We start from the raw sequence: 271,067 nt of genomic DNA on the forward strand, positions 1-271,067 counted from the left end.
CAGTCTTCAAGAAGTGAGGAAGCTTACCCAAAGCCTGTTTAAAGTGTTGTTTAAAGTGACTACACTTCTGTTAAGATAAGGTGGGCAGGCAGAAGCACAAGGGACGCTTTACATTGAATGTAAGTACTTAGGACTTAAGGGGGGGGAGAACCAAGTGGTTAAGTTGCATTCTTACCGCTGATCAGCTGCTGCTCCTTTTGCTGGCTAGGCAGCGGCCAGGGGTGTACACAAGCCGCGGCTGCAAAGCATTGCAGGTATTATACCCTCTGTCATGCTCGGCACTCTCGGGATACTGAGCTCAGCTGCTGCGAATAGAGAGCCAGTTGCGCATGCGCAGTTAGACAAACCATGCTCTCTTAAATGAGTGTTCAGTCTTGAAGTGTTGAGGCTGTGTGTCCAAAGGTCAGACATCCTACAATCTAGGCAGCATAGAGAGGGGAACCCATGGCAGAAGCAGGTTAAAAAGTAATAATAATTGTTCAAAATGGACAGAATTTTAAATGACCCTTAAAGCTGTAATGTATATATTTATGCCATTAATGGTGATACAGCCTTTTAAATGTTTTTCCAATGAAAGTGTCAGGAGAGCTGTTCACCGTTTAGTTTTAAGCTGAGCAAACACCAAATCCGGTTGTCTAACTTCTAACCCATGCAGCAATAATTAGGGTACATTTATGTCTTTGCTGACAATAATGCTTCGGCTCTCTAACCCTCTTCACTACCGGACTGTCCTGGCGCTGACCCTTCTTGTATTATGATTGTCACAAGTGGTGGACTGCAATGATGTACACAACCTTACCTCAGATTGTATTGCATAGCTGTGTAATGAAGGCTTGAGCTTTATTTAGCACTTGGGACATTAGCAGTGCCTTCCTTACCTTTTATATTTTAATAAGAAAATTGCCCATTTTGAGAATACTCGTTAAGTTAATGGATTTACAGTGTAGGAGACATGATACATTCAAACAAAGCCTGTGATGTGTGTTGTTTACTTGCTATCAAAGGGAAAGTATGGTGAGTCAGGGAGCACACACTTTGAGTTATTACAGTGTTTACCTTAAGGTAATTGTGATGTGATATTTACATTTATACATGCAAGTTCTTCCATCTTTTTGTTAAGGAAGGAGGCACGATGATTGCATTACCAATCAGGAGAGGATATCAGAAACTTAGGGAGAGCAGCATTGTGCGCAAGTCAGGATTGTAAGAAGGAGCAGCAAAGCACATCCATTGTGTTGTATTGTAAAACAGAATGCTGATCTGGTGTATGTAATGAACCCGTAGTGCAGCCACTGCTACAGTTCACACCAAACTGATCTTTTACATATAGATCTAAAAATACTATAAATTCTAAAGGTTTGAAGTTTCTGTAACCATTCCCATTCTCTGGAGCCTCTGTACAATGACACAAAGGTGTCACCCTTGTACAGTTCTGGATCTACATGCCATAGGCCTGCCTCAAAATTTTTCATACTCTTGTGCTCTTGTAATACCTTAATAGAGGATTTATCGAAAAGTGAAAATGATTTCTTCTATAGCGATTAAAGAATTGTGAATGTGATATACCTTAGGGCAGGCCTTGAAATTTCCACTCACCTGCTCGCCAATGGTGAGGGCGAGTGTGTCCCCCAGGGCTATCTTGCTGAGCAGGCTCGGAGCTCAGGCTGGATCTGTTATTGGCACTGGGAGCCGTCAGACTGCTTAATAGCGGAGCGCAGTGAAAGCAAAGGAAGGAGTGTGTGCTGTGCTCTCTGCCTCCCCCTAGAGTGCAGTACCCGGCTCTGTGAGTGAACAACGAAGTACTGCAACTTTTTATAGGTTTGTGTGTGTGTGCCTACCTAATTTCAGCTCACTCTGGTCACATGATCCTCTGTCAGCCAGTGGTGGCTTCAGGGGAGAGGAGAGAGCACTGTGTGTGTACATGTGTGTGTGCGTGTACATGTGTGTATCTGTACATGTGTCTGCATGTATGTGTGTGCATGTACGTGTGTATGTATGTACATGTGTATTTTTGTGTATGTACATGTATCTGTGTGTATGCGTGTCTGTACGTGCCTGTGTGTGTACATGTGTCTCTGTGCGTGTGTGTACATGTTTCTGTGTATATGTGTGTATGTACATGTCTGTGTGTGTACAGGTGTCTGTGTTTGTATGCGTGTTTGTTGGGTGTGAGTAACTCTTAAGGCCTAGCTAGTAGCTCAGGACTTTAAATTTTAAGCCCTGCCTTGGGGTATTTGACACCCAGGGCAGAGGAGCAGGTAGTGTTAAAAATGATAGACAAAACAAAATTGTACTTAGTAATCATGAATTTAAGAAACTGTGAACATCTATAGTGTTCCCTTCCAGTGATAATCAGTGGAAAGTTGCCCCCTTATTTGGTGGTCAGCGGCAGAAGAAGACTCCTTCTTTTAGCAGACAGTTGGATAAAGAGCCCCCTTGGGCTGTTGACCAATGGTAAGTCTGCCTGCTGTACAAAGATCATTGATGCCACTGGTTCCTATGAGATCCATTGCTCAAGGAGCCCTAGCAAGCACCTTCAAACGCACATTCCTACAACTTAACATTTTCACAGATACCACACACATTGCTTGTATAATTTTTCTTTTTATTTCAATCTGCTGCTATGCAGCTCTCTGGTGATCTGTTAAGGTCAGGATTTTCTTTTTCAGTAACAAAAAAAAAAAAAAAGAAATGCTAATTGTACCGCTGATCTAGTTTTCATTTGTTTTTGGAAAACAGAAATAAACATTCCATGAAGGAGCTTTAGGGTATGATGTAAAACATGTATTCAAAACAGAAACCCTTAAAAAAAAAAAAAAAAATTTTCACAATGAAGTAACGTACCGGTCTGTATGACTGAGTACCTATGATAAAGTCTCTGGGGGGGATGTAAAGAGGCTTTTTGTCCACTTGCAGTAGTTCAGCAGCACCAGCTCAGGCTCCATTTGTTGTCTGTCATGTTGCTTCATCTGAAACCTACATGGGGGCTGTTTTATAGATTGTCCAAAGCAGAATTCTAGATCTTATGCCCCCATCAACTACATGAGGAAAAACCAAGGCAGACAGTGTGTGGGACAATTTGTTTAGCTTGTCAGAATCGTAAGGGATGAAAACATGGTGTAATGAGCTCCTTGAAGCAGAACAGACTAAAAGAGAACCCAGTTCCAGCAATATACCGCCACCAGGTAGCACGGTATTTCTTTGGTACAGTAGAGAGTTGCTGGAGATGCATAGACAGCATAGGAAAGAAGGGAGATGGCAACATACAGCGATCACCAACACTTTCTGGACATTACATGAAAATCATCAACTTCTCCCATTAAGCATCTGGTTCTGTTACTATCTCACATGTTTGGCTGTTTAAAAGTGGCCTGTGGCAGCAGGAGGCCTGCATTGTATGCTGGGCATGGCTTTGTACAAGCGCGCCTGTCTGGTTTCCACTCCCTCGTTTCCTCATGCTGATCTCCTGTAACATCCTGTGAATTTTCCAGGTATTGCCGGAATATTTATGTCCTTCCACCAGTTCCTCTTTGATCTCTTTACAATGGAAATAAAAATATATACATACATATATTTATCTGTCTTGCCCGTCAAGGATGTGCCACAAAGGTTCCCCATACTTTTGCTTTATAATATTTTTTTTCACACCCTATTAGTCAATTTAGTCTCTCAAGCAGCTGAAGGGACAGCAGCTGTCCAGAAGCGAAGTATCCCTTCCTGTTCAAAGCTCCAGCTTCAGCAACGCAGCAGTTTAGGTATCCAGCTATACAACAGGGCCCAGTTAAGAAAGGGATTTAGCAGGTTCGTTTAAGTATGCTGTACTGCCGTTTTCATGTTTCGGTGAAATGCGGCTGGGAGGAAGGAGGGCAGTGGGAAAGGGAGATCCAGCACTACCCGTAGAGGGAGGTCTAATCTCACTGCTTCCCAGTTCTCTGTCTGCTGCTCGCAGGCTTGGGTGCTGGAGAGGGAATGCCACTGGAAAACTGGCCATATAAAGGACTCGTCCAAGTCTCTTGGCAACCTAAAAAGAGAATAAGATGGCAAGGAGTACATTGTTTAATATACAGGTGTATGCCTACAATTTCTGTGCAGAATAGTAGTGTGTGTGTGTACACTGCTCCTATGAACTCTCTCCCACTGTTTACATTTACCATATTGTAGAAACTGTCACTAGAGGAGTTTCCACTGTGTTGCATTAATATTTTTGTATTGTCAAAACTTGTGTCACTGATCCATTAACAAAAAAAAAATATTAATTAAAAGTGTCTGTTAACGGAGAACCCCTAAGTTTGTCATAGAGCATATCCAAATCAACAGTACCCTAAATACCAAAGTGCTAATGAGAGCAATATTTTAATGAAGTTCCAGTCCTGTATAAAAATCCCAAAGGCTGAAAATTCTCTATACCACCTTTAAATCTATTGAAAAAAAATTGGCACAATTACACCTGCCTAGAGAAGGGCACCCATGGGCTGCTTTTCTGACAATGTCCTCTGCTAATATTCACAGCATGGAAAGGGAAGACCATACATTGGAGCCTCTTCAAAGTTGAACTGTATAGCATAATGCCTATACAGGCAGGTAGGCAACACAGTAAACATGGGAAAAGGATCTCCTGCTGCGACCAAAACTAAACATTTTGCCTTTAGCACACATCGCAGTGCATGACAGAAAGCCCAGGAGGGCTCATCACTTTACCACCAGCCCTATGGCAAAGTCTGCTGGCATTGGCATTTTGTGGAGATGTTTTTCAACCTTAGGAACTGGGAACCCAAACATGATTGAGGTCAAAAGGAAGGGAGTCAAAATAGAGGGTAATACTAGCGTAGAATCTTTTTCAGTCTGCAGAGACATAGGACACCTGGCAAGACAATGTCCCCAAAGTGCTCCTCAATGGAACAACTGTGTCCAGACTTCTGTCAAAATTGCAGTTCAAAAACATCCAAACTAGAATATGTGGCCAAAGACAATGGACAAAAGATGTAGGATAAGGATACAGGTTTTTCAACGCTACTAGAGCCTTACTAAAGACTTGGCTATAATTGCAGCCAAAAGTGATTCTACCGTCTATTTTTTCCTTTTTTATTGTATGCGTCCCAGCTGGGGAGATTTACCCTCTCTTTGTCCTGTGACCAAGACAGAAAGTAAAGAGAAATCCAAAATGTTATAGCTGTGACCAGAACAAGAAGTGAGGGGAAATCTTCCAATGGGGACATCTGTTCCTGTGACAACCAAGAAGTAATTCCCCTCACTTTGGAGGGTTTTCAACTTGCCTCCTGTTGCATCTCTGGGATAAACCTGACATAGAAAAATTGTTTTGACTATACGTACAATGTAATGTTTCTCAGATATATAAATAAAATGCTAAAAATCACAAAACAATATAATATGTGTAAAATCTACAGGGGAATAAATGAATAAAAAACACGGTATGAGATCGCTGTAAAAAACAGTCCCCTAGTTTCCTGAAGGTAGAATTTAAGGCAAAACATATCTAACTCTTAAAATTGCCCCCTCCCCCATCCTCACCTGTGTATAATTACCGATTTTCAGGCTGCTCCAGTCCAGTCATGTGATTCTGCCCCCCCATGTCAGCCAGCGCCGCTGCAGGGAAGAGGAGAGAGTGCCAAAAACAGATGGGTCATTGAAGCCTATGGGTGACATCACTGTTCCTGGCATCACCAGCCATTTTCGGCACACTCTCCCCTTTCCTGTAGCAGTGCTGGCTGACACGGGGGATGACACAACCAGAGCAGCCTGAAAATAGGTATAAGTATATACATCTTTTTACATAGGGTAGTTAGCAGAGGTGTTAGGAGGGGACAGTCCTAATGGTAGGATGAAGCTGGAATTATACTTTAACATCTTTATAGAACGCTTTCTGAATTGCACCTCGGCAGCCATAAGACACACACACAGCAAATTAGTGTTTACATTCATTGTACTAATCTTCCAATATAGAATTGGGATTTGTTGAGCTGGTCTCTACAACTTTAAAGATTTATTTTAAACCGTGCAGAGCTCTATAGCCCCCATCGGATTGTTGAATCCCCCTCTTCTGTTTTTTTGGACACACCGTGGCTTTGTGGAAGACCAAGAGAAATCTCTGCACAGCATTTGTAGTTATAACCCCCCTTTTCTTGCTATAATAATGGATGGTAATCTCCCCAAATCTGGCTTAGGTTCAATCTGCTGGAGTTATAGGTTATTTCCCTCAACTGCAGCAGCTCCACCTCAGAATGGGTTTATGGGACAGGCACAGCATGCATTTATTGTGTCCCCAATCACCCCATCACTACCCAGAATTTAATAATATGGCCTAGGAGAGCGACCTGCAATTCAGACCCCTCCCTGCCCTACTAAACCACGGCACATTTCTAACGAATTGATCCATGGGGAACAATTGGCCAAAGAACCTTTTTATTACACCCGCCATAAACAGCCAGGGCTGAAGGGAAAGCCATAAACTGCAGTTACCTCTTTATTATAAGACCTGCAGGCCATAGCACAATCCTATTATCTTGTGTTGGAGTGTGATACAGTCTGCAATGTATCTGTGTGATTCCCACAAATCCCAGTACATTTGCAGGGGACAGTCTAACATACCAGGAAAGATCTGACAGCTTATTTTTGTAAACACAAGACTAAAAAACATTTGTAGAGACACATTATTGTTTCTAGATAAAGAAAAAATACTTAAAGAAATATAATGACTGCCACTGCTGACCTCTTCACCTGAAAATGCTACTTGCCTGCCGTCATGTTAATCCAGTGGATTCAGTATTCAGTCACTGACCCTATGCAGGTCAGACATTCCAAATGTACATGCTATATACTTGTTCAGTGACTCATAAGGGTCAATTCACAATAGTATACTATACAGGGGCGGACTGACAACTCATGGGGCCCCTGGGCAATAGGGGATCATGGGGCCCCTGTGTCCTTGCCCAAACTCAAAAAAACCTATGAAAAAGGTAACAGGGGCATCTCATGGGGCCCCCTACTGACCCCGGGCCCTCGGGCAGTGCCCGAGTTTCCAAATGGTCAGTCCGCCCCTGATACTATATATCATTTTCATTAAAGTGATGTAGTGTACACATTGAAAGTGTACCTGTCACTCAAACAGCAGAGCTAATGATACATTACTTTCACCAGTGCTCTGGTTGTTCTGTTTCCTATTTCAAAAGTTGAAGGCTAGGAATGGGAACGGCTGCAGAGGCATTGTGAATAAAAACATGGTAATTATAAGAGGAATACACTTCAAAACAAGCATGACAACAGTAAGGTACTGCTATGCTGTCAATTAGAAGCTATGGTCATAGGAAAAGATGGAGGGGAACTAATATCACTGGAGAGCTCTGCTAACTCACAGTGGCCCTGTAAGAGGCAAAACTGCGCCAACCTTACAGCCCATAGAGCAGTTGTCCAGACTGGGACAAAGATTTAGTGCCTTACATCAACAATAACAGGAGAACACCAATGTAAAAAGTTGGGTACAATAATTATAGGTAAGCATTGCTACAGATGGAAAAAAATGAGAATTGCATTTCATAAATAGAAGCAAGGTGCATAGGGTATACCTGTGCTCTTATTTTTAGTGCTGGCCCAAGCTTCAGGCCCATGTTATTCAGTAAGTGCTCTTCAGTCAGTAGTGGCAGAGTTTCCCCATCTATACAGTGCTCCCGAAATACCTGCACAGAGAACAGGATGTTACCGCAACTGCAAGACCAACTAGCTCTACAGAACCAATGTGAACACTTTGCAGACTGCACTATCCAATACACAACTGTAAAGCACTTGTGAAAAGTGGTCTGCACCCCACCAAAATGTTGACAATAAAACACACTGCATTGGAAGTGCCTCCTGTTGAAAGTCCCGCTGAGTGCACCTGCTACATGCTTGATAATCTACATACCTTCTTCATGGATTGCACCCGGGCCAATATCCCTTTAAGTGTGAGTGCGGTCCCCTTCTACACTACCTCTAATTGTATAGCGCAGTATCCAGCCAGCTATCACCATTAATAGCTCCATGCTCAGCTGCGTTATGGTTGCTGAGGGTTACTGAACTTTTACTGACAATTACTTTGATGCCGGTAAGACTGGAACAGGGCAGTTTTTGCCAAGTGGTACCCGTCTACGATGGAGTGCCTGGTATAGATCATACTGTAAGACTGCTGTCCAGTACATATAATTTCCACTTTGTTTTTAGGATATGAATTCGTATTAACACAAGTACTATGCACTTCCCACTTGTTTATCTCATTTGTTTCACGTCTTCTGCACTCACAGAATAGTCCTCTGTCTCATTCACCCTCCCTGTAACCTCTCCTGCTGTCCCGGTCCCCCCTCTCCTTCCTCTCTGGCGCGGACATCTAGCCTGTGCCGCCACTGCTCTCCGGCCCAGCTGCAGGGAGGGGGAGCGTGACAGTGCAGGTGGTTTTAATGAAGCATGTCATGAGGGGATTAGCACAGGGGAAAAGGGAAAGGGAAAAAAAACAGCAGACTCCAACCTCCTGTCTCAGACTGGAGACCAGAATACAGAAACAAGGGGGCAGTAAAAGGTGACACATAGAGGACATCCTCCAAGCTCTAATGAGAAATAAAACTTCCTCTAATGTGAAATAAATGGCACAGTAGATACAGAAATCAGCAAGGGCAAGAAAGGAATAATATACAGAAGGTGATGGTGGAATAGAAGTACCTTTAAAGTAAGTGAAGTACACCCAAATTAGATTTGTGCAGTCTAGGTGGACTACTGTAGGGTTCAGGCCCCTGCCAGGCTGCTTATAGGGGCAAGGACCCCAGCAAGTGGACACCCTTTGAGAGACCACATAAGCGTGTCACTTGTCCCTGCTTGACAACCTGGCCAGGGATGGAACTATAAAATTAGTGTTACGTTAATGACTTGCCTCCTGAAAGCTTAATTAGTGGCATAACGAAGAACATAGACTTGGGTACTGGTACTCCACAATGGCCAGACCCCATTACCTGTGTGTATTCTGCACAGCCAGACAGACTGCCCACAAAGCTGCAGACATCCTCCACTGTCCATTTGCTGAGGTCTTCCAGCACCACACTGTCCTCCCCATCCAGGAAGAGTCCCCCCATGGCACCTGACACAGGACAGGGTAGAAGATGAGCAGATACAGAAAAATGAGTGAGGGGGTAGAGGGGATAGGAAGACAAGGTGAAAAAAAAAAGGCGAGGAGGTTGTGTGAGGGAAAGCGGAGGTGGGGGAAGAAGGGGAGAGAAAGGGAAAGAGACATTAATCATTAAAATCCCACGAAGAAAACAAGGCAGCAGCAAGATGAACATATTCTGTAGCCTAACATCCATCTTTAATGACCTGTCAACACCATGCAGGGTACAGACTCTGCTCTCCCACAATGCTTTGTTGGTAGAACTCTCCAAACAGAAAATAAAATGAGAGAGCAAATCTGTAGTACGAGACCAGAAGGCCCCTGGTAGATGGAGGATATTTGTGTTGTATGTGATGGGTAAGGTGGGACAACGAGAGGTCAGAATGCTTTCAGTGGCTGGGAAGGAATTCATCTCAATTATTCTGTGCACAGCCTGAGGTCAGACCCTGCCGCCAGCTTTTCAAGGCCCTCATCTCTCAGAGACGCTGGGTGGCTGGAGCTGGGAATGGCTTCCCAATTAGCCGTTTCCTCAGGTTCCTGGAGGACAAAAGTTGCCACAATGTCTAGCAACGACCAGACAGAGGAGCCAAAGCTGTCAGCTACCCAGAGACTTGGCTCTGGGAAGAGATTAACGATCCTACCTGTAATTAATGTCACGTACGATTAAAGCCTGTCACTTGATGACGCAAGATCTATTCTGGATTTGTACTGAATTAAGAGCAGTCCTGGTTCTATATGGCAAAAGCGTTGTGGCCCCAGACTATGAGCCTACCCCCTCCTCCTGTACTCTGACAAAATAGGCGGGAGGGGCTGTGGCGGGAGCGCCTCATGCCAGGTTGCGTTAATTGTACTCAGGGTTCTGGATCGATAGAAGGATTTTAGCTTCCTGAGCTGTCCCCGGGGTGTATGGAGAGATTTGACGGAGGGGGGAGCTTTGCTGGCAGTCCCGTGTCTCACAATCTAGAAGGAAGACAAGGTCGGTCACAGAGAGGCAGACAGGATGGGGGCCAGGGCTGGCACTGATAAACATCCCCCCCTCCCCCTTTAGCTCACAGCTATAGAGGTCAACATAGTTTTACAGCACAGTGACAGGATGCACAGCTACACTGGATGCCCTATTCTTGACTTCATATGGCTTCCAGGGTCTCTAAACTCATGACTGCACTGGCAGAGTCCATCACTGAGCAAATGGCCTTTAGCCAAAGGTTTTTAATAAAAAAAAAAAAAAAAAAAAATATATATATTTTTTTTTAATTACATTTTTTTCTTCCCCTCCAATGTAATTGATACATTTGTATTAGGTGTGTTTATGGGTCACTTAGCCAAATCTACAGTCTATATATTTGCAGGAATCCCATTATACAGAGGTCAAAGGCAATAATTTGGTTACATGAATAGTGATTGCCAGCACTGACATACAGGACTGCAAGTCAGTTCCAGGTACATTATTTAGGTAGAAGTTATACCCTGCTGGTGTTTATACACATATGATTGGTAAGCATATACATACATACATACATACATACATACATGCAGCAAATATTTGCAAAGACAGAATTGGGCTTTAGGCGTGATTTAGGCTGGTGCAAATGGCAATGGGAGGAACCTTCTGATTCTTGCTGCAACAGTAAGGCCCCATTCACACCTGAGCATTTTGTAGGGCAAAGCTCGAAGCTCCGAAACACTCGGAGAAAAATAATCAACATTACTCTATGGAGATGGTTCACATCTCCACTCCAAGTCGCCTGAAGCAGAGTGCCTGAAGCTTAAAAAAAAGTTTTGGAACTACTTTTGTAGCTCCGTTCAGGCAGATTGGTGAGTTTTCATTCCCATAGAAATACATGGAAACGCGTAACTCGCGCGTCCACGAGCGTTTTTATAGCATGGAAAAACATGGCAACAATTGATGTTAGATTCAATTTTTCTTTCTTGGTTGATGCAAAAATGGCAGAACTCAAAAAGCCTGAAAACACCTAAACAAATCGCGCACAAACGTTTGCAAACGCACATAAAAATGTGTGACCGTGTGAAAAATGCACAAAAACACTACGCTCAGAATGGAGGCTGAGGGGCTAGGTGTGGTGCCGGCCCCATTCCCTATAATAAGTCCCTGGCAATCATAACTATTCTTGTCTGCACAACCAGCGATTTACTTGCACAAATTTTGATGGACGCACACACAATGCGGCCTAAATAGCTGGTGTGAATGTAGCCTTATTGTCTTATCTGCACAGGACTGATCTGAACATTTGCTGCTTGATTTCTTGGATTTCCTTCCTACAAATGTATAGCTTAGTGACAACCAAGCACGTTCATAGCACTGAGTAACAAAGTGTGAAAGTGAAAAATGAACTGTGTATTGTATGTGGAAGCTCAGTAATTATACCGGAAGAGATAGTTACATCAGTCAAAAGCCTTAGCAGATGCTGGCTAATATCAGATTGCTGGGATCACAGGCAAGGGCCTGTATGATACACAAATTGTGTAGGAGGTCTCTTAACCATCAGGGTTCAAAGTATGCTGCTAACAAGAGCTACCCAAAAACATCCTGTTTAAAGCTGAACTCCAGCCACATATAAAAGACACAAATTACAGTTCTGTCTTTTTTATTATACCTTTAAATGCAAGAAGTACCTGAATTCAACCTAGCATCATCCTATTGTAATCCCCTATACAGCAGAGTGACAAGCGGTGCTCATGTGCTGACAAGGAACATGATGACAGTTGGAGAGTGCAGAGTGACTGAAAGAAGGAGTGATGACTTCTCTCACTGTCCAGTCAAAGGCTGTGAGATGGGACAAGACCTGTTAAAGCGGTAGTAAATCAAGCAAAAAAAAAAAATAATAATAATAATGTCCCCTGCAGGATAATGTCATAATTGGGGAAAAATGGATTCCATCTTCACCCAGTCTTCTTCCGGGTTTGTTGGCTCTGGCCATTTGAATAGCCAAGCCGTGATGACTTCACAGCCACGGGACAGCTCTCTCAAAGGACAGCATGCCGTCCATTGAGAGTACAGTGCACATGAACGGGTGATGTCACCAGCTGCTACACACTGGAATATCTCCTATACGGTGCACAATTGGGGGATATTCTCGGGACCTACAAGTAAGTTTTACTACCGCTCTAACTGTAGCTGAACTGCACCAGAGAAAAGTCAGGTCTCCTGCCCTAATAGAGAGGGCTGTACTGTGTAGAAGAGCCATGTAAATCTCAGGATGGATGGACAGAAATACAAATCCTTTTGGCAGGTATGTCACCTGTGTGTCTAGCTGTCTGATTGGGGTTCAGCTTTAAAGGCAGTGTGTAGACTAGCTGTACTCCAGAAACAAGTCGTATGACAGGAAGTGAGGAGTGCAAAGGAAATCTGCTTCCCAGTATTCATCTGTGAATGTTTCCATTTGCACAAGGTGTCCTCAGGCTATGGATTAGCTGCAAATCATTTTGCCCAGCTATCAGATCTATTATTCATCTGATAACTCCCAGTATTGATTTGATAGATGAAACATATCCCCATAGACCATTGGAGAAATGTGATGGTATGTTCCACATAGTCTATGAAGAATCGCTTTTAAGTTGTTTCACTCGCCGATTCTTCAGCTTACGTGGAGTGTAAGGTTTCCAGGGAATATCATCCAAGTTTATCAGGAAGCAGTCTGTGCAGAGAAAGGCCGATCTCAGGGAATGCTTCCTGCGCCGCTCTTCCCAAGCAGTTTTAAGGTGCTTCGGCTTTAATGAAAGATGCAGAAGCCAGGGCGCCAGGGTTGATGAGGGCTAGCCAGGGGGAGGTGTTGCTTTAACAGGAAGCCTTTGGAACAGTGATAGGAATTCCATTCTCCTAATGTATTGCAAAATCAATATTGCTAAATCCAGTCCCGGAGCAGCTGTCTCACTCAATTACAGGCAGCGCCTGGACAGCAGAAGTAGGGGAGAAAGGAGGAGGGAAGATGAGAGATGGGGTCCCCACACACCAAGCAAAGGCAAACTGTCAATGCCCTAATTCATTTTCTGCTCAGCCCATACCTGCTTTATGTTACATAATGGTGCACAAGGTATTATTCTCTGTATGTGTGTGGGTATGCAAGGTCTTCATATTTATACACACACAAACTGAAAGATCTCTGCTAAGACCGTGTACTCTCTGATTTTTGCCTCTCATGGAATTCTAAGGCAATACTAAGAAATCGGAGCGTATTCGCTGTCTGAGTACACATCTTAGAATGCAGCCTCTTTCAACCAGGGTGCCTTCAGGCTTCTTCAGGGGTGCCTTGACAAAATGCCTAAAAATTGTTAAAATTGTGTACAAGCCAGTGGGTGGGTGAAGCCTGCCTTTTAGTTGCACAAAACCACAGGTTTTCATTGTGCACCTTTGCAACTTTTTAGCTGCTGGCAACATAACCAATGATGGAAGTAGTTGATGAGAAGGACATCGGGCACCTGCACAGCATCCCTGCTATCCTTTTCTCTGCCCCTCTTAGTAAGCATTGGGGTCACACAAGCTGAGTGGGAGAGAGAATTTGAGGGAGAAGAGAGACACTGGAATGCTAGTTAGTGTTTGCTTTGGTAGAATAAATCAAGCTCTAAGGTTGGGTGTCCTACATGTGCAGATGTTGCTGCGTTCTGTAAAACGTTTTCGTTTTTTTACATTTTGTAATGGGTGCCTCTAGATTGAACAGGATTTTATAGGGTGCCTTTAATGAAAAAAGGTTGAAAAACACTGTTAAAAGGACATCAGAGAACAGCTGGATGTATAGCCAGAATCTGGTCATTTTATAATGTAAATTATGTCCAGCTTCAGCAATAAACAATATGTCTGTGCCACACCATCATCCCTGCTTGACAATGTACATGCCACCAGTTCCAGGGCCAGCTTATCCCAATATACTGCACAACAGCAGCTAGCTTGTGTCCCACAAAAAAACCCACTGTAATTCTGTTCAGCCAGTCCTGTAATTCATATGCTTCTGCCACACAGACCTATCACAAAGGTCGCCCTATTTCCTGGCTTAGTTGCATTGTTCCTAAAATCACCTGTCTGCTGATTGTACAGAGGTAGTGATCCTGATTTACTGCCCAGGGAGCAGACTGGAGGCAACAGAAGCAGATTTGCTGAACCGAGTGTGTCACCCGTTTGAATGTGTAGCGTGGCAGATGTGTGTAAAGACTGGTAGTGTGTGTGTGAGCTACAATATGCTCTCACTTTCCCTAGTACTGCAGATGTCCATGGAAAATATTTTTTGCTCTTACTAGGAAATCCTGTAAAATGTATGAAAGATATGCTACAGATACTGATAATGAGATTTTGTCATGGAAGAGAATGGAAATGGCTACGTTTTGCACTTGCCTTTAGTGCCAGTTAGGAGGTGAAAGGTTCATACTGTCAATATGGATGGCACTGAGTTTTTATTTGCATACTTTCATGCATATGACCCAGCAGGAATAAAAAGGCTTGAGATCACTGGACACAGGCATTCTGCATCCAGAACAGTTACATGGCTTTTAGAGACATAACACCAAAGTGCTTGCAATGAAAAGCTGGAACAGGCAGACTTAAAATGCAATTGCAAGGAATGAAAAATCCAAAAAATGTAAGGCATGGTTCACCAAGCATTTCATTATATAAAAGCATTGGGTTAGAAGAACCTGTGTCTGGATTTTTTACTGTCCTCCTGTTGGGAATATTTCTCTTAACTTCCCGTCCTATGTGGTGCATCTCTCAAGGACAGGAAGTGAAAGGAAACTTTCCACAATACAGTAATATATTCATGAAACAGGCTTTGATCATTGGCTTCAGATTCCTAGAAAAAAATTAAACCGGTTTGGTCGGAGACCTGCTATAAATTCTGTACCCTGATAAAAAAAAAAAAATAGACACAGTACCTACCTGTGTGGAAATACGGGTTGACCGCATAGGGGAATCCAAAAGGAAATGGCTGAGGTGGAGGCACTGAATTTGTGGGCAAGTACTTTCCATCTCCTTTGCTGATTCCTGGTCCTAAGACATGAGTGGGTGACTCTGCAGGTCCACAGGGGAGGCTTTGGTGAGTTTGAGTATCACTGGACTCTTTTACAGAATCTCCTCCTTTGAGGGTGTCTTTACACTCTTGCAGTTCATGAGATGAGGAGGAGGCTCCTCGCTCCACTCTTAAGCTGTCTGTCTTCTCCTCTGCCTCACTTTCTGAATCTTTCATCTCCTCGTCATTGCCTTCTGAAACGCCCTCTCTCAAACGCTGATCCAAGAGTTCCTTTGCTTCTCCATGGTTTCCCTGAGCTTCCATCCGGTGATGAGCAGACTTTCGACTTGCCCTTCTTGCACTCTGGGATTCCTTGGGAGGAGGCACACTTGGTACTCCCTGGTGGTTCAGGGAGAGAAGAGGGGTGTTATTGTGTCTTAGAACAAGCATGGCATTCCTTCTGGACAGTTCCTCTCTTAAAGGGTGGCCCTCTGGGAGCTCATGCATGTTACGCAGAGCAGGGTGGTCAGGTGGTAAACCAGGGTGAAGGGTCAGTGGATCGCCAGCCAAAAGTCTCTGTCTATGTAGGTTCTCCAGTTCCTTCTGACGTATTATCTCAGCAGACATTTCAAGTCTTAAAGAGGGATTAATAAAACAAGTTAATAAAAAAGCAAATTGTTTCACAGTTCAATGTAAAACTCCAGTCTCAACAGCTCTTTCATTTTCTTGATATAGCTCAGCCTTTCCTAACCAGGATTCTGTGGAGCCCAGGGTTCCTCCAGAGGTTGCTAGGGGTTACTTGAGCAAGAAGCAATTTCTGCCTCTCAGATAAGTAACCACTGGCACCAATGATCATTTTAGCTATGTGTAAGGGAAAGGGGAGATTCTTCTCAATAACAATAAATAAAGCGTATTCTTCTCAGAGACTATCACACTAATATACCACGAGCTGCAGATCTAGTAGAACCCCAATTCCAAAAAAGTTGGGAAGCTGTGTAAAATCAACATAAAAACAGAAGGCAATGATTTGCAATCTCAAACCCATATTTTATTCACAATAGAAAATAGAAGGCATATCATATGTTTAAAATAAGAAAATGTACCATTTTAAGAAGAAAATAAGGTTATTTGGAAATTAATGGTAGCAACACATCTCAAAAAAAAAAGTTGGGCAGGGCCATGTCTACCACAGTGTAGCATCCCCTCTGCTTTTAACACTCTGTAAACATCTAGGAACTGAGGAGACCAGTTTTGGGAGAGGAAAGTTGTCCTGTTCTTGCCCAATATAGGATTTTAATTGCTCAACAGTCCTGGGTCTTCTGTATCATATTTTTTCATTTCAAAATGTGCCAAATATTTCCAGTTAATGAAAGGTCTGGACTGCAGGCAGGCCAGTTAAGCACCTGGACTCCTACTCTTCCCTTGCTGCCGTCAATTTCAAAATTACCTTATTTTTTCTTAAAATGGTCCATTTTCTCAGTTTAAACATTTTATATGTTTTTTATTGTGAATAAAATATGGATTTGAGATTTGCCTATCATTGCACTATGTTTTTATATAGATTTTACACAGCATCTCAACTTTTTTGAGAATTGGGGCTGAAAATATTAGCAGGGTTTTATCTCACACCTGAGCCTGGAAAGGTACTTCAAGGATAGCTCTAGTTTAAATAGTTGAGAAAGGTTGACAGGGCATGTTACCAACCTTGTTTTTTAAACTGAGAAGGCCGAAAACATGCATATTAGCTGAGCTCCTGCACCATTCAGTATAATTGTGCCCGCCATTAACAATCATAGGGGAGGCCATGCTGTGCCTGTGTTCAACCCCACTACTGCATCACCGTGACACGCCATATGACGGAAGGCTCCAACTGCTTCATGGGGGCAGAGTGTTTTTATTATCCTCTGGTATAATCCTGCTAAGGCACAGCCACAAGAATTCCATTTGTGTTTATCCTTCAACAAGGGTATAAGAATTTTTGCTATGATGACCCAAAAGGGATTTTATTTTAATAGAAGAGGATACAGTTCGGTCCATATATAATTGGACACAGGCACAATTCTAGTTTTTTTTCAGGTATTTACCAAAACATATTCAAGCTATAGTTATGTAATGGATATGGGCTGAAAGTGCACATTCTCAGGTTTAATTTGAGGATATATATATCCAAATTGGAGGAAGGGTTTAGGAATTACAGCTCTTAAGAGAAGCCATCCCCCTTTTTTCAAGGGATCAAAGGTAATTGGACAATTGAATCAAAAGCTATTTCATGGCCAGGTGTGGGGTACTTCATTATTTCTTCATCAATTAAGCAGGTAAAAGGTCTGGAGTTGATTCTAAATGTGGTATTTGCATTTGGAATCTATTGCTGTGAACCTACATCATGCATTCAAAGCAGCTGTCCATACAAGTGAAACAGGCCATTTAAGGCTTCAAAAATGAAACAAATCCATTAGAGAGATAGCAGCAACATTAGGAGTGGGTAATTCAACAGTTTGGTACATTCTGAGGAAAGAAGAACAAACTGGTGAGCTCAGCAACATAAAAAGGCATGTACATCCACAGAAGACAACAGTGGTGGATGATCCTTTCTATGGTAAAGAAAAGCCCATTCACAACATCCAGACAAGTGAAGGACACTCTCCAGGAGGTGGGCGTATCATTGTCAAAGTCTACAATCAAGAGAAGACTTCACGAGAGCAAATACAGAGGGTTCGCCACAAGGTGCAAACCATTCATAGGCCTGAAGAATAGAAAAGCCAGATTAGACTTTGCCAAAAAAATCTAAAAAAGCCAGACCAGTTCTGGAAAAGCGTTATTTGGACGGATGAAACTAAGATTAATTTGTAGCAGAATGACGGGAAGAAAAAATTGTGAAGAAGGTTTTGGAACAGCTCATGATCCAAAGCACACAGCGTCATCTGTAAAACATGGTGGAGGCAGTGTGATGGCATGGGCATGCATGGCTTCCAGTGGCACTGGGTCATTGGTGTTTATTGATGTGACAGAAGCAGCTGGATGAATTATACAGTGTTTAGAGATATACTGTCAGCCCAGATTCAGCCAAATGCAGCAAAGTTGATTGGACGGCGCTCCACAGTACAGATGGACAATGATCCTTCCTTCAAAAGCTCCTGGGTTGCTTTTGCAGTGTAAGAAGTGGAATATTCAATTCAATAAGTCAATCTCCTGATCTCAACACAATTGAGCGTGCATTTCACTTGCTGAAATCAAAACTAAAGGCAGAAAGATCCACAAACAAAGAACAACTGAAGACAGCTGCAGTTGGAGCCTGGCAAAGCATCAGAAAGGAGGAATCCCAGTCTTTGGTCATGTCCATGGGTTCCAGACTTCAGCCAGTCATTGCCAGTAACTGATTCTCAACAAAACATTAAAAATGAACATTTTATTTATGATTTTATTCATTTGTCCAATTAATTTTGGTCCCTTGAAAAAGGAGGGTGGCTACTCTTAAGAGCTGTAATGTCTAAACCCTTCCTCCAATTTGGATGTACATACCCTCAAATTAAACCTGAGAGTGCTCACTTTCAGCCCATATCTATTATAAAACTATAGCTTGAATATGTTTTGGTAAATACCTGAAAAAATCTAAAATTGTGCCTGTATCTTTTATTCACCTGAATATTTTATATGGATGCCATTTTTTTCAGTTCTGTAGAGAGCAATGCACTCTATGAACCTGCTCCATAGTAGTAAAATCTTAGCAAAACTAGCAATTTCCTGGTCTGATTAATACTAATAAATGCAGTGGGGGGAATTTACTAAAGGAGCACTTGTGCATAGTAACCAATCAGCTTCTAACTTCAGCATGTTCAGTTAGATTTTGAAAATGAAAACTAGAAGTTTATTTGCTATGCATAGCTGTTTCAGTCTTGGTAAATTAGTGAGTTAGTGAAAGAGTAAAGATACACACCACAGAGGTGAATATAGAAGTTTATCTTGCTTAAAGGAGAAGTATGGCCAAAGCTATTTTGGCCCTACTTCTATGGATTGCAGGAGTGCAATTAGTTCTGCATTCGTGACCCATTTTCAACCAACAGAGGGTCAAAACCTGCTGTCGGTCATTCAACTGGTCCAGGCTCTGGGAAGATCCCGACCATATGGTTGGGATCTGCCCAGAAGCCTGACCAGCACCTGTCTCAGCCTCTTAGCATACCACTAAGAGCCTGAGCCAGCCACTCCCACCCCCTCCACAGCCCAGTGCTCCAGTGAGCACTGGAGGAACAGAGCAGAGGGGAGAACTAAGTGATTAGCAGTGTCTGATCATTAAGTTCTCAGTGCAGAGCCAGTGGGGGACAGATGCAGCATCTAGGTGAGTAAACATGTTTTGTTTTTTTCCAATCACATACTTCTTTTAAAGTGAATCTAAAGGGTTTTTTTTTTTTTTTTTTATAACAAACATGTCATACTTACCTGCTCTGTGCAAAGGAGCCAGCTCATCACCCTTGGCCAATGCCCTCAATAGCAAGCTCTAAGCATGCATAAGATGCAGAGCCGCGGCTGTCCTTTTTGGCTCACTGGCTGTGACTGACATTGGCTCCCACTGCTGTGTCTCAGCCAATGAGGAGCAAGAGACTGGGGACAGCCAAGGCTCCTGTGCACATCAATGGATCAAGAGGGGGCTCAGGTTATTATAAGGGAGCAGCTGTGCGGAGAACAGCACACAGAAGGTTTTTTACCTTCATCCATAGAATGAATGAAGGTTAAAAAAAAAAAAAAAAAACCATTCAGCCTTTACAACCACTTTAAGTATCATGCAATTGATTGGGAAATCTGTACATGGTTATAATAGCACCCTGCATTTTGTAGCTGTACAGTTAGTTTTTCAGGTTATAGATTCCATGGTACACAACATAAAACTGCTCATATTGACCAAGAGAAATAGAACATGCATTTGCAGCGTGCACTGGACAGCTTGTTAATACATTTGCTGTGAAATGTGTTGCAAACCTAATATGCTTTCTGAAATTCCAGTGGTGGAGTGTCCGTGTGCACAGTTGAAGGGTTGCTGATTGCTGTTTCTATGAAGTGGGCTACACTGTTATTTAAAGAATGTGAGAAATAAAATAGACAGTCACCTGGCCAGGTTCTGTTTCCGCAGAATTTCCTGCTGTCGTGCAAACATTTCCGCCTGGGCTGGCTGTAAGAAACCATAACCTGCAGAAAAATGGATAACACACTGTAAAAAGAAAAAAAAAAAAAAAGGGAAAACAGCGCCAGAGACTGTACTTACCGAGAAAGAAGTGTGCTGGTGCCGGTGTATTAGGTTGAAATTTGAGGTCCTCTGTCACCCTGCATACCCCCAAAGCAAGGATCTTCTGGTGCTGCAGAGGTTAATATGAGCAGCTGTAGCTGTGACACTCACCAAGTACCGATTATGCCCACCCTTTGCACGCCTGTGCTGCATTCATAGAAGCCATACTATCGGTTCCCACAATGAAAAGTGCTCTATGTATGAAGGAGGCAAACCTTCCATTCATCCACCCAGTCTCCTCTATTCACTGAATGTTTGTTTTTTAATTGTTGGAACCAAAACAATGATTTCTATGAATGGAGCACAGGGGCCAAAATGGCAGGCATAGCTGGCACGTGATGAGTGCCTGTCACAGCTGAAGCTGCTTATATTAACCCTTGCAGCAGTGGAATATCACTACTTTGAGGATATCTTGGGCAGAGGACTTGCGATTTAACCTAACGCAACAGCCACCAGCACACAAGACACTTTATTCAAGGTAAGTGCTGTCACTGGTGCCGTCAAAAACACTAAACGTGAAATTTTTGAGTATCTAAATCCCCAAAATAAAAATGTAATATATTGCAGCTTACCATTCCTTAGATGTAGTAGCTGCATGAGTGTACTTTTTCATGGCTTGTCTGTTATTTTTACCTGGTGATCCTGCCAGTAACACACTTTCTGTCCTAAGGGTGACAATGCTTACTAACTGTGCTCAATCCTTGGAGGATCAATGTTGTCACTCTAGGACGGGTAGTGTGTTAGGACTACAGAACACCTTCCACAGTCTCCCCATTTTCATAACACAGGTGGGAAGTGATTTATAGTTCATAGAACTTGGAATGGTGCTATTTAGAGTGTAGCACAGACAGAGCAAAGAAAGTTAGCAGCTCACATGCTTTCTGACAGGATCAAGAGGAAGTTTTTACATTTAATGAACAAATATAACAAAATACTTTTAAACTATAACAGGTGCCATCCTTTCATTTGGACGTATGGATACATACCTGGACTCTGACACAGAGCAGAGGGCACCCCAAGAAATGGTGGCCTTAAATGTGGTCCCAAGGCAATATGAGGAGCATTCTGAGGTGACAGCAAAGGGGGTGGGTGAGAAATTTCCCTGCGGAGAAGAATAAAAATAAATTTGTATTAAATGCAGATATCATATAGTCTTAGTCATACCTTCATACATTATGAATAGTTATAATGCCAGAAAAGTTATATTTTCACACCATTACAAGCTATTAGAATGTTCATAAAACCGACACCAGCGGTACAGATGGCCATTATAACAGTAAATGGAATCTCGTATTTGTCTTTCCATAATCAAGCATGATTGTAACATCAATATCAATTATAACTGCAAAGTAATAACTGTGATAATTGTGTCAGTAAATCGCTAAAAGAGTTTAATGGAAGTCCTTTCTTGCAGTACTGTCGGTTTATACATCATAGTTAGGGAGGAGGAGCTCTGCACACCATACACCGAATTCTTGTGTCCTAGCTGTCTGCATGAAAGGGGTAGGCAAATACCAGGTGTGATGGCACAAAATCGGACTTCCCCCAATTCCAGAGGCAGCAGTAGGTCCCTAATGAATTCAGCTTGGGGATAGTGATGCCTTGACTTGCGACATTATGGATACCTGAGCAGCCAATCACTGTCCATATAGCAGCTTCTGGGAATGTACAATATTACAATGGAGTCAGATGCAGGGGCCCAGATGTACAACACAGTGGTGCTGCCACACTGGCAGAGTAATAAGGTTATAAAAAAAATTAATGAGTGAACGGCCAGATGGATGGGTCTCCTACAACTCCATCTTTAGTAAGACAAATGTCTCTAATCTAGAGGGGACGCAGTCAAAACCACCAGCTTTTCCTTTTATGCTGCATTGTCTTGCAATTTCCTTGAAAATACACGTGTAGATATCCTTCCGTTGGTCAAAGTAGCCTAAATATGGTTAGTATTTTTTTAACAAGCTCTCCATGTTATTCTCCAAATAAAATTACTCATTTTTATAGTGGCCATTATCATCAATAAGGTTTCCCTTCCAACTGTTACTGTTGCCAAGTTGGACTTTACTTAAATGACTAAACTTAAAGTTGTCCAAAAATAAGGCCTAGAAGGGGGGGCAAGTCTATCAATCCAGGGTGAGTGTCACATGGAAATCCAAGACACCTGCATGTTTTCACTGCACTGACAGCCAAAAAATAAAAGAATCTGCTATACTACCCCAAATTCCTCCTCAGGTACAGCTTAATCAGGTTGTCTTCTCTCTTAGTTTTGTCACTAAGAGAGAAGACAACCTGATTAAGCTGTACCTGGTTCTTTGCAGCTTATATAGAGTTCACACAGCTCATCCCGTACCAATCCAAAATCTGAGTTTGAGTACTGTGAGACTACAGAACATTTGTAATTTTACGTAAGCAAGTGTAAATAACAGCACCAATATTAGTCCTAATTAGGCTAGAATTTGTGGAATGGCAATATAAGATGGCGGCTACCACAGTAGTGTTTTGGGAGGCATGCAGACTGGCTGTTGGATTACGGTTTCTCAGTCAAGCTGGCTATAAATGGATCGAAATTTGGCCAGTTAAGCAGGAACCATCTGTGGCCAGTGCCATTTGACAGCAGTTGGTTTAAGGATGGTCTACTTTTGAACGGGCTTGTTGTAAAATCTTGCTTAGATCTGCAGGCAGGAGGAGTGCCGCTGTCAAAATACAATGACAGAGTGAGGAAGGATTCCCCCGTTCACCTCAATTGTGGCTGGCTGATCAAAAAAAACACTGATGTATATGGCTAGCTTTCATCTCTAGACAGAAAAATATTAGGGATTTAATATATCGCCATGTGTGGATAATCTTTATTTCCATTCGAGGTGTACTATGTTGTATGGTCAAAAAATTTGACCTAGGTAGATTGAAATCTTGGCCTGCCCCTGTAATATTCCCAAATCTGGGGAACAATGGAGAGTGGCAGGAAAAGGGCCGTAACAGACTCACGAATACCAATATTCATGTTTACACCAGGATGGTTTTTACTTTAAGGTTACAGTTGGCATCCACCCCCCTTTCCTGCTCTAAGCCCCCACTTATCACCTCCCCCCCACCTCTCCCTTCGCTCAGCACTAAACTAATTGCACGGCTCGTGCTGTCTGGGAAGAGCGGCCATCGATTCCTCGCTGCTCAAACGTCCTGCTAATCGTATCAGCGCTCCGCCAGCTCCTCGCACTCTACTGGCAGCTCCAATTAATCTCAGGTAACGCAGAAAGTGACCTTCGGCTCCGAGCCGGGGCAGCAGCCAAGCGATGCTTATGTAATTACACCGTGAAGTGTGTAATCACCTGGCCTAATCCCCCAGGCCCGACAATTAGCCGAGGCCTCTGTCGCTGGGCTGCCAAGTGCTCTGCCACCCGGACAGCCTGCAGATGAATAACGGTCAATTAAAGCTGCATGGCGGGGGCGAGGAGGTGTCCGGTCGATGTAATTAGCTGTAATCATGGGGAGACGAGGCTGCCAGACGTGAGGCGGCTTTTATATAGGATGCAATGTGGGAAATCAGGCAGAATTTAACCATTTGCCTGCCTGTCAAACCCGGATCTACCCAGGACTACATTCAATAACACTTATGCATTAGTTCAACACTAATTCACCATACACACCTAACAAAATCTGCTTCAAAGCAACTCACATGTAACAGCCATCACACATATACATTCAAATAAACTAAATGATATATTCTATAAACATATCTGGTCTTAGCATAACAAAACTACAACAGCAAGCCAAGGAATGACCGTGCAGCTGTATGTTGCATAGATAAACATCTATAAAGATTGACAGGGTTCAAGGACACGTAAAGAGCCAGAAAGCATGTTGTCTCAGTGACAGAGGTTTTCAAATAATAGCTGGCCATTGTACATGTTTATGTAAACCCAACATTCCATATTCCTGATATGTGTCTGCTGTACCATGTACTGGTATGCTTCCTTTGTGTGAAATCCCTGGTGTTCCTGCCAGTCCCTCTGCTTTCCTATTAAAAACTGACCACACTAGGTGGTCACACAGGGTGGTCAGCTCTCTAGCTGTGCTGGGAGCTCAGCCTGCTCTTCTCCAATGATCAGACTTGTCCTAACACCACCCCCCACCCCTGCAGAGCCTTTCATTGAGAAGATAAGTGTAAAACGCTTCAGCCTTTAGAACCACTTTAAACTGAAACCAGCACACTGTCTTGCTGAACTTGAGGCACTCTGGACCTAAATAGCTGTAGTTTGAATAGTGTTCACTGCCTTGTTAAGATCACCTTAACAGTGTGCAAATTAAGAATCAGGCTATTTATGTTTTTTTGGGTTTTTTTGCACATCTTGTGGACTGTCAACAGTTTTTCATTTATCTGTGTCTGAAGAACGAATGTTCTGTGTGTGTATGTATATAGCAATACTACATCTGTACTAACCAATCACAACTGGAGAATTAATATTTAAATTTTACTGGTTGATAGGAGCATCATAAACAGTTGTAATTTAAAGCAAAACCCCAGGCAACATTTAAAGTTCTTAAAGATGAAATCTGGCAAGTTTTGGGAATTTTTCCTTCAATCTTTTGCCATGGTGATACAACAAACAATACAAAAGTATTTAGTATACAGCGGATAAAATGAGTATTGAACACGTCACCATTTTTCTCACTAAATATATTTCTAAAGGTGATACTGACATGAAATGTTCACCACTTTAGTAACAACACATGTAATCCATACATACAAAGAAACCAAAACAAATAAGTTCAGAAATTGTTATGTGTAATAAAATGCAATTACACAGGGAAAAAGTATTGAACACACTAACTGAAATTTATTTAATACTTTGTACAAAATCTTTTGTTGGTAATGATGGTTTCAAAACATCTCAGGTGTGATTTTGGCACATTCTTCCACACAAACGGCCTTCAAATCTTGAAGGTTCCGTTGGCCTCTTCTAGGAACTCTGATCTTTAGTTCTTTCCATAGATCATCTATTGGATTCAAGTCAGGTGATTATTGGCTGGGCCATTCTAGCAGCTTTATTTTCTTTCTTTAAAACCAATTGAGAGTTTCCTTAGCTTTTGTGTTTGGGATCATTGTCTTGCTGAAATGTCCGCCCTCGTTTCATCTTCATCATCCTGGTAGATGGCAGCAGATTTTTCTCAAGAATGTCTTGGTACATTTCTTCAATCATCCTTCCTTCAAGGACATGAAGATTGCCAAGACCGTATGCTGAAAAATAGCCCCACACCTTGATGGTCCCATCTCCAAACTTCACTGTTGGTATGGATTTTTTGGGGTGATGTGCAATGCCATTTGACATCCAAACATGGTGTGTATTATGGCATCCAAAGGGTTTGATTTTGGTCTCGTCTTAAATGTTGTGCAGCAAATTTGTAACGAGCTTCAACATGCTTTTTCTTCAGCAATGGAGTCTTGTGTAGTGAGTGTGCATATAGGCCATGGTGGTTAAGGGGCATTACTCATTGTTTTCTCTGAAACAATTGTACCTGCTAATTCCAGGTCTTTCTGAAGCTCTCCACAAGTGGTCATTGGCTCTTGGACAACTCATCTGATAATTCTTTTCACTCCTCTGTCAGAAATCTTGTGAGGAGCACCTGGTCGTGGCCGGTTTATGGTAAAATGATGTTCTTTCCACTTCCAGTATATGGCCCCAACAGTGCTCACTGGAACATTTAGAAGTTTAGAAATCCTTCTGTAGCCAATGCAATCAGTATGTTTTGCAACAATAAGGTTGCAAAGGTCTTGAGAGAGCTCTTTGCTTTACCCAACATGAGATGTTTCTTGTGTGACACCTTGGTAATGAAACACCTTTTTATAGGCCATCAGTTGAGACTGAACCAGCTGATAAATTTGCAATAACAAGGGGCAGGATTGCGTTCTAATTACTGATAGATTTCAGCTGGTGTCTTGGCATTGTATGCCTTTTTGCACCTCCCTTTCTTCGTGTTCAATACTTTTTTTATGTATCATTCCATTTTATTACACATAACTTAATTTATGAACATATTTCTTTTTGTTTCTTTGTAAATATGGATTGCATGGGTTGTTACTGGCATGTGGTGGAAATTTCATGTCAATAGTGCCTATATATAGAAATATATTTAACCACTTGCCTACTGGGCACTTATACCCCCTTCGTGCCCAGGCCAATTTTCAGCTGTCGCACTTAAGACAATTGCGCGGTCATGCAACATTGTACCCATATGACATTTTTATCATTTTTTTTCACATAAGTAGAGCTTTCTTTTGGTTGTATTTAATCGCCACTGGGTGTTTTATTTTTTACGCTATAAACAAAAAGAGTAAAAAATGTGAAAAAAGTTCTTTCTATTATACAGTTTTGCAAACAAGTGATTTTTCTCCTTGACTGATGTGCATTGATGAGGCTGCACTGATAGGCAGTAATGTTGGGCACTGATAGGCGGCACTGACGGGCACTAACTGGAGGCACTGATGATCAGTGCCGATCTCTTTTCTGGCAATTGCCGGTTCTTGGCAGTACTTTCCTACTACGTTTCCTACTGCAACTGCATTTACCTGGTGATCTACTGTGTCATTGGACACAGCTGTTTACGTGGTAAAAAGCCGCTGTGATTGGCCTTTTACCACATCACGTGATCAGCTGTGTCCATAGGACACAGCCATCATGGTGCGCCTCTGGGGACACGTGGGAGGGCGTGTTCTGGGAGGACGTCATATGACGCTCTCCCAGAACTAGACAACCGCGCTCTAGCCAACATTTGGCTATAGCCCGGTTGTCAAGTGGTTAATGAGAAAAATGGTGACGTGTTCAATACTTATTTTACCTGCTGTATATTCCTTTGTGAAGCCATATGCTCAAAAAGGAAACTTAATATAGAACACATTTATTCTGCGTCACCAAGCTCCACCTTATCATTAGGGGTATTGGACTTTGGTTGGTGATACAACAGGAAGTGAATGGAATTACCGCCAATGGGGGCAGAGGTTCTAACCCCCACCCAATTCTAACCTCAAAACAAAGTGTTATTTGGAGTTCCACTTTTAGATACTCAAAGCGGAGCTCCACCCAAAAGGGGAAGTTCCGCTTTAAGGACTGCTCCCCCGCTCCCCGTTAAGGATTGGCACTTTTGGGGGGGGGGGGGGAGAGGGGGAGCGGGTACCTGAATTTGACAGGTACCCGCTCCCACTTCCGGTCCGATCGCCAAGCGGAAGGTGTCCTCCCTCCCTGTAGTCTTTTGGGACACGTGACAGGTCCCAGAAGACTACAGGGCCATTCAGGGAGCACAGAGCTACTCGCGCATGCGCAGTGGGTACCCGGCTGTGAAGCCGCAAGCTGTCACAGCTGGGTACCCACACTGAAGATGCCGGCCTCCTGGAATACAGGACGGCCGGTGAAATGGGCTGCAGGGGAGACACCGCAGGACCGAGGGACAGGTAAGTGGCTGTTTTTTAAAAGTCAGCAGCTACAGTTTTTGTAGCTGCTGACTTTTATTTTTTGGCATCATGAGTGGAACTCTGCTTTAACTAATATTAAGATCCAACATGTCCCAAAAATAAGAAGTACAGTAATGGTTAAAATGTATACCCTCCTATGTTATCATTTCTGCAGATTAACTTAGAATTTGTAACTTTAACAAAAACAATTAAATTATTGAAAGCTTTCACGCTTATATATCTAAAGAAGGCCAGACATCTGAATATTTGTGTAAAATGTGGCAGAAGTATCATCAGATCTTGAAGTAATTTCCTATTCAGTTAACTGCCAGTACACATGACCTTTAAATCACTCACTATCCCCCCCTTCCCCCCATAAAAGATGGGCTGCCGTAACAGATCACGGCTGTTGCTGAATATACAGGAAATACTTGTACTCACTCCTAGAATCTGAGCAAAAAATGTCATCTTCAAACTCCTTCTAGCAAGGGCTTTGGTGTAAAAATTTGTGTTTGCTGTTTTTGTTATTGGAAAAACCAGCACGTACCTATAAACTGCTAAGAGGGGGCCTTGTTTTGTTTGAAAGCACTATGTTGCTACTAACAACCAATCAGATGCTCCCTTATACATTTCTAGGTTAGGTTAGGAAACAAAGATGCTGACTGGTTACTTGTGGCAACACAGACAGCTCTTTTTTCAAACACTATGATAAATGAGAGCCTATTGTGCGGCAGCAATATATAGAAATGATAGGCTAACCCAGCAGTCCGCCACGCTCTGATACACTGGTCCCTCGTGCACACTCAAACACCTCCGCCGCACAGGCTCACAGCCAAAATACATTACAGGGTTTTATAAGGCTCGCTTAACCCCACAACGCCGGACCCATGTGCACTGTTGCCATAGAGACGGTCCTCGCAAAACCACTGGAGAGGACGAGTAAACTTAGCGTGCCGAGGTCAGCACGCGGCAATTACAAGCTGCGTTTACATACTTCGCTCCCAGTGATTTCCATAATTGTAGAGAGAGGAGACTCGCCGCCTCCCCTCCCTGTCAGTCACTGAGCAGGAACTGCCAGCATTTCTGAATGTTTTTCAAATGCCCCATGTTAACCCCACGTGCACCAGGCAGCGCAAGGCTTGCCAAACACAAAGTGACATAGCATGTCAAATGAACGCCACTGTTTACTGACATTAGGAAAGTAAGGGGGGGGGGGGGGATTGGTCAACCTTTATGTTGATATCAGGCATCAACAAACTGAATTATTACTAGTTACATAGTAAGGTTGAAAAATACTCCATCCAGTTCAACCTAAAGACAGAAATAAATGAAAAGCCTGCATCTAACCTACAGCTAATCCAGAGGAAGGATCAAAGCCTTATAAAGCGAGGTCCAATAGGGGAGAAAATAATCCTTCCTGAACCCTCAAGGTAATCAGATGCTCCCTGGATCAACAGTCTTCAGTGTCATTACTACTAGTAATAGCCAGGAAGATTTTGTGCATTTAGAAACACATCCAGACCATTTTTGCAGCAATGTACAGAGCTGGCTAGAATTGGTTCCCATAGAAGCCAATAAAGAAGTCTTTTCAATAGGTGGAGATTCAACACTTCAAATTCTTCATTGAGGTGCAAAGAGTGCTCCATTCTCATTTGCAATGACCTTAAAAACCCCTTTCAGCAGACCATTCTTTCAAACAACAATCTTTCAATAACAGTATATGTGTATTTATCGTACTTTATGATTGTGAAATACCTGTAAAAACCTCCCTCGTGTACATTTCTAAAAGCCCCGGGACTGCTGCTGGGCACCGCTATCTTGGATAGGATGTCGGTAACCGCTGTAGACTCAGAGCTGTTACTCAAGATACTCAGGGTGCCGTGATGTGGCTCTGTGGCTTACGTATGTATTTGCAAATGTGTGCTAACTAAACCCCTGTTTTTAAACGCATGTTCTTAGACAGGTTAATTTGGTTTTTGATAGTTGGCTAACTGCTGGCAGTTTGAACTGGCTTTCTTATCCCCCTCTTTTGATAAGTTATACTTATCCATGTTCCTTGCTGACAATAGCCATTATTAGACTGGGGTAGGCTGGCAAGTTGAACTGGATAGTCCTATTTTTTACTTTGTGATGCCTTCCACGTTCACTGTTTAAAAAGCCAGTTATAGAGCTGGGTAGGTGACCAGTTTTTTCTTTGTCTGTTACTCAAGTGACACTGTATAGAATTCCCTTCCTCTCTTCCCTTGGCAGCTATATAAAAGGAGACAGGAGCTAGGCCAGCACAGACAGTAATTAGACACTCCCACAAGAGGAGAAGGCTGGGACACACAAGGAGGGAGGGGGCTGTGCTAGGGAATTCACTCTGCCTGAAGAAGTCAAATTTCCTAGTAAATTCATTAGCAAATTGCACTATTTAAGGCAAGTAAAAATGCTGGATGTAAGCAATTAAAATGCTTGCTTTTTCTGTGTCTTTTTTACTTGCAGTGTTTTAGGTTGGTGATAGGGTCCTTTACGATTCTGTACCAAGTTCACTGTATAGAACAATCATATTTATATAAGATGATCTTATCCCTCTCTTGCTAAGGTAGAATAAATTCAGCAAATTAAAATATTTAAAAAAACGAAAGGCACCCGTTCCACAACTCAGGTTTCATCAGTCTACTGTTCAACTAAACAACCCACAGAAACATATGGACGGGTTAGCGGTCTTCCTTGGAGGTTACCATTGGTTTGGGTCTCTCCACATATGATGGATCAGCTTGAGAAGCCAGGGGGCTAGATATGGGATTTGGGTTCTGGCACAGGGATTGCTGAGACCATCTTTGTATTTGAATCCTTCCAACCCCATGGTTCCAGTATCTGTGTCTCCGCTTTCTGATCCTCAGAGCACAGCTCCTCCAGCCATGCAGGGCATTAAGGGATTTGCGCTGCACGCTGGTAAATTTGATATGTCCTTTAACAGGAGACAAATGGTTCACAAGGTTTTAAAAGTATTGACTTTTCTTTAACAATAAGCGCTAATGGCCTTCAAATAATCAATACTTAGTCATTACAGGGTTACACATTATGCGGCTAAAATGATCTTCTACGTCGCTTAACCCTGTTCTGTCCCCAGGCAGCGATGTCGCATGCAAAGCCACTGCACACAGATCCAGTGACCAGTCAAGACTAGCAGACAGGATCTTGAAAGTTTTATCCAAAGGATTTTATTCATAGCACATGTGGATTCCTTATCGGTGTGTGGGGGACAAGTCACATTTCTTTGCTTGATTTACTGGCTAGGATGATTCTCAGTGATAAGGCTGGCCATAGATTATATGCTAATCACTTGACTCCCCCATCAACACAAGTCAGTGTTGAGGGGGAAATCCCCTCCGCTGCGCTATTGTATTCTGACAGTAGGTTTCCCCACCCTCAGAATACACTGATCACTGATAGCGGCGATAGCTGCCAGCAGTAATAGGGCGGAAAAAAAAACCCAGACAGGCTGACTGTACGGAAGTCGACTGACATATTGACTTTAGTACAACCAGCCTGCCCATAAATCAAAATTCATCCGGTTCCCTCTGAAGCCACTAGGGCATTCCTTTATTGATACTTCCTTTTTCTTCTCCCAGATAACTGTAAATACCTATTCAGCCCCATTATCAGCCTACGTCTAGTTCTGGTCCAGTCAAAGAATGGGCATGGCTTGGTTTTTTTTTAGGCATTACCTCCACCCTTTAATTTACTAACTTTTTTAGTATTCCTTATAGTTTAAGAAGAATACTTTACCCCCAACATTTCATATTCCTGATATGTGCCTGCTGCACCATGTACTTGTGTTAAAAAGTGTGAAATATCTAGTATTCCTGCCAGTCCCCCTCCTTTCCTATTTCACACTGACTACGCTAGGCATGAGAGCACATCCATCTCAGTATGGTCAGTTTTTTGGCTTTGTGGACAGCCCCTCCCTTCTCCCTGCACAGCTATGTAACCTATAAACTGTACAACTCCATTGAACAACAAAGTGAAATCTTTCAGGTGGAGGGAAGTGAAAATAAAAAACTAAAATAATATGTTGCATAAGTGTGCACACCCTTAAACTAATCCTTTTGTTGACACCCCTTTTGATGTGATTCCAGCACTCAGTCTTTTAGCAATATTTGCCCACTCTTACTTGCAAAAACACTCCAAATCTGTCAGATTGCGAGGGCATCTCCTGTGCACAGTCCTCTTCAGATCACCCCACAGATTTTCGATCGGATTTAGGCCTGGGCTCTGGCTGGACAATTCCAAAACTTGAATCTTCTTCTGGTGAAGCCATTCCTTTGTTGATTTGGATGTATGCTTTGGGTTGTTATGCTGATGAAAGATGAAGTTCCTCTTCATGTTCAGCTTTCTTGCAGAAGCCTGAAGTTTTTGTGCCAATATTGACTGGTATTTGGAACTGTTCATAATTCCTTCTATTTTGACTAAGGTCCCAGTTCCAGCTGAAGAAAAACCGCTCCAAAGCATGATGCTGCCACCACCATGCTTCACTGTGGGTATGGTGTTCTTTTGGTGATGTGCAGAGGTTTTGGGCCAAACATATCTTTTGGAATTATGTCCAAAAAGTTCAACCTTGGTTTCATCAGACCATAACACATTTTCCCACATGCTTTTGGGAGACTTCAGATGCGTTTTAGCAAAATTTAACCGGGCTTGGATGTTTTTCTTCATAAGAAAAGGCTTCTGTCTTGCCACTCTACCCCATAGCCCAGACATGTGAAAAATATGGGAGATTGTTGCATGTACCACACAGCCAGTACTTGCCAGATATTTCTACAGCTCTTTTAATGTTGCTGTAGGCCTCTTGGCAGCCTCCCAGACCAGTTTTCTGCTCGTCTTTTCATCAATTTTTGAGGGACGTCCAGTTCTTGGTAATGTCACTGTTGTGCCATATTTTCTCCACTTGTTGATGACGGTTTTCACTGTGTTCCATGGTATATCTAATACCTTGTAAATTCTTTTTGTACCCTTCTCCTGAGTGATACCTTTTAACAATGAGATCCCTCTGATGCTTTGAAAACTCTGTGCAGACCATGGCTTTTGCTGTAGGATGCGACTAACAAAATCTCAGGAAAAACCTACTAGAACAGCTGAACTTTATTTGGGGTTATTCAGAGGCACTTTAAATTATTATTATACAGGATTTATATAGCGCCGACAGTTTGCTCAGCGCTTTACATTATGGTGGGAGACAGTACAGTAACAATACAAATCAATACAAAAGGGGTTCGAGGGCCCTGCTCCTTGGAGCTTACAATCTAGGAGGGAGGGGATAGTGGTACAAGAGGTAATAACTGTGGGGGATTGAGTGGTTGGAAGAGTAGAGGATTTCAGTATTAGCTGAGGGCGGGGTAGGTTTCCCTGAAGAGAGAGGTTTTCAGAGTGCGCCTAAAAAAGAGTGGACGATAGTCTGATGGATTGGGGTAGGGAGTTCCAGAGGATGGGGGAAGCCCTGGAGAAGTCCTGGAGACGAGCATGGGAGGAGACAAGGGAGCTAGCGAGTAGGAGGTCTTGTGAGGAGCAGAGAATACAGTTTGGGTGATATTTGGAGACAAGATCAGTGATGTAAATTGGGGCAGTGTTATGAACGGCTTTATACGCCAGTGTTAGCGTTTTGAATTTTATCCGTTGGGCAATTGAAAGCCAGTGGAGGGATAGGCAGAGAGGGGTGGCAGATATGGAACGGTTAGTAAGGTGGATGAATCTGGCCGCAGCATTCATTATAGACTGAAGTGGGGATAGCCTGCGGTGAGGTAGGCCAATGAGGAGGAAGTTACAGTAGTCGAGGCGTGATATAATAAGGGAGTGAATGAGTTGCTTAGTGGTTTCCGAGGTTAGGAACGCTCGTATCATGGAGATGTTGCGGAGGTGAAGTCCACATGAGTTTTTCAGCGATTGGACCTGGGGCTGAAAGGACAGATTGGAGTCTAGGATGACACCTAGTACTCTGGCTTGAGGGGTGGGACTAATGATAGTGTTGTTGGTGTTGATGGCGAAGTCGGGGGGGGGGGGGGCGCAGGCTGGGGGGAATATTAGGAGCTCAGTTTTGGAAAGATTGAGTTTGAGGAAGTGGAGTGACATCCAATTTGATATGTCACTTAGTAGGCTTGTGATACGAGTGGAGACTGAAGGGGTGAGGTGAGGGGTAGAGAGATAGATTTGTGTGTCATCAGTATAGAGATGGTAATTGAAGCCATGGGAGTTTATCAATTGGCCAAGGGAGGAGGTGTAGATGGAGAAGAGAAGGGGTCCGAGGACAGAACCTTGAGGGACCCCAACAGAGAGAGGGAGTGAAGAGGAGGTGGCAGCGTTATAGGTAACACTGAAGGAGCGCTGTGATAGGAGGAGAGCCAGGAGAGAGCGGAGTCTCTGAGGCCAAGAGAGTGTAGTTTTTTGAGGAGGAGGGGGTGGTCAACCGTGTCAAAAGCCGCAGAGAGGTCGAGGAGTAGGAGTACTGTATAGCGGCCATTGGTTTTGGCAGTTAGTAGGTTAGTGTACTGACTCCTATTTAACATGATTTTGAATGTGATTGCTACATCCCCAGTTATAAGAGGGTGCGCACACTTATGCAACCACATTATTTTAGTTTTTTTATGTTTACTTTCCCCCCTAAAAGATTTCAGTTTGTTTTTCAATTGAGTTGTACAGTTTATAGGTCACATTAAAGGTGGAAAAAGTTCTGAAATGATTTATCTTTGTCACAAACACAAATAGTTTGCCTTTCATTACTGTATTAAACTAAATGGGTTGTTGTATAAGGGGAGTGTCCACATATACTTTAAAGCCCCATTCTTAGCCAACTATGACCCCCCCTTTCCTCTCACCCCCCCCCCCTTCCCCCAACCCATCCTGCTAGTGTTTGTTCTCTTCTTACCTTGTGAATCCAGATATACTCACTCAAAACCCTAATTTCTGGGTTTGGGAGACCACTGATTCAGCACTATGATGGTGCTTGAAACCGGCAGTCCCCTCCATTGACATCAGTAGTGTTCAGGATCATGAGCAGACCATATTGCTAGCAATTCAGTAAGAAGTGCCCATGCCATGCAGGCAGTGACATGGGTATCTGAAGAAGGACCCATCTAGGAAATAGAAAAGAAGGCACCGGCAGCTGCATCATGTGACTGCAGCTTCAAGTAAGTAAAAAAAGGTCCTTTTAACTAGTTTATTTTTTCTTTTACTTAATCAGAAGGGGGTAGGAAGCAGATGTAGGAGAGGGACAACTTCAAGCTAGAGGGGACAGGTGAATGCAGAAGTGGGGAGATGAAATATACTAACACTTTTGTGTATGACAGCTGCAGCTCTCAAATCTGCAAAAAATACTGAAGTTTAGCTAGAACTTTACTATTCAGTACGAATAAAAATACAGATTTAAAGGGTCCAGCAATGATCCTGTCAAGGCATACACTTCAGCAGTGGTATACTTTTTTTTTTTTTTTTTCTTTTTTTTAATCCTTTTAGCTGGCGTTCTGCTTTAATGCTCTGCTCCAGCCATAGATTCCTCCCTGAAGCATTGTCCCCATCTTCCCATAATTAATCTAAAATCCCCAAATACCAAAGTCCGTGGTCATGTGATATGCTGGGTTCTTTGTCTTTACTGTTCCTTATTGGGGGGGGGTCCTGAGAGGGTGCCACGTTGCTGCCTCAGTGATGTGGACACCTCCTATTGTCTGTCCAGTGGTAGGTGCCTCTCAGTCAAAAGATGACTTCATCAACATGATGACAACATGACGAGACAGCGGCAGACACAGACCGTAATGTCAAATCTCCACTATCGAAAGAGGCACTGGAGGTGATCTATTTAGGCAAGTAAAAAATGGGGGGTTTATATTTCTTTAAAAAGAAAAAAATCTGCAAATGCATTGAGGGTTTTTATCTACCCAGAGATGGGTTTTACAAAACAGTGTTGACACCAGCATAGTTAACAGGCCTCTGTGAGGTCAAAGCAGTCTATGTTGACTCTGGACCAAAGCTGGAATTTTGTAGAAGGATGGACATGGTCAATATCTTTCTGATTCAGCCTAGCTACCTATGTAATATTTACTAACTCGGCATGTCCCTTGTCAGACCAGGGCAAGATGCCTGGTTCTTAAGGGTCATTATGTTATTTTGTGTGCTGCAACATTTATTCCCTATATGTAGAAGTGCATATGCTGCAAAAGAAAGTTGTTTTTTAATTTATCGTGGCAACAGTTTCCTGTGAGCTCAGTCCCTGGCTGTGTATGCACCAAGTGATAACAGATCCCAGGGTGCGTTTAGGTTTCAGAGCTGTCAAGATGCTCAGTAATTCTTCCTCCCTTGGAGTTCTCCCACAGTGAGATGGAAAGGAATCTTTACCCCATGCCAAGCCTTTTCCACCTCATGCAATTCCCCTTCTCTCCGTCTGCCATAAATCTATCTTCCACTCACGCACCCTGCCTCTGGGAGAGAATTGGGAGCGGAGGAAAGAGGGGGGGGGAATTTGTCAGCTCCAGCTATGTGCTGCAGGCTAGCCAGCATCAGTGCGTGTTCTTAACTCTTTACAGTCATGCAAGTCCACAAAACAGGTTTTAAAGGACTAATGAATGCTAATCTGCTAATCATGAGAAATCTCCAAAATAGGAACCATCTGTGAAATCTCTCAAAAATTACCCCTGATAAGCACATAATACGCTGACTGAACAATTTCTGAAAAAGATAGTCTTCTGTCACTCATTAGGGGTATTTTACCAAAGCACAAAACTCTAGGAATGCATTACACAAAGATATTGATGTCTTCATCTAGGCAAGTAAGCACCTATCCCTGCACACTTAGGAACGCCTGATGCCTGCAACAGATAAAGGTGTTAGGGTTTGCATTTAAAGGTAGGTAAACTGGCTCCCCCCCTAAACTGGCACACTTCTCTAGTACTCGGTGAGCCAACCTTCAAGTTGTCAGTGCCCCAGTGATGCGCAGCAGATTACCAAATTCATCCATGCAGTACCAAACCTCCTCCTTCACCATCACAGCTGTGAAAGACTGTCATTATAAGGCCCTGTTATGTCTATGTAGTCATTGGTGCTGTTTGCAGAACCACAAAGTATACTGTACAGAGCAGCTATGGCGGTCATCTCCAAACTGTGGGGGAGATGTACTAAACCTGGAGCACTCAGAATCTGGTGCGGCTGTGCATGGTAGCCAATCAGCTTCTAACTTCAGCTTGTTGAATTAAGCTTTGACAATACAACTGGAAGCGGATTGGTTTCCCCCTATGTGTCTAGTGTCCTGAATTATAAGCCTTCGTATTGAGACTCTAGTCATTTTGCAAGAAACAGTACTGGCACGGAGTTGCATGTATAATTCGAGTGTGCATTTCACATTCCTTCTTATCCATGTTACCATCACATAATGCTGTAAAGAGTTCATACTGACAAATGTATTTCAGATTTATTCAATAAACAGTTCATAGGTGCAGAAAAAAAGACTCCATCTTTTACTGGTTAGACTTTAGTAGAATGAAATCTGAGTGGTTGCTATTGGTTAGAGATATTGGGGTCCACATACTTGTCTGCTGGGGTGTCTATCCATTATCAGACCCTCCTTACGCATAATTTCCTGTAAATTGAAAAAAAGCATGCAGTTGGCCTACAAAGGGCATAAAAGGAGATGTTCTTGGCAGGTTGACAGCCCGGGGATTTATGCCAGCAGGTTAGATTTCATCTTAAGAATTTATCTTAAGTGTTGAAAAATAGGCCTAGTTTTTTCTTCCAACCAGGACACATTTAGAACCAATTTTCTTTTCACATGTTTACAAGTAGGAATGTGTTTTGCAGAAAACAAATTAATATAATAACACAAAATCAGTACTTCCAAGTGTCTCCCCAGCTCTGAGATTTATTTAGGGCTCATCATAAAAGTCAAAATTTACCATAAAATTATGGTACAATCAACTTTAGAGTTATCAAAACTTTGTAATATGTGGACCTAGTTCAACTAGCCAACAATCAGGCAGGCCCTTGCACTACATATTTGTTGGTAGATCTACAGTAACAGAGATTGTACAATCAAATTGTAACGTGTATGGTGAGCTTAAAGCAGTATTAAACCCAAAAACATAAATGTATTAAATTGTAGCTTACCATTTCTTAGATGCAGTGGCCACATTCTGTTTTCTTTTTTGTTGTTAAGCTATTTTCCCACCTAGTGACCCAGCTAGTAAAGGCCAATTCACACAGTAACCAACAGCTTCTGCACATTGAACCCGTAGGCTGCAGCGTGGTGCACATTTCAGTACTAACTTTATTTGAAGTGCACAAAAAGTGACACTTCATTCAAGTCACTGTACAGCAGTACAGTGTGCTGCTGTACAGTGACAAGTGATCCAGCGTGGAATGCTGCGATAAATTGTAGCATATCTGCACTTTATCGCAGATCACTGCATTGCAGCTCCAGGCTGCGTTGCAGTGTAAATAGGACACACCGAAAATAATTGTTCTCTGTGTACTATAGCGTTGACTGCCATTCTTTCAGTGTGGAAAAAAAGCCAGTCATCGCACTGTGTGTGAAATAGCCCTATGTTATTTTTCAACTTATTTTAACAGACCAAGCTGTCCAGATAAAGTAGAAGTTAGAGTGTTGAGACAAACCATTTACCACTGACGGGTGCTTACAATTGTCAGCTTTTATTAATTTATATAAATTCTTTAACCCAAAAGGAAAAACTGTTTGCTGTAACTGCATATTAAATTTGTTAGACATGTCCATCTCAATCTGCCAGTCTATCACTACCCTCTCCCCGGAACGACAATCCTGCTGTTAAAAGGTTTTAAAGGTGAGTCCTTTACCTAGTCCAGAATACAGACACCCTAAGGTAGGAAGTGTGCTACTGGAAGATCACACAGTGATATAAAGGGGGAGAAAAAAGCCTAAAAAAAGGAAAATGAGTCTAACAACCACATTGGCAAGCTGCGATATATTGTTTGTTTTTGGGTTTAATACCACTTTAAGGTGTGAAAGTGCAGCTTTTCCAATGTTCCACAATACGTCCATCACAGGATACTCAAATTATAAAGAATTACCTGGACAGATCAGGCCCCTGAATAAGTGACAGGACGTTTCTAAAAAAAACTTGGTTCCTAAAATGCAATATTAGGAAATGTTTAACACTAGATAATTATACTGTTTAAAACATTCTATGTGTCAGTAAAAGTGTTTTTAGAAAAAAAAATAGTTATTAATTGCTGGGTTAGTGTCACCAGAGTGACAACAGAAGTGGAGAGCAGCTCAGCTTATCTGCAGTCTGACAATGTCACAAGAGTTTCAGGCTTGTCTCGCTATTTAGCTAGGGGAAAAAAAAGTGTCTGGTAACAGGCCCCTCTGGGAGCGAGATAATCCCACCCTGTCAAGCCTGCACCAGACAGAAGAAAAACAACCGCAGTTTTTGTTTGCCAAACACTGATCCTATAGAAAGCCCCAGGACTCTCCCGCCCCCTTACTGGAATCAACCGTTATTTACTAGTCCTCTGCCAGCGTCAACGGCAGAAGATCCGGTCCTGCCCAGACAATGATCTTTTATCTGGTGCTAAACAACAACCACATTCCCCTCTTCCCTCATGAAGTCTGGCGCAGAAAAGAGGAATTGCTCCCTTCCAGATGGAAATTGCAGGTCAGAGCCAGATCTAGCTCCTCAGACACACTTGCTCTCTTCTCTCCTGCTCTTTCCCCCACCCAAACATGCTTTCTTCATCTTTTCCTCTGGCTTCCCTGGAAGACATCCAGGCCACACAGAGGTTGGGAGGTTTTCCTGGAGTTATGCTGGACAGGAATCATGCAATCCCCACAACTGGCGTGTCTGTAGCTTTCCCCATGATGGGAAGGGTTAGCCAAAGTGCAAACCCCTTCGCTCACACATGTTCCCACAACGCTATCGTCCTTAATGCAATCCTACTGCAGAGACTGATCCTACACATCCTTCCAGAGCTCTGCGCCTAGTCATCCTTCCAAAGAGTGAGATTAACATCTTAAGACCACTTTGCTCTTGCCTAGAAACCAGCACTCCCTGTGTAACAACAGGGACTAAAGGGGGGGAAGGAAAACTCCAAGAGCCAGGAATTAGAATTACACATAAATGGAGAAAATAAAATATCTTCTTGAGTCACTGGCAGTCAAAGAAGGCTGCCAGATTCTGAGCACTGCAGTTGACTATGCACTAGAGTGGAAATGAAATAAATATTACCTAAAAAAAAAAAAACCACACCTGTTGACCTGATCTGAACCAACACAAGAGCAAACTCCTATTTTTTTAAGCAGTGCAAATTTCCCCTTGCTTCTAGCTAAGCTGCCACTTGATACTGACCCTGGTGAAATTGTCAGAAGACCTCTCCTCACTTTTTGTGATTGGTGCTACAATAAATCATTCAGACCACTGGAAAACAGTACACAAAGCGGTCAACTGCACTATGCTAATAGTTGTAAAGAGACAACCTGCAACGGTTTGAAGACACACTTGCTGGAAGATGTGGCCTATATCATCCTTCTTTACAGCAGAATGTACTTTCAGAAGGTTAAAGGTGAAATCTGTGGTCCTATTACATGTGCAGGTCCATAGAAGTGACATGGGAGCAAACGGCTTTAGAGATGCTTAATGTACCTGTGATGCTACGCAAAGTGTAAACGGAGTCACAGGTTTCTACCTAATGTTGAATTCCACAAAAACATCAAACATTTGACTGAAAGTTAGAGGGATTATGGAAGCAACATATTATGGTGTAGTCTTTAGCCACCTGGAAAGCACACGATGTAGTCTTTAACCACCTGGAAAGCACTACTTAAAGCAGATGCTAAGAGAACAAAATTACAGTTAATTTGCCTCTTATATGAAAACATTCTTATGTTTTTACAGTACAGATCCCACCCTGTCACAAGATTTGTCCTGTCCCTGCCTTTTCTGCAAACTGGAGTAAACACTCTGTGGGGTTGAGTTACTGAAACTGGAGAGTGGAAAATCTGGTACAGCTGTGCATGGTAGCCAATCGGCTTCTAAATTCACCTTGTTCAATTAAGCTTTGACAATAAAACCTGAACGCTGATTGGTTCTATGTGGAGCTGCGCCAGATTTTGCACTCGCCAGTTTTAGTAAAGCCCTTTGTGTATATCTTACGATTCTCAAATGTAGACACTTCACAGGACACTCAATTATATTACTTTTTTTTTGTTGTTGGTTTGTTTACTTTGGTAGTAAAGTAAGGTCCGCTTTACTAAAGTGACAGCACATTAAAACTACTGTGAAATTCAGTGCTAGATAACCTTGGATTTTTATATTGTAAGCTTTTCTGTGTATGATTGTTAAAGTACTACTTCAAATATGTTGTTATGAAGGATGGAGCTTAGCAAATTCCCAGTCTCAATGTGCCTGTGTGCGTCAGGGCTCTTAAAAGCCTGCCCACACACCACTGCTTACTCACTGTGCATTTTCACACATTACGCACCTCTCAATCTGCACTCTTTACAGTCTTGCTGATGTCACTAAGCTGGCACCATCTCTTACACTTTACCCACAACACTTGTACTAGTTACCACTTTGTACCTTCATAGATGCATGTAATTTATTAAACAAAGGTGCATTTACCTGTGGCTTCTTTACATCATTTATGTCGCACATCATTTAATGTTTAAAGAATAACTGTGATTAGGTAAAAAAAGAATACCTAAATAGCAGAAGGAAAATGGCATGCTAGGAGCAAATGAGTTTCTTCTCACCCCACAATAATATAGCTCCCTTGCACATACTACTTGGAGTCTCCAGAGGTGGTGATCATATAAGCAGTGATTGGCTGTGTCTGCAAGCTAAAAACAAGTAGGTGGGGTCCGCCTCAGGCAGATTCAAAGAGACATCATGCTTGCAAGACTAATGCAGGCCATACATTCATTTTTTATTTTTATTTTTTTCGTTCAACCAGTGGATTGAATGAAAACTAAATTACCCAATTTCCCCATCCACATTTAGTGTGGATGGAGGAATCACTCCCTCTGATCTATTGTATTCTGACAGCAGAGAGGTTTCCCTGTCATCAGAATACACTGATCAGCGTTTCTGGCAGCACTGATCGCACAGAAATTTTCCAACAGGCTAATTGTAGAGAAGTCAATCTACTAATCAACTTCTGTACAATCAGCCTGCCCATACATGGATCAACATTCTGCCGGTACCTGCTGAACAGTCTAAATTTTAATCCATGTATGGCGTTCACACCTACAAATGCACCCTGCCTGTGATTGGATGAGAGAACCCCAGTGGGCACCCATTGCTTTCAATGGGGCTGCTTTACTTGCAAATAATGACAGGACCCTCCACTGAGGTTTCTGCATCTAATCGCAGGCAGGGTGCATTAGTGTGTGTGAATGCACCTTTAGGTAGAACCCAGCTTGCACAGGCAGACAGTAACTTCTAATTTAGTCAGTGGCAGTAGAGGATCCAACTGTTTCACACAAGCAGTAATGTTGTATGATATTGTTGCCAGGGTAAAGGACAACCAATTTAGTCTAGCAGAGTAATCCACATCTGCTTCATGTGACTTTAGATTTTCACCTATTCAATCAATTACACCTTAAGGGATAACTATACATTTAAAGAAACCAATACTCCACCAGATGCTAACCATTCCCCCTTGTTACCTGTATGTACAACCTGATCCAGGAGCCTCAGCTTAAGCTGGGCCAGACCAGCACTCTTGTCCCTCCGCGCAGCCAGTGGTTCAGGTGCGTGGCTTATTCTCTGCAGGACCTAATAAAAATTCGGGTGCAGCTCTAATACCTGAGAAGAGGACTAAAGTACCACCTGGTAAAGGCCACATCTCCTTATTAGTCTTAGTAATGGTCTTGGGATGTTTTTAATAAACTTTGCAGCCCAGTTGTTTATAACCTCCTGGGAACTTCTCTTGGCAATGTCTAAAGTACCATCCCCATGTATATGGAACCATTAGTTTGCAGCTCTGCTACATGTTCCTCCAAGAATTTCTGTCCCAAAATGCCCCCCCTAGGTATAGTTTTTGATGAATCCATGTATATTGATTGGGCTTACCTGATAGAAGTCAGCTGTGTATGGAAAACCACTGCTCCTCCCCCAATGCTATCTCAAACATTTTAAAATCTGATAATCTCTGGAAATGTTTATACAATTATCCTTTACTATTAGGATTGGCTTTGTTATAAAAGCCATTTTTCAATTTATGTTTGCATGCTCTTTAAACTAGTAGAACCATATGGAACGCTTTATACCATGGTGAATTATGTTATTAAATACATAAGTTCTAGGAAAATGCGCTTGCTATAGATGCACAAAGCAGAGGACTGCCCAAAGGTTTCTCTGTACCTGTCTGTGAAGTGGGAGGTGTCCCGATGCTGCGGCAGGCCTTGCTTCCTCCGCTGGCTTGAGGAGTTACTTGAGGTGGGTATGTGAGCTTCCATCGCTCCTGGGTTTCTCACCACAGCAGCTGCCACTTCTTGGCGTGCCCGCAACAGATCTGGAAAAAAGAAGAGTAGATATTGTCTCAAGCTGAAACACTCAGGAGTGAGGCAAGCTATTCACAAGGCATCTGCTGACACAGATATCCTGCATCTTCCGCCCCCAAGTCACATCTCCGGAACTCCTTACTCATCTCTCCATGTGCAGCAATCATTACCTGGCTGCTCAGTAAGCTCATCCTGCTCTTTATCACTCTCCCGCTCCATATCTTGCCCTCTTTGTTCCGCTCTCTATTTTCCTTTTTAGCTTCTCTTCCTCCCCCTTACTTGTTCCCTCTCTCAGTTCTGCACAATCAAAACCACATGTTTCAGTTCCACTGGAGCTAGAGCCTTACGGTTAACTAGAAAACATATGCAGCCAAATGACTCACCCCTGGGTGGAGGGGGCTGAGCGAGAAGGTGGAAAGGGCCAACTTTTCCTCACCAAGTGTCAACCAGGGCATCACAGATAATTATCGACCAGTCAAAAACAGTATGTATATATATATATATATATATATATATATATATATACATACACACACACACACACACATATAAATCCTGACTGGCAAGCATTTTCAGAGGTTTTTCAACTTATTTCACGCCTGTCTCAGATGCACAGACTGAGGTTACTCTACAGGACCAAGTCGGATTCCTCACATGCGTGGAAAGTCATCTAGGGACCCGTATGGTTTTACTTACCCCCCCTTCATAGCAGAGATGAAACTGGAAATTCTCCAAGCTAGACAGCCAGGAGCATACTTTTGTAAGTTGTTCCTGGGTTAGTGCCTGCAGAATAGGTTATCCAAGTACTCACACACAGGTGAGTATCACAAAGACAACAGTAGAGCTTGGTGTAATAGACATGATAGAAACCAGTGTAAGTGGTAGCTGACAGCCACAGCTGACTAACAGTAGTCGTCATATGCATTAGATGTCTTATCTACCAGTGGGTTTCAAAGATCTATAAGGGAATGGGTTACCTGCTGAAAGCTCAGGAGGGCCACAGAAGGGTTGAAGACTCTGAGAATCTTTAAGGAGGCGTCTGCCCTGTACCCACATATGGCCTGAAACTCACCAAATGCAGCTGATGTGACACCAACACCTTGCCTCTGCTTGTCCCTCTTGCAAAAAGATTTTTCACGCTGTACAAAAATTCTCTGATTGTGGCAATGAGCTTGCACTCAATACTCTACCACTGGGTTAGTCCTAACAGGCCAATTCCTTTCATTACAATTAGTAGCATGATAGGATTTCCCACTCTTAAGCTGGCCATACATTAATCATTTTTTCTCATTCAATCAGCAGGGTGAACGGGGAAAAAAAAGACCCGATCTCCCCATCCACACACTCGATGTAAATAGGGGAAACACTCCTGCTGTGCTATTATGTTCTGATGGTGGGAATACTTCGTCAGAACACACTGATCAGTGTTGCCGGCTGTAGCCAACTGATTGGTTTCTGTACAGCCAGCCTGCTTATACATAGATAAAAATTCACAACAGAGAGAGAGGGTGCAGTTTTATTGTGAGCTGTTGTTTATGGTTAGTGCAAGAATACTGTGATTTCAGTCTACCAAAGGGTCCCTTCATATGTAACAAAAATCTTGCATACATGCTGATTTTTAAAAAGCACAACTTAACCATTATCTTTATAACATAAGCCAACAGTTTAATTTTTTTAATGCTACAACCCTTTTTGTGAAAATACAAGGCGTGTTCAAGTCAAACGGGGATTTCAAGGAGTGGAAATTGCATTTATTTTTCAAAATACTCCCCTGCTACATTTATACACTTATCCCAGTGTTTAACTAATGCCTAAAAAGCTTTGGCACAGAAAGATTTGACAATACGCCGGAACCATCCTAGGACAGCCTGCTTCATGCTGCCATCATTGTGTGTGTTCACCATTCCCACAGAAAGATTAATCTCTTGTGCAATTTCACAACAGGTTATGCACTGGTTATCCAGGATCAGGCGTTCCACATGCTGAATGTTCACAGGAATGACTGCTGTGGGTTGGGAAGCACCATGGCCGGGAATGTCACTGAAGGACGTATGTCCATCTCTGAACTGTTTACAACATTCAGATGTCTTACTGTGGCTGAGTGTCTCATCACCGTACTGTGCTTGAAGTCTTTTGTAGATATCCATGGGTATTACTTTTTTATTCACAAGAAACGTCAATCACCACACACTGTTCCATGCACGCACTAACACGGTTGTCTGCCATCTTGATTAACAGTCTCTGGACATGTGAGCCACCTATCAGTATTAGAACACACTTGCCACTTACTACTGTGTGTAGTACCGCCATGCTAGCATCCCTTTTTATACCTGGGAAAATTAAAAGTCGCCGCTGGTACTTGATACAGGATTCCAATGCATCTACCTGCCAGATATACTGTATATGTAAAATGACAGTATCCGTTCATACAAACATCTCCTACCTCCTGAAAATGTCACAGCTCGGTAGATCTAAATCTGTAAAAATCTCATCACCCGTGATGTATAAATGATCAGTGGGTACAATGAAATCCGTCCATGACAACTTATGTAACATGGGTTTTATAAATTATCATGATACTACAGAGAAAAGGGGATGCAACCATTACACATAGTTTATGATGGTATAAGGTACTTGCAAGATAGTAAAGTACTAAATAAAGGCTCCTGTATGACCGACTAAAAATCCAAATTCAGCTACTATGTGATGCAAAAGCCTCAGTACCATAAACAAAAAAAACAAAGCTCCTTTATCTTGAATGGCAGAGCCAACTCCTTCTTCAGTTATGTCTCACACTCTCCCCCTCCCAGATGCTACAGCTCACAGTAGAAGGGATTTCAGCAACAGAGGCAGTGATGTCCATCCAGATAGCAGTGGACAGGACTAGATGTGGTCAGGTGCTAACAGACAAGCTACAGGATTGTTAATTAGCAGTGGCAATGCTGAACGCCATGTCCCTCTACAACATCTTGTCATCCCACTGTACTGCAAGCAGGCACAGCCTACATGGGAGTAACAAACCTGCTCTGAATTCAGGTGCAGTGCAGTACTGTTGCCATACTATCACAGGACGCTACATTAGGGGAACTTCACTGGCAGGATCAACAGGCATTTGAGGGACGTTACAATGGAATGAACTGTAAGTGCAGATGCACTTGTATATTATAATTACGATCTGCAGCACAATATACATTTTTTAACAGTAGGCCATAGTTGTACTCTAACTGCTCTCTGCTTATAGATAGTGAGATTCACAGCCCCTTATATTAAAGAATTATCCTTTAAAAAAAAAAAAAACCAAATCTGCATTAAATACCACGTTAAATGAACATGTAAATCTATTTTATTGTGTTCTGCACTGAAAGGAAACATATACTAGCATCATTTGGTCAGGATCACACATCACAATAAAACAGAATCATGGCATGATAATAACAACTAGATACAGCTTTTATACAATTAAGACGGTTTGGGTAATTGCCTTTCTAGGGGTGCTGAGCCAGTTGCCTGGGGGTAAGGGCTTTGAGTTTGGCTATGTCTGCCCGCCACAGATCCTGGCTCCTCAAGCTCCAGGTTACCAACTGTGTTCCTGGATGCCGAGCTATCTGTGAGACGCGCTGTGTAGATGAGATATGGCAGCTCAGCCTGGGGGGGCTTCCCGGCTGCTGCGCTTGGCAGAGTCACGGGGGTGTCATAGCCTGTCAGAGCTGGCAGCTTCAGGAACACAAGCCACAGAGATGGGAGGGTGAGCGGGGGCCATCAGCGAATTTAAAGGAAGCCGGAATTATTCAGCAAGCTAAAATTGTCTGACCACCCAGAGATAAGAATCAGCGCTGTATTTGCCTCTCTTAAAGAACCACATCCTTTCTTTCATATTTGGCACAAAATCTCAGAACAAAGCAGATATTATTTTAAAGCTTCAGAACTATCTCTATTGAACACAGTATTAATGAATAAAACTGTACTGCGCCCACAAAATATAATTTCGCAGCTAGGTAGCTGGAAAGCAACAAAATGCAACTATCAACTATGTTATAAAAGAAAAATAACAAAAAATAAACAGAGGTAACTGTGCCATAATGTGAAAGTATCCTATGCACATTCTGGAACATTCTGAAATGGCATTAGCATGGTAAAGCTTATGTAAAATATAAAGTGGCTCTAAGGACTTGATTGGTGTAACCCACCCATTCACTTTTTGTTAGACATGTCTGTCAAGCTTCATCAGATATAAATAAACACAAATGAATGCGATTCTGTATTCATTAACTAAATGTATTGTTTTATCATGCCAGCAGGTTATGTACTGCATCTTACTGGTTATGAGCCTCTTGCCGTCTTCCTACAGATTTCCGACTGGTAGAGGGAGAAGTTGCACTAGAAGCCAATCTGACCTGCTGCAATGTTCATGTGCTAACAAGGGAGATGATGATAGCAGGAAAATGCAGAGTGACAGAAAGGTGAGCTGTGTTGCTTCTTTTCCATCAGACTGGGGAAGGACAAAGCCTTTAAGCAGGGGCGGACTGACAACTCATGGGGCCCCAGGCAATAGGGGATCATGGGGCCCCTGTGTCCTTGCCCAAACTCAAAAAAGCCTATGAAAAAGGTACCAGGGGCATCTCATGGGGCCCCCTACTGACCCCGGGCCCTCGGGCAGTGCCGAGTTTCCAAATGGTCAGTCTGCCCCTGCCTTTAAGTGTATATTCACTGCTACAAAGAAAATATCTGTTTTGGCCTGCCAGACAGGTCTCTGATGTGTGGCAGAGCTGTGTAAAGCTCATGACTGGATGGAAAGAAGTAAAAATCGTTTGGCAGCTACAACTGCTCTCATATGTATGTCATATGTGTAGTTAACTGTCTGCATGAAGTTCAGCTTTAAATAATATTATAACTGTGAAATCGATGAAACAGGTTACTGGTTAGCTTGTATCTGTTGCATCTTCTTGTTGTTAAATCCATGCAGTGCTTCTGCTACTGCTGTTGACATGCCGTTTATGTCCCTTGCTATCAGTGACAGGCCCAGATATGGTACCCTGACTCAGTCCCCTGCTGCCTCTATAAATGTACAGGGTCCAGGCGGTTTCTCTGACAGCTGGAATATCACATGGAGTGACACTGTAAGCCCAGGAGGCTGCGGGTAAAGCCAGGATCACAAGGCAGGATTAATAGCAGACGGGAGAAAGCGCAGATAAAAATCTTCATGGATCTGCATTTATATCACAGCTGCCCGGAAGAGGATACAAGCCTAGCCTAAAATATTAGTCCCCTTGCTCAGCAGAGCCATCAGTGCTGTTCTAACCCCCTTATGTATAGAGGGGATCGAAGCACAATTAAACACTGTCTTCTCCAAGATACACTGCGAGACCATTAAAACTGATGTTTACTATTTAATGCATGATACATATAGCCTGTGCCCAGTGCAGACTGTGAACTAAACCATTAATACAAAGGACACGAACACCTAATAAATTCTTTAAACAGGCCTAATATCTGGCAACTGATTACTGATGCAAGTTATATAAAGTCTAAATATTTCTCTGTACATGAAGTGGCATCAACTGATATATTATAGTTAATTTAGAGGTGAATTCCATCCAAAACCTATATTTTAAGGTTGGGTGAGCAAAAGTATATTGAGTCACACGTCTGCTTCTTTTATCTTGCTGAGGTGTCAGCTTGACTCCCTAAATATTTGTTTAAACTATGTTATGTTGAATCTATTAAAGAAGAATATTTGTAATGGATATGGCATTTGAGCATAACTAAGAATTCCACTGGAGATATCCTGCTCCTGGAATCAGAAAGGACCACCATGTAGTTCAGTCTGCCATCAACCACTTAATTATACAGGATTTCTGATTAGGGTTGAGGGTTTAATATCCTTGACACTTGGGGTTGATTTACTAAAAGAGTACAGGATGTTCACATTTTCACCTTGTTCACTTTAGGGAAAAAGGTAATACAAAAAGAATATCCAATTTGAAAAGAATACCAAATTATGTATTCTAAAAAAAAAATAGGATTTTTGCTTGTACTTGAATGGATGATTAAAGTCAGTACAACTATTTGCAAAGTTAAAATTTACTTTGAAATTGAACATGCTCTCGTCTACTCCATTAGTAAATCAGGGTCAATGTAATCTGCCTTAGGCAACTAAAGAATGTCTGTAACCTTATGGAAAGGTGTACACAGGCTTGTAACCATTACCAGAGTCCTGTAGGACTCTAACAATGATTTGCACAGCTCAACCAGCCAACACAGCCTTCCCTTACCTTCTGGTACTTGAAGGGTAGACTTGTGCTTGGCTGTTTTGTTTTGTAGGAGTAGACAGACAAATCTCAGTAGGACTAAGTTCAATGCAGATGCATGAGTGGTGGAAAAGGCAGTTCTTTTGTAAGCTGTACTAAGAGCAACCAACACTGGCTAGGTCTAAGACAGTCCCTAAGAGCTCAAATGCACTTACCCTAATTAAAAACCTCTTGGCTAGAAAACTTCTACAACTCGTGTTTTCAGACTTCATGCACACTAGCATTTTGTAAGCTCCTAGAAGCTATTATCAGCATATATTTTTCTGCTCCTAGAAGCTAAATAGTGTTATCCTATATGTCCATACACACTACTTTGAGCTATTATCATTTTTTGAGCTTCAGCATCTAGGAGCAGAAAAAAATAGTTTTTGTAGAGTTTTTTTGGAGCGTTTTTCCAGCAGGACAAATTCTAAATGCTAATAAAATGCTCCTAACAGCTTTTTGCTCACTTTTTTTCCCCCCTCTACATGTACTGGAAAAACGCTAAGGCTCCTAAAACGCTACTACCACCGTTTTTTTTATCCAGCATTTTTCCCAATGTTTTATGAGCTTAAAAAAAACACTAGTGTGCATGAAGCCTTAGACTGGTTTTCATTATTCTATATATGTTGATCTAGAGGGGAAAAAAACAGCCACCATTGGGCAAAATCAATGCAGCAAGTTAGCAAAACTGATAAATGTTTAATTAGAATATTTTGAAGGCCTTGCCTTTGATTGGGTACATTGGATATATGAACCCAAACAAAAAGTTTTTTCAATATTTGTATAAGTACATGTATACAACTGGACATGCAGTCCTTCCCTATTAACACGTTAAGTACAAACATCACTAAACATAGAGAATACTTCCAAAGCTAAATGAATATGTAAACAAGATGGGTAATGAAAGCGGAACATAAAATAAATTACTTCAACTACCAGCAGAGTTAAGCTAGCTAGATTTAAACACATTTTAGAGAATGTGGTGGAAGTAATAATTATTAATTACAGATACCATTCTTGTAAGAAAGACATGTTAGATGCTTAAATCTTATCTACATTTCCATGTTGCTAGGGAGCTTCATACAGATTCTTCCTGAACTATAAGAGGTGCAAATTTATTTATGTTATATCACAGCCTATTTTTATTTTGATTTGCACCCTGAGATATAGGAACAGAATGTATAATTGTTTGTGCCCCCCTACATAGCTGAGGATGTTATCTGCTTTCTCCTCCATCCTAGGCAAGCCTAGAATCTGTTACTATCTAGAGACATGGATCCCTTCCCCCTCAGGCTGGTACATTTTAATAAATCAAGGCCACCCTTTGACTCTCCGTCACGATTGAGAGTAATGATTTTAATAAATCAAAGCCCTAACGGGTTAGTCAAGCAGCGGCCTTGATTTATTAAAATCTGTGCACTGAATCACGGTCCTGTTCCTGTGAAAACAGCTGGTGTTACTTCAAGTGACTTTGTCTCCATGAGTCCCGCTGCAAACACTAGATGGGCCTTCTGAGATGATAGCAGTATCAGCTCGGCGCCAAAGTCAAGAGCACAAATGGTACAATCTACCAAAACCATGCTGCCTTCTTCCATCGTATACAACTGGTTGACCATCAGATCACCAGCTCACTGTTCCAGGAGCCATATAATAGTCATACAATGTGACATTGAGAGGAATATGGCCTAAGCCACATATGCGCACTTTAATAAACAAACTGGCCTACAGGTTCGTTATCTGGGCCAGCAAAATGGCAGACCGGATCTGCTTATTTGAAGACTTCTTCCATCTTAGGAACACAAAATTGTTGAGTTGGAAAGCATTCCAGAATTTGCTGTAAAAATTACATAATAAAAATACCCTCAATTTACACATGAAGATTTTGACACAGGCTACCCTGCTGGTGATTGGCTCCACCCTTCTCCCTAGAATTCATCTCTTGTAGCTGGCTTCCACACATTCTAACCCCTATAGTTACTGGTATACTTCATTTATTTAATATTCCTGAGCCTACGTAAACCTGCAAAAATGCAACCCAACATACTCTCTAAGCTCTGCTCTCCACAGACTTAGGGCCACATTCAGTGCAGTGAAAATCTTGCTGAATCGGCCTACAATAAATGATATGTAAAATTAAAATGAAGGGGGCCTTGTGACATAGAAATGTTTTCTGGACAACATTAGCAATTCATTTGCTTTATTTGATGCTTGGTGTTGCTTTTAAAAATAAAAGAAATCAAATCAGTTGAAAGATTTGCTCAGAATTATCTTAATATAACTATATTATGCCTGAACAACTAGTAAAGCACTGAAGACTTTGAAAATTTTACATGAACCAATAAGTAAAATAAAGTCAGCTGTATATTCTAAGCAACTATGTAATGTGGAGATTCTAAGCAACTATGTAATGTGGATATCCAATGAACTCAATGCAAATGACTCCGAACAGTTCCTTTTAAAGGTGTAGTAGCTCTCTGGCTTAGCAATGCACAATGTAATTTAGGCAAACAAATGTTTCTCTAGTCGGTTACAACCAGTAATAGATATCAATTATATGGTAAATCTTACCACTGTGTGTAGGTACAGCCATGGTGTTCGCCAGCTGGTAGAGCCGCTGTTGCTGCTCCTCAAAGCTGCTGTGTTCATTAAGTGCTGACATCATGCGTCTGTAATGCTCCTCTGGGGTCATTTGAGCCAATGGCTCTTCCAGCAAGGGAGTTTGGGAGTTTTCTGCAAGAGAATGTTCAATTAAGTATGGTCCACATTTTCCAGCATTGTCAGAAGAAACCAGCAAGTGATTATTGGGCTCTTTTATTTGATGCTGTTGTGTACACTGGATTGCTGATTCAACCAATCAAATGGCTGCTCTAGGGCATACAATATACCGCTGGTTTGTTTAATTTTCTATTACGAACAATGCTATGTAGTTCAATCATTCCACAGGTTACTTTGATTTAAGGCCTCTCTTAGAAAAACACGTCAAGCCATGGCAATCTATAGAACCAATCAAATTTCACCTATCCTCCTTTACGTTCTGTAGTATAGAGATCTGTTAAAATATCTAACAGGAAAAGTGCTCCTTAAGGAAGATTTTAAATTTGCTGACAAAGATTTGGGGATGACTGGAAGTGTGCATACTGACAGAATAATCTACTTTTCTTCCTGTATTAGGGAAAAAAGAGAAAACGCTAAGATAGGAGTCATTAGCAGCCCAGACAAAACCTGATCCGGAGCTTTGAGTGGACTCAGCCCTCACTAATACCATGCTCAGTGCAGCTTTCATGTGTCTGCGGTGGTCATTACCAGCTAATATGGACAAAGGCTGGACATTGATCCAACCAAATCTCCAGCAGGCACCAGAGAGGCGATGTACGGGCTAGACAGCAGCATCTGTCCGTCTGTCTTCCCCTCTCACTCACAAGAAGAACAATTATCTGGTGACCAAAGCAGAATCTATTGCTTTCACAGCCAATTAACAGCTCCTGTCTTCCCATTAAGCTAAAAGTTTGTCTAGGTCACTGAAAGGTCAAATTATGAGCTATATATCTTCTGAAAGGTAATTGCATTTGGAAGACTGAAAAACAATGGGGGAAATGGCTTTAAAAAGGTAAGGAACTGAAATGTTGGCACCCCTAAAAGTAATGATAGAGTTAGCCCTCATTCTTCACAATCCAATGCACAGGAACCTATCATATGGACTGCAAGAGCAATGGCAGCATGTGTCCTTTTACTGCTGAGGAGTTACAAGTCCCTAATCAACTTCATCTAACTTTTCTCACAGATTTACGACCAGCTATGAGTATGGGAGCCTACCTCAATAATTTAATTTCCATCAGGAAGGACTTCCACTACATAGTTATTGGTGAATCTAAAGAGGATTGAACAGCTTGTTAATATGTGTGGTAAGCTTGAAGTGGAGTTCCACCTGGAAAAAAATAAAAGTCAGCAGCTACAAAAACTGTAGCTGCTGACCTTTAAAATACAGCCACTTACCTGTCCCTCGGTCCAACAGTGTCCTCAGCACTGCTGGTTTCACCGGCAGTCTTCTCTCCCTGGCGCCGGCATCCTTAGTGTGGGCACCTGGCTGTGACAGCTTGCGGCTTCACAGCCGGGTGCCCACTGAGCATGCACGAGAAGTGCTGTGCTTTGTCAATGGCCCCGTAGTCTTCTGGGACCTGTCACATGTCCCAAAAGACTACGGAGAGGGAGAACAACTTCCGCTTCCGATCACCTTCGGCGATCACAGCAGAAGTTAGAGTGGGTACCTGTCAAATTCGGGTACCCGCTCGCCAAAGGTCCCAATCCTTAATGAGGAGTGAGGACAAAGCATTAAAGCGGAACTTCCCCTTTTGGGTGGAACTCCACTTTAAGAAAGTAAGCTTATACTAGCAGAGTCTTCTCCTTCTTACTGTCTGATGTCTGTATGTGGCATCATTTCAGTGCTGTTTAAAATGTTAACATTATAAATAGATGATTAAAGTTATATTAATATTTCAACTCCCCAGCTCACACACTAGAAACATTGGTATAGTAGAACTGGCACAAACATCATCATGTTGCTTTATGCCATAATGGAATAAATGGTATGCCAGTGAGGGGATGGACAAATCCTTACGCTGAGATTTCATGGAGGTTGGAAGCATCCAGTGCTTGTTCTTTGGTCACCCTCTGCCTGAATACAGAGCACTCTCTACCTTCAGGGAAAAGCACTACAAGTCAACAGACTGTCACAGGCCCAACACTGCATGCAACATTCTGTTCAACAGGAAGCCTTGCTAGGACCAGTTAATATGGAAATGTGTAATGAGCGGTTTGACACACTATCTGACCTGGTCGGTATCATGGAAGGAATCTGATACATCTGCCAAGTGAACCCTTTTGGTACATTCATTATGATAAACCTATATTTACTTAGATCTGCAATTTCCCATCATTTCAATCTTACCAAAAACAGGAAAAAAAAAAGATAAGGAAGCTTCTAATGTAATTGGTTATTATCTGAGTGTCCTGTGGTACAAGGTGGTCCTCAACACATGACATAAGCCATTGCAATCATTGGAGACTGATTCATAAGCAGGTATGTGGATCAACCACTGCAAGGGCCTATGCGGACAGATTTTTGTGCACATCAGACAGGTTTTGCCTTTCCATACAAGTTTATTAGAATGCAAAACTTGTTTGAAACAGGTCAAATTCAAGTCAGAAGAAATCAGCCGCACCTGCAAATAACTTCTGAATATTCTCAAGCATTTCAAACTGATCCCATGGACACAAGTCCCCCCCCCCAAAAAGGGTATAGCAAAACTCCAGCATTTGGCAGGGTAAAACAAAGCAGCCAGAAAGTCATCCACTAAAATAATAAGTAGAGAACAACATTAGGAGCCCACCTCTTTGTTTAAGAGATCAAAGATACATTTCAGAGAAAGAACAAGAAAATGACCCAACAGTAAATGGAAGCCCCATCGCTCAGAGGATGGCCACAAGGAGTACTAACATAAGGCTGCATGCAAACTAGCGGGTTTTTCTTTTAAGCAGGAAAAAACCGCTGGTAGTAGCGTTTAGGAGTGTTGGCATTTTATTAGCGTTTTTACAGTACATATAGAAAAAAAGGCTAGAAAAAAGCTGTTAGGAGCGTTTACGAGTGTTTAGCAATTGTTCTGAAGGAAAAATGTTCCAAAAACTCAACAAAAACAATTTTTTTTCTGCTCCTAGACGCTGAGGCCCAAAAAATGCTAATAGCCTTAAGTAGTGTGCATGGCCCATAGAATAACACAATTTAGCTTCTAAATGCTAATAACAGCTTCTAGGAGCTTAAAAAACCGCTAGTGTGCATGGAGCCTAAATGTGTCAACCAGAAAGTGTTTGGCAGTGAAGCAGTTAAAAAGATTTCAAGGCCACCAACTAGGTTCATTGTGTCAAGTTAGTCCTGTAATGAGAAAGATTCAAGGAGACCTCAAAACAAAGGAAAGAATCTATAGAGACTCCAAAAATAAAAACACTAATTATTTCTGATTAATTTTGTTTGGTAGCGTGAACAGAAGCTTAGAGAATTAATTGCTATGTTTTTTCATCTCCATTTTTCCCTGCTCTGAGCGCAGTGTAATTAACCACTGTGCAGACTGAGGCAAGAGTGCATTTCCTCGAATCCCATTTCTTGTGGGAAAGAAATCAAAAAATATCAGCTTTCCTGTTAGCAGCTACAGTCCTCACTGTAAATGGATAAATGGAGCTTTTAAAACACACAAAGGAATGCCAAAATTAGGAAGTAATAGTTAAAAGCAAATTCTATGAAGGGGAATGTATAAGTGTGCGTATGTGTCACACCAGCAACCTCAACTTACAACAAATGTCTTTTTTCTATCATTTAGGTTGAAATCCAGAAAAGTGTATATTTATATCTTGCTCTCTCCCTTTCTTTACATATACATACTTACACACAATACCTAAGCCATTGGCAGTAGGAGATTCCCAAAATGCCAAAGGCATGTCAAATAGATTCTATAGACTATTCTAAAATTATTATAATTGATATTATTTGAGTAAAATAGCAAAGTCTGGAAAAGCATTGGTGTAGAGCTGATACAGAGCCCACACAAGTCCCATACATAGTCACTAAGTAAAAGCAGCTGCCAGAGAGGGAAGCCATAGAGTTTGACAATACCCTTCCTCATCCTGTTCCTTGTTGTCAGCTAGGAATGGATTGGATCACTGCTTAATGTCTGGGCTGACATCATGTAAAGTTTTAGCCGCCTCATTAACACCCATCTGCATGCAGAGCAAATCATTAGGGCACAGAGGAGTAATGTCCCTGCTAGCAAAGAAAGGGTGGACTAATGAGGCATTTTTATCCTCGCGGTGGCCCTTTGCCTCCTCCCTCCCACTCCACTTTGACACTCTGACAACACATCACCTTGACAACTCTCCCTCCCTCCATCCACGCCCCCTCTACAGGATACACAGTCTCGTCCCCCCCCCCCTGCCAATACTAGCTTTAAGGGAGCGCACCAAGCGCCACTCACCCTTTGGAGACTCGCTTCTGGCTTTCTTGCTTTCCACTGGGCACTCGCTGTTACTGTTGGGAGAGCATTCTCGCTTCTTGTCTAAAAAGTCATCTACAAAAAAGAGAACAACAAAATGACACAGATTAGAGGCAATTAAAGAACAATACAATGTTATGAAACATAAAGCACATTTTGTATTTGTACGTGTGCTGTTTGAGGCAAGTGTATTGGCAGCAAAAGGGTTAAGGAGAAACGGAACACAAAAAAAAGATGGTAAGAATAAGACAAGCCCACTTGCAGCGCACTCCCAATATACAAGTGTTTTGTTCTTCCCCAGATCAGCCCGTGCGCATGGAGAGAGGATCAATGGAGACATTTCCAGCTATAAATATATTGAATGCAGGATGTTCTTACTGAGATTCATCATCTGTCTCCTGTGTGTTTCCACAGCTCCCAAACCCTGGTGCTGAACAAGTGGGAAGAAGCCTGGGATTCTTTCTACTCAGCTTCCTTTCAACAAGGATTCTTTAACACGCCTGCTCTCTCTCTCCCCCTCTGCTTCTGGCTGTCTCTGTCTTCACAGCTGTCTCGCCTCCTGTGCCTGCCTGTCTCTACCACTCCTCTGCCCTTCTGCTGCTGCATGCTACGGAAACGTCAGACGTGCTTGCATTAGTGAGGCTCTGCGAGCCAACGCAAATATCTAATATACAATTACAGCGTCCCCCTGCACAGATTTCCAATCAATAGCCTCCTATTATGTGGCTGGGGGGAGGCTGGGAGCCTGATGCAGCTACACGCGGCAGGAAGGAAGAGGCAGACTGTCATTGGAAGCTTCAAATTCTCATCTATCAAGGGCTTGTTATAGAATGGAGGCAGCATCTTACAGGAAAAGTGAGCCCTCCACTAAAAGGGCAAGCTGTGACTGTGGACTGTAAATGCAAATGAACGAATGCTACTTTATCTTCTACGTAAACCAACAATTATTAAAAATCACAGCAGCATTCTATAGGAATGGCAGCTCAACGTATGTATAAAGCACATGCCAAACAAAAGACAGCATATTAACTCAAGAAAGAGAATTTAACATAAAAAATACAAACATTTATCAAAGTTGTCAAAACTGAATCTGATCCTTACACGGAGTGCTGCTATCCATACACAAACTGAATAGTTGCTAATATTTTATGAGTGTCCAGCGTTGCTGTCCAGTTGTCATCAGCTTATCGTACTCTGCCATTTAGATGGACCATCAAAAGCTAAATATCCATTTATTAAATAGATTTAGTGAATCATAATATACATTGTTGGCATGTTTAATGCAGTAATGTGGTCAAATCTACGAAGTATGGTACTGTCCCAAAGGCAGTTGGCAACTTCGTACGTCAAGCAGGAAACAACTGGCCATGGCTGCCTCCGAGGCAGAGCAAGCATTTGTTTTGTGGTGGTATAAAGGGCAGACAAACAAGCACAGGCGAAGTTTGTACAAAGTCGCAGACGGTATGCCTGGTCACGAATTCTGCAAACACTGGAAAATCTCCATGCAACCTTTATGGTGTGCCACTGCCAGGAACGTTACAGACAAGGAAGGGCAGGAACCTACAGGCTTGTACACTGAGCCAGAAACTACCCACATACAGACACGCTCACCCTCTCTGAAACACACAGACATCCTCCCCACCATCAGCAATTGACATGCACATACCAGGACTCCCAAAATCAGAAGCACCAGCTTAACCCCTTCAGACTCAAACATCAAAGCTCTAACCCAACATCCTACTAACGTCTGATTATCATAATAATCATCCATCTATTCATCCAGGCTTATAGCAACACCTGACAATTCTTTCTCTTCAAAGATCCCAACGCCAATTTGATAAGCACTTTGAGACCCCCAGGGAGAAAAGCGTTATATAAATACTATTATTATCAGTATTACTAAATAACCATTTATTGAGCACAGCACAATCCCCTTATAGGGAAAAGGTACAAATGTTTCCTGCAGAATTACCCAGCCAGCCTTTGAGGAGTAAGACATATATTGATAATGTCAAAAAAGGCATCTCCTAGCTAACTGGACCCAGGAGACCTCAGGCTGGCATATTCATTACAGTGGAGCCTAAGGGCAGCACTGACGTTAACATTTTAATCCAAGGTATCCCTATTATATTTTATAGTTTGAGGTCCTGGCCAGAGTCAGACAAAAGACAGAGAAAGAATCATTCACTTACATTCTGGGCAGATACATTTCAATACTGTAGAAAAATGGGCCACATATAATCAAGTCCACTATGCATATGAATGCTATTGACATGCCTGTCTGGCACACAGGGAGAATTTTGTGTAAACAAGTGGCTGGCCACGGCAAGCAAACGAGATGGCACACTTGTTAACGGTTTCGTTCCGTCTAACTTTGCGTTGCAATCGAAAATAATTTCCGTTGACAGGCAACGATGGTGCTGCTCACAAATGAAATTGGTATGACACATATTACGATTTCATGGAAGTTTTCATGCTGATTGCGATTTGATTTTTGTGACAGGGACAGGAAGTGAAATTTTGCCAACAGAACCACATATAGCGTGACGAAGGGGTAGAACGCCAGCAGGCTACTAAAAATGAACAAAAGTTATGGCCTAAATTCCAATACTTTTCCATGAATTTCAAAAAGAGAACTTCATTATTTTTTTCAATGTTGTACAGAGGTAAGCATAGGGTCATGCATTATCCCAGGATATACAGCAGTAAGTGTAGCCACCTCATTCTAAGTTTCCAAATACCCGATTTTCACAGTTTGTCTTCTGCGCTTTCATTCTCTCTTACGTAGCATCAACTAAACTAGCACTGGTCAGAATATCCAAAGACATGCTGGTAGGTTAATTGGGTCCTGTCTAAATTGGCCCTAGTATGTGTATGTATGAATGAATGTGAGTTAGGGACCTTAGATTGTACACCCCTTGAGGGTTAGGGACTGATGTGAATGTACAATATATATATATATATATATATATATATATATATATAAAGCGCTGCGTAAATTGATGGCGCTATATAAGCATCTGAAATAAATAAATAATATCAGGTCACGGCTCTAGAAACAAAGGAGACTACTGATGCAAGATGCTAATGGTTCAGATAGATGGTCAAGATAATTGATTTTCATGATTATTCACACTGTCTACAGTGGCAAGGTGTTGGGTAAATCAAAATTTAGGTCACGAAACCAATTTACTACAACAATATCAGCACCCAAAATTGTAAAGAAATTTAAAAAAATGCACAGCTTGAAACACAATGTTTCAAGCTGTGCATATTTGGTATTTCTGTACAATGTGCATGAGCTAACCATACCTTTTTGCCTCCATAGATCCCTGTTTTGTACCCAGGCTGGTGTCTCTTAACAGCTTGTGTTTATTGGCTCAGAGTGTAGCAGATGTGTGTGGGATAGGGGTAGGTTCTGGCTGCTTCTGATGATTATGATACAGTGTCCCAGATCTCTAAGATGATTTATTGAATTGGCCCTTGGTTTGCCATATTGATGTAGCACAGAGTGCTCAAACTTGAAACAATGGCCAGCACGCTAGCAAGGTCCACATCATCGCTAATACTGCTGTTTTGGGAAAGGTGGTGGAATGCAGATGCTTGAAATGCCACACGGCATAGCTAAATCTGTGACCCCAAATTCAGGTAAGTAGTACAATGTTAGTCAATGACCTGACCCCAGTCAGCTGATTGGACAATGAAGGAGCAGCAACATACTGATCATGTGATTCCTGTGCTCTCTTTCCCATGTTGAAAATGTGACTGGCTGCAATTTGAAAACCAAGTCCTCACTGGTTCCCACTTCTGACCCTCCATTTCCAAGTCAGAATGTCTATACCATTTCTATGTAGATTACATTTATATACTTTTAATGAATACACAACTGGATTATATACATACCTGGATTACATAGTGTTTATTAATATCTGACATTCAGAGTAAAGTTCCTGTAAAGGCAGGTTTTTTTTTTACCTTATTGTATTCTACACATGAAGGTAAAAACGTTCTGCATGCAGTTTCCCCCACAGCCCCCCTAACTACATACCTGAGCCCAATCTTGATCCAGCAATGTACACAAAAGCAGAGGCTCTCTTACTCCTCATTGGCTCCCGCTGCTGTCAATCTGAGCCAGTGATGAGGGCCGAGCCCCACTATGTGTCTTATGGACATACAGAACAGGGCTTCTGATCAAGAATACAAAAGTGCCCCCATAGCAAACGGCTTGCTATGGGGGCACCCGGCAGGGGGCGGGGTGAGACCATTACACAGAGCAACTGTATTACCCATCTATCACTAATGGTAGTTAATTTGGTGCTTCAACCTAACAACCAGTGACATTACTGATATATTAGTTCAGCTCATAGACAGAAACATGCACATTAGAGAGTAGATCTTTATTTACATAAGTAACCAGAAGCAGTTATGTTATTTTATTAGTATTACCTTTTGAACTGTAAATGTTATTTAGGACTGCAAGCGTGTACAGTCCCTGGTTCTTTTTTTTTTTGTGGCTTTTGATGACATCATCCACTCCTATCCCTAGTCTCTAGTGTGCCAATCATGTCATGTCTATGGGTATCCACACATACTGCAGGTTAGACTATGGTTCGACTAAAGAGAAAATGGTGTTTGAATCGAGCTAGCACATCTGACCATGCTGTATTTCTAATGACCATCTACATAAATAGGCCAATTTATTTCATATCACCTTCTAGGACCCCACCAAGTGGCTCTGAATGCAGTCATCTTTTACATTTAAGATCGGTAGAAGAGCTACAACTGCACGCTGGCACTTTAAAGTAAGGCATTCACATAGAAATGTTTTGTGTCATTTGCACCTAACCACAGGTAAACAATATATTTTCTACAGCAGACATGAATTCTGAACCATTGCCATGGCTTCCTGCTCATAGAGCATTGTGTTCTATACAAGGATGAACAATGCTGACGCTGAACCCTACAAGAAGCTGTTGTGAAACTCTGCTCTCTGTTTGTTACTGTGTAAGCCTTATGGCTGCCTGTGAGATAAGCCAAAGGTTGGTGCACAGATTGCCAAAATGGGAAAGCATTCAATTAGGGATAAACCTCTCCAAGCGGGGCCTGTTCCAGACTTGAATTTAAAAGACAAGAAAACTAGATTTTGCGGATATTGCCATTGCCTTGTAATAAGGCTTTTACCTAAAGGCTACCTTGAGGAGAATACTTCTACTCCTGCATTTACAGACAATTCCTAACTTTGCCTTTACTGTTATATTATTTATTATTACAAGGAGCTCTAAAGAATCCTGGCAGATACAAGGCATTCACTCATACAAGAGCTGTTAACTACTAAATTATTACAGGAGCACATTGGACACACTTTTCTGCATGAGGGAAGGACAGCCTGGGCCTGTAATATCCAACGATGAACTCCAGAGAAAAAACGCTAAATACACACATGGAACACATACTGAATATGGGAGATGTTTTACCTGCCAGTTTACATGTCACATATCATGGTCAGGTGGATGACACCTCTTACGCCAAGGAACGTAGTGCTGTCCTTTCTTCACCCCCAGCCTTCTAACTGGACAGTGAAAGGGCAACAGTACAATAATGAGGTCTGGCAACTAGCCTTTTTATATGGAGAGGACAGCAATTGTAGGTTTTTTTCTTAGTATAGGTTACTTTTAAGTATGTGTTTTACTGCATTTTTTCTATTTGGTTATAAACCGTACATGCCATGATGAGGAGGGAAAGGGCAATCAAGAAAAAAAAATTATTATTATTATACAGTATTTATAAAGCGCCAATAGTTCGCTCAGCGCTGTACATTACAAAGGGGGACAGAACATGTGACAGAACAATACCAATACAATGCAAAACATGAGAGGATCGAGGGCCCTGCTCTTTCGAGCTTACAATCTAGGAGGGAGGGGATGGTGGCACAGGAGGAGATAGCTGTGGGGGATGGAGTGGTAGGAAGAGTGGAGGAGATTGGCAGTTAGCAGGGGGTGGGGTAGGCTTCCCTGAAGAGATGGGTTTTCAGGGTGCACCTAAAGGAGAGGAGAGTAGGTGATAATCTGATGGGTTGGGGCAGGGAGTTCCAGAGGATGGGTGACACCCCGGAGAAGTCCTGGAGGCGGGCATGGGAGGAGGAGACCAGGGAACTAGAGAGAAGGAGGTCTTGTGAAGAGCGGAGTGTGCGTGCTGGGTGGTACTTGGATATTAGGTCAGTGATGTCGTTCGGGGCAGTATGGTGGACAGCTTTGTACGTCAGTGTTAGGATTTTGAATTTGATCATGCATATTACTTTTGGTACACCCGGCTAGTTATTGGAGTGTTAAGGGCAGAGCCTTCTTGTTTTCAATCACGCCATACCTTGCATCACCCAACACAACGACTTTACCGCTGCAACAGTACTGTATAACAAGGAACCCATCACAAGCCTTCACCTGGGAAAAATATAGTTCTGTGTTTAAAAATGTATTTACAGATACATTAGGGAATGGAATAGTTTCCCTTTATATCCTGTCACAGAGACAACAGGAAGTGAACGGGAATCTCTCCACAGTGAGGGGAGATCCCTTATTAGGTACATGTCACTGTAACAGGTGATCCCACTGGATGATTTTCCAGCACTTTATTCCTCGTAACAATGGCTACAAGGCCGAATACAGAGAGTGAAGCTTTCCAGTAGGGTCAACAATAAAAACCTGACAGAGGTTCTAAACATTCCCACCTGTATGCAAAGCTTAAAAAAATCATTTTGGCTTTAGATATACTTTATTAAATTAGGCAAAAATTTAAAGGTGAAGATCCAGTTCCTATCTGCTGTCTAGAATGATGGGGTAAAAGAAATGTGAATTCGTGGAGATAAACACACCTTGGCGCTTAACATTTAGATAAAGAAAGGACTCAAGACCTGCATTAGTATGTTAAACAAGTCAGCGGGATCAGCATTCCAGCTAGAAGCTATGTTCCCTTCTCCAGCTTCCCATATGATTTCTCTTTGTCTTCTTCAGTCTTTTCCCTTTATCCTATTCCCCTTGATCTAGATATCTCTTTTTCTCCCCTTTGTCTCTTTGCCTGTTACTTTTTGCCGCCGTCTTCTCATTCCCCTTTCTCCTCTCTGGAGCTCTCTCAGCTATTAAACAGCAACCTGCAGGGCATACACAGCTACAGGAAGCAGCATTAGAAGGCAGCTGTGGCATATCTTGCCTGTGCCCAGTTAATGATGCAGCACTTAACCAAAGTGACTTTAGAGAGCTCTGCCACTGAGCCTATCACCGTGTGAAGTGCCCCAAAAGTGCCCACGCCAGAATTTGGCACAAGTGCTCAGAGAGGCCGCCGTATCTCCTGTCTGTGACACGTTTGACGGCACAGACTTCTTAATTCCTTTCTCTTATTCCCTTAATCTGTCATCTTCATCAGGCAGGGGAAGTGGCAGCCAGCAAACCAGGGCTCCCGCACAATCAATCTCCACATTACAGCTGACAGAATGGTGCTAATAACTTATTGATCTAATGTTTGCCGAGCCCCACTGGGGTTGAAGAGCTGCCACTGATTGGTTCGGAAAGCAGAGACTCTGCCCAGAGCGAAGCGGAAAGCTTTCAAACTGTCTCCTTCCTGAGGACCACGGAGAGAGGGTGGGAAAGAAATGGGGGGTGAGGGGGGGTGCGAAGAAAATACACAGGAGAAGAGGGGAGGGAGTGAATGTGTAGAGAGGGAATAATAATAACCATATAAAAACAAAAGGGGGCAAGGGGAACATAAACAGAGCGAGTAATAAAAGATGATAAAGAAAAGAAAAACCGAGAGGAAAAAAAAAATGAAAAGGAAGAAAGGGGCAAACTAGTCCTAGGTGTAAAGGTGAGAAGATAAAGTATATACTGATTAAAGCCAGCCATAGCCGGATGAAAATTCAGCTGGTTCGATCCATCCATGGACAGGCTGCTTGTACTAAAGTTGATCTAACAATCGAATTCAGTACAAGCAGATGGTCGTGTTTTTCACCTATTCACTGTCAATGGCTATAGCTGCCACCAGTGATCCTTGCACTCCCCACAAGCAGAACATAATAGTGATGTGGGAGGGATTCCACCATTAATACTGACTGTATTGAGGGTGGGATCAAGCAATTTTCTTTCCTGCAACCTGGGGTTGAAGGAAAGAAAATTGCACAATGTATGGCCAACCTAAGGTTCTGAGAACAGTGTGAGCTAAACTAAAAGAACAATTCTCATGCAGCTGGCTGCGGGTTGCTGCAATCAGCTGTAAAAAAACTCCATAGCATGTGCGTTATGTTGCTTTCATTGATGATTGCTGTATAGTAACATAGGTGGAATGAGAAAAAAGAAAAGAAAAAAGTCTATCGCACTCAACAAATAACTAGTGTGCTTGGACACTTGATTTACTATTAAGCGTGCTAACCTATGTTCTCCAGCAACAGAAATACAAGGCAACAGAGGAAATTTTGGGATCATAGCAATTAACGTCAGATTGTTTAAAAAAATGATATGGTACCACTAATGCAGTTGAAATCAGTGCCACAAAGGAAGGATTCTTAAAGTCAAAACTATGCAAATGAGAACTGATCTATTTCAAATTATAGACCTAAAGCTGAATACACACAAGCAATTTAGTTCATTAATTGATAAACATCATAATCTGTTTTTTTTTTTTTTTCAGGTAACTAAAGGTATTTTTTTTCATTTTGGATAGAGTAAGGGAGGGTTACAACACCTGTCAGTTTTTCTTTTTGCTATTTGTGTCCCATTAGGGGGATTTTGCTTCTCTTCCTGTCCCATACCAAAACGGAGAGAGAGAAAATCCCTCTAAAGGAGAGAATCCTAGGGTGTCATCAGTGTCCCCAGTGGAAGATTTTCCACGTTTTACTATTCTGACTTCAACCCAAAATTTAGGATATTCTTTTACTTTCAATGAGAACAGTAAACAGGACAAAAGGGAAATGGTGAATCTACCTAATGGTGTACAGAGAGCAATACAATACAATCTGACAGGTGTTCTAATCCCTCTCAATTCTATCCAAAACTAAAACAAAAACAAGAAAAAGTCTTGATTTTGGTTACACTTTAAATAGTATTCAAATAGACTGCAGTTCTAGGTGACCTGTGTGAATGTGTCCTAGAGGCCTACAGCTAATCTCTGTTCTGCAGGAAAGATAAAGTTGTGGTGTTCCATAACACTCACCATACTCTGAATTGCATAATTCTAGCCTGTGCTAAAGAAATGAAAGTGGAAATCTAGTTGGTTACACCAATAATAGTTTTAAATGTATCTCAGTGGATTAAAGTCCAGGTCTAGCTTGCATAAGGCCAGCTAATATGGATGTTTCCTGGCCCTGAACTGGTGAGCCTTGATGCTTTTGGGACCCCAATGTTAAATATGTCTTTCACTGGAGGAAGCATTACATTTTTCAGGCCACACACTCGGTTGGGCTAAAAATGGTTCAAGCAATTTGCTATACACACACTCACACGTATATGAAACTGCATGTTCAATGGAATACTCAAATGTGAAGGATGTAATATGCACAAAATTACAACAGTACAGAGTGGGACATCCAAACAGCCCTATACAGGCCCAGCCCTGTAGAGAAACTACATACCTTTTTTTATTCTACAACTATATACCCCACCAGCATCTTGTACACTTGTGTTGATATATGTGGTTGTAGGAAAATGCTAAAAGTTTAATGCAGTTCAGTTATGTGAATGCAAGGACATATTAATCATTCTACAGGAGCGGAAAGGTAACCTCCTTCCATATTATGCTTCAGGAAGCCATAACGTGAAGCTTGTAGGATCAGGTCTACAGACTTGGCAATTTTAGGTAAATCAAAGGGGTTGTAATCCAAATCTTAGTGTAACACATTTAGATCTCTGTTTCCATGTAATTTGCAGTTTTATTCATAGTTTTCACTCTGTTGTAGTGTTTGTTTCTCTACTTCATATTGATAATTTCTCAGTTTTATGCATTTGTTGTATTCTATGTCCATTGATTACATATGTAATAAACTGCTAAGTAGCAGAACCAACAAAAACAGTAACAATTAACACAGGCTGCGAGAGTCCAGACTACGTAGGAGTAGCGTCACAAAGGATCCCAGCTCACACTCCTTACTCATCTTGTGATATTCTATTGTCATGCTATTTGAAACCTACCAACTATACTTGCAAGGGTTACAGAACTGTCATATTATGAAGACCTTAACACTAGTTCATTCAATTAATTCTTGAGAATGTAAACGTGGGCCTACCATGTCCATCAGCAAGGAAAGGGGTAAAAGGTTGCCAGGAATATGACAGCAGAGTAAAGTGGCTGAATAGTGGAAGGCGACGGCATAAAAGGTGGATGTTTACCTCTCACCCTGTCATCTCCAGACAGCACGACTGACAATCAAGCTGAGGCCAGGGTGGCTGAAGAATAAAGGTGGCAATGTGATCCATTGGAGGGAGTAAGAGAAGAATCAGGGGAATAAATGAAAGGACAGACAAGCCAGCAAGATTTCTGACACACTTACATGAGTTCACGTTCAGTTATCTGCCTGAAGAGGGCTTCAGAGAAACACACAACAGGTTCTGCACACAGTAGAAGTACGGCTCAGATCCCCAGAGCTCCCAACACCCAGGCTGGTGTCCAGGAACAGGGGTAAGATCTGATACCATTCAGCACATATCTGCAAACCTAACAATATCTGGGATGTGTTAAAAATATCATTTTCGAAAAAATATTTTTGAAAAAAAGTTGGACTTTTAACATATCCCCAAGGGTAGAATTTTGGCTTCATGGTAACAAACAGATTCCACCTTCTGTAAAGCTGGACTGCAGAACAAAAGCTGCAAACAGTTCATAATACTTTCTAGGGAGTCTTCTGCTCTATATCTGTTTGTCCTGCTTATTGACTACAAATAACATTTATTATTTAGCTAGTAAAATGAATATATAGTTTTTTTCAGGTACGCACATGAATGTGATACGCTTCAAGTTCCCCCACTTACCTGAATTGCGGGATGGATCTTTGAATGGAGAGATTACAAGTCCCATCTGCCACCATGGAAGAGGGAATCCTAGTTCTCAATGTAGCACAAGTGGGGTGACAGGAATAGCTTGCAGGAGCCGGCGTATTGCACAAGCAATCCACTGATTACAGTTGCTGTGCAAGCTCAAATTTAAAAAAAAATTATAAATTCAGATTTTTCTTTTTTCATTATGGGTGCATTTATTTTTTAAGGGTTGAATATGCCTTTAAACTATATGCAAACATGTTGCAGATTCTCAGATCTTAGATGTGCTAGTGTTTGTTTTTAGGCTTTTTAGCAGAAACAGAACTTATAACGGTTTGAACAATGGTTATTGTTGTTGTTGTGCCCAGAGTTCAGCTTTTAAGTTATGGACAGCAGTTGGTAAATATGCAATTGTAGTACCTTGAAAGCTGACAAATCCTTACTGATGCAACTACTTAGTTGATCAGAATGCCTTACACAGAGAGGTCTACTGGTATTGGTCTGTTCCATCAAGAGAGCCGGGACTGTCAGTACTGGCACTAATTTGACTATCTGTACCTAACACGGTCTTAGTCCTACAAACCCCTTGGCTGTATCTTCTAAACAAATCCCTGTAGCAGCTCATTCGCTTTATCCTGTAAAAATGTGTTAAGCATGCACTTTATTAGAGTATGTGTCACAGACATCCATTCTGTAGCTCTCCTTGCCTTCTGCTTTCCATGCTGTGAGTGTCTGGTTTTATCACTCACTCAGCCTCTGTTTTTTCACAGCTAGCTTCACCCTTGTCAACGTGTCTCAGCGCTTCTCTCCTGTGTGCAGTGGGGTGAGCTTTTCACGCCCTGCCGTGCAGCTGCATCCAGAGCCAGGTGAAGCTGACATTCCTGTCACGCTGATTGCACAGATAGCCAAGCGCCACATCCATCTCATCAAGCACAGGGATAGCAGCAAGGGGAAAAAAAATCAATCACCTACCACAAGAGCTAGCAATCTAACTTTAATAAAAGGGATGAATAAAAAACCTAATTTGCACCTATATATTTTTTTTTCATAATATCAGCCATTACATTATTGTCTTATTAATTCCAGCGGTCGTGGATCTGTTTAAACATGGACAGCAAGGTAGCAATTAATGCACGGTGTTACTGCACCAGGAAGCACAAATCCATTTTCTCCTTAGTTGGGAGTAGGACACCTACTGTATGTGAGCCTGAAAAACTCATATATGTCATTGCATAAATCAGTGTAAAGGGGCACTCCTGCCTCAGGCCACATGATCAATATTTGTCTGCAATATTCCAAAGTTCACTCCTTTACATATGTCTATGTAGGGGCTTGCAGACCATGACAGCCAGTGCTTGTTGGTGATAAGTGTTGGAGAATGATTGCAGAAATTTTCCCATTGTGAGCCATTCAGCCAAAAATTGAGGGAGGAAGAATTTTCTGTGCCAAGCAACAAATGTGCCTCAGCTGTGACTGCAGTAATAACATGTAGATCCTGGATTTTTATGTCATCCTACAAATGATCTGGTCAAGCAGCAATCACCATTATTTTCACTAAAAAGACAGCGCTCTGACTCTCTATATACTGACCATAGCTAGCTGGATATTAGTAAGAATTGCAAAAAAGCTGGGCGGGGGGAAAAACAGTCCAATGCAAACGCATTTCCTGGACTCTTAAAACGGCCAGCTAATTCTGTTTTGAACTGAAAAATCCCCAATCTGCATCATATTGTCCTCTATGATTAGGAAAAAGTTAGAAAAAAGCACAGCATTTGGCAAGCAACAATATACGTGTGTAAAAGTCGAATTTATTACATGGAAGAATCCCAATTTCAAGATCATACATTGTAATTTGGCCCTGGGATCCTATATATCTTGCATGTCAACCTTAGGTCAGGAGCTTACATCTTACAAAAATCAGCAGCAATGGACAGCCTGAAAGAAGAAAGGTAGGGCATGTGAGCTACTATGCCCAGGACCTATATTCTATTAACTGTTCATTTGGCAAAGAATTAGGTACATATTAATGATGGATTGCAAAAGGAACGCTCACACCTCCTCTCCCTCACTATAAAATGATGACACGGTGTACTATGTCCTCTGGGTTGTCATGTGCCGCCTAATTCAGCATTAAACAAACATGCTGTGATGTGCTGTTCTGCCTCTCAGGTGAAACCAGGATATCCTGTATCACTATTAGATGTGCTGTTGTGAAAACATTAGGAGTTTTCCCGTCATCCCCCAGCAAACGAAGAGCAGATTCGCACCGTATTGGGTTTTCAAAATGCATGGGTTTTTTAGATGAGTTTTACAAATTTCTCAATGGAATGTGCTTCTGTTAAAAAATACATTAGATGAAAATGTGAAGACGTGAACGGTGTCAGATTATAATGGCGCAAATCTCATCAGGCATTTTGTATTTAGGAGCTGTGCCAACTGGACGAAAGAAGATAGGGGTGTTGCCTTCAACAACCAATCAAATGCTACCTGTCACTTTAGACTCCAACATAAGAAGTAATAACTGACTGCTAGATATAAGCAACTGTACAAGTTTGGATTTTTATCACGATTTTTAAATACTGTCTGGGATTTTTATTCTAATTAGAGGTATCACTGCATTGGATTTATTGTAAAAGTAGCTCTGCACCTACAAACCTTTTTTTTCCTAAGAAAATCACAAATGTCACAGAGAAAGCAAAAGGCTAGAGACTGACTAGCTCAATTTATGCCTCATAATATTTATGACACATCAGTGAATGCAACAGCAGATTTAAATCTATTAACCAATAAAACTCCTAGCACTAACATAAATCTATCAAACAAATATAAACATTCATGTCCTACAATTTCTGAAAGCACTGCTCTCATTTATATATCCTATTCAGGAAGTTATCAGAACCATTATTTCAGGATTTCTGGCTGGCTGGCTTGTGTTTTGAACATGGGCTTCAGCTATATAAAAGAATCCATTAAGAAAAAATGAAAAAAAATCTATTTTTATAACACATGCACGTGTCTTTAATGGATTAAACCAGCTCATCGCGTGCATACATACATATATTACAGACGTACATATACTGTATACACACATATATATATTACACATGTACATATACTATATACACACACATATATATATATATAAAAAACACACGTACATATACTATATAAACACACACATATATATATATATATATATATATATATTACACACGTACATACACACACACATATATATATATATATATATTACACACATACATATACTGTATACATACACACATATATATATATATATATATATTACACACGTACATATACTATATACACACACACACACACACATATATAACACACGTACATATACTGTATACACATATATATATATATATATATTACACACGTACATATACTGTATACACATATATATATATATATATATATATATATATATATATATATATTACACACGTACATATACTGTATACATACACACATATATATATATTACACACGTACATATACTGTATACATATACACACATATATATATATTACACACGTACATATACTGTATACATATACACATATATATATATTACACACGTACATATACTATATACACACACATATTACACACGTACATATACTGTATACACATATATATATATATATTACACACGTACATATACTGTATACATACACACATATATATATTACACACGTACATATACTGTATACACACATATATATATATATATTACACACGTACATATACTGTATACATACACACATATATATATTACACACGTACATATACTGTATACATACACACATATATATATTACACACGTACATATACTGTATACATACAGACGCACATGACATGAATATGTAGGAACACTTATATACACAAGACCACTATCATAAAATAATCATAGGTAAGTTATGCGTCAGTAACATCATTTACAAGTCAGGACATTACCAGAAAGGCAAGAGTTCCTCAGTGTGGGTAGCAATGGAGCCTTGGTTATAGAGACAGGTGTGAGCAGACACAGAGCCATAAGAAAAAGGACATGTGTTGTCAGAGGAGGGCAGGTGCAATGTCTATCTCTCTCTCCCCCTCTGGGCTGGGCAAATTAGCTAAAGTGGATGGCTAGGATTGTGCTTGTTTACAGAGACACCTCGAGCCGCTTAAGGAAGCTTCTAAATCTGTGTTTAATGTGCAAACCTGCAGCTTTCTGGGCTGCATTTGTCAGGAAGGCCGGCCTGCCTCATCCCTTTGTATGTCTTCTCCAATTAAGATTAAAGTGAGCCCTGTGCTCAGCTCATCCCTCTCTCTAGATAAAACCTCTCAGCTCCAGCCAGCACTGCACCTAGAGTCTTATCGCCTGCTAATCTCATCCTTCCTAAAGATAACAGACAAACTGCTCACACAACTTTTCCCTGGTGTTATCTACTATATCCTCAGCACAGAGGAAAGCAGAAGAAATGCCCAGCCTACTTCAGGCTGGAAATATCCCACAGCTTTAAACTGGCCATGGATCACAATTCGGCCGGTTCAGCAGGGACCAGCACAATGCCGATCCATGTATGGCCAGGTTGCTTGTACACAAGTCGATCTATTGTTTGACTTGTGTACAACCAGCCTGTCTGGTCTTTCCCAAGCAATCAGTGCCGCAGGCTATAGCCGGCAACACTGATCATTGTATTCAGCTGGCAGGGAAGGCTTCCTGCTGTCCAAATACAAAGGCTCAGCAAGAAGGATTCCCCAATCCACATTAAATGAATCAGAATGAATCATGTACAGCCAGCTTAACCCATAACATTGTGTAGAAGTCTGAAGAACTAATTATAACAGCTAACTTCTTCCCAAAAGACAAATAGCACCATCAACTGCTACCCATGCCACAGCTGGTAAACACGCTTGGGAACAGCATTGCCACTTAGCAAGCTGTGAACAAAGCTCAGCAAAAAGCTCAGCAAAAAGTCCACGACTTGAGTCTTAATCACCAATGATACAAATGTATGTTTTCTTTTGCTAATCTCATTTAAGTCTTATCAGTCGTTCAAAATACTACATGAAAAGGGTTTTTTTTTAAGATATGACTATTAATATTATTATTATACAGTATTTATAAAGCGCCAATAGTTCACTCAGCGCTGTACATTACAAAGGGGGACAGAACATGTGACAGAACAATACCAATACAATGCAAAACATGAGGGGATCGAGGGCCCTGCTCTTTCGAGCTTACAATCTAGGAGACTATGAAATTCCACATCAGTTAGATTTACAGCTGCTTGTCATTGACATACTGAAGCAGATATGGCTAGATGAATGCAAAGCTATCAGTGTCCAGCCTTTCTCAACCAGGGTTCCTCCAGAGGTTGCTAGGGGTTCATTAGGCAGTCAGCAATTTTTGATTCTTAGATAAGCAACCACTGATACCAATGAGTTTTTAGCTATCCATAAGAGTGGAATTTTCCCTATGATCACAAATTTAAGGAGCATTCTTGTAACCTTCCTGTGATCATCATACCAAAGTACCAGGAGTTGTAGACATGGTAATTATTGTCAGGAGTTCCGAGACCAGGTCATTTCAAGGGAACTATAGGTAACTGCAAATATACCAGTGTCGTCTTTGGTGCTCAACTGTAATTATAGTAGCAAGGACTTCAGTTTGTATAAAAATGTAGACTGGCCTGTTGCAGTTTGCAGTGAAAGAAGGTTAAGGGGGGATATGATCTTCATGTATAATACATAAGGGGGGATATGATCTTCATGTATAATACATAAGGGGGGATATGATCTTCATGTATAATACATAAGGGGGGATATGATCTCCATGTATAATACATAAGGGGGATATGATCTCCATGTATAATACAGAAGGGGGGGGATATGATCTCCATGTATAATACATAAGGGGGGATATGATCTCCATGTATAATACATAAGGAGGATATGATCACCATGTATAATACATAAGGGGGGATATGATCACCATGTATAATACATAAGGGGGGATATGATCTCCATGTATAATACAGAAGGGGGGGGATATGATCTCCATGTATAATACATAAGGGGGGATATGATCACCATGTATAATACATAAGGGGGGATATGATCACCATGTATAATACAGAAGGGGGGGGGATATGATCTCCATGTATAATACATAGGGGGGATATGATCACCATGTATAATACATAAGGGGGGATATGATCTCCATGTATAATACATAAGGGGGGATATGATCTCCATGTATAATACATAAAGGGGGATATGATCTCCATGTATAATACATAAGGGGGGATATGATCTCCATGTATAATACATAAGGGGGGATATGATCTCCATGTATATTACATAAGGGGGGATATGATCTCCATGTATAATACATAAGGGGGGATATGATCTCCATGTATAATACATAAGGGGGGATATGATCTCCATGTATAATACATAAGGGGGATATGATCACTATGTATAATACATAAGGGGGATATGATCTCCATGTATAATACATAAGGGGGGATGTGATCTCCATGTATAATACATAAGGGGGGATGTGATCTCCATGTATAATACATAAGGGGGGGATGTGATCTCCATGTATAATACATAAGGGGGGATAGAATCTCCATGTATAATACATAAGGGGGGATATGATCTCCATGTATAATACATAAGGGGGGATGTGATCTCCATGTATAATACATAAGGGGGGGATGTGATCTCCATGTATAATACATAAGGGGGGATAGAATCTCCATGTATAATACATAAGGGGGGATATGATCTCCATGTATAATACATAAGGGGGATATGATCTCCATGTATAAATACATCAGTGGTTCATATAGTGAACTCGGTGTAGAGTTATTCACCCTGAGGTCATCACAGAGGACAAGGGGGCACTCTTTACGTCTGGAGGAAAAGAAATGTAATCTCCAAACACGGAAAGGTTTCTTCACAGTAAGAGCTGTGGAAATGTGGAATAGACTCCCTCAAGAGTTGGTTCTGGCCAGCTCAGTGGATTGGTTTAAAAAAGGCCTGGATTCTTTCTTAGATGCACATAATATAACTGGATACTAACATTCATAGGTAAAGTTGATCCAGGGAATATCCGATTGCCTCTTGGGGGATCAGGAAGGAATTTTTTTTCCCTGCAGGCGTAAATTGGATCATGCTTTGCTGGGCTTTTTTTTGCCTTCCTCTGGATCAACTGTGGGTATAGGATTATAACTTTTTTTTTTTTTAATTATTATTTGATGGTTGAACTGGATGGACGTTTGTCTTTTTTCAGCCAGACTAACTATGTAATGCCCAGTGTTCCATAGATCTTGACTTTGTTGGGGCTATTCACTACACTGTTTGGGGCTCTAGATTATGCCATCTTCTCTATTGGGAGAAGTGACAGCACCAAACAACAGTACTGCCCATACATATTTTAGTCATCCAGAAATCGATATGGTCTATTTATAAGAGTATGCCTTTCAGTCCAATGGGTGAAGGCTGATATAACACCCTATTTACAAGACCAATTTACAGATTTTCTGTGCTACTTGTATTGTTGGTAAAATGGCTTCTTGGTACAGGACTCTGTACTGTGTTACATAACTTTTATCAAAATATCCCAGTTTGTTGTTGGAGATGTGGCACATGCAAGGGTTCCGAGGTGAACATGTTTTGGTTTTGCCCAACACCATGGGCCCTCTGACTAAGTTCAAAACATATTGCAACAATTTATTAACTTTCCGCTACCAGAAGACCTTTCTATTTTTCTTCTAAACAACACCTCCATCCCCACTAAAATATATCAAAAATCCATTACCAGGAACCTTTTCAATGATGCCAAGCCCTGTATTCCCAGGAGAGAAAATGATCCTACCCACCCTTCACTGTCTATGTGGTTGTACAGAGTAGAGGAAATGCAGTGATTGGAAGATCTCTCTCATCTCAAAAAAACAAATATACTGTAAAATATGGCATAACTGGATTGATTTCACTTTTTTGGATGAAGGAGGACCTTTATGCATGCTAATTACTGAAACTTCCAGCTCTTTCCATCTGCCAGCCTGGGAGACACACATATTCTTCACTCTGCACCTGGGCTCCACCTCCATGCATCCTATCCCCTTCTATTTTTTGCCTTATTTTCTCCCTGAACCATTTATTCTCCTCAGCCCCTCCACTTTGACCCTTAACTTTTTTTCCATCTCTCATCTCCTTTTCCCTTGAGAAACCATTAATCCTGAACCTACAGACTCTTAAGCCACATACGCACGATGAGAATATCGGACAAATGATTGTCTTTTTTTTTTTTTGCATTCTAGTCTCATATCGTAAATTAAGAGGTTACTAAACTTATGAAAATTCTTGTACAACAGAATAAAAACTCAGAAGTGATGTCATGTACTGTACTGAATTTTTATTGTATTTTTGGACAAAAACTGTACTGATTAAATGAAAATGGTATGATCTGGTATCATACAAGGAAAATATTTATGGTTGTCCCTTCGAATAATTTCGGACGAAAGCTGTGTACTAACAATCAGATTATCGTACGATCACTTCGAAAGCGGTATTTTTAATACGATTTACTGATCAGGCTTTACCCTGTCCAAACTGTAACACTAAAATCCAACTCAAACAATTGCACTCCGGATAATAGTGTTAACAATGAAACCTCAACAGTAAATGGGAAACCCCCTCTCAAGTGACATTGTTCAAAGTTCTTTGAGAACTGTAATAGAATGCCAAACTTGTGATGCACTGAACTGTTTGGCTTGAGTATGGTATGTAGTTTTCCCATATCCCTAATTTGTGCACCCTGGATATGTGTAACATACTCATTTTCATTCTATGTACAATATTCTGATTCTCTATAAATAAAGAATTTACAAAAAATGGTTCGTTGAGAGTCAATATTTCTTTTACATAGCTGTAATAACGAATAGTTCAAGCTCTGAACAAATATTAAATACCTCACTGTTGGAGTGTCTAGCCCATTAGTACCCAAGCATTATAACTCAACAGCATCTGTCAAGATCTATAACATCAATGTTGAATGCAGGTATCCCTTAATGAAGTCTTCTACCTTTACTTTAAAAATAATAATAAAACTCTTCTATTATATGACACAAACCAGCAGTCCAATCTTTGGTTTATTTAGAGGTTTTCCACCTTCAGACAGAAAATGGAAAACCTGTCCACATGCTCCTGCTGGCAGCAGTTTCGTGGCTCAGCTGTTATAGCAAAGCTGCTAAACAGATCCAAGGGCAGCACAACTTGGAGCTACTTGACCTTCTTCAGCACAATGCAGGCCAGGCTCACATCCCACACTAAAAAAAAGCAGATTTTCAAAGATGGTGTTGCATTGCACTAGCACCTACAGTTGTGTCCAAAATTATTCAACCCCCAATGCTGTAAAGGGGTTTAGGGACTATAGTGTACATTTGGAATTGTATTCAGAATCAAATCCTACAAGGACGTTGTAACTACCCAAATGCAACTAAAATGACATCAATTGTTTATGTAATACAGTAGTAAATGGTTCTTATGTGGTTTCTTCATTGCCACAATTATTCAACCCCTTAAAGACTACCACTCTGAAGAACAGAGGTTCATACAGGTGCTTTCCATCAGGTATTGAAAACACCTGTGGATGTCACCGAGCAGCAATCAAGCATAATAAGCACCAATTAGGCAGCTTTAAAATGACTGTGATACTCAGCTCCTTCTAGACATTTACTGGTGTGGTTACAAACATGGTGAAGGCAAGAGAATGGTCCAGGAAGACAAGAGAAGAGGTGATTTCTCTTCACAGGAAGGGCAATGGCTATAAGAAGATTGCAAAGATGTTAAACATACCAAGAGACACCTTAGGAAGCATCATTCGCAAATTCAAGGCAAAGGGCACTGTTGAAACGCTACCTGGTCGTGGCAGAAAGAAGATGCTGACTTCGACTGCTGTGCGCTACCTGAAGCGTAGAGTGGAGAGAAGTCCCCGTGTGACTGCTGAGGAACTGAGAAAAGATTTGTCAGATGTGGGTACAGAAGTTTCAGCCCAGACAATAAGACGCACACTGCGTAATGAAGGCCTCCGTGCCAGAACTCCCAGGCGTACCCCCTTGCTGTCTCCAAAGAATAAGAAGAGTCGACTGCAGTATGCCAAAAGCCATGTGGACAAACCACAAAAGTTGTGGGATAGTGTTCTGTGGACTGATGAAACAAAATTAGAACTGTTTGGGCCCATGGATCAACGCTATGTTTGGAGGAGGAAGAACAAGGCCTATGATGAAAAGAACACCTTGCCTACTGTGAAGCATGGTGGAGGGTCAATCATGCTTTGGGGCTGTTTTGCTTCTGCAGGTACAGGGAAGCTTCAGCGTGTGCAAGGTACCATGAATTCTCTTCAGTACCAGGAGATATTGGATGGAAACGTGATGCAGTCCGTCACACACCTGAGGCTTGGGAGACGTTGGACCTTTCAACAGGACAATGATCCCAAGCATACCTCCAAGTCCACTAGAGCATGGTTGCAGAGGAAAGGCTGGAACATTTTGGAGTGGCCATCGCAGTCACCAGACTTAAATCCGATTGAGAACCTCTGGTGGGACTTAAAGAAAGCAGTTGCAGTGCGCAAGCCTAAGAATGTGACTGAACTGGAGGCCTTTGCCCATGAAGAATGGGCGAAGATACCCGTAGATCGCTGCAAGACACTTGTGTCAAGCTATGCTTCACGTTTAAAAGCTGTTATAACTGTAAAAGGATGCTGTACTAAGTACTAAGATTGAATGTCACTTGGGGGTTGAATAAAACTGATAATGCTGTGAGCACAGAAAAGACATTTGTGGTTATTTCATTATAACTGTTATGTTATATTTGTCTGACCTACAAGTGCCTCTTTAATGTAAATGTAAGCAAGATGACTGAATGATCAAAAGCAATGTCAAACTGGCCAAAACACTCAATTTCAGTGGGGGTTGAATAATTTTGGACACAACTGTATCTATGCAATGGTAGCTTCAGCTGCTTGGCAATTGTCATGTTTTAGAGTGGGAAGGCATCCCCCAATCAACAGTGAGTGTCCACAAGTGAACAGTGGATGACATCTCTAATGAATCTAAATACCCAACTCTTAAGCCTTTTATATAGACTGCTTGCTTTTGTACAGAAACAGAAATAATATATTTAGTGCTTTTTTTAAGAGATAACCTAAAAAAACACATTCTAAAAAATTTACTTCCACATAATTGTACACCTAAACGATCCTCTTTCCTTTCTATCTACCCTATCCAACTGTTTTTTTTTCTTGCTAATGAACCTGTAAGATTTGTATTCGCGTTGTATATTCATTAAAATGCATAAGCAATGTTGAACGCACACATTTATGAAACCTGACCAACGTCTTACATGATGAGCCACTATTATTGCCCAGTGTTTATAAGATGCCACACCATATCCATTCTAGAAGGTGGTTATTATAATCCTGTACCCTAGAAGATAATAAAGGACATCAAGCAAATCCTGAATTAAAGCCATCTTGGTATTATCTATAGTCACAGATGCTTAAGTCTTTTTAAGAACTAACTGCCTTATCCATCTTCTGCTACCTCTGACAGGAGTGCACAATCTTTTACAAACAGTGCTTAGTCTGTGTGAAAGTCCTCTGGGTCCCAGTATGCCATTGTTCAGGAATCCCCAACAATATAGAGTTTCCACTAAAATCCATGAATGAATGGTATATCTGATAATCTGACCTCCCAAAAAATGTAAGGCCCCTCATGTTCTATGGCCTATGAGCCCTGGTTCACACTAGATCCAACTTTGAAATTGATTTTAAAGTTGTGTGTCAGTGCATCTTCAGGTGCGACTTGGCAGACATCATAGACAGGTGTCTAAGCAAGTCTCACCTGAAATCTCAAAAAATAAAAAGCAGGAACTACTTTCAAAACCAGTGTGACTCCACATGACATGTCGCACCGGCGTGAACCAGGGCTAAATGATTACAACTTGTAGAAACTTTCAGTGCATATAGATGTGTGCAGTAAATATTGGCAAATGTAATTAATTTAAGATGGTGTCTTAAAACTTAGTACTTTCAGGCTAATGGGTCAAATGATAATATTTTGGTAAGAACTGCAGTTTGAGCAAATTATATAAATACCATAGACCTCCAGATGTAAGAAATTACCATTCTTTACTTAAAACATTTTGCCATCGTCTGTTTTATTGCTTTTGGTCTATTTGGTCCTGATAAAGCCCTAATTTAAATATCTCATTGACTGAACCCTTAGAATCCACTATTTGTTCCTATATACACACAGCATATACCATAACTTTATATAAATTCAGAAAAATGTCAAGGGAAACTGGGATTCAGATACTGGGACCAATCTAGTACCTACACGTTTTGTTACCTTTGGTTCTACTGCTTTTGCCCCACTAAATCATTAGAGCCCTAGGTAACTTGAATACATCATTGACTGAATTTTAGTGGTAAGCTCTATTGGATTCTATAAGATCACATTACCTAAAATGACAACTATGAATATTTATGCTGAAATTATTTGAATACAAACTTGTTGGAGAAGGGGGGATTCTAACTAATCTGATACTTGTGCTGCAGAATCCTCCAGGTGCCTATATCCCAGATCTGTTGCTCTGTGGTGTACTCCAAAATCTCCAACTAGCAGAGTATTTTTCTCTGTCAACTGTGGTCACTAGCTCTTGTCCACCCCTTTCATCGCATTATCAGCCCATCTCTATGATGGGTATTGTTTTTCCAGTGGTGGCATTGGGTAGTTCTTCGGTGTTTACAGAGAGAAATGCTTCCTACCATTTGGAGATGCAAGGTGCTCAGCAGAAAAGCCATACAGGCAGCTAGAAGTACTAGCAGTACAAATTTAGTACCAGTAAAACCAGCACAAGATCATTCTAAAGAACAATTTGGTAGTTCTATCTTCTCTATAAGCAGCATAGGTGCCAGAAAGATGAGTCCAGAATTAAATAAATGTTTAATTTCAAGGTGGTCAATCCTGTTCACCATCATGTTATAGCTAAACTAGTTTGAACCAGGTATAATCCATAAATAAAAAACTCCTAAAAAAAAAAATTCTTGTTTTACAAGACCAAAGTTCCTCCTTAAAGTCATCAGAAAGCAAGCTCATGGCAGCAGAAAACACTCTTTCCTCCTCAGTACTCCCAGGATTCATTGTGTGTAATGCTGTATAATAAGAAATATATGAAAAGACACTCTACATTCCAGAGCTCCTCATATTTGGGGTGATTCCTATTCATCTGTAGTATGTATTTTTTTCTCTCTCCCTCTTTCTGACTGGGGCATTACCAATCATATTCAAACCTCCAATACAAGTTTGTGTTTGACTAGTGTGTTGGCAGGTGTAAGTGCCCTTTATTGTTACCCTTCCTTTGGGGATGAAGTGGGTGAAGTTAGTGCCCCTTTATATGATAGCTGTGGATGGGGCCCAGGGAGTTGGGGAATGGGAGCAGGACACCCCTGATCTGAAAGATATAGTGCTGTGCTGCGAGGAGAGAAAGAGCCCTCTGCAGTGCTGAATTGCCAGGGTGACCAGAGAAGGACACATGGGGAAAGATGGAGAAACCTTGCCACCCCTGAATTTTGTCTAGCAGGTCCTGTGGCTTGGTTTGGGATGGCTTTGGAACCCAAGTGAGGAGCACCCTATGTATGTGAAGGAAACACCCAAGTGTGACCCACCTGTGAAAGAGACTGTAACATCTAGGAAGATGGCTGAAACGGTACATTGGGACTGTACAGAGTGTTTTGCACTAAGACTTTTGTCAGGAAGTCGTGTAATGGAGTTAAAGCATTCCACACTGGAGATTGCTGTCAGAATGTCATGTTATTTAATGTTGTAGCTGAGTTATGCAGTAAAATGTTAAAAAGCGTCAGGCCAGGACACAATATAGAGGAGTCTCTCCAAGACAACAGGTAGGTGACTATATGCAAGGAGAAGTGGGTCAGGTCCGCAGTCCACATGGAAGTAACCGCCATCCAATGGGGAAACCGAGAAACCCTTAGGGCCAGTTCACACTACAAAAATGCATTGCGGATGCATTACGGATATGTTTTTCCTTGCAGTTCACACCACACGCAGTTCCGGTGCAGTTTGCTATGTTCCAGTATGGTTCTGTACAGAAAAAATACAGTATGTTCTACTTTTTTTTCTGCACCAGAAACTGACTGGAACTGACTGCACTGGTGTGATCTTGGACCATTGGAATACATGGAAAATACTGTGCATGCATTTTTGATGCAGAAAAAAAGCGCACTGAACTGCACCTAGTGTGAACTAGCCCTTACAAGTGGCCTTCAGAAACCTTTTGAAGTGACACTTTGAGTTCTGCTAATACTGGCTCCACACTTGTTCAATCAGTATATTTGTTCTAGGTTAGTGACTTACCAGGTACTGAAGCCAGAGACAGCCAGGAAACTAGCTTTTTGAGACAGAGCAGCAGCCCATTTATTTTTCTCTTGGCATGCTTGAGAGTCTTCAATCAGAGCATTGAGAGATTCAAATAAAGTGTAAGCTCTGCAGAACCGATAAGGAGTGTCAGCGATTTGGCTTTGTTCTTTTTAGCTGTGTCGGTGGTAAATAAATAATATCAGCCAGTCCCTGGCATCTGAATAGGAAGGGGATACACATCTCAATCACCCTCCGGCTCTCATACTGGCTCCAAGACAGATCAATATAGCAATTAGATGTTATCAGCTTGTGCTGCTTCTCTTGCTTCCCTCTGGCCTTGCTCCCTTCCCCCACTAAAAACTCACAGCTTTCATGGCCGCTCCATACAGCCCTAATGTCACACGGATATCTGGGTTTAAGACCTCTGCGCGACTTTGTGAAGCTATCCGGAGAGAACCGATATAAGGAAAATAAAAATAAAATGCAGCGCATGCTTGAACTCCCACATCCAGACTGTCAGCATCTGAACGATTCCTGCATGTTAACCTATACAGTGGCAGTTGCCAACAAATTAAGTGGAAAACTAGAAAAGCAACACAGCAATTTTAAAAGGCTTCCACACAACTATATGAAAATAAAATACACTATATTGACAAAAAAAAAAATCTTTTTTTCCCAGTAACAGATCTTGCTTTTCAGTTGAGATGTCACGCCATAGGTCCTCTGTGCAGACTGAAAGGATTTGGCATAGGTCACATTTAAGACCAATAAATATCTAAATGTATGGGGGTCTCACAAATTAAAGTGGAACTAAAAGGCAGGTTTAATTCCAGAAGAGGCATGGAAGGTCTCTTCTGCAATAAAATACACCTACCTACCTGCCTGCTTGTTGTTTTCTCTAGAGCGTAAACTGAGCTGCACATGCTCAGCTCAGCTTACGTCACCGACAACATACCTGTGTTGCGAGATGACTGACTCCTGCACATACACAGAATTAACGTCATCCTGCCGAAGATCTGCAACAGCCAAAGATCAGCATCCAGTAGAAGATGCTGGTGCCATAGAGGGATGGGGACCATAGAGCAGAGCTCAAACTGGGTGAAGGAGAAGCAACATAGAGAGTCAATCAGGTGTACTGAAGTGCAAGAACATGCTAATAGAAGGAGAGAGCAGAGTGACAGACAGATAAGCGCATTCATCTGCCGCTTTTCATTTTACTTTAACGCCACAGCTTAGGGAAAGGAAGACCCATAACTGTTACCGAACTGCAGCAGCTAAAAGTCTAGGCATAGTTAGCTTACAGTAGATTTGTGTAAATTTCAGGACTGAATGGACAGACAGTCGAGGCAGATAAAAAAGCATTTGCCTAGGATTCAGATGTAAGGTTAGAAGCAGGCTTGGGTTATGGGCTAAGGTCAGGTTATCTGTTAACTTCCAGGTTTAATTAGAAGTTAAATTTAAACATAAGGGAACGTAAGCATCAAATTTATGGAAAGTTAAGTGAAAGGATGGAGGTCAATGTGGTAGTTATTTGTCAGGATCACATTAAGGAACAAAGGGATAGGTGTTACATGCGGTGTGGCTGCATGCACAATTTTATTGACAAACCCTACTCCAAGAACATGGAAATTGTGAGGCAGAATACAGAATACAGATTCCCAATGGAAGGACTTTAGACCAATATATTTAGCTAAGGCAATACTTAACTTAAACCAGGGGCAACAGAAAGAATATCATCTTTTCCTCCAGGTCACCAACCCGGGAGCCACAGTTAAAATAGGAGAGGTAAGGAGGCTCATAGGAAGAATGAAGGACGATGAGGAAAGGGGGGGAAAGGGAGCGGAGGAGGTAAGGGACGGTTAGAGGATGGGAACCATAGGGAGGGGGGGACTTAAGGTGCTATAGAGGAGCACATAGCTGTGTATGTATCTGGAACTCAGTCAGAGTCTAAATCACCTCCCCAGAAATCTATCCAGGCCACCCAGATCTTACCGAATTTCCTAGGGCAATTACGACTGGTGTAGGTAAGTTTATACAGAGGTAATACCATATTAATAGTTCCACGCCAAGAGTCGGAGGCATAGGGCATTTCCACTTAAGGAGGATTTCCCTCCTGGCATAGAAGGAGGCAAAGAATACAAATAGTTTATCACAGCAATCAAATTCAGCTCCGTCCAAGACTTCTAAAAGCAACACCTTGGGGTCTAGGGGAAAAGTAACATTATTTCCCAAGTTTAAGGCAGGTCCAAACCATGTGATAGAAGTTCCCTTCAGCCTGCTGACATTGGGTACAGAGAGGACTGACTGAGGTATATATACCCGCCAAGCGAACAGGAGTAAAGTAGGCTCTGTGGAGAAATTTAACTTGAATAAACCTATCCTTGGCCAAGATCATGTTAGTGACATAATGGGGTTGATTTACTAAAGGCAAATAGGCTGTGCACTGCAAGAGCAGTTGCTCTAGATCTGAGCGGAACATGCAAGGAAAAAAAAAACAGCATTTTGCTTGCACATGATTAGATGAAAGAAATCAGCAGAGCTTCGCCTCTTTGCAGAGCTTCTTCTCAGATCTAAAGCAACTGTACTTGCAGTGCACAGTATATTTACGTTTAGTAAATCAACCCCAATGAGTACTACACACCTCCCAGTCTTCCTCGGTTAATTCAGGCATGTCTACTTGCCACTTAACCACTTGCCTACCAGGCACTTATACCCCCTTATTTACCAGGCCAATTTTCAGCTTTCAGCGCTGCCGCACTTTGATTGACAATTGCGTGGTCATGCAACATTGTACCCATATGAAATTTTGATCAATTTTTTCTCACAAATAGAGCTTTCTTTTGGTGGTATTTAATCGCCACTGGGCGCTTTACTTTTTGCGCTATAAATAAAAAAGGTGCAAAAAATTTGAAAAAAAAAAAAGTTTCTTTGTTTCTATTATAAAATTTTTCAAACAGGTAATTTTTCTCCTTCACTGATGTGCGTTGATGAGGCAGCACTGATGGGCACTGATAGGCAGCACTAAAGGGCACTGATAGGCAGTACTAATGAGGTGGCACGGATAGGCGGCACTGATAGAGAGCACTAATGAGGTGTCACGGATAGGCGGCACTAATATGCAGCACTGATAGGCGGCACTGATAGGTGACACTGATGATGGGTACTGATAGACGGCACTGACTGGCATCACTGCTGGGCACTGACTGGCGGCACTGACTGGCACAACCGCTGGGCACTGGTGGGTGGCACTGGTGGGTGGGCACAGGTGCGTGGCACTGGTGGGCACAGGTGAGTGGCACTGGTGGGCACAGGTGGGTGGCACTGCTGGGCACAGGTAGGTGGCACTTCTGGGCACAGGTGTGTGACACTGCAGAGTGGCACAGGTGGATGCACTGCTGGGCACAGGTGGGTGCACTGCTGGGCACAGGTGGGTGATCTGCTGGGCATAAGTGGGCGGAGTTAGTGGGCGCTCTGCTGGGTGCACTGCTGGGCACAGGTGGGCGGAACTTGCGGGTGGCACTGCTGGGCACTGATCATCAGTGCCCTGATGATCGGTGCCGATCCTCGCTCTGACAACTGCCGGTTCTCGGCAGTACTTTCCTCACGATCTAACAGCGTGAGGAAAGTGCAGCCGAGAACCGGCACTTGCATTTCCCTCTGATCAGCGTGTCATTGGACACCGCTGATCAGGTGGTAAAAGGCCGCTGTGATTGGCCTTTTACCACGTCATGTGATCAGCTGTGTCCGTAGGACACAGCGATCATGGAGATCGCCGGGTGGAGCGCGTTCTGGGGGGGCGTCATATGACGTCCACTCAGAACTGGCCGGCCGCAGTGCAGCCGTCATTCGGCTATCTGCGGTCGGCTACTAGTTAATGAACGGCTTAGTCAGTCTCAGTGAATGAGCCACTGAAAGGTGAAGGTAGATTGAGGGCAGAGGCCTCCCCATTGCCCTAGAGGTCATGAGAGGCTCCAGAGGATCAGACTCAAGAGTAATGTCAGTTGGAAATTGCGTATGTACCACATGTCTAAGTTGCAGGTAGCGAAAGAACATTCAATTAGGCAGGTGAAATTCAGCTTGACGTGCAAAACTGTGCAGCTTCTAATTAGACAGGATATGTTCGAGTCCCACAGGTGGGGATCGGGCAACATAGCTAGGTGGGGCAGGGTAGGATTGGCCCACTGGGGAGTATGAGGAGAAAATGTGTTTGCCTTTAGTTATAGTGTAATGACTCTTTTCTAAAAGCAGCAACTAGGCTTTAGTTTTTATTTCTTGTTTTGTTTTAATAAATACAGTGCTCTTACAAAAAAATAGTGCTGAATTTACTGTATAAGGACAGAGATGTTAAAGTGACATTAAATCAAATCCATATTCTCAAAAAAATAATCCATATGCATCCACCATTTAATGGCCCTGTAATCTATTTTTCATGATATTGTTTCTTACTGTGCTTTTCTGCCTTTTTATATCCTGCATGAGCTCCCGAACCTCTCCTTTTCCCACTCACTTCCGTGTGTTTGGAACAACCAGCATACACTATTGCAATCATGTGCACTACTCTATGCACAATACACATCCGGTAGTCGATAATTCATAGACCCTAGTCCATCTTAGGAACGAGCAAGAGAGGGTGGCTACATTCTTACATACAGTAAGACTTTGGAGAAAGAACGTAGCCACCTTTCTAACAGGAAATTAGATCACCCTGACAAAAAAAGGGATTTGGAGATCTGGAGGAGGCTGGGAGCAATAGAAGGTACTTTCTGAGTTAAGAATTCATACTGGAATAGAATTTTTTTAAACCAGAATTATTGTCACTTTAAAACCATATAAAGCTGTAGATAAAGGTGTATTAGGCTGGAACCTAAAGACATATATTGTGATAACATCCATTCTAAAACCATAATTTAGCTAGGACACCTTACTTGACCATTTCACCTGAGCAATGAGCAATATTGACAAATGTACAGATAATATCAGCAGCAGTGTGCACCTGAAGCAGCTTGTACCGGGAGGTGGAGGGAATGGTTAATATTCAGTCAGTCTGTGTATTAATTACATCAATCACACAGAAGCTGCTGCCTCAGCAGTTTAAATGAGGTCAAGCTGCCTTGACACCAGGATAGAGATGTGAGATCCTACAAAGTGGGGTTCCTAAACAAACTAAGATCTGACCGTGGCTTTGGTTATAGGATGACTTGGGGAATGGGGTGAATATGTCTACCCACTGGGCATGCAGAGATTATCTGTGCACAATGATGAGCTATTGTTTACATTCCATTATCCTTATGACTTTGTACAGAACACCTTCTTCCTACATCTGTGTAGGAGGGAATTTCCCTCACTTTGGAGAGATTATTTCTTACTTTCCATTATGTCTACAGGACAGTTAAGGGAAATCTGCCCAATGAAACACCGTTTTTAAAAGGTGGTTGTTTAAACATTCCCTACCTACCCAGAATTTAAAAAGATGTTAACTAATAAACTTTGGCCACATTTACACCTGCGCATTAAGTTAATGTGTGTGTTTTTTTGAACAGCATAGGATAGCCCATTCATTTAAATGGGCTGCCCTACATGTAACAAGTGTAGCAAAGTATTTCATGGAGCATTACACTGCATTCGGGTTTACGTGTTTTTTACTGGGCGTTTAGCCACATTTGGGGTGCCATTAACAATTAATGGCACCACAAGCAAGAAGCATGTTTTTTAAGTGCAGATGTGAATGGAGCCTTAATGTTTTACAGCCTATATACTGTTAGTATAATAAATAATAATAGTAAATAAGGACATAACATTCACTATCCTGTCACCCTGCTATGCTTGTATTCTATATGATCCTACATTATATTATACTGCCGACCCAAGATATGATTTGGCCTTTTCATCCCATAGGAAACACACTGCACCACCCTAATCCAGCACATCACACTACAGGTAGTATCAAGGAATCTTGATCAGACCATAAGAACGACTTCAAAGCATAAGTAAACATTTCTTGCACCCATGCCTGCCTTTTGCTGCATTAGATCCTGGTTAGTCAATCACTACCACTACAGCATTATACCCAGCCTCGTAAAGTTGCAGAATATAATTCTGAACCCCTGCCAACCACAAATGCACAGCTCTTGAACTTGTACATTTGGAGTTAGTTAAATTGATAAAAACAAGAGTTAAAGTGGCGCTCCACTCAAAATGTAAAGATTGGCTGACAAGGTACATATAGAAATGTTAACTGTGTCTATATAGTGATAAAATCACTACTGTGTACTATGCATGTTGTATTTGGTAAAGAGGTTGCTGTACCTGAGAATCTGCAGTGCATGGATATCCCTGCTTTTTTCATTCTGTAGATCTACGCTTCCTCCACATGTACTGCAGCTCTGATATGAGGAAGCAAAGCTCTACTATGGCTGCCCCCACACAGAGACATAAGGTATAGTAAATCAGTAATGTGGAAAAGATTAGCTGCAGGAAGACCACTGGCAATGCAGCCAATCTCTAACATTTAGCATACACTAGACTTGTAACTACAATCTGAATCTGGAATCTCAGTGCTTTTACCAACACTGACTGTTACAAATACTAAATGCAAGAGCTTTGGAGTAAGGAAGCTGTCCCAGGCAGGGAACCCTTACCTGTTGATGTAAAGCTGAGCTGATGACTGCTTCTCTTACTCTGATTCTCGGGCATTACGAGTTGGTGGCTCTGATGAAGGCTAGAGATAATGCTGGATAGATCGCTGTCACGGCTGCAATGAAAGAAGGAAAAATTAAGAATCATGGTCTTAATTTATTCCATGTAGGAGACATATATTCGTATATGTGAAACTTTGAATGGATATATCATTAGTACAATCAAGTCTTTGAACAGAAAGTTGCCATGTTTGTATCATAAACAGATGACACTTATGTTGTCATATATATGTTAGTATATATACTGGTCAAGAAAACATCTATAGGCTTCTGAACGATTAAAACTAACAAGGACTGGCATTGCGGAACATAATATGGATATCTCATAAAAGGTATTCCCTAACCATTGCAAAACTACAGTATATGACTCGGTCACACATAAAAGTATTCAATTTAAATTGAGCTCAAAAGCAATTGGTTAGGAATGATAAATGAAGGCAGAACATCAGCAATTTTATTTTTTTTTCTTTGTGTACGGAATGTGCAAAATTTTGAATGTTTTCACTTGTTTGTGTGGGTTTTATGCTCTATGTTCCTCCAACTAGACACAAGGATAATATATATAAGCTATCATCTCCCCACCATCAGAATACAATAGCCCAGCGACTGCATCATCTATGGGCTGCTTAAGGCTGGCCATACACCATACAATTTTCTGTCCAATTTCTGCCCAATTTTCTTTAGATTTACCTTCAACTGTGTAGTGCAAGGGCCTGCCTAATTGGATACAACTGAAAGTGTTGTTTAGGTTTGACCTCATATTATATGGTTCTCTGTAAATCTAAACCAATTCTCTAAAGAAAATTGTATAGTGTATGGCCAGCCTAAGACAGTAATTGTACAACTTCTGCAGAGTCATTAGACTGTCACTATAGCTGGACCTGGCATGACTGCAACACCACCTTCTATAAAACAGTAGCATATGCTACTGATATATAAATGACCAAAATAAATACATAAATAGTATTATGGTTGCTGCCTGAATGTATGCCTTACTCTGAATGTGTGACAGAAATCACAATAATAAAGCTTCCAGGCTATTTTATCTATAAATGATGATTTTCTAATTAAGCATTTGGCTCGATAAGGCAGAGTTTCTCAACCTTTGTTCAGTCAAGGCACCCTTTAAAAACTCAATCTAAGAGCATCCCATTCTAAAATGTAAAAAATAAAAATAATCTTTTTACATAGCGCAGCAGCATCCACAGATGTAAAACACCCTACATTAAAGGTGATTTACTGAATGACTGCTCATTTCCCTTCGTACACTGGTTACTGACTAGTGTTCTAGTGCTTTTCTTCCCCTCAGTTTCTCTCCATCACTTGGATAAAATCACCCCAGTGCTGATGGAGAGGGGCAGGGGAGGGGCAAACAAGGATGCTGTGTAGGCGCCCGATGTCCTCCTTATTAACCAAAGACATTGTAAGTGTTCAGGACGCTGTCAGCTGGCCCAAGGTTATAATGATGCATGATGATTATAATGGTGCATAATGAAAACCTGAGGCTTTGTGCAACAAAAAGGCAGGCATGACCCACCCACTGGCTTGTTCACAATTTTTGGGAAAATTGGAGCAATTTTAAGGTATTTTGCCAAGGCAACCCTGAAGACACCCCAGGGTGCCACAGCATCCTGGTTGAAAAAGGCAGCAATAAGGCATGCTGAGGTTTACCACAGTTAAACTTTCATTTATATCAAATTTGTAAGATGAAGGTGTGCTTTCTTTAATGTAGATATCAATTTTGATTGATGTCTAATATATATATATATATATACACACACACACACTGTATACACATCGGTACACAAAGTTACAGTACGGACTCTATAAGGACATATACTGACAAGCTAACCTCTAGCATTGTCACTGCTATTTAAACATACATGGCATATTATATTAATACGCTGTTGCACCCATTATGGATGCCTATTAAATGATGGATATATGCTGACACAATGTGGTGGTATCTGCTGTCATTTAAAGCTCCTCCCTGCCACATGTGCACAGCCCAAACCTCGTAATCCCAGCATGGTTGAAGATGGGAAGTAAATTTAATGAGCACCAATTAAAACCAGCAACGAACAACTTCTGCCTATTGCTCTGAGATCACTGGACTGAGAGTGCTAAATCATTATTATTTCTATGGGGTTATCATGCATGACAAGGAGAATCATTCCCCTTCCAATAATAACACATCAAATATTTCATGGTAAGGGGCGCAGGAAGCAGCGTATCATCCCCTTCGTACTTTGAAGTCCTGAATGCTTTTCTAGCTGCCAAGTGTTTATGGTAAAATGCTCAACAATCTTCTACAACAGATAAGTGAACTGAGCCTACAAGAGCAACATGCTGATGGTTGTGGAAGAACAAAATTGTTCAAACTCTGTGTCAGGTATGTTGAACTAAGATTAGTCTTGCATGTGCAAAGCTAGATCAGTCTTACTGCCTTTTACAGTATAACATAAGCAAACCAATTGTAATGATGTATTATTAAGACACATTGATAAAAATATATTTTGAGTTTTCATGGGAAGCTTCCAAGCTGCTGCACTCCTCTCTGACGTCCATCTTCATCCCAGTTGGCTGAAGTGGCTGAAGTTGAACAAAGGCTTCATTGCCCAAGAACTAGTATGGAGCTGGGGAGGATGGAATTTGGTTGTTTCCATTGCAGGTCTGTCAGGCAAATACAGAGACGACAATTCCCGTAAAGCTGATTTGAGCAAATCTGAGGATCTGATATAGGCAGCAAGCAATCAAAAAAGAACTTCTTTACAGTGAAGTCTGTAGCGCTAAGGAAAATAATAATTCTTCCAGCCAACTAGAAATATATGTCATTCAAAACTCTAAGGTTGCTAAAATCTTTAGCAATAATAATTAGCAGAATTACTGAAAAAAAATCTTAATTATACAAAAATATTGAACATTTGCTATATAGTAGAAAATATGTAAAGTGAAAGATACATTTTTGTCTCTAAAACACACTGTTTAGAAGTTAGGAGGGCAGGCCAAGAAGCTTTTGCTGAAATATATGGTCCTGAGACTTTCACTTTGGTCTACTGCCCTACGCTAATGATTGTTAAATGAAATATTTGAAACAACAAAATATATAATGCTAACAATACACCCCTTGCATGGCACAGTGTTACTCACATGATCTGAGACCCCCATCTTTGTCTTGGCACAACACAGCACATGGTCTGCATGGAGTGCGTGAGATGAAAATGAACTGGATAGAGTATAGAACTGTTCTTAGGTCCCCCAGAACATGGGCCTTTTGAGCTACACCACAGTCTGACAGCGCCCTTTAAATCACCTATCCCCCTGCTAAGCCCCCACCATTTGGCACATAGAATCCCTCCAGCACCATGGCCAGCGGCCCCCAACAGTGTGGCCAACAGTGTGGCTGAAAAAGGGCTTATCTGCACATAAGACCCCTGAACTAATTGGATCAGGCTGTCTCCACATCATCTCTTTTGGCTAGTCTGGCTATAGATTTCTGGGGGATAAAATAACTCTAATGGCTTGATTGCTTCCTTTTCTCACCCCACCCCCATCACACACCTGCTTTTTTATAACAAGCATCCACACATATCCTCCTTTTAAAGAACACCCATGCCAAATGTGCCCATATCTAGACTAATAGGAGCAAGGGGGGGACAGGCAGTGCCCAGCACTTTAATCCCCCTTGGGTGTGATCTCCCAGCGCTGCCAGAGTACACTGTATTATGTAAATATTGCTGGTTTGTAAGCAGTTTATGAGGTGATTACCAGTTCTGTGTGTGTTTAATCTCACGGATCGCAGAGGGGAAGACTGGTACAGAGGACAAACGGAGATTAATGTTACCTTCAGCACATGGATTCAGGGGAGGAGGGGAGACTGCAATGTATCCTTATGGGATGTGTAAGCGAGAGCCTGCACAAATAGAGTTATTACTGGCCTGTATAACTGCCAGGCACGCTCTACTAAAACTTAATTGCTGGCTTCTGTGGCTGGGACTGATCATGTCCAACACACATTTACACAGGGCTCTCTAGGCCAATCTCTCATATAGGAAGCCATACAGCTAAATATGAAAGCCATGCCACTGGTAAACATTGGGCTAAACTCAGTTTAGGCTTAAGTACATACAGTGGGGCAAAAAAGTATTTAGTCAGCCACCAATTGTGCAAGTTCTCCCACTTAAAAAGATGAGAGAGGCCTGTAATTGGCATCATAGGTAGACCTCAACTATGAGAGACAAAATGAGAAAAAAAATCCAGACAATCACATTGGCTGATTTGGAAAGAATTTATTTGCAAATTATGGTGGAAAATAAGTATTTGGTCACCTACAAACAAGCAAGATTTCTGGCTCTCACAGACCTGTACCTTCTTCTTTAAGAGGCTCCTCTGTCCTGCACTCATTACCTGTATCAATGGCACCTGTTTGAACTTGTTATCAGTATAAAAGACACCTGTCTACAACCTCAAACAGTCACACTCCAAACTCCACTATGGTGAAGACCAAAGAGCTGTCGAAGGACACCAGAAACAAAATTGTAGACCTGCACCAGGCTGGGAAGACTGAATCTGCAATAGGCAAATCAACTGTGGGAGCAATAATTAGAAAATGGAAGACATACAAGACCACTGATAATCTCCCTCGATCTGGGGCTCCACGCAAGATCTCACCCCGTGGGGTCAAAATGATCACAAGAACGGTGAGCAAAAATCCCAGGACCACACGGGGGGACCTAGTGAATGACCTGCAGAGAGCTGGGACCAACGTAACCAAGGCTACCATCAGTAACACACTACGCCGCCAGGGACTCAGATCCTGCAGTGCCAGATGTGTCCCCCTGCTTAAGCCAGTACATGTCCGGGCCCGTCTGAAGTTTGCTAGAGAGCATTTGGATGATCCACAAGAGGATTGGGAGAATGTCATATAGTCAGATGAAACCAAAATAGAACTGTTTGGTAGAAACACAACTCGTCGTGTTTGGAGGAGAGAGAATGCTGAGTTGCAACCAAAGAACACCATACCTACTGTGAAGCATGAGGGTGGCAACATCATGCTTTGGGGCTGTTTCTCCGCAAAGGGACCAGGACGACTGATCCATGTACAGGACAGAATGAATGGGGCCATGTATCGTGAGATTTTGAGTGCAAACCTCCTTCCATCAGCAAGGGCATTGAAGATGAAACGTCGCTGGGTCTTCCAACATGACAATGATCCCAAACATACCGCCCGGGCAACGAAGGAGTGGCTTCGTAAGAAGCATTTCAAGGTCCTGGAGTGGCCTAGCCAGTCTCCAGATCTCAACCCCATAGAAAACCTTTGGAGGGAGTTGAAAGTCCGTGTTGGCCAGCGACAGCCCCAAAACATCACTGCTCTAGAGGAGATCTGCATGGAGGAATGGGCCAACATACCAGCAACAGTGTGTGCCAACTTTGTGAAGACTTACAGGAAACGTTTGACCTCTGTCATTGCCAACAAAGGATATACAGTCAGGTCCATAAATATTGGGACATCGACACAATTCTAACATTTTTGGCTCTATACACCACCACAATGGATTTGAAATGAAACGAACAAGATGAGCTTTAACTGCAGACTGTAAGCTTTAATTTGAGGGTATTTACATCCAAATTAGGTGAACGGCATAGGAATTACAACAGTTTGCATATGTGTCTCCTACTTGTTAAGGGACCAAAAGTAATGGGACAGAATAATAATCATAAATCAAACTTTCACTTTTTAATACTTGGTTGCAAATCCTTTGCAGTCAATTACAGCCTGAAGTCTGGAACGCATAGACATCACCAGACGCTGGGTTTCATCCCTGGTGATGCTCTGCCAGGCCTCTACTACAACTGTCTTCAGTTCCTGCTTGTTCTTGGGGCATTTTCCCTTCAGTTTTGTCTTCAGCAAGTGAAATGCATGCTCAATCGGATTCAGGTCAGGTGATTGACTCGGCCATTGCATAACATTCCACTTCTTTCCCTTAAAAAACTCTTTGGTTGCTTTTGCAGTATGCTTTGGGTCATTGTCCATCTGCACTGTGAAGCGGCGTCCAATGAGTTCTGAAGCATTTGGCTGAATATGAGCAGATAATATTGCCCGAAACACTTCAGAATTCATCCTGCTGCTTTTGTCAGCAGTCACATCATCAATAAATAGAAGAGAACCAGTTCCATTGGCAGCCATACATGCCCACGCCATGACACTACCACCACTATGCTTCACTGATGAGGTGGTATGCTTAGGATCATGAGCAGTTCCTTTCCTTCTCCATACTCTTCTCTTCCCATCACTCTGGTACAAGTTGATCTTGGTCTCATCTGTCCATAGGATGTTGTTCCAGAACTGTGAAGGCTTTTTTACATGTCGTTTGGCAAACTCTAATCTGGCCGTTCTGTTTTTGAGGCTCACCAATGGTTTACATCTTGTGGTGAACCCTCTGTATTCACTCTGGTGAAGTCTTCTCTTGATTGTTGACTTTGACACACATACACCTACCTCCTGGAGAGTGTTCTTGATCTGGCCAACTGTTGTGAAGGGTGTTTTTTTCACCAGGGAAAGAATTCTTCGGTCATCCACCACAGTTGTTTTCCGTGGTCTTCCTGGTCTTTTGGTGTTGCTGAGCTCACCGGTGCGTTCCTTCTTTTTAAGAATGTTCTAAACAGTTGTTTTGGCCATGCCTAATGTTTTTGCTATCTCTCTGATGGGTTTGTTTTGTTTTTTCAGACTAATGATGGCTTGCTTCACTGATAGTGACAGCTCTTTGGATCTCATCTTGAGAGTTGACAGCAACAGATTCCAAATGCAAATGGCACACTTGAAATGAACTCTGGACCTTTTATCTGCTCATTGTAATTGGGATAATGAGGGAATAACACACACCTGACCATGGAACAGCTGAGAAGCCAATTGTCCCATTACTTTTGGTCCCTTAACAAGTGGGAGGCACATATGCAAACTGTTGTAATTCCTACACCGTTCACCTGATTTGGATGTAAATTCCCTCAAATTAAAGCTGACAGTCTGCAGTTAAAGCACATCTTGTTTGTTTCATTTCAAATCCATTGTGGTGGTGTATAGAGCCAAAAATGTTAGAATTGTGTCGATGTCCCAATATTTATGGACCCGACTGTATAACAAAGTATTGAGATGAACTTTTGATATTGACCAAATACTTATTTTCCACCATAATTTGCAAATAAATTCTTTCCAAATCAGCCAATGTGATTGTCTGGATTTTTTTTCTCATTTTGTCTCTCATAGTTGAGGTCTACCTATGATGCCAATTACAGGCCTCTCTCATCTTTTTAAGTGGGAGAACTTGCACAATTGGTGGCTGACTAAATACTTTTTTGCCCCACTGTAAAAGCTCTGTATTTCCATACATGCCTATATGTTCTATATTAACACAGAATAATAGAGACTGCATACTATGAATCCAAGTTGAAGGCTGATGTCAGACAGCCAGATCCTGGCGCTAGTGGTCTGTCGAAATTTCAAGAGGCAGGAATGCTGAAGCTGAGCATACATGTATCGTAATTCGTCCTGTTCAACAGGAACCGTCCACATTTTGGTAAGTGTGTACCCGTCTGTTTTTAGACCAGCTGCTGTCAAACAGTCCTATTGGAAAACCAGCATTCAATCAGCCGCTGCAGCCAATGGCTGTCAGTCCCCACTGTCAGAATACATAAATGCAGCGGGGGAGATCGCAGAATCCACATTGCATGTGTGGATGCAGGGGTCTCTGATTTTTTTCCATTCAACCCACTTGTTGAACGGAAAAAAAAACCTCTGCATATATACCCTGCTGCCTGTTTGTCCCTATGGAATTGTTCCCTCTGTGCTGAGAAGTGGCTCCCATTGCTAGCAATGGAGATTCAGCAGCATTTGGACCAGCAGTAGAGCAAATGCATCTGGCTACAGAGCGAACCATTCCAGAGGGACACACCGGTAGCATCTTTAGAGATCCTACCACTGGAGATGTGTCTCTAGGGTCAGTCTCGTGCCCCAGATTTCAACCTAAAAAAGACAAAATTTATACTTTATATACTTTTTTTATTTTTACATATGGAGTTTTTTCAAAGCAACTGACAGAAAGAAAAGCGTCTCTTATCCACTGCAACCCATATGATTCTAGCTGTAATTTTTCTAATGGTGGTTAGAAAGGTAACTGGTCTTTTTTTTCTTTTTTTTTTTCTTAACAATTTACTACATTTTACAAATTGGCCAGTTTGTACTATTAAATCACTGTCTGCCTGATGAAAGCAACCTTGAAACATTAAACACTGGTTCTTTTGGTGACTTCACAATAAAGTCGGCTTAGTCACCGGTCACACCGCTGCAATTTAAAATCACGCGATTTGTGTGCAATTTCAGCACTGCAAATTGTAAGAAGTCATTGAGAATCTTCACAAGTAGTAATAAAGTCTTCAGAAATCGCACCCAAAATCGTGCTAAAATTGCACACAAATGGAGTGATTTTAAATCGCAGTGGTGTGACCGGTGACTTAGATAACATTCTAGTGCACTGGAGATACATGATCTCAAAAGTAATCCTATTCCAGACCCAATCAGCTCAAACCATATATATGCAGAGGTGAAAGGTGAAAACCACAAGTCAAAGTGATCAGCAGATCCAGAGAAACAGGCAGCTGAAGTTGTATGCAAATCTTGACTTTACTGATAAAAGTCAAGCCTGATTCTATTCTTCTGCATGCTTTCCAACTGATCAGTGGGCTTGCCCTTCAAATTAAACAAGAATGCTTGAGAGGTAGAAAAAATGGGGCCAAAGTCAGCAAGTTTAGTCAAGTTTTGCATATGACTTCACCAGTCTGTGTCTACTAGTTGTCTGCACACATGGTTTTTCACTTAAGGTGACATCTATTTGTGCATTTTTTTCATGATATGCTCTGTTTGAATTGCCCATACATTTGGCAGGTTCACTCTTTATAGCTTTAACAGTAAATTATGTCTACCTATTGTACAATCAATACAGTATACAACAAAACAAAGATGAGCATACATAATGGGGGAGATTTACTAAAACCGGTGCATACAGAATCTGGGGCAGCTGTGCATGGTAGCCAATAAGCTTCTAACTTCAGCTTGTTCAATTAAGCTTTGACAGAAAAAAACCTAAAACCTGATTGGTTACTATGCACAGCTGCACCAGATTCTGTATGTACACTTTAGTAAATCTCCCTCTCTATGTACCTGTTGTATGCAAACAGCAGATCCAACAATTTTGTCAGCTGCCCCAGTGGTAATATTAACTTAGAACTAGCTCCAAGCTAACAGGCATCCGTAATAAAGCCGTGTATAGAGATGATGATGTAGTTGAAGATAGCCAATTACCGAGAGCTAATGGACTTTTATCTTCTTAGAGAATCCGTTTAAAAATGATAAAACTATGTATGTTGATGAGTGACTGCATGAGGGAAGGCTATATGTGGAGAACACCATTAATACCCATTTACCAATCCCTTTATTGAGTAAAACACATCCACATAAAGAGGGGGGGCCCACCACTGATGTACACGATTTCGATAAATTTGCATGACACTGACAGTATGCTGAGTATAAACAATCACTGAGTGAATGCTGCAATATTATCCCCCTTGTTTTTTCCCGGTAACCCAGTGTTGTGATGCCTTCATGGTATATACAGAGAGGTGAGTCCAACAAGTAGAATAAAAAACAAAAATGGATTTAAATTTTGCTAACAAATGAGAAAGCAACCATCGTCTGTTCACGTATGGGCATACTTGTAGACAGACTGCACAGGTAGTGCACACCAAGAAAAAGAAATGCAAGCTCCTCAGTCATACGTTCTTGAAATATATCGTTATAAAACTGTTATAAAAAAAAAGCTGGAGGAAAACGAACAATAACACATTCTCCAGAGCTTCAAAAGATAAGCACGGTGGAGCCTATCTGTGCTGGCAGCAGGTGGGTTAAGAAGGGATTGTTCAGCAAGGCTTTCCAAGCTACCAGCAGCCTCTACAATGTTGTCAGCTACATAATCCTGCTTCCCGCCTGATGCACCCTGCGCTAGACCCTGCCGTAGGCTGCAACAAGAGGCTGATACCGCCTAATGAGCTCCCGTCACCTCTCCGCTGTCCCCTCTTCCTTTCCTTCTTATCCCCCCCAACGCCCCCCCTTTTCCGCTCACAAACTCACGTCCCACGGGAATCTGCTAATTAGCTCATTAGAATTCAGCAAGCGAGGGGGGAGTAATAAATAAATAAAAGGAGGCGCAGCTGTAAATCCTATCTTTAATGCTCTTCACTTAACGATAAAATCTCCGGATCTCCTCTTCCTTTCACACAGTCCACCTTGTATTTTCCACTCAAAATTCAAAAGGTCTGCCAGAGAATGTTCAGATTTAACCTATAAAGTGCAAGAGGGCCCTGGCACTGAAAATAAGTAGACTTGGCAAAACAAGGTCAAACTAATTAGCTCCCCTCTCTTAACTAGAGAAGACGCCAATTTACTTTGGTTCCTGTGAGACTGCCAGGAAATCTTTTTGGTCACAAAGCTTAAGGGGGTCACAAAGACTCCGAATACAAAACTGCAATTACAATTTCTGTCCTTTATATATTTATCATTCATAGGGAATCTATACAGCTGTCAAACATGGCAGCACTTTGGTCCTACAAAAATCAGAGATAGTTATGTTCTAGTAGCCACCACACTCATCTGTGTTTCTACAAAATAATTCCACCATTTGGAAGTTTCCACTGATTTACTGTTTTGGCGAATGCAAAAGAAGTGGGGGCAGGACAATGTGTGTTCAGATGCAGACAATGGCACCCTGAGTGTCATAAGGTATCGGGATGAAATCCTTGGACCCATTGTCAGACTCAACACTGGTGCAGTGGGCCCTGGGTTCCTTCAAGTGCACGACAATGCCCGGCCTCATGTGGCGAGAGTATGCAGGCAGTTCCTGGAGGATGAAGGAATTGATACCATTGAATGGCCCCCACGCTCACCTGACCTAAATCCAATAGAACACCTCTGGGATATCATGCTTCGGTCCATCCAACGTCACCAGATTGCGCTTCAGACTGTCAAGGAGCTCAGTGATGCCCTGGTCCAGATCTGGGAGGAAATACCCCAGCACACCATCCGTCATCTCATTAGGAGCATGCCCCAAAGTTGTCAGGCATGCATACAAGCACGTGGAGGCCATACAGACTACTGAGTGCCTTTTTTATGTTGCTGCAATGAAATTTCAGCAAAATGGACTAGCCTGCTGCATCATTATTTCACTTTGATTTTTGGGATGTCTTTGAATTCAGTCCTCTGCAGGTTGATAATTTTCATTTCCAACAAACGATGGGGCATCCTTACCTTCCTAACACATTACCCAGTCCATATCAGTATAGATATCCAGCATGAAATTTTTCCCCATTGAGATCTGATCTTTTCTGAGCAGTGTGTACACACACATATATATATATATATATATATATATATATATATACACACACACACACATATATACACACACATACATTGTATATATAAATAAACACACATACACACACAATGCTCAGCATAAATGAGTACATCCCTTTTGAAAAGTAAGATTTTAATCAATATCTCAATGGACACAAGAAAAGCAATTTCCAAAATTTTGCCAAAACTGAGTTTTATAGAACATTTGTTTAGCTCATTACATGAACATAAGGTTAATAATATAACTTAGATTACAAAATGTTCAGCTTTGCTAAAATTAATTGATGCACAAATGAGTACACCCCATAACAAAAAATACTCCATCTAGTATTTTGTATGACCTCCATGATTTGTAAGGACAGCACCAAGTCTTCTAGGAATAGAATGAAAAAGTTGGCAACATATTATACATATTTTTCCATTCTTAAAAAATTTGCTTTTTTAGAGCCTGGATGCTGGCTGGAGAGTAATGCTCGACTTGTCTAATCGGAATTCCCCATAGGTGTTTGATTGGGTTCAGATCAGGAGACATACTTGGCCACTGAATCACTTTCCCCGTTCTTCTTCGGAAATGTAACAGAGGCCTTAGATGTGTGTTTTGGATCATTGTCATGTTGGAAAAGTGCATGACGACCAAGGGAATGGAGTGATGGTAGTGTCTTCTTTTTCAATATAGAGCAGTACATCTGTGAATTCATGATACCATCAATAAAATGCAGCTCCCTGACACTAGCAGCACTCATGCAGCTCCAAAGGACACTGCCACCACCGAGTTTCACTGTAAGCACCATGCAATGTTTTGTACTCCTCACCTTTGTGACACCATACAGTTTTGAAGCCATCAATTCCAAAAACATTTATCTTGGTCTCATCACTTCAGAGTATAGAGTCCCAGTAGTCTTCTTTTTCAGCATGGGCCCTGGCAAATTCTAGGCAGGCTTTTTTGTGCATGGGCTTTAAGAGAGGCTTCCTTCGTGGACGAAACCCATGCATGCCATTCCTCTGCAGTGTTCGTTGTATCGTGTCTCAAGAAACAATCACCCCAGTTTGGCTTTCTACTTTTTTAGCTAACTGCAGTGAACTTGCATTGCGATTTTCTTCAACCCTTCTCATCAGAAGATGCTCCTGTCGAGGGGTGTTAACATCTGTGGATGACCTGGACATATCTGTGACATGGTTGCAGTTGCATCATTGTAAAAAATGTTGTATTACTTTTGCTACAGTATTTTGACTGATGAGTAAAGCTTTGCTGATCTTCTTGTAGCCTTCACCTTTCTTGTGTAAAGAAATGATTTTCTTTCTCGGGACTTTTTCTTTTCCAGGTGGTGCCACAGCTGACAGCATGAAATGGGAAGGGGTTTTTTTTGTTAGGTAACGCCCTTTTATAATCAACTGTCTGCTGGACACCTGTTTAATGAATAATTAGACTAACCTGTAGTTGAATTCTTGTTAATTAGGATTTTGTTGTCTAAAATGTAGCTTTGCTCCTAGGACTTTCATTGAGGTGCATTCATTTTTACAACATGGTCTTGAATGAATTTGTTAGGAAAAATACTTGTTTTATGTGCGCAAATTAACAAATCTTGTTTGCAATCAATGGCTTGCATTTGTGGGAGTATTTTTAGTATAACATCCCATTAAAAATTTTGATTTTGACAGGAAAGTAAAGCTTTTCTGACAAATCGGTTAGGGTGTACTCATTTATATTGAGCACTGTATATTTTAATAATGCAACGATACCCTTTTTTGATTGGCGAGTAGCAATACAAGATGTATGGATGCAAATTGCACAGCAAACAATAGCATGCGATTTGAACAGAAATGCAATTCCTGTCCAAATCACATGCTGTTTCCCCACTGCTTCTGTGTGAACCCAGGCTTGTCATAGCCTGAGTTCACACAGGAGCGGTGCAGGGAAAGAAGGGTGTGTGGGGATGTATATCTGGTATTCTCAGATGTAGGAGAGGAGAGAAAGTTGCGGGATTTGACATTCCCCCGCAGCTTCCTCTACTTTCTTTAGAGGGCTTTTGATTGGTCAGCACTATCACATGGACTGCTGACCAATCAAAAGCCTTCTAGCCCAAACTGTCATCCCTGCAAGGGGAGGAGAGAAAGCTGAGGGGATTTCAAATTCCCACCACTTCTTCTCCTCCTACGGGTGAGAATACTGAGTATCTGCAACCAGGTATATATCCTCACAAGCCCACTCTCTGCTCAGCATGGGATCGATGCAGGGAGGTTTCTTGCACCTCTCCAGTGTGAACTCAAGCCTGGATTCACACTGGAGCAGTGGGGAAACTGCTTCGGACAGGAACCGTACCGCATTCCTGTTCATTGGCTTGAATACTTTCCAAGTCAACAACCATGACAATTATCCAGATCAGTTACAACTTTGATCTGACTTGATTGAAAAATACTGATGCCAAAGACAGCCAGGAAAGTAGTATTTTCAAAAGCAGGTCAGAAAATGCAGCTTTCAGGTTCTATAATGAATACACACATCTGATCAGTTGCCATGTACCACAATCTAACTTTTCCTCTTTTTTCCCCATTTCATTTACAGATGCCCCGAGAAATTATCTATTAATTCTAATTGTCACTAAATTTTACCGCAGCCAAAAAAAGGAACCAAGAGAAAATACCGACCTTTAAATTCTGTATATGGGTGCAAATCAAACTATATTATTTGAAGTTCCCTGCTCATTAAAGGGTCATGTACCCATCTCTCCTTGACAGCTGCTAAGCCTATTGCTCCCTGGAACGACGAGGCCAGCAAATCAATAATATGCCACAGCAGCGAAATGGTCAATTGGCATTACTTTTCGTCGCCCTCAGCATATTCTGGTCTGAATTATTCATGGATATTTCTGAGAGCAAGACGTGGAGGGAATAGACTTTTAAAGAAAACTGGACAGGAGGGTACCCTCTCGCTGACCTGGGAAAGGAGGAGGCTGTGGGAGAGACAGAGGTGGGGAAGAGGTCACAGCAGGAAGCAGAAAACGCAATTAGCATATTTGTAATCAAGGTGATTTGGAATCAATTAACCAAATGCCTTAAGCGGCCTTAAACTGTTCAAGAAACACTGACCCTGCCAATCCCATTAGAGGAGCTAAAGTCTGCAAAAAGATGCTAGCCATGCAATCCTGAGGGTGATTAACGATTTGGCTGTTAGCGGGCAGGCAACAGACATGAAAAACTAGGACCTTTTCCTATTGGCAAGAGAAAAGTGGTAAATGGGAATGTTCTATGGAATTCTGTGTAATGCACAAGCATTTGGAGAATGTCAATGTCCTTAAAAGAGAACATATGATCACAATTCACACGTATTCATACAATATATGTCAGCAAATTATTTCATTATGTTAAAGCCCAGCTAGAAGAATACCGCCCTTGTAGTGGGGCCCTCCTGCACTGCAAGTCTTAAAAGCTCCTTATGTCTAGAGGTTAAAGTGTACACTGTGGAGCTTACCCTACACCTCCACTCCGGTGTGCTCCTCCTCTTCCTGAAGCTCTGGTGTATGGGCGGAACCTCGGCGTCATCACATACAGTACTGGGACATTAACCAAGTATTGAGGAGGCTGACGTGCAACCAAATGTGGCTGCAGAGGACTGGTTGTAGCAAAAGAGGCACACTGCTGGAGCAAGCAATAATGTATTTACACCTTAACCATGCACTCCTAGACAATGCAAGCATTCAACACAACTCCTGCAGTTGGACCTTAACCAACAGTATATTCCATTAGCCACATAAAAAAAAAAACCTACCAAATGAGACTAAGGTCCTTTTCACACGGGGCGGACTCTGTTTTGCTCATCAAAAGATCCGTCCGTTGAACCCCTGGTGATTAGAGCAGAGCGGACGGACGATAGCTCCATGTCTGCTCAGTTTATGCTAATTGGACACGGACAGAGCCCACTTTTCTATATGGGTAGCCGGGAGAAAAACTCAGCTGTCCATTTACACTTGCCTGCCCTTTGATCAGATCGGATCCACCTAGGCAGAGGAAAACAGATCCTCTTCTGTTTTGTTTTTTTTTGCAGACCAGATTGAATTGCAGGTAGGCAGGTGTAAAAGTCTGTTTATACCCACTGGTCCATAGGGGTAAATGGAGAGTCTGATCAGGTCCGCCTGAAAAATTGACATGCGGAACTGATCAGATCCTTTGTGTGAAAGCGGCCTAAGGCCCCATTCACACTTGTGATTGGGAATGTTAGATGTGGAGGACCCAGTGGGGGTTCCCTGTGATTAGCTGCAGGAGGGAAGCCCCATTGAAAACAACAAGAGGTTAACAGCTCCCCAAAGCTATTTGTGGGCACTCACATGTAAATGCTCATAAAGCAATTACCTGCAAGGATCAGCCTTGCATCCAGGGCCGATCATTCGCAAGTAATCACTGCCTGAGAGATTACATTTCAGTGGCTGTAAATAGCTGTGGGAGCAGTCAACCTCCTATTGTTTTGAGTCAATAGGGCCTAAAATGCCTAGGCAGACTAGTACTGTAGGTATCTCAGGTCATTAAATACTGCAGAAAGTCTGTAATATTCATCAATCTTCAGCCTGGGTTCACATATATGCGGTGCGGTATATCGCATGTTGTTCGCACAGGAACCGCACCGCATTCCTGTGCAAATCACATGCGATTTGTGTGTGGTGCGATTGGAGCCATACATTTTGTATGGCTCTATTTGCACCGAACCAGCACCAAAAACATGCAGGATCCTTTTTTTGGTCCGCACTAGAATCGAATAGCATGGGTATTCACACCTATGCGATCTGATTCTGCACATCGCACCGCATTTGCGGACCGCTTTCAGGGTGTTAACTTAATATACACACCTGCAGCGGTTCGCACGCTGCGGTTCTAATGCGGTGCGGAATTCGCACAGAAAACGCTGCGAATTCCGCACCGGATTAGTGTGAACCAGGGCTAAAACATCGCCACATCATGGTCCTTACTTAGCACTGCAGTTCAGGTCTGTGCAATGAACAACTGACTGCCATTAACCAATTCAATACCGGGCAATTTTACACCTTCCTGCCCAGGCCAGTTTTCAGGTTTCAGTGCTCTCACACTTTGAATGACAATTGCGCGGTCATGCAACATTGTACCCAAACTAAAATTTTATCATTTTCTTCACACAACTAGAGATTTCTTTTGGTGGTATTTAATCACCGCTGGGGTTTTTATTTTTTGCTAAATTAACAAAAAAAGACCACAAATTTTGAAAAAAACACACGTTTTTCTTTGTTTCTGTTATAAAAGTTTGCAAAAAAATAATTGTTCTTCATAAATTTAGGCCAAGATGTATTCTGCTACATGTCTTTGGTGAAAATGACCCAAATTAGGATGTATTTTTTAGTTTGTAGGAAAGTTATAGAGTTCACAAACTATGGTATAGATCTGAATATTGATCAATCCTGAATTACTGACAGCCAATCTAATTTCTTGAGGTCCAAGAATGTCAGAACAGTACAGTTATCCCCTAAATGTCAGGACAGTACAGATATCCCCCAAATGTCAGGACAGTACAGATATCCCCCAAATGACCCCTTTTTGCAAAGTAGACAGTCCGACGTACTTCATAAGAGGCATGGCAAGTTTTTTGAAGGTTTTTTTGTCATAATTTTTCGGAAAATTAAAAAAATTTGTTTCACTATTTTTTTTTACATATTGTCATCAGTGCAGTACAGCGTCATCATATAACTGGCATGGCGGTGATCAGGGACACTGACTGGTGACAGTATGAAAAAAAAAAATATATCTATATATATTTTTTTTTTTTTGATGATTTTTTATTTATTACTACATTTTGTTTATTTTTTTTTAAGATTTTTTTTTTCATATTTCACTATGTCCAAAGTAGTACAATGTTACCATAGTAACATTGTACTACTTTGGGGAAGTGATCAGTATTTTTTTCTTTTTTTTACACAATTTGCTTATAGCAAAGAATTACTTTGCTATAAGCAAGCATTTACCTGAATGACATCGATTCATTCAGGTTTTTTTTTTTTTTTTGTGCTTAGCTGTGATTTGGCCACAGCTAATCACATGACATGTGCATGTGATTAACTGTGACCATTCACAGCTAGACACTAGTATACAATGGATGGCATGAATGAAACCATCCATTGTATACAACTGTCATGTGACCTGCTGTGATTGGTCACAGCAGGTCACATGGTACCTGCAACAGGGGCCGGTACTTAGATCTGTCATCGGCCATGTCCGAGGTTCACGGCCGGTGACAGGTCGCGCCGCTGCGCGGCTCTGCAGGAGCGCAATCTGTGCATGTGCGGGAGGACGCCATATGGCGTCCACCCGGAACGCTGATGATATTTGCCGGCCGCCATTCGGCCATAGGGCGGGCAGCAAATGGTTAACCACCTATAAAGGGAGCACAGAGCTTCAACCTAATGCCCAATCAACAGGTTTTTTTTTCCTTCAAGATTTGTGAATACCTTGGATTGGACAGTTTGAACTACATTGATACTCATCTAGTCTGTGATTATGTTGATCATCAGCCTGTTACCCCTTCTATTGGCAGTTTGTGCTTATTTTGCAGGAACTTGAACTTTACTAGAATCTACCGTGGCTACCAACCTGCTGACTCTGCTAATGTCGGTTTGCTCTAACAATCTAAGTCTGAGGACTTGCGTTGCTATATCATTTGCCCTCTAACCTGATGGCTGTTGCCTCTAACAACAATAAGGGTAAACGAAAATCTCTTACAAATAATATGCCCATATGATCAACAATGAGGGTACATGAAAATCTCTTACAAATAATATGCCCATATGATCAACAATGAGGGTACATGAAAATCTCTTACAAATAATATGCCCATATGATCAACAATGAGGGTACATGAAAATATCTTACAAATAATATGCCCATATGATCAACAATGAGGGTACATGAAAATATCTTACAAATAATATGCCCATATGATCAACAATGAGGGTACATGAAAATCTCTTACAAATAATATGCCCATATGATCAACAATGAGGGTACAAGAAAATCTCTTACAAATAATATGCCCATATGATCTTGAATTCTGTCAATATACTAATCAATATCCTCGTTTCAGGCTGTGACTTACATTGGAAATATCTGTCAGTCAATGATATTGGATTATTTATAGAATAAAAACACATTGAATATAATGGATGATGTCCCATTTAGAGCTGTGAAAATGATCAGCAATGTTATTAGGAAGGGGCACGGATTGGATGGGAGTGAACAGGAAGTTTCAATATTCTTACCTATGAATCATCTACAAAATAAACCGTCTAGTGAGTGTCGCCTTCAGTGAAAGCCCATTGACCTCCGTCTAAAAAAGGCTGTACAGCACAAACACTGTCCTGCAGTAATAAAGTGTAGCATGTTTATTTAATAAGTTAATACTGCTTCCTTAATATATAATTGAAAACTCTAACTGGAGTCTTTAAGTCTAGAAAATACCTGAGTATCCTGTAGCAATCAGTGAACCCATGCTGTGGCCAAAGTAACAGGTTCACTTTAACTTATCCCTCACCAGTAGTATTTATTTCTCTGAATTTTATACCCCTGCCACTCCATTCAATTTACAATACCAAAAGGAAAGTCCATTGTAAGCTACGACCCGGCAACTGTTACATGGAGAGGGTCATGTGATCCTCCATACCTAGAGGTGCCAAGTTATCTCCTTCTGCTCCAGGCACTGAATGGTGTGGTGGAGGACTAAAAGGAAAGGTAAGTGTGTGGGCAGGATTTTTGCATCAGCTATGCAAATATCATTAGGCCTTTATAGGTGGATGCCAGTCTGGAGGAGTGCTGCATGTAGACTGCCTTAGGTAACGCCCACGTGCGATGCTGAGCTTCCATGATTGAGAAAAATGAATCAAGCTGGCAGGCGAGGGACAGTTTGGTTGAACATGGTAGAGCTAGATGATGCTAGACATCTTCCAGCCTGGAAATGAGGCAGAATCTATCTGAATTGCTGCAGCTTCTATTACACACTGTAAGATGTTTACAGTGTGCAGTGAAACAAGAGTAAGCAATTTCAATACAGGAGAGGAGCTTGTACAACTGTGCAGACCTGAAGGTAGGGCAGGCGTTCAGCTTTAAGACTGTCAGGTATAATAAACATGCTTCATGGTAGATTTGAGTTGGTGTTTTCAATATAGTGGGGGAGTATCAGAAACTGTCACTTGTTTTTTTATTGCTGTGTTCCTACAGAGCAGCTTTCCCCTCTATTCCTGCCACGGTAAGAGGTTATCATTGGGATGGGAAGTTAAGAGTAATTTCCCCAACGGGAAAACAAACAGGAATAAAAACAATTTTCATTATAGTGGGGAAAGGTCAAGGCTTCAGTGATTTTTTTATTAGTGCCACTGGAAATGATTTATAGAAAGGAGAACATAACGTTCACTTAAAATACCCATTTAGTGACTGAAGTGAAGCTGCATGTATTTTTGCATGTGAAATCACATACAAGGGAATGAAAAAAAAAAAACACACACAACACACACTTTTGCCTTGGACTTAATTTGATAATTGAGGTGAAAGCAGCTAAGAGACCATGGGATGGATTTACTAAAGGCGTATAGACCATGAATTTTGCAAGAGCAGTTGCAATAATTTTCCCCAGAGCTTAGTAAACATGGTAAAGCGTTACTTTGTAAAGAATACCCAACCAGGTGCAATGAAAAAGAAAAAACTCCAATTTTGCTTGCACATGATTGGATGATGGAACTCATCTAAGCTCTGGGGAAAATGAGTGCAACTGCACTTAAAAAGTGCACAGACTTTTGGCCTTTAGTAAATCCACCCCTATGTGTTTTTCTTTTGAATATTTCTCCTAATTTTCTGTCATGGTGACCACTGTCTCCAAGCATCCCTGGATTCTAACCTTCTAACACTCAAAAAATAAAAATAAAAAAAAATAGACTGGGTTCCTAATTCAGCTACATATACCAACAATCATAGAACATGAGAGCCATTCTACTTGACCTGACTATACCTGACTATTATGCACTAATGCATTAGGTATGTTTGGCATAAGTAACCGGACAAATTCTTATTGTGTTTGGTCACCCCAGTCATCTTTCCTTGCCTGCCCCCATAACCAAACAGATTTTAAATGTAAGTTCACCTTTTCATTAAAAAAGAAAAAAGGTGAACTAACACATCATACTCCCACCCACCCCGGTCCCCACTGCAATTACCTCCGTGGATGATTAGTTATCAGTGCCCACACAGCCAATGCAGTAGTCCGGAAATTCAAAAGCCACGGTCTTCTTCCCCTTACTTCCTTAGGGATGCTGGGACAGATCAGAGCGATTCTGATTGGGCAGTGCTAGCATGTGACTGCTTGACTAATTTGAATTGCAATGATCCATCCCAGAATCCCCAAGAAAAGAGGGGGAAGAAAACCAAAGCTTTCAAATCTCAAGACTGCTGCACTTGGTATGTGGGCAGTCAAAGCGAATCATTAATGGAGGTAAGTACAGCGGGAACTGGGGTGTGGGGAGGGTGCAGTATGTTACTTCACCTTTTCATATTTTGTGAAAAGGTGAACTTACACTTTAAATCTTGTTACTGCACCACTGAAAGTTAGTGGAGCCTAACTATTTTATTCTGTGGTAGGGATTTACAAAACGTATACAGGCTTTTTATTCCTGCCATTCCTAGAATTACATTTTTCTGCCGGACAGCATTAGGAACATTCCTTACATATACGTCATGTAGCCCAATGAATGAAACATATTTTACAAGGGTAAATTGCCCCCATTTGCTTTAAAGTCTAGTAAGCTCACGCAGAAGCTTCCTGTCAAGAAATGTTCCCAGCTTGTGGTCTTCATTAGGCCAAACTTTGCTTTTCCAGTACAAAAATCAATGTAATTCTGACAGAAGGGCAGACTAACATACAGTGTCACAAGTTTACATATCTCAATTCAAATGCATTATCAGCTTTTCTGCTTTAACACACTGACTATTCTGTAGGAGTGTTTTTTGTAAAATATTCCATGGCCTTTTGGTATTTCTGCTCTTGATTATTCCCATGTCTCAAAGGTATTACCTGCAGTTGATTTTGCTGTCTGTATCCTACATTACGTATGGACATGACCTGTCTGAAAGGAAGAGTTTGGAGTACTTAAACTGAAATCCACGCAAAAGGGGAAGTTCAGCTTGTCTGCCTCCTCTCCGCCCCCACTGCCACATTTGGCGCTTATTTTTTGGATGGGGGGGATTCTTGGTTTTGACAGGTAACTGCTCCCTCTTCTGGGTCAGATCGCCACAGCGACCTGAGCCGGAAGTTCAGCCCCCCTCCTAACCACCACAGCCTTCTGGAACTCTTCACAGGTCCCAGAAGACTGCAGCCCATTCACAAAGCACAGCTCGCTTTGTGCATGCGCACTAGGAAACTGCAAGGCTTCACTTCTGGTTTCCCTTACTGATAATGCCAGTATCAGCACCCGAAGCCTATTAAAGAATCAACTCAGTTGAGGACATCATTGGACCCCCTGAACAGGTAAGTGCCCTTATATTAAAATTAGTAGCTACAATATATGTAGCTTCTAGCTTTCAATTTTAATTTTTTGAGGGGAGCCCAGGGCTCCACTTTAAATGCAAACATCCATACCCACCTCCATGCTGCAACATCGCTCTGATGATACAACTGTCCCCTGACAGCTCTATGACAAGAATTGAGCAGTCACATGGCTGCTGATCATTCAGTTCTCAGTCTTCCCGAAGTAGAGAGCAATGACTGTCAGTCACTCTCCGTGAGGGCAGGTGGAGCTGGTGCTGAAAGCCAGAGCCAGCTGTCAATCAGGCAGCTGGGTGGGCTTTAGCCTGCTGTCAGCTGATTCTGGGTCACAGAAGAGCAAAAAGTTAGAACGCACATGTGACCCACAAGGGAAGTATTGGCAAAAAATCTTTGGTCATACTTGTCATTTACAAAAGGAATTAAAAAAAATATTCCATGGCCAAAAACAAATGCTCTGAAGGAGTTACGCAAAGAAGCAGGGTTTAGCTGTAGTCAGGAGTTCTAAATATTGCACAGCTTCTCAGTATTTCACTTCCAGATCACAGTAGTCACGATTCCACTACAAGCGCAATCATTTTCTTAAAGGGTAATTACTATTCTCAGATGAATTAATTAAGGAAACGCTGAGAGAATTTTTCTTTTGTACTATCCTGTTCAACATGATGAAAATTTGTCAGTGATTTCCTATCCGTCAAAAAGCCTCTGCTCTCACATGTTCATGTTATAAGATCATCAAGTATAGAAAAAGGGACAGACAGCAGCATAACTGGTGGTGGGTGTCCAGCACACTTTTGGTCATTTATTATTGAATGATCTGGCCAGATGATCCATACATCACCAGAAATGATAACGACGATGAGGAAACCTGACTCACAATTAGTGCTCCAAATCATCCAAATGTGTTCAGTAGGGTTGAGGTCAGAACTCTGTGCAGACCACTTGAGTTTCTCCACACCAAACTCCTCAAACCATGTCCTTATGGAGCTGGGATTGTGCACAGGGGCAAAGTAATGATAGAACAGAAAAAAAGTGTCCTCTCCAAAATGTTACCACTGGGGATGAGCTCCAGTGTGTTTGGATCCGCACCCACCTGAATGAGCTGCCAGGAAGCTGTCACCTATACAGGCTGGCCAATCATATGCGGACGAGGCATTCCCTGCTCTGCAGTCGCATATATACATGCCCATTGTATAACATTTCACTGTAGGGAAAGGAATGGCTCAGCCACATATGACTGGTGACACTATAGGCGACAGCTTCCTTGCGGGCTCACTCAGGTGGGTTCAGATTAGGATGCAAATATGCCTGAGAACATCACTAATTACCACTAAGCTGAAAATATACAATTGTTTCAGACGTCTTTGTATGCTGCAGCATTAACAGTTTCTTTCACTGTAACACCTGAACTTTTTTTCTAGATACCGGCCTCCTGGATCCATATCCCGCTTCCTGGATGACTTTTCCTCCTGGCTACCCTTCTTCCTCTCCTCTGAGTTACCCACCATCATCCTTGGGGATTTCAACATCCCTGTCAACCTCGACAACCCGGACACATCCCATCTCCTCCACTTATCCTCCTCCTTTGCACTTGCACAGTGCATACAATCCACCACCCACTCCGACGGTAATATCCTTGATCTTGTCTTCTCCAACCGCTGCGCTCCCCACAACCTCACGAACACCCCCTTCCCTCTCTCTGACCATAACCTGATTACCTTCTCTATCTCCTCGTCCTCCAATGCCTACCCCTCCAAATGTCACACTTCTACCAGCCGTAACCTCCGCAACCTTAACCCTGCCCCCCTCCACTCTGCAGCTGATCAACTCCACGACAGCATCCTCCCCCTGTCCTGCTCCGACTTGGCTATGACTGCCTACAACAACGCGCTGTCAACAGCCCTTGACTCACTAGCGCCTTTAACCACACGCAACATCAGACCCCGACCGCTCCAGCCCTGGCAGACTGATCACACCAAAACCCTGAAACGACACAGTCGTGCCCTGGAGCGACTATGGCGTAAAACCAAATCCCAACAAGCCTTCACCCGCTACAAATCTGCCTTCCTCACCTACACCTCCTCCCTCCAGGCAGCCAAACAAGCCTACTTCCTGACCCTCATCAAGGTCCTCTCCTCCAATCCTCACCGACTCTTCTCCACCTTCAACTCTATACTCTCGCCACCCCCACCTCCACCCAGCACCTCACTCACTGCCCTTGAGATTGCCAATCACTTCAAAAACAAGATTGACACAATTCGCAAGGACATCACCGCAACTCACGTGCCCTCTCAACCCGTCCCCTCTCACACAGCTACCCCCTCATCCCCCCCTCCCCCTCGACATAACCCGCAGGGATTTCGTCGCTGCTCAAACTCCCTCCAACCCCGTTCCCCCTCACTCAGCTACCCCCTCATCACCCCTCTCCCACGGCCCCACCACTGCTCTGACCTCCACTTCCACCCCACCCTACATTCCTCATACTGAAGCCCCCCCCAACACTCCACACCTTTGACCTTACTACCATCGAGGAAGTCTCCAAGATCCTCTCTGATGCCCGCGTTACCACCTGCCCCCTCGACCCTATCCCCTCACAACTCCTACGACCTCCCTCCCCCTCCATCCTATGCTCCATCATGTTTTGCATTGTATTGGTATTGTTCTGTCCCCCTTTGTAATGTACAGCGCTGAGCGAACTATTGGCACTTTATAAATACTGTATAATAATAATAATAATATAGTATGGGTGTGAGAGTCAGGTGTCCATACAACACCTGCCTGTATAATGTATATCCTGATAAAGCAGGATAAAGGTTTTCTCATCTGTATGGATGCTCCGATACAGATATTGGCATCGGTGCTGATACTGAGTATTTTCACGAATACTCATGAAAATGCCCCCGATACTGGAAACCGATACTTTGCCGTATGATTTGCGTTAATACAAATTGCACCACAAAGGATTAGCATGTGATATGAATAGGAATATGATTCCTGTCCAAATCGCATTTGGTTTCCCCACTGCTCTTGTATGAACCCAGGATTGTCATACCCTGAGTTCACACAGGAGCGGTGCAGGAAACCTCGCTGCAGGGATGCCATGCTGAGAAGAGTGGGTGTGTGGGGATGTATACTACGGAGGCAGATGCTCCATATTCTCAGCTGAAGAAGAGAAGAGAAAGTGAAAAGTGGTGGTAATCTGAAATCCCTGTCGCTTTCTCTCCTCTCCTTGCAGGGATGACAGTTTGGGCTAGAGGGTTTTTTATTGGATGGTGCTGACCAATCAGATGCCGTCTAGCCTGCACTGTAATTACTGCAAGGAGAAGAGAGAAATCCACCGGGATTTCAAATTGCCAGACCTGTGAAACTGCTTTCTCTCCTCTCCTTGCATCTGATTGGTCAGCACTGTCCATGTGACATTGCTGAACAATCAAAAACCCTCTAGCCTGAATGGTCATCCCTGCAAGGAGAGGAAAGAAAGCAGTGGGAATTTCAAATCACCGCCGTTTTCTCTCCTACCACTGAGAATATGGAGTATCTGCCACCGTAATATACATCCCCACTTGCCCACTCTCTGCTTCGGGAAACCTCCTGCACCGCTCCTGTGTGAACTCAGGATATGACCGCCTGGGTTCACACAGAAGCAGTGGGGAAACCACCTGTGATTTGGACAGGAGTCCATTCCTGTTCGAATCGCATGCTATTCTTTGCAGTGCAATTTGCGTCCATACATTTTGTAATGACGCAAATCACACCACAACACATTGGTAAGTGGTATCAGTGAGTACCTAACCTTAAAATATCAGTACTCGTACTCACCGATAAAAAAAACGGTATCAATGCATCCCTAGTAATAAGACAATATAGCATTTTGCTCTAGAGCACTGTGCTGTAGTACTGCATAACAGAGTTTTTGTGTTTTTGTCACAGCCAAAAATTAGAGAAGAAAAAAAAAGAAAAAAGTTTTTAAGCAAGTTATAGAGTCTTGCGCTCCCACCAAGTCTGGCTGTCTATCCTGGCAGATTAAGAGTTACCAAGGCTTCTATAAAAAGTACCAAGTTTAAAAAGACACTTCCCCCTACATAAAATATGAGTGGAGGAGACATATAAATAAAGAGTAAAAGCCCTCTCAGCCTCTCTCCATCCTTTAACGAGCTCCCAGCAGCTGCAGGGATTATACTGAGCCGCACAGATCAATAAGGAAACCAATCACCCTGACCCTGCTGCCTCCCACCTCCGAAAATAAAATCCGATAAATGGTACTGGGGGCGGGAGCTCCAACAGCTCCGGGAGGAAGTGAGAGAGTCTGATTATCCCCAAGAGCGTGCGCATGAAGCTGAAGATCCCCGCCAGCATGTGTTTGTGAGATCGTTATCTCTGCGAGTGTCTGTGTGTGCGAGCGTGGAATATGGTGCATTAGTATTGGTTTAAAAATAGACACGTTTCAGAATTTTTTTCTATTTAGGAGCTAAGATCTATATACCTCCTTTTGTGGGTATGAATGAGAATGAAAACATTCAAAGTGAAGAATGGAGTGTATAGCCTTTTCAATGTTTTTTTCTTTATAATTAAACATATAAAAAAAAAATTTGTTTTGAGTAACCTTATCAAAATGTGTTAATGGTTTAAAAAAATCTTGTTTTTTTTTTCTTATTATCTAGGTACATGGGTCCACTGCTTTGCAGTGACACACTTCACTCAAAGCAAATATTTACTTAACCTGACTTCTTGAAAACAATGCACTCCATGTGTGGCTGATAGCTCATAGTTAGAGGCAGAATTGCAAGTTACTCCCTCTAGTGGCTAATGTACAAATCTATTTAACAATAACAAAAACAGAAAAACAATCTTGGCCTTTTCAGCAATTAAGCTGGTTAAAGACCTTTGGATGTTATGTCCTAGTCATCTAACACTGAACAATCTCAACACAGAATTGCACATGCATATAAACTATATGTACATTTCTATTTGCCCGGGCCTGTTGAAAATATGGATCAGGGATATAAACGTTGGTATTATAAACACATTAAGGGCATATTCAAACCAGATGGGGCGCATTATGCTCTGTAAAACGCATGCTGGTATACGTTGTACAAGGCCAGTGCAATGCGTTGTAACACATTACAATTTTTACTTTTTTTCCTTCTTAACTTTATTAAAACATAATGCATGGCAGCACGTAGCGACGTACTGCGGTGCAGTGATATGCGGATGTGAATGAGCCCTATAAGCTGGAGCACAACTTTGTAACATCTTTATAAAAATTAGTAAACCCTAGGAAACAATGTTTTTTTCCATTCATTTCTTATAAAACTTAGTGAATTATGTATAAATAAAATGATCTGTCTTTTACATAGATAGTAAACAAATGTGGAATTTTGCTATGAGGCACAGAAAGACCTGTCAATTTTTTTGCAAGTTACTTTTAATAATCAGGTTAATTAATTAGAAAGGCATTTAACAAAACTTTTTGAAAATAAGTGTTTTATGAAAAGACACTAACATTTCTTAAATACATTTCTTTAATAAATTTCTTATTTGTTTGGCTATCACAGCTTCCAGCATTTTCCGTTTCATCGGCCACAAAGTGGTAAATAAGCCCCATGGTGGGAGTTCAGAATTAATCATCTGTCGCTAGCAGGCAGAGGGCACAAGCACTGCATTACAAGCATACAGGGAGCTGTAATGTTCTCCAGCAACCCATCACCTCTGTGCAGGGTGATAAGAGAAGGTGACACCCCCGTAAAAAGACCTGGTAAGACGCAGCACTCTGAGTCAGCACAGGCTGAAGGGATCGCTTTTATGGATATGACAGCTGTGGGAGGGCCAAGCAGAGCTGAAACTAGTCCTCTACGGCAAGGGAAAAGCTGTGTAAGCCCCTTTTGTAAGCGCACAGCTTGCTGGGGCACAATGACCCCCGTGAGGATAAGACGGGAGGGATTAGGGTCAGGATTTAAGATGGGCACCTAGGCCAAGAAGCATCTTTTAACCCTTTATAGATGCAATTAGGGGAAAAGCTATATATTATTAATTTATTCAGCTCTGCAGCCTACAAGTAAAGTTTCCATATTGTGGGAGTGATGTACTAATGGAGTAGAATGTGCATATAGATCAGAAAGCTTAAAGATCAAACTGAATTTGGTTTTTATTCCTCCACACTTGCTTTGGTATTTGAAATGACTAACTCATTTCTAAATTTGTGTAAATATATATATATAATATAAAACTGTACAATTAAGAAGCAATCTCCTTACACTGTTGTGTTCCCCTGATTTGTATAGATCATCCCTATTCCCTGTATTGCCTGAATAAATAATAGGACAGCATGTAAATTGCTAGCTGTGATTAGCTTTGAAAGACCTACAGTTAGGTCCATATATATTTGGACACAGGCAAATTTTAGTTTTTTTCAGGTATTTGCCAAAGCATATTCAAACTATAGTTATATAATGAATATGGGCTGAAAGTGCACACTCTCAGGTTTAATTTGAGGGTATGTACATCCAAATTGGAGGAAGGGTTTAGGAATTACAACTTTTAAGAGTAGCCAACCCTCTTTTTCAGGGGACCAAAAGTAATTGGTCAATTGAATAAAAAGCGGTTTCACGACCAGATGTTGGCTACTTCTTCATTATTTCTTCATCAATTAAGCAAGCAAAAGGTCTGGAGTTGATTCTAAGTGTGGTATTTGCATTTGAAATCTATTGTTGTGAACCTACATCATGCATTCAAAAGAGCTGTCCATGCAAGTGAAACAGGCCATTCTAAGGCTTCTAAAACAACAATAAATCCATCAGAGAGATAGCAGCAACATTAGGCACAGTTTGGTACATTCTGAGGAAAGAAGAACAAACTGGTGAGCTCAGCAACATTAAAAGGCATGGATGTCCACGGAAGACAACAGTGGTGGATGATAAACCCATTCACAACATCCAGACAAGTGAAGGACACTCTCCAGGAGGTGGGCTTATCATGGTCAAAGTCTACAATCAAGAGAAGACTTCACGAGAGCAAATACAGAGGGTTCACCACAAGGTGCAAACCATTCATAAGCCTTAAGAATAGAAAAGCCAGATTAGACTTTTGCCAAAAAAGATCTAAAAAAAAGCCAGACCAGTTCTAGAAAAGCATTCTTTGGACGGATGAAACTAAGATGAATCTGTACCAGAATGACGGGAAGAAAAAAGTGTGGAGAAGGCTTTGAACAGCTCATGATCCAAAGCACACAATGTCATCTGTAAAACATGGTGGAGGCAGTGTGATGGCATGGGCATGCATGGCTTCCAGTGGCACTGGGTCATTGGTGTTTATTGATGATGTGACAGAAGACAGAAGCAGCCAGATGAATTCTGCAGTGATTAGAGATATACTATCAGCCCAGATTCAGCCAAGTGCAGCAAAATTCATTGAACAGCGCTTCACAGTACAGATGGACAATGATGCAAAACACACTGCAAAAAGCAACCTAGGAGCTTTTGAAGGAAAAGTAGTGGAATATTTTGCAATGGACGAGTCAATCACCTGATCTCAACTCAATTAAGCATTTCAGTTGCTGAAGGCAAAACTAAAGGAATAAAGACCCACAAAGAACAACTGAAGACAACAGCAGTAAGAGCCTGGCAAAGCATCAGAAAGGAGGAAACCCAGTCTTTGGTAACATCCATGGGTTCCAGACTTCAGCCAGTCATTGCCAGTAAAGGATTCTCAATAAAATATTAAAAATGAACATTTTATTTATGATTATATTCATTTGTCCAATTACATTTGAACCCCTGAAAATGGAGGGACTGTGTATAAAAATGGGTGCAGTTCCTAATATTTGTACTTGATATGTATGTTCAACCCCTTGAATAAAAGCTGAAAGTCTGCACTTCAAATTCATTTGGATTGTTTGGTTTTAATTTATTCTGGTGGCATACAGAGTCAAAAGTATGACAATTGTGCCCGTGTCCAAATATATATGGTCCTAACTGTATGTTACCTATTCAATGAACATATATTAATGGAAGTTAGTTAAATGCCAAATTAACTTAATGCCATATTCTGCCACTCACATATTTCTGTATCATAAATAATCTGCAAACAGCCCTGTTATGCATAGGTATGAAAACAAGTACCAAGCTGAGCTAGGTAACTAAGGAAGTACCACCTCAGTAGTACTGAAGCCTGCACATTATTTGCATATTGATGATATATTAGTATTTTTTATATAGTTATCAAACCATTTTGAGTGTTAGGAGGAAGACATACTCGCTGTCATCTACCCTAACCCACTACTGACCCAAAGTTGCAATGGGTGTCCTCACACACAAATGTGGAGGTCCAGGAAGCAAGTGGAGGCTTGTCAAAGCAAAGCTTCTGGATTGGAGGTTGTGCAATAACTTGGCACACTTGGTCTCAGGGTTCCCAGGGCCCTCAACAAGATTACTGTGTTTATGTGCAAGGACCCCTAGAGTGCCTTCTCTTCAATCTTGCTTGCACTGCACACAGTTATATTTAATCCAGCTGCAGAATTCTTTCAATTTAAATTCTTAAAGGTAACCTTTTTAGAGTATGAAAGTTGCCATTGCTGACCTGTTATTGATTGCACACATTGTGGGACTGTCATCATTGAGTTTTTTTCAGGAAGTTGCTAAATCAGAAAAAGCATGCATCAATGAAGTGTTGGGGTTCCTGATGTGCACATGCTTGTTTCAGGTTACTGGCTCGTAAACTCATGAAGGACCAGAATGACAGCCAACTTGAACAATTCAACAGTGGCAACCCCCTATGTCTGTCATGTCAAGCTTTTTGCATATAGGAAGCAACAGAACCAAATGTAACAGAAAGAAAACAGTTCCACCTCTATTGAATTTAACACATAATACACAACATGCACATTTTTATTAGAATATTTGCATTGCATGATGAAATAATTTATGGTAATCTGCATAGGACAAATGGACTGTACGGGTTGTATTGTATGAGCGAAATGCAAAGGCATGCATTTGAAGATAATGATCCTTCAGTTAATATATGAAGGAGAAGTTCATTTCTGATGAGAGCGTTCCTTTAAGGACCTGGCTTGAAATATTAGAAGCCAAAGTCGCTAAGATATTGAAGCTCTCAGTTCTCAGAATGTAATTCACGAGACGCCCTCTTAAACATAAAAAGGCCGCTGTGCCCCTGCTGATTCACACAAGAGGTGGACAGATTAGAATGGTGTGAAATTGGCCTCGGCGTCAGGCGCCTCTCGTATAATGCAGACTTCTGGAACGGCAGCGATAAGTAACCCTGAGAATCCATCAGTTCTGCACACAGCAGCAAAGACTGCTGGCTCTGTAACAAGGAATGCCGCCTAACTAAACCAGCTTACTTAAAATGTATTCCCTACACAAAGAATTTACTCCAGACTACAAAAGATGTAGTGTAGCTGCAGACCAAAACCACAATGCATTTGCTTTATAGCTTCAAATCTACATACAAACTGTTAAAATAATAACATTATACCACCTGTAGGTTCTAAATACTCTAATATTCCTAAAGATTTAATTTATGCAGATGTATTTACTTTATGCTCCGCTGTGCTCCCTGTCTTGGTTTCAATTGGGCACAATTACCTTCTATGTATCATGTCCCAGGTCAATTCATATAGTGTTCTGGTAGAAACTTAAAGGGGTTTTCAATCAGAAACTGATAAATCAGCCATGATGACTGCTGCGGAGATAAATAAACCACTGGCTGCTTCTTCCTCAAAGTGACTCCAACAGCGATATCTCCCCACTAGAGCTTGAAGCTCTGTTGGCTCCATTACAGAGTCTCATATGGAACCCCTTAAATGGTTCTCAAACTTTTGTTTTCGCAAGGACCTTTCATGCTTGACAGTCAACATGGTGGCCTCACTTATACTGTATGTCAACACAAAAAATAATATGAAAGGTGGCTGTAAATGTGACTGCTACATTCTACATTGCATTTTAAAATACATGTCGAATCTGAACAATTTGAAGTTAAAACGAACAGAGAAAAGCAATAGCATGAAAGCACCCCCCACCTCAGTTTGTGCTTTAGTGACCTTTGGAAGTGATCAGCAAGTGGAAGGATGCCTCCCAGTATGAGGAATCCCTGCAGTATGCAGGGCCCTCCTACCAGGATCATCTAGAAGTAAAGCTGTTGTTATGATTGACAACTCTCCCTACTACTTTAATTGGCTTCACTTTGTACATTTAGTGTGACTGGGAATTGCAGTCAAACTTCATCTGTCAAACGGGTTGGTGTTGCAATGTGTTAATTATATAGTGAATAAAAATATATCCATTTTTAAAGTGTGTAAACAGGATCTGTTTTTGCTGCCAAAGGCTTTGTATTTTTGTCTGTATTGTCTTGAGATTTAGGTAAGCGGAACTCCACCCAAAAGGGGAAACTCCGCCTGTTGGCATCCTCCCTCCACTGCCACATTTGGCACTTTTTTGGGGGGGAAGGGAGCGGGTACCTGAATTTGGCAGGTACCTGCTCCCACCTCCGGCTGAGTTCGCCACAGCAATCTCCAGCCCTTCCTCCTTACCCCTGCAGTCTTCTGGGACACATCACAGGTCCCAGAAGACTGTGGGACCAATCACAAAGCAAAGCGCCATTCACGTATGCACTGTAGGAAACTGGCTGTGAAGCCAGAAGGCTTTACTGATGGTTTCCCTTCGTGCCTGCACCAAAAAAGGATTAAGGAAATCGGCTTGGGTGCGAACATCGCCGGACACCTAGACATGCAAGTGTCCTTATATTAAAAGTCAGTACACACAGTCCGAATATGGGCTGATTCAACAAAAAACGGCAGACATTAAGCCTGTGTGTACACCAGCCTGTCCAACAGAATCTGGCCAAACTTCTGTTGAAAGGGCATGCTGGAAAACCAACATCCAATCAGCATCTGATCAATGCTGGTAGCCAACAGCTGCGAGGGCTGACCAGTGTGTTTTGGCAGGGGTGGGGGGTATCAGTCTTCCTGTCAGAACACAATTGCTCAGCGAGGAGATCGATGTACTAACATCAGAAAGTTAATAGAGAGAGCTCCTCCTTCTGTGGTTTTTTTTTTCTGTTCAGCCCGCTAGGTTGAACGAAAAAACACTGATAGTGTGTACCAGGCATTACAGACAGCACAGTCAGAATAGGGACCTGACTTTTTTCTACTGAAGTTGAGCAAAACAGCCTGAGATTGGGCAGCAAAGGAGCAGCAGTAGAGCGATGACCTCAGCAGAATGCTCTCTCCTTCTGTCAGTATATCTGCATGTAGAATAGTTAGTGCAGCTCAACAATCTTCAAGTCCACTACATAGGGAATTATAAGAGGTTACAATCAAGTCAAATTTAGGTAATTACCAGTGTTGGATTTACAAATAAATGTAATTATTCTGAATATATAACTGCCTTTATTGATGTTTTTATATCTTCCATAAATGTCATGATAGTCAGTTGGTTGATGGTAACATATTTGGAAAATATTCACCATGCTTTACCTGAAGATTCCTGCTCTCACTATTCAGGTATTTTGCTCCTATGTCTAAAACCACATCAGGCAAAGCTCAGGACATGGACAATATCCCAGGTGAAAGAGATAAGGATCTCTTATTCCTGCTGTACAGTAAACGTATTTATGACATCATCCATGGTGAGGTCAACAGGTCAACCAGTTCATTGTGACAATAAAGAAGCCAGTTTGTCCCTCCAACAACCTCATGGAAATTAATGATTGAGTGATGTTTGAGCACCAAAAAAAAAAAATGACATGGCTGACAAGATGTGAATGAGCATACACAGAAAGAAGAAAAAAAGCCTGATACCTGCAAGAGGTGTCTTGAAAGGAGATGTTTAAGTCCCAGTGCGCCCGTATCCTGTTGATAAATAAACAGAGCAATCAATTCACACAGCCCAAAACACATAACTCACTGAGCCCAGAATAACACTGGCTGAGACAGCAAGCTCTATGGAAATCTGCCCCCACAGCTCTTTCCCAGACCCACAGAAGGCTTGTATACACAGGGCCAGGCATCAGTATATTCTCTTGCCCTGCTATTGCATTTCATAAGACTGACATACTTATTACTGCCCCCCCCCCAAACATAGGGACACATGAACATTTAGACAGGAAAAATGTCAGAATGCTAGCAGCAAGGTACTTCAGATAATCCAACTACAATGGAGCAGGCAAGTCTGAAGTAGGAGGTATTAGAACAGCCAAATCACAACATCTAAATGTAAAGGATTCACAGCATACACTTTCATTTTACATCAGCATTGTAGTAACAATATAAACATCAGTTTGACAATCTAATATTATTATTATTATACAGGATTTATATAGCACCAAGAGTTTGCTCAGCGCTTTTCAATATAATGGGAGACAATACAGCAACAATACAGTTCAATACAAGAGGGATAGGAGGGCCCTGCTCCTTGGAGCATATAAGTTTACTTTCATGTTGTGAGTGCTATCTGTCCACAGAACATCTATTTCTGCAACTTCCTAGATTCCCTGCATGCTTTGAAGCTTCCCCTCCCCTGTTTACTTTCCATTTCTAAGGACTACATATCCCATGGTACCTTGCTGCCTGCAAGCTGTGATTTCTGTACTGACTCCACCTCCTGGAACCCCTCTAATCACCTCTGTTGTTCAGAAGGCAGGCTCTGTGAAATGTGAGACAGCGATGCCTACTCTTAGGACATGCTGAATACATATCACAAAATTCAAAGGAAGTAAATGTGGGGGAACTTGACAAACTAAGTTTACAGACTTCAAGATCGTTCAGATAAATAGCAGTATACTAGAAATAACTGAAATACAATTTGGAAATGAATAAATGATTTCACATTTTGGCCATAGATATGCTTTAAAAATAGCAACAATCATTATAAAAAATATATGGCCAAATGTTTGTGGACACCTGCCAGTCACACCTACCTACAGTATATAGCCCGAGGTATATGGTCACCATTCCAAGAGACTAAGTTCATGTGTTTCCAGTAAATTGCACATTTTGATGGTACAGCATAAAAAAACATTGTAAACATCTATGAGCATCCAATCTTGTAGCATTCTCCTGTTCAGTCATAGCATTAAAAAGTTTTGCATCAAATTAACTACTAAATAAAATATTTATATACCAGGATGTTTTACAGAGGGACAATAAATCATTGTTTACAGAGGTAGCACTGATAAAGAAAGCTAAAAAAAAATAGCTCCCTACTCATCTAATACAGTGTTTCTCAACCTTTTTTCAGTCAAGGCATCCTTTAAAATTATGGACAGTCCCGAGGCGCCCCATTCTAAAATGTGAAAAACTATTCTAATAGTTTTATATAGCACAGCAACATCCACACATGTAGGACACCCAACATTAGAGGTGATTTATTCTTCCAAAGCAAATACACTTTTTCACACTGGTACTGACTAGTATTCCATTGTTTCTCTTCTCCCCCAGTTTTTCTCCATCACTGAGCTAATGTGACCCCAGCACTGACTGACAGGGGCAGGGGAGGGTCAAACTAGGATGCTGTGCAGGCAGCTGACATCCTCTTTATCAACTGATGATGTCATTGGTTGTCAGGATGCCGGCGGCTAGAAGGTCCTAATGGTACAGAATGAAAACCTGTAACTTTGTGTAACTAAAAGGAAGGCTTGTTCCACCCGCTGGCTTGTATAAACGTTTTGGGCAATTTTTAGACATTTTGCCAAGGCACCTCTGAAGAAACCTCAAGGCACCCCAGGGTGCCTGGGCACCCTGCTTGAGAAAGGCTGATCTAACACCATCCACCTGAAGGACTTGCCAATCTACCATGACCAACCCAATGTAACACTTCTCAATGAAAGCATGGACATGTATATGTCTTCTATTGCTACCAATCTTCAAAAGAAAAAAAAAATAGAAGATAACAAAATCATAACTATGTCTACAGCATTGGCTGCCCCACCTTTTTACGCTGATGTAGTAAGTGCTGGAATCGTTCAACATCATGCAAAGCCCAAATCTACCTCTTACAGCATTTTTTGGAAGTGCCAGATGGTTGAAACTCTTTGCATGAAAAAGAACTGCATAGAACAACATGATATTTTCCTCATGTTAACTAAACATGTTGGCTACAATCTCCAAGATAGTTTTTCTAGCTTATGTAGAATGCATAAAAATTAAAATAATAATGGTGTGAATAGGCTGTTCAGCATAATCCACAATAACTCATGTCATCCAGTTTGAATTCACCTTCACTGGTCTGCCTTCAGGAAAATGAATTCTGATTGGATGGTAAGGATTACTGAATTTATACATAAATAATGTACTTACACTTTATGATGAATTTTAATAAACAAGCATTCATATTTAGGAAAACATAGCAGCATTGTATGTGAACATGATCTTGATCCTTCTATAAAACAAAAGTTAGTGGCGGGAATTACATGATGCTTCTAAACTGTTGTAAATCCACAGGCATGTCTTACTTTAAAGGGTTTCGCATTGATCCTGTCTAGGATAACTAAATTGTGATCTAAGTGCCAAAGCCAGTCAATAGGTTAGCCTAAAGATTAACTCCTTGCTGGGGTAGAAGACATTCTAGAAATGTTTCAGGTACTGAATTAGAGATATCTACGTGTAGACAAGTAACATGCAAGTGACATGTTACACAGAGCTATGTTACCATAAAAACATACAGCTCTCAATTCTTCTCAATACTTTCAATATTCAGTGTATATAGTAAACTATATGTGAACCCTTACCTGTTAAAACAACCCATTCAGTTTAAAATAGAAGTGCAAACCAAAACATATATATATACACATACATTCAAACACATAAAAAAAAAATATAGGAGTGATATTCTCAGCTGCATAAGGGGCTGAGAGAGATGGGGGTGAAGACTGAAGGGGGCGTGTGAGCAAGAGGCAGTGGGACAGCAGTACATTGATCTTCCCAGTGATTAGCTGTGCGGGGGGTGGAGGCGTGTCAGCACAGGCCATGGCCAATGGAAGACAAGCAGGCTGTGACGCCAGCATAGCCAGAAAACCGGCCTTGCTGGACTGGATGTGCTCTCATGTCTAGCATGGTCAGTTTGAAATATGAAAGCAGGGGGACTGGAAGGATAACCAGGTATTTTCACACAAAGAAAGTAATACAGAATGGGATACATGGTACAAGAGGCACATGTCAGGAATATGAATGTTGGGGTAACATACACTTTAAGGTGCATCAGCAACACTACATAAATAAATACACAAATATCAATAACAAAATAGAGTACCTAACCTCCTACAACATGGGGAGGGCAGAAGAATTTGGCTGCTTGGAAAATCTGGTGCCAAGCTTCCAATGTTCTCTCTGTGGTCCAGTTATACACTCCTCTAATCACTCATAAATACTATAAGTTTGACCCACACAATGCTCACTGAAGTCAATAGGAGCAGTTAGCAGCAGACATACAGTCATGGCCGAAATTGTTGGCACCCTTGATATTTCTCCAGGAAATCATGTATTTCTCACGAAACGTATTGCATTAACACATGTTTTGCTATACACATGTTTATTCCCTTTGTGTGTATTGGGACAAAACAAAAAAAGGGAGGAAAGAAAGCAAATTCGACATAATGTCACACAAACCTCCAAAAATGGGCTGGACAAAAGTATTGGCACCCTTTCACAACTGCGGATAAATAAGAATGTTACAAGCATGTGATGCTCCTGTAAACTCACCTGGGGCAAGTAACAGGTGTGGGCAATATAGAAATCACACCTGAAAGCAGATAAAAAGGAGAGACGTTCACTTAACCTTTGCATTGTGTGTCTGTCTGTGCCACACTAAGCATGGACAACAGAAAGAGGAGACGAGAACTGTCTGAGGACCTGAGAACCAAAATTGTGGCAAAATATCAACAATCTCAAGGTTACAAGTCCATCTCCAGAGAACTAGATTTGCCTTTGTCCACAGTGCGCAACATTATCAAGAAGTTTGCAACCCATGGCACTGTAGCTAATCTCCCTGGTCGTGGACGGATGAGGAAAATTGATGAAAGATTGCAACGCAGAATAGTCCGGATGGTGGATAAGCAGCCCCAAACATGTTCCAAAGACATTCAAGCTGTCCTGCAGGCTCAGGGAGCATCAGTGTCAGCGCGAACTATCCGTCGACATTTAAATGAAATGAAACGCTATGGCAGGAGACCCAGGAGGACCCCACTGCTGACACAGAGACATAAAAAAGCAAGACTACAGTTTGCCAAAATGTACTTGAGTAAGCCAAAAGCCTTCTGGGAAAACGTCTTGTGGACAGATGAGACCAAGATAGAGCTTTTCGGTAAAGCACATCATTCTACTGTTTACCGAAAACGGAATGAGGCCTACAAAGAACAAAACACAGTACCTACGGTAAAATATGGTGGAGGTTCAATGATGTTTTGGGGTTGTTTTGCTGCCTCTGGCACTGGGTGCCTTGACTGTGTGCAAGGCATCATGAAATCTGAGGATTACCAAAGGATTTTGGGTCGCACTGTAGGGCCCAGTGTCAGAAAGCTGGGTTTGCGTCCAAGATCCTGGGTCTTCCAGCAGGACAATGACCCCAAACATACGTCAAAAAGCACTCAGAAATGGATGGCAAAGAAGCGCTGGAGAGTTCTGAAGTGGCCAGCAATGAGCCCAGATCTAAATCCCATTGAACACCTGTGGAGAGATCTTAAAATTGCTGTTGGGAAAAGGTGTCCTTCCAATAAGAGAGACCTGGAGCTGTTTGCAAAGGAAGAGTGGTCCAAAATTCCGGGTGAGAGGTGTCAGAAGCTTATTGATGGTTATAGGAAGCGACTGATTTCAGTTATGTTTTCCAAAGGGTGTGCAACCAAATATTAAGTTAAGGGTGCCAATACTTTTGTCCAGCCCATTTTTGGGGTTTTGTGTGACATTATGTCATATTTGCTTTTCTGCCTCTGTTTTATATTTGTTCCAATACATACAAAGGGAATAAACATGTGTATAGCAAAACATGTGTTAATGCAATACCTTTTTTGTGTGAAATACTTGATTTTCAGGAAAAATATCAAGGGTGCCAACAATTTCGGCCATGACTGTACATAGATCTCAGGGAGAGAAGTTGCAAGGCACAGAGTGAAGAAAGGCTGCAGTTTTAAACAGGACACTGTGAATGTCCTTCACAATCTGCCTGCACGGCCTTGCGGTAAATTAATACTAAAATGTAGATTAAAGATATACTACAGCCAACTTAAAATAAGAACCATACTGGGAACAGAGTCTACCTGTGGAGGAGTTCAGTTGTTCCTCCAGGCACTGCTTTATTACACCAATCTACCACACTCCCCTTTGTCTGTAATCTGGTGATCCTGGAACACACCTGTTGGTGAAGCAGGAGCATCCTCTTTGCTGAATACAAACAAAAGTACTAAGACATTTATTTGATTAAGTTGTATTTGATTAAGTTGGAAAAAGGAAGATACTCAAAAAAAAACCATAGACCGTAGACTCCTACTTCCCTCACACAGATCCTGTATGAAGGTCTGTGTACTTATTCTGCATGGGATTATTCAGAACTCAGATTTGGGTAAATTGTAGGACTTTTCTAACTTAAGCATGACAACTTTGTTTACTCAATAGCATTAGCACCTCATTGAATGCTTTGACTTGTTGCCTGGGATTGCTATTGAAGCTAAATTGAGTGGACTGTATGAGATTAGCACAGTTATCGCTGGTCAGCATTGGCAGTTTTTACAGAATGATTGACACATTGCACAGTACACATAAACATTCCCACCAGACCTTGTCCATAAACAGCTTACAGCCTAATGTCCCTTCCAAACTCATACATGCTCTAGGACCAATATGGGTAGGCAGCTTGGTTTTTTGGGGTTCTAAAAGCATAAACACTGGGAACAAGCAGAAAGCATACAATCTCCATGCAAAGTTGTGCAAAGCAATAGTTCATATGTTTGTTTACATTTTGTTTTTCTAACCTGCACATTCTCCAAAAGTTAGCAAAGGAAATGTTCAAAGTAGTAAATCAAAGATCTTCAGGTCACTCTGGTGGGGTTCTATCGTAAAACCTTTGTCAGAGAATCCTTCTACATATAAACTACAGAGTGGAGTTTTATAATACAATCATATAGTGCATTATTCAGGTTTATAAAGGCATAGTTCACCTTTAGCAAACGGCTGCCTATGCAGATAAAGGATGTCTGTAGATAAAACAAACTGTGCAGCTCTGACTAAAGTTGAATAATGCCCTTGTTATATGTGTAGGCCTTTTACGTACATCATGAAGCCTGACTGGAAAACTCCTACGTTGTTGCTAAGAGATGCTTAGCTATTACTGTTCACCTCCACCATCACAGCACCAAGCTCTTTCTCTGGTTCACACCCCCTCATATTCTCCCCTGATGCAATAGCTCTGAGCTCAGCATTTGAGAGCTCACTCCTGTGACAGTCAAGGTGAACAGAAATAACTAGGCATGTCATGACTTATGTAAATGGCCTATATCTGCAGGAAGGGCATTATTGCATTTTGGTCAAAGCTGCAGTTTGTTTTTATCTGCAGGTGCCCCTTATAGGCAGTTTTTTGGTAAAGGTGAACAAACCCTTTAAATGTATTTTTAATACTTAATATGGTCCTCTTGGCAGCGTTAAAGTGGTGCTGTTCTTTCCCAGGTAAGAGGAATCTGTCTGGGTGATTCTCCAAGAGAGCCAAATTGTCCACCTGCAGCAATACTACAAAGCAATGTTAAAGAGGCGTTCCACCCAAAAAGGGACATTCCGCTGTAAAGACTGGGCCCCCGCTCCCCATTAAGGATTGGCAACCCAAAATTGACAGGTACCCGTTCCCACTTCCGCTGCCATCGCCTAGGCAATTGGAAGCGGAAGTTGTCCTCCTACCCTCCCTCCCCGTAGCCTTCTGGGACACGTAACAGGTCCCAGAAGACTACAGGATCATTCAGGAAGCGCAGCACTACTCGCGCATGTGCAGTGGGCACCCGGCTGTGAAGCCGAAAGCTGTCACAGACGGGTGCCCACACTGAAGATGCCAGCGCCTGGAACACAGGACGGCCAATGAAATGGGCTGCGGGGAGGACACTGCGGGATCATGGGACAGGTGAGTGGGTGTTTTTTAATAGTCAGAAGCTACAATTTTTGTAGCTGCTGACTTTTATTTTTTTACAGTGTGAGTGGAACTCCGCTTTAAATGCACTTCAGCTCATTTCAATGCCCTCCTGGCTTTGTAGGAGACTCTGCCTGGCTTACAGGCCTTTCTTTCTGGAACCAGCCAAGCATGACCTGCAATGAAAAGAAAACTCCAGACCTCTGTCATACCTTAATGAGAAGCTGCCAGACAGTGAGCAGGGAGCGGAAGGGACAGGGGAAGAGCGTGGGATTAGAGCACAGGAGTTTAAGGCACCAAAAATGGATTACAACTAAAAGAAAAAAAACTGAATATTTCCAACATATAATCAGCTGCAAACACCCACAACTGCATACATTTTTGCTTAAAAGCCACAATTCATAGTTTGAATTTTCAAGAGTAAACATTCTAAATGCCGCTGGTCAAAAAATGGATGGATTTTTAAAGAACCAGTTCATTCTTTTATTGGTAGGGTTTGGATTATTTTATCATTTTGGGACCCCAACACCAAGAACTCCCTGCTCTAACTTCTGTGCACTTTAACAGCCTTTTGTGGAAATGTGGGTATGCCTGCCAACATTGGGATGTTTTCCCAATGTAGGGCAAGGAAGGGTGCAAGAGTCAGTTGCAGTTATGAGGCTCTGCTAACTCCAGAATCTCTAGTGTGGATTTCACTACCAAAGTCAAGGGGTGACTTCCTGTCCTGGTGACCAGTGAGGGCATGCCAGCATGCTTTTGGATTATGAAATGAAACCTAAGAACTTGGGGAAACTCACATAAACACAGGAATAGCAGACTCCTACGCTACAAGACAAGATTGCTAACTGATAAATGATTTTCTATATATTTGAACCCTGAACACATCCAGAATACTCAAGTAGTGTCTAAGTTGTATTCAGTGCTCAGCAAAGCACAAGAGCTGCTCTCATGATAGATACCAATCATTTCTATGGGGGATGCTTGCAAAACACATGTACAAACTGGCAAATAGGCAAACTCCAATGGAGGCAGGTAGACTAGTACAGACTCAATAGCACTCAGAATCTGCATTGTAATATACACAGATAAAAGGATTTTTGTACTCACTGTAAAATCTTTTTCTTGGAGTCCATTGAGGAACACAAAATGTCACCTTCTGATTAAATAAGGGCTCGACAAATTTGCTCTGAATCCAGGAGCCTACAAAAAGTTAGGAGCCAGGTTTTGCATAGCGTGGGTTGTCAAGGCCCAAGGCATGGTAACTTTTGGGTGACAAGCTTCACGTGATGTGATTTGCCAGGTGTCAATCATGGCAAAACAACACCACGTTTTAGATGCCACTGAAAATAATGGTACCTGAACTTTGAGATCACAGCAATTTTGCCATGATCCCAAAATGCCCAGGTGTGAATAGAGCCACCCTGGTTCACACATATGTGATTCTGGATGCATTTTTAAATGCAGAGACTCCCATGATAGGCTAGATACTATGTGTTCCTATTGAGGTGATTCATACAGATGCAATCCATATGCATTGTGTTTTGAGCACCATTACAAAAAGGGTCCCGTGTGAGTTTGTAGCACTGTGTTCCAGACTAGAGTTGAGTGGCATGCAGAAATAAGTGTTCACAAATGATTGCTATTGACCGTTAACCCCTTCTGGAAAATGGAGACTTTTAAAAGGCAACCAGCAGCTCATGTACTTGAGGTTACTCCCTATGCTCAGCCTGACTGGACTACTCATAAAGTGAGTTTTCAGAAACAGGGTAAGCACTAAGACAATGGCAACGGCTCTGGAATTGGTAAGTCCTCTGAAGCCAACTTATTACTAGAATATACTCTAGAAAGCACCCTAAGATAAATTAAGGTCAATTCCAGGCTCTCCATCTCCACTATGTTCAGTCAAACGGTGTCTGGGCATGGCACTCCAAAAGTTAGCTTGCAAATGACTGCACCACATAGCGCAATCCAGCTATCCAGGTGCAGATATCAGCAATAGCAGCAATGTAGAGAAGAACTGGAAAGATCTTGAAGAGCAAGAAAAAAGGTGCTAGCAAAAATAGGTTTGTCTTTTCACATAGCAGAGCTCAAGAAAAAACAGCCAGAACACACAATAGCTAAAAACTGAGGCATGCTGGTAGTAGAAGGGGTTATCCTGGGCTGGCCTACAGTTTTGTTTGCCATTGTGTAATCCTCCTGTAAGTAGCAGTACAACCCAGAAGTGAAAGACTTCGTGTGTCCCTCAGTGGACAAGAAAGAAAAGGATTTTTTTTTAATCATAACCTGAGCTAGACAGGCACTTAGAGATTAATGGTAATGTGGCTCCAGGTGGGTATACGGAATAATAAACCCCTGGGGGGAAAGATGAGGTTGATGTGATGAGAATAAAATTGCATTGCAGCAGGCTCCGTCAGTTCCCATCTATCAATTTCCTCACATTGGGAAGCAGCACGGAGCTGCAGGCCCACACGCTATATATAGAGATCTTTGCTGCTACATTTTGTACTTGTCCCATTTGTAGGAGAGAGGCAAGCATAGCTATTCTGCACAAAGCAAGGGAACCTGCTAACCAGCATTCTAATAGCAGACTTACTAATAAGGCTTTGAGCACCAGGAGGAAACCTGGGAACCACAGCAAATGTCATGCAGAGCAGATGAACCCAGGACCTGAGTAGTGAAATCCAAAACTACCAACCACTCAGCCACTATGCTGTGCTCATCATGCAAGTGGTGATTTTTAGTCGAAAAATAACAGTGTGGAACAAACGGTCCACATCAATCTTCTGTACAGGGTTTCAAATGTTTCCTGGTTTTCAGTGAACAAATGATTAGGTGGAAATCAATTGTAAATGCCTTTCGACTGGCATTACAGTGGTTTCAATCAATTTTCAATGCAGTATTGAATGTCTGGTCATTCGAAACTGGGAAATGATCGATGCTGTGGCTGGCAGATTGCCATGGACCTTTTAATTCACTGTGTTTCTTTTTTTTTCTTTTAATTGAAAGCTGATATAAAAGTTTCCAAATTTGCTAAAGTATGGCCAGCATTAGCATCCAATACCATCACCAAGTATAGTTTTTTCATACCCCAGTAATGCAGAAGGTTGAAGCCTGATAACTCACCTGTGACCTTTAGGATTTACACAAACTGTTTACACTTTTTTTTACCATTATTAAATAAATCTAGTGGTTCAATTTCTAGTTAAAGATGACCTATAGGAGGGAATTCAATAAAGCCGATGCGCCACTTTTCTGGCATCCCTCTTGTGAATGTATTACGCTAAATTCATGAAGCATCTGCAACACTTTTGGCTCTATTAGCACCAAATTTATGTAGTTCTAAAATGCACTTTTCCATTGTGGAGCATTGAATGCACCATTATTATATTGTGACACATTGAATGTGCCAAGTTCACAATAAAATCCTGCATGCTTGTATTTTATGAAAGTGAAGCTTTTGGCATACAGAGAGAAAAAATGGCGCAGACAGATTTTGCAAAACTGTCTCATGTGAATTCTAAAAGTGGTGCAGCATGTGACAAATTCAAATACAGGTGAGTGGCTGTTTTTGTAGATGCTGACTTTTATTATTTTTTAGAGTGTGACTGGAACTCGCTTTAAACAGGGGCACACAGAGCAAAAAAAAAAAACCTGACATATTCATTCTACTCCATTGTATCTATAACTGGGAAAAAATCTTTACCTTTAATTATACTTTAAAACTGGCCCAATCTGTATGGAATTGGATCAAATGATTGGTATCCTTTCACAGTCTACCTGATTACTTGTTTTTACAAGGTAATCAAATTCTTGATCAATTATGTATTGTATCTGATTCTGAACTATGGAAATAAAATTGTATTGTCACTGTATCTATCAGTGTACTATGACAGTATTATGCACTCTTTTCAACAACTGCAAAAAAGAGCTGCCTCTTATTTGCTTTTACATATTCCTACAACTTCACCATGGCCTAGAGGTTCAGTTTGAAAACCAAAAACATGCTTATATCCAAATACTATTTTAATAGCCATTATAAAAGTAAAAGGTCCAAAAGGATTAGTTTATACTCTATTTTCCCACTTGCTGCACACCAAACTGATCAAGTCTTCTCTTGCAGTTAGAAGAAAATGGTGGCTCCTTGTGCCCAATGTGTCTACAGAAGAAAGGGATGATATGCTAGTGTCACTAGCAATAAATAACACTGACTCAGTTTTATATTATACACCAAACCGCTCTATCTCCTATTGGATTGCATAAAATGGGATGTATGTCCACTTGTAACATGTTGAGTTGTACCCATACTAGGGGTGATTTTGTCCACGTTGTTTGCAGTTACACAGTTATATCTGACTTTTAGAAGCAAGTAGTCAATTTTCTAGCTACCACATTACAATTCCATATCCCTTGCATGCCTGGAATATGCCCATTTGTTTTATTGAATGAAGAGCGCTGGCCTCATTACAGGATAATATTCCTACACGAATCATTATTTATGGCCCATAAAGCTATTGTTATCAGATAGATGAATACATGTCCTCCTTGCGTGTGGAAGTTCTTGATTAATAGGATCATTCTATTATATGCGGAAGGAGAAACTATCCCCCTAAGTTCAATAAAATTTGAGATCTGTGGTGTGAATCCACACATAAAATAACTGCTCAACAGAGATGGTCAGTGCTACTTTTCCTTTTAATCTTGTTTATGCTGATTCTCCTTTTATGTGCAAACTTTTATTTCGAAAGCAACATATGCCGGACTCGTGTATATTTCTAATCTTGTACAACTTTTTGAGATAAACAAAACAATTAAAAATAAATAAATATTACACACACCTCAAAAAAACTAAAAGAACACTTTGAAAACACATCAGATCTCAATGGGGGAAAATATCATGCTGGACATTTACAGTATACTGTTATGGACTGGGTAATGTGTTAGGAACGTAAGGATGCCCCATCGTTTGATGGAAATGAAAATTATCCACCTACAGAAGACTGAATTCAAAGATACCCCGAAAATCAAAGTGAAAAAACGATGCAGCAGGCTAGTCCATTTTGCTGAAATTTCATTGCAGCAACTCAAAATGGTACTCAGTAGTTTGTAAGGCCCCCAAGTACTTGTATGCATGCTTGACAACATCGGGGCATGCTCCTAATGAGACGACAGATGATATCCTGGGGTATTACCTTCTAGGTCTGGACCAGGGCATCACTGAGTTCCTGGACAGTCTGAGGTGCAATCTGGCAGTGTCAGATGGACCAAAACATGAGGTGTTCTATTGGATTTTGGTCAGGCGAGCGTGGGGGCCATTCAATGGTATCAATTCCTTCATCCTCCAGAAAATGCCTGCATACTCTTGCCACATGGGGCTGGGTATTTTCGTGCACCAGGAAGAACCCAGGACCCACTGCACCAGCGTAGGGTCTGACAATGGGTCCAAGGATTTCATCTCGATACCTAATGGCAGTCAGGGTGCCATTGTCTAGCCTGCAGAGGTCTGTGCGTCCCTCCATGGATATGCCTCCTCAGACCATCACTGACCCACCACCAAAACGGTCATGCTGAACAATGTTACAGGCAGCATAACGTTCTCCATGGCTTCTTCAGACTCTTTCACGTCTGTCACATGTGCTCAGGGTGAACCTGCTCTCGTCTGTGAAAAGAACAGGGTGCCAGTGGCGGACCAGTCAATTCTGGTGATCAATGGCAAATGCCAATCAAGCTCTATGGTACCGGCTAGTAAGCAATTGGCCCACTAAAGGATGTCGGGCTCTCAGGCCACTCTCAAAAAGCCTGTTTCTGATTGTTGGGTGAGAGACATTCACACCAGTGGCCTGCTGGAGGTCATTTTGTAGAGGCTCTGGTAGTACTCATCCTGTTCTTCCTTGCACAAAGAAGCAGATGCCGGTCCTGCTGATGAACCTCTGTAGAGTCCAGGTGTTGCCTCATGCTACCAGTAGTGACATTGACCCTAGCCAAATGCAAACTAGTGAAAAACAGTCAGAAAAGATAAGTAGGAAAAAAATGTCAGTGGCCTCCACCTGTAAAACCATTCCTGTTTTGGGAGTCATCTCATTGTTGCCCATCTAGTGCACCTGTTGTTAATTTAATTAACACCAAAGCAGCTGAAACTGATTAACAACCCCCTCTGCTACTTTTAACTGACCTGATGCTAGACTCTGATTAAAAAGAGTTCCTTGAATTTTCTTGAGCAATATATATATACATACGCACACACACTTATCAATAGAAAGAAGCATCCCCAGTTTTTCCATTAGTTCTAATTAATTTCATGGGCAGCACAGTGGCTAAATGGTTAGCATTTCCGCCTGGCAGTACTAGGGTCATTGGTTCAAATCCCAACCACAGCACCACCTGCCTGGAGTTTGCATGTCCTCCCTATGCCTGCATGGGTTTCCTTGGGGTATTCCGGTTTCCTCTCACAATCCAAAGACATGCTGGTATGTTAACTGGATCCTGTTTAAATTGGCCCTAGTATATGTATGTATGAATGTAAGTTAGGGACCTTCAATTGTATACCCCTTGATGGTTAGGGACTGATGTGAATGTATAATATATATGTAAAGCACTGCGTAAATTAATGGCGCAATATAAGTGCCTGAAATCAATAAATAAATATCATCCTCACCCTCTTTCCCAAGTTCCTCCTATTCTAAAGTGTGAGAGCAGGCTACCAAATCACAGAGCACCAACAACTGAAAATCTGCAAATCAACTAAAATAATCAGCTATTGAGCTTAGAAAAAGAAATGATATTAAAAATAAAATGAACTATACTTACAAAGCCACACACAATAGTTACTTCCTAAATGACTAATAAATATAGAGGACATGATGCTGCTAATGTATATTCTGACAAACGATGCCACAAAATATCACCAAGCTGTACTAACCTATGCTTCATCTTGACACACAATGCAGAATGTATACTTGGATGCACAAGTTCCTTGCCAGAACAATAGAACAAACAGGAAAAGGCCAGCATGGGAAGCATGACATAGCACTCCTAAAAGTTTTTACAGCTAAAATGTCACCTTAAAAATACATTCCACAACTCAGAAATTTGAAGGCTAGACCTGGGAATTCTAAAATCTTCTATGTACATGGAGGGAAATTTACTAAATCTGGAGCACTCAGAATCTGGTGCAGCTGTGCATGCTAGCCAATCAGCTTCTAACTTCTGCATATTCAATTAAAGTGTTACTAAACCCACAACAGTAAAATCAGTCTGTATATGCAGGCCTTTTTTTTTTTTGCATGGGGGTTTCCCTCAAAATCCATACCAAATCCAAAGGGCTTGGTATGGATTGCGGGGAGAGCACCACGCAGTTTTTTTTCCTTAATTTTTCATTGCCGGCAATTATTTTTTTCACATTCAGTTGTCAGGAGGGAACCCCGCTGATAGCTGATGCCTCATCGGTTGTTAAGGTCGCAGTAGCTTTGTAGTTACTGGTTGTTAAGGATGCTGGCGGCCACCCGTTCCCTAACAACCAGTGCATACCACATGCTTCAACCACTACTTAAAATGTTACTAAACCCAGGACCCTGCATTCACTATATCTGGTCTCCCACAGTACACAGAACAGGGAAATACATTTATTTTAGTAAATATAAACTGCTAAATAGATTTTCTCATCAGCAGTTAAAGCAGTCTTGTGACTTCTATCAGTGTCCAGCAGAGCACTGGTTAAAGCTTGTAGGAGGTGTTTTCCCTCTCCCCTGATTGTTCTATGAGGCTGCATTACCCCTGACCCTCTGTCTGGACAGCGCTGATTGGCCCTGTGCTGATCACATGCACTTTCTCAAGAAAAGAAAAAAAAAAGACTCTAGCAATACACGCCAAACTGAGCATGCGCAGCTTGCCCCCAAGGCTCTGTTCCATCAGTAGATTGATTGGGAACAGCAGTAGAAGGGGAGGATCAGAGAAGACTGGATCAAACATCCTTTTTACACAATGAGGAGGATTAACCTCTTAGGTTCCACAGTGACAAGCATGCTTTAGTGCATATACAGACTGATTTCAATTTTGTGGGTTTAGTAACACTTTGATTACCACATGCATTTAAATTATTTATTTCCTTCTGTGAATTGGCTTTAAAGCGGAGTTCCACTCACTCTGTAAGAAAATAAAAGTCAGCAGCTACAAAAACTGTAGCTGCTGACTTTTAAAAAAACAGCCACTTACCTGTCCAATGATCCCATGTTGCCCCCGCTGCAGCCCGTTTCACTGGCCGTCCTGTATTCCAGGCGCCGGCATCTTCAGTGTGGACACCTGGCTGTTACAGCTTGCGGCTTCACAGCCGGGTGGCCACTGCTCATGCGTGAGTAGCGCTGCAATTCCTGAATGGCCCCGTTGTCTTCTGGGACCTGTCACGTGTCCCGCAAGACAACGGGGAGGGAGGGTAGGAGGACAACCTTCTCTTACGATCGCCTAGGTGATCGCAGCGGAAGTGGGAGCGTTACCTGTCAATTTCGGGTACCCGCTCCCCCCAAAGATGCCAATCCTTAATGGGGAGCGGGTGACCAATCTTTAAAGCGAAACTTCCCTTTTTGGGTGGAACTCCGCTTTAAGGGTTTTTTTATGTGGTATTTGCCAAGCTTTTTTGTTATTTGCGGTAAATCCCACATGATAGCAATAGTGAATTGACATTTTCAGTATTGCATGCAATAATCTTTAGTGAATTGTCTCCATTGAGTGATCCCAAATCTAGAGATAGTTAACGAGGCAACTTTAACCAGACAGTTGGCCCAGATCCCCACAGCTATGTCTGGATGAAAAAGAGAAGCATGGAGTATGTAGTTTCTGACCTCGGTATGCATTATAAGGCTTAGGTTTAAATTTTGACAGCAGTGTGCCTTTAAAGCAAACCTGGGAAATACATGGCCTGCTTATCTTGTAACCCCCATGTAAAAACACTAAGTGAAAACAATTAAAGAAAAAATTGGAAGAAAAATTTGTACAAAATATGTGTCCTTACACCTTAGCTTAGATTGCCTCCTACAAGTGATGTCCCTGGGTTTCACCATGAGACCCCAAATCGTGCAAGAAGATATTCCAACACTGTGAAAGTGCATTCTCACAAGCTTTAGGTGGCAAGTGCTTCTAGCAAAAGAGTATTTTTTTTTCCATTTTTTGGTAATGTTTTATTGCTTTCGCTAAATGTTTCTGCAGGTCTGCTTTATCAGCCAAAGTCTTGATTGTTCCACAGGAGTATCAAGCTGCTGAAATATTAGCGCTTATACTCTACATGTTTTCCCGTGATCCTTTACTATTAAAAACAATGGATGATGTTGTGCAAGAGGACAGTCATCTCTTCCAGATCTGACCATGATGACTACTCTCAGCAGCAGGCAAACAGTTAATGACACACCAGCTGCAGTAGAACTTTGTCCTGCTGGTATATATTCAGCATCTCCCACCTGTTTCCTCTGCAGGCAGACACAGGAGAGAATCTCTCTTCCTTCTTCTTTTCACACTCAGGAAAGGTCCATTTATTCTCACTCGGCAGACTGTAACCATTTCCTGACCAAAAAAAACCCAAGACCTGACAGAGCTTCCTGTGTGGTGACAGCAGGCCAGCCGCTCTGTCTTTCTTCTCCAGGAAACTGGGCTGACTTTGGTCAACGTCACCAGAGCACATTACGAAACTGCTCCGAGGTCGACACCAAATTATACTTTAAAAGAAAGCTGGAATTACAGTGCCTTGAAAAAGTATTCATACCCCTTGACTTTTTCTACATTTTGTCATGTTGCAACCAAAAACGTAAATGTATTTTATTGGGATTTTATGTAATAGACCAACACAAAGTGGCACATAATTGTGAAGTGGAAGGAAAACGATAAATGGTTTTCAAAATTTTTTTTTTACAAATAAATATCTGAAAAGTGTGGCGTGCATTTGTATTCAGCCCCCCCGGAGTCAATACTTTGTAGAACCACCTTTCTCTGCAATTACAGCTGCAAGTCTTTTTGGGGATGTCTCTACCACCTTTGCACATCTAAAGAGTGAAATGTTTGCACATTCTTCTCTGCAGAATAGCTCAAGCTCTGTCAGATTGGATGGAAAGCGTCTGTGAAAAGCAATTTGCATGTCTTGCCGCAGATTCTCAATTGGATTTAGGTCTGGACTTTGACTGGGCCATGCTAACACATGAATAGGCTTGATCTAAACCATTCCATTGTAACTCTGGCTGTATGTTTAGGGTCGTTGTCCTGCTGGAAGGTGAACCTCCGCCCCAGTCTTTTGCAGACTCTTAACAGGTTTTCTTCTAAGATTGCCCTTTATTTGGCTCCATGTTCCCATCAACTCTGACCAGCTTAACTGTCCCTGCTGAAGATAAGCATCTCCACAACATGAAGCTGCCACCACCATGTTTCACGGTGGGTATGGTGTGTTCAGGGTGATGTCCAGTGTTAGTTTTCCACCACACATAGCGTTTTGATTTTAGGTCAAAAAGTTCAATTTTGGTCTCAACTGACCAGAGCACCTTCTTCCACATGTTTGCTGTGTCCCCCATATGGCTTCTCACAAACTGCAAACGGGATTTCTTATGGCTTTCTTTCAGCAATGGCTTTCTTCTTGCCACTCTTCCATAGAGGTCAGATTTGTGAAGTGCATGACTAACAGTTGTCCTGTGGACAGATTCTCCCACCTGAGCTGCGGATCTCTGCAGCTCCTCCAGAGTTACCATGGGCTTCTTGGCTGCGTCTCTGCTTAATGCTCTACTTTCCCGGCCTGTCAGTTTAGGTGGACAGCCATGTCTTGGTAGGTTTGCAGTTGTGTCATACTCTTTCCATTTTCGGATAATGGATTGAACAGTGCTCCATGAGATGTTCAAAGCTTGGGATATTTTTTTAGAACTAGAAATGCCACTGTTTCCTTACAGAAAACAAGATTCCTAACCTATACTATGTTGGCAGAGGACATGTTTTTTTACTACTCAGGCCTTGGCGGTTTTCTAAAGAAAACTGCAAGACTTCAACACCTTTTATTTAAATGCACCGTTTATCGGCTTTAATCTTGATGTTGAGTTTAGATTTAATATGTTAAATCTTATATAAGATGCTTTTGACTGTGTTCTGAGCTACTTTAACGCAGCAAAGTGTAGGTCAAGTAGATGACTTTCATTTTTTTTATTAAAAAAAAATGCGACTTGTAGACAAACGTAAAGTGTACAAGCCATTGCATGCAATAAAGCTGCACAAAACTGCATACGATGCAACTTTGAATTCCAGCCTTGACTGGTTAAACTCAGCGGGTTAAACAGCTTCCCATCAGTATTCTGAATAATAGATTGGAGATCTTGAATGCTCAATGATGGCCAATGCCATCCCTAAATCTGACAAAGCAGATAAGAAAGGGGTAAATGTCTGCCACTCTGCTTCTGTGAGGCATTACAGGAATTTGTGTCAGAATCTTGGTATGTAATCACCTTTTCACCTCATCTGTACCTGCCATTCTTGTTGTCCCAAGCTCCAGAATGTCAACAATGTAGACATTTAGTCATTTCTATTTTGGTGTGGTGACAGGCTTCCCTCCAGAAAGAGGTCATGGGGTGCCCTGTGGGGGGTATGTATCTTTCTATGAAACAAGTCAGCATGGTTCCAGGAAGAGCGCAGGATAAGCTAGGAAGGATGACTTTGAAGAGAAAATGGCTGCACAGCAGGGCCTGCCCGAACAAATCAAGGGCCAGGCTTTTTTATCCAATTCTAAGACTCTGTGAATTCAGCATACCAAATAATCAATACAGGAATTCAATTATAGCATTGTTACTAGTCCCTATAGTCTGGAGTACTGTGCATAAAGCTAAGGAAACTATAAGGTCCCATATTTATAACAAACACACATAAGGGCCATTGCAGTTCTTCTGGCCTAGTAACTCAACCACAGTTCAGCCAACATGCAGTGTTTTTTTTCAGTGCAGCCCAGTGTGCAAGAACACTAAACTAAGGAAAGGTTCTATGTATATGAGGTTTATGTATTTGATGTAATTCTTGCTGCTCTCACAAGTAGGGTCCTCCTAATTTTCTCCTCTTGAATTGTATTGTAACTGTACTGTCTTCCCCTTACATAGTAAAGTGCTGCATAAACTGTTAGCACTATATCAATCCTGTATAATAAAAATATGTCTTGAAAACGGCAAACAATTCTGACAGATCGCTAAGGGTCACAGCATTATTTTGCAAAAATACCAAAGAGCTCAGCTATGCAAAGTGTGCTGACAAGTTTCCTGTTGACAATTGCATTCAATACGTTCTAGGCAGTCATTTCTGCAGGAAAATGTTCCTTAGTCACAATGTTTGAAAATTAAAAAAAAAAAGACTGGGTGCTATATGCAAGAACAAATGTCCGTGTTAGTAGACTTTTCATGCTTAAAGGAGAAGTACAGCAAAAGCTCATTTGCTGTACTTCTCCTGTGGATCAAAGAACGCTGTCGACAGAGCCGGTCCAGGTTGGGGAGCCAGCTGCTCCCACCCCCTTCACAGTCCAGCACCCCAGAGTGACAAGGAGAACTGCATGATCAGTGGTGTCTGATCGCTCGGTTCTCACAGTTAAGAGTCAGCGGGGGGACAGGTGCAGCATTGGATTGATGCTGTATCCACCTAGGTAAGTATGATTTAAAAAACAAAACAAAACACATACTTTTTTTAAAGCATATGTAAATACAAAAACCTAAATGTAATATATTGCAGCTAACCAGTCCTTAGGAGTGGTTTCTGCATTTGCTTTTAACACTTCAATTATTTTCACCTCATGATCCTGCTCATGATGCACTTCCTGTCCCTTCATGTGTACACTAATTTCTCCATTGTATGGATGGTAGAAGGCATCCACTAACCCAACGTATAAAATTCAAAATACTAACCACAGCTTACAAAGCCATCCACAACACTGCCCCTAGCTACATCACCAACCTCATCCGCAGATACCGCCCAAATTGCCCACTCCTCTCTTCCCATGATATCCTCCTCTCCAGCTCCCTCATCACCTCCTCCCACACTCGCCTCCAGGACTTCTCCAGAGCCTCTTCCATCCTCTGGAACTCCCTACCACAGTATGTCCAGTCAGCCCCCACCCTGTCTGCCTTTAGACGATCTTTGAAAACTCACTTATTCATGGAAGCCTATCCCACCTCCACCTAAGAACTGTACTTGAATCACCTCCACCAGATCATCCCCTGCAGCGATCACCATTTGTATCACCTCCCCCTTCCTTTAGATTGTAAGCTCCACGAGTCGGGCCCTCATATTCCTTCTGTACTGAAATGTATTGTAATTGTACTGTCTCCCTTGTATTGTAAAGCGCTGCGCAAACTGTTGGCGCTATATAAATCCTGTATAATAATAATATTAATTGTCATCACACAGACTGGACCTCAAACATGTCTGCCTTTGTTCATCCCCATTAAATGGTGGACTGATGGGACTAGTAGTTTACACAACAGAGGTAAGGTTACAGGAAACAACAAGGACACAGCATTTCTGGCAAGATCAAGAGGTATTTTCTGTACTTGCTAAAAATGTTTTTAGCCTGAAAAATGAAAATTAAGGCAACTACCCTATGCAGTATAAAGATTGGTATGCTGCAAAATAATTTTTCAGGGATTGGAAGAAAAACAGCAGCTAATTTTAGATCCTTCATATTTTATCTACTTGCACTGTCTTTTTTTATATATATATTTTTTCAGGGAATTTTTTTTTTGCAACTCTGGGTCAGACCATAAATAAACAAATGGTTGATAAAACCTAGTTCAGTCACCTTAAGAGCCTCTCCAGAGTACAGCACCATGTGCACTGCTTGCTGACAGATGAAGAAATGACAGCCTGGAAAATGGCAGAGTAAATCCCTTCATTATCAGCTGCCACGAAGTCATTTATCAACATTATCCCTCACACTTCCTCAACAGCCCAGAAAAATGAAGGTTCTCCATGGTTTCTAGTCTTCTATTTCCTGATAATGCCTCAATTCCCCATGGATGAACAGCTTGGCAGCATAATCTATACGTCTCGAGAGACAAGTGATCAGCCAATAAGAAGTAAGATGTCATGAGACAACTGGACAGCAAGGATGAGAATGAAACTGAGAATAATTCGAGGGTTGATAATGACAAGACAGCTTTTCTATGGACATACATGTCAGTGGATGCAAAAAAATATATGCCAAATGAAATGTTTTATCTGTGTGACTTTAAACTGTAGCAACAGGAAAATAAATATTTCACACTATAGTCACCTGAAATAGTAACTGATTGGTTTCTATTGGTTAGCACACTAAGAAACAAGCCTATGCTATAAAGGCCTGAGCATTTTTTTCTGAACCTTGAATCTACAACTGAAAAACTTAATAGTATTCTAGAAATCATATTTTGTTTTAGAATAAGGGGAGCTAAAATTATTTGTTTGCATTGAAACTGGCATTAAAACATTACTGTGCAGACAGTAACAATGCCTTAAAGGTCTCAAATACAGCAACCTAACCCCAAATAAAGTGATAAATATGAGTTTGGAATAGGTGTGCAAGGAGGAAAGGGCCAAAAACAAGAAATAAAGTCCAGATTCAAAGTGGTTCTAAAGGCACAAGGATTTTTCTTACCTTCATGCATCCTATGCATGAAGATAAAAAACCTTCTCTGTGTTGCTCCCCCCAGAGCCCCCTAATACTCACCTGAGCCCCCTCTGGACCCAGCAATGTGCTGGGACTCCCTCTCCTCATTGGCTGAGACACAGCAGCAGCCATTGTCTCCCACTGCTGTCAATCACAGCCAATGAGGAGGGGGCAGGGCCGAGCCACGACTCTATGTGTCTTATGGAGCCATGCTCGAGAGAGAGCATGCACCAGCGCCCTTATGCTATTGTGGGCACTGGTCAAGGGGGAAGAGCCAGGAGCGCCGGCGGGGGACCCAGGAAGAAGAGGATCAGTATGACATGTTTGTGTTTTTTTTTTTTTCAAAAATAACAAACATTTAATACCACTTTAATCTCAACCAGAATGTTGTGTCATAAAAAAACAACCTGTTTCGGAAATTTAAAGGGTTCCCCTTCATCAGGGCTCAGTATTATTGAATGAAGAGTGTACTGGACTGGTAAAATTGGAAGGATGAGTATGAACACTTCAGATGCTGGTTAAGCAGTTGACAGGGAAAGAACACTACATTTCCATGTTACTTTTTACGCTAATTACAGTATATGATCAACCATAAACATTTCTAGGGCCCAACTACCTAGACCAGGGGTCTCCAAACGTTCAAAACATAGGGCCGGTTTACTGTCCTTCAGACTTAAAGGGAGCCAGACTGTGGCCATTGGGAGTAGAAAAGGTCTTGACGTCAGAGGGAATAAACACTCCATCTGTCAGTGGGAAGAATTGTTCCCCATCATTGATGTCATTGGGAGGAATTGTGCCTCACCATTGGTGTCACTGAGCCACATTATTAATGTCATTGAGAGCAATTGTGCCCCATCGATGGTATCATTGGGAGGAATTCTGCCCTTTCATTTGTGTCAGTGGGGGGAATTGTGCCTTAATGTTGGTATTGGTTAAATAGTGCCCCAAGGGTCAAGTAAAAGCAAGCAAAGGACCACATCTGGCCCCTGGGACATAGTTTGGAGAACACTGACCTACACAAGGCTTACAAACTACATATGGACATTAAATTCTGGTCTAAAGTGGAAGCACAATCCAACAACCAAAATATTTTTTATAGATCTATGATGAAAGAAAGGGGATGTTTTTATATACACCCTCCACCTGGGTCCCCCTGATCTTAGGGAAAAAATTTAGCAATAGGGAGGAAAAATCTAACCTGGTCAATCAATTCTTTTCCTTGGTAAGTTTAGTCAGGGGGTGTCTGGCAAGATCAAGAGCACTAACAGACCTACAATCCCTTCTTGATCCAACTGTAAGTGACTGTACCTGATGAAACTGATCCTAAGTTTGTAGGCAACATAAATTACAGAACGGCAAAACTTTTGATCAGCTGTTGGGTCATCCAAGAGATGTAAGGGATAAAATAGTGTCTGAATTGCAGACATTTCTTCCATACATGAGCTGCGTAGCTAAGATGTCAACCTCTAGCTTCTCTAATTGGTTTAGCTATTCCTCGGTTCCCTTTATGTTTCAAGAGGCAGCAAAGTGGCAGCTCAGACACTTGAAGCTTCAGCTCGGGCAGATCGTATTAATGCAGGGTGGGACTAAGGAGAGGAACAGCAAAAGGTTAAAGAGAAGGGGGCAGATGTGGCTGTAGCTCTAGTAAAGGCCATCTGTTCTGTCTGGCATAGAAGACGGGGATTGAATGACATGCTGGCAGTGGCCCAGACCAAAAGGCTAGCCAGTGTCCATGTTACTGTGATACCCAGTGTCAGTCGTTAGCACAAGCATTCAGACTTCATACCAATCCTAGGTTGTCTTCAGCTCTCAAAGAGCTGCTGGTGTACCTTGTGTGGCACTAGCATAACGGGAAATTAAGCTATATTAAAAAAAAAATTTCCGTTAGCACACAAATGCAGACTAACATGTTAACCTGTCAGCAACATTAATCTTTCGAAAAGGTATCTTGTTTTACTATGAAAGGCACCATTTTGTTCCATGAACCAGGATCCAGCCATTTAATTGAATAAGAACTAGTAGCATCATTTCAATCAGCCTGCCCATACATAGTTTGAATCTCGACTAGTTCAGCAGAAATTCGAACCATCTCTGGCCGGCTTAAGTTGATAGTCTTAGAAATTTCTAAGCCTGCAAAATGATTAGAAAGACTACATAGGACTTTCTTTGTAGTAGAATGATGCAAGTGTCACATAACAAAAATTAAAAGTATATTTAAACTCTAGGACAAAAAAATTACATATTACATTTAACCAGTTCTTACATGTGGTGGTTGCATTAAATTGGTCACAGATGGATCCAAATATCGCCATTTCAGCAAAAAATGGCCAAAATTTCAATCAATCTATGGCCATTCCTGCTCAACAGAAGTCAATCTAGCGTTAGTCTTCTGTTGAATGGAATGGGAATCAGAAGCAGCAGATCAGTATATTCTGACAGTGGATGGTCCTGCTGTCAAAATACAATGGCACAGCTGGGGGGATTCCTCTATCCACATCATTTGTGTGGATGGGGGGAGATCCATTTATTTATTTTTTCGTTAGGCCTGCTGGAAGGAAAAAAAAAAAAAAAAAAAGATAAAATCTATGAGCCTTAGTTTTTAATTTTTTTTCAGGCTTAGGTGGCCACACCTGCTTACCATACTATATCTATGGAGGAACAGCTTTGTTACCATAAGAGAGAAGTGTTTTAGGTCTACAGAATATCTTCCCTTCTTCTCTTCTCCAAAATATGGAATAGGTGTTCTGTAGTCCACAGTGATAGCTGGGGACAAAACTAACTGAAATGAATCAGCAGGGGCAGAGGGCAGAAGAAGTTGTCAGCTCGCCAAATTTTGGCTGGATTGACAGGTATTTTTTTGCACTTATCAAACAGATATAGCACAACACTTTAAATGTTCTCTTTAACAGACGAAAAAGTAACAAATAAGGGAAACAAATTTTTAGGTTTTACGTATACTTAAAAGTTAAACTGTCTTGGCCTAAAAGGTTTCTAAGAAAGCAGTAGCGATCAGATGCAGTCTTCATATTAATCCCTGTTTCCACTCTAGAGTCACGTGGAGTCCAGCTCAGGCTGTACATGGGATCTTGACTCCTCCCCAAGTCAAGAATAAAGTATACCTAAAGCTAAAAAAATTTTCTTTAGATTTGGATAGAGACATCAAAGATTAGAAACACTGTCACGATTGTATTGCTGTCTTTGTCCCCGTTAGGTAAATTAAAGGATACAGTGCATTGAAATAGTATTCATACCCCTTAAAATGTTCATTTTGTCTTGTTACAACCAAAAACATAAATATACTTTATTGGGATTTTATGTGATAAACCAACACAAAGTGGCACGTAATTGCGAAGTGGAAGGAAAATGATAAATGGTTTGGGGATTTTAAATTTGTATAGCCCGACACCTGGGACATGCAGTTCCGGGTGCCAAACAGGCCGTTTTTTTCAACCTATAGCCCTGCTGCTTGCCTCTACTACAGACTCATCGGTGGGCTTCGTTGCCACCCAATTGCTTTCACACAGCCCACTATGGTGCCAGCCTCCGCCCTCTCCTGTGTGAACCTCCCCCTGTCCGTCATGTCTCCCGGGCTGCACTTGCCCATCTGTGGGCCCGGGACTTGTTCAGCGTGTTCTGGCGGTTAGGGGGGAGGGGGGAGAGTGGACACGTATGCTTCCCTCCCCTTCCTGTCCTCACCCCATTCAGATTTCCCAACCATTGAGACCGGAAAGAATGTAATACAGTGCGATGTACACTGTATTACATTCAGAGAAGATATTGGGGTTTTTTTAGACCCTGGATGTCTCAATAAAGAGAACCTGTCACCAAAAATCATCACATAGGGGACTTTTTGTCTCCTATGTGATCAAAGTAAAAAAAAAAGGTTTTAATTGTAAAAAATGAAAGTTACACCAAAACACATAACATCCCCTCAAACTAAAAAAAAAAATTTGAGCCCCCTCCACACATACACGCACATACAAACATAAAAGCACACGCTGGGGTACCTACGCATGAAAACATTGATTGCGACACACACGTTACATATCACCGCACACGCCAGAATGAGAGCAATAATTCTAGCACAAGACCTCCTCCGTACCACTATACTGATGACCTATAAGGGCTTTAAAAGCTTCACCTATAGAAAATATAGGGTACTGAAGTTTGTTGCCATTTCACGAGAGCACGCCAATTTAAGGTTCGACATGTTGGACATTTACTCGGTGCAACCTCATCTTTTATATTTGACAAAAATATAGGGTAATTTATTGCTTTTTTGTGGCCTAAAATCAATTTAAGTATTTTTTACTGAAATTTTGTGCTAATATTGTGTGACATGAAAAATTGGAACTACCACTATTCTATTCTCTAGGGTCTCTGCTTTAAGAAAATATATAATGTTTGAGAGTTTTAAACGTGCAAAAAAACGCAAAAACGGCTCTGGAAGCAAAAAATTAAAAGTCGTCATGAAGCCTCAGACATTCCTAAAAGCACCACAGATTTAAATACGGTTTTGGTTAATTTTTTTTTTTATCTGGACAAGTAGATCGTCATGTGGGACAAGTAGATTGGGACCCAGATTTAGTCCCTGGACATGTAGTTTTTTCAAACCACACCCCTGAATACAAAAATTTGTATTCAGCCCCCCTGAACCAATACTTTGTAGAACCACCTTTCACTGCAATTACAGTAAGTTCACCTTCAGGTACAAGTTAGGGTGGAACATTTTTAGGATGAAACATGCTCCTGCAGTACCTCAGTGATCCCAGCCCTATGTGTGACAGGAGTATGGGGAGAAGTTGCCAGTACCACCTGTCACTTTTTGAAAAGAGCATGACTGTGCAGGGCTCCACCCACACGTACACATAATTCAATCAATCGCTCTGTGAATGAATCAACCACAAATACCAATAACCTTTCTGGATGTCGGCTTTCAGTTCTCAATGAACTACCATGGTGCTGTTGAGAGCTGTGGTAGTTCATTGATTCTTCCTGGGAATGTGGAACTGACTGCCCTTATGATGCATTGGCAGACATCTTACACTGACTATCTGCAAGAGTCCTGCAAAAAATATGTGCATTTATTTATTTATTTTAAAAAAGGTGAACTTATCCTTAAACCCTCTTTATTTTTTCTGGTGACCTTTGTCACTGAGTGTGAAAGTGACAGAAAATGCTTAATTCTGAGTTGCGATCAAAACAGACAGACAGTAAATCTTACTGTCTAAGAGGTTACTGATCTCCTATCATTTCTTGTTGTGGCTATGGGATGGGAAGTGACGAGAAATCTCCTTCATGGGTGTTTTTAACCATTTGTTACTTTTACAAAATGAACACTTTTGAGTGTAGTTATACTTTGAAAGCCACCATTTCATGGCCCTAAGCCCACTATTGCTCCCTAAATTCCTGGTATCTGACAGCTGAAATACCACATGAACCAAGACTTAATCCTACACTGGGTAGAGGTAAAGGCTGAATGTAAAACCTGGGCCTAGGATACAAAAAGCCTCAAAGGAACCCAGGGTCTTACTGACCAGTGGTGAAGCACTGGTAATTTTTTGCAGGAAGGGAGAGTAAAACTCCAAAAAGGCAGATCAGTAAAAACCTAGCCTAAATTCTAATCCATGCACCACACTATGCAAACCCAATGGGTTAATGATCAGGGTTAAGCTTGCTAAAAGAAACATTTCTAGCCTTACAAAAAAGAGTGTCGATCAAGCTTACACAGCTCTGTAACACGGGATAAAACTGATGAAACAAATCACTGGCTGCCCAGAAAACTAAAAAAATGAAAAGGTGAACATTATTCCTATTTAAAAAAAGAGGGTTTCTTTTTTTCACAGGTGTTTCCCATAACGAGCAATAAACCTTACAATTTATTTTATTGTGTTTATCTGTCCATGTGGTCCAATTCCTAGTGGCCCAATGTACAAGGTCTGATGATGACAGAAGCGTCTGGAGCCTGTGAAACTGCTGGGGACATCCATCATATATCAAGCTGTGTCCCATGTTACACGTTATGCGCTATATGCTATCTGCTTTCTAGCGACCTCATTACTCTTACGGTTATGACATCAGAACTTTCTCCACGGAGAGTTGTATGGTTGTCATGGAGACACAGGATGCAAGCATCCCAACAGTGCTGGAAACATACCAGTGCAAAGTAGCCTAAAATTAACAGACAAAGAAATATAGGCTTTCCATTGCCACATCATGACAAAAGTTCACATTTTGACTTATTTAGATGCATCAAACGTCCGGTTACTGAAGCATCATAACTTAGCGTAGGGCAATTTAATATTTAATTCCACCAGCATGTGCTAATAACCTGGGACAAAATTATTACAAGTGAACTTCTTCACTCTATCTATGGCAAGGTTGAAACACATTTTTCACAAAAACGTTTCTCCTTTTTTTATTGAGACGAATACTGCAATCAATTACTACTCAATGAGAAACTAAGAAAATTAAGATACCTGTACTTTGTGACAGCAACATTAAAACCAGCCTTGATAGGGGATTCTGAAACACTGCATCCACCCAACAAGAACAATTTACTTGATAACTATCACAATGTGTGGTCTTGCATCGTGTGCTGCCGACTGCCAGCTTCAACCCCAGAGGCAGTTACTACATTGCTTCACAAGTAGCTGAAACATGGGCTGAGCAACTTTAATCCACCGATAGGCACGTCTTTGAAGTCTGAGATGAAAACACCGCCCTTAAAGTGCTCCTGTCACCCAGAATGAGTTAAACCAATATTTCAAAGAACATTGGCAGATGTCTTTAGGATGTCACTCGTTCTTAGTAAATTGAAATTCTAGCGATCTCACAGTATTGTAGTCTGTAGACAAGGATTGGGATATCACTAATACCTTTGACTTAATGTGGACCAACACTCAATGGCTGTGTTAGCAATCTTGCTAAAAAGGGCCCCTAAAAAGTAATAGAAGAGCTGAAATAACTTTGCTGGAGAAAATGTTGCTTCAAACTCCAGCCAGTGCTGTTACATGGCCTAGTTTCCTGGTCATATGATCTCTGCTAAAGGGGAGGATCAGCCAATCTAAAATATCTTCCCATTCATGACAATATTCTAGGCTTTCAGATCCATCTCTGCAAGACTGTTAACATGGTTTTATGTTAACATTTGAATATAGGCCAACTTTGCATAACAGTGTTTGTCAGATCACTGGTTCCTACAGATTTACTTTACTTTCTGAATTCCAAGTGAGGTTACTAGCTCCTAGTTAGCAGATAGAGTAGATTGGGGGGTCTATATATACAGTCTTGTTTGCATCAAAACAGTTTCTGAGAGCAGTATAAAGCCCTACTTAACCTTCCAGTGGGCTTTTCCCAAAATTGCAAGGGTTAAATGTTCATTAAAGGATGCACATGTGCTTTTGCTATATATTTTTTTCTTAGGAGCCTGTAGAGAATTGCAATGTCAGGCCCCTGCAAACTGTCTGTGTAACTGTCTTCCTGCACCTCTGAAAGGGACAGCCAGTTACTTCAGTTCAGGAGGCTCAATGGACTAAAAGGGCACTCACCAGCACCCTTGCAGTTCAGTGAGAACTACAAACTGTCAGCCACAAAGACTGACGATACTTGTAGGCATTTACAAAACTCTGAATAAATGATGTGGCCATGTGGGCGGAGCCCCGCACGGCTGCGCTCTTTTCAAATTGTTGCAGCAGGTGTGGGGAGATGATCCCTGGGCCAATGTCACAGGGAGAGGGGAAGCAGGGGTAGTGATGCAGGAGTGGGAACATTTTATGTTCCACCCTGAAAACGTGTTGAACATGTAACATGTTCGCAGGGGTGAACTTATCCTTTAAATCCAGAGTGGAGGAACAAGATGTATTACTTCCCATAACCCTTGCATTGACAGGCTTCCTCCACGCTGCCTTCTGGTCCTCCAAAGCCTCAGCCCTCTGGCCAGCAGTCACGCTCTGAAGTCATCAAGTAGTTCTGCACTGTACATTAGGATGGCAAGGACCAACTCACAACCCTGACCATCGGAGAGGAGAGGAGAGTGACAGAGGAAGGAATGAGGCAAGTAGTACACTATATTCATCTAAACCTAGACTTAACAAGCATAAAATCCTTGCATTGCAGATGGGTTTCACTGCAACGGTCATTTTTTAACAATTCCAGTGTTCAGCTTTAAAGCAGGATGAAATATACAGTTGTGACCAAAATTATTCAACCCCCACTGAAATTGAGTGTTTTGGCCAGTTTGACATTGCTTTTGATCATTCAGTCATCTTGCTTACATTTACATTAAAGAGGCACTTGTAGGTCAGACAAATATAACATAACAGTTATAATGAAATAACCACAAATGTCTTTTCTGTGCTCACAGCATTATCAGTTTTATTCAACCCCCAAGTGACATTCAATCTTAGTACTTAGTACAGCATCCTTTTACAGTTATAACAGCTTTTAAACGTGAAGCATAGCTTGACACAAGTGTCTTGCAGCGATCTACGGGTATCTTCGCCCATTCTTCATGGGCAAAGGCCTCCAGTTCAGTCACATTCTTAGGCTTGCGCACTGCAACTGCTTTCTTTAAGTCCCACCAGAGGTTCTCAATCGGATTTAAGTCTGGTGACTGCGATGGCCACTCCAAAATGTTCCAGCCTTTCCTCTGCAACCATGCTCTAGCGGACTTGGAGGTATGCTTGGGATCATTGTCCTGTTGAAAGGTCCAACGTCTCCCAAGCCTCAGGTGTGTGACGGACTGCATCACGTTTCCATCCAATATCTCCTGGTACTGAAGAGAATTCATGGTACCTTGCACACGCTGAAGCTTCCCTGTACCTGCAGAAGCAAAACAGCCCCAAAGCATGATTGACCCTCCACCATGCTTCACAGTAGGCAAGGTGTTCTTTTCATCATAGGCCTTGTTCTTCCTCCTCCAAACATAGCGTTGATCCATGGGCCCAAACAGTTCTAATTTTGTTTCATCAGTCCACAGAACACTATCCCACAACTTTTGTGGTTTGTCCACATGGCTTTTGGCATACTGCAGTCGACTCTTCTTATTCTTTGGAGACAGCAAGGGGGTACGCCTGGGAGTTCTGGCACGGAGGCCTTCATTACGCAGTGTGCGTCTTATTGTCTGGGCTGAAACTTCTGTACCCACATCTGACAAATCTTTTCTCAGTTCCTCAGCAGTCACACGGGGACTTCTCTCCACTCTACGCTTCAGGTAGCGCACAGCAGTCGAAGTCAGCATCTTCTTTCTGCCACGACCAGGTAGCGTTTCAACAGTGCCCTTTGCCTTGAATTTGCGAATGATGCTTCCTAAGGTGTCTCTTGGTATGTTTAACATCTTTGCAATCTTCTTATAGCCATTGCCCTTCCTGTGAAGAGAAATCACCTCTTCTCTTGTCTTCCTGGACCATTCTCTTGCCTTCACCATGTTTGTAACCACACCAGTAAATGTCTAGAAGGAGCTGAGTATCACAGTCATTTTAAAGCTGCCTAATTGGTGCTTATTATGCTTGATTGCTGCTCGGTGACATCCACAGGTGTTTTCAATACCTGATGGAAAGCACCTGTATGAACCTCTGTTCTTCAGAGTGGTAGTCTTTAAGGGGTTGAATAATTGTGGCAATGAAGAAACCACATAAGAACCATTTACTACTGTATTACATAAACAATTGATGTCATTTTAGTTGCATTTGGGTAGTTACAACGTCCTTGTAGGATTTGATTCTGAATACAATTCCAAATGTACACTATAGTCCCTAAACCCCTTTACAGCATTGGGGGTTGAATAATTTTGGTCACAACTGTAGGTCAGAAAGAGGTAAAAGCAGGTCAAAGACACCTGTGAATGGACTCAGATTTGTAGGTTGGTAGCATCCAACAAGACTGTATCTGTATTATAGTAGAGACATTAGACTACAAGTTCCTTTGGGGCTGGGGTGGATGTGAATGGCTCAATATTCTCTGTAAAACCCCGCAGGATATGTATTTGTTAAATTAACGATTAAAATAAATGATCACAGGCCAAATACAACAGATCTGTGTTATTTACTGGATATCTTTCAATGAATGCATTGGGCCTAGAAGGGATTCTGGGCACCCGTAATCTTCCCTACATTTCCCCATTTGGCATCAATACAGGGTGAATGTCTCTCCTCTGAGCAGTATACAACTACACTCAGTGATAGTGAGCCCACAGTATTCAATGGGAATTCACAGGGAACAGCCAAAGAGATAATTTGCTGGGACAAATAGCCAACTACAAATTCCTAGCCAGACATAACTGCAATGGGTGGGTTGGGGGGAAGGGGGGGAGGAACGGTGGGGGCAGTGCAGTCTGAGATAACCAGCGACTATACTAATGGCAAGATTTAATAAAAGGAGATTTGGCTGAGATGCAATTAAATTACAGTCGAGTCTCACGAGGTGAAATCTCATGCAAATTTGAAATCATAACAGTGAACTCAATTAAATTTTTTTTCTATTTAGTTTCAAGTGACTTTGATGCGATTTAATTACTGGGTTTTCACAACTCGGCCAATTCACCATTTAACAAATTTAACTGGAGAGATAGCGCAGGGGGATGCGACTTTCAGAAAAGGGGTTAATATTTCTTGATAATATTTTTAATAAGGGTGAATTATCATAAGCTGAATGATGCAAGACGAGAATGTAAATCTTTACTGAGGAGATTTGCAAAAACTACAAATTACTTTAGGATGATGAACCTATGACCTTGACATCTAACCAAAACTTTTGTGCAAGCTAAGGCTCTGCATATTCGATATATCCCTAGGAAGAATCACCAAGAGAGCTGGTGACACAAAATTACTGGGACACTCTGTAGGAAAACCTATATGGATGGAGCATTCCACAGATGGGGACCAATAAGTTTGAACACCAAAAGGGTCCTAGCTGGCGTTGTAGAATCAGAGGTTGGTTGATATCTCTGCAAGGTCCAAATATCTAGGTGGAGTTTCCTATCCAAGAATCACTTTCTAGCATATGTAAAAAAATGTAAAATCAGCTGTGTCTGTTCAAAAAACAGTTCTTTGCTCCATAGAAAGGATGTTTATTGATTAACTGCAAATGAACAGTATTTTTGACTTGTGTACAGGTACCTTAAAGTGCTTGTAAAGGCTCAAGGTTTTGAACCCCTATTAGTTTGTTACTACTGTCTGCATATCCTTTGGGAAGATTTTCCCTCACTGGCTGTCCTGACCACTGTCACTGGACAGCCAAGAAAGGGAAATCTCCCCAACAGGGTCATAGACAGCAATAAACATTAAAAGAAGTGCCAACACTTTCCCACTCATTTCAAAACAAATATATATGTTTTGGCTAGAGTTGGGCTTTAACACCCTCAATGGTATTTCAAGATTTGCAGTACTGTTATTTCAGCATGGGTAGCTTCTTTGAAAGTTTTTTTTCCTATTTGCACACCTCTTTAGAAGGCCAATGTTTCTTTGTGAGCTTATATACTTGCTCGAAACCTGACAAATATTCGTGGGCAAAACAGGCCAACCTCTGATCCACCCACAACTTGTGTGATTACCCTAGCAATTTGAAGTTAAATGCAGACTCTTCAACCACCAGCCAGCAGTTTTGTAAAGTATGTGCTAACACCGTGCCTAAGTCTACCAAATTTATGAAAACTGAAGCAAAAATGCAATTTTTGCCCAAAACAATAAGATTTCATTATTCAATGTACAAGAGGTCAACTGGTTGCAATAGGCGACATTCAGCTTTTTCAACAGTTTCCAGGAATCAGTCCCTGTACTGAAGATAAAATTAGCACAGCATAATGGGAACGAGTCATCCAATCAGAGTCGCAATGTCTCGGTTCTGTAATCTGCATGCTTTTAAAACCTAAAAGATCAATGATGAGTGAGCAGACACTGGTTTGAATAACTAGCATTTAGGACAAAAATTGTATTTGCTCTCTTGCCTTTTTTTTAGTTTAAAATGTTCCTTTCACACAAATGTGTAAATCTCCTAACCCTTGCAGTCACACGTCCTTAAGCTCTCAGGTGTATGTCAATGCATCCAGCAGCCTTGTCGTCATAACCCTGTGTGAAGTGTGAATCATCTGGCTGGCGCCAGGGAGAATTGTGCCCCTATCATTGTTCAATAAATCTCCGGGGTCATCACTGTTATGCAGAAGACAACCAGGCTGTATCCAGAGTAAAGAGACAGAGGAGGCGAATAAGACTAGGCCTGGGATGTACGGTAATAACAATAAATTCACAGGTAATTAGGAAATAGACTGGATGAAAGTGCCATTATTTTTCTCATACTCCTAATGCATTCAGATGGGGCTCAGCTATTACTCTAGGCACAGCATAAACATTAAAGTAAACCTGCCACACAATTTAGACTTTTAAAGAAAAAGTCCTGCCTAAGAGCCAACTAGATAAGATGCCTGTGTCACCATTATCATGCACCTCTGTGTGTCTTACCTGACTTTGGGGTAAAGCCATTCCCTTATATAATGACATGTAGCCAATAAGGGCATTCTCGCTGGACAAGGAGTAGTAGTTGGCAGGGCTTAGCACTGAAGTAAGGGTGATAGTAACAAAGTAAAAATAATTTCAGAGAGACAAGCACAAGGGGACAAATAAAGTGCTTTGAAATAGATCCATTAAATGTTTAAAATGGCTACTAACCTGTTGTAAATCTACAACCAATGCTATGCATAGAGCATCAGTGTTATAATAAACCATTATAGAGGTCGGGGGCTCTGCAGTATGAAAGTTATGTGCCCCCTGTAATGTTAAAGTAGAACTAAAAGGCAAAACTTTTGTTTTGTTTTTTTCTGGATTTTAATAGAGTGGAGATGGATTAGACCCCCCTGTCAATTTTTATTGCTGTCTGTGTCCTCATTAAGGAGATTCACCCTCTTTATTTGTCCTGGTTACAATTATCATTGAAAGTGAAATTAAAAGAAAAGCCCAAATTTTGGGTTGTCCCCAGAAAAGTAATACAGGGGAAATCTTCCAATAGGGACACTAGATCTGGTGATCTGGGGGGCTCTAAGAAATTCCCCTAATTTGCAGGGATTTCCTCTCCCTTTCTGTTTGGCTATGGTACAAGAAGTGAATGGACAATGGGACACAGATGGCAAAAAAAAAATCTGACTGCGGTTATAACCCCCCCCCCCCCCCCCCCTTACGCTCTCCAAAGTGAAAAAAAAAAGTTTGGCCAATAGTTCTACTTTAGGTTGAACTCCAGGATAGTTTTTACTTGGACCATCACATCTGCTCCTTTGTATACTAAAATCCTGTTTTTCTTATCCTACATCAGCCTTTCTCAACCAGGGTGCCCAGTCACCCTGGAGTGCCTTGAGGTTTCTTCAGGGGTGCCTTGGTAAAATGTTTAAAAATTGCCCAAAACACGTATACAAGGCAGTGGGTGGAACAAGCTTGTCTTTTAGCTACACTAAGTCACAGGCTTTCATTGTGCACCATTACAACCTTCTAGCTGCCTACATCCTGACAACCATTGACATCATCAGTTGATAAGGTGGATGTCAGCTGCCTGCACAGCATCCTAGTTTGTCCCTCCCCTGCCCCTCTCCATCAGTGCTGGGGTCACATTAGCTCAGTGATGGAGAAAAACTGAGGGAGAAGAGAAACAATGGAATACTAGTCAGTATCAGTGTGCAAAAGGGTATTTGCTTTGGAAGAATAAATCACCTCTAATGTTGGGTGTCCTACATGTGTGGATGTTGCTGCGTTATATAAACTATTAGAATAGTTTTTCACATTTTAGAATGGGGTGCCTCAAGATTGTCCATAATTTTAAAGAGTGCCTCGGGAGTGTCCATAATTTTAAAAAGTGCCTCGGGACTGTCCATAATTGTAAATGGTGCCTTGACTGAAAAAAAGGTTGAGAAGCACTGTCCTACATTATTGTAAAGTAATGTACCTTTGAAAAGCCAGTGACATCATCAGTTTTAAAGAGAAAACACAACTATAGCCAGACACCCGGAAAAGGTATTAAGAAACTGTTTATGGCACTTCATCTCACTGTTCAGTTATTGCTGGAACAAACTACATTTCCCATCATGCAATGGGGATTGTAGCCATCAATGGGTGTGAATGTGGGTGGGATTGTGGCCTGGTCAAATTTGTCAGTGTTAGTGGGGGGAGACAGACTGGGAGTTTAGTTGTTTAGTGATTATTAGTGACCAGTGGGCCCAGGCTTGGAGAGGGCTCAGTGGCCACCAGTCATACACAAAGGAAATAAGGGACATAATGCCGTTATTTTGCAGGAGAGAAGTTATTTGGAGTTATTTCACAATGAATAATGGATTTTAAAATCCCCTTTCCAAACAAGCTCCCATGTTTTTGCCTAGAGTTTAGTTTTAAAGTATATCTAAAGCCAAAACTTTTATTTTTGGCTAGGTAGGGAACAGTCAAAAACGCTGTCAATGTATTTTTTTGTAACTGTATCACTTAGGGGAGATTTTCCTTCACTTTCTGCTCTGTAGACACAATAGACAGAAAAAAGTAAAGCAAAAGTAAAGTAAAAAAACTCTCTAAAGTGAGGCTCTGTTCACACTTGTGCGACTCCAAAGTTGCACAATTTCCAGTGCGACTTTGATGCGACTTGAGTGCCAGAGAGTGTAAAGTTGCATCAAAGTAGTGCAGGAACCTTTTCAGAGTCGCATAGATCCAAACAGGTGCTGTTGAAAACAATAGGCTGCAACTTTGTGTCCAACGTGACATGGCAAGTTGCACAAGCAAAAACGGAGCCTTAGGGAAACGCCCTCTAAAGACACCTGTCAATGGAGCAAGTGTCCCCATTGGAAGATGTTACATCTGGTGTTCTGGTGGCAACTCATAATGTAGGTTTTTTGCCTCAGTTTAAGTCCTGATGACAGTGGTGATCAGCCCCACTAAGTGAATTTATCTAGCGGGGACAGATGCAGTAATAAAAACCTGACAGGGGTTCTAACCCCTCACTATTTATCCAAAACTAAAATTTAATAAATTACCTTTAGATACACTGTTTAAATCATTATAATAACCCTTTTTTTTTTATTTTTTATTAAGTGATCACATGAACTCTGTTCTCATCTGCAGGGGGTTGGAGAGGATGGGTGCAGAAACAGCATTACACTGACCGTCCCAGATTAGTGTACTGTTTCTCCCCCCAACTCTACAATAGCTGTGCATGGGGTTATCGGCACAAGTCTGATTATTGGACAGCCAGCTTTCAGCACAGTCACAAAACTGACCATGCTGAGATGGATGTGCTCTTATGCCAAGTTTGGTCATTATGAAACAGGAAAGCAGAGGGACTGGCAGGTTCACCATGTATTTCACACAAAGGAAGCAATACAAAGAGGGACACTTTTTCACACAAGCATATGGTAAAATACACACATACCACATACCAGGAATATGAAATGCTGGGGCAATATATTCTTTAACTGAGCTTGTCCTACCTAACCAATTGTCAGCTCATGCGTCCTCATGCGTCCACCTCAGCTCATGAAACACTTATTCAAACTCATCAGATTTTACACAGTACAGTAACATTCTATACGAATGACCCCTGGGAGCTGCACTAGGCACATTGAACTTGGAGGAAGCTCCGAGACAGCCCAACACATTGGTAGGATTATATGTAGCTGGCCTGGAAACACTTTAGAATCCCCAGAAAGGACTGGAGTGTCAAAGCAAAAGCCTAATGCTCAATGCCCATGGAATTAGGAGTCCTTAGAAGAATACTAAAGACAATGAGCACTATGAATGACATTTGTTATGCAGTGGTACAACCATTTTTTTTATTATGATACATTCCAGAATGGGAAAGTCTGCATGTATAGAAATAATGAACAGGAAGTCTGATGTGTGAGGCAAATTCCTCTTCCTTAAAAACTTTATTTTAAATTCCCTGATAGATTCCCTAACTCTGACGTGTAATCTTCTAATATATTGTCTCTCCTGGTACCTCCTTCCCCCTTATTTAGCATGATAATTATTTTACTTTATTTCAGACCCAGTTACACCATCACTCAGTCTCTGTGCTTTGCTATGCAATGCAGCTAGATCATGGCTGGTGAGAGGGGCCGACAGGATGCTGTACATAGCTTCATTAAAACATCACAGCACCCTACCTTAGTACTCCTCTCAAGAGCCATTGGCTCAGATGCAAGCAGTGAGCTGACTTTTGGGAGGAGTTATGCAAATACCAAAATGCCTTGATGGGTGGATGTCAGTATGGAGGAGTGGTGTTCCAAATCAGGCTGCCTTTGCATGTAGAGAGCGCTAGGTAACACCCATATATGATGCTGAACAGAGCTGAAATCCGGAGAATGAAAGGGGTGGACTGGGAACAGTCAGGTTGGGGAGGGAAAGGATAGATGATGCTGGATGTCCTCTAGCCAGGAAATGAGGCGGGCACCATCTGACTTCCTGGAGCTTCCAATGCATACTGCGAGAAGCTAACAGTGTGCAGAGAAACCAGACTATGCTATTTCAGTACAGCAGCAGAGCCTGTAAAACTGTGCAAGAGTGCAGGGAAGGCTGGAGTTCAGCTTTTATCATTTACCTATAGATCTATAAATGTTATTCAAGCCTTTTATATAAACCAGCCTATATTTGAGGCTTCTGGGTCCTTAACACCAACAAAGTGATGGCCTGGAATTCACATAACATGGTTACAATACGGCAACTGTCAAAGAGACTTGTATGTGCGGAGCAGAAATCCTCCCACCCTCAAATTCTACAAGATTAGCAGAGCTGCACTGTCCTGTCTCACACTGTGATGGGATCAGTGATAGCAGCAGGTGCTGTCCGAGAGGCATGAACAGATCCTGTTTCCATGAAAATGTTGCCAGCGTGAGGGAGGGATCAGCCAAAATGAGCCCACACATGATGGCTGTTCAAAGCCTCTACCCCAGGGGCACAGGGAGCTTATTAAATGCAGTATCTCGTTAGGACATGTACCTTCTTTTCATGATACTGATGTGCAGATCTTCTTCCAGCTTTACAGTCTGGATCTCTCCATTCCCCTTGGGGCTCTCCTCACCCGTGGAAAAGATAGAACAGGGTTCCTTTTTAGGTATTCGACTAGGGGGAAGCGGGATGGTTCTTTTCTCTGCCAGACGACCCCGATTCTGAAATAAAGGGGGAAAAAGTGACATTTTCCAGAAAAGCTCCTTTGTCAAAACAAACACAAAAGGTTGTTATAAATATAAAATGTGATATAAAGTGCACAGTTTTTTTTCTTTACCCAAAACTGCATCAGGAATATGCTATAAAACCATTTAAACTACACCCAGTGCTTTTGCGGAGTTGTTGGCATGAGCAATATACTGCTTTGTGATGAACATTGGGGTAGACAGACAAAAGACTCCCCACAATCACTCCCACTTTTGTCATAACACAGCTAATATCAAAGAGCTGAACGACAAAAACATTCTGATAAGAGGTCAGGCAGTTTTGGAATATTGTGAAAATGAAACATTTCTACATATTGTATCAATGTGTGATAGCACTAGCTAGCGCCGTAGATATCTTTTCTCACTCGCCCGTTTTCACCGCGTAATGCAAGTTGGCAATCTATAAACTAATCATAGCCAGAAAATAATGACGAGGTTCAGCTCGCCAGACACAGAGGAAGAGAAAAACACAACAACACGTCTACTCTGAGAGGACACGGCAAAGGATTCATTGTGATTGAATGTGCGTCAGAGAGAAAAGATAGCGACTGGATCATAAACACTCTTTATGGCCATTAAGGTGCTGTGGGGCAGTTAGCAGTATTCAGGCTACATCTCGGGACTCGTGATTAATAACACGAAAGGATATGCAGGCATTTAGCTGTAACACTGGGAAGGAAGCAGACTATCTGTACAAAAAGAGACACTGTTTCCCAGCTGCTAAAATTCCCGTATGACCTTTAGCCTTAAAAAGGCAGAGATAATTGAAAATGTATGTGACAACCCTCCTATAAGAAAGCAATTTAGAGCGTCAGAACCTAAAATGTAACCAATATTTCTTTTTAATTTCATTACACAGCAAGTGTGGGAAACAATATTGTTGCTAAAGAACCTAAATAGCATAACTCCTCAGCCTAAAGTAGTCATAGATGGCCAGATATCTCTCCAAGATTGACTGGCAGGGAAATTTCTGCCTGTCCTCAAGTGAGTTCAGAATATTTATAGCTGTAAGAATCCTCATCATTTGAATGGTTCATAACCTCAGGATGGGAATATGCTGACCAGTGTGGTCCCAGGTTCCATTGCCACCTTATCAAAGCCTATTGCAATCATGTCTTCAAATACTGGCGCATAAGAGGGAGGTTGCACAACACAAACTGATGTGGCAAGATACTGTAGTCCAAGCCATAACCACAAAGGAAAACATACTGGCATCAGTCGTAGATAAATAAATGGACTTTCAGACTGCAATGTTTCCTGAACAGCTTATGGTCAGGTGGTCAAAAAGAAGTCAAAAGACACTCAGTTTGAAGAACAGTAGCCATCTTAAAACATATCTGCATGTTTTGGTCCTGTCACAAATCTACAAAAGGGTTTAAGCCGTTCTAGAACAGTGGGAACAGACAAGCAGGCACCCGCTCTGTTAGGAAGGTTCTGCTGTGCTTCGCACTGATGAAGAAAGGGAATTGTTGAAGCTCATTTCACCATAACATGTTTGGTTGTACCATAATCCATAAACCCTACTCCAGGGAAGCCATGGTTTCTATATACTAAACTGCTGATGGCCAAGTAGCCTGACACAGCGGTATGCAGGAAGAAATATACGGCTCTATATTATTAGACTATATCTGTATTATTAACCAAGGGTTCTGAATGTACAATTGGTCACAAAGAATGGTATGTCTGCATCACCCACTATCTTAAATTTGAGAAAAAAGTGTTTTTTTTGGTTTTGTGATGGAAGAGAGATGTGCAGATACTGTGCTTTACAATGAACACTTAGTGGCTTAGTGTTGCTGTTAAGGTCCCATATACACAGCTACATCTTCCATGAAAAAAATAAAGACAATTACTCGTTTTTGCTGTCATTGTCAAAGCTGCCCATGGATGTTCTGACTCAAAGGACTCCTGTTCCAACTGGTATTTTGCTGAAGTGACCATGACTGCAGACATTTTGAAGCCCAACTGAAAATCTATGACCAATGACAGATTTTTTCATTAATATTATGCTGCAATGATCAAGCTACTATGATAACTTCTACCTTATGCAATTATCTCTAGAAATTCTCAAATCAGTGGAATCATTAGCAGAAAACCACATTGTGTACAGGTCAGCTTTAGGCATTAACGAAAACCCATTTCTGTAAGTATTGGATTTCTCTGTATATGTGGTCATTTTGTAAGAACTTATTTGTCCACCATATCCCTTCATAGTGAATTTTAAACCATCCAGAATTCTCAGATTTAAGCCAACCTCAAACCCAAGCTAAACTACACAAACCAAATGACCCCCTTTCCCCAACTCATCCTAGTTGCAGAGTTGTGGCCTACGTTATTCTTTAGGCCCTTTCAGATGGGGCGGGACTTCGTCACGTGGATCCACTTGCTCAGCGGGGTTCTCTCTGCTGAGAAGGTGGATGATAGGTCAAGACATGTAAGAGTTAGTTTCCTTCATACAGGGCTGTCTAGAAGCAGTGTGTCCCTCTCAGGATTTTAGTGCCCCTCAGAGGGGCAGCTGCATTGTGCAGCCCCACTGCAGGCAGCCTATCAAACTCTTTGGCGTCCCCTTCCTCATACTCTCTCTCAGATGTATTCTTAGTTGATCACTCTGCCTGACCATTATACACCCACTTATCTTCAGGAGTGGAAATTGGCATTTACCAGAGCTTTCACCCCAACCCAACACAGGACAGCCATCTGCACATGGGTTCAAGAAAACAATTTAAAAATTCCTACAAGATGGTACTGCACACCAAACTGTGGCTCCATAAATATTTCCTGTATCAGACTTCTGCTAGATGTCAGGAGGAGAGGGTGACTTTACTACACTACTTTTGGTCTTGCCAAAAAGGAAAGAACTGTGTAGAATCTCACAAATATTTACGGATTATGCACTTCTAGATTACCCACCCTTTTTCCTTTTATTTTAAAAGTCTCTGATATTCTGGAGAAAATATACAAAAAAAAACAAAAAACAATTTTGTGATAGAAAGAACCATTCCCTCCCATTATGTCATTATGCCTCACAAGAGTTGAAGAACTGAACAAGATAGAAGACCTGGTACTATCAGCTCAAAAAAACACAAGGCCTACTCCAAAACATGGATCCATTGGCACATGTTCACATTCTAAGATGAGGGTAAAGCCCTTTTCAGATCTAATACCCAATAAATTACCTCATACTGCCTCCCTTCTTCCAGCAAACCTCCCCTTCCCTCAACAACCCCGTCCACTACCATACCCCCCCTCCCCCTTTTCTTCCCAACCCCACCCTTCCCTTTCTCCCCCACTTCCCTCCCTCGTACCCCTCCTATTCTTACTCCTCAATCAAAACGTAAAGAGAACATTTTCTCATCCTATGCATTCATATAGTTCAGTATGTTTTTGTCTAGTATTAGTCTGGACATAAAACTCTGCTGAAGGACTTTTTTAGGTAACTACATTGAAGTTGGATCACTTTGACTGGACACTAAAAAGGCCCCTAAATATGTATTTCATTTGTGAGTATTCTACTTTGTCTGGAGTTCAGTTTTATTAAGACAAAAGGGGTTGCATCAACAAATCAGATATCATCCTTCACAGATTTGAAGACTAAAGGGTGACTGGTTGTTATTGATTGCCACCATCAATACTTTTAGCTTGGTCTTAAATCCAAATTCTCTGTATTTTCCATGCTATGCTCAGGACGATTCACCTAATGTTATTTTTATTTTAATAAATCCTGCTATTGCTCAACCTACAATGTAATGCTACCTTCGATGGCAGATTTTCCCACGTCAACATTACTTTGGTGCAAGCATCCTTACACCCACATGTACACAGACTAGAGATTAACAGTTTCCAGTGTGCGCAACTGTAGTTGGGGTGTTGTAACCCAAAACGCTCCCAATTATGCAATCAAAAATTGCTTACAACTTTACTCAATGTAGTTTTTTTAAATGTCAAAAACTCAAAATTACACATGTAGCCTGTGCACAATCATTTGTAAACATGCACATACACGTGTGTTTTATATACAGTCATGCACACACACATATTTATTATGAAGCCCCTCTGCTTCTACCTCCCTGGGCTGCAGGAGGAGGTCAGAACAGCTGCATCCCCAGCTGTGACATCTGGAGTTGGGCTGAAATGGAAAGGTTCCCCAGTCAGGGCTCGTCAGGCTTTAATTGATCCCAGTGCTGCGCGTCCCTCATCGGCAGCAAGCTGTGAAGAGCGTGCGGAAGCAGAGAAAGGAAAAATAACAAGCAGCGCGCTCGGGTTAACTCCTGCATTGCCAGATATACTAGCAGAAGGAGCAAAGTATGCTCTCAACCTGAGAAGGATTTTCAGGGTTTCAGAATATTATAAACTGTAGTTTCTCTTAAGGATGCCTACATGTCTATATCTGCAAACTAAGAATAAAGCAGTATAACAAATACATATATATATATATATATATATATATATATACACAAGGGGCGTTCAAATTAAAAATGGGACTTTTGAGCTTTTATAATAAAAGAACAAAGGAGTAGAAACTGCATTTATTTTTCTACATAATCCCCTACTACATTTATACACTTATCACAGCATTTTTCTAATGCTTGGAAAGCTTTGGCATAGAAAGATTTGTCAGTACGACTAAACCATCCTAGGACAGCCTGCTTCGCTTCATCATCGTGTTCACCATTCCCAAAGAACGTTTCGTCTCTTGTACAATTTCACGACGGTTATGTGTTGGCTATCCAGGATCAGGCGTTCCATGCGCTGAATGTTCACAGGAATGACTGCTATGGGTTGGGAACCACCATGGCCGGGATCACTGATGAACATAGAGCCATCTTTGAAATATTTACACTATTCAAATGTCTTACTGCAGCTGAGTGTCTCATCACCGTACTGTGATTGAAGTCTTCTGTAGATATCTGCAGGTTTTATGCCTTTGTTCTCACGAAAATTCATTAACCACACACTATTCCATGCACACACTAACACTGTTGGCTGCCATCTTCAGTAACGGTCTCTGGACTGGCCCATGACATGTGCATCGCCTATCAGTAGTAAGACACACTTGCCACTTAATACTGCGTGTAGTATCGCCATGCTAGCATCCCTTTTTATACCTGTAAACATCCTGGTTTCACTTGAACGCTTTATTTATATATATATCTATGTCCATCCGTGAAATTTCCTTGCTACTACTAAATATTCCATGGTCAACTGTTAGTGGTATTATAAGAAAGCGCAAGCAACTGGGAACAACAGCAACTCAGCCACAAAGTGGTAGGCCACGTAATATGACAGAGCAGGGTCAGCGTATGCTGCACGGAGAAGTAACCAACTGTCTGCAGAGTTAATAGCTAAAGACCTCCAAACTTCATGTGGCCTTCAGATTAGCACAGCTACAGTGCGTAGAGAGCTTCATGGAATGGGTTTCCATGGCCGAGCAACTGCATCCAAGCCTTACATCACCAAGTGCAATGCAAAGCGTCGGATGCAGTGGTGTAAAGCACGCCGCCACTGGACTCTAGACCAGTGGAAACGTGTTCTCTGGAGTGACTAATTACACTTCTCTGTCTGGCAATCCAATGGACGTGTCTCGGTTTGGCAGTTGCCAGGAGAATGGTACTTGCCCGACTGCATTATGACAAGTGTAAAGTTTGGTGGAGGGGGGATTATGCTGTGGGGTTGTTCTTCAGGGGTTGGGCTTGGCCCCTTAGTTCCAGTGAAGGGAACTCTTTAAGGTGTCAGCATACCAAGACATTTTGGACAATTTTATGCTCCCAACTTTGTGGGAACAGTTTGGGGAACAGTTTTGGGGAACAGTTTGGGGATGGCAGGGCATGAAGCATCAGTGCAGAAAGCAAGGTCCATAAAGATATGGGGGTGGAGGAACTTGACTGGCCTGCCCAGAGTCCTGAATACAACCCAACAGAACACCTTTGGGATGAATTAGAGTGGAGACTGCGAGCCAGGCCTTCTCGTCTGACATCAGTGCCTGATGAGCACAGGAGGTGTTGTATCAGCGTCTGACATCAGTACTGACCTCACAAATACGCTTCTGGAAGAATGATCAAACATTCCCATAGACACACACCTAAACCTTGTGCACAGACTTCCCAGAAGAGTTGAAGCTAGCTGCAATGGGTAGGTCAACTCAATTATGAACCCTACAGAGTAAAACTGGGATGCCATTAAAATTCATGTACGTGTAAAGGCAGGCGTCCCAATACTTTTGGCAATATCGTGTGTGTGTCACACACACACACGTACACACACACACATACATACACATACATACACATATACACACAAATATAAATCTTCCTCCAAGTCACACTAATTGTATTTATTTCCCACATTTATATAGTACAAAAATTAGCAAAAGCATGACCTTTCCAATTCATACCTCTTTTGGATGCCAACACCACTATTTACACAGATTTACATAAATCTATGTCCAAATGTTAAAAAACATGAGAAGTGGTGCTGTAAATGATAAAAAAGTATTAAAGTCTGGAAAAAAGCCTTTTTGGAAGAAAAAGCTTCTCTAGGTTTCTTCCAGTGCTGGTCACATGACCAGGAGTCTATGTACACTAGTATCCCCCCATTAATTATCAACTGTTTGCACAACCAAAAGACTTAAAGTGAACATGCATGCAGCCATTATTGGTAAATGTTGGGTCTGCCTTTGCATTGCCACATCACAAATTATAACACTTTATTGATGGGGGTCTCACAGATTTGCCAATTGTAAAAAACAAACACGGGCTTTACATAACTGTATGTGGCTATACACATGTCCATTATATATGCCTCCTAGGACAATCAGTGACACAAGCACACCGGCCCCAGAGGCAAACAGAAATCTGAAATCTATTCTACCTAAAGCTAACCAAGCAGGCAGAGTTCTAGTATAACAGGCAGGTCCTGACTTGTTTCTATATGCCATGACACTGGAAGTCAGCAGGGGAATGGCTAGTAAAGGAAGCTGTCGGCCTTCTTGTCACAGCTGAAGGGTGGTCTGATCAGTAGACTTGACTTCATTACTAACAATTCTCAATGCACTAATTGGCTTTTCACTACCAGCTTCTCTCTGCCTACATAATCGTAGGGGACAATTTTTCTTGCTGTTGGCGTAAAGAGCCATAAACATCAGATGATTTTTGGACCTTCAGGTACTATCTGATCAGGTATTTTTCTGACGTTTTGTGCATAAACATGCATATTCAGGTCATTCAAGTATGCACATTTATGTCCATAAATTAGAAAAGAGGGAAAAAGCTCATGTTGAGAGCAACAATAATAATGGGCAAACATGGGCTTTGAACTTGCTCGATTGTTCCTTGTCCTCAAGGTAAGGTTGGCTGAGGGCATCTCAATGTTGCCAGATCTGGCCAAAAAAAAGCGCCTGATGTCAAAATGGTTTGCAGATCCAGAAATATAAGCTGCCGAATATTTAAACAAGTTTTGACTTTTTCTGACAAATTAACTGCCATTTTGACCACTTCAACTCTCCCTATAGATGTGTTTACCCATCATTGTAAATCACCAATAGGGACACTTGGGGACAAAGAGGCAAGCTGCATATATCTTTGAATCTACTTACAATGTTAATGTGTATCCAGGGGCGGACTGACCATTTGGAAACTTGGGCACTGCCCGAGGGCCTGGGGTCAGTAGGGGGCCCCATGAGATGCCCCTGGTACCTTTTTCATAGGCTTTTTTGAGTTTGGGCAAGGACACAGGGGCCCCATGATCCCCTATTGCCCGGGGGCCCCATGAGTTGTCAGTCCGCCCCTGTGCGTATCTTTCACAGAAGGTAACCTCTGCTTATACATTATTCTGGTTGAGTGGCCCACGTCTGTGAAAGGTTTGTCCAGAGTGGATTCTTTCATCTGTATACTGTATTGTGTATACTGAATAAAAAATAGAAAAACTAATCATTAAAAGGCTAAAAGGTGCCCCTTAAAGTAGATGTCGCTTCTCTCCTAGAGCCCATTCGCTGCAACTTTTTTTACCTCTGCATGAACTCCAGTGATGGTGGCAAAGCATTTCTCAGGGGGAGTTCCCGGATGTTGACAACGGTGAACCATGCTTGTGTAATGTGTGTTAAAGTGAACATTTTTAGTTTATTCTGGATGCACATTTGACCAGATGATAATGCAAGAGCGGAAGTAAGAGAGAGGGATAGCAGTGTCACCCTGTATCATGAAGTACCTGAAAATGGACCTTCATGACCAGGATCACCAGGATAATTTTTTAATGAAAGCTTCAGATCTAAAATACTGAAAATGACCTTTTAAACTATATTATACTAGCTTTTAGTGATTGGATTCTGGTATCCTATTATGCATTCTAAATCTTCTGCATTTCCAAGCGTAACCTTGCCCACTCTGGGATCCTTAGAAATCTTCAGCGAGGCAAAATCTTTCAGATTTCCTGCTGCATGACATTCAGCATCATGCAGCCACTTCCTGTCCTGTTCATACTTCTTTGTAGTTCTTAGGACTAGAGGGATAACATAATAATGTTGAGGTCACAGCCACAGTGCCGATTCACATACATGTGGATTGTATGCGGTTTGAACCACATTCAATCTGCATGACATGAGAAACAACATTGCTTCTTATGGTGCCTGTTCGCATATGTCCACTGCACTGGCCGTGCGGATTCAGTGCGGTTTGAAAAAGAGTCACAAACGATTTTTGAGCAGTGTCTTCAGGTTCAGGTGTGGATTAAAGGTTATTGACTTCTATGGGAACCATTTCTAAACTGCATATGTGTGAACAGGATAAACTCTTGAGCTAATCCTGTCCTGAACCTGACGTAAACCTGACATGAACCTGTGAACAACTACTGTATCAATTAGCTGTGAAACCTGAGCTCAATCTGCACCGCACATGTGTGAATCAGCTCTGACTGTGGCAATGCTTGACTTGCAAGGCCCATCAGGACATGCAGTCCTTGAGTGGTTGCACACCTCAATATGCATCACTGCTCCTTGACCTTAGCCAATGAGGAAGACCGAAGCTGGGGTTGTCACATGACTTCAACCTCAACATGAATTAACCTCTTCACGCCGACCATACAAATATATGGCCTAATGGCGGCTGGGCCTTGACGCCGAGCAGCCGCATATTTGCGTACCATTTGTAAACAAACATGTGTTGAGAGCGCACGCCCTGCGCGCTCCCAGCACATGTGTCGGCGTCCCACAGAAAGGTCCTGATCGGCTCCTTGTGATCGGGATTGTTCCAATCATGTGACTGCCGTGACAGCCAATCAAGGTGCTCACGTGTACCTAAACCCCACCCCTTAAAGGGCCGGGAGGTGCCTTTGTGAGGGGGTTAAATTGTGCTTATAGCGATTTGAAAGATCTAAAAGAAATATATATATTCACCAGCAATAGGGCCAGTGCTAAGGATTTTTTTGTCAATTGGAATTTTGCTTTAACTCCTACCCTGCTGTATAGAGTCACATGTAGAAAACGTTGGCTACTGTGTGTGACTAGCAAGTTGTAATATTTTCACCGTGAATCTCAAACAAAAATGCATTTTAAAAGATTGATAGGTCTGATTGGATTTTGTAATCTACCTTCTGGATTTTGCTGTTAAAACGGACGGTCATCAGTTTGTACTCCTTGAGCTTTCCAAGAGGTCTCCTGCATTTACTTAGTAAATGTTGCCCTGGGCGGCCTACTACTGGGAGACCAGAAAGCATAACCTTTTCCATATGTGACGGAAATCCTGCCATCTAGACTACGAACCCCCGCCACCCCTTGCGCCACAACCCACCCGGTGCTCTCTCTCGCAGATAATAAATAATGGTTTCCTCCTTGTAAAAGCCACTGCTAAGTGTTTTCATAGGATGTAAAATAGAAGAGATATTGGTTTTCACCGTGTGGTATTCTGCAACAACACAGGAAAGAATATGTGGACTGATCTGCCGACTCTGATATAAGAACGCTAACGATTTCCTAATTCTAACCATACACTGTTTTTGTGCTGTCACAGAGTTAGGCTTGTTTAATACAATGAAAGAGCAGAGATGTGTCTACAGAGCAGAACATAAAAGGGAAATCTTTACATAGATGGCAAAAAGACATCCTCGAAGTTATCAAAAATGAAAAAAAAACTGACTTTAAAGTAGATCTATAGGCAAAACTTCTTTTTTCTTTCCGTTGCAAAGATTTCCCTTCACTTCCTGTCCCATAGCCAAACAGGAAGTGAGAGAAAATCTCTGCAAATTAAGGGAATTCCTTGGGGACCCCCAGGTCACCAGAACTACTGTTCATTGGAAGATTTGTCCTCTATTATTTTTCTGGGGATATCTCAAATTCCGGATTTTCTTTTACTTTCAATGATAATGGTAAACAGGACAAATGGAGAAGGTGAATCTTCCTAATGGAGACACAGACAGGAATAAAAAATGACAGGCATTCTTATCCCTCTCCACCCTATCCAAAACTAAAAAAAAAAAACAAAAAAAAACCCCACAACATTTTGCCTTTAGTTATACTTTAAATACTTCTTGAATCTGAACTCCAGCATTAATTTCCATCTTCCACAGTTGCAAAATCTCCTTTCCTGTACTGAACTTGCTTACACTGAATTCACTGCACACTGGGAACACTGATAAAGACCACCAAATTTCTTGACTGGTGGACTTTCATGATTATGTAGCCTTTTCCTCCCAAGCCTAACTGTCCCTGTGCCATCCCTTTCATTTAATGGATTTCAGTTCTTTCAGTCATGGAAGCCCAGCATCATAAGTGGGCTTTACCACTGCTTCCTGTTTTCAGGAAGCTATGTACAGCACTCTGCCATCTACTCCCACCAGCCATGATCAGCCTGCACTGCATAGAGAAGCACAGAGACCTACTGAAGATGTCACTAGGTCTAAAGTAAGGAATGCAACAAAAACAGAAAGGTTATATTTAATATTATTAAATACGGTTTTATTTAATAATTTCAGTAGCATGTTGAAAGGAACAAAATAAGGTAAAATGTAACCAGAATAAACCAGCTTTAGGTCCCACTACCAATGAATAGAACTTCTTAAATGGTTGGTAGGGGTTAATGCAAACCACGTATTCTGACATAATTTACCTACAGACTAATGTATGCTACAGTTACTAGTAAACCGCTTTTGTAGCTAAAGCCTGCTGTCGGCTGACCTCACAGAGCTGCTCCAGACTCTGGAAATATCCAGACAATATTGTTGAGATCCACCCGGATGCCTGACCAGCAGTTTACTCGGCCTCTAAGCATACCATTAAGAGCCTGAACCAGCTGCTCCCACGCCCTCTCCTGCCTTGCACTGCATGAGCACTGGAGAGGCAAAGTGGAGAGTGGTAAATGACAGTCACTGCTCTCCGCTCTTGGAAGACTGAAAGCTAAGTGACCAGTGGGTCATGTGAGTGCTCAGTTCTTTGTATTATAGCCAGCAGGGGGCAGCTGCGGCATTACACTGATGCTGCAGCAGAGAGGTGAGCATGTACGTTCGTTTTTTAGAATCCCACACTTCTCCTAAACAGAGAGTGTGGCGTGCATACTGAGGAAAGCAAGTGCAAATATCTCACCAAGAATGATCAGAAATAACCAGGTGGTCTATCTCTCTAGCATAGTCCAAACACGGATATATTAGTTCTAGGTGTGATAACGACCCTTTAAATATGATTACAACATTCACAGACTTGCAGCAACACATAACCCAGAAGTAAACTACAGGTTGCCTAAGGCCAGTAACCATCCGAGTTCTTGTCAGACCCTCCGACTGTAGTGTCCAGGAAAAGTGACCCGACAACCTGTGGAGCCTGAAGGTAAGCACACAAACACCTTTACCTTAGGCACATACAAGTACACTAAATTAGGATTTGTCATCAGACTGCAACACAGACAGCCAGGTAATCAGAAAGAAGTCACACCAGTTTCTAGGGGATAAGCTTAGTGAACTGTAATTTCAGCAAATTAACACCATAGAAATTATTACAATCTAAAGAATCAATGTAAAACAATGGCATACAGATTACACTGATCTCTGTAACTCGTTTGATCCAAACAGGCGCAGATGTGAATATGCTATTGCTCAGTTCCATGAGTAATATGTAAATGATGATCTTGGATGGAATTGTGGGGTAATTCTGGAAAAGGCAATAGGTTTCAAAAATATAAATTAAAAGTTAATCGTGCATTTCTGTTACCAACATCAGCAATGCATGGATCTATACTAGAACAAAATTTGTTTGGTTGCTTCACTTTTCTCATATTTTGATGCATGCTCAGTCTAGTTAATGATTTTCTAAAGCTGTAAGTTGCTCACCTTGAGGTATATTGGACCAGGGCCTGGAGCTTATCACATGAACCCAAACCAGGAATTACAGGATTGTGCCATTTATGAATCAGAATCTCAGTCCAGGAATGCTGACCCTGGATAATACCTGAACAAGTATGACAATGTTGCAGTCTGATCGCTGAGGAGAGAAGATTGAGGAAATACGTTGTTCTGGCTGCACCAGGCGTGATGACATCATCTCCATTTAGGCAGTCATTTAACTTGAGCTCACAAACTGCCTAATGATTACACCCAGGTTTTCACTCCATTTGTGGCAACTGAACCATCACAGCGACTTTGAAAGAGGTTCCTGCGCTACTTTTCTGTGATTTCATTGCAATTTGCACTGACTTCTGTGAAATGATGTTGCAAGTCACAATGAAATCGAACATCCAAATCGCACTGATCTGCTGTTTTGAAATCTCGCTGAAGTAGCGAGATTACAAAGCGGCACTGGTGTGAACCAGAGCTAAACCTGGTTAAAAAAAAATATTGCCATCTATTGTATCATGTCAGAAATGTCATGCACACTTGTAAATTTGCTGAAAAATATACTTTAAGCATAGGTTCTACAAATAGGAGTTCTTTGCTGTGCTACTAAAGAGGTATCCCTGCATGTATATGTGCAAACATGGACTATGCCCATAAAACTAAAAACTATAAATGATAGGGTCCCCACTACACTCCATCATAGTTCCCCCCAGATTCCTGGCTCCTGCTGGTGATGCGTGACGGGGGAGGGGTCCATGCTCCACATTTTTTGGCATTGCCCATTGATTCAAGCTTTTTGGCAGGGAGTGCTCGGCATCATTAAACAACGTACTGATGTTGACATGCATGGCGTCCTGGAGGCCTACCTGTTGCACCTGTTGGAGAGACCTTTCAAAAAATACTTTTGCTCCCTCAGTATACAACTCCTGAATGCCGCCAAAGCCTGTATTCCGCTCCGGTGGAAAGATGTTAACCCGCCGACGATGGCTCTTTGGTATGCTAAAGGTAATATGCTAAAGTTAGGGACATGGAAGATTTCGGCCACGTTACATGATATGGAAGAAGCCTTTACTGAAACTTGGCGGCCATGGCATTATTTTATATACACTGATTCCTACTTATGGGACATGGCTGTAACTCGGTGATGCCACCTGATGGCTTTGTGGTTCCTGCCTGGGGGGAGGGGGGACCATTTCACTCCACTTCCCTATACTTTTTGCCTTTCTTTCTCTTTCTCTTTTTTTTGGGGGAGCTCCTACCTGTTCTGCCTGTGCCTGCTTTACATGTACCTGTTTTCCCTATTCCAGCTATGTATCCTGTTTTCCTCTCTACCCCCTTCCCCCTATGTTTGGGTAAGCCCTTCATTCTGTCTTTGGGTCCATTATTTGGTATTTGTTGGCTCTCCCATTGTGATAAATCAGCATTACGAACCCATGTCTTTTTCTAATGTATTCGGTTGACCTTTTTTCACTGCGACATTGCTCTGGTACCGTTCCTAGGCTCTGGCTGTGATATCTTGCTGCTCATTTGACTTACTGTATTTTTCGCCGTATAAGACGCACTTTTTCTTCCCCAAAACTGGGGGGGAAATGTCAATGCGCCTTATAAGGCGAATATGGAGCGGCCGGTCCGGTATTTCCACCGCGGCCATGTCAGAATACCGGGCCGGCCGCTCAGCTCTGCAGCGGGACCTTACCTGTTCCTCTATCCAGCGGCGTGCTGTCTTCCCGGCTTCTGTAGTGTGGGCACTGGGCATGACAGCCGGGTGCCCAGTGCGCATGCGCGAGAAGCGGTGCGCTTTGTGAATGGTAAGGCGGTACCTGGGACACATGACAGATCCCAGAAGCCGCCGGACCAATCACAAAGCGCAAGTGCTTCTCGCTCATGCGCACTGTGCACCCGGCTGTCATGCCGAGCGCCATTACAGAAGCCGGGAAGACAGCGCGCGGCTGGATCGAGGAACAGTTAAGATCAAACAAAAACTCTGCGGAAGTAAGAGCGGGTACCTGTCAAATTCAGGTACCCGCTCCCCACCTCCCCAAAGGTCAGCAGTCATCTGTACTGTCCGCAGTCTCTGGTCATACCTGTGCTGTCCACAGTCTCTGGTCATTCCTGTGCTGTCCGCAGTCTCTGGTCATCCCTGTGCTGTCCGCAGTCTCTGGTCATCCCTGTGCTGTCCGCAGTCTCTGGTCATCCCTGTGCTGTCCGCAGTCTCTGGTCATCCCTGTGCTGTCCGCAGTCTCTGGTCATCCCTGTGCTGTCCGCAGTCTCTGGTCATCCCTGTGCTGTCCGCAGTCTCTGGTCATCCCTGTGCTGTCCGCAGTCTCTGGTCATCCCTGTGCTGTCCGCAGTCTCTGGTCATCTCCTGTACTGTGTCTGCAGTCCATTAGTTCAGAATTTTTTTTTTCCTGTTTTCTGCCTCTAAAACCTAAGTGCGTCTTATGGTCAGGTGCGTCTTATATGGCGAAAAATACGGTACTCTACGCAGGATTACCTGGGCTAATGCTGTTCTGTATCGGACATTGGTTTCTATGTAATACCCAGTTATGATACACTATAATGTGTTTTTGTACTCATATCTGTTCTGTGCTGCAACTATCTCAAAATAAAAGAATTATTAAAAAAAAATATAAATGGATTGGGGGTTTTAAATGGGAACAGGCAATACTCCATAAGATTATCCATACTGAAAAATTCACACGTATATCTAATAAACGTTAAGTAAAGCCCTTCACTAAAGATCAATATGTCCCAATAGAAACCCAGGCAATATTCTGTATACGCACAGCTGCCTGGCTTTGCCATTTAAAACTGTTGTCTAAAGTAGTATAAATGTCATAATTTAAGTCTGTTTGTCATTGCTTCCCTCCCTTTTTCTTGCTTCTTCCCCATCCCCTGTAAAAGGATCGAAGGCTAGCCTGACTCACCTGGGGGATTTTCCTGCAAATTACATTATTTTATTTGGTCAATTGGAAGACAAATTGATTTTCCTGGGCAAATAATGAACATTTATGGTTATTTTCCCAGCAGGCTGCATTGTTTTTCTGTGCGATGGAGTCAGCAAGCGATGTCCTGACCTTATCATTTGTCCTCTTTCCCGGTGCCGATGATGGGTGGGTGTGAAGTGCAGGCTTAAAGAGGACCTGTCAAAATGTACATTCAATACATTTACAGCATTTACAAAAAAATATCTGTTTATTTATTGAAGTTTCTCTATGTGAAGTGACTCACAATGTAGCGTTGCTCTGTCAGGTAATGCCATACTCCCTGAATTTCAGTTTAGAGATGCAACCCTGCTTTTCTCTCCCGAGACTTCTCTGCCCGCTCTGACTTTGTTAAAATAACTATATTTATTTGAGAAAGCTACTGTGCCTCTCTAATATCATATCAAACATAGCAGCTACAGGGGTGTCAAACTGGCGGCCCTCCAGCTGTTGCGAAACTACAAGTCCCATCATGCCTCTGCCTTTGGGAGTCATGCTTGTAACTGTCAATTTTGCAATGCGTCATGGGACTTGTAGTTTGGCAACAGCTGGAGGGCTGCCAGTTTGACACCTGTGAGCTAAGAGATCACGCAATACAAGGTCCAACTCGGCCTTATAACTGCATTTTTGTTTTTTGGCCATATTTTACATCAAGGGCAAAAGTGTTTTTTCATGGGTTGGGTTGAGGATAATGGCATCTTCACAGACCATGCGGTTGTGGAAAAAAACGGTTCTGCAGGCCTCCGCAATATATTTCAACTTTCTGCTTTTCTGAGGTCCATAGTTCGCTAGAGAGCACCATTAGCGGTAAGTAGCCTCTAAGCAGCATTTTCCTCCTGGAAGGTAGTTTTTAATCACCTATGATTACAGCTACCATGTTAAGCAGCAAATCTCCTTAGCACCTGGTAGGGCAACACATGAAAATGAGACAATGAGAGCTGCACCCAGATGGACAGTCACGTTAATTAAAAACCAACCATTTTGATCTACTGCAAATTCAGAGAGCACATCATATAACAGTACGTCAACAATGAGCCTGACAAACATCCTTGTAGTCTTCCAAGCAATGAATCTAGCCAAACCATTAGATGAATGTTGGACTGATTATTTACAGTGGTTGTAAACCTTTACATATAACCAATGAAGTGACTGGCCTCAGGTGATGCACAGAGATTAAACAAATCCTCCTACATAAGTTGTACATGTTTATCTTCAGTCTTCTCTTCACTAAATCTGTTCAAAAGTCCAACACTGATAAAGCTTGCCTGAGCTTTCAGAAAAAAAAGAGAGGGTCAAAGAGTCGAAAATACATACTGCAGAGCTCAGTGAGAAGAGCTGGAGCTGATTGGGGGGAAGGGACACAACCCCTTGACACAGCACACAGGAAAAGAACTGAGGCTGTCAATCACAAGCTGTGTGCTGGGGATCCCTTCCTGTCACCTTTTTTCCCTTGGTGTCAGGAAAACCTGTCAGAAGTAATTTATGCTGATAACAGAGGAACGAAGCAACAGACAAAAATTACACTTAGTGCTCTTATTTGAGACAAGTACACACTACAGAGGGATATGCCTTATTCATATTTCATGTCTGAGGTTTACAACCACTTTAATTTAACAATTGATGTTAGATTGTAAGCTCCAAGGAGCAGGGCCCTCCTAACCCTCTTGTATCGAACTGTGTTGTTGCTGTAGTGTCTCCCGTTATATTGTAAAGCACTGAGCAAACTTGGCGTTATATAAATCCTGTATAATAATAATAATGTAAGTATCTATGTTGGAAGCACAGTCGTATATCCATAAAAATGGTCTATGGAGGTGAGAGGAGATAGAGCAAACTACAACCATACAACCATCCCTCAAGTCAGACTAATCTCCAAAGAAACAACAGTAATCACCTAAAAACAACCCAACCTGGCCCCCTGGTGAGAACAATGTTACCAGCAGCAGTCATGAAGATTACCTTAAGGTAGCACCTACTAAGCACCATTCCAAGACTAGTGAACAGTGGCGTCCCGAGGCAGGTGCGGCCCGCACCGGGTGACACCGACCGCATGGGGTGACACCTGACCCCCTCCATGAAAAGGTAAGTTGTAAAGCAAGCTGACGATCGTCGGCTTTCTTTACAACTTACCATTTCACGGAGCGGGTCCGGTGTCACCCCGTATAGGTTGTATGCCGGCGATCCCCGCAGGATGGATGGGATCTGCGGATTGGGGAGCATAATGGATCTGACTCCGGATCAACCCTAGGGACGCCTCTGCTAGTGAATAAAACTCAGGACAAATATGAGTTGCCTGGAAAGAGCCAGGGTATATGCAGTGTAAATTATGAATTACATACTGTATTTGTTATCGCTCTGAGATATAAGAAAACCAACTAAGGACTACAGGATTGCAGCAAATTATTTTACTAATCCAAGTTACAAGGGGAACCCAAATGGCAAAACCCTACAATTCAAGATGGGTCATCTCTAAAGGCAAGAAAATGTCTTTTGGTGTTGTCATAAAATCACACACACATTAGGCTTGAGTCGTTTCCCAGAGTCCACAAAGTTGAATTATTTGCAGATGTCACATGCCAAGCCCTGATGGTTGCTCCCGCTACCCTCTGACCAGCTGTAAACACTAATGAAGAAACCACCACAGTGATGACAAAATCACCTTTAGATAGTTACTGGACCACCTTAAAAAAAGAAGAAAAAGGACACTGGTAGCAATAGCAAAGCTGTCCTTACACATATAAAATGAATGACACAGTAGAATTTTGTTCCTTCAATGTGCTTTGCTCGTTGAAAGAACCACTTAATGTGCTTGCTCAGTCCCATACCTTGTAGAAAATAGCTTTTAAAGTGCAACTCTAGGCAACAAGAAAAGAATCAGTGAATTGCTTACGCTATCCAGGAAACACTGCAACCATGTTAAAGAAAGAAATAGAAAATCCCATCAATTGACAATAATCCAAGTTTTGATGCTGGTAGGGGCATCATATCAACCAGCCGGCACCGTGAACCTGGCCTTAGGGTTAGCTGGACAACACTGTGTAATACAGTAGAACTCATCTAGTTTACAGTGCTTTTTTAACAAATCCATTACATCATTAAACAATTTTTTTTTTTTAGCTGCCTGGAGTTCATCTTTAAAATTGAACTCTGAGATAAGCAAATATTATGTAAATACAAGAGGGCTTGTGTACGCTCACTTGAATCTTGGTGCGCTTTTAGTTTCTCTTCCATATCTGTGCAGTAATCCATCGTAAAAAATTACCTGTGCTGGAGCTTCCTGCAATAAAGACCGATCACTTGTGCCCTCTCTCCGTGGATAGGGTGACTGGTCTGGTCTCCACCCCCCCCCCCCCCCATTAATTTCTGCAGGCAGCCTGTAATTGGAGATGCTGGGTCCCTCTCCACACTGGCTATGTACAATACAGTAAGGATGTCATTGTTACTTTTACAAAGTAATGTGTGGGCTTTTATAGGCATTTTATGCACAGAAAGTACATCAAGTACAGCTGAAGCTCTTTTAGCTGTACTACTCCTGTGGGTCACAGGAGTGCTTTTCGTTCTGCACTCCTGTGACCCGTTTTCAGCTGAAAACAGACTGAAGTCCATTGTCAGCTGCCGTCACTCAGCCGGTCCAGGCTGGGGAAAGATGCTGACTTTACAGTTGGTATCCGCCCCAGAGTCTGGAGCGGCACCAGGCTCAGTCTCAGCAACGTGCTGAGAGCTTGAGTCAGCTGCTCCCTCCCACTCCACAGCCAAAGGCTCCAGTAAGCACTGGGGGGGGGGGGGGGGCTGAGCAGACAGCAGTGACTGACAGTCCCGCTCTCTGCTCAGAGCGGAGAGGAGAACTCAGCAGTCATGTGATCGCTGAGTTCTCACCCGTACCCGTAGAGTCTCTGGAGGACAGATGCAGCATCGGACTGATGCTTCATCCACCTAGGTAAGTATAATGGGGGGAAAAAAACATATTTCTCTTTTAACCACCTTCCACCCGCCCTATAGTACAATGATGGGCGCAAGGTAGTTCTCTCGTTCTGATAGGACGTCATATGACGTTCTACCATTCTCACTGCGCATGCGCGGCTCAGGGAGTGCACAGCGCAGCGATCGCCGGTGCGCTGTGTCCCTCGGACACAGCGGATCACGGAAAGAGCCGAAGATGTCGGCTCGGCCATGTGATCAGCTGTGTCCAATCACAGCTGATCACATGTAAACACGGAAATGCCGGTTATTGGCATTTCTCTCCTCTCGAGCTGTCGCGCTGACAGCTCGAGAGGTGAGGAGAGCCGGTAATCAGCTTTCCGCGGAGGGGACATGTACACTGATCATCAGGGTACTGATGATCAGTGTGCCCTGATGATCAGTGTGGCCCCAGAAGTGCCACATGTCAGTGCTCATCAGTGCCACATGCCAGTGTCCATCAGTGCCACGTGCCAGTGCCCATCAGTGCCACATCAATGCCACATATCAGTGCATACCAGTGCACATCAATGCCACATATCTGCCCATACATGCCCATCTGAGCTGCCTTTCAATGTCACCCATCAGTGCCAGTCAGTGCCACCTATCAATGCCAATCAGTGCCACCTATCAGTTCTGCCAATCAGTGCCACCTGCCAGTCAGTGTCGCCTATCAGTGCGCATCAGTGCCGCCGATCAGTGCCAGTCAGTGCTGCCTATCAGTGCCGCCTATCAGTGCCATATATCAGTGTCATGTATCAGTGCCCATCAGTGATGCCTGTCAATGCCCATCAGTGCAACCTACCAGTGCCTCCTCATCAGTGCCCATCAGTGCCACCTATCAGTCTCCATCACTGCAGCCTCATTAGCACACATCAGTGAAGGAGAAAAATCACTTATTTACAAAATTGTATAACAAAAACTAAGAAAAAACTTTTTTTTTTCAGAAAATTTTCAGTGGTTTTTGGTTTGTTTAAGAAAAAAATAAAAATCCCAGAGGTGATTAAATACCATCCAAAAGAAAGCTCTGTCTAAAAAAAATGATAAAAATTTCATATGGGTACAGTGTTGCATGACCGCGCAATTGTCATTCAAAGTGTGACAGCGCTGAAAGCTGGAAATTGGCCTGGGCAGAAAGGGGCTATAAGTGCCCTGTAGGCTGTGGTTAAAGAAGATAATTATAGTTTTTATTTTACAGTTCTGTCCCCTATGGGACAAAGTATATTCTGTAATTTGTCCCATGTTCCTAAGAGCTTTCAAACCCTAGCAAAGAGGTCCAAAATGCCACCGTCCCCCTCCAGCCATGGCTGATCTGACAATGGCTAAAGAGGAGATGGCTGATTCATGGCTGCAGATCGTCTTTGGCTGTGAACACTTTCCTGAGACAAGGAACAAAACGGAATGTAGAGGAATGGGGGATATGCGAATAAAGGATTTTGTGCCCAGAGTTTACCGTTTAGACTGCTCTGTGTCCAAGAATATACTGTATGGCTCTCCTTTGCACAAAAGTTTTAAAAAATGTCATACTTTGCAACAACCAACCCAACTGTTTAGCCAATCCAAATGATCTGCAAACAAGACAAGACAAACCTACTAAAGAGAAAAGTCTTCTGGGAAATGTCATTAACAAGGCAAGCCTCCGAATCAATGTTTTTACCCACTGGGGTTTTGAGAGCATGACATAAGCTTGTGTTGACACTAAACATCGAAATAGTGACAGCTCCTAATTACAGATCATCAGTGCAAGATCAAATTTCTTTGTATATTTGGCCATCATAAGATATAATGCACTGATTCCACTGTGGGCATCTTTTAAACAGAGGAGCATTCTAAAAATGAGAGAGAATGTTTGTAAAATTACTAAAAGGGCAACAAGTTCCTATCTTTCTTTTGATGAAAAATGTAAGCGTGTCACAGTCGCGTGAAATTAAATTCAGACAACAAACCAGTGGATGGCTGGCTTTTCAAGAAGAGTTAAACTTTGCATGCCTCTCACATCAATGACTGTAAGAGATGAGGCATCCACAAGCACAGGAAGGAGAGTTCGGAGAGAGCACAGTATATTTCATTTTCTGCTAATGAGCCAATGACTTTTGAGAGGGCCTGAAGCAAATTGTGAAGGTCACTCCTGCAGGTACGGAAATGAATTGGACCATCTCCGAGCTGACAAATAGGCATTCTATTTATGCCACGCGCCAGCTTTTTTTTTTCTCTGTCTCTTTTATTTGAATTGTTTTTGCAGGTGTAAGGATCAACATTAGTAGACCCATTGCCCTGTGTGCCCCATAGTCACTCCCAAAAGATCTCGGTTTATCCCTTAATTCATCATCAGAGAAAACCACACATGAAACTGCACTGCCAGATGCCTTTTATTTAACAAAAGAGCACAGCGGTGCCCCTACCCACAGCAACCAATCAGATTTCAACAGTTTAGTCAAGACAAAGGGGATAATTTCTCTAGTTGTTCTGTTACGGAATACTGCTTTTTTTCCTACCAAATAAAGACTAAACTGTTTTAAAACAACACTATGGTATCAAAGTAGTTGCAGAACAAAAGAGAACAAAATACAGAAAATACCCTAAGTATGGAAAAAGAAAAAACAAACAGATGTTCACAAAGAAAGTACGTGGTTAGTACCTCCTCCAGTTCTGTGGTATTTACCCTCCTCACAAAAGCCTACTTATGTGGTTTAAGTCTATAAGGGCACAGAGAAATGTGAAAAGGGAGGGGTGCTCTTAGTCCAACTCCCCAGCCACGTAGGTTTACACGTAGGAACGAAAGCAGAGGAGGCAGATCAATTGGTTCAGGGGATTCTCTTGACTCGGTGTCTTCTGGGTGACACAACATTAACCACAGAGCGCTTCTCTGCAAAACAAAATGTTGCGGTTACCAATAAATCGGAAAGAGGAGCTGCCTCCGCAGGTAACACCTCGGGTCCACCTCCAGGCTGGCAAACTGGAAGGCTGTAAACACCAAGTGTATTTTCCGCTAAATGAAGATGTAAAAATGTAACTTAAGTATGTAAAGTTGCACCCATTCTTCTACTGTTGTATATTGAAGCTGAGAATACATACAGCTTCCTTCTATCCTTATAAGCGGATTAACCGGTGAGGTATGTTTGAACCCAAACCAAGTGGGCTGATGGCTTTAAAACAAGTGATGTATCATTAGGTAAATTTGATCATGATAATGGCCTGCACATTGCAGCATCAGCCTGCTAGGTCTCAGGGTCCTTTTTGTCTTCTGGTCTTTTAAACTTTCACACTTTACCATTTAGATACAAGCATTGTGAAATATCAGACTGTATCATTTTTGCCCCCACTAACAGCCACCAATGATGGCAACAGATTGGCAGAAATTGAATTTATTATAAGGGATTAGAGATGTGCCTGTCTTCATTGTGCCTATTACACACCCTCCTTCCACCAGAAACCTACAAATTAACTTTTACCATCCACAGCACTTAAACCCTAAACCTAAAGCTGGCCAAAAATGGATCAAAATTCATCCAGTTCAGCAGGGACTAGACAAATTTTGATCCATCTACGGCTGTTCCCGTTGGGGAGAAGTCGATCCAACAATCAGCTTTTCTCAAATGGGAATGCTGGAAAATGTTAAACACCATCAGTGCATGCAGCGCACTGTTCAGTGTATTCTGATAGTGGAGTCCCGCTGTCAGAATATAATAGCACAGCAGAAAGGTTTCCTTCATTCTCCTCAAATGAGTGGATGGGGGATGTCACAATCCCCCTGCTCACCTCCCATTTACTCTTTTGCCCCAGTACAGACCCCGCCACAGTTCACTACCCAGTGGCCACCATCATGTACCCTGGAACCTCACACACAGGCCACATACATTCTGTGGTGGGCACCAGGGAGCTGCTCCCCTGCCAAAGGCTTCATCCTGTCCGTCGGTTAAAGCACCAGGCAGTCTGCCTCCCTGTTGTGCCGGCATGTGGATTTGCCAAGTGCAGGCTACAGGTCCGTTGCCGCTCACCCCCCCCTCCCTTGTCTCTGTGGACACAGCGCAATCCAAAGACATGCTGGTAGGTGAATTAGCTCCTGTCTAAATTGGCCCTAGTATGTATATGAATGTAAATTAGGGACCTTAGATTGTACGCCCCTTGAGGGTTAGGGACTGATGTGAATGTACAATATATATATGTAAAGCGCTGCGTAAACTGACGGCGCTATATAAGTACCTGAAATAAATAAATAAAATGTAGGTGGTTTGTGTCAAAGTAACATCCACATGAAGGCAGAACCCAAGGTTTCCCCGCAGAATATTGCCCAAACCATGCCTCCGCCGGCTTGGCTTCTTCTCAAGGTAAGCGGTGCACATGCCCCCAGCTGTCAACATGACGTAAAAGAGAATGTGATTCATCAGACCAGGCCACCTTATTACATTGCTTTGTGCTCTAGCTCTGACGCTCACATGCCAGGTGATTTTGGCTGTAGAAACAGGTCAGCATGGGCAACCTGACCAGTCTGCAGCTACACTACCCCATACACAAACTGTAGTGCTCTTTTTACAGCTTTTAACACATCAGTACAGGGACAACATGCTTACTTGCTGCCTAATATATCCCACTGACTCTCAGATACAATGGTAACAAGATAATCAATGTTATTCACTTAACCTGACAATGTATGTATAGGCCTCTAAACAGAGCAGAGCTGTAAGCAATGGTGATATGCCGAACTTACTGTAATCCTTCAGAATTCACCTTCCTTGGTTTCAAAACACTCAAAATAATGAAATATGGCTGCTAAATATTTTCAAACTGTTCTTAAAGTGGACCTTCACCTCCAAAAAAGTTATTTATTGTATCTGGCTCCAGCCCTCTCCCACCATTGGACAATTTTATTTTTTTCATTTATATTTATTTTTATTTTTTATGCTTCAAGGCAGCAATTACTTCCTTTTTTGCCTAGGCGAAACCTACGTAGCTCCTGATCACAGATGTGCTAAAACACTCTGCCCAGCCCTCAGTACAAACAGAGACTTATTATTATTATACAGGATTTATATAGTGCCAACAGTTTGCTCAGCGCTTTACAATATAAAGGGAGACAATACAGCAACAGTACAGTTCAATACAAGAGGGATAGGAGGGCCCTGCTCCTTGGAGCTTACAATCTAGGAGGGAGGGGCTAGTGGTACAAAAGGTAGTAACTGTGGGGGATGGATTGGTTGGAAGCGTAGAAGATCCATTATTAGCTGAGGGCAGGATAGGCTTCCCTGAAGAGATAGGATGGGAGAAGCTCTGGAGAAGTCCTGAAGACGAGCATGGGAGGAGGAGACAAGGGAGCTAGAGAGTAGGAGGTCTTGCGAGGAGCGGAGAGTACGGTTTGGGTGATATTTGGAGACAAGATTGGTGATGTAATTTGGGGCAGAGTTTTAAATGGCTTTATATGTTATTGTTAATGTTTTGAATTTAATCCGTTGGGCAATGGGAAGCCAGTGGAGGGATTGGCAGAGAGGGGTGGCAGATACAGAACGGTTAGTAAGGTGGATGAGTCTGACAGCAGCATTCATGATAGACTGAAGAGAGGATAGCGTGCGATGAGGTAGGCCAATGAGGAGGGAGTTACAATAGTCAAGGCGAGATATAACAAGGGAGTGGATAAGTTGCTTAGTGGTTTCCGAGGTTAGGAACGGGCGTATCTTGGAGATGTTGCGGAGGTGAAGTCTACATGATTTGGACAGCGATTGGATTTGGGACTGAAAGGACAGATGGGAGTCTAGGAGTACACCTAGTACCCTGGCATGAGGGGAGGGACTGATGATTGTGTTATTGATCTTGATGGAGAAGTCAGGGGAGGGGGCACGGGCTGGGGGGAATACTAAAAGCATCTTATAAAACATCTGTGCATGTGCAGCTGCGCCCGTGCACAACGTGATAAGGAAGGTCTGCGCACCCAAAGAATCAGTGCATGTGCAGACTGAACATAATTTACTATACATTTCTAATCATGTAGCATTCTCACACCTGTGCATATGCAGATCCGTTGCAAGACTCTGCCAAGTCCTAAAGGACAGCCTCAAACAATCCAGAGGTTTACTTAATGTTGAACCATAGGGTTTTTATCTAACCTGTCATGCATGCAATGGGTAGTAGAATAAAAATGGTTTATAAGCAGCTTCATTTCAACACGCAGCAAAGGAGGTCAATAAAAGCAGCAGGATGTTCATGGGCAAGTAGTGTATCTCACTGCTTTGAACACTTTTCTGCAAATTGCGTCATGGTGGTTTTTCTTGTAATTGTAAAAACACAAGGAGGCAAGTTGCTGACCCAAGGGAGGTCAGTGACCAGTTCAGTGGAGGATGAGGTAAAATGGTCCCTTAGCTAGGAGAAATATGTCAATGCTCCCTTATGGGTAAATGTTTTTCTGTGTTCCAAGAGTTTGGCTTTCAAGAGACCATTCATTTCAACAACAATCCTACCATAAAATTATATGAGCAGTTAACATTTTTTATTCATATTATTTACCTGTAAAGGCCTATCTTATGTAGACATCTAAAAGCCCTCAGATTGCTGCTGGGTGCTGCCATCTTGCATGTGATGCTTTATAGTATTCCTCTTTGCATCACTCCTGGGGGCAGAGGAGCTAGGCCAGTGCTGACAGAAATTAAGGACTTCCAGAAGCGAGGGCTATGGTGTGCAAGAAGGGAAGGGGTTGTGCTAGGGTACTGACACTTTCTGGAGCGTCTTCTCTCTAGCAAGTTTAGAGGCACATTGACAGAAGTCATTTAAAATTGTTTCATGTCTCCGGCTGCTTCAGGCATGGATTATGTGATTTATCTGGGCTGACAGACACCCCAGAGTTTCTAGAAATACACTTTTTGCTCATAGGCTGCAGGGCGGTCTTGAGGTGCCCAATGTAGCTAGGTATTACCAAGCGAGCCAAATCGCCTCACTGTCTATGTTGCATGTTTCCTCTGATGTTCTTTTAGAACGGCCTAATTGTGCCCATATTGCAACATCAACTCTTCTATTGCTCCCCCATACTCTACACCTGACAGTATTGAGTCCAGTTTTGCTCCAAGGCCTGCGTGTGTGGGGCTCAGTTCGATACTCCGGAGGCTTGATGTCACCTTTTCTGCCCCTGCTACCAATCACTAATAATCCTCTTTTCCCACTGGGTTTAGATCAACCCAGGGCATTCTCTTGGTGGGTGGCCAATGGATTTAACCAGGTAAGACACTTCTTGACTTCTTGGTCTTTCCCCACCTGGAATTCTCTTCGGGAATCACGGGATGCTCCCCAGGTGGAATTTTTTTGTTACCTTCAATTGTGGCATTGGCTGACCTCTCTGCGTAGCACCTCCACCTTCCGGTACCAAAAATCAGCCTTCGAACTGCTTTGCCAACAATGCCCCAGGCCTTGTTTCTCTACTTTATGCATCCTTAAATAGGCTCTCGATGCAGACTTCTCTATCCTATATCACTCAATGGGAACGCGAATTGGGGGCGGTCATGGAATCGGAGGACTGGAATAAGGCCTGGTCGTTCATAGCCAAATGTTCATTCAACACAAACACGCTGGAAGCGGCATAGAAAGTATTGTTTCGATAGCATTGGGTTCTGACTCATACAGCTCAGGCGAATTCTGCCTATAGTGATCGCTGCTTTCGGGGTTGTGGCCATCGTGGAGATGTGTTACATATATGGTGGTCATGCCCGAGACTGGTTTGTTTTTGGTCTTGTGTATTCGGCCTTCTCTACACCTTGTTTCATCTCCCCATATGCCGGGAAGCCCGGTATGCCTTGCTTCATTGTCCCATACTGGGCCTCTTGGCTCGTCAGCAGAAGTTGGCCTCTTATTTATTCTTATGGGCAACCAGAACAATTGCTCAGGCCTGGAAAAGTGCATGTGTTCCTTTTCAGGGGGTGCGGGACCAGATGACCATTTTGATGCTCAATGAACAGATGTCGAGTATTTGTAATGACTCCCAACAAAAAAATTTTAAAATATGGGAGCCGTGTTTGACATGCTTTTCCCATGCTCCCCCCGGCTAGTATGGGTTTAGGTTGTTAATCGGTATTGGTGTTCCCGAATCCCTGCTGTTGGTCTTGTCTTCTACTTCCTTTACTCTTCTTGTCTTTTTGTTTTTGACTAATTTTTGTGAGGCAGTTGATATCTTCCTTTGGTTTGCTTCACTGCTGATATTACAACACTGTATCTTTATACTTTCTGTACCATTGATGGCCCCTGCGTGGGCATGCGTTTTAAACTGTTGCCTATGGCATTGTTTCCCTTTGTATTTTATGTGCCATTGATATCTCCTGCGTGGGCGTACCTTTTGCTTACGTCTCTCTTTATTTAAAATTAATAAAAACCATTGAAATACAAACATTTTTCATGGAAACCGCTGCAACTAATAAATTAAAACATTTGATTTTTCTTTTTTTAGTTTGGGGACAGGTTTTCTTTATATCATCAAGTTGCATCAAGAAACTGAGAAAATTAGATGCACAGATGAGAATTGGATTCAGTTTTAGTACCTAAGAATGTAATATTTTTCACAGAATACACAGGCGAGAAAATGTGACATTTAAACATTAGCGGGGAGGAGCACAATGCCCAGGGATAATAATGGCACATTACTTCCATTGAAAGGTTTTTCTGGCCCATGGGGAGGTAGAGTAGTGAAAATATTCTGATGAATTTCCAAGCTGTAACCACGAAAGTTCAGGAAATGATCGCATTCTCCAAAGACACAGAGGAAACATCCCAGATGTCCTTCTGAATTAAGTACTCACCTCTTCACCGTTGGATATGCAGTCACCACAGCAAAGAATTCCATGCATGTCAGCAACTGGAGACGTACCGAGACTGATATATGGAGGACCATGGTAATTCAAAGTTCAAATGCACACAGTAAAAAGGACTTTGCTAGCTAAGACCCTCAGCTGCTTTATGTCTTCAAAAGGTATGCTAGAAGGCTAATTCTAGCATTTAAATACGGAAGTGAGAATAAGTAGTGATCCCTTTACTGCAAGATTAATTCCTCAATGAAAGTGACTTATCTAATAATTTTAAATGACTTGAAGACCTTTATCTAAAAAGTGCAATGATAAATCTTCACTAAGCCACAGCATACAGTGCAAAGTCTATTCCTATCATTATCAAAAATGAGCAGATAGAAAGGCAGAGTCCCCCAAATCTGAAAAAATTCAGCATAGACTTATATCACATCTTTCCCTAGAAGTTTCAGAAGGCACGGCTTATAACCATTTCACCATTTGTGATCCTAGAAAAGTCAAAGTGCTTATCCAGTATGGTGCTTCCAGTTAGACCACAGTCCACACTGCACACCGATGATTTGTAGTTCTCACCATGTCACAGTATAGATCCGCTACTGTTGTACTGTACCCCACACCAGCTCCCGCTCATGCCCATGAAGTGGAAAGTCACCATCACAAGTGAGCCCATAACTGACTCACGAGGTGACTCACAGAATAGCTTTTTTCTATTCATGGACAGGCAACTACAATGATCCTTCAGAATAGATGACGCTCACATATCTTCTGTTTGGAGCATAATAAATAAGTGTAGTATATGTAGAAAATACGAGCACTGCTATAAACAGAAAATTCCACCTATCATTACCTATACAACAGTACAAGGAATAGATGAAAATGTTTTATTTTCTCTGGAGGGAAGCAGAACACTATTTCAAAAGAACTCCCTCCACATGAAAGATTCTTAATGTAGTCCTAGATTGTAAGCTCAAAGGAGCAGGGCCCTCCTCTCCCTCTTGTATTGAACTGTATTGTTTCACTTTATATTGTAAAGCGCTGAGCAAACTGTTGGCACTATATAAATCCTGTATAATAATAATAGTTTTGTTTTGATTGGAGAGGGGTTGTATCCTCAGCCAGTTTCTTGTTGTCTGTGTCCACTAGGGAGATTTCCCTTCACTTCAAGTCCCAGCAAGAAAAAGAAAGGTTCCCAGCTCCTTTTACGGATGAATTCTCCAGGACAAGTGTCCCCTTTGACAGATTTCCCTTTATCTTCTATTACATTGGCAACACTTTACTGTGGGATTTCCTACAATTATTTTGTGAAAGGTAAAAAAGTTAAACATCTTCACTGGAGCAACAATAAAAATTGACAGGGGCTCTAATACTTCTCCATTGTATCCAACACTAAAGCAAATGAAGGTTCACTTTAAAAAGTAACCAGAGACATACAGACATACAGTTGTGTAGCCACAAAAATAAATTCAAAATCGAGAATTCTGATTTTTTTTTCAACCACTGAGACAGCTTCTTATATACAGATTTGGCAGAGAATGTAGTCATGTGTTTAATATGGATCTTTGTTGTGAAATTTCCTTCCCCAATGTAACTGGTTTCCTCACCGGCCAATACAGCGTCAAGGGAGTGAGAAGGCGCAAGCAACAGCACAGCCATAGGAGGCCTGGTTGATGTTACTCATAGCGATGGCACATGAATGTTTTCCTGTCAGTTATTTTTTCATTTGATATCACCTGATAAAGTGTCTTCTCCAGTCTGATAACCTGTCTATCAGGTCAGTAAGGAAGTCCCCTGGGAACTGCTCTGAGGCCCCTCACTCACCACAGCATTATCCAAGCTTAAAAATCTTCTCACATTAGAGGACTCCAGAGATAAAATCTCTGGAAAGATAAGCTCTTGTGAGACCATGTCCCTAGAGAGGCCACAAATGGGAGGATCTCTTATCAGTAATGCCAGGATATGAACAATTTGTTTTTATTGTCAGGTCACTGCATGCTGGACCTGCTGCAACCTCACACACCAGTGACAAGATATTACAGGTCACTTGTGAGGCACTTAAAACAAAACTTCACTCTGTCAATCATCACTGACTGTTTTTAATCCTTATGCTATCACTAGTAAACAGATAGGAAAGTATACTATATTTACGTGTTTTAAACTTTTTTTTATTTACTTTTTTTCAGATACTTCCTGGTTTCCATGCCTAGACAAATTATCTCATACATCCCAGGAGTCTTCAGGAGGGGAGGAGGGGTTTTCTCAGCTAAGCTCACCCTCCAGTCTGCATGCCTTAGCTAGGGGCAAATGGATTCCAGGAACTAAATGCTACATGAATCATCTACCCTTATTCAAGATGGCCATGGCCAGAACTGCTAGGGCGTGATTTTTCAAAGTGATTTCCCAGCAAAATAAAGCATAGAGACATGGGTGGATGTGTTTGCTTGGAATATTAAAAACAAATTAAATAGTTTTTGGTTTGTGGTACTCAGATGTAGTGTAGTTCCATTTTACCTGAACTCTGCAATGACATGTGTGTAGAGTGAGGAGTGAAAGTTGACATGCTTTAGATCAGACCAGGGGAACCCTGGATGCTCAAAACAAGAACTGAACTGCAGATCAATGTTTCTGAAACCTTTTTTAGCCGTGGCACTGTTAAGTGTGCAAAATCTCAAGACACCCCAGTGTAAAATCTAAATCTAACCTGAGCCTGGAATGATACACACAACCGCCGTGATGAAATTAACTGAAGCCCCCATTACATCAGACTTCCCTTTCACATCAGATGTCAGAATCACATAGCAGGTCCCCCTACATGTTAGAGTCCCCCATCACTACAGTCAGAGGTCCTCCATCACATCGCAGTATTCCCAGCATCACAGAGTCAATCTCCCAGATCACAGAGTCCTCTAATCCATCTATGATCCAGGGCAAACAAGGTATCAAGCTTGCAGCACCCCAAGGGAACCCAAAGGCCCGGATGCCGCAACACCCTGGTTGAGAAACGCTGCTGTAGATGACAGGTTCCTTTCAACCAGATGCTGGCAACAACAGACATGGGACAACATATGCAGTTATAGGATTGCTTCCTGCTATAACAAAATCTAATACATTTGTAGATTTCCACATTTCACTGTAACAGGATCACAGAGCCTTCTAGTTAATGTTGCTAGACCTATACAACAGTATTTTTTCCAGATTGCTTCTGTAAGGAAACTCATAAGCCTTTACCAGGCAAAACATCCAAAATAAATCCCCATATAGCCTGGATCAATTCTTGTACATCAAGACTCTTTCCTGTCAGCATGCTATATATACCTTGGCTAAGAGCAGGAGTGTAAGGCAACATTTAATTATGCTGGCAGTGAATGTTAAAATCAAAGAATTGTTTTCCTTCATGTTATCGTCCTTCCATAAGCGTCTGATAAAAGAAAACACAACGGTATGGATAACTGACTGTTTATTGGAAAGGGTTCATTAGTACATCCAAGAAGACCTAATGCCGCAGCATTTCCACTGACATCATTGGGAGTTTCCTTGTGTTTTCTAACACTTAAATCATTAACATCCCAGGAATATTTTGGGTCATGACGCAAATCTGTTTAATCATGAACAGATGATCTTGCTCCTAGTGCTGGAAATGGCAGCATTTAGCTGGCATACAAAAGAAGACGAACTAAAGGTTTACAAGCACATAAGCCACAACTCTTCCGAAGACTAGGCTCCTAGATAATTATACCTGCTTGGAAGCCCAGTTCTATTTCTTTCATGGAGAACAAACCTAGGGATCATTCTAATGGAATGCATACAGTCTGTGACCTTAACAGACCATTAGGCCCCCTGAAAAAAAAGTGGCTTAAAGTAGAAGTCAAATCTTCACTATACTTAAACCTGCCCCACCTCATTCTACCTACCCTGTGAAGGAAAGATGTCTATACTTACCTAGGCTAAGGGTGCTCTGGTCCAGTCACATGATCTATCCAGCGAATGGCTTCAGTGAAGAGGAGAGACTGCTGCAATGACTGTAGGTCTTATGCGGTGGCATCCTTCCTTTACAGGGTAGTGAGAATGGGCTTAGAATGGGGGTGGAAGCAGGTTTGAGTTTAGTTAGGTTCTGACTGGACTACCACTTCAAAATCAGAGTGAGTATGGTTTTAAAGAACAGCCAGGGTATATAGCATCAGCTCAGTTATAATGGGAAAAAAAAGGCAAACAGACAGGATTTTTAATGCAGAAGAGACTTACAATGTCCTGTCTGCACTAACTCCTTTAACGCCGGTGCCTCCTGGCCGTTTAAGGGGTTTCTGATCCCGGGAGGCGGGATTTATGATCATGTGACTGCCGTGATTGGCTGTCAAATGATCAGAAAGCTTTCCATTAGCCACTGGTAATTGTGTCGGGGAGCTTGCATGGGGGGCTCTCTCACTTCAAAGGTTTATTTATATTTTGGTAGGCATATATGCAGCCTCTCAGTGTCAAGGCTCACCTGCTGAGAGACCGAATATATGCATACTCTTGGCACAAAGAGGTTAAATTTACTTACCTGCCTATGCACCCTTTGCAGGAGTGATGTCACCTCGGCCAATGGTGGAAGATCAGTGCCCGGAAGCAAACTGCCCGAATAGGTTGGAGAGAAGGCGAGTATAGTTCCGCTTTAATATGAGTTGTGGAACATTATAGATGTAAAATGCCTTAAAGTAAACCCTAATTGCATGACAGTGTGCCAAAAAAACAACTGCACTTTTAAAATACAATTATTTGTTTCCAACTCTTTTTCATCCCTTACTATACCTCTGAACTGCAGTCTCTTTGAAGGCACTTCCTGTCTACATGCTTGCACTCCAGGCTGCATGGCATTTCTCAGGGCCACTTTTCTATTGGGGACAACATTGGACAATGCCTGCGTAATAAAGGTTGATGTAGCTAATTGTATTCAGCCCATGTCATAGGAAACCCACTTGTAGGAAGCCCATTCCAAATACCTGAACAAGGACCTTCATGGCAGGATCACCAGGTATTATGTATGGATGGTGCAGATTTAAAAATATTGAGAACTACTTTTGATGTTAGATCGGAATTTAGGGATTGAGTTTACATACTGTACATTTTAAGACAACGTTCAAAAAAAGGTAAAGGATAAAGCATTATCATATCATACTTTCTGAATTGTTAATTTGTTGAACTCTACAATGTCACAAATCGTCACAGTCTGGATTGGATCTAACCCACTGGGAGAATGAAAATGTTTGAGTTGCAACTATTTTGCATAGAAATTCTCTTTGACTCCAAGCATACAGAATGGTGCTGGAACAAAAAAAACTGAGGCAATAGGAACCTTTGTCACATCACATATGTTCAATCGAGGGGTCCACAGGCCCTCCAGGGTTGAATACTGTTGAAAGAGCCTGTTTAGAGCTGGATCTCAAGCTCAGCCATGGTGTCACTGGAAGGGGGGAGGGGGGACTTGTCGAACAGTAGTGTGAACAAACAGGCAAAGGATCTCTATGACAATGCATGTAGTGCCCCATGGTGATATGATAGTACAGCTGTCATGAAATGGGGCTTGTCCACTAAGCATGACAACAAAGGAAAAGAAGAGAAGCCACAGCTTAAACCAAAGGTGTCTGTGGCCTCTGGTGGCCATTTTGGGTAAGCCCACTTTCTACTTGAACAGACTCAGCACCATGAGGTAAGATATTGGTTACAGTGATATGCTAATAATATCACTGCAACCAGTATAATAAAGCTGGCAAGTATACTTTTGTCCAGCTACTCTTTTTTAATTATATATCGTTGTTGCTTCCAAAGGGAAAAATGACAGCAGACATTTGAGATCCTTTGGTCTATACAAAGTTGTGGCAGGCCTTTGGTGTGTGGAATGGTTATTCATAAAGAACACTGAATTGGTATTAACTGAATCTGATTTCTGAGCTATATGGCACACTGTAGTCTCCTTCTGTTAGTGCAGGAAATAGGCAGTGTTTTTTTCCTGGCACAGACACTTTTTAAATTAAGAAAAAAAAAAGGGCTACCCATCTATGCTACCCTAATGGAATTAGTACAAAAATTCAGCAGACTATATAGTAAGGAAATGGAATTTATATTTTCCGAATAATGCTAAGCAGGAAACGAAAAATCTCTCCAGTTAGGATTCTCCAGGGAGGCGGCATTTTGGCTGCACTTACTACCAGGAGGAGTGAATCAGATTACTTATTCTTTATGGGGAGTTTCAATCCATCATTACTGGGAGAGGAGAATGGAAAAGACTGTCAAATACAGATAACTGGGCTGGTCATACAGATTCTCTTTGCCTATGCAGAGAATGAAACAGGCTGTTGTGAAATACTATCCATCACAGCCGAAGAATGTTAATACATGTTGGTTAAAAACAAAATTAATTTATACAAATATAGAGTATCTGCTTAGGAGCAATGTAAACATTTACAAGGTATATCCACCCAACGCTGAAAATTCAATGTTGGGTGGACACTAGCTAGCTTTCTCACCAAGTATTTGATGCTCATTCATTTTTAAAGCTAAATTCCAGGCACAAAGTTTCTCACTTAAATACATTCCCGATGGATACAAAGCATATAAATCAACTTTGCATGCACCAAAATACTTTGAACACCTAAGTCCTCATACACACTGGACATTTTTACAGCTGTTTTTGGCTTTTGACATTTTTTTCTACAGCCAGTAAACTCCCCAGCATGTTATCCTATGTGTCCATGCACACATAGACTGTAATCAGCATTTTTTGGATGGAAAAAACCCCCAGAACTAGTGGTTTTCTAGAGGAGTTTTTTTAGCTGTAAAAACGCTTTAACGCTTTAAAACACTGTAAAACGAGGTAAATTGCGGCAAGCCGGCATTTGTGGACCTTTTTTTGAGCAAAAAAAATAAAACCCTAAAAACCGCAAAAAAACACTACTAAACGCTAATGCAAAAAAGCTGAAAAACTCACGTTTAATGTGACTACACAGCTAACATTACCAGCGTTATTAAAACGCCCAGTGTGCATGAGGACTTATTATAACCTTGCAAAAGTTGCAGTGATATTATCCAGCAGGTCCATCCCACAGGCTACCTGTAGAAAACTACAGGAGGGGGCAGATATAAGACCAGTCACCTTGCACAAGGAGAGGGAGCAGCAATGACCAATGTGTATTACAGGAAAATCCTGCACAAAGACAGTCTCTTATATTTAGATGATACATCCTTACCCTAGAGGTTAGATTTAAGATTAACCTGTTGCATACACAGACAAGAGACAGTTTGAGGAGCAAATTGTACATAAAAGACACATTTGTTTAAGGCCTCATGTACACATGAACTCTCCTAGACATTTAGCTCTCCTGGCAGCAGATAAATGCTAAACGCTGCAAAAAGGCAGTACTGCGTTTTACCGCGTTTACCTGTGTTTAGCACTTAGACATTTATTCATTTGATTGGCCAGAGTATTTTCCATTGCCATGAATACATTCTCAAATGCAAATGCGGCTAGTGTTTAGATGAGGTTAGCATTTTTGGGCCAAAACGTTCCTCTCCTGAAAGTGATTCTTCTGCATTCAGGAGAGGAACGTTAAAGGCCCCTAAATTCTGCTGCTCCTAAACTCTGCTAAAAGCCTTTGTGTGCATGGACATATAGGCTTTTATTGAGTTGAGTTCAACGGCTTTTGCAAAAAAAAATTGCCAAAAGCTCCTAAACTCACATTTAGGAGCAGCAGTGTACATGAGGCCTAATTTCATTTTGGATAGATCAGGGAAGTTTTAATCCAGCCAAGTTTTTATCGCCATCTATGGACCCTTCATTTTTGTCCTTAGACTAAAAGTGAGAAAAAAAAAGCCAAAAATGTTAGGTTATCACCAGAAGAATAAAGGGGAAGTCTTCCAATGGGGCCTTTCAATGAGGAGACAATTGCCTAGAGAGGAATTCCTTTGCTTTAAAAAGATTTCCTCTTACTTTCTGTTGTTTGCAGGACAGGAAGTGGAATCTCCCCAATGACAAAACAAAACTGACCGGGGTTTAACAGTTCCATACTCTATTTTACCAAAACGTAATAAAGGTTTTGGGCATACTTAAATATTAGTTTAAGGTAAGTCTATAATGACGGGAATGCATAGCCTGACAGTGCTGACCTCAGTCTAAAAAGGCCGTTAGGTTGATCCACACACTTCAAAACTCTAGTCCCTGGCTCAACAAGTAAACAGTCAGGAAATGAAGAACTTCTTCATGTATTTTGGTTCCAGATCATGGTTGAAGGCACTGCAGCAGAAAGGTAGCATGACAGCCAGGCAAATAACATTTTAGAAGAAGTTATCAGAACTGGGAGCCGTGATATTTATTTCATAACAGGTTTGTTTTATCAATTCATTGATAAATGCAACTTGGGGGGCTAGGTGATTCCCCAAATCACATTCTTGTAAACAGCTGCCATTAACATCTTATATGCAATATATAACGGTTTAGAGCAAGAGAGTCTTGAGAAAGATGAACTGAGCTTCACTGAAACGTTGACAAAAAAAACACTGCTGTTTTTGATCTTCCTCCTCTGAAAGACCTGCGAGTGCCTCTAAACCAGTTTTGGAGATATATATAATTTATATTTATTTATTTTTTTAGAATTTTGTAATACTTGACAGTGGTGCTTGCTTTGAGGCAGTATTTGTCTGACTGAAATTTCAAGATTGAGATGGCTGCTAAGCGTGATTCATGGATCTGACATTTATTTATGTGTGTAAAGTCCAACTTGAGCTATTGAGGGTAAAATGTGAACAGGAGCAAAAAACTCCACCTGCTGGCTCAAAAATATACCAACATAATATGTCATGCTTCATATTCACTAAAAAGATAAATACATTGGGGTTTATTTACTAAAACTAGAGAGCACATAATCTGGTGCAACTCTGCACAGAATCCAATCGGTTTTCAGGTTTTATTGCCAAAGCAGAATTAAGCAAACTGAAGTTAGAAGCTGATTGGCTACCATGCACAGCTGCCCCAGATTTGGAGTGCACCCGTTTTAGTAAATCTACCCCATTACTTAGTTCTGACTAGAATTAAGAAAAATATGGATGCACAAAACCACCATACATTCAATTTAAAGTGAATTAAGACATGGCATGCTGGCTCTGACAAAGTCCATAAGTCTAGAGAAAAATGTTATAGACATGTTTGGAAATCCAGTTCAATTGCACTCCCCCCATCCCTAATACAAGCCAGTACCACTGGGGTCAGGCCACACTCTCTCTACCCTTCATATAAACATGCATGCTTGAGAAACCAAAGTAACATTCCAAACTAAAAATCTGAGGAAGAAAAAGAATCTGCCCTTTAGGATCCATTGCATGCCTATTCAAGAAGTGCTAACAGCAATGAAGTTTGACCATGTGCAATAACCAATCAAAAAACAAGACTCTCCAAAAATCACTGATCTGGCTGGAAAACTGGATAAACTATTCGTTTGTAAAAATAATATAATTATGTTAAGGTATATGTAAACACTAATGGTGAACTTCTCTTATTTGCTCTCTTCAGGATCTGTTAAAGTAGAACTATACTCAAATCATGAAAAAAATCTATTTGATAAAGCAAGTGGGTCAAAGCCCCGAGCACTCTCTCTTCATTTTTCAATACAAGCAAAGTATTAGAGCTTACGTTCAAAAAAAAATCTTCAATTACATTGCTTTGTCATTTCCATCTGTGAAGTGACCATGCAGCCGCATTCTTTCCAAATAGGCTATGGTCATTGAATGCATACACATGTTCTTTGAGAGTACAGTATAATGTGTGAGGTCTGGTGTCATGTGGTCCAAATCCTCAACATTGCAATATCTCCCCCTCTTCCACCCAGCACTAGCATCAAATCACATGCCTACATGTCACACCCCAATATAGGATTATTCCAAACACTTAGAATGTAAGATGAAGCTCAAATTTTAAAAAAGCCCGCCATTTCTTGAGATTCAAATGGCAGGAACGCTGGTCAGTGGTTTCAAATGTGGATTTCTTAAAGAGAACTACACCCTTCCATTGTCTTCAGCCAAGGAAGCTGCCATCTTAGCCTCTGATCTTCAATTGTCAAGATGCTGCCGATGTGATCAGTTATGACACCAGCCATTTGATGGTTTGACAGTTTGGTTGAGAACACAAACAAAGGTGACAGTTGCATTCCGGGCAGGTGCCAGGAATGCAACTTTTCTGAAACTGTTAAATTGATGGGTTTGGTTCCCGCTTTAACATCCACAAAAAGGTGAGCCACATTTTAAAAATGAAATTAATGTGAATACAGCTCAGCAGAGTTGATGCATATGTCATATGCATTACAAAAGGATAGAATTTAGTTGTACTTTAAATATATCATTCAGAAATCTCATTAAAACAAAAAAAAAAAAATTAACACAAGGATAGGTATCTTAATTTTAGCCAAGTGACAGTAGTTTTTAAATCTCACTGGACTTAACTGAAAATGACTGTCACTTTATTTTTAAAGAAGCTGATAGCTTCTAGTTCTCTCTGCTCATGCTGCATGCTTACACATTAGCATTGCCCTGAGCTCTCAGTTTTGAATAATACTTCCCCTTTTTGTTATGGAGACACGAAGTGGGGGAGGGGTAAGATCTGTAGTCCTCTCCTAGAGTGACAACACTGCTCCTCCAAAGATACAATGCAGCAAGTGAGTGTTGTGGCCATTGGGCAGGAAATATGTTATTGGCAGGGTTAACAAGAAAAAAAAACGCAATGTAGCCACCATATCTAAGGATTGCAATATATTACATTTTTTATTCTTGGGTTTAAATATGCTTCAATACGCGTGTCTGTATTCAGAATAAGGGCACGCTCACACCAACGTGTGCTAAAACAAGCTATTGAAGTGCAGGCTGGGTCCATTGTATTCAAACTGTGGGGGAGGTGCTTTGTGTTGTTGCAAGGCAAGGAACCATTTACCTTTTCTGTTCATTGCTATGCACCGCAATTGAGCAGTGCCCAACAGTGACTTCAGGTGAGCTGCAAAGCATTGCAGAAAAATGTAGCATATATGCACTTTTACAAAACACACTGTATCCCATCTCAAGGCAGCGATGCGGTGTAAGCAGGGCATCTGGAAAACAATTGTTTTCTGTGTGCCCTGACATTGAGTCTATGCTGACCGGTGCAGATCAACACAGCTCAGCTAAACTGAAGCAAGCAAACCTTTCATAGTCAACTAGATTACCTTTTACATCAGTATTATTGTTATCTAGCAAATGCTAAAATCCATACATTCTACAACCATTCAACAACAGGATGACCAATATAAACTGCCAACAACCAAAGCAAAAAGTAAACAGTACTGGTTAGGAAGCATTGTGCATGCACACAAAACAGTCTTCTATGACCCACCACCATTTACCACAGGCTAAACCAATATGTCATCTGTGACTTATGGGAAAGCTGCAGAGTCATGCAACACTAGTAACACCCTTGAAGATGCTCTGATTTGCAGAGGTCAGAAATGGAATGCATTCTACTATGCAAGGCTTGCCAAGGTCACCTGAGAAGGGCCAGTGAATCTGTGAGGCTTAAGTTATCTCAGTAGAGGTAGGACCAGTGAAGCTCTGAGGCTTACGTGACCTGAATAGAGGTAGGACCAGTGAATCTGTGAGGCTTCCGTCACCTGAGTAGAGGTAGGATCAGTGAATCTGTGAGGCTTACGTCACCTGAGTAGAGGTAGGACCAGTGAATCTGTGAGGCTTACGTCACCTGAATAGAGGTAGGACCAGTGAATCTGTGAGGCTTCCGTCACTTGAGTAGAGGTAGGACCAGTGAATCTGTGAGGCTTACGTCACCTGAGTAGAGGTCGGACCAGTAAATCTGTGAGGCTTACGTCACCTGAGTAGAGGTAGGACCAGTGAATGTGTGAGGCTTACATCACCTGAGTAGAGGTAGGACCAGTGAATCTGTGAGGCTTACATCACCTGAGTAGAGGTAGGACCAGTGAATCTGTGAGGCTTACGTCACCTGAGTAGAGGTAGGACCAGTGAATCTGTGAGGCTTACGTCACCTGAGTAGAGGTAGGACCAGTGAATCTGTGAGGCTTACATCACCTGAGTAGAGGTAGGACCAGTGAATCTGTGAGGCTTACGTCACCTGAGTAGAGGTCGGACCAGTAAATCTGTGAGGCTTACGTCACCTGAGTAGAGGTAGGACCAGTGAATGTGTGAGGCTTACATCACCTGAGTAGAGGTAGGACCAGTGAATCTGTGAGGCTTACGTCACCTGAGTAGAGGTAGGACCAGTGAATCTGTGAGGCTTACGTCACCTGAGTAGAGGTAGGACCAGTGAATCTGTGAGGCTTACGTCACCTGAGTAGAGGTAGGACTGGATTTAAAAAATATACTTATATGATCATTTTATACAAAGTTGGAATATTAAATCTATATTTTTCAACTGTATCATTAAAGACTTTTTTTTTCTGGGGGCCGTCATGTGACTGGGACAGCACCAATCAGCACTGTCTGGACACAAGGATCAAGGGTCATGCTTCCTTTTCTAAAGTACATGGATACACAGCACTTGGCTCAGCATTAGATATGAATCATGTGACCACTGTGTACAGCTGTGGCATACAGGTACTTAGCTGTTTAATTTTTTAAATGAACTAAACAAACACAAATAGTATACTTTGGCAAAACATATAAAGGTTTTATGGGGTGCTTAGTATCACTTTAATTGCTCATTTTGTCTAAGAGAGGAGAAAAGGCTTTAATTATCTGATCTGCCCTTCCCTTTGCGGATGGTGATCCCCCATGACCCGGCAGTGGACTGTCCCTCAGCGCCATCACGTCCAATACAGGGCTATGGACCCTGATTTGGTCCTGATGTGGTTAGGACCCTAGGCCGCTGGAGCGTGAGAAAGAAGACACTGCAAGGAGTGGTCTAGCAACAAGATGACTGGAGGATCAGATAAGTAAATTCTTTTTTTACTGTTCCCCTAGACCCAAATGAACAAATAACCACTGCAGTGTAGGTGCAGCCAAAACGGCAAAGAATATTTTAGTTGCCTGCAGTCCTGCTTTAACAATATGGATGACACACTCAGGCTAATGAAAAATGTTTTGATACGTGTTGAAAACAAAGCATTTTGGTGGAGTAAATCAGGAGAGCCATGGAGGAACAATTACTGTTTACCCAAATCATCAAAGTTGCTCAAGGATATAGAGGTGTCCAAAAGAAAGTTTTACTTATTTGCTTTAAAAAACTGACATCAAAGAAGCATGCAGAGCAAACACGGAACTAAGTACACAGAAGCACACAAAGCAGCAAACTGGAAACCCTTCTGCCACAGCCAAGACTAAAAACTTACTTAGACTTAAAGGTGAAACATTTTGTCTTTTCACAGAGTTCATCTTCTGAGCTATGACTGTATGTTTACCTTAAAGAAAACCTGTGTACAGCAAGGCAACAGTTTACATTAATGCTCCTCTCCCAAGCAACACCTACAGTTGCAAGAAAAAGTATGTGAACCCCTTGGGATTACGTGGAGTTTTGCATTAATTGGGCATAAAATGTGCTCTGAACGTCATCTAAGTCACAACAATAGAAGAACACAGTCTGCTGAACATAATACTACACAAACATTAGATGTTGCCATGGTTTAATTGCACATAGCATGTAAACAGTCACAGTGCAGGGAGTAAAAAGTCTGTGAACCTTTGGACTTAATAACTGGTTGACCCTCCTTTGGCAGCAATAACCTCAACCAAACGTTTCCTGTAGTTGCAGATCAGACCTGCACAATGATCTGGAGTAATTTTGGACCACTCCTCTTCACAAAACTGTTTCAGTGTAGCAATATTCTTGGGATGTCTGGTGTGAATCGCTCTCTTAAGGTCATGCCACAGCATTTCAATCGGGTTGAGGTCAGTACTCTGACTGGGCCACTCCAGAAGGCGTATTCTGTGCTGTTGCAGCCATTGTTTTGTTAAATTACTTGTTTGCTTTGGGTCATTGTCCTGTTGCATCACCCATCCTCTGCGGAGCTTCAGTTGGTGGACAGATGGTCGTACGTTTTCCTGCAAAATGTCTTGATAAACTCTGGAATTCATTTTCCCATCAATGAAAACAATCTGTCCAGGCCATGAAGCAGCAAAGCAGCCCCAAACCATGATGCTCCCTCCGACATGTTTTACAGTGGGGATGAGGTTTTGATGTTGGTGTGCTGTGCCTTTTTTTCTCCACACATAGTGTTGTGTGTTCTTCCCAAACAACTCAATCTTGGTTTCATCTGTCCACAGTATATTTTGCCAGTAGTGCTGTAGAACATCCAGGTGCTCTTTTGCAAACTTCAAACGTGCTGCAATATTCTTTTTGGGCAGCAATGGCTTCCTCCGTGGTGTCCTCCCATGTACTCCATTCTTGTTTAATGTTTTCCTTATTGTAGATGTGTCAACAAAAATGTTAGCATGTGCCAGAGATTTCTGTAGGTCTTTAGCTGACACTCTGGGATTCTTCTTTACCTCATGCAGCATTCTACGCTGTGCTCTTGCAGTCATTTTTGCAGGACGACTACGCCTAGGGAGAGTAGCAACAGTGCTAAACTTTCTCCATTTGTAGACAGTCTGTTTTACTGTGGACACATGAACATCAAGGCTTTTGGAGATACTTTTGTAACCCTTTCCAGCTTCATGCAAGTCAACAAATCTTGATTGTAGGTCTTCTGAGAGCTCTTTTCTGCGAGGCATGGTCCACATCAGAAAGTGCTTCTTGAAACCAGTAAACTCAAAACAGGTGTGTGTTTTTTAAGGGCAGGACAGCTGTCAGCAACACATCCAATATCATCACACTGATTGGAGTCAAGGTTGGCTCACTCCTGGCTCCAATTAGCTCTAGGAGAAGTCATTAAGCTAGGGCCTCACATACTTTTTCCTCCCTGCACTGTGAATGTTTACATGTTATGTGCAATTAAACCATGGCAACATCTAATGTTTCTGTAGTATTATGTTCAGCAGACTGTGTTCTTCTATTGTTGTGACTTAGATGACATTCAGAGCACATTGTATGCCCAATTCATGCAAAACTCCACGTAATCCCAAGGGGTTCACATACTTTTTCTTGCAACTGTATCTCTTTTTTTGTCCCCCTGCCACCCTGTTCATTCACCTGTAGTTAATTACATACCTTGTACTTCCTGATATTGAGAAGCATGTGACTCTGTCCCCTTCTTCTCATAAGACAGTGCTGGTGCAAGTTAATTGGCCTATTGCTGTCACATGGAGGTGGGGGAAGCGCCTGTGTAATCTTCACCTAGTGCCACTTGGAGCTTATATGCATCTGGAAGTTAAGTCCTAGTGCACACTTGACATTTTTACAGTGGCTGTTTTTGGCTTTTGATGTTTTTTTTTCTACATCTAGTAAACCCCCCAGCATGTTATCCTATGTGTCCATGCACACAGACTGTAATCAACGTTTTTTGGCTGGAAAAAAAACCCAGGACTAGTGGGTTTCTAGAGGTTTTTTTAGCTGTAAAAACGCTCTAACGCTGGAAAACGTGGCAAAACACAGCAAACCGGCATTTTTGGATTTTTTTTAGACCAAAAAAAATTGGGGAAGGGGTAAAAAAAAACCCACTAAAAAAAAGCAAACGCAGAAAACCTCAGGAAAATGACGCTAAACGCTAATGCAAAAACACTAAAAAAAGCTGAAAAACATTTTAACGTGACTTTACACAGCTAACGTTACCAGCATTATCAAAGCATCCCGTGTGCATGAGGACTAACTGGAGCAGCAAGGAAAAGAAGAAAATATTGGTGCTGCAGGAAGACAAGGACATAAAGCATATCTGTGGCATGTACTTCATGGGCAAAACACAGGTCTGTTTTTAAGTAATTTTTAGGGTAACGATTTTAGTAAGATTGCTTTTTTGTTATTGTTTTAAAGGATAAGCTCACTTAAATAAATAAATGCACAATTTTATGCAGGTAAAAAAAAATATGTTCTTTTACTGGTTTTTTTTTGTAGGAGCCTGGAAAGCATTGCACCCATGATCAGCAGATTGTGGGGGCCATGCAGAACTCCTACAGACTGTCAGTATAAGCTGTCTACCCATACATCGTACAGGCAGGCAGTTTCACACTGACAGAAAGAATCAATAAAATACCAGAGAGCTGAACAGCACCATGGTAGTTCATTGAGAACTACAAGCCAACATCTGCAAATTCTGACAGTACTTGTAGTTTCCCATTCACAGAACTATGTGAATGAATGACACAGCCAGGCAGGCAGGGGCCCCCTCAGCCTCTTTATTTAAATTGTGACAGCGAGCGGGAGGTAATAACGGGAAATCGGGGGCGGGGGGATTAGGAACACTTTAAACCTGGTCTCGGCAAACTGTGTCAAGCCAGAATGTTACAAAGACACACTGGTAACCGTGTATAGCACACAGATGTTAAAGTAGAACTAAAGAACTTCTGTCATTTTGGATAGAGTATGGAAAGTTATAATCCATGTCAGTAAAGAACTTCTGTCATTTTGGATAGAGTATGGAAAGTTATAATCCATGTCAGTATTACTTTTACCATCAGTACCTCACTGGGAGATTTACCTTCACTTCCTTTCCCATAGCAAAATTAGGAAGTGAGGACATATCTCCAAAAGTGAGGTTGGTTGACATCAGAACATTTGTCCCCACTGGAAGATTTCCTCTCTATGGCTGTTCTAATGACAACCCAAAATTTAGGACTTCACTTTTGGTGATAACAGTAAAGAGGAAAAAAAAAGAGAAGGTGAGTCTTTATAATGAGGACACCGCAATAAACCTGACAGGTGTTCTAACCCCTCTCCACTCTTCCCAAAACTAAAAAATATATATATATTTTGACTTTGTTTCTGTTCATTTTAAAGATCTTAAATTACAGGCAGATACATAGAAGGAGCAGGGCCAAACTCCCTTCAAGAATGGCAGCCGCTATTTGTGAATCAGATTTCTTCAGGATCTGGGGCTGTCAGGGAACCCTATGGGATATGTGAGGATACTTCCAAAACTTTGCTCTGCCAGTAGTGGAAGAAGCTCTGAACATTACAGAAGCAGCTGGAAATAGCCTTGTTCCTGAACTCTGCTCCCTGTGCTCACAGTCCAGGGTCTTTGCTCTTCAGCATCTCTTTCACATACATTGCACGTATACCATACGAACTAGATTTACAGAGCTATAACCGGAGAGGCATGACCTACATAATAACACTGCAAGTGAAATACAAGCAGCGCTGCACACCGCAAATCCGGCAGGAGCGTATTCACTCTGTTTCTGGGCTGCGAGGTGGGAAGGAGCAGGAAGCAAACACAAGTGCTGGTGTTTATGGAATGGAGAAAAAAAAGCAACAAGACGTGAGGACCTGACAAAGTGATGCTGCTAAGTGATGTCAGATTGTTCTCCCAAGTGCGGACTGTCTAAGCAAAGGATGCATGCAATCACGGTGACAACTAACAGAATAAGCCCTAATGTGAAACACCCCAGCTTCGTGTAAAATGGACAACTGGTATAACAGGTAAAGGTATTAAAGAATCATTGTCCTTTATTCGCATCTTAACCTCTCTTTAAAATCCAAGTGGATCAAACAAGTTTACAAATATATTAGTTTCTCTTGCCCTTGCTGTCCTTGGAGAATTGTGTTAGCATCATCAACTGTTCTGCTAGTCCAAACTTCTACATTCCCTTACAAGTAAGGGATTCTCTGCATGCAACAAGGAAAGCACCCCTGACACACTCAGATTCACAGAGGCGCCTAGTGAGCCCAGCATTTGGGGAGGTTGAGAACTGCTTTTTCCATATGACATTGCTGGCTGTTTCTTCTCACTGAAGGCATATGCTGCATAGAAATGATGCCACCAAGTTCAGCACCGATGAGTAGCAACATCATCTGAGGGGGGGGGGGGGGGTCGGGTGGTCGGCAGGATTCCCTTAATTTGGTGGTTTGAGGTTATAACCCTCCCTTACTTTATCCAAATCAAAAAAAAAAAAGCCTATAGTTCTACCTTAAAGGTTAGGAGGCTGTTTCTACTGACATACCATAAGACCCTCATTTGTCCTCCGTTTCGTTCACAATTGTGGATCTACAGATCAGGTTATTGAACAACTGACTCTCATTACACATTGCATTTGGGCAAACGTTGTCTATGCAAGCCTCACACCAACTGCTTTTTTGAGCACTGCATATTGTGCAATGCAAACCTGTGGCAAGAAATAGATTTCTGGTTTATAAAGGGTCTTCCAAGGAACAGCAGAAGGCAGAAATGAATTGTTTCTTAGAAATGATAAGCCAATATGTGGCACTACTTTATCTAATCAGATTTCTAGGGTGCTTGGCAATCATGGAAGGCCACAAGCTATAATTTCAGCACATCTAAAATGAAAGAAAATAAAGAGGTATTACCCATAGCAACTAGATTCTTCTTACTCTTCATTTTCAGACCTATGCTAGAAAAAAAAGCTGCCATCTAATAAATTGTTTCAGGCAAGAGTCATTTTCTTTCCTTTACTCTTTTAGAATATCCAAGATAAGCATTCCATTGGTGGAAACAGCTTAACTTGTACTAACGTTCACATCAGATATATAATATTACATCTTCTCAGTACTAATAAGCGTTATTTGAAAACCTAAGTGTAGGGGGGTCATTATTTCTAAAGATTAGTGATCTGAACCAGTGGTCCCCAACCTTACAGAACATGTATTGAAATGCTGGAATGCCCTGAATAGGGCTTGTTTTCACTGTAGGAGGGTTAGGGGTTCTGCAGGATGTTTGGAGACTCTACAGCAGACATGGTGGCTCTATGAGGGATTCTGGAGGGAGCAAGAGGCAACTGTTTGAGATGGGGTCTCTGGAGGGGGATGTGGGTCTCTCAAGAAGGCTGAGTGCTTTCTTCACTGTGGACTGGAGTGCACTGCAGGGACTGGGAGCACTGTGATACACTTTTAGAGGTTTTGGACACTATGGGGGGCTGGAAGGGGAAACTGTAGGGGCTGAGGACTCTTAATGAGCTTAGAGGTGCTGTGGGAGGATGAGGGGCACAGTGGACTCCTATGGGAGATTGGGTGGTACTATAAAAGCTGGGAGGCACTGTGGGAGGCTAGGGGATCTGCAGGCAGCTGATGGTCCTGGAGAAGGGAAACCTTTACTCAGCAGTAGACCACAGCCTGCTGGTTAAGAAGCACTGCACTAGATTAGTAGTTATTGATGGTTTTTCTGTCTGGAATCTCGGGCCAACTTTGTACATAACTGATCCAAAGTCTCAACTACAGCAGCCAAATCAATGTCTCTGTCTCTTAAAGTGCTGTGGTAAAGAAACAGAAATAAGGATTGCAGCTGGTGGCATCTGAAGAGAGCCCACCTCCCCTGACAGGCATTTCAGTGCTTTGGTTTTTATTTTTTGGTTTTCAGGTAACAGGGTGTGCAGCTTGAAGCGGTGGACCCAAAGGCAATATTTGACTTTAGGACCACTTTAAAGTAGATCTAAACCCATTACTTCATTCTTATATAAGCTATGGGCACAATAAAACATGATATAAATGATTCAGTCGGTTTTTCTGATAATTTTTCAACTAAGATTATACTGGATTTCCAAAAATGACTGTTTGCCTTTCTGTTAAAATTCTGATGCTATAAAATGTCCGGAACATACGTAGATCCTTTAAATCCCCAGTAGCGTTTAGGAGCCCTGAACATATTGACATGCAAGCGGCTATCGCAGCTGGATCTGGCCTACTTCCTAAGTCTGACAACTGCTATCACTACCACAGTGATAGGAAAATAGTGGAGGGCAGAAGGGGCATGGGGCCCATGTGGCACCAACATGAGCTGGTCACCATTACTATGTCGGGGTGCCCTGTTGCTCAAAGCTCCTAAGTAATCTGGCAATTTTGTATTTATTTTAATACCGCAGTTACACTTTTTAAATTATCTTTCCTTTGCCTATAGAGGGCAACTTAAAAGGGGCACATATTCCCCCAGCGCTTATACCCACCCTTTCACACTCCCATGCCACTCCATCCTGCCACCAACACTGGGGAAAGAAAGCCCCGAGTAAACTCCAAAATGACTGGTCGCAGTTTACACAGGGCTAGGGCTTCATGTGACAGAGCTGAGCCAATCACACAGTGCCTGCACTGTCGCACGGGAGAGTAAGTCACATACTCTAATACCTAGAAGTATCGGGATTTTCACACCCAGCACCTGAACAGAGCAAGAAGAGTGTGCAATTGGGAAGGGGAATGGGTGGGGGGACAAGTGACTCTTTCAGTTTACTTTATATGAACAAAGGAAAGGGTCACATCAAGCAAACGTGAGAGTATTTTGAGTGTTTATTTGTTTTACTCTTTTATATAACGCAGGCATATTCCACAACGTCACACAGAACAATTGTGACACAAATTATTACCAGTGTTTCAACAAATTATTTCATTTTAATTTACAGTTTATTTGAGTTCCTAGGAAACCTTAAAGTGGTATTTCACCTACAATAAAAGCAATACTCAGAAACACTCACACGTGCTGGCTATCATAAGAAAAAAGAATGCGTGATTCCTTCAAGTCCAGCAGACGAATGGCTCACACGTAAGGAATTTCCCCTACTCAGCTCAGTGTCTGGCTCACTTCCACAATCATTAGTGCAGCACATAGGGAGGCGTGTGTACAGAGAGGTGCAAGCCTTAACAAAACAGTCTTTTAATCACAGTGATCCACTTCTCCCTTCTTCACCTGACACCCAGAAAAAAAGAAAACACACTATAATGGGAAGGAGCACAGCAGCCAGGTGTAGGAGATTGGCTGCTTTCCCCACTGCGGACGTCAACAAGGATTCTGGGACCCAACGCCTTCAATCCAATTCCCCAGAGGCTGTAAACATATGCAGCGTGACAGACTGCAGGTGGAGGAGAGAAGAAACACCCACCTTCACTCCAGGGCTCGACTGTCTCTTATTGGAGGCGTGTGCAATTCTGCAAATTTGCAGGCACTGCTGGGCTATGTGACTGTGACGTGGTCACTACCGCGTGCTAAAAATACCAGAACCATCTTTTTCCAGAGGGGGAAATTCTTTTTAGCAAAATTACATTATTTATGGTTCATGTGACTTGGAACTTTTAAAGTAACTACAGGTCAGCTCCACGTACAACAACATTCAGAAATGATTAAATCAGAATTTGGGATAGCCTTTTTGGAAGGAACATCAAGTTCTGGACAACAAGCTGGCCATTGCACACAATGCAGTTTTATCAGTAAACCCTCTACCTTTACAAATTAAGGAATTAAGCCAGTTGTACATTCCCATTCAACAGAAGTCAACAGGGAACGACCATACATAGATCAAAATATGTCACTGCTGAACTGGCCGTATTTCGATCCATCTATGGCCAACTTAACAGATTCCTCCAACCACACTATACAATGCCGATGGACAAATCTGCAGTGTAGGCCATGGTATTCTGACAGCCAGCATGGCTGGAGGTTCGGAATACCTGCAAAGTAGCTGAATCTGATCTGATGCAGTCCCTGATCAGCCAACAATTTTCCATTTGGCTCCTTCAACAAAGGTCAATTGAAAAATGTACTTTTGTTGAGCTGGGTGGAACCAATTGGGCCATTCATAGCTCAAATTTCCACTAATTTAGAAAGCACGGTTTGTGAAAAAACTCTTAAGGCTTTTGCTTTGGCTTGTTTGTTATCAACAGTAACAGGCAGCATCAGGGGATGGGGCTTGGCTTTGAGTCGAAACAGAAGTCCAAGTTTCTCTAGATTTTGTGCATCCAAGATGAGAGGAGTTCCCAAGGTGCACAGGAAACAAGTGTTAACGAAAGCACTGGCGGCCCAGAATCCATACTGCTTGGACCTTCAGAAGGAGGAATACCCTGAACGCTTGTCCTGGATGGATATAATAGGGAGATGGACACCGCTCAGACCAGTCCCAGGAGTCTGGTGCATATGGAATGGCCTCAGCCACAACTCCAGCCGAGGGCTCTATGATCAGGCCCCGATGGGTAGGATGAAACGTATCAGTGGGCGTGGCCGGAGCGGTGACTGAGGCCATCTCAAATGCACCGGACTCCCGGGACTGGTCTGAGCGGTATCCATCCCCCTATTACACCAAGTTTCTGGAATAACTTGTGGATGCTGCTCCCACTTCTTCTGTTGACGGGGTGACTTCTTTTTGCTTCCTAGCTTGGAGCAGCACCGTATGCTTTCCTACAGGGTTCGATCTAAAAATTTGGATGTTAGTGCAAAAGAAAAATTATCATAGACAGTACTCAGTTGTTTGATTTTTTTCCAGAATCCAGAAAAACTGAAAGTGGTTGTAAAGCGTGCAGGTTTTTTACCTTCATGCATTTGATGCTGCTGTCCTGGCTCTCTGCTTCCTCACTTGCTCAGAGAAAACAGCAGTTGCCATTTGCTCCCACTGCTGTCAATCACAGCTAGTGAGGAGGAAGCAGGGGCAGGGCAAGCTCTCTGAGTGTCTTATGGACACACAGAGCAGGGCTCAGGAGCGAGCATGCACAAGTACTCCCATAGTAAGTGGCTTGCTCTGGGGGCACTTGGAAAGGGAGAGGAGCCCCATATGTTACTAAAGCCACAACAGTAAAATCAGTCTGTATATGTAGTAAAGCATGCTTGTGATTCTCACTGTGGAACCTAAAGAGTTAATCCTCCACATTGTGTAAAAAGGCTGTTTGATCTTGTCTTTTCTGATCCTATCCTTCTTCTACAGTCCCCAATCTGAGCATGTGCAGAGTGCCTCCTAGGGCTCTGTACTATCAGCAGATAGTTTAGTCTGTATTGCTGGGGAGGCTTTTTTTTATTTATTTATTTTTTTTTTTGGGTGAGGGTGCATGTGATCAGTACAGAGCCAAACAGCACTGTCCAAACAGAGGTTCAGGGGTCATGCAGCCGCATAGGACAGTCAGGAGAATGAAAACTCCTCCTACAAGCTTTAACCAGTGCTCAGCTAGACACTGATAGAAGTCACAAGACTGCTATATATTGCTGATGAGATTTAGCAGTTTATATTTACTTGTTCTGTGAACTGTGGGAGGCCAGATATAATGAATGCAGGGTCCTGGGTTTAGTAAAAATTTAATATCACTACATGAGATTTCAGATAGTCTATTCGGAGTTTCTTAAACAGGGATTTATACTGTTTAACTCCAGGCAATCTAAAGACTAACAAAAAAACAAAAACACCCACAAAATCCTGCAGATGGCTTTATAAACAATTATATCATATACCTGCCTGATTACACCCAATAAAATTTCCTCATGTGTCCAGGCTTGACTCTGCATATTTTATTCTCATTCACACACAATGAAAAAAAAAAAAAAAGCTTGTGCTTTAACCTCCCTGAAGACAGCCTGTCAGACAGAGCTCAGTGACCCTCAATTATCTGCGTTCATCTAATCTCACTCCATCAATGGAGCTCCAGACAGCTCTGAGAAGGGACGCCTGCCCTTTCCTGTCTTCAGGCACTGGATGTGGTTTCCGTAGCAACGTGGAAGAAGCAGCTTCCGAGGTACCACCTATTGCGTTCATTTTTAAACAGAGGGATATCGGACAATTGAAAGCCGCGCTGAGGATCCAAACTTATCACCAAGTGATAACATAATGACTGCAGGAAGACTGGCTGGGTGGACTAGACGTGACAACTAGCATAATTAGTGGATGACATGAAAGAAAGAGGAGCCATAATGGGCACATGTGCTACTGGAACACCTTCAAAAATAAACACATTGAAGATGTATCAATCTGATATCAATTCTGTACACTGACTAAAATTTACAGTTCCCTTTAAAGGATATGTTCATCTTTAAAAACATGTTACATGTTCCACACGTTTTTAGGGTGGAACATGTAATGTTCCCATAGCGGCAGCCACGCCCCCTCCCTGACAGATAGTACGGGGAGAAGTTTTCCTGTACTATCTGTCAGATTTGAAAACAGGACAGCCGTGCGGGGCCCTGCCCACGTGGCCGTGTCACTCATTCACAGCGTTCTGTGAATGAGAGCCTACGAGTCCCAGCAGCCTGAACGGCTGTCAGCTTGTAGTTTCCATTGAACTACCAGGGCGCTGTGGAGCACCGTGCTAGTTCATTGAAGCTTCCTGTCAATATATCTGCTTGGCCGTACATCCCGTACGGCAAGCAGATATTCTGACAGGTCTGCAGGAGATCTGCATGGCATCAGCGATCTACTGATCACTGGTGCAATGCTTTCCAGGCTCCTTTGGACAAAAATAATAAATGCACATTTTTTTTACCTGCAAAAAAATGTGCATTTATTATATTTGTCCAAAAGGTGAACTTATCCTTTAAAAAACAGATGACTGTCAGTGTAGAACTAAGCAAAAACCTTCCATGCATTCCCCTGTGCTGTGGTGGCGACATTGTTTTGTGGCTGCGCAATGTTGCTTGTCAGCTTTATGTTACGTTGATGAATTGTGGCAGTGGAATTGCTTTAAAATGCTTCAGTTTTCTGTTACAGGGAAACTCCAGTCAAACAGACAAAGAAAAAAGTAAAACTTGTGCATTTTAATTCTTTTACCTGCTGAAAATACTTCCAATTCAGTTCAGTCAATCTTGTGATTCACCTTCTACACTACATTGACAGAGGGTGAAGCCATTCAGGACCATTCTAGGTCACCTTGCCACCTCCAGCTTGCTCTCTAGACTAAGAATAAACGTTATCCCCGGGTTCTCTCCTCTGTCAGCGTGCCTAAACACTTGCCTCTAGGCCTCAAAGCCAAAATCATGTCTAGAACACACAGCAGCTCTGAGCACCTAAGCAGCTTCAAAACTACTTTTCTGGTGCTGGTACACAGCAGGAAAACCATCATCTAAGGGGACTCAACCCATCCTATCACAACTAGCCTGTCAATAGAGGGTTTTTACTACTTCATAGCTGGTTTTAAAAAGTTGATGTGGTCAGCTTACTATACTGAATTGCTATTTATATTAATAATTTGAATCTTTAGATAGAGGAAGAACCAAGAAGCTTTTAAGTTATGTACTGTTGTAGAGTCATGACTTTTACTAATAAGTCACTAATAGATCTATGAATGTTCATCAAAACCATTTTAGTGGAATATAACTTTTATCTCAAGTTTGTGGAACTTACAAAAGGGTTTCTGTTTCAATTGAAAAAGAGAAAAACCTATTGCATTGTGTACCTATGGAAAATATGCCGTAATACACTATAGTCTCATTCCTTTTTATATTTTTATAGTACCTCATCATTTTTTTTTCACATGAATCATACTGTACATGGTCTGTAAAGACAAAGAGGAAAAAAGAGAGACAACAAAAGGGATCATAGTGATTAAACTGAACATAAAAAAAGTGTAAAATGCTGCAGGTTTCCCTTAATGCACCTGTAAAACAATAATGGAACTAGTAGTCCCAAGTCACCCAGAGAGCCATAGGCTGGCTCAAGACATGTATGAAATGTGATTGTTGCAGCTGCTGTAGAAATCAGAGATTTGGAAACTGGGTCCCTTTTTCTTCCTCTTGATTATATGATGCTTTGCCCAATACACGGCGCAGGCACTCTCACCTCTCACATAACCCTCGCTTATTCTTAGCTCACGTAGATCCTTATTGCAGTCGCCAAAGCCTCTCTCCGCTTCCTCCCCCCGCTTATCCCCTTCAATTATCTCCCGGCTCCTCCGACGCTATCATCCAGCCTCCTTCCTCCCCACCTTCGCCCTCGCCAAGTAATTTCCTCTTCAAATCAATTCTCCTAATCACAGAAAACCCAAAAGGCCCACATGAACGCTGCCTCAAACCAGAGAGCAGACATTAATTAAACCCCCTCCAGCCTCCCTGACACTACAAATTGGATGCGACAGGGGTGGGCTGCCTCCTTGGAAACGTTAACCCTTTGGAAGGAAGGTGAAAGCGCGAACGCAGAGATGATGATGAGCACAAGCTTCGTGATTGGAACTGTGCCAGCCAGAGCCTGGGACTTACACGTTCCTCTAATAGCAATTATTAATAAGAAAGCTCCCTATTCATCTCAGGGATTTGGCAGGGAAGCAATTTCCACACTCCAGCACATAAAGCTGACAGTTTCTTGGTAGTGCTAGAGGGAGAGAGGGTGGGAGGTCCCTGGCAGGGGAACAAGGTGCTTATGAAAGGAACCTGGGCTTCCCTCCTGTGTCCCTTCACCCACTAAGCACCATGTGAGACGCCCGGTGTGCCCCTGACACTGAAACCACAGTCAACAGACACAGGGAGACGCGTCCTGCCCATTTCCTGAGTGCTTTCAATGGGGAATTGTTTAGCTGAATATCTGTGTGCAGCGCTGACAGCCTCTCTGGAGATCCCCTCCCCCGACTGCACAGAGAGACGGTTCATCTGACAGCTGTGAGGTCTGACCGCATGGGGAGGGGGAAAGGACGTGTTACGGGCGCAGCTGGAGAATCGGGATTTCAGTTATAGGCAGGGGGTCGCTCTGATAAGAACGCACTGAGCAACCACACAGTGGCCAACCCTTGGGAGGCGAGCAGTCACAGAAAAAATACTCAAGCAGAACACCGAGTACCAAGGTTCTGTTTTCCCCATTTTGAAAAGAAAAAGTTTAAAGTGTATGGAAAAACTTAAAATTGATAATTAACTAATGCATTCCTAATTTTTTTAAATAACTAATAAATGTCCCTTCATTAGCCACTAATATTTTCTTTCCTAGCATATAACTGATGATCCTGCCAGTTCTCCTCCCTTCCTGTAGCTTACCGACCATGGCAAGTACAAAAGCACAGTCAGTTTGTGTCCTACGGCTTGCTACTCAGAGCTACAAGACACTGTGCCAACATGAGCCTGAAGTGCCATAGTCAGCTCTGCCACCGCGCCGACTGCCCAGCCCTGCTTGACACATCATACATAGATGGGGAACGCAATTTCCCACTGACGTCAATCAGCTGGCACCCTCAGGCAATGGAAACATGCCTCCCCCCACACATAGGAAGATGGTGTGGGTGTATTATAAATATATATATATATATATATACATATATATATATATACACACACACACACTTATATTTTATTTTTTTTAACCACTTGCCTACCGGGCACTTATACCCCCTTCCTTACCAGGCCAATTTTCAGCTTTCAGTGCTGCCGCAATTTGATTGACAATTGCGCGGTCATGCAACATTGTACCCATATGAAATTTTGATCATTTTTTCCTCACAAATAGAGCTTTCTTTTGGTGGTATTTACTCCCTGCTGGGCGCTTTACTTTTTGCGCTATAAATAAAAAAGTGCAAAAAATTTGAAAAAAAAAAAGTTTCTTTGTTTCTATTATAAAATTTTTCAAACAGGCATTTTTTCTCCTTCACTGATGTGCGTTGATGAGGCAGCACTGATGGGCACTGATAGGCGGCATTGATGGGCACTGATAGGCAGCACTAAAGGGCACTGATAGGCAGTACTAATGAGGTGTCACGGATAGGCGGCACTGATAGGCGGCACTGATGGGCACTGATAGGCAGCACTAAAGGGCACTGATAGACAGCACTAATGAGGTGTCACGGATAGGCGGCACTAATATGCAGCACTGATAGGCGGCACTGATAGGTGACACTGATGATGGGTACTGATAGACGGCACTGACTGGCATCACTGCTGGGCACTGACTGGCGGCACTGACTGGCACAACCCCTGGGCACTGACTGGTGGCACTGACTGGCAGCACTGCTGGGCTGCACTGGTGGGTGGCACTGGTGGGCAGCACTGGTGGGTGGGCACAGGTGGGTGGCACTGGTGGGCACAGGTGGGTGGGCACAGGTGGGTGGCACTGCTGGGCACATGTAGGTGGCACTGCAGAGTGGCACAGGTGGGTGCACTGCTGGGCACAGGTGGGTGCACTGCTGGGCACGGGTGGGCGGAGCTAGTGGGCGCACTGCTGGGCGGAACTTGCGGGTGGCACTGCTGGGCACCGATCATCAGGGCACTGATCATCAGTGCCCTGATGATCGGTGCCGATCCCCGCTCTGACAACTGCCGGTTCTCGGCAGTACTTTCCCCACGATCTGACAGTGTGAGGAAAGTGCAGCCGAGAACCGGCACTTGCATTTCCCTCTGATCAGCGTGTCATTGGACACCGCTGATCAGGTGGTAAAAGGCCGCTGTGATTGGCCTTTTACCACATCACGTGATCAGCTGTGTCCGTAGGACACAGCGATCACGGAGATCGCCTGTGCGCGCCCCCTGGGGCGCGCAGGAGAGCGCGTTCTGGGAGGACGTCATATGACGTCCACCCAAAACTTGCCGGCCGCGGTGAAGCCGTCATTCGGCTATGCGCGGTCGGCAAGAGGTTAAACAAATACATACACTTTTTAAAATCTATTTAAACACAGCTGTAGAATGCATATTTAAATTATACAATGTGCTTTGATTTTATCGATTTCGGATTTACTTTTAATTTATTCGCAGGACAATGCATATCAAACTAGATTTCCTTATTCCGAAATGCTTTGCCAGGTTTAGTTCCATCGCATTAGAGCAAAGCAGAGTCAACCAAAGCTTTCCAATGTCAGTTTTCTTTATTGTTTCTTTTTTCAAAAACAGAATCCCCTAACCACACTATACACCTGTAAGAGGTAAGTCATATAAACCCAGATTTTCTAGTGCAAAAAACAAGCGACTGGTATTGAGAACCAACATTAAAGGATAAGTCAACCTTTTGACAGAAAATAATAAATGCATATTTTTTGCAGGTAAAAAAAATGTGCATTTATTTGTTTTGTTGCAGTAGCCTGTAAGGCGTTGCTGATCACCGATTCCATGCAGGTCTCCTGCACACCTGTCAGAATATCTTCTTGCTGTATGGGACGTGCAAGCAAGCAGATATTCTGACAGGAAGAATCAATGAAGTACCACGGTGCTCTGCCGTGGTAGTTCATTGAGAACTACAAGCCGACAGCCGGTCTTGTAGTTCATTCATTCACAGAACTCTGTGAATGAATGACACACCCGTGTGCGTGAAGCCCCGCACGGCTGTCCTGTTTTTAAGGCTAGGTTCACACCTATGCAGTTTGCATTAGACCCGTTTCTGCAATGCGTTTTACGTTTCGTTTCTGATGCACTTTGTGGGAGGTTTTTGAATGTTTTTTTTCCTGTTGCTAGACAGATTTAAAATGCAAAATGCATCAAAAACGCACTACATGCTTTTTTGCAGCATGTCCATTGAAGTCTATAGAACCAAAAATGCTACTTTTTGCGTTCCAAAAAGTCCTTGACCCGTTACAAAAAGCTCACCGGGTGAAAACGCGGAGATGTGAACGTGCCCCACAGGAAATCATGTTAAATGGACTGTAGTGCGTTTCTGCAAAATGCAAAAAGGCTGCAGAAAATGCTTAGGTGTGAACCTAGGGTAAAAAAGTGACAGCTTGTATGGAGAACATCTCCCTGTACAGCTTTCACAGGGAGGGGGGGATCAGGCAGCAGCTGCAGCATTGGAAACGGGTGGAACATGTAACGTTCCCAAAGGTGAACTTTTGAATCCTTTAAAGGCAATTAATATGCCTTTTTATGCATGACCTTGTTATGGTTGTTTAACTTTTAAACAGTAAAAATATTCTAAGGTATATTACTTATAACGGGATACAGTTAGAGGTGAAGGGAATCCAAAAGCCATCTAATTACGGTGCACTCAATGGGCACGGCTGAACCGAACCATGCCCGATTTTGAATGTTAACGTTCCCCACTGATCTGCACTCACACTGGGTCATAAGCAAATGTTCCCCGGGTACACTTTCATCATCACCTCTGCCAACCAGACCACAGTGATCCCTGCTTCTGGGCTCTATCATCTATGCAGAGTTTTGTGCTCAGACACAGTTTGCACTCGCACAGAGAGGAACTGAACAGGACCACAAGTAAACTGTGCCAGGAACCACCTCTTCCGGAATACTAAAACATTCCCAGGCATGGTCAGGACACAAACAAACTGGACCAAGGGGGTAAACTATGCCTATGTTTAGGCTCAGTTAAAACTGCCAGTGTGAGTGCACCCTAAAAAAAATCAACAAGCCCACCATGTTTGTGCAGCAAGCCCCAGCCATATGAACACTATGTACAGCTCAAGATGACATCCCAACACACATTTAGTGGAATCTCAATTATTAATTCAAACAGAACAGAAATCAGACAAAGAATTTCACTATGTTTGCATATGTTCAGAAATATTTTTAACCTTCAACAAATCTGAGTAAGGGAAACCCCTTAATTCTGTACGGAGTCAAAGGTTGTAATACTTTTATATTATCACTCCCATACTTAAGAAACCCTCCCTGGACCCCTCCGACCTGAACAACCTAAGACCCATCTCCCTACTGCCATTTACCTCTAAACTCCTAGAATGCTTAGTCTACAATCACCTGAGCTCCCATCTCAACGACAACAACCTTCTCGACCCTTTACATTCCGGCTTCCGCCCCCTACACTCCACCGAAACTGCCCTACTCAAACTCACCAATGACCTACTAACCACCAAAACCAATGGCCACTATACTATACTCCTACTACTTGACCTCTCTGCAGCTTTTGACATGGTTGACCACCCCCTCCTCCTCAAAAAACTACACTCTCTTGGCCTCAGAGACTCCGCTCTCTCCTGGCTCTCCTCCTATCTATCGCAGTGCTCCTTCAGTGTTACCTATAACGCTGCCACCTCCCCCTCACTCCCTCTCTCTGTCAGGGTCTATCAAGGCTCTGTCCTCGGACCCCTCCTCTTCTCCATCTGCACCTCCTCCCTTGGCCAATTGATAAACCCACACGGCTTCAACTACCATCTCTATGCCGACGACACACAAATCTATCTCTCTACCCCTCTCCTCACCCCCTCAGTCTGCGATCGCATCACCAGCCTACTAAGTGACATATCGGACTGGATGTCACTCCACTTCCTCAAACTCAACCTTTCCAAAACTGAGCTTCTAGTATTCCCCCCAGCCTGTGCCCCCTCCCCCCTGACTTCTCAATCAAGATCAACAACACTATCACCAGTCCCACCGCTCACGCCAAGGCACTAGGTATAATCCTAGACTCCAATCTGTCCTTTCAGCCCCAGGTCCAATCGCTCACCTACGCAACATCTCCAAGATACGACCGTTCCTAATCTCGGAAACCACTAAGCAACTCATCCACTCCCTTATTATATCACGCCTCGACTACTGTAACTCCCTCCTCATTGGCCTACCTCATCGCAGGCTATCCCCACTCCAGTCCATCATGAATGCTGCCGTCAGACTCATTCACCTTACTAACCGCTCTGTATCCGCCACCCCTCTCTGCCAATCCCTCCACTGGCTTCCAATTGCCCAGCGGATAAAATTCAAAACACTAACACTGACGTACAAAGCCATTCATAACACTGCCCCTAACTACATCACTGACCTTGTCTCTAAATACCACCCAAACCGTACTCTCCGCTCCTCGCAAGACCTCCTACTCTCTAGCTCCCTTGTCTCCTCCTCCCATGCTCGTCTCCAGGATTTCTCACGGGCTTCACCCATCCTCTGGAACTCCCTACCGCAAGCTATCAGGCTATTGCTTACCCTGCTAACTTTTAGGCGCACTCTGAAAACTCATCTCTTCAGGGAAGCCTACCCCGACCCCGGCTAACTACTAGAATCCCCTACTCCCCCAAACACTCCATCCCCCACAGCTAATTACCTCTTGTACCACTATCCACTCCCTCCTAGATTATAAACTCCAAGGAGCAGGGTCCTCTAATCCCTCTTGTATTGAACTGTATTGTTACTGTACTGTCTCTCTCCATAATGTAAAGCGATGAGCAAACTATCGGCGCTATATAAGTCCTGTATAATAATAATAATAATATTTCCTATCTTTGAAGTAGGGGATTTATCTTATCCACAGTTTGCATGCTGTTAGCATTACAGTGCTGGCCTCTATGTAAATCAACAAGCAGATACAAGGAAGTACCCTTAAATTCTGCTGTAACCTCTTTTACCGCTACACGGTTTTTAAAGTGTTACTAAACCCCGGCCCTGCATCCCCTATATCTGGTCTCTCACACTACACAGAACATGAAATGCAATTATTTTAGTAAATATAAACTGCTAAATACCTTTTCTCATCAGCAATTACAGCAGTCTTGTGACTTATATCAGTGTCCAGCAGAGCACTGATTAAAGCTTGTAGGAGTTTTCTTTCTGCTCTAGGAGGATGCAGAACCCCTGACCTCTTTCTGGACAGTGCTGATTGGCCCTGTGCTGATCACATGCACTCTCCCAAGAAAAAAAAACTTCTCTAGCAATATACACCAAACTGAGCATTTGCTGTGTCTCCACACCATATGTCTAATCAGGAGATAAGAGGAGGACACTGGAAGAAGGGGGGGGGGGATCAGAGAAGTCAGGATCAAGTAGCCTTTTTACACAATGCAGAGGATTAACCCCTTAGGTTCCACAGTGAGTATAGCAAGCATGCTTTACTGCATATACAGACTGTTTTACTGTTGTGGGTTAGTAACACTTTAAAATTATAATAATCTGGGCATATAGAGTTTTGGGTAAACTAAATTATAAGCCCTGGTTCACACTGATGCGGTGATTGAAATACTGTGATCCCTGTGCATTTCCTATGCACTGTGTTTTGCGATCTGCTGCAGGTATCAATAAAAAGTTAACGACACCCCAAAAGCAAGTCGCAAACGCAGTACGTTTGCTTGAACCAGATGGAATTGGTATAAAAAATACCATGTGATCCGGTTCTGTTGCAGTTCAAAAAAAAGGTGCCTGCACTTCTTTGGTGCGACTTGATATGATTTGAGCCCATTCAAAATAAATGGGCTCAAATTGCACCACACAGAATTGTATGTGAATTGCACAGGAATGCGGTGCTATTCATAGCCAAGGGATGTGTTACTCATAAGACCTTCTGCCTTCTAGCTGAAGTACAGTGAGGGGTGCTGTGGAGAGGGGACAGTAAGATGGGGGTTGAAGTAGGATGGCGGGGAGGGGGTTATGCCACTGGGGTCTGAAAGCAGAGGCACTGTGTTATGCCTCTGTTTCTGTTCTCCCAATGTTATGTGTGTCCTTGTTTCTTATGCCCTAATGACAAAATGAAAGTAGGACAGTTTTTATATAGTTAACCGCTTCCCAACCGCCCTATGGCAGATATACTGCTACAGGGCAGCATGAGTGTGCAAAATCATGTGTGTGTGTGTGTGTGTGTGTGTGTGTGTGTGTGATTTTGCATTGCCGGGTAGGAGGTGCGCGCGCGGGTCCCAGCCGGTGATTGCCGAGGATCTGCAACGGCGAGAACTGTATGTAAACAACACAGTTCTCCTCCCTTTCAGCTCGTGCACACTGCTTTGGATGGCACAGCACAGCCATCCAAAGCAATGTGATTACAGTGAAGCACACACACAGAGCTTACTGTGAAACAGCACACTGTTAACCCTTTGAGCGCCCCTCATGTAACCTCTTCTTGCCCAGTGCCATAAGTACAGTGTCAGTGCTTTATTTTAGCACTGATCACTGTATTGGTGTCACTGGGGATGTCAGTGACACTAAGACAGTTCTCCCCAGTGTCAGAATGCCTGCCGCAGTCCCGCTGTAAGTCGCTGATCGCCACCATTACTAGTATATAAAAAAAAAATTCCAGTATCTATACCGCCATTTGTAAACGCTATAACTTTCACGTAAACCAATTAACTTACATGTCTTGGGATTTTTTTTAACAAAGACATGTAGCAGAATACATTTTGGCCTAAATTTATGATGAAATTAGATTTTTTTTATTATTTTTACTGGACATGTTTAATATGAAAAAGTCCAAAATATTGTTTTTTTCTCAAAATTGTCTTTTTTTTATTGCACAAAAAAAAAAAACGCACAGGCAAATACCACTGAAATAAAGCTCAATTTGTGGGAAAAAAAGGACATAAATTTCATATGGGTGCAGCGTTGCATGACCACGCAATTGTCAGTTAAAGTAATGCAAAAAATGGCCTGGTCAGGAAAGGGGGTAAATCCTCAGGAGGGCAACGATGTGTTTTAATTGTTTATGTTTCTAACAGGCATATTCTGAAGCTCAACTCTAGGCAGATGTAAAAGACACAAATTAAAGTCGCTCTGTATCATCAAATGTATTTATTTAAATGCAGACTGAGAAAGTACCTGAATTTGATCTGGTAACAACCTCTTACGATTCCTATACAGCAGGGCTTGAGTATGAGAGTAAGAAGCAATACAATGAGACATACAGTTCATGTGCTGACAAGAAGCATACTGATAGGGGGAGAAGGCAGAGTGATAGATGAGCTGATAAATGTGCTGCTTCTCCTCTCACTGTCCATTTACAGACCGGGGCAGGTCCAGAACAACCTGGGCTCAGAGAAAGTGAGTTGAATGAGGTTGGCTGTCAAATTGGGGACAGAAAAAAAAAACTTCTGGGGGAGGAATCTCTTGATTGAGGTTAATGTTGAGCAGCACAATGGCTAAGTGGTTAGCACTTCTGCCTGGCAACACTAGGGCAGGTCTGAATCCCAGCAACTACCTGTCTGGAGTTTGCATGTTCCCCCAGTACCTGTCTGGATTTCCTCCCACACTCCATAGGGATGCTGATAGGTCAATCAGATCCTGTCTAATTTTTCCCTAGTATATGTATGAACGTGAGTTACGGACCTCAGATTGTACATTGGAGGGCAGGGGCTGATGTGAATGTACAAAAGCACTGAATACATTTTCAGTGCTATATAAATACCTGTAATAATAAATAGTATTGCGGCCAAAAGCTGTTTTTCTTATCTTTTAATGTGCCTGATAGTAACATCATAAATTCAAGTCCTGCACCGTACCATTCACAGCGGCCTACAGTGTTTATTGGTGTGTGTGGGTAAAGATTCCCTCTAGAATGACTTGTGAGGTGCTCATTTACTGTGTCCAAACATCCACTGACCATGCAGATTGGCATAATTGGGGACACAAATGCAGTGTAGGATGCACACAAGTCAAAAAGCACCCATCTCTTGATTTTTTATTATTAGAATTTTTTTTATCCAGTTGGTTTGTATTAGCAAGATGTTTTTTATTTTGTGTTCACTGACTGGCCTGTATCACCATCCATATATCAAGATAAAATCAAAGACGAGGACAGGGGGAAATGGATGCAGGGAACGCACTTATTTAGGGAGTATTCATTTTACAATAGCCCGTGACAGAACAATCAGTAACTACGTCTTGTGAATTGCTAGCTATTGTTGGATCTGCAACAATCAATATTTCATTGCAGGGATAGCAATTTCCATTCTGTCATACGGCTATTTTGATGCATCAATTTTTAATAGGACTTTTCTGCATACAGAATAAAAGGATGGGGGTGTCTGGCTATCTACACCCATCAGCTCCTCAGGACCTAGAAGTCCCAGCAAGCACTGTCAATATATACTGGCCCTTGTAGCTCCTTGACAGCTGGTGGACATAGGCTCTCTATGCTTGCGACTGGCTGCCAAGACTCTAATCGAAAAAGAGAAGTAAAGGCATGCCATGATGCGCCTACTGTATCATACCGGCATCAAGTGTCATTGATATGAGGAGTTCAAGAAGTGTTCTGTCTCATCATATCCATTGACACTCACTTTGTACTACAACAATCACACTTCGAAAGCCTGGAATCTGACAAAGTCTCTCAACACAAACACAAGTTCTATCACTTCTCGAACGGACTACAGCGTTTCACTTCAATGAACTTCAAGGAGGATTCTTACTATTCCACAAAAAAAAGCAAGTTATTGGATTAGGAGCAAAGCATTGTGAGAAAACGTCAAAAGATGGGAGACAAACTTTAGTTTTCTCTGGAGACCTTAATGGTGAAAGAGAATCAGAAGAAGAGAACATTGGATGGGGGAAGGTAAAATGAATGTGATCATCGGGGATGGGGTGCAGGGGAAAATGCACAATCTTATGTCTACTTGAAGGCATTTCTAAGAATACACGACTTGTGAGACTAATTGTTAGATTTTAAAACTTGGTGACAGATCTGTTACTGCCACTGAGCCTCGGCTCCCAGAATGCAATGCAGATATAAGCTGCATGACAGTTAAACTGCAACATTACAAATGACCTTCATGGTGGCTAACGGTTGACACGTTTGACATGCAGCACTAGGGTGCTCAGTTTGAATCCAGGCCATGACACTATCTGCATTTGCATGAGATTCCTCTGGGTACTCTGGTTTCCTCTCACATTCCAAAGACATTCTGGTAGTAAATTTGCTCCATCTACATTGGCCCTAGTATGTATATGTAAGCATGTGAAATAGGGACCTTAGATAGGAAGCTCCTATGGGAATTGATGTAAATGTACATTATGTAAAGAGGTGTACTGTCACCACTATATCAATACCTGTAATAATAGTTACAAACCCAATTTAAGCTGACAGGCAGGTGTCTGCAGATGTTTTTGGAGCAGCTCTGCAGTCTCTTGTCATATGATTTTGTTGTGCAAACTTTCTCTCATATAGTAGTTTGTGTTGGGAAGGTAGCAGTATAGACAGAACACTGAATTCTGAGTTGACCTATCCAAATAATCAACTGAATTCATATCCAGTCAGGTAGGCTCTCATGCCACATGGCTTTTGGCCAAGTCTAAAGTTTGAACAATCTCATTTCAAGATTTGTGTCAGCTTACAGATAACTGGTGGCCAGGATACAGACCTTCAAGTATGTACCTATTCATAACAAGTGCTAACCTTGCTCTCCCCTCCCAATGTATCTGCCCATTTACATTAGAGTTTAGATGGCTATGGAGCCACTGCTAGGAGGGGGAGCAGGATGAGCTTACTATGAGAGAATGACTTCAGCATAAACATGAAGATAAATCTCTAGGGTGCCTGCAGATACAGTCAGTACAGGCTTGTTTTAAAGCTCATTTACTGCTTGTAAAGAATATTTAAATGTCCAGACCACAGGCTCACTTAAAGTGGGACTACACTGCACCGGAGAACTACAAACCAAAAACACAATTTAATTCATTTTTTAATATTCAAAGCAAACTCATCCATCCATCCAAGTCTTCATGCTTTATTTTGATTAGAAATCACTTTGAAAAACACCTCCTAGCATCTCTCGCTGTGGCCATCTTGAGTAAGGGCAGATGATTCATGTAGCATTTACTTCCTGGAATCCATCTACCCTTGTTCCAGGTATGGAAGCAGGAGTGTGCTTAGCTGAGGAAACCCCTCCTCCCATCCTAAAGACTTCTTGGATATATTACATAATTTGCCTAGGGATGAAGACCAGGAAGTAAATGAATAAATATAAAATAAAATTATATAAAACCAGTTTAAATTTAACATGTTTATATTTAAAGTGATTCTAATGGCTTAATTATTTTTTTAAATAACAAACATTTCTTTACTTACCTGTGGTGTGCAGTGGTTTTGCACAGAGCAGCCCGGATCCTCCTCTTCTGGGTCCCTTGCAGGCTCTCCTGGCCCCCCTCCTGTCAGGTGCCCCCACAGCAAGCAGCTTGCTATGGGGGCACCCGCTGCTCTGTGTGTCCATTCACACATGGAGCCATGGCTCGGCCCTGCCCCCTCTCACTTCTCATTGGCTCACTGGCTGTGATTGACAGCAAAAGGAGCCAATGAGAAGAGAGAGCTGTTACAACTACTTTAACTAAAGCACTTTTAAATCTGAATTCTAGGATTAGCAAAAACTGTCTAACTACAAGAGCAAAGGGTATTCTTACTTGAGTCCTGATGTGCTTTGTGTATTGACTCCAGATCTGTGCAGTAATCCAGTGTGAAGCTTTTCCTGTGCAGAAGCATCCTGTAATAGAGACCAGTCACTGCTGCTCTATCTTTGTGCAGGGTGAGTGGTCTTGTCTCCACCCCCCTGTAGATTTCTGCAGGCAGCCTATAGTGAGTGGAGTCGGCTAGGTCCCTCCCACAGCTCTGCTCTCTGCACAGGCACTGTACAGAACAGTGGTGAAATCACTGCTACTTTTGCAAGATGATATCTCACTCTGCAAAGGCATTTGATGCACACAACGTGGATCACATTGCTTTATGGCTACTGAGGAATATATTTAACAAACAAAGTTTCTGTGGGTGCAGTTTAGCTTTAAAAATGGCGTGCCAATGAAAACAAAATGCTACATTTCTCTAACCAATTTAGTTGGTGTGGTCTGCCTCCATAACATTTCAATGCAACACGAGTACAGTTGCAATTCCTGGCCATAAATTTTTATGAGGACTAATGGCGTGCTTCTTCATAGATAATATATCTTTTCAAACGACTTAATGTTGCATTACCTTCATTCAACTAAAAAACTGAGCGTTTTCTTTTCTAGTTTGAACACTTCAGGGTTCCCCTTTACACAAAAGGCAACACTGATGCAGACGGTCCTCAAAATAGTGAAGATTTCAATAAAAAACAAAAATTGCAAAGATAAGAGCACCTGGGTCTAATTTATGTATTAATAGGGACAACTGCAGACACATAGCTAAATAAACTATTGAAAGCCATATACTGTATGTGAACTGTTTCACCTGCCAAATAATGTGTCATTCTGTTCAACCAGTTTTGTAAACCAAGTACTTTGCCTGACAGTGCAGCCTGGTCATTGACCTCTCTGTACACTACACTACTATTAAAGAGACTAATCAGGGAGATAATGGGGGCTAATGAAGGTTTGCAAACCTTCTGCTGCCTCCCAAACGTCTTGTCAGGGCTGAACCTCATACAATTCTAAAAGGTGAAGCTTTGGCACTTTTTCATGCCTACCTGCCCCTTCCTACCCCCCGCAACATTCTTACTGGCTACTGAGGGTGTCACAGCAATTAGCCAATAGGAATATGTGGGGATGGCACACAGGCAAAGCTCCAACACTACCGTGAATTTCCAGGAACTTGCCTGTCAGAACAGCCCAGCATTCTATCATCAGGAAGGTTTCCACAGCTGCTGCTGTTACATGCATGCACCTCTTGGTGACCACACTTCATACCTACAACAGTTTGCCCCTTTCTCGTGAATCTTTTCAAGCAATACAACCTAGTCCAAGAACCAACCCAGCCTGTGACTGGAAAAAGGATCAGCAGAAGACTGAAAAAGTTACCCTCTGCTCTCCCTGCAGACATTCACAGACTGCAATGTACACAAGAGAGCTCTAATTGGCCCGGAGTGCTGACCTTCCCTACACCGACCCCAGTGCGGCTATGCAGATTAAAGAAAGCTAATATCAAGAAACACCTCTTCAGGGAAGCCTACCCCACCCCTTGCTAATTCCCGACCTCCTCCCCTCTTTCTACCACTCCATCCCCCACAGCTATTTCCTCCTGTACCACTCTCCCCTCCCTCCTAGATTGTAAGCTCCAAGGAGCAGGGCCCTCCAACCCCTCGTGTATCGCATTGTATTGTTATTGTACTGTCGCATGTTCTGTCTCCCTTTGTAAAGTACAGTGCTGAGAGAACTGTTGGTGCTTTAAAAATACTGTATAAAAATAATAATAATAAAATTTAGGAACTTATTCTTATATGTTTGTCTTGTATGTAAAAGTTCAGCTTTAAAAAAAAAATACATAAAATAATCACCTATTTCTTTATGGTTTATATAATCCAGCAACTGTCTCGCCAACATAGCTTACAATTAAAACATCCTAAAATATACAGCATGCAACTCTGTACAAAGAGATTCAGTTCAGAAGGAAAAACTACACCAGCCCAAAGCCTTGATAAAATATGACAAAAGGCACGCCTCAGCACACATAAAGGAACCCTTTAAAATCTCAAATTATATTGCGGTATAAAATGCACTGAAGTCAGGCAATAAAATAATGATATCAATGAAACTGCCATTTGATCCCACAAAATTGTCTTTTTGACTAATTTCTTCCGTCTGCCTATAGGATTTCATTGATTTTACTGTTCCTCACCATTAATTCCCTTTCATCGCATTTTTATCGCCGCCAGCTCCGGCTGTCTGTTGCTAAGGTTAGTTCATACCTCAAGATAAAAGCCACAGATAAATCCACAGGGCTGGCTGATTCCTCGTTCTTAGGGACAAGACCATGATGAACAGGTTTGTAAAATTACTTGCTTATTAGTCCAACTATAGGAGGAGCAAAAAGTAACGACCATCAGATTGTAAATAAAGTGCTCCTTCCTCCAAAGACCTTTGGTAAAACACCAGGGAATGGGCTTGGTTGAACCGATGCAGCACAAAGCCCGAACACTATCAGCAAAATATAAAGGTTCAGATGTTTGGCACCCAAGCCAAATTTCCAGACCACTTAGAGTGACACTTAGGCCCCATGCATACGGGACATTTTCTTTCCCTCCCCTGGACCCCTATAGTCCAAGGGAAGAAAATGGAGTGCTAAAAACCTGCCTAAAGCTGTGTTTTGCAAAAGCATTTAGGCGCTCTTTCATTCCATTGGCCAGAAAATTTAATTTATTCTGGCCATTGGAATAAATGCCCTTTAAATGCCTATACGTGCATGGATGTAAAGGCCAATGTTGAGGGAGGTTTAAAGGTAGAAAAACAAGCAAATTCCTCTGGGAGCAGCCTTTAAAACATGTCCCGTGTGCATGAGCCCTAAACAATATTATTAGTCTCCAAAAATTCTCCCACCTTGTAAATTCCTCTGCAAGCTCCTGAGCCTCTCTTTTTCCCCTTACTTCTGTTTGTTTAGAAAGAACAGTGAACATTAGTTGGGCCCACATGCACTGCTGTATGAAACTACAAAGTCCATAGTCCCTGGTCCATCTCAGAAGCAAGCAAAAGAGTGTGGCTACGTTCCTGCATACAGTGGAACCATGGTGAACAAACGTAGCCACCCTCCAACAGGAAGTCAGGTTCCATTGGCAAAAAGAAAGAAACGAATTTGAAGATTTGGAGGAGGCTGAGAGCAATAGAAAAGACTTGTTGGTGTTGAGAACACACGCTAAATAGAGTTTAATATCACTTTAATAGTCATTCAGATACTTGGCACCAAGCAAAATTTCCAGATCACTTGATAATCAAAAGATCTATATAATAAAAGCACGCACCAACTGATGAGGTCATCATGTATATATCCTTCCAGACAGAACTATAATTTCGGAAATACCAATCTACATTGGTGAAAACGGACTAGGGGGAATTTGCAGTTGGTGTGCATGGTGACTAAGAGCTGAGATCATGTGTTCAATCCCTAACAGGGAAATTAATTGCATAGAATGTGTGTGTTCTGGTATCTGCATTGGTAGGTTATCACAATCTGGTATTACAGCTCTCCTTACCCACACTGCACAATGAAAGGACTTTAAAATTCACCCTACACATTACAATCTGACAGTCCAACCTCTGTATAATCAAATTTTGGCTGGCCATACATTATATAGTTTCTTGAAATTTTTGGTTTATATTCACCAAAAAAACATAATAGGAGGTCAAACCTAACAACACTTTCAATTGTATCCAATTAGGCAGGTTTTGCACTACATAGTTGAAGGTAAATCTAAAGGAAATTAGGCAGAAATTGGACAGAAAATTATATAGTGTATGGCCAGCATCACATCTACCAAATATATGAAATACAAGGGCCTACATAAACTATTCAATCTGTATCCATACAGGCAGGTTCTTGTACTGCATGCTTTTGGTAGATCTAACCCTAGGTTCACACCTAAGTGTTTTCCGCAGCATTTTGCAGAAACGCACACCACAGTCCATTTAACATGATTTCCTATGAGACACATTCACATCTCAGTGTTTTTACCCAGTGCGTTTTTTTTTTTTAAAGGGTTAGGGACTTTTTTAAACACAAAAAGTTAAGTTTTTGGTTCTATAGACTTCAATGGAAATGCTGCAGAAAAGCATTTAATATACCTAGCAACAAGAAAACAAATGTTAAGAAAAAAACGCAAACCTAGGCAAAAAGGCAAAAAACACATAAAACGGATTGCAAAAAGAACTGCAGAAATGGATCAAACGCAAACTGCACAGATGCACCTAGCCTAAAGGAGACTGTACAATCAGATTGCAACATGTATGGTGAGATTTAGCGACAAGTCTATCCGAACCTGAGCACCAGAACAATGAATCACATAGCCACTTTGTGCACCTCTAGTAGTTAACTTATGACACCTATGAGCACTTTATTCACCCATTGTCCATAGTCATTATGTAGGGGTTTCCATCTCACAAACTGGACTGTCTCACATTATGGAGAATGCAGCACAAATAGTGAGACTTGGTTGCTTGGCTATAAAAAGTCATAGAAGCACAGACATCATCTCTAGCAGGGAGTTCCCAGGATATATGAGAAGCCAGCGGGTGGACTTAGCATTTGAACAAGCTCAGTCATTACATCACACTAGGTTTCCTTGGCCTTGCTAAAAAGCACATGTACTGCACCTATACAAGTACCATTAGCTACATAAGAGGGAGAAAAACAAAATCAATGACTTGCAAAAGTAAAGAAATAGTACAAAAGACAAACATATATTCAGATAAACGTAATAGAAGCCGTTCCGCATAGTGTGCCTTTCACATTGTTAGAATTCTTGGTTATTAGTCCCATCCATTCCAAGCATCCAGTACTGTATAGCTCGGCACTGACTGTCTGAGGAAGGACAAAGAGTCAAGCTGCCTACTGACATCACTAAGGTCATCCGGGCAAGTATGTCTCTGCCTTTTGAGGCGAAATATGCCCAGACACAACTGGCGCCAGCTTATCTCGTGGGGAAATCAATGGCAAAAATTACCCAACACAGCCGATTAAAATATCCCTCGATATTGGTTAACCAGAGGAGCCCCGAAGGTCTGCCGCCATCCAAACAATATTGCCTAATCATTCTATGCCTAGACACCTAGCCAACCAGTCATCTGAACTACTAAACAAACATCTGCAACTGCTGTTCCATCAAAAGCACTCAAGTGTAACCATTTACTACCACAAAGCTAGCCACACATAACAAGATTTTGATTGATTTTACCAACAAGCATGTACTAAGCAACCAATCTTATTCCAATCTAAACTAACAGTATGGAAAGATGCTTTGTGACATTAGGTGACCTGAGAAGTTTGCATTGTATGGAAGAAGGCCAGATTTATTTATATATTTAATAATACACTTTTTAACACAACACTCAATAAAACCAAAAGCTAATAAAATCGCTCTCTCACAAGTCGAACTTCCGCTTTGACATCCCAAGGAATACATGGAGCGTAGCCATGCTCTGAGAGGAAACATACTGCAAAGCGATTACGTAAACCGTAAGTAAATAAATAAATCCCCCTTGGTTTGGCTGTGGAGATATTTGTTTGTCTGGAGGAAAGTGATAATTGGAGCCAAGAAAGATTGTTTTCCTTGTAAGATGAGAACACGTTTCCTGTAAGACCCCCAAAAATCACAACATCTGTCATGCAATCAACACCCACACGCACGCAGAGCGACTTGAACTGTGTCAAAACCTCCCTGACCACACAAGCGCTGTCAAATGAAGCATAAAGTGGGGTAAAAATGGAGTGTGAGCGATGATCTTACCACTGGAGACGAAATTCGACACCCAGGGCAATCACAGATTGGAGGATGTACCTGTAAGATTCCTTTTGACATAAGAGTCTTCAGACTTTTCCCTGGGAGCAGCACATGAAAGAGAGAGACAGAAAAGGTGATGAGTTTCAGGCTAAGCAAACACAGACGCAAAAATCGCACAAGGTGACGCCTTCCTAAGTCTGGTGTGGAGTGGATGGAATGTATTTCCAGGTGATCAGCACCTTGTGTCCAGACACTCCTCCCAGTACACAGCCATCCAGTCATACATACACTGATCTCCGGACCTGAACCTACACATACAGCTCAGGGAACTCAGAATGGACAAAGTCACAGAGGAAGTTGGTGGCTGGAAGGTGATCATGGAGACACCGCAACCTTCCCCAACAAGAAGAGACCATTACTTCCCACACTCCAGGGATCCTAAATATAGCCTGGGCTCTTGAGTCTGCACCTCACCTAGGGGCCCCTGTGTCTGCTCCCCACCAAGGGGTCCCTGTGCCTACTCCCCACCTAGAGATCCTGTGCCTGCTCCCCACCTAGGGGTCCCTGTGCCTGCACCTCACCTAGGGGCCCCTGTGCCCACTCCCCACCTAGGGGCCCCAATGTCAGTGACCGGCAGAGCCCACTGGCTGCACCCAGACAAATAAACACACTGTATCGTGTCCTTCCTTTCAGCCCTCCGGGCGGGTTAATGAGCTGTCATTAGCGATGACCTGTCAGATGGACCCCCTCCTCCTCCTCCTCCCCCCCCCCCCCCCCCATGTCGGTGCTGGTCTCCCCCCTCCCCTCTCCGGACACACACCAGGACTGATCGGATGTCACACCGACTCCGTCCGGGATCCGCCGAGAGAACGATGTGCCATCATCTCTTCCCTCTCCAGCCCCCCACCGCTCTGCTCGGCCGGTACAGTCAGTATGTAGCCCCGGCGGGCGGTGTGTCCGGTAGTGAGGCCCGGCGGGCGGTGTAGGGGTCCCGCACACACAGGATCTCACCGTGCCCGGCTCTGCTCTGTCTCCGCTCAGACCACACACACATCCATCATCCCGGTGTGAGCGGCGAATGGTCTGTGTGCCCCGTGCAGGGAGGAGGGGGGGGAGCCCTCCCCATTTACCTCTGTAACCCCGACAGCCTCAGTGCCAAATCCCCATCCGGAGAGCCGGGGTCACCGGGGAGGAGGGAGGAGGAGGAGGGGGAGGAGGAGGGAGGAGGGGAGGCTGGTGTCACTGAACAGATCCAGCCCTGGGAGATTCCTGGAACCACGTCTGCCCCCCCCCTCTCCCAAACTGAACTGCCACGAAGAGAAGAGGGATCGGGCTATAGAGTGACAGGAGAACCCCCCCCACACACACACACACCACCATATGGAGTCCTAATACACCCCCCTCCCCCCCACTGTCCCATCAATGGGACCTGTCATCCACAAGACAAATACTTCTCCAACTTATCACCGCGATCTGCACTCCGTGTATGGGGGGGGGGGACGGACAATATCACCCACCGAGAATATCAATCGGATCAATTCATGAGAATACCGGGCTCACTGAACTGATAACACTGGGATCAATCAATAATTCTGGGATCCCCAATAACACTGGGATCAATCAATAATTCTGGGGTCCCCAATAACACTGGGATCAACCAATAATTCTGGGGTCCCCGATAACACTGGGATCAATCAATAATTCTGGGGTCCCCAATAACACTGGGATCAATCAATAATTCTGGGGTCCCCGAAAACACTGGGATCAATCAATAATTCTGGGGGCCCGATAACACTGGGATCAATCAATAATTCTGGGGGCCCGATAACCATGGGATCAGTCAATAATTCTGGGGTCCCCAATGACACTGGGGTCAATCAATGATCATTCTGGGGTCCCCGATAATACCGGGATCAATAATTATGGGGTCCCTGATAATACAGGGATCAATGATAATTCTGGGGTTCCCGATAATACTGGGATCAATTATCATTCTGTGGTCTCTAACAATGCTAAATTGGGGACACCGAGTATTCTGGGGGCAGCAAATTCCAGTGTCCCTAATAATACTGGGGTGACCGATAACACTGGGATCAATAAGTGCTAATTTTGGGGGCACTAATAGGGTGACTGATCACACTGAGGTCACTGCCAATACTGGGGTCCCTAATACTGGGGTGACTGATCATACTGGGATCAATAAAACATATTTCTGGGGACCCTGATCATACTGGGGTCCCTGATCATACTGGGATCAAATAATATTTCTCGGGTCCCTGATCATACTGGGGTCAATAAATCATATTTCCGGGGTCCCTGATCATACTGGGGTCCCTGATCATACTGGGGTCAATAAATCATATTTCTGGGGCCCCTGATCATACTGGGATCAATAAATCATATACTGGGGACCCTGATCATACTAGGATCAATAAATCATATACTGGGGTCCCTGATCATACTGGGATCAATAAATCATATACTGAGGTTCCTGATCATACTGGGATCAATAAATCATATACTGGGGTCCCTGATCATGCTGGGATCAATAAATCATATACTGGGGTCCCTGATCATACTGGGATCAATAAATCATATACTGGGGTCCCTGATCATACTGGGGTGACTGATCATACTGGGATCAATAAATCATATACTGGGGTCCCTGATCATACTGAGGTCCCTGATCACACTGGGATCAATAAATCATATACTGGGGTCCCTGATCATACTGGGGTGACTGATCACACTGGGATCAATAAATGATATTTCTGGGGTCCCTGATCATACTGAGGTCAAGAAGTGATAATTCTGGGGTCACGGATGGTAGGAGTGGGGTGACCCAGCGCAGGGACGATGCCGTGCCCCCCATCCCCCGATCGGTCGGTACCTTTGTGCCGGATGCTCCTCTTCCAGTCCTTGGCCGTCTCCCGGCCGCTGACGAACTGGAACTCGTTGGGGGTGAGCCACTCTCCGCGGTACCGGATGGAGGGCCCCTTGCTGCCCTGGCACAACTTCTGGATGTAGAGCAGAGCCTTGTTCTCCCCGCACTCCACCTCGATGCACGGCTCGCCCTGGTCGAAGAGCGGCTGGAAGTCGGGCACGGAGGAGAACCTGTCCAGCATGAGGTCGTCGGGCAGCGGCGGGTGGTGGGGCTCGTGCAGTCCCAGGTAGGCACGGTGAGCGTGGGGGGCGAAGAGGTGTTCGTACACCGGGGGGTGCGGAGTGACCACGGGGATGGCAGCGGCCAGGTAGCTGGGCAGAGTGTCCATGGGCTGGTTGAAGGCGGCCAGGGCGAGCTCCTCGCGGTCCGGTCTCTCCTTCTTGATGGCCGGCATGGTGGCCCGGCGGCGGGCTCGGGGGGAGCGCTGCGCGGGTGTCGGCGGAGGGTGCCCGGCGGGGGTCCGGCTCTCACAGCTGCTGCGCTCCTTGTGCCGAGGATGAGCCTCCCAGCCCGACTGAGACATGACATGCCGGAGAGGGCTGAGCCACCGGAGACATCCTGCCGCTCCGCACAACGCTTATTGATCCCCTATCGACCTCCCCCAGTCCGGGGCGCCCTGTCCCCCCGCTCACCTCCGGTGCCCTCCTCCCCGCTGCCCCCCGCCTGACCCCGCTCCGTCCGGGCGGACAGCTCAGCCAACTTTTGCGGGCACTCTGCGCGGGTCTCCAGCCATCCACCTGCCGGCCGCCTGGCCGGGCTCCCCGCCGCTGTGATGAGAGGGACTTGTCTGCTTGTGCCTTGTCCCGGGGACCGGCCTGGCTGTGCGGGGCTCCCCGTGTGTCACACGCCGGACTTCACACACTCTCTGACCAAACAAGATTTGCCTTCGCCGCCGCTTCTCCAACTTGGCCCATTTAAACAGCACAGGCGGCAGCGGGAGGGGGCGTCGGCGAGGCGAGGGGGGTGAGCGACGGACGACAAGCCGGCACCACGCCGCACACTCAGCTCTGCCCGGGGACCACAGCACACCTGAGGAGGGGGGGGAGGGAGCTGAGATACTGCCTGCTATTGGTACCAACAATGTAACAATTGTTCTTCATCAGCATTACCCGGGGAGGAGTGTCGGAGGGGTCAGTGTGGACACTTTAGGAAGGGGGGGGGGGGTGAGCACTTTGGGCAGGAGGACACAGGGGCAGGACAAGGGGGGGGGGCATGAGGGGGCATGAACACCTTCACACAGGTATGCAGGTGACACGCATGCATGCTCCACATCAATGGTAGGAACGCACAGCATCCCTTGTACCGGTCCAGCCTTCTGTCCACTCACAGGCCTTGTTCACACAGGCGTACTACAATAATATACACCCGCACACAGGCCGTGCTTCCCCGAGTGTGTGTGTGTGTGGGGGGGGGGGGGGTACAGGTGTTCTGTGGATCTGTGTGCAGGCAGTCCCATTGATGGCTATTGGGAAGTCTGCGCTACGGCCCAAAACATACACTAACAGCAGCTGACACTGCGCCTTCATGTACTGCGCCCAGGGGCGGACTGACCATTTGGAAACTCGGGCACTGCCCGAGGGCCCGGGGTCAGTAGGGGGCCCCATGAGATGCCCCTGGTACCTTTTTCATAGGCTTTTTTGAGTTTGGGCAAGGACACAGGGGCCCCATGATCCCCTATTGCCCGGGGGCCCCATGAGTTGTCAGGCCGTCCCTGACTGCGCCCAAATATACCGAAGTGCAGCGCTGTACAATGACATGCAGGTGAATGTAAGTACAGAAAAGGAACATATATGCCGCTGTTACAGTGACCCCACTAAAATGACATCAATGGAAACAAAGTGTATAAAAAATATTTTGTGCAAAGTCCCAATGAAGAGCCAAAAGAAAAACAAATCAGGGATCTTCTGTAAATACAGCAAAGGAGGACAGAAGTGAACCCCAAAAGCCTTTAACCCTTCTTGCAGCAAGACCGCACACCACCAATAGCAACAAGAGGGGGCTTACCGGAGTGAGATGACCCCCCAATTAAAAGCGGTCATACAGCACTCTATGCAATCCCCAGGGCATTCAGCTTGACTCCAGCAGCATGACACACATCCACACTGCTATGTTCACACAGCATTGCGTACAGTTCAGCTCAAAATGAAGAAAATCGACATCATGGAAGAAAAGAGACACTTTCCGTAGTGAAGATCAGCAAAGTACGGAAGATTTCATGTGGTTTTTGCCCGTATAATAAGTGGATAGCCAACAAGCACTTTACATCACACACAAAGTCCTCATGCCAGGATCCAAGATGGGCATGACAGGTTCACGCTGTAGGGTGTATGCCAGCTCCACCCTACACGTTTTGTCATAAGTGACGTCATCAGGGGCACTTATGACAAACACAGTTGCTGATTCCAATTTGACATCTGTGTGGGTGAAGGTGCATGGCCTTGATCAGCATACATATTTGCCAGCACACCACGAATCATCAAAGTTGTCCAAAGAAGCTTTTTTTGTTTTGAAGAATGATCACATCACAAAGAGAAAGGTGCAGCATTTTGGAGCCGCCCAGGACCCCTTTCTTAGGCATGTGATGCATGGCCTTGAACACACACTGTCTGCATTCACTGCAGCACTACTGGAAACAAGCTGTGTCCCTACAGCCACTGTGTACCAAAATACATCAATGGAACTGCGTGCACAGACATCCACAGAACACCTGTGCATCCCCAAGGGGATGAACATGGCACTTACATGGCGTATGCTGCAGTACATCCATGTGAATGAGGCCTTAGAGTTACTGCTGTCACACCAGAGACATTCTCTGATTTTCTCACCCCAACTGCACACAGTCCAACACCAAAAACTCAATGCGTATGTGCTACCACCCATCCACCCTCTCACCCCCAACCACAGCCGGCACAATGAAACACACCGCGCATGTGCAACCACCCATCCACCCTCTCACCCCCAACCACAACCGGCACAATGAAACACACCGCGTATGTGCAACCACCCATCCACCCTCTCACCCCCAACCACAGCCGGCACAATGGAACACACCGTGCATGTGCATCCACCCTCTCACCCCCAACCACAGCCAGCACAATGAAACACACCGCGCATGTGCATCCACCCTCTCACCCCCAACCACAGCCGGCATAATGAAACACACCGCGCATGTGCAACCACCCATCCACCCTCTCACCCCCAACCACAACCGGCACAATGAAACACACCGCGTATGTGCAACCACCCATCCACCCTCTCACCCCCAACCACAGCCGGCACAATGAAACACACCATACATGTGCAACCACCCATCCACCCTCTCAACCCCCAACCACAGCCTGCACAATGAAACACACCGCACATGTGCAACCACCCATCCACCTTCTCACCCCCAACCACAGCCGGCACAATGAAACACACCGCACATGTGCAACCACCCATCCACCCTCTCAACCCCCAACCACAGCTGGCACAATGAAACACACCGCACATGTGCAACCACCCATCCACCCTCTCACCCCCAACCACAGCCGGCACAATGAAACACACCGCACATGTGCAACCACCCATCCACCCTCTCAACCCCCAACCACAGCCGGCACAATGAAACACACCGCACATGTGCAACCACCCATCCGCCCTCTTACCCCAACCACAGCCAGCACAATGAAACACACCGCACATGTGCAATCACCCATCCACCCTCTCACCCCCAACCACAGCCAGCACAATGAAACACACCACGCATGTGCAATCACCCATCCACCCTCTCACCCCCAACCACAGCCAGCTCAGTGAAACTGCTTATCCACTATCCACTCTCCCTCATCTTACCCCAAATGTCCACAGGTCACTCAAAAACACACCCCACCCTCTCCACCCCCCTCAGCCCAACTGCCCACAACTGGCACAAAAAACACACCATACATGTGCAATTGTCCATCAGTATCACCCCTCTCTGATCCTCTCGCCCTAACCACCCACAGCTGATAAAAAAAGCACACCATGCACAGGCAACTGCCCATTAGTCCTGCTTCACCTCTGCCCCCCTCACCCCTACTGCCCACAGCAGACATGAAAAAAAACACTAAACATGCACAACTGCCCATCCACCCCCAGCTGCTGAAAAGTAAGTGACTGGCCACATATATGCAGTGTATCCTCCAACTATGGGCAGCCAGAGCACAGGGGTAAAGGAAGGGGGGTGGCTAAGAATGGGTGCACACAGGGCAGTGTGCCCGTCTAGGTCTAGGAGGGGCAGTTTGACATTTTTAACCCTGGGAGCTGGATGACCCTGACCTCACACTGGCAGGTAGTGCCATATTTATAGGCGGGGCAATTGCCCCAGGCCTCCTATTATGCTAAAATATGGTAATTATTAATATTATTAACATTTTTCATGAGCAGCAATATTTTGCCTGCAATCAACTGGAAACATTTTTACTCCCATATATGGTATCAGTTTTAAACAATTTTTGTTGGCTCAAGTAAGCTGCTCTTAGATAACTTGCGCCTTTAACCACTTAAACTTAAAGGTTTGACCCGCTTCGTGAGCAGGCCATGTTTTGCTATTCAGCACTGCGCTACCTTAACTGGCAATTGCGCAGTCATGCAAAACTGTACCCAAATGAAATTTATATAATTTTTTCCACACAAACAGAGCTTTTTTTTATGGTATTTGATCACCACTGGGTTTTTTATTTATTAAATAAACGAAAAAAGCTAGACATTTTGAAAAAAATATTTTCCAATTTCTGTTAAAAAACATATCCAATAAAATCTAATTTCTTTATAAATTTAGGACAAAATGTATTCCGCTACATATTTTTGGTAAAAAAAATACCATTAATTGTATGGTAATTAATTTGTGTAAAAGATATAGCATTTACAAACTACGGTATATATATTTGAAAATGTATGAATTCTGATGTACTGATGGCCTATCTCATTTCTTGAGGCCCTAAATTGCCAGGACAGTACAAATACCCCCAAATTACCCCTCTTTAGGACATGGATAATCCAAGGTATTTAGCAGAGGCATGACAAGTTTTTTGAAGTTGTAATTTTTTGTCACAATGTTTTGGAAATTAAAAAATTAAATAACATTTTTTTTCACAATTGTTTTTTTTTTACATACTGTCACCAGTGCAGCACAGCACCATCATATGACTGGTGTGACGTTGATCAGGGATACTGACTGGTGACAATATATAAAATAAATACATTTGTATTAAAATTTTCTAATTATATATTTTTTAACTTTTTCTTTTTATATATATTTTTTTTTTACTATTTTTTTACATACTTTCATCAGAGTAGTTCAGTGTCACCATAGTAACACTGTACTGCTCTGGGAAGGGGGGGGGGGTGATTGGGGATTTTTTTATTTTTTTTTATTTTTACACTTTGATTGCTGTTACAATGAAAATCACTGCAACAGCAATGTTTTGAACTGTCATGGATGGGTTACAATCATGACAGCTGTGATTACTAGAGATCTGTGATTGGCTACAGCTAATGACATGGTACAATGTGCTTTGAGTGGCCCAGGTTTAATGTGATAGCTGTGGGCCAATCACAGCTCACTGGTATAGGAAGCAGAGCTGTTATGAATGACATTCATTCATAACAGCTTTGTTGACATTGTGATCATGTGATTGCATAGCAATCACATGTTCTCCAGGTGGCTCAAAGCGGCCCGCTTCTGAGAGATGAGGGGGGGGGTGCAGCCCACTCCTAAACCTGTGCAGGCTTGATGACATACATGTACATGATTATGCCTGCACGTGCCGCCCGCCCACAGGAAATGTAGTGTGTGTGTTGGCAAGTGATTAAAGTGGGATTAAACCCAAAACAGAAAATGTAATATATTGCAGCTTAACAATCATTAAATGTGGTGGCTGCATTAGTTTTCTTTTTTTAGGCTTTTCCCCTCTGTTTTCACCTGGTGATCTGCCTGGAACTTACCTCCTGTATTAGAGTACCCCTGCTCTGGATGAAGGAGCACAGGGGGCACCTTTGGACAGCAACATTGTCAGTCTTGGGGGAGGAGAGTGTTAGATGTAGTAGCAGATTTAAGCTGACCATACATGGCTTTGTTTTTTTGTTTACACAGTGTGGGCTGAACTAAAAGAAACCAAATTGATACCCCCTTCCACACAATTGAGGTGGAGGTGGATGGGGGAATCCTCTGTGTCATCGTATTCTCATGGTGGAGGAGTCAGCTGGACTATTGGCTGCAGCGCTGATCGAATTAAAGTTTTCCAGCAAGCCTGTTTGTGAGCAGTCGATCAGTAGATTGACTGCTCTCAAACAGGACTGGCTAATAATGGATCATAATTCGCCTGGTCTCTGCTGAAATGGCCAAATTTTGATCCATCTTTGACCTGCTTTAGATACAAATTGAAGTCAAACTCCAGCTCACACTACAGTTACACAAGCAGTTACAGCAACATTTTTTTTCCTTTTGGGATAATGGATAAATAAAAGCTGACCATTGTAAGCACCTCTTTTAGTAGTAAATGGTTTGTGTCAACACTCAAATGCTACATTTGCAGGAGAGCTAGTGTTGGGTAAAAACAACAGACTTACTGGCTAAATCACCAGATAAAAATAAAGGAAAAAAAGTCTAAAAAAAGAAATCTAATGTACTCATCACATCTAAGAATTGGTAAGCTAAACTATAATAAATATTTGCTTTTGGGTTTAATAACACTTGAAGGCGGCCTACAATTGCATGTGTCCAATCGAACGCAGCTCCATAACGACATTGGGGGTTAGTGTACTAAAGGCAAATCGACTGTGCATTTTGCAAGTGCAGTTGTTCCAGAGCTTTCTAAATGAGGTTTCTGCTGACTTCATCCAACCATGTGCAAGCAAAAGTGCATTTTTTTTATTTTCCTTGCATACGATTAGGTATTGTTTGCAAAGTGAAGAAATCTAATGTACTAAGCTGTGGAGCAAATGCCGTTGCAACATGCACTGTCTATTTGCCCTTAGTAAATCAGCCCCTTTGTGTAACACATTTTTAAAACATGTGACTGTCAATAGGAAAGTAAACCAACTCCATAGTTATTGATACATTAGTGGGAAAGGTTAAGGGCATTTTTTGGAGAAGTAGATATAGCCAGCACTGGCAGGCTAGACCAACCTCTATATTCTGTTTTACATATTTATGTAGATGGTGGATGGAGATCTACTTGGAGTATTGCTGGAATGTATTTATATTTATTTACTTCCACTCTATAACTCATAACTCCTGTAACTGTTCTATGTATGTATAACGTGTCAGTTTCAATGACATAAAATACCGTATATGGATTTTGATGTGTATGGTGATTGACCATGTATTTCAATTCCTGTGTATGAGGGGTCATCGAACCTGAAGTGCCCCAGACCCCCAAAGGCCTAAATCTAGTCCTGTTAGTAGATAATAGCTAAACAGTGTGTAGGGTTACTGATAGATGATGAGCTGTCAAGTAGAACTTAGCTCCACGGGAGAATGCAGAGTTCACATAGCAAAATTAATGTTTACTAAGCTTTGTAAATAAGATGAAGTTGTGTTCATTTCAATCAGCCACTCACATGCTAGTAAAAATCTTTTTTTTTTTAATTTTCCTTGCTCATGACTGGTTATTCAAAGTGAACATAGGTTCACCTCATTTACTTTAATTCAGTTTGCTTCATGCACAGCCTCTACTGCATTGTGTGATTTCTTTTGTTTGATAAAAAGGCTGACTGTCTATAGTAATTCTATTAAAATAAACCTGTCTTCAGAGAAATATATAGACTGCCACTCCTGACTATTCCTTCTTAAAATGCTAGTTGCACGGCTGTTAAACCAATCTTTTGGTCATCTTGATGATCTATTGGCATTCATACCTTCTGAGATACTGACATGGAATAATCATGTGAATCAGAAGCTTTGATCACTCCAACCCACCCTGGAGCACACTTATTCCTGGTCTGTGGCTGAACTCCAGGTAAAGCCCTAAATACAGAGAATATACACTGCTCAAAAAAATTAAGGAACACTTTGAAAACACATCAGATCTCAATGGGGAAAAATATCATGCTGGCTATTTATACTGATATGGACAGGGTAATGTGTTAGGAACGTAAGGATGCCCCATTGTTTGACTGAATTCAAACTACCCCGAAAATCAATTATGAAAGCAGGCTAGTCCATTTTGCTGAAATTTCATTGCAGGAACTCAAAATGTTACTCAGTAGTTTGTATGGCCCCCACATGCTTGTATGCATGCCTAATGTCGGGGCAGGGGCGGACTGACCATTTGGAAACTCGGGCACTGCCCAAGGGCCCGGGGTCAGTAGGGGGCCCCATGAGATGCCCCTGGTACCTTTTTATGGGCTTTTTTGAGTTTGGGCAAGGACACAGGGGCCCCATGATCCCCTATTGCCTGGGGACCCCATGAGTTGTCAGTCCGCCCCTGTGTTGGGGCATACTCCTAATGGGACGACGGATGGTGTCCTGGGGTATTTCCTCCCAGATCTGGACCAGGGCATCACTGAGCTCCTGGCCAGTCTGAGGTGCAACCTGGTGGCATTGGATGAAATGAAACATGATATCCCAGAGGTATTATATTGGATTTAGGTCAGGCAAGCAAGGGAGCCATTTAATGGTATTCCTTCATCCTCCAGGAGCTGCCTGCATACTCTGGCCACAAGAGGCCAGGCATTGTCGTGCACCGGGAGGAACCCAGGACCCACTGCACGAGCATAGGGTCTGTCAGTGGATCCAAGAACTTCATCCTGATACCTAATGGTAGTCAAGGTGCCATTGTCTAGCCTTTAGAGGTCTGTGCGTCCCTCCATTGATATGCCTCCCCAGACCATCCCTGACCCACCACCAAAACGATCATGCTGAATGGTGTTACAGGCAGCATAACGTTTTCCACAGCTTCTCCAGACCCTTTCACACCTGTCACATGTGCTCAAAGCGAATCAGTGAAAAGCACAGGGTGCCAGTGGCAGAACTGCCAATTCTGATGTTCAATGGCAAATGCCAATTGAGCTCTATGGTGCTGGGCAGTGAACACAGGGCACTAGAGGACTTCGGGCCCTCAGGCCACCCTCATGAAGTCTGTTTCTGATTGTTTGGTCAGAGACAGTCACACCAGTGGCCTGCTGGAGGTAATTTTGTAGGGCTTTGGCAGTTCTCTTCCTGTTCCTCCTTGCACAAAGGAGCAGATATCGATCCTGCTGATGGGTAAGGACCTTCTACGGCCCTGTCCAGCTCTCCTAGAGTAACTACCTGTCTCCTGGAATCTCCTCCATGCTCTTCAGACTGTGCTTGGAGACATAGCAAACCTTCTGGCAATGGCACATATTGATGTGCCATCCTGGAGGAGTGTTGGACTGCCTGTGCAACCTCTGTAGGGTCCAGGTATGGACTCATGCTACCAGTAGTGACGCTGACCCTAGCCAAATGCAAAACTAGTGAAAAACAGTCAGAAACGATGAGTAGGGAAAAAAATGTCAGTGACCTCTACCTGTAAAACCATTCCTATTTTGGGGGTCATCTCATTGTTGCCCATCTAGTGCACCTGTTGTTAATTTTATTAACACCAGAGCAGCTGACACCGATTAACAACCCCCTCTGCTACTTCACTGACCAGATCAATATCCCAGGGGCTTCATTGACTTGATGCTACACTCTGATTAAAAATCATTCCTTTAATTTTTTTGAGCAGTATGCTGTTGTACCTGACACTGATTAACTGATTAATATTCCTGTCCCTTCAGTCCTAGGATTTACATAGCTCTGGAACACAGCACAGTTCTGTTTGGTAGGGGAGGAGCCATGATTTTTCTGTTCTGTAGATCATCAACATTTACTAGTCTTGTCCCTCCTCCAGCCTGTGACTGCACAGTGAAAGAAGTAGCAGATGGATGAGTTCATCTCTGTGCCACTCTGCTCTATCTTCCAGTCAGCATATCACATGAGCAATGCAGTACAACTGATTGGCTCATTGTGCTGCTTCTTTCTCTTCCAATCTAAGCTCTGTTCTAAAGGAACTGCAAGAGGCTGATCCCAGGTCAAGTTCATGTACTTACACTGCTTTCATTTGTTAAAAAACTGATTTTAAGTGGTAGTAAACTTTTAATATTTTACCTAGAGGTAAGCTATTATTAAAGCTTACCTGTAGGTAAAATAAATAATAAAAAGTGCATGTTTAGGAGATATTGTCTCTTTTTGAGAGATGGCACGCGCACCCTGAAGGAACGGCATACCCGTGCCGTTCCTTCTGAGCACTGTGCCGTGGCCTAGGGCTCCCACACGCATGCGCGAGAGTGAAGTCATCATGACTCAGCCAGTCAGACGGCTGGAGCTTGTGAACCCAGAAGGAATACCGGGTGAAGATGGAAGCTTCTGCAGCGGTGACAGCGCACCGCTGGAGGGCTTCGTTTTAAGGCAAGTCCTTCATAATGTGCTAGTATGGGATGGATACTAGCACATTATGACATTACCTTGCAGGGGACATTTTTTTTACTACCACTTTAAAATAGTATTAACTCCAGAAAAAAATTTAATAAATTGCAGTTTACCAATTCTTAGATGTGGTGGCTGCATTTGTTTTCTTTTTTAGGCTTTTTCCTATTTTCACCTGGTGAGCCTGTCAGGAAGGCAGCCCATAGATGAGTCTTTTTTTTTTATTCAACCAGCAAGTCATAGGATTGAGACAACCCATTTAGCACTGACAGGGGTTCTTACAATTGTCAGCTTTTATTCATTTACATAAGATCTTTATCCCAAATGGAAAAAAAAACATTTGCTCCAACTGCTTATAAAAGTGATGGTTGGAGTCCATCTAAATCTGCTAGTCTAACCCTACCCTTTCCCCGACTGACAATGCTGCTGTCCAAAGGTTTCAGCTTTACTACTCCAGCCAGATTGCAGACACCCTAAGATGGAAAGTGTGTTACTGACCTGGATCACCAGGTGAAATAAAGGGAAAAAAAGAAAACTAATGCAGCCACCACATCTAAGGATTGGTAAGCTGCTATATTTAAAATTTTGGGCTTTGGGTTTAATATCTCTTTAAAGAGCAACTACACTGCATCTGAGCAGCACAAACCAAAAGCACTATTCTATTAATTTTTAGTCCTCATGCACACTGGATGTTTTTACAGCTACTGATTTTTGGCTTTTGACGTTTTTTTTCTACAGCCAGTAAACTCCCCAGTATGTTATCCTATGTGTCCATGCACACATAGACTGTAATTAGGGACAGCCAGGGACGTTTTTTGGCTGGAAAAAAAAACAGGACTAGTGGGTTTCTAGAGGAGTTTTTTAGCTGTAAAAATGCTCTAATGCTGAAAAACGAGGTAAAAAACGTTTTTGGACGTTTTCTTGACCAAAAAAAAATCTTGGAAAAAAAAGCTAGAAAACGCAAACGCAGAAAAATGCCGCTAAACACGGCAAAACAACGCTAAACGCTAATGTAAAAACTCTAAAAAAAAGCTGAAAACCTCACATTTTTAACGTGACTTTACACAGCTAACGTTACCAGCGTTATCAAAACACCCAGTGTGCATGGAGCCTTAATATTTAAAGCAACCTCTTCCATCCATCCATGTCTCCATACTTTATTTTGCCAAGAAATCAATTTGAAAAACACCCCCCTAGAATTTTTGGCTGTGGCCATCTTAAGTAAGGGCAGATGAACTTACTTCCTAGAATCTACAATCCATCTGTCTTAGCTGAGAAAGCCCTTCCTGATGGCTCCTGGGATGTATGACATCATTTGCCTAGGCATGGAAACCAGAAAGTAACTGAAGAAATGTAAAAAAAAAGTTTAAAACAAGTAAATATGATATACTTCCCTATCTATTTACTAGTGCTAGCAGAAGAAGGAATACAAATAATCAATGTTGATTGAGAGAGTGAAGTTCCGCTTTAAGTACTTGCTGGTCTACATATAACCCTTCATTACCAAGCTACCTTTCAGTTTTCAGTGCTGTGATAGTTTGACTGACATTTTTTTTAGGCAGAAAGAGCTTTTTTGGTGGTACTTTGTAATTTTTTTAAAAAACTGATGTATTGTGTTTTTGAGGTCTTAAATTGCCCCCCAAATTGTGTTAAGGGCATAGTATATATAGTGCAGCAGTCAGAGTGCAGGGGTGAGCACTACATAACACACAGAACAGCTTGCAAAATTCAGTGGACACGAGTTAGTGCCCCCTTATGGTGACATTTCGTGGGCACGCGGGCCACAGGACGAACTTTCAGCAAATCAATAAATCAATTCAATCGTACAATTATTCGGACAGAAAATTCTCAAATTGTTTTCATGTAAAGTACACAGAAAATATAGAATATCGCCAAAGTGACACTATTTGTTTTACTCCTAAAGTGATCCCGTCATCAGTAAAAAATATTGTAAAGAGGTAAACACAGTAATGATGCTCAGCAGGAGGAACCAGTGAGTGCTGTGGGGGACCCAGGAGATTGACACTCCTGGAAGTGTCGTTTCCCTGCAGACTTCAGATTACGATTTCATTTACATTTACCTGCTTCTTTTCTTGGTTTTCCTCTTGGCAATAATTTTTACTAATGACAGAGTCTCTTTAATGGAATAAACAGAGATATGTTACCTGACATGTTCACAGAATAACACAGAAAGTTGCTATTACTAATTTTGCCTTACATAATAGCAGAAAACCTGTAATTCTTCATTCACAGAACTACAAGTGAAAGCATTCTAAAGGATCCACTTCTAACAGGTGAAAAACAACAGGGCTGGCTGTAAAAAGTTAGCATACTGAATCTTCAGGCTCAGAAACAAGGAAAATGCTACATATTTACAGGGAAAATGGCTTGCATTTAAAATGTGTTCTCACTGTATCCCCATTGACTTGTATGGCACAATAAATCAATCCATTGCAAAAGCAACAATAATTGCCCTGTGAGCACTGCTCTTGATTCTCTGATTCAACATTCAAACACTGCCTTCCACTTCAAAAATGCTTTAGAAATTAATGTCAAAAGCAATACACATGTGCCCATGAACATTCACCCTAATATTTGCATTTGGCTTTTTTCTTGACACTGGGCTGTGCTGAAATCCCAAGCACATGCATATTAAAAAACATATTTCTGAGATTTTTCAAAAAGGCCATGCAAAGTTCAATAATGATATGTAGTAGTTTATAGCAGCCATTACTGCTTTCCTCATCTGGCTATAGTAAAATTAGGGTTGGTTGCCAAGGACTTCCACATCCTGCACATCTTTGACACAGTTCACACTGGCCTCAGGTGATACACATAGATGAAAGAAATAATTCTACATAAGATGTACCTGTTTATCTATAGCTATCTGTCCCCTACATCCATTGAAAGTGCATAACTTACACAGGATCTCTCAGATCTGAAAAGCAGGGGGAGGAAAGCTAAAGTTACTTCAGTGAGGAGAGCTCTGAGAGCTGATTGGAGGGAAGGGACACTCCCCCTTCACGCAGCACACAGAAACAAAGCTGAGGCTGTCAATCACAGGCTGTGACCTCCCCTGTCACCATTTTCTGGAACTTGTCAAAAGTGACTCATGCTGATAGCAGAGAAACAAGGCAGCAGACAGAAATGACATTTAATGATCTGTATTAAGACAAGTGCACACTGCAGTGGTCTCCAAACTGGGGCCTGGGGGCCGGATTCAGCCTTTTGCTTGCCTTTATCTGGCCCTTGAGGCATTATTCCTTCCACTGACACCAACAAGGGGGCATAATTCCTGACACCGACACCAATAATAGGGCACTATTCCTCCCACTGTCACCAGCAACAGGGCACTATCCCTTCCACTGGCACTAACGATGGGACGCTATTCCTTCCTCTAATAGCAAATATAAGTCTGATGGAAAGTAAACAGGCCCTTTGTTTAGAAAGTCTGGTGCCTTAACCCTCTTAGGTATGGAGTTCACCAGAGCTTCACAGGTTGCCACTGGAGTCCTCTTCCACTCCTCCATGACAACATCACGGAGCTGGTGGATGTTAGAGACCTTGCGCTCCTCCACTTTCCATTTGCAGATGCCCCACAGATGCTCAATAGGGTTTAGGTCTGGAGACATGCTTGGCCAGTCCATCCTCTTTACCCTCAGCTTCTTTAGCAAGGCAGTGGTCCTCTTGGAGGTGTGTTTGGGGTCGTTATCATGTTGGAATACTGCTCTGCGGCCCAGTCTCCGAAGGGAGGGGATCATATTCTGCTTCAGTATGTCACAATACATGTTGGCATTCATGGTTCCCTCAATAAACTGTAGCTCCCCAGTGCCGGCAGCACTCATGCAGCCCCAGAACATGACACTTCCACCACCATGCTTGACTGTAGGCAAGACACACATGTCTTTGTACTCCTTACCTGGTTGCCGCCACACACACTTGCCACCATCTAAACCACATAAGTTTATCTTGGTCTCATAAGACCACAGGACATAGTTCCAGTAATCCATGTCCTTAGTTTGCTTGTCTTCAGCAAACTGTTTGTGGGCTTTCTTGTGCATAATCTTTAGAAGAGGCTTCCTTCTGGGACAACAGCCATGGAGACCAATTTGATGCAGTGTGCGGCATATGGTCAGAGCACTGACAGGCTGACCCCCCCACCCCTTCAACCTCTGCAGCAATGCTGGCAGCACTCATATGTCTATTTCCCAAAGACAACCTCTTGATATGACGCTGAGCACGTGCACTCAACTTCTTTCATCGACCATTGCGAGGCCTGTTCTGAGTGGAACCTGCCCTGTTAAACCACTGTATGGTCATATCCACTGTGCTGCAGCTCAGTTTCTGGATCTTGGCAATCCTCTTATAGCCTTGATCATTTTTATATAGGGCAACTATTTTTTTTTTCAGATCCTCAGAGAGTTCCTTGCCATGAGGTGCCATGTTGAACTTCCAGTGACCAGAGAGAGTGAGAGCAATAACACCAAATTTAACACACCTGCTCCCCATTCACACTTGAGACCTTGTAACACTGATGAGTCACATGACACCGAGGAGAGAAAATAGCTAACTGGGCCCAATTTGGACATTTTCACTCAGGGGTGTACTCCCTTTTGTTGCCAGCAGTTTAGACATTAATGGCTGTGTTTTGAGTTATTTTGAGGGGACAGCAAATTTACACTGTAATACAAGCTGTACACTCACTACTTTACATTGTAGCAAAGTGTCATTTCTTCAGTGTTATCACATGAAAAGATACAATAAAATATTTACAAAAATGTGAGGGGTGTACTCACTTCTGGGAGATACTGTACATATAATGTTTATTCACTTGCACGGTACCTTTACCTTGCTAACAAAAATGTCAATTTCCTAACACAGTCCCCTCTCTCCTTTGAAGCCCTCTCTTTATCAGTAAGTGTCTAATCACTGCCTGTGCTGGCCCAGCACCCCTGTCACTCCACTCACCTCCCTACATAACCTTTCATGTAGCTGCTGGGGAGAAGTAAAGACTATAGAGTGTCAACTGAATGACAGCTCTGATGTCACAGAGAATCCTGCCAACACAACCGAACACACATCAAACGGAGCAAAATGCCTTTTGACATGAGCCCTTAGCTGTGCTTGTGAAGAATCTGCACTTCAGTGCATCTCCAAAATAGATAAGGAAATATTTTTATATATGTACAGACTAAAACGCACAAAGTAACCTAAGGAAATTCACATGCAGCCCCTAGGGTCACTTGCATGGGCATTGCTGGAATAGTAGATTTGAAAACCTTCCACCACTCCCTGGCTGCTGTTCATTTTCTAGCACACTGCCTGGACAGAAATGAATATAGAGAAGTATAGCCAAGAGTCATCACCTCATCTAATGAATTACAGTTCCTATAGCTCCAATATAGCTTCTACATTCTGAACATTAAGGCTAGGTTCACACTATGTGGTTCTCTGCAACTACACATGGACACAGCATCCCAGTCATTTGAATTGGATGCTCTACCTGCAGGAAACGCAGGGGAAAAGTCCCTAACCATTTTTTTTGCTGTCTATGTACCACTAGTAAAATTGAATTTAACTTACTGGCCCAAAGAGGCAACAGGAAGTTGAAAGAAATATTTTAATGTGAGGAGAATTTCAAACAGTTGTCCCCAGAACAAGTGCTTTTAGTGAAAGATTCCCAGGTACCTAATGTTTTGGGGACAATTTGCAAATTGTGGATTTCCCTTCATTTTCTTTTTTGGCAATGGAAGTCATTGCTGCTCAGCAACTACTGTCAAGTTATTACTCCATGTGAGGAGTTGAATACTGGTCCATCCAAGTTTTAACCTTTGTTGAGCCCTCATTAGGGGGGATTGGTGTTGCCCCCAACATCCATTTTGGTCTGGCACTCCTTTCAGTATTTCTTTGGCTTTAGCTACTGTAAGGTGAGGAAACTGCTTCGCCAGAGCTATTGAGCTTATTTGAATTTTTCCTTCTTTTGACTACATGTGCAAGTCTAAATGTTCCCAGAACTTCTTTGAGTATGTTGTTGTGGAGCAATAAAAACTTGACAGTCTAACTCATTTCCCACTCTATCCAAAACTAAAAATAAAAGGTTTAGCCTAAAGATACACTTTGATAGAAAGTAAACATATTAGAAATCGCTGAAAAATGGAAGCTGCCTATAAAGTGCTTTTCTGTTACTTGATGAATTTTGCTAATTAACAATTACTTGCTATGTACAGTATATATATTCCATGTTGTTCCTCTTCCACCAAGGAAGAGGCCATACACAATACGGTATGGTATGAAGTCAATGACATCTAGTAATAAAGAAACAAATAAAGAAAGGAATGGATTAGGCATTAAAGTGAGCTTACACTCAAATGTTATAAAAAATGTTAGCAGCCTTGCTGGGAAGGATTAATAAGGGAAATATATACATATATAAATAGATACAGGAATTATAACCACTGATGGGGAAATTACCAGGTGCACCAAATATTAGTGACCATATGTGAAACACTGAACTGACCTTTGTCAAATGACGCTTCCCTGTGGCAATCAGACTAGAAGTGTTATGACCCTGCGCATCCCGCCACTGAGTAACCCTTGTCCTATTTATCTGTTACGGATGATTGCATCCACTCTACAGAAATGTCACATTGAACATCTCCAAAGTCCAGCCGTGTCTCGTTCATTCTTAAAGGGCCATTGTGCTGAGCAAATATTTTGATACCGGTAGAGATTTTTTGTTGTTCTTGAAAATAAACACAAGGTCCCGATGCCCACATATAATTATTGTTATTGTGAGAACAGGATATACAGTCATTATTTGTAAAAGTGGTCCACTGATATATCCATAGAAAGCCATATGAATGCTGCTCTAACAGTAATATTTTGTAAATTAGTGTAACTGTTATTTGTAATTATTTTTATGGCAAGGAGGTAGTGATATACAGTGTTCATGTATTTTGCCAGACACTAATTGTTGCTTTTCTTTTTAATAAATATGTTTATTTTCTGAATTGGAAATATGAATAAAGAATGTACACATATATATGTGAACTATATTACTGTCCCCAAATTTATGTTTTCAACTGCTCTCTGGTACACATCAGAAATATAACTTCTATATCCCTCTATGCCCCAGCCTTCTTGTTAGACAAAACATGGAGTATAACTATTGTAGGGATCTGCTTTGTAAATAGCTGCTGTTTAATTACCACAGATTTAGTTGGTTATAGATAGGTACTTCATGTCCATGCTATGTAGGTCAGAAAGCCCCATTTGGAGGATTGTGATGTTTCATAAAGGGGAGTTTCCAGGAAGTAGAAACAGAATCAGACAAATGCAGGGCCGGATTTACATCTCAGAAGCCTATAGGCAGAGAAATCAGAAGCGCCCCCCCCCCCCAAAAAAAAAATAAGACAGTAAGACTGACTTTTTTTTTTCTTGATAAAATATTTTTATATAAATATTTTTTTTATGTGTAAAGGGGATTATTATTATTATTATACAGGATTTATATAGCGCCAACAGCTTGCTCAGCGCATTACATTATAGTGGGAGACAATACAGCAACAATACAGTTCAATACAAGAGGGATTTGAGGGCCCTTCTCCTTGGAGGTTACAATCTAGGAGGGAGGGGTTAATGGTACAATAGGTAATAACTGTGGGGGATGGAGTGGTTGGAAGAGTAGAAGATTCCATTATTAGCTGGGGGCGGGATAGGCTTCCCTGAAGAGATAGGTTTTCAGTGATCGCCTAAAAGTCAGCAGAGTAGGCGATAGTCTGATAGATTGGGGTAGGGAGTTCCAGAGGATGGGGGAAGCCCTGGAGAAGTCCTGGAGATGAGCATGGGAGGAGGAGACAAGGGAGCTAGAGAGTAGGAGGTCTTGCGAGGAGCAGAGAATACGGTTTGGGTGATATTTAGAGACAAGATCGGTTATGTAATTTTGGGCAGTGTTATGAACGGCTTTATATGTCAGTGTTAGTGTTTTGAATTTTTCCATTGGGCAACTGGGAGCCACTGGAGGGATTGGCAGAGAGGAGTGGCAGATATAGAACAGTTAGTAAGGTGGATGAGTCTGGCAGCAGCATTCATGATAGACTGAAGTGGGGATAACCTGCAATGAGGTGGGCCAATGAGGAGGGAGTTACAATAGTCGAGGTGTGATAGGACAAGGGAGTGAATAAGTTCCTTACTGGTTTCCGGGGTTAGGAACGGTCATATCTTGGAGATGTTGCGGAGTTGAAGTCTACATGATTTTGTCAGCGATTGTATCTGGGGCTGGAAGGACAGATGGGAGTCTAGGATTACACCTAGTACCCTGGCATGAGGGGAGGGACTGATGATTGTGTTATCGATCTTGATGGTGAAGTCAGTGGAGGTGGCACGGGCTAGGGGGAATACTAAGAGCTCAGTTTTGGAAAGATTGAGTTTGAGGAAGTGGAGTGACATTCAAGCCGATATGTCACTTAGTAGGCTAGTGATGCGAGTGGAGACTGAAGGGGTAGACAGATAGATTTGTGTGTCATCAGCATAGAGATGGTAGTTGAAGCCGTGGGAGTTTATCAATTGACCAAGGGAGGAGGTGTAGATGGAGAAGAGAAGAGGTCCAAGGACAGAACCTTGAGGGACCCCTACAGAGAGAGGGAGTGAAGAGGAGGTGGCAGCGTTATAGGTAACACTAAAGGAGCACTGTGATAGATAGGAGGAGAACCAGGAGAGAGCGGAGTCTCTGAGGCCAAGAGAGTGTAGTTTTTTGCGGAGGAAGGGATGGTCAACCGTATCAAAAGCCACGGAGAGGTCGAGTAGTAGGAGTATCGAATAGTGGCCGTTGGTGTTAGCAGTTAGTAGATCATTAGAGAGTTTTAGTAGGGCAGTTTCAGTGGAGTGTAGAGGGCAAAAGCCAGACCGTAAAGGGTTGAGAAGGTTGTTGTCGGTGAGGTAGGAGCTCAGACGATTGTAGACTAAGCGTTCTAGGAGTTTAGAGGTAAATGGCAGCAGGGAGATGGGTCTTAGGTTGTTCAGGTTGGTGGGGTCTAGGGAGGGTTCTTTAAGTATGGGAGTGATGTGCGCATGCTTTGTAGGGGAAGGCACCTGTAGAGAGGGAAGGATTGAAGATGTGAGTGAGGGAGCATAGGATGGAAGAGGAGGGTGACCGAAGGAGTTGTGAGGGGACAGGATCCAGGGGGCAGGTGGTGAGTGGCTTCTGAGAAAACCTTAGTGACCTCTTCGGTAGTAGCGAGGTCAAAAGAGGAAAGTGTTGAGGGAGGTTTAGTATGAGGAATGCTACAGACTTTGATGTAAAGGGGAACACTGCAAACTGTGATGTAAAGGGGAACCCCAATGTAAGGGGTCTCTGGTCACCGGAGCCCCTCTTACACAAGAGTCCCCAGAGGAGTTCCCCTTACATCAGGGTCCTCAGAGTTCTCCTTTACATCAAAATCTGCAGGGTTCCACCTTAGAGTGCAAGGGGGACCTCTGTGGACCCTGATGTATAGGGGAACTCTGATGTAAGGGGGACACTGTGGACTGTGATGTAAAGGGAAACTCTGATCTAAAGTGGTCTATGGTCACCAAACCCCCCCTCCCCCACCTAAATCACAGTCAACAGCATTCTAAGAAAGGCCCCTGTAGGAACATGCCTACACTGCCTATTGGGAAATCCAGTCCTGGGCATAAGATTACTAATGTAGCAGCTGCTGCTGTTATTTATCCAGGCCAGAAGCAGGGATCATAAGGCAAGTGTTCTTATATTTAATAGTTTACTATTGTTTACGATAGCTTCTGGGTGTATACAGGTGCATTTCAGTAAATTAGAATATCATCAAAAAGTTAATTTATTTCAGAAATTCAATTTAAAAAGTGAAACTCATATATTATATAGATTCATTACATACAGAGTGATATATTTCAAGCATTTCTTTCTTTTAGTTTTGGTGATTATGGCTTAAAACTAATGAAAACCCAAAATTCAGTAACTCAGAAAATTAGAATATTGCATAAGACCAATAAAAAAAAGGATTTTTAATACAGAAATGTTGGGTTACTGAAATGTATGTCCATGTATAGTATAGTATGCATTCCTTGGTGAGGGCTCCTTTTCCATGAATTACTGCATCAATGCGGTGTGGCATGCAAGCGATCAGCCTGTGGAAGATTCTCTATGGGGTTTGGGTCAGGCGAGTTTGCTGGCCAATCAAGCACAGTGATACCATAATCATTAAACCAGGTATCGGTACTTTTTTGCAGTGTGGGCAGGTGCCAAGTCCTGCTGGAAAATGAAACCAGTATCTCCATAATGCTCGTCAGCAGAGGGAAGCATGAAGTGCTCTAGAATTTCCTGGTAGAAGGCTGCGCTGACTTTGGACTTGATAAAACACCGTGGACTAACACCAGCAGATGACTTGCCTCCCCAAATCATCACTGACTGTAAAAACATTACACTGGACCTCATGCAACTTGGATTCTGTGCCTCTCCACTCTTCCTCCATACTCTGGGACCTTGATTTCCAAATGAAATGCAAAATTTACTTTCATCCAAAAAGAGAACATTGGACCACTGAGCAACAGTCCAGTCCCTTTTCTCCTTAGCCCAGGTAAGACGCGTCTGACGTTGTCTCTGGTTCAGGAGTGGCTTGACACAAGGAATGCAACAGTTTTAGCCCATGTTCTGGATACATCTGTGTGTGGTGGCTCTTGAAGCACTGACCCCAGCCATAGTCCACTCCTTGTGAATCTCCCCCAAATTCTTGAATGGCCTTTGTTTCACAGTCTTCTCAAGGCTGCAGATATCCCTGTTGCTTGTGCACCTTTTTTTACTACACTTTTTCCTTCGACTCAACTTTCTGTTAATATGTTTGGATACAGCACTCTGTGAATAGCCAGCTTCTTTAGCAATGACCTTTTGTGACATACCCTCCTTGTGGAGGGTGTCAATGACTGTCTTCTGGACAACTGTCAAGCCAGCAGTCTTCCCCATGCCTGTGTAACCTACTGAACCAGACTGAGAGACCATTTAAAGGCTCAGGAAACCTTTACAGGTGCTTTGAGTTAATTAGCTTATTAGAGTGTGACACCATGGGGTTTATTTACTAAACTTGGTTGACTCAGAATCTTGGGCACCTGTGCATGATAGCCAATCAGCTTCTAACCTCAGCATGTTCAGTTAAGCTTCAGCAATAAAACCTGGAAGCTGATTGGTTTTTATGCAGAAGTGGACAAGATTCTGAGTCAACCCGGTTTAGTAAATAAACCCCCATGAGTCTACAATATTCAACTTTTTTACAATATTCTAATTTTCTGAGATACTGAATTTTGGGTTTTTGCTAGCTTTAAGCCATAATCATCAAAATTAAAAGAAAGAATAGTTTGAAATATATCATTCTGTGTGTAATGAATCTATATAATATATTAATTTCACCTTTTGAATTGAATTACTGAAATAAATAAACTTTTTGATGATATTCTAATTTATTGTGATGCACCTGTATATGTATATATTTAAAGACTGGTGACAGAAGTATATTTTCCCCCTTGCTGTTATCTCACATGTACTATACCAGATTATTTGGTCTATGACACAGTGGGGTTGGTTTACTAAAGATAAATAGACTTTGCAAGTGCAGTAGCTCCAGAGAGGAAGCTGTGCTGACTTCCATCATCCAATCACATGCAAGCAAAAATGCTGTTTTTTTTTCCTTGCATGTTATTGGGTATTCTTTGTAAAGCACAGCTTTACTTCATTTACTAAGTTCTGGAGAAACTGCACTTGCAGATGCAACTGCTCTTTCAAAATGCAAAGTCTATTCGCCTTTACTAAATCAACCCCAGTGTGCGTGTGCACCGGTCTCCTTGCTGTGTGTTAGTAGCTGAACCTGTTCATTGCAATAGGGTTTATATGCAGCTCCTGTTATTCTAATTAACCCGGTCTCTTCTGGCCTAGGATTCTATAGCTAGTTTTAGTTCAGGGCTCAATACCCAGCATAGGCTAAAGCCAGGTTAGGCATCCAACAGCCTATTAGGTAGTTATTAGGTAGTTAAAGGTCTGGTTGTATGGCAGATTAGTATTTACTAGGGACTAAGATGCAGAGTAGATAGGCTGACACTGAGTTCCAGTATCACACCACAGTTTCTGCTGATAAGAAGCTGCATTCCAGGCTGGTTGGACAGCACTTGGAGGAGCTCCCCATGATCTCTACTTTTGTTTTCAGGTATTTGGTATCAAGACAGATGCCACATCGCAATCATCCTCAGGGATCCCTACAACTGCTGCAACATTCACCTGAAGGTATCTTTATTAACCACTTAAGCTCCGGAAGGTTTCTCCCCTTCCTGACCATGCCATTATTGGCTAATTAGCACTGGGCTATTTCAATTGGTAATTACGTAGTCATGCAACACTGTACCCAAACAAAATGTATGTCCTTTATTCACACAAATAGAGCTTTCTTTTGCTGGTGTTTGATCACTACTGGGTTTTTTATTTTTTGTGATATCAACAAAAACATTTTGAAAAAAAACAATATTTCCTACTTTTGTAAAAAAAAATATACAATAAACTCAAATTTAGTCATAAATTTAGGCCAAAAAGTATTCTGCTACATGTCTTTGGTGAAAAAAAATCCCAGAATATATATATTAACTGGTTTGTGTGAAAGTTATAAGGTCTACAAACTATGGTATATATAGTGGAATATACGCAGCTTTTACTTTCTGACTGCCTATTCACATTTCTTGATGTTCTAAAATGTCAGGGCAGTACAAAAAAACCCAATTGACCCCTTTTTTAGAAAGCAGACACCCCAAGGAATTTGCTGAGAGGCATGTTGAGTCCATGGAAGATTTTATTTTTTGCCACAAATGTTTGGAAATTTTTTTTTTTTTACAAAGTTGTTACTTAAATGATATATTGCTCACTCATGCCATGGGTATATGTGGAATAACACCCAAAAACACATTCTGCTACTTCTCCCGAGTATGGGGATACCACATGTGAAAGACTTTTTTGGCAGCCTAGCCACATACAGGCCCCCCTGTAGCTGCAGGCATCATCCTGGTATAACCACTGAAAGTCCAGCAATGTACCAGTATGTTGCTGGTCCTTGTTGGACATATATATAACAGCACAGAACACCGGCATATGATGAATCGGGTCTGTGGACCAATATGACCGCAAGTTGCTCCTTTTTGTAATACCCATGTTGAGGGTTAGGCTCAAAAAAGTTTTAACTTCAGAAACCATGATAGGTTTCCATGCGGATGGTCTGGCAAGAGCTGCATTTGGGTTGTGCATATAAATTGCTTTGGCCCACAATCAATTGATACAAAACAGAAACAGAGGAAAGGGCTAAACACTTAAACTGGCAGCGAACAGGGCCGATCCTGCTAATACTGCGTTTTTGGAGACACTGTACTAAGGGGGCACTAGTATAGTTCTGTTGTTGATCAATTTATTTATTATTATTTATCAGCAAACTATAGTGCGATAGTGTGTGGGCAATCTACCACTAGCTGACCCTGGCTGGGAGGGATGTTAAATGACCCTGACACTATCTAGTGTGGCAGTAATACAGTGATCAGTGAAAAATTCTATATACGGACACTCTACTAGTAGCACTGGCTGGGTGAAAGATGTGATCAAAGGGTTAATAGTGGCGATGAAGGGGTTAATATTCTAATCTAAGGTTTGTGTGTAAAATGTAGTGCTTTTACTCACGGTGTGGTGTTCTCTCTTCTCTCCCTGGACCAACAGGGGGGACAACAAGGAGTGAGAACATGCGTGCTCACCCACACATTTTGGGTGGGTGGTCGGCAAGTAGTTAATAAAAAACCTTTAATAAAACCATTTCAATATTTTCGCTTTTTAGGTTTTTTTAACATTGAATGGTGGACACAGCGGTCAAGGGGGAGAGCGCACTGTGTGCCCAAGAGGGCACGCAGCATCCCCACCCCCTTCCCAGTGTTAGTAATCCCAGAGTGATGAACATTGTTCTGCCTGTAGCTGCTGCACGTCTGCAATACAGGTACTGCAAGCGGTTGGCAAGTGATTAATAACTATGAATATGTGTATAATTCGATCAGGACTCTTGCTGGGCCCCTTGCTGATAATACGTGTTTGCACATTGGTTGTATGCACTATTTTTAATCTTTTATCATAAAAAGCTCATATTATTGCCATACTGGTGTGCATCTACAGTGGGGATCGAAAGTTTGGGCACCCCAGCTAAAATTTTGTATTAATGTGCATAAAGAAGCCAAGGAAAGATGGAAAAATCTCCAAAAGGCATCAAATTACAGATTAAACATTCTTATAATATGTCAACAAAAGTTAGATTTTATTTCCATCATTTACACTTTCAAAATAACAGAAAACAAAAAAATGACGTCTGCAAAAGTTTGGGCACCCTGCAGAATTTATAGCATGCACTGCCCCCTTTGCAAAGCTGAGACCTGCCAGTGTCATGGATTGTTCTCAATCATCGTCTGGGAAGACCAGGTGATGTCAATCTCAAAGGTTATAAATGCCCAGACTCATCTGACCTTGCCCCAACAATCAGCACCATGGGTTCTTCCAAGCAGTTGTCTAGAAAACTGAAACTGAAAATAGTTGACGCTCACAAAGCTGGAGAAGGCTATAAGAAGATAGCAAAGCGTTTTCAGATGTCAATATCCTCTGTTCGGAATGTAATTAAGAAATGGCAGTCATCAGGAACAGTGGAAATTAAAGCAAGATCTGGAAGATCAAGAAAAATATCAGACAGAACAGCTCGCAGGATTGTGAGAAAAACAATTCAAAACCCACGTTTGACTGCACGATCCCTCCAGAAAGATCTGGCAGACACTGGAGTTGTGGTACACTATTCCACTATAAAGAGATACTTGTACAAATATGGTCTTCATGGAAGAGTCATCAGAAGAAAACCTCTTCTACGTCCTCACCACAAAAATCATCGTTTGAACTTTGCAAATGAACATATAGACAAGCCTGATGCATTTTGGAAACAAGTTCTGTGGACCGATGAGGTTAAAATTGAACTTTTTGGCCGGAATGAGCAAAGGTACGTTTGGAGAAGAAGGGGCACAGAATTTAATGAAAATAACCTCTGTCCAACTGTTAAGCATGGGGTTGGATCAATCATGCTTTGGGGTTGTGTTGCAGCCAGTGGCACAGGGAACATCTCACGAGTAGAAGCAAAAATGGATTCAATAAAATTTCAGCAAATTTTGGATGGTAACTTGATGCCATCTGTGAAAAAGCTGAAGTTAAAGAGAGGATGGCTTCTACAAATGGATAATGATCCTAAACACACCTCGAAATCCACGGGGGATTACATCAAGAGGCGTAAACTGAAGATTTTGCCATGGCCTTCACAATCTCCTGACCTCAACATAATTGAAAATCTATGGATAGACCTTAAAAGAGCAGTGCGTGACAGACAGCCCAGAAATCTCAAAGAACTGGAAGACTTTTGTAAGGAAGAATGGGCAAAGATACCTCAAACAAGAATTGAAAGACTCTTGGCTGGCTACAAAAAGTGTTTACAAGCTGTGATACTTGCCAAAGGGAGCAGTACAAGCTATTAACTCTGCAGGGTGCCCAAACTTTTGCAGACGCCATTTTTTTGTTTTCTGTTATTTTGAAAGTGTAAATGATGGAACTAAATCTAACTTTTGTTGACATATTATAAGAATGTCTAATCTGTAATTTGATGCATTTTGGAGATTTTTCCATCTCTCCTTGGCTTCTTTATGCACATTAATACAAATTTTTAGCTGGGGTGCCCAAACTTTCGATCCCCACTGTACATATTATGGGTAATGTTATATGCTGGCTGCAGTAGTTCATCTGCTCCTGTTTTGATTAGATTACTGATTAATTTCCCAGGAAGGAAATCCCCTCTTCTCACAGAGGCCCTGTCCTGAGTGGAGACACAGCCAACTTTATTATCAAACTCACTCTTCCACATAGCAAAGATTTTGGTTCACTATTTCACCTACAAGTTTAGCACAATAATCTTTTTGGGGAGGGCCACTTCTCATAACCCCCTCCCCAAAAGAGGGTTACACAATATTAATGAAGCTACACTCGGGCTTACCATGCGGCGCTGCATAGGGAGTCCCTGCAGCACTTACCTTGTCCTTCATTCCCGCAATGTGTCCCCTGCAGCGTCCCCGGCCATCTCCTCCGGCTGATGCCGGCATCCGGCTCCTGTGTTCCGGTCCCTGTGCGGCGGGAAATTTGAAAATTTTTAAAAAATGTCATTTTTTTCAAAACGATTTTCATGGTAAAACATTGCTGTTTCAACCCATTTCACATACATTTTGTCCCTAGCGCTTTCCCCTGTCTGCATTTTGATTGTTCTTTCTGCCTGGAAACTTAGAAAAGTCCATGGCGTCCAAAAAGTGTCCCTTTAGGTCAAAAGCGGGTTTAGATCAGCTAGAGAACAGCGATAGTAAATCAGAACCACTTGCAGAATTGAGTGATAATGATTCGTGGAGAAATTCATCATCACACACTGAAAACAATTCTGCGACTTTGCTCAGTGATGTGCGAACTTGGCGCTATATTTCAAATTTCAGTGTTTTTGGTTTGATTATATTATTGAATTAAATGTATGATTTAGAATCTTGTTCAGACAGATTTCAGTGAGTTATTCCTAAAAATTACAGCCTACAATAAAAAAAATTACATATTTCCATGCAAAATAATTGTACCGCTTTCAGCACCAAAAATATGAAATAATCATACCGCTAGGGAGGTTAAGCAAGCTCCCAACACCTGGTAACTTGTTAAAATGATATAATTGCGTGTCGGTTGAGCATGATTGGCTCACAGTGCAGCTCCTCCTTTTCTCACTCTGTTGTTTGATGTGCTGTTGATTTTGGGGAGCAAATACAGAGACATACTTCAGGTACTTATGCTAGTTGTTTTTACAATTATGTACATGTAACAGTTTTAATGAACATATACCTGAGTTAAAATCTGTGTTTTTTGAAGATACCATTACAATACTCTAATCTCTCTCTGTTCAGCTACAGGCAACACAAAATTTTCCACTGACTTCGTTGGGGAATATCTCCAACTACCTCTTTGCTAGGGGACAGCAGCGAGAAGCCAAAGTCACTGCTAGTGAGTTTTCAATTTCTAGATCTAGAAAAAAATTACAGCAGAAAACGGTGAATAAAATTTAATCGCATTTCAGACCAACAGCTGATACTAAGCAGTATCAGCATGCATAAGGTAAAGTAATACAATTCCCCAAGTGGGAAACTGATTTCTCCTCTAGCCATAAGTTTGCCTTGCATGTTTAGTGTGTTACTAAACCCTCATCAGTAAAATCTGTCTGTATATGCAGTAAAGCATGCTTGTTATACCCACTGTGGAACCTAAGGAGTTAATCCTCTGCATTCTGTAAAAGGCTGTTTGATCCTGTCTTCTCTGATCCTACCCTTCTTCTACTGTCCCCAATCTATCTGCTAATAGTACAGTGCTCTAGGAGCCACTCTGCACATGTTCAGTTTGGTGTGTATTGCTAGAGAGGTTTTTTTTTCTTTAGAAGGTTGCATGTGATCAGCACAAGGTCAATAAGCACTGTCCAGACAGAGGGTCAGGGGTTATGGAGCCTCATAGGACAGTCAGAACAGAATGAAAACTCCTTCTACAAGCTTTAACCAGTGCTCAGCTGGACACTGATAGAAGTCACAAGACTGCTATATACTCTGCTCTGCTGATGAGAAAAGGTATTTAGCAGTTTATATTTACTAAAATAATTGCATTTCTATGTTTTATATACTGTGGGAGACCAGGTATAGTGAATGCAGGGTCCTGGGTTTAGTAACACTTTAAGCTTGGGTTCTTCCAAAAGCTTGCAGACACAACACTATATTTTTTTATGAGGATCCCCTGTGTTTTGGTTACAGCCTGGGCATCATTGTTGCAATCCTTTATACACACTCACCACTATAGTTATCCTAATTACTTTATATTACTACAAAGTTGATACATACAAGCAAAAAATTGCATCTAGGATACCTGGACAGATTTGATTGCTGTACTCAGGGCCGTCTTTAATATTGCTTGGGCAAACATTTTCTTTGTTACCCCCATGGAATTTTGCTCTCCACCTGCTCTGAGACATACAATAAATAGCAGCTAAACTCAAAATCAGTTTACTGAAGCAGATCAGGCAGCAATTGCAATTGATTGTCAGAGGTTACAGCATATAATTACCACACACTGACTGGTTGCTAGAGGTTAGAGCACACATTACGGCTCACTGATTAGTTGCTAAAAGTTACAGCACATGATTTCTGCTTGCTGATTGGTTGCTAGAGGTTACCACGCATCATTACTGATAACTGATTGGTTGCTAGAGGTTTGTGCACAACCTTACCACTTACTGAATGGTTGCTAGAGGCTACTGCACATCATTACTGGTCACTGGTTGGTTGCTAGAGGTCACTGCACATTATTACTGCTCACTGATTGGTTGTTAGAGATTACTGCAAATCATTACCGCTCACTGATAAGTTGCTAGAGGTTACGGCACTTAATTACGTCTCACTGATTGGTAGCTGAAGGTTACAGCACATTATCTCCCCACTGCCTGCACACCATGGACTGAGAAGGTTAGGGGACCCACCAACAGACAGAAAACTCCTAAGACTCCTGGGATCAATGCCAATGCTGGGCAGGAGGGTGTGATCAGTGGAAGTGCTGGGGGGAGGTTTCATGGTATCTGTGGCAGTGGTGGGGGATGGTATCAATGGCAGTGGTGGGGAGGATGGGATAAGTGGCAGTGCTGGGGGGGATCAGATGAGTGACAGTGCTGATGGGGGGATGTGATCAGTAGCAGTGCTTGGGGGAGGGAATCAGTAGCAGTGCTTGGGGGATAGGATCACTAGCAGTGCTTGGGGTGGATGGGATCAGTGGAAGTGCTGGATAGGGATGGGAGGTGACATTTCTACACAGACCACCAATGTTAGGGGTAATTAAAACTGAGGACCAATGTACGTGGGATTTACACTACACTGACCACCAGTGTAATGGCAATTCTGCACTTACCACCAATGTAAAGGAATATTTACACTGGCCACCAATGTAATGGGGAATTTGCACTAACCACCAATGTAATAAAGAATTTATACTGACATCCAATGTAATGATGGATTCTACACCATCAACCAATACATTTCTACACTGACCACCAATGTAAGGGGGAATTTACACTGACCACCAGCAGAGGTGTTGGTGGCTGGAACCTGGGGGGGGCATAATATACATGAATGGCACATTGCTGCCACTCTTTACATATGAATGCTACATTGCCACCGTTATTTACATATGAATGCCACCATTATTTACATGTGAATGCTGGCCCAGTCTGCAAATGTGAGTCATCTGTACATGGCAATAGGACAGAGCTGGGCAGCACTTCACACTGAGATATCGGACACAGCCTGGGACAAAAACTTCCAAGGTCAAGGGAATATAAACCAGTACAGTTGGCAAGTATAGGACAGCTGCTTTGGGCCCCACAACACCGACTGGGCCTAGAGCAGCTGCCCCTTTTGCCCCCTCCTTAAAGACGGCCCTGACTGTACCTGATACTTGCTCCCAGTACTTGAAGGGGAAACAGTTAAAGTGTTTGTAAATCTTCACCCATTCAGTTTAAAATAGAAATGAAATGCAAAACATTTATGCATCCATAACAAAAACAATATAAATACATGTTTCACCCTTTTTGATAAGTAATCAGTTCTCAGCTGCATAAGGACCTCAAGGGAGGAGAAACAGCACACCAACCTTCCCAGTGAATGACTGTGTTGAGGGTGGGGGCATGGGGCGTGTCAGCACAAGGCAGATCATTGGATTTGCTCCCAGCACAGCCAGAAAACTGACCACACTGTGTTCTCATGCCTAGTTCGATCATTTTTTAATAGGAAAGCAGAGGGATCGGTAGGAATACCATGTATTTCACACAAAGGAAGCGATACAAACAGAAAGGGATACTTTTTCATACAAGTGCATGGTACAGCAGGCACATATCAGGAACAGGGGCGGACTGACCATTTGGAAACTCGGGCACTGCCCGAGGGCCCGGGGTCAGTAGGGGGCCCCATGAAATGCCCCTGGTACCTTTTTCATAGGCTTTTTTGAGTTTGGGCAAGGACACAGGGGGCCTATGATCCCCTATTGCCCGGGGGCCCCATGAGTTGTCAGTCCGCCCCTGATCAGGAATATGAAATTTTGTGTTGACATATTCTTTAAGCAGGTGAAATGGACTGATTTTACACCTCCCACCAGAGTTTCCTGCTTTACCATATGCATGCACCCAGGTCTCACAGGAAACAGCAGGGGGGGCAAAGTGGAATGGTTTTTTATCTTTCACATATGCATTGGTAAATTGTAAGTAGGCTTACCTGAGTGGTTACATGCAGTTAGGGGTTCTGACCAGCCCTGGAGGCAGACAGTATAGGGTTTATTTACTAAAGCTAGTGCACACAGAATCTGGTGTAGCTGTGCATGGTAGCCAATCAGCTTCTAACTTCAGCTTGTTCAATTAAGCTTTGACAAAAAAAAAACTGGAAGCTGATTGGTTTATATGCACAGCTGCACCATATTTTGCACACTTCAGTTTAGTAAATCAACCCCTAACACCCCGGTCACACTGGATGTGAATTGCCATGCGATTTGCATGCCATGCGACTTGCAAATCGCATGCCAAGTTGTACCCTATTGTCCACAATTAGTGTGGTCATATCGGTGTAGTTCTGACTTGGTCAGAACCGCACCGACTTCTACAGTAGTACAGTACATGTACTACTTTTAGTGTGATTTGCATAGACATCTGTGTCAGATGTCTTGCAATCACACCTGAAATCAGCATGTCACCCGACTTTGAAATTGTGCGACTTCACTGTAAATCGCACGATTTGAAAGTCGGGTTTGATGTGACCGGGGTGTAAGTGTCCCAGGACAGAGGTTTTTACTGCACACAAACTAGATGCAGCTAATCATCCAGTTTGTATGTGACCATATCACAGAGTGCTGCTTCATCCAGATACAGTATTGCCACATCTGAGCGCTGCAGTCTAGCTGCTCCTAGCCACCCATCTGAATGAGCCCCAGCACATCTCATCCGGTCAGTATCAACTCTAAAGCTGCCCATAGACAAGTCATTTTTTTTTTCATTCAACCAGCGAATCCTCCCTGCAGAGCTATTTTATTCTGACAGCAGGGAGATTTCGCTGCCATAAGAATACACTGTTCAGCATTGCAGGTTATAGCCTGTGGTGCTAAACAAGCAGGGAAAATCTAACAGGGCGGGTGTACAGAAGTCGACCGGTAGATCAACTTCTATACAACCACAGTGCCCATTCATGGATGGAAATTTAGCTGGTGCCTTCTGGACCATCCAAAGTATGATTCAAGTATAGCTGACTTAATGCTAGCAAGTCAATAGGCTTAGAAGGGAGGTGGCCTGAGGGAGGGGTTTGACATATAAATCTGGATAAGACTGTTATGCAGTGTTTCTTTTATGATTCTTGTATTTTCAATTGATGGCTGGTTCAGAGACTCACAATTTGATATCTAGTGCTGTGAAAAAGTATTTGCCCCCTTCCTGAGTTTTTTCCCCTCATATTTGTAACACTTAAATGATTCAAATCATCAAACAAATTTTAATATTACACAAACATAACCTAAGTAAAAACAAAATTTAGGTATTAAATGATGATTTAATTTATTAAGGGAAAAAAATTGTCTAAACCTGCCAGGCCCTATGTGGAAAAGTATTGACAAACTTCTTGAGCGTTGGTAACCAAAATAAGGTCTTGTAGCTTGTAAAGGCTAGAACCACAGCTGCTCAATAGACCATAGGAGACATGTGTAAATGGAACCGTAGCTGATAATAAACGCTATTAGTATAAAGCTCAATTGATACTGACCAGTGAAGTATTAATAAATGGCAGAGATGATGGGAATGTTATCCAGAGTAAAAAAGAAGGATTTTTTTGTCCACTTGAGATAAATTAAAACCATTAATCACAGGCATATATCCAAAGTAAATGAAAGAAAAGGTAGGTGATATAGCCCATGTGTATGGATGTAGGCAATAAAACTGGCTTACTGCTGAGGGAACAGGTGAAACTGGACCAGGGTGGTGGTAAAGAAATTCTGTGGACTGCTCTGCTGGAAGATAGGTCGCCAACTGTGAGAAGGTAACACTTACAGATCAGGATACTGCCTCGGATGTCCCCGGATCTTGTGCGCCGGAAATGACATCAGCGCGCACTGGAAGTGACATCATTTGAGCACAGAAACCGTCAGATGAACGTTGATCATTGGGCAGAGAAGCCAAAATGCCTGGGGCCGACCACAACAAGTCCTGGTTGCTAGGGCCATCATCTCTGCCATTTTGTAATACTTCACTGTTCACTATCAATTTGGCTTTATACCAATAGTGCTCATTCTCAGGTACTGTTCCTATGTGAAAAAGTAATTGCCCCCTAAACCTAATAACTGGTTGTGCTACCCTTGGCAGCAACAACTGCATACAAGAGTTTGTGCCAACTGGCAATGAGTCTTTCACATTGCTGTGGCGGAATTTTGGTCCACTCTTCTTTGCAGAAATGTTTTAATTGAGCCACATTGGAGGGTTTTTGAGCATGAACGGTCTATTTAAAGTCATGCCACAGCATCTCAGTCAGATTTAAGTCCGGACTTTGACTAGGCTATTTTTGTTTTTTAGGGTTATTTTGAGCCATTGAGAGGTGGATTTGATGGTGTGTTACAGATAATTGTCCTACTGCATAATCTAAGTTCGCTTGAGCTTGAGGTCACAAACTGATGGCCAGACATTTTCCTACAGGATTTTCTGGTAGAGCACAGAAGTTAGTGTTTCTTCAATTATTGCAAAGTTGTCCAGGTCCTGAAGCTGCAAAGCAGGCCCAGACCATCACACCACCATGTTTGACTGTTGGTATGATGTTCTTTTTATGAAATGCTGTGTTAGTTTTACACCAGATGTAACGGGACACACACCTTCCAAAAAGTTAAACTTTTGTCTCATCAGTCCATGGAACATTGCTCAAAAGTCTTGGGGATAATCAAGATGTTTTTTGTCAAATGCGAGAGGAGCCTTTGTGTTCTTTTTGGTCAGCAGTGGCTTTCGCCTTGGAGCTCTCCCATGGATGCCATTTTTGCTCAGTCTCTTTATTATTGTTGAATTATGAACACTGGCCTTAACTGAGGCAAGTTAGGCCTGCAGTTCTTTAGATAGTGTTCTTTTGTGACATCCTGGATGAGTTGTCGTTGTGCTCTTGGAGTAATTTTGGTAGGCTGGCCACTAATGGAAAGGTTCACCACTGTTGCAAGTTTTCTCCATATGAGGTTAATGGCTCTCACTGTGGTTTGCCGAAATACCAAAATCTTAGAAATGGCTTTGTAACCCTTTCCAGACTGATACATGTCAATTTACTTTTTCATCTGTTCTTGAATGTCTTTATATCGCAGTATGATGTGTTGCTTTTTGAGATCTTTTAGTGTGCTTTACGTTGTCACACAGCTTCTATTTAAGTGATTTCTTGATTCAACAGATCTGGCAGTAATCAGGGTTGGGTGTGGCAAGTGATATTTAACTCATTTAAGTCATCATTTAAAACTTGCATTTTGTATTTACTCAGGTTATCTTTATGTGATATTAAAATTTGTTTGATGTTCTGAATCATATAAGTGTGACAAATATCTAAAAAAAAGGGTGGGGGCAAATAATTTTCACAGCACAGTATGCTGTATTACTACATATGGTTTGGCATTTTAATCAACCCCTTACTACAATACATTATTAGATTTTACCACTTTTTTTCAGTTTATGAAACTGTGCTTAATATGGTGAAATATGGATAAATACTTTTTCTAGTCTTATTATTTTTGGTAATACAGTAACACATTGTCTAACACTTAACACTTGCACACAGTATGACCAGAGTTCTTCTTGACAAGTTAATTAGTAGAATGTAGAGTAAATACTACTAGCTACTGAAAAACAAGCACAATTAAAAGGGCATGCAATTAGTGCAGAGGTGTGATTCCTAGGTTGCAAGCAAATAGCATATGTCACCATACAGCACATATACATTACACATTTATATGACAAAAGAGTTTCTCTCATTTGGAAGAGAAAAATCAACTAAGAAATTTCCACATGAAAGCCTAAGAAAAGGTACAAATTATTTAGGGTTTTTGTAGACAAAGGGTAAAGTATGGTTGACGAATTTAGCCAAGCCAAAGATTGCCAGACATATTTACCAAGAATGGTAAGCTGTAACATATCTATGGGGCCCAGGAGATCTTTTCAAAAATGAAAACAGCCACTTGCTCTGAAAATGGGAATATTTGGAGTACAGTACAGGACA

The 271,067-nt window shown here is 42.3% G+C and overlaps 1 protein-coding gene and 1 long non-coding RNA gene across 6 annotated transcripts; one reads left to right on the forward strand and one right to left on the reverse strand.

Annotated features, from left to right (window-relative positions):
* Window positions 1-2,584: 2,584 nt before the first annotated feature.
* Window positions 2,585-236,818, reverse strand: LOC149431477 (sterile alpha motif domain-containing protein 11-like). Of its 5 annotated transcripts, none has more exons than XM_089665561.1 (14): window positions 236,147-236,813; window positions 233,314-233,354; window positions 161,502-161,671; window positions 122,621-122,671; window positions 88,754-88,866; window positions 56,624-56,716; window positions 52,173-52,334; window positions 43,175-43,325; window positions 21,358-21,473; window positions 20,196-20,274; window positions 15,027-15,730; window positions 8,991-9,115; window positions 7,581-7,691; window positions 2,585-4,021 (listed from the first exon to the last, which is right to left on the reverse strand). In XM_089665561.1, exons 1-14 carry the CDS (start codon window positions 236,721-236,723, stop codon window positions 3,782-3,784), a joined length of 2,733 nt encoding a protein of 910 aa, XP_089521687.1. In that variant the 5' UTR covers window positions 236,724-236,813; the 3' UTR covers window positions 2,585-3,781. The 5 variants fall into 5 exon arrangements, with proteins under 5 accessions (XP_089521687.1, XP_089521686.1, XP_089521690.1 ...); XM_089665560.1 differs by having other exon boundaries at window positions 233,263-233,354; XM_089665564.1 differs by lacking the exon at window positions 236,147-236,813 and adding an exon at window positions 234,268-234,373 and having other exon boundaries at window positions 233,263-233,354.
* On the forward strand, window positions 47,663-57,900 carry LOC149431478 (uncharacterized). Its single transcript, XR_016309262.1, has 2 exons — window positions 47,663-47,774; window positions 57,056-57,900. It is a non-coding gene; the product is annotated as an uncharacterized LOC149431478 (long non-coding RNA).
* Window positions 236,819-271,067: the final 34,249 nt, after the last annotated feature.

The sequence above is a fragment of the Staurois parvus genome, unplaced genomic scaffold (genome assembly GCF_062004578.1).
Source record: "Staurois parvus isolate SC_StPar_1 unplaced genomic scaffold, SC_StPar_1.0 ptg002241l, whole genome shotgun sequence".
Lineage (NCBI taxonomy): Eukaryota > Metazoa > Chordata > Amphibia > Anura > Ranidae > Staurois > Staurois parvus.

Excerpts from the sequence above, each read along its gene's own strand:
- LOC149431477 (XM_089665560.1), bottom strand. The coding sequence starts at position 236,723 with ATGTCTCAGTCGGGCTGGGAGGCTCATCCTCGGCACAAGGAGCGCAGC. Across the intron at positions 43,326-52,172 it reads GGCTGTACCTACACACAGTG|ATCTGTTGCGGGCACGCCAA; the intron begins GTAAGATTTACC and ends TCTTTTTTCCAG. Across the intron at positions 21,474-43,174 it reads ACCTCCCACTTCACAGACAG|GGAAATTTCTCACCCACCCC; the intron begins GTACAGAGAAAC and ends TCTTCTCCGCAG.